This window comes from Candoia aspera, chromosome 6 (assembly GCF_035149785.1).
Source record: "Candoia aspera isolate rCanAsp1 chromosome 6, rCanAsp1.hap2, whole genome shotgun sequence".
NCBI classification, from domain to species: Eukaryota; Metazoa; Chordata; class Lepidosauria; order Squamata; family Boidae; genus Candoia; species Candoia aspera.
Genome location: NC_086158.1, coordinates 30,094,968 through 30,325,089, shown reverse-complemented (window position 1 = coordinate 30,325,089; position 230,122 = coordinate 30,094,968). Strand labels below are relative to the sequence as shown.

The 230,122-nt window shown below is 39.0% G+C and overlaps 3 protein-coding genes and 1 pseudogene across 8 annotated transcripts; 1 reads left to right on the top strand and 3 right to left on the bottom strand.

The window, feature by feature from the left end:
- Window positions 1-20,412: 20,412 nt before the first annotated feature.
- TRIP12 (thyroid hormone receptor interactor 12) lies at window positions 20,413-128,384 on the bottom strand. Of its 5 annotated transcripts, none has more exons than XM_063306662.1 (42): window positions 127,863-128,384; window positions 103,870-104,016; window positions 92,391-92,516; window positions 89,574-90,382; window positions 80,084-80,189; window positions 77,959-78,095; window positions 71,928-72,011; window positions 70,838-70,933; window positions 69,410-69,558; window positions 68,869-68,904; window positions 68,487-68,582; window positions 67,141-67,233; window positions 66,820-66,981; window positions 66,424-66,492; window positions 66,172-66,337; window positions 64,328-64,445; window positions 64,048-64,204; window positions 63,253-63,406; window positions 61,109-61,337; window positions 57,235-57,353; window positions 55,352-55,559; window positions 53,320-53,420; window positions 49,938-50,112; window positions 49,295-49,436; window positions 47,270-47,461; window positions 46,485-46,636; window positions 42,985-43,157; window positions 40,977-41,050; window positions 40,676-40,875; window positions 33,223-33,350; window positions 32,912-33,063; window positions 32,018-32,160; window positions 30,758-30,914; window positions 29,677-29,775; window positions 28,765-28,879; window positions 27,595-27,749; window positions 26,794-26,958; window positions 25,256-25,420; window positions 24,420-24,533; window positions 23,780-23,874; window positions 23,534-23,637; window positions 20,413-22,510 (listed from the first exon to the last, which is right to left on the bottom strand). In XM_063306662.1, the coding sequence occupies exons 2-42, from the start codon at window positions 103,965-103,967 to the stop codon at window positions 22,314-22,316; spliced, it is 6,210 nt and encodes a 2,069-aa protein (XP_063162732.1). In that variant the 5' UTR covers window positions 103,968-104,016; window positions 127,863-128,384; the 3' UTR covers window positions 20,413-22,313. The 5 variants fall into 5 exon arrangements, with proteins under 5 accessions (XP_063162732.1, XP_063162733.1, XP_063162735.1 ...); XM_063306663.1 differs by having other exon boundaries at window positions 42,985-43,142; XM_063306665.1 differs by lacking the exon at window positions 92,391-92,516.
- A 118-nt stretch (window positions 128,385-128,502) lies between these two features.
- Window positions 128,503-177,952, top strand: FBXO36 (F-box protein 36). Its single transcript, XM_063306667.1, has 4 exons — window positions 128,503-128,603; window positions 166,979-167,087; window positions 173,461-173,633; window positions 177,761-177,952. The coding sequence occupies exons 1-4, from the start codon at window positions 128,508-128,510 to the stop codon at window positions 177,950-177,952; spliced, it is 570 nt and encodes a 189-aa protein (XP_063162737.1). The 5' UTR covers window positions 128,503-128,507.
- Window positions 130,269-130,437, bottom strand: LOC134500593 (U4 spliceosomal RNA; annotated as a pseudogene).
- Window positions 177,953-182,690: 4,738 nt separating the features above from the next.
- SLC16A14 (solute carrier family 16 member 14) lies at window positions 182,691-205,926 on the bottom strand. 2 transcript variants are annotated; one of them, XM_063306659.1, is made up of 5 exons: window positions 205,438-205,926; window positions 192,622-192,892; window positions 190,110-190,253; window positions 186,747-187,736; window positions 182,691-185,493 (listed from the first exon to the last, which is right to left on the bottom strand). In XM_063306659.1, the coding sequence occupies exons 2-5, from the start codon at window positions 192,875-192,877 to the stop codon at window positions 185,351-185,353; spliced, it is 1,533 nt and encodes a 510-aa protein (XP_063162729.1). In that variant the 5' UTR covers window positions 192,878-192,892; window positions 205,438-205,926; the 3' UTR covers window positions 182,691-185,350. The 2 variants fall into 2 exon arrangements, with proteins under 2 accessions (XP_063162729.1, XP_063162730.1); XM_063306660.1 differs by lacking the exon at window positions 205,438-205,926 and having other exon boundaries at window positions 192,626-192,798.
- Window positions 205,927-230,122: the final 24,196 nt, after the last annotated feature.

Genomic DNA, 230,122 nt, shown 5'->3' with positions numbered 1-230,122 from the left:
GAAGCACTAAGATACACAGTTTATCAAGAAATACCTTTTTGTAATTGGTAACATACATAAAAAATAAAAAGTAGACATTGAAGGGGGAGAAGGCCAAAGCATAGTAATAATAAAAAGCCACTTATTTTTTAAATTCACTATTAAACCTTGATCACACAAAATAATATTCATCATATTATTTTAGGTTACATTGATAAAGAGCCAGCAGACAGAGAACACATACTGTCTTGGGTAATGCTGTCCATAGTGAACGTAATATTATATAATGATAAAAATCCAAAATGTTGGTATATAATTCAAAATCACATTCACATTTTTAAACCATGTAACTTGTCCCAAAATGTATTTCTGGATAGTAAGCCAAAATGCAGCAACGGTAAGAAAACGCTGTTAATAGAAGAGAATATCTGTAATTCAGGGTTGAACTGTGGAGTCCTTGGTGCTCTCTGAGGTTCTTTGCTTGCAGACGTTTCATTACCCAACTAGGTAACATCATCAGGGTGCAACATCAGTTCGTGGATACATAAGCTGTACATGTAATTGTCTGTTTAGAAATACTGCAGATTTCAACTCATCCAAAATGCAGTTTTGTGCAAAAATAATTCAGGAGTTTTAGATGTTCCTGATGCATCTGGACTAAATTGTGAAATCAGGAGAACTTTTAATGGAATATAATCAGTTTCAGGCAGTCCAAAGTCTTCATAAACTATTATTCAATCAGTTTAAAAACTGGAATCAAGCACCTGTCATGATGTCAAAGGAGTGACATAGTAACTGTCTAACTGTGTCCATGATGGTTTGGGGGCATGATTACAGTACTTGAATTCTGTGGAGAAATAGAATTTTAAAGTATATGCCCATTTGTAAAGCTGAAAGTCAGGTAAGGTAAAACCCCACTCATGTAGTGATAACTATAATTTAGATAAAGAAAATATAGGGGTTTATCCTTCCCACAAAAACTTCCTTAATAATTATCAATGCACTTGAAATGTACTGGAATTCATACATACATACATATATACATATACATATACATATACATATACATATACATATACATATACATATACATATACATATACATATATATATATATATATATATATATATATTACTCTGGACATATTATTCATTTTTACAATATTTATCTTCCTCTTTCTCCCTCAGCTTGAAATCTTCAAGATGCAGGGAAGCCACTATGTTTCTGGACTTTCCCTTATTTCTCACAGCAGTAAAATATGTATAATAAATAATTTATAGTGACTAATCAATCATTGCTTAAGAAATAATATAACAGGTTCTAAACAAATGTATTTTCCCACTGTGAATTCTTATCTAGCCAAAACAGTTCCTTTCATTATTATCCATAATACAAAACAGAATACAAGGGGAAAAAAATAAAGCTAACCTTGCTTGGGGTATGGAATAGACCATTATGTAAATTGGATACCTGGCTGGAATTCTGAACAAAAACATTCATTACTGCAATATTTTGTTTTAGATCTCATTTTTATATGTGTTGTTGTTAATTTGTCATCAGTTGCTAGGCAGAATGATGGCAGCAAAAGAAACTGAACAATCTAAGTTTTTCCTTATGTAGTCCAGCTCCATTGTGAGATAACAACTCTCTCGGCTTGTTACACATTTGAGGCATGTGAAGAAATCCCATGGCATTTTGTATTGTTATGTGAGGAGGGCAAGATGGCATTTTCCTATTGCATAGTCAGAAGCTTCAACAGGCCATCGTTTGGGGCGCAAAGTTAGACATATGGCATTCTAGGGATGTGCAAATCCTTAAAAAAATACTTCAAATACATGAGAATGTATCTGAATCACCTCTTCAACTTATTAAAGCAGCCATGTCTTTTTTCAGGATTGTGTGTTGCTTTGGAAGCTGCTCGTGGCCATTTCCACCTGGATGTGCATAAGCAACCACTTCATTTCACTAGTTACCTAATGCTGCTTAATGGTAGGGCTCTTGGTAGGAACCGGTGTATAAAGCTAGCATGGAACCACATGTTGTTTCACTTGAGATAAAAGCCTCAGTAATGGATGGGCAGGCAACAGAAGAGTTGTCCAATTCCCCACCCTCTGATCTGCCACTGATTCTGTGCTCTGGAAAGAGGTAGGCATATTTCTGCAGAAGAGATCCAGTCCTGGTTTTGTTTTGTATTTTAGTTGCATGAACTGTCAGAGTGAAGGTGGGGGCAGGAAGTAGTTGAAACGTTCTCAGTGAGATGGGAAAGGTGGAAAAAGGGAGCTTTTCTCAAAGCCAACTTCAAAGTATCACTGGCATTTATCTTTCTGAGGGGAGGGTCTATATGCTAGTAGTACAGCATTTGTCCTGTATATAGGAGGTAGTAGATTCAGTCATTTAGGGTCTTAGGGATGGATATTCTCCCTGAGACAGGTGAGCAACCAAAGACCCCAAATGAGCATATAGCCCATGTCACATTTTTATTGATCCCAAAGCTCCTTTTAATACTGCTGAACAACTACTACCCAGCTGCAAATTTTGAGCTAAATTCTGGAGAGGATAGTAATCATCTATTTGCAAATGTGTTTGTAAGAAGAGTGAGACACATGGGAAAGGCTAACATGTTGATTCTCCTGGTTTTTACATCACTGACCATGTAATCTAAAGGCACCAAATTAAAGGCACTGTGTTAACAGTAGTTCTTTTCCTATCTGCAATCCTACCAACAAAAAATGGCAGCTGGAGATTTCTAGTCTAGTCTAGACCCATGGTGCTTGAGCTTGCTTTCTTCACTGCTGTTCAATGCCTGCACTGAAGGCAGTCATCAAGAAATCTGGAGTTCACTGTTATCAGTATGCTGATAACGTTCAGCTCTATTTTTCCATATGAATCAGGAAAGGAAAATTGTGGGGAGGCTATGAAAGGAATGGAAAGGAGAATAGAGATAAGCAATCAAAAGATAGAGCACAAATTAGTTGGTATTTGTATAATACATGGTCACTCAGCCCAGTTGGAAAGAAGCCTCTAAAGAAGTACTTCAAATCATTCAAAGAGACCCTACCTTAATTAATTCACTATATGTGAGGGCAGGTAATTCCTCTTACAGTTTCCAGGATTTACCCCAGACTACCACTGAAAATACCTCACTGAAATTTGTGTAGTTCTTGCTTTCTTTACCATGCCTAGCTGTATGAAGCCTGATACCAGTCTTAGAAGCTCCTTACCCTTTTATAAGAGGCAATAGCTGGTTTTGTGTTCTGGTTCTATGCCATGACCACAGATCCACAAAGAATTCCATTGATAGCAGAATAAGTTGCTGAGGTATGTAGCTTAGAACAGATATGTAGCTTAGGCGATTCTCCTTGATTCCCACCTGTCAGTAGTGGCACAGCTAGCCTTAATAGCAAGAAGGTCCATGCAAAGATTGGCTCTTGCACCAACTAACATCCTGCACAATCTAGCCCGAGTGATCTATGATGTAATCATCGCTTGGTTTGATTACTGCAGTGCATTTACTTGAGGCTAAAGATGATCTAGAAGCTGCAAATAGTACAGAATGCTCTAGTTGCATTTCCCCTGATAGTTAAGTGGCTAAATAGAACCACATAACACCAGTCCTGAAATCTGGTTGCCTATGAGCGACTGGGCCTAACTTAAGGTGTTGATATTAGCCTGTAAAGTACTAAGTACCTTGCAGTCCAAGTACATATCATCTCTCCCTTTTAACTCTGTTTGTTGTCCCATTAGAAAGTTTGACTCAGAGTATAATAGTTTAAAGTAGGACCTTCTATAGACAATGCCTTGATTATGGAACTCTCCAAGAGATATTCACCTGACCCCTATGCTGACTTCTTTTAGAAAACAGTAGAAGGCATGAATGTTTGCCTATGCATTTATGGGATACAGTACTTCAAGATCAGATTAAGTTTGATGGTGGAAATGTGAGGCAAGAGGAGGAGGAATATTATTATATTTATTATTCTTAGATACTGTGGGTTTTGCATAAGATTTTCCCCTTCCTCTTTGCCTGAAAATTGCTTTGGGGTTCTCTGGGAAGAAGGGTAATATAGAAATCAAATAATGTTACTGAAATCATCAGTTTAGTTTTTTACCATTGAGAACCAGAAAACATACAAATATTTTATACGAGTCTTAAATTAAGCATAGCATAGTTTTCAGATCAATGTATTTCTTAAACTCTCTTCAAATTCAGGAAAGAAAAGGAAAATCCTGGCCCAATCTATTAAAGATATTGCAGAGTCCACTTTGATCATAGTCCAATCTGCTATGGCCATTGGCCCACCCAAAATGTTATCTGTTGCACTGGCCACCAAAAGATTCCCCATCAATGCTTATCACTTGGAATCATTGGCAATATTGGACAGTGGATTTGGTATAAGACTGTTGTGAATGCCCACATATATGCATTCATTCACACACACACACACACACACACACACACACCACTTCCTGTGGTTCATTTGATAGCAAACTGAAACTGTCCTGACAATATGTGAAAGGCAATTCATTTTCCTCCCCCCACATCTCTTTTATCTGCTGAAATTTAATACTACATAAAGTGCCACGCTTACTCCCTCTGGTGGCCCATCATTTCCTGAACTGATACTCTTGTGCCTGCTGCTTTGCATCACAGGTCCTGTGCAATATCTGTGTTGGCGTGATATTCAAGGGGTTGTAATCATAAACACCTGGAGGGCAGTTAAACTGAGGGCAGCTATATTAGATAATGTATTTATTCTGACTCCAAGTGTTCCTTCACAGCATTTTTATAATCTCTGTATTCAACACTGACTCCTTTTAAATGTAGAATGAATTAAATGAAACCAATTTGACAATGTCTAGGTAGCAGTATATGAAGGAATTAACAGGAGTAGAGTTTTTCACTGTTTTTTGAAATAGGACGCCACTTTTGATTTGCAGATGTGCTTCCCATGGCTTTTATAACTTGCTTCCATCAGCAATCTATTGTTTAAAAAGGCCAAGAGAGACTTGCCAAAGTCTATGGCAGAAATGAAAAACTGAATCCAGCTCAGCCCTCTAGAGTAGTGTTTCTCAACCTTGACAACTTTTAAGATGTATGGACTTCAACTCCCAGAATTCCCCAGCCAGTATGCTGGCTGGGGAATTCTGGGAGTTGAAGTCCACACATCCTAAAAGTTGCCACAGTTGAGAAACACTGCTCTAGAAGAATATCCATTCTTTCACTTCTTTTCTAGAACCTAATAGACTTTCTTTAGTTCTAAAGAAGGAAAAAAAGTACAAATCCATGTACACAGTGGAAATTTGGACTGACTGGTAAAAACATTTTGCATGGGAACCTGCCCATTCACTAAAATCAACAGTAAACCAGCTCCAAGGCCCATTATCAGCAGTACGGTTGGTGAGGGGATATAGAAAACAGCATTTTTGGTTGTTGGCTTGTTGACATAGTGCAGCTTGAAGGACTAGCAGTATCTTATTTCAAAGGATTTTCATATCCTAGTAGCAAAAAGGATTTGAAAAAAATCCTTTTTGCTTGGAATAAATTATAACAAATTGATATATTTAAAGTTCTAATTTCCTCATATGTACACATTGTGTATTGCTTATTTGAATAAATCTGAGTTAGGATTCTACTGTTGTGTGAGTCTTCTGTAGCTTAAATATGGATTTTAAAAATGCTCAGCAGAAAATTGGATAGTTAGTGAACCAGAGTAGATTGTTATCTGCAAATATAGTTAGTTTATTTTTAGCACCATTTCTAAATCACTTCAGTATTAATTCTGTTCAGAGGTATATATCATATAGGCATTTCTAGTGCAAACAGAACAATTATCTTTGGGAGGGAAAGCGTTTACTTTCAGTTAAGGCCACTATTAGGCCATGTGTGTTAACCATTCAGTCAATTACATCTAAAATATTTAAAATCTCATTTGCATCCAGCTCATTATTTGAGCCGAATGTGCTGATGTAAAATGTTTGTGGGTCTATGAAAACAACAGCAGAAAATTCCTTCAAACTGTTCCCTGAGGGGAGGAGTCACATATTCATGCATTGAATTTACATGTCCTTTGCTCAAATACTGAGAGCTCTGCATAATAAAAACATTAAGAGTCAATTGCTGAGATGGGCGGCTATAGAAATCAAACAAGTCCTCTGCTTCAAATTATGTATAACTGTTTCATTATCTGATGCCTAAACTTTGATGCCTTGAACACTGTTGTGTTACTTATGACCTTGTCAGCTGGGTAGAACCACAGGGTGAAACGGGGTGAGCTGGGGTGGCCTTGCCACTGGCAAAAGCCACAAGGGGGCAGCATTCTTCTCCCATCCTGGGCTCATATGAAGACAAGGCCTGTCTAGTGGATTTAGCCACTAAAGAGCTTGCTTTGCCTCTGGAAGAATGCATCTTCTGACCCGGAAGAGAACTGACATCATTGGAGGCTTGAGTTTATTTTGCAGTTCTAAGTACCTGGGAGAAAATTAAATTTCTCCACCCTACTTATAGTGGCTCCAGTCCACATAAGGATGCTAGCTTGGCTGTTACATCATCCTAAACTGGGAGCAGAAAAGGAGCTGCCTCTAAAACAGTGTTTTTCAAACTTGGCAACTTTAAGATGTGTGGCCTTCAACTCCCAGGATTCCCCAGCCAGCACATGAAGGCCGCAGCACATTTTCCTTTACCAGTAAAGGGAGCAAAAAAACTAAAAAAACCCACCTCAGTGTCATAGTACCCTCTAGTGAGGAAGGATAAAAAGCAGTGCATAGGAGCTGAGGGAGAGGAATTTCCTATTACCAAAAATGCCACAAAAATAAAGTACTATTTTAAAATAATAAAATAAAAACATTACTTACAATATTTTACTTGCAATAAAATATTTAAGATTTAAGGAAAAATAAATAAAAAGGTGTGTGGACCCTGGTGTGCTGTGCAAACCTAGTACAGCATTCAAGCTGAAATAAGGTACAGAAACCTGCCTAAATTATAATGTGGTTTGATTAGCTTTGGAATATATACTATTCATGGTCTATTGTGTGAGCCCAGCCAATTGCAATTAATTCACTAAACCATGGTTAAGCAAGCCATGTGTTAACATATGTAAATTAGATTGCTGTACAGGTATACTTAATTAAGGGTAGAAGGGTCAGTTGCATGCTTAATAAATATAATAGTGCCTGTTGTTGTTGATTCGTTTAGTCGCTTCCGACTCTTCGTGACTTCATGGACCAGCCCATGCCAGAGCTTCCTGTCGGTCGTCAACACCCCCAGCTCCCCCAGGGACGAGTCCGTCACCTCTAGAATATCATCCATCCATCTTGCCCTTGGTCGGCCCCTCTTCCTTTTGCCTTCCACTCTTCCTAGCATCAGGATCTTCTCCAGGGTGTCCTGTCTTCTCATTATGTGGCCAAAGTATTTCAGTTTTGCCTTTAATATCATTCCCTCAAGTGAGCAGTCTGGCTTTATTTCCTGGAGGATGGATTGGTTTGATCTTCTTGCAGTCCAAGGCACTCTCAGAATTTTCCTCCAACACCACAGTTCAAAAGCATCGATCTTCCTTCGCTCAGCCTTCCTTATGGTCCAGCTCTCGCAGCCATATGTTACTACGGGGAACACCATTGCCTTAACTATGCGGACTTTTGTTGTCAGTGTGATGTCTCTGCTCTTAACTATTTTATCAACATTTGTCATTGCTCTTCTCCCAAGGATTAAGCGTCTTCTGATTTCCTGACTGCAGTGAGCATCTGCAGTAATCTTCGCACCTAGAAATACAAAGTCTTTCACTGCTTCTACATTTTCTCCCTCTATTTGCCAGTTATCAATCAAGCTGGTTGCCATAATTTGGTTTTTTGAGGTTTAGCTGCAAGCCAGCTTTTGCACTTTCTTCTTTCACCTTCATCATAAGGCTCCTCAGTTCCTCTTCGCTTTCAGCCATCAAAGTGGTATCATCTGCATATCTGAGATTGTTAATGTTTCTTCCAGCGATTTTAACTCCAGCCTTGGATTCCTCAAGCCCAGCATGTCGCATGATGTGTTCTGCATACAAGTTGAATAGGTAGGGTGAGAGTATACAGCCCTGCCGTACTCCTTTCCCAATCTTAAACCAGTCCGTTGTTCCGTGGTCTGTTCTTACTGTTGCTACCTGGTCGTTATACAGATTCTTCAGGAGGCATACAAGATGACTTGGTATCCCCATACCACTAAGAACTTGCCACAATTTGTTATGGTCCACACAGTCAAAGGCTTTAGAATAGTCAATCAAAGAGAAATAGATGTTTTTCTGAAACTCCCTGGCTTTTTCCATTATCCAGCGGATATTGGCAATTTGGTCTCTAGTTCCTCTGCCTTTTCTAAACCCAGCTTGTACATCTGCCAATTCTCGCTCCATGAATTGCTGAAGTCTACCTTGCAGGATCTTGAGCATTACCTTACTGGCATGTGAAATGAGTGCCACTGTTCGATAGTTTGAACATTCTTTAGTGTTTCCCTTTTTTGGTATGGGGATATAAGTTGATTTTTTCCAATCTGATGGCCATTCTTGTGTATTCCAAATTTGCTGGCATATAGCATGCATTACCTTGACAGCATCATCTCGCAAGATTTTGAACAGTTTAGCTGGGATGCCATCGTCTCCTGCTGCCTTGTTACTAGCAATGCTTCTTAAGGCCCATTCAACCTCACTCTTCAGGATGTCTGGCTCTAGCTCACTGACCACACCATCAAAGCTATCCCCGATATTGTTATCCTTCCTATACAGGTCTTCTGTATATTCTTGCCACCTTTTCTTGATCTCTTCTTCTTCTGTTAGGTCCTTGCCATCTTTGTTTTTGATCATACCCATTTTAGCCTGGAATTTACCTCCAATGTTTCTAATTTTCTGGAAGAGATCTCTTGTCCTTCCTCTTCTATTGTCTTTTTCCACTTCCATGCATTGCTTGTTTAAAAATAATTCCTTATCTCTTCTGGCTAACCTCTGGAATGTTGCATTTAATTGGGTGTATCTCCCCCTATCATTGTTGCCTTTTGCTTTCCTTCTTTCTTGGGCTACTTCTAGTGTCTCAGCAGACAGCCATTTTGCCTTCTTGGTTTTCTCTTTCTTTGGGATGTATTTTGTTGCCGCCTCCTGAACAATGCTGCCAACTTCTGTCCAGAGTTCTTCCGGGACCCTATCTACTAAGTCCAGTCCCTTAAATCTATTCTTCACCTCCACTGCATATTCCTTAGGAATATTAGTGAGCTCATATCTAGCTGATCTGTGGGTCTTCCCTAATCTCTTTAGTCTGATCCTAAATTGTGCAATAAAAAGTTTGTGATCTGAACTACAGTCAGCTCCAGGTCTTGTTTTTACCGACTGTATAGATGTCCGCCACCTTTGGCTGCAAAGGATGTAGTCAATCTGATTTCGGTGTTGTCCATCTGGTGAAGTCCATGTATAAAGCCATCTCTCAGGTTGTTGGAAGAGAGTGTTTGTTATGCAGAGTGAATTGTCTTGGCAAAATTCTATCAGCCTATGTCCTGCTTCGTTTTGTTCTCCCAAGTCATGCTTACCTGTAATTCCAGGTGTCATTTGACTGCCCACCTTAGCATTCCAGTCTCCTATGATGAAAATAACATCTCTTTTAGGCGTGTTGTCCAGTAGGTGCTGCAGATCCTCATAGAACTGCTCTACTTCAGCTTCTTCAGCATCTGTGGTTGGGGCGTATATTTGGATCACTGTGATGTTAGATGGCTTGCCCTGAATTTGAATTGAGATCATTCTATCATTTTTTGGATTGTATCCAAGCACTGCTTTAGCCACTTGACTATTAATTATGAAGGCTACTCCATTTCTTCTGTGGTCCTCTTGTCCACAGTAGTAGATCTGGTGGTCATTTGATGTGAAGTGGCCCATTCCAGTCCATTTCAGTTCACTGACGCCCAAAATGTCTATCTTTTATCTTGACATCTCACCAATAACCACATCCAATTTGCCCTGGCTCATAGATCTTACATTCCAGGTTCCAATGGTGTGTTGATCCTTAGAACATCAGATTCGCCATTCACCACCAGCACCGTCAACCGCTAGCCATCCTTTCGGCTTTGAGCTAGCTGCGTCATCATGTCTGGGGCTAGTTGAACTCATCCTCTACCCAGTAGCATTTTGACCATCTTCTGACCTGGGGGTCTCATCTTCTGATGGTATACTGACATATCTCTGGTTGTTCTGATCCATTTAGTTTTCACAGCAAGAATACTGGGGTGGGTTGCCATTACCTTCCCCAGGGATCACATTTAGTCTGACCTCTCTGTCATGATCTTCCTGTCTTGGGTGGTCCTTCACGCTTTAGCTCATGGCATCATTGAGTTGCTAGAGCTCCAGCACCACAACAAGGTAACGATCCTTTGCTGAAGATAATAGTGCCTAACTTCAAAGTAAAGTCAAGTCTCCTTGAAGTTGACTCCTGGTGACTTCTTTGTGCCACCTTTGTGACAACAGTGCATTCCAGGCTGATTTCTTGTTTACCAGTCTCACCTGCAGCCTTGGTACTCCCTGATATCTGCCCACCCAGGTTCTCAACTACTCTGACCTTACCAGCCCAGACAGGGTCAGCGTGTGGGATCCTGGCCAACTGAGCCCTAAGCAAGTAGCTTCAATGAAATAAAGCAACTGTATTCTTACAAACATCATGTAAACTGTGTGTTAGCTTTTTTCTCACATTGAATGTATTGTATTTGTAGATGGAAGACATCAGCGAAGAAGATGAAGATCTACTAAAGAAAGATGTTAATTTCTAAAACCATAACTTTACTTACACGTGCATGGCTTCTGAGCTGTCTGTAAAACCAGGAAAAAGGCCTTGGGGTCTCAGTGATGATGTTGGCTCAGAGTGCAGCAGCTCTGAAAAGGGCAAATCTCATGCCAGAGATAATTAAGAAAGGGACTGAAAATAAAAGTGCCAACACTGGAATACTGTTTATAATTCTGGCTGCTACACTTGAAAAAAGATACAATAGAGCTACAAAAAGGACAGGTAAGGGCAAATAATATGATCACAGGACTGAAACACATTATTTATGAGAAAAGGCTATGATGGTTGGGACTTTTTATTTAGATTAGAAAAAAGACTGAGGGGAGCTATGATTGGGATGTATAAAATCATGCATGGGAAGAAGTTCCTCTCTCTGTGAAAACACCAGGGTTATCCAATGAAGCTGATTGGAAGGACATTTAAATGGAACAAAAGAAGGCACCTCTTCCCTCAGCCCATAATTAACCCATGGAATTCATTAACCTAAAAGCATGATGATAGTCATTAACATGGACAGTTTTTAAAAGCAACTGGATTTTTAAAAAAGGGATTGGTTAAATTCACAGAGAACAGGTATATCAAAGACAATTGGCCTTGAAGACTGTTCCTTCCAGGTTGGAGGCAATAGGCCTCCAAATACTAATTCAAGGAGAACAAGGGCAGGGAGTGACATACCGTTTGTCTCTTTCTCCTACTTACAGGTACCTCAAAGGCTCTGAGTTGGTCACTTGCAAAATGAAACATTAGGCAAAGATGGGCCTTGGCCTGACTTAGGAAGAAGACTGTTCTTATATCTCTACTTTGCAGTTCGCTTGCAAAATAATTTCCTCAGAGCCTCAGCTGCTTTAATTGTATTTCAGACCAAAGTATTTTGTTCGCCATTCCCAAACATGTTAAAAGTATTCTGATAAACAGAACTATTTGAACTGCTAGCATGTCTTTTACAACAAAAATTAAAGATCCATGGTATGCCTAAATCATAAAACCCTGGAAATAAACAGGGTTTAAAAAATAAAACAAAAAATAAACACTTTTTAATGAAGCAGTTCTTAATTAAACTAGGAGAATGTCCTCCAAAATAACATCATTAAATAACAGTGGTATCAAATGCCACAGAGAGGTCCAGGAGGGGCATCCTGCCCTCATCCAGGTCCTGACACTGGTCATCCAAAAGAGCAATCAATGCAGTGTCTGTTCTATATGTGAGTCTGAAGCCACCCTGATTGGAAAAGGTCCAAATAATCTGCTTCTTCTAGGGTGTTGCAGAATTGTCCACTGTTTCCACAACTTACCCTGAAAAGGAAAGTTCAAAACTGGACAATAGTTATCTAAAATCCCTGGATCTAGGGATGGCCTTTTCAAAAATCACAGTCTCTTTCAAGGCTGTGGGCAACTCCCCTTCCTGAAAGGAGGCACTGACAATCTCCCAGAGCCAAGTGGTTAAGTCTCCACCTGCTCCTCACGGTAGCCAGGAAGGGAAGGGTTCCAAAGGACAAGTGGCAGGAAGCAAACTAAACAGTACCCTATTTCCTCAGACTTCATAGGCTGAAAGGAATCCCAGATATAGTAATATGGCAAGACAGTGCCCTAGTCACCACCAAAGACTCTGCCCAAATGGACTCAAAACTATGTTAAATCTGAGGCATTTTATCAGCAAAGTGCTGTAGAAATGGTTACAGTGGCCTTGGGGGAGATCTGTATGTTAACAGCTCCATAATGGGAAGTTGGTTGTCCTAAACAAGACTGCCTGCTGACACAATAAGGGAGTAGTAGGCATGCTTCACCTTCCTTGTTGCCACAGAGTAGGCCCAAACTTGAGCATGTATTTATTAATTAATTCAATTTTAGTACCATCCAATTGCTTAATCAGACTTCTCATCTTTTTCCACTAGCCCTCTAGACATAGGGCTTCATGTCCTGAAGACCCTCATTAAAACCAAGTGCCAGCTAATATTTGCCCCTGAAAGAGGCTACTCAGGGGGCAATACTGTTCAGCATCTGATTTGCCTCCCATTGCCAGTTGCTCAATAGGCATTGCACAGAACTGCTTGCCAGAGAGCTGGGAAATTACTTAAGTGCCCTTTGGAAATTAATTGGATCCATTAGACATCTTGGGCAGCACATTTAGATGGGTCCCCCAGCCCCATGGAGGTCATGGGTAGAAAGCAATCTCAACTATCAATCCATAGTGGCATTGTGTTGGAAATCCCCATTTCCAGATCACCTAGTACTGGTAGTCCTCATTTAGCAACCACAATTGGGATTGGCAACTCAGTTGTTAAGCCAAGCAGTCGCTAAGTGAAACAGCAACTGTGTTTACAATCTTACTTCAGCTTTCCTTTGCTTTACTGCGAAGGTCATAAATGTGAGGATTGATTGCAAAGTTACTTTTTCATCACTGTTGTAACTGTGAACAGTTACTGTATGAGGCAATCACTAAGCGAGGACTACCTGGTATCTAGGTAAAGGTAAAGGTTTCCCTTGACATTAAGTCCAGTCATGTCCGACTCTAGGGGGCGGTGCTCATCTCCATTTCAAAGCCAAAGAGCCGGCATTTGTCCGTAGACGCTTCCATGGTCATGTGGCCAGCATAACTAAACGGAACGCCATTACCAGCCCACCGAAGCAGTACCTATTAATCTACTCACGTTTGCATGTTTTCGAACTGCTACTCTAAGACAAAAACAAGGTTCAGTATATGATCACCTATATATTAGGTTTGTTATTATTTGAGTAAGTTCATAGTTGCCATGGAGGATGTGAATTCCTGAGCCTTGCCAAATCTGGCCCCCAGAGAAGTTAAAGTCTCCCAGTATCAAAAGATGAGGGTTCTTCACTATTAGCCTAGAGGCCGTCTACAGGGGCTCAGGAAAGGATCCTGCTGGCAGGGACGCAACTGGGGGGGCAACCCTGAGCGCCTTGCTGGAGGGGCACCAAAATGAGCGCTGGGGGGCGCCAAAATGAGTGCTGGGGGGGGGCGCCAAAATAGGCATGGAATCCATGTTTGCCCCGGGTGACACAGACCCTAGTTGCGGCCCTGCCTGCTGGGCAGCAGGGCATTTGGTACCCTAACTGGATGCCAAGCTTTTCTCTGCAGTCTAACTGAACATACAGGTATATATACCCCACTGTCTCAAGAACGGAGTCCCTACCATAGGTAAGGTGCTGTTATAATCAAAGGCATCCTGCCTACCCAACCTTGGTGTTGAAGTTGCTGAAGGTCACCAAACCACCTAGGCAACTTTATGACAAGGTAATATTGTTATCTTTGTCCAGCCAGATTTTGGTAGTGTATACTAAGTCTGCTGCCTCATCCAGCACCAAATTGTGGATGAAGGTAGTCTTCTTGTAGGCAGACTTGGCATTCACCATCAGACCTTGAAGTCAAGGACATTAGAAAACTGGCCACCCAGTGCCCAGAAGGACAGCCAGATTGGAAATAGAGTTCACCACTAAACTGGAGGTCTTGTTTCCCCAAAACAGCATACCTGACACCCCCAACAATATCTCCCACAGTCCAACGCCATGAGGATAGAATTACTTTTATCCCACTCCTGCTGGGGATGATTCACAGGTCTCAACCTAATCAACTCAGCTGAGCTTCCTTACAATTACTCTTACACACATACATACACACAGAGGTAGATTGTAATCACCCTCTTAAATCATCACAAGGTAAGCCTTCAGGTCCTTCCCAAGCACATTCTCAATAATGCCAAAATCCCACAGGGTTTGCCCCCATCAGTTTACTTCAAGCAAGGCCTTTTAATCCCTGCGACATTTTACACCTGAGGCAGTCTCTAAGAATTAACAGGAGAGAGTCAAACCAAACTAATATGGTAGGGGTCTGTTTCCCTCCAAATACTCAGGATCTACCAACCTACACCTTCCAACTGGATAGGTTGGTACTGGAGGTCTTCACCCCCTGATTCACCCTCCAGCAGCAATGGTCCAGTCAGCTGTCCCAGACTTGGCAGCCTCTTTGTTGTAGTTGACCCAATCCTGCCCACAGTTGACTGATACCACACTCTTTATGTTTTTACAGTCTGGATTCAAACAGAGGTCTTGCTGAGTTACTGTCAGAAGCAAAAGAACGGTTCACAATAAAAATGAGATTATGCTATCCTCAGGCTCTAAAGTCCAGTTAAATTTAGTTCTCCAGCATGTTAACCCCCACAAACTTTTCAGAGTGGCAGTGGAGTAGTTCAGCTGCCACAGCTCAACTGCCACTGGAATTCTGCAACATCAAAACCTCCAGTCCAACATAACAAGAGAGTCAGTGGCTACAGGCTGAAGAACTGGAAGGACTCAGTCTTACACTAATCTTCAACACGGCCCGCACCAACAAACCAGTATACCTTCTTCTCCCCGGAGGCTATTTCTCATTCACCAGAAGCCAATTTCAAAAGCTGCAAAGTAACTCTCAGCATGAGGTGGACCAAACCCCAAATCTTTGCTACTCTCCCAACATCCAAGGATATCTGACCACAGTATCATAACCAAAACTAAATAAAAAACAGAAAACAAAAACAAAAACCCTACATGGTTGGAAGACCTAACTTGATAAGCAGTTCTGCTCCAATTCTATTTTTGGGTGGGGGTGGGGGAGAAGCATCACATGCACAATTTGCATGAAATTAAAATATTCCCTGTATTTTTTTTGTTCAGTGAATCTCATACTTTACAGGAATATGATTCATTTTATTTCAATAATACAGTAATTATTTCAAACTTCATAACCCAATTATCAATAAAACTTAGATTGACACATCCATTACAAAGAGAATGGTGCCTTAAATATAAGAAATAAAGTTGCTTTGATAACAGGAATGTGCATGTATCACATTTATCTAATAATGTTTATACTGAGTGATACTATAACTAATGGGGGGTACCAGTCAACATCCAGTTGGAATTCAAGACCTTGTGGCAACATTTATGCATTTCATTTTTTTTTTCAAAATAGTTGCTGTGTACCTAATCCACTGATAGCAAGAAACTTCTGTATTATACATGCAACAGTCTTAACAGCAATTCATTCATTAAAAGGATTTGTTCAGGACAAGACAAGACAGCAGCAGAAAGAAGACAGAGGGTCTTTTGGGGAGATTGAACAAGCTGAAGAACTGCAGACAGACTGGATGCAGGGTATGTGGTGTAGCAGCTGTAAGGTGTTGGATGGGAACCATGGAGGCTTTCCCTCTCAAACCATCTCTGCCTTGCAGAGTTGTTGTGGGAAAAAGTCAGAGGAGGGAATGCTGTGTAGGTTGCCATAAGGACTTGGGATAGTCATTTGCTTGTTTGGTAAGATAATCTTACAAATAAGTAAAATAAGCAACAGGGACTAGAGTACAGCTGAGAACTATGGAGAAAGATAAAAAGGTTTGGAGTCTGGAAAAGGTAGATCACTCAAGAGCAAATGACTGGAACAAGTAAAGGAAACAATAGATTCTGCTTCTCTATATTTTTTTACTGTGATCTACACGGAATCATTTGATCCATGTTTGCTCAAAAATAAGTAACTTTGGGTCAAATGGAATTTACTTCCCCAGAAAATTGGCATAAGATTGTTCTCTCCGGTATGTGTAGACTTATATGGTAAATTCTATTTACAGATTGACTTCTGAATTCATCTTTCACTGCAGGTATCCAGTTCTTAATAAGATATGGGGGGGGGGGATTTGTCCCCCACCAGGTGTATTGCTCCTACTCCTGTCACCACCAGAGAGTTTGGTTGATAGTTAGAGACTGGAATGTATAGGACAGCATCTTCCAGAGTTCCTTTTGGTAGATGGGTGGCCATATATGTGTGTTTTAATAAATAAATAAAACAAAACATCTGAAGTGTCATGTTGATGGCAGACACACTTAATGTGTGATCTGTGAAAATAGGAAAATAATGGTTTGCTTTTCCTTTCAGGTTCTTCTATCATTTCATCATAGGAAATATTAATTCAAAGGCTCTATGATATTCATACATATATCACACATGTAAGACAAAATTTATTCGTTCCATGTTCGAGGAAGAATGAGGACTGGTTAATACATTCTGATATTATAGGATTCAGGGAAGTTATGAATATTCAGACAGATCACTGAAGAAGCATATAGCAACTGTTGAAAAACCTATGGCAATAAAAATGCAGACGTATTACACTGTATGGAGAAATGTGTTCTCTAGATCGCTTACATTTAAAATTATTAGAAAATATGAGAAAAGCTGCATTGTGTAATTAAACACTACTTTTTAGCTTGGAAGGGAAAACAACTTTCATTCAGAAAATAGGACAACCGAATTTTCATGGCATGGTCTCAGACTAGCCCACACTAGCCCACACTAGCCCACATTTTTGCTCACCCTTGAAGAGCAGAAGCAGCCTTATATGAAATCTATTTGTCTATCTAACCCAATATTGGTGCACCATCAAGGTTGGTGTGCTTTGGGCCCCCTTGATCAAACAATGCCATCTATCAGGACACAAAGTGTGCCTTCTCTGTTGCAGCATCTACCCTCTGGAATGACATCCCCCAAAGATCCTTGTTGTTTCCACCCTGATACAAGATTTCCTGTTCGGGAAATCTTTAAAACCTTGGCTGTCCTCCCAGGCCTTGGGATAGGGCATTTGTGGAGCCCCATCAGTTACGGTTCATACTATATAAAATGTGGTTTGTCCAGACACATTTTTTTTGGGGGGGGGGGGTTAAGTGTAAGCTGCCAAGAGTAATTCTGGAGTCAACAGGCATCTAAATTTAATGAACAAACAAACAAATACTATTAAAGAAACAGCAGTGCTAGAGATGCCTGTCATAGGTGAAGTTCCATCTCAACTTTAGTTAGGAAATTTAACTGGCAAAAGAGATCAGGCAACCCTAAAAAAATATTCTTAGATTCTAAGACATACTACCCCAAAACATTTCAATTAACCAGATTACACTAAGAACAAAGAAAAGCAGTTTACTAGTTGTGGTTTTTGTATATACATAAAACGTATGTATAGATATGTTATATCCATTCCAAAGTAGCTACAGAGAGTAGAAGAAATGGAGTTTTTATTCTTCTTGTCTTAAAATGTCAACTTTGTAAAAATTATCAGTGAGGTTTTAAAAGCATTAGAAAAAGCAGATGACAAGAAATGAGGACTAATTTTCATCTTCAGAACATGATTCTTCTGACATTTATAAAATGCCCAGTCATTTAAGGCTCACTTTAGAGGAAACAAAATTGCTTGCAACACTTTCAGTGTTTACACAATGTAATAGCCATGATTGACCAACCATGGTTTACTGATTTAAGCCATCTGTCCCAGTTTGCTTCACACTGAATCATAAATTAACATAAAGACACTGAATTCAAACAAACCAATTACAGTTTAGACTTCTGTGTTTATAGATCCAGCCTTTGTTGGCCTTATGTTTAAGGGATAATTTTAGTTTTGTTTTTTTTTAAGTCCAGTTGGGACACACTTTTCCCCTTGTGATACTCTGTCTTTCATAACAGTATTTAAAATGATTGGGTTTACACAATAACTACACCATAATGTAGGCCTAATATGCTGTATGTCTCCACTGATAGTGCCTTTTTCAATAAACCACGGTTAAGTAAAGCTAAGTACAATGTAAGTATCCAGTCAGTGCCATTTTCCAAGTGCTCTGCCATTAACATAATAGAGAAACTAGATTTAGGAAGAAATACTCAAGGCACTAATTCACTTACCTAGCTTAACTGGCTTTTATATCTTTCACATCAACACCTCATCAACTTTAACCAATAAACCTTTAGAATTCTAAAGTAGCAAAGCCATGCTCAAGATACTAACTTACCCTAAGGGTACTATTAATCAATATAACTTTGCCCGCAAATCATTTTAGAACGAAATATTGCATTTCTTTTTGTAACATAGAACATTTTTCCATAGCATAAATCAAAGGCAATAACATTACAGGAAGTGGCATAGATGCCACTTTGGTATCTGAAAATTAAGCAGCTTACTGTGTACTTCCGTAAGTTGCTTTAATACAGACTAAATTAAAACTGTGCCTCATGACACAGCTAGGATAAGAACTGTTCCTATATATTAGGAGTAAAATTCAGAGACTTTAAAAAGCAATTTTAAGACATTTAAACACAAACACATTTAGGGAAACTAAGTTCCTTTGGGAAGAGTCACAGAAAGAGATGCTGCTTATTGTGACAACTGTGTAGGAAAGTAATGGTTGGGCTCCACTTTCTACTTTTGCCTACTTACTTTTAAGTAATTCTGAAAAGACATGAATCAGCAGGGGAAAAAGGGAATGAAAGAATAGTGCTCTTATGAAGTACTACAAAATTAACAACAGAGCTATAACTAGTGTCTAGAAATATGTATTTAGGATAAACTAAGGACCCACTATTAGAAAGCAGAAGACCAAAGACAGGAAAGTACAAATGAAAATTTGTTGCACCTTCATAAATGTAAAACCCCAGGGCTATATAGTGCCACACATCGTTTCCAATAGGGATGTATGTCTGTAAGGCTGATATGCTAGGTTTGCAGGGAATGAGTATTTAATAATAATAGCAGCAGCAGCAGCAGCAGCAGCACACTAGCTAGAAATTTTCAGTTTGAAAATAGGCTGGGCCATGGCAGCTTTGTGCAACATAATGCACTGCAGGCATAAAAGAGTGTTGGGTACTGCTCAGAATCCTGAAAGGGTAGCTTATAAAAAAGGAGCTTTGCCCACACTCAAGTTGTTGGTCTACAATTCCCACAATCCTTTACCATGCTGGTTAAAGCACTGTTTCCAGTTCTGTTTTGAGGAGTGTTATTCGTGTTTGAAGAGCAGAACAAACAAGATTATTATAAAGTCTTCAGGAAGCTGTTTCATACGTTGCCACTTCTTACTGTGAACAGAATAACAATTATATATTCAACCTAAGTCTTAAAATTTAGCAATGCATATAAACTGCATGCATGAAGCAAATAGGAAAACTAACAAAATGTGTCTCTGCTTAATTCGCTCAGTAATTCATTTTGCTTGAGCAGAATTTCAAGTCAGTCTTGCAAAATGCCCAGCTGGAGGCATCTGACAGTCTACTAAACTACTGAAGACAAACAACTGATCTATACTTTGTTAGCTACCTTAAAGCATTATACTTCATATGTTAAACTAGATGCCATTGTGTCTGGCAGCAGCAGCAAAAATGTACCACGAATTAGTAGTATTGACAACACGACAAACTGTGTCAGTATCATCAATCTGTTCAAAGCAACAGGTCTTACTGGTCTTTTTTTTTAATTAGCTAAAGACATACTATTCAGGAAACCACTCTGCAGTTTTCTACATTTCACATTGGCAAACTAAAGTTTGCGATGGTATATAGTCAGGCGGCTTCCTCATATGTCATTCTGTATGATTCCTGTGTTTGCTGCTTGAACACTATCTTTTTAAACCCTGCCCACTTCCAGCTTAGGCATATAGCTTGCCTGTAGCATGAACCCAATGGGGCAATAGACTGGTTTTTCTCAAACAACACTCTCCCCATCCCACCCCACCCCAAAGCCACATGGGCTTTTAGAAAGCAGAGGTCTATCATAAACTATTTAAATTTAAGAACTGCCATTCAATGAAACCCAGATTCTGTAGGGAGACAACATGGGTAAAAAAAATATCAATACAGATGATATTTTAATACAAAATATTTTTACACAAGTCAAGTCTTTTTAAAATATAGAACCTTAAAAAAGAACAAGTTGCTATCAATACACTATAAACACGAGTCTTTGTGCCAAGTTTGATAGCATTATCTGAACAATTTTAAATACCAGTCCATACTTTTAACACTGCCTTTAGGTTTTTAAGAAATACTAGCCATGGTCTGTTATATCCACTGTGAAGCACTTCCATTCAGTTCTAATCTGACAGACTGCTCAAGGTCTTTGCATAATGATTTTCATGTTCAGCTTCTCATCACAGTTCAGTGGTGCACAATATGGCCAGTCCCATTATCTTAAGAGAATATCAGTTACATGTACTTGAGTACATTATGTAGTTACAAGTTCTTCGTCTGAAAAGCAATCTTGCTGAGGTTTAATAGATGCTCTATAGATGTTCTACCCTGATCATCCAACCAAATTTAACAGCACTCAAATGTTTATTTTGATTTCTCAAAGTTGAATAAAGTCGTATGTCAGTTTTTCATTAAGAGATGAACTACATAGCATGTACATCTCAGGAATGTTTTGGAATATTCTATTTTTGAACTCATGAAAATAAAAGAAAACCAGATCTTGCAAACTCTTGTTTTAATGGTAAATCATCCATGACAAGATGGCAACTTAGCCAATGAGATTTAAGATGATTTACTTGCATTGGAATAATTTACACATTTGAACTTATGCATACAGTACAGAACTATGAACAAAAAGGTGAAGCAAACTTTATTTATATTCAGGTAAAAACATTAACCTGATGAAGTAAATTATTGCAGATTTGAGAAATCAGCACATAAAACAATAGGACAGCATTCTTACAGGTGCTTTATCTGTGTCAAAAATGGATGAATTGTCTTGATCCACACCAGTATTGGGGCAGATTTGGGGGGGAGGGTGCCAGCTGACAGCTGGGGCAAGTAGTACAATATGAACTTAAAATAAAAGAAACAGGACTGAAAGGGAAGGAAAAATATTAATTTGATTTTATAAAAAACTTTACATCAATTCAAAATGTTCTGGCCACATCATAAATATTGGCCAGACCAATCAGTTGTTGAGTTTTTCAACTACACAAAAAGCATCAACTCCTCCTAGCCCCTGGTAAGAGTCTGTTTGCCTAAATCACTGTGTGAACAGTTCTAGAGTTTCTTCTGGTAAGTAGCCAATATACACTACTACATTAAAACTAAGCTATAAGAAAGTTCCTACCTACTTACAAAGGTGGAATTATTGACAATATATTTAATAAAATTAAATTATTTTTTTTTAATTTGAGAAAACATGGAACAGTAAATGTCCATGTCCAAAAATGTAACAATTGTGAGTGATGCACACGAAGAGAGCCATGTGGATTGCATATCAGACAATACATGAGGGAGGGAAATGGGGGCAAATCATGGTATACAGAACTAGCCTACTTAACTAGAGGGTCCAATACTTCTTTCAATTTCTGTACTTATGTACAAAGTTGTCTTTGGGAGGAAAGAACTGCAGACTTGGCTAGATGGATACACACAGCCCAGTATTAAACTGCACAGCAACATTTATTGTTCCAGCCTGAAAAAACATCCCTTTTTAAATTTCACACAGCAAAGCAAGTTAAACTTCACTCATTGATAAATGATAATTTAAAACAAGAACTTGCTAAAGAAACCTTGTCACAACAACTTTAGGGCCTGATCACTTTTAAGTCCATGGGGCCTTTAATGAATATCAACCTAGTGTCTTTGTTTATAATCTGCAAGCCGTTTTCTACAACAAGGCGTAACGTTTTCCTCGACTCAGATGATACATTTAGAAAAGAATCATGATTCTCTTTTTGCTGTAACAGGCAGACATTGCATTATTCATTGTGATCAGGAAAGGTGGAATGACTGCTGCCCTTCTTTTGCAGCTATCAAAAGTTTTTCACGCATTATCTCAATACTTGAATAGTCTGGCAACTTGAGATAGTTTACACAGGTCATTACTGAGGGTAAGAAGTCATCTGGATTTTCTGTAGACTCAAATGTCTTCCGTACAATTGTAAGGGGAGGATTCAAACTTCGAAAGCCTAAGAAGAAAGGGGGGGAAAAAAACCAATCTTCACTACAAATTAATATATAAAGCTATCAGGTTAGAATACAACATGCTTTACATTGGATCCACTTCAGTGATACAAAAACAAACGAAAATAACCCATCCTTCTGCTCACACTTGTCAAAGCAAAGTCTCTTCTCTCTTCTTCCATTATGGAATTCAGCATTACAAAAGATATTTGTGTGTAGATTTCCACAACGCTGTCATTTCAGTTGTATGGTTGGTGTGCTCTTTTCCTAACCAGAAATCCTAATATTTAAAGTGGAAGTTTTTATATTTCCCCTGGATAGTGGAATTATTTTTAAACAGGAAGGAAGGGAGGGGCATTTAAAACTATAATGTTTCTGCAAAAATCTCTTTCCACCTGTTCTTCCCTCAGCAGACTAGAACTCGGAGTCTTAAATGAGTGACTGCCACAATAAGCCTAGGTGTTTACAGCTTTCTATGCGCAGTTTTTCCACTGGAACAAGATAACCCTGTTACTCATAAATATTGACTCCTTACTCGAGACAAGTAAAAAGTAAGACTGTGATGAAATTATACAATTTTTATTATTTCTATTGGTTAGATCCAGTTTTTCTTCTCAGGAACTCAAGAGGCATCTTTTCCCACAAGCCAGTGAGTAAGCTGAGCTGAGAGACAGTGACTGACCCAAAGGTATACAGAGAACATCCATGCTATTAACCAAAACAGAGGCCAGCTCTATTTTCATTATAACTTCTTATGTACTGGAATAATGTTGCAGTTAATATATACTTGTCTAGGAGTAAAGCTTATTAAACTTGACAGACTTTACTTACCGGTATGATCCAAGCAGGATCAGACCATAAATGATTTCATTTTAAAACAGAACTACGGTGATGATTAAAAATAAAGAGTTATATAAATACCCACTTTGGAGCTGAGCTGTGTTAGGATTAAATGGAACAAAGATGGCTTTCAACACAAATAAATCATTATGATTTGCTTTTATTAAGATACCAAACAAAACACCTACCTCCTACTGGCAGTCTAGGGCTACCAGTCACAAACTGAAGAAATAATCTCTGCTGTTCACTATCAAAACTACTGAGAATTTCAAACAGGAATTTCACAGCACGACTGAAATAAGAATAATAAAAAAGGAACACTTCAGTTAATAACCTTAAAGAACACCGTTTTTATTATCTTTATATAGATACAATATAAAAAGCTGAGTGATTCATAAATGAATTATTGCCACTTATCAAGTAATTCAGGTTACCTGTCATGTGTATAACCATGATCTGGCCTGCAACATTCCATTAGCGTCTTTGCATCCCAAGTATCTGTCTTGCTACCACACAGCAACTGATCCAGCTATAACAGTGTTTTAGACCAGGACGTGACATGAGAAATGTGAACAGAGAAGAGTACAGAAGCAAGTCAGCTTATTACTGCAGAGCTATTACATGATTAATAGAATTCCTTGTGCAAGCACCACCACTTAAACAAATCTTGCAGAACTTAAGCTTCATATTTTTGGATAACCTTTTGCTTCCTTTTCCACTTAGGAGCTCTCATTCCTTAAGAAGAAAACCAAGTATCATGGAAGACTGAAAATAACTGGACCATCAGCTCTTAAAAACCAAGCCACAAATTACAGAATTATGCAATACTGAGCAAGAGACACAGTGCCCCCACCACGTACAAACTGCAAACACTAGAAAAATGGAAGTATACGACCATTTCAAAACTACCCCAAGAAATCAGGATAATGTAGTTTTATGAAGCTGAATGTTTTTCATGAGAGATCATTAACCCTCTTACCAAATGAGTTTCACGAATCTACAGATTTATACCAAGAAAATGCAATTCAGGAGTACAAAATAATTTCTGTAGACTCAGACATAAAAAGTACTAACCTCCTCAGGATAGAAGTACTGAAGATGACTAAGGGGAAAGACAGATTCAAATCCATCTCTGAAGGAATCAAATTGTCTAGAAACACCCTCATTTAGTGCCCAGAATATAACTAGCTATAAAAAAAAATTGAAAAAATAGTAACATTATTATGCTACACAAGAAATTATTATTAATAATAATACGTAATATAATGTTTTCAAGAAAACTAATTACAGCTACCACCCAAATCTAAGCTATGGAATATAAAACAGTTCCAAGGTTGATAGCTTCCTTTTAGTTATTTGTTATTAAATAGTAAAGCAGGAGAACTGAGCAACAATTCTGATAGAAATACTCCAATTATGGAATTTCCTCTGTATTCAGTTTTTGGTATGGGCTTGATATCTGCTCATGCAGCATAGTTAACTGGCAATAGTGCACATTTCTATCTAAATGGTATTGTTGTCCTGTGCTGACACAGATTTAAGTGGTCTGTGATTTTAAAGATGTATGTAAAGATTTCTACTGAATCTTTTGTTTTTTAAGTGTAATTTTTAAGTTAAAAATAATTGAAATGTATTCCTTCTCTGACATAGTTTAAAAAGACAATGGAAGCACAGAATATCAGTGTAATAAACACATATATAAATAAGCATATCTGGGAAGGGTTAGTCACTAAATGACACAGAACATGTTTAGCAAATTAGTTAGAAAGAATCAGCAGAAAAAAATTACAGTTGAAGTTCCATCATCATCATCATGGATCATGTATATAGATCTGCAAACATTCATAATTAGCATTAGTAATAAGGCCTTCCTGCTAAACAAATCCTTCAGAAAATCTTTTGTTACTTACTCTGAGATATTCTTCTAAATTGTGAATAGTCACAGGTATGTCTTTTCCTCCTTTTTTCAGTTCTATATTTGGAAACCCTGGCAATGTGAAATCCAACCCTAGATCTTCTACTGAACAGCCATTCATTGTAAGGGTCTCCAGTGCATATTGTAGACTTTCTTTGGTCTAAAAGTATAAACATAAACACAAGTGACAACCTGGAAAATCTTGTTTTTAGCTTTCAATATTTTAAGTATGTGGTTCCAGAGACGTTTTGTGTTAAGAATTTTTCTTAAGTAAGATAAGGTTATCCAAAAGCTCAACACAAAGTCAGTACTAGTGCACATACAAGACCTTCTCAGAAGAATTTGTTTAAATGGGGGAGGAAGCAAAATACTCCTTTAAATGGGGATTAATTGAAAAGCAGAGGGAAATGAGGATGAAACCTTTCCTCTCTCTAATCTAATACCAGTGCTAACATTATTTGAAAAGTGTAACTAAAACTGAATAATTGCAGGTGGTCAGTCATAGCAGTTCTGATCCTCTCTCTCCAGTGGCAGTACAAAATTACTTTTCACATCCTGAGCCACATGTTTAAATAACTGCCAGCTTCCTCTCAGCACACCACCCCCATTGTCTCCCCACCAGCCTAAGTCAACAGCAGCAGGGAAATAAGCCATCCCTGCTGCTAAATTAGCTAGATTGGAAAGTTTGAAAGAAAGCAACCCAGTCATAGTCCTAGGAACACTCAAAACAATGCTGCTCAAAAATGGCCAAGTTTCAAGAACAGGGCAAAACAAAACACCTGGAATTCAGATATTTTAATTCCAAGCTTGAACTCTTTTAGAACTGTCATTGAGCTTGACCATTTCAAATTCAGAATGTTCTGAACACCTCTACTGAATAGCCTACATTTCTGATCTCCTCACGGCCACCCCAAAAAGGAAAAGAAAGAAACACAAGACCAAAACCTGTTCTAGCTTACTGTCAGTTCATGTTCTCCTGTCGTATTTCAATTGGATTTTATCAGAAAGTTATACGAGTTGAAGCAGCACCAGTAAAGTCTCAAATGTGAAAATAAAGCTGTGCAAACCATTCAACAAGCCAAGCATCTCCCTGGATATGCTCCTTAAAGCAGCAAGGCAGCCACAGCTAAACTGGTTGTCCAGGTGGAATTGTCTACTGGGCATGTATCTGCCTGCCCAGAAGACTTCAGGAGGGACACCCAGCAGCATGGTAAGCCTCTGAGCAGCAGCTTTGCAGAGTGCATCCTGAGAGGTGCTTCATTCCTAGGCAAAGCTCCTCATCAAAGAATTTGCACAGGCCTGGTGGAAACATTTCTGCCATGGGAACAATTTGTTTATTCCATGCAATTTAGAGGATAGCAATTGACTAGAAAACCAACAGCCATTTGTTGCCATTTTTTAAAATATTGCCTTCAGGTGTGTAATAGTTAAGATTAAAATGTGTTTTGTGTAGAAGTATAACTTAGTTCCAGCTCAGGCTAGTGCAGCATGGGCAATCAAATAAAGCCTTTCCTATCCAATAAGCATGGATACCTGTGATTTATCTTGTTCAAGTCTTCTCTTCTGCCTCACAATTTCTTCAAGATGATATACTGATCTGGCTACTACAGGATCAATATTGAACAAGTCATGAGATGTCAGAGATGTTTCCTGTCTCAGCATCCATTTGTAAAAAGGAAGGCCAAGTGGAAGGTCAACCTAAAAGCAAAAGGCAAGAATTTCAATAGCTAAACCAAACCTTTAAAAATATATATAAACTACTGTCTCCTCTAAATAAAATAAACAGTATTTTATCCTATTACAATTATTTTACTATGTATTATCATTTAAACAATATGGTACATATCTTTTCAAGGATTTTAATACAATACAGCACTTGACAATATGCAGGTACAAATATAATAATTTTCATCTCAAGCTGCAGGCTACATTACTGTAGTAAGAAAGCTATCCATACAAATAGCTAACTGTGGAGGATCATTAAGGAGGAATTGTTGGAACCACTGACAGACACAGTGAATGAAATTAAAGACACAAAGGTAATATCACAAACATGGAAAGAAGCATACATAACTTTGATTTACAAAGAAGAGAACAAACCAGAGAAACCAGAATAGTACAGACCAATCTCTTTGTTGAATGTAGACTATATTTTTTTTACAACAATATTAGCTGAACTACCAAAAGGTAAATTGTATCTATATTAGAAACAACTAATGCTGGATAGAATATTTTTTCCAAAATTAAAATATGTACTCCTTAGTTTGCAATTTCACATAAATACCATATGATGTAATAGAAGTTACTTCAAACTTAAATCAGTTTTGCTCTTACCAGTCTAAAATCCATGATTGCTTTTGCCATCAATTTCCCCAAAAAACGGAACTTCATTTTAACTTTAGCAATATGTGCAGGCTTAGCTGTTCTGCCAAATGGAAGTGCAAACAGACCTTGAAGATTATGAATATATTTGGTCCCTTCTTGGCTTCCTATTCAAAACAAAAAGTTGTCTTATGCACAAGTCAAATTACAAAATTAAAGCTAATTACATCTTAAAACTAACCACACCAGTTTAGAAGTACTTACTCTAGGATGTTTTTAAAAACATGGACAGTTTCAAGAGAAATTAACAATATCAAGCAATATAATAATGTTCTGCTGCTCCAAATTGAGCAAAAAGTCAAATGGAATATATCTCAATTATAATTAACATATATTTACAGTTCTGTACCAAGTTTATGGAATTTCTCCAAAGCTTTTGCCTCATTTACAATATCAAATCCTCCAAAATTTCATATCAATCTCAAATTTCTACTTTCTAAAAAAGAATCAAGCAGGGCAATCCTGATCCCTAAATCTTCCAACTAGTGAGAGTTGGGCATAAGTAGGCAAATCCTTGAATTGCCTCTATTGTGGGAATGGAGAGGATTGTTTGTCAGTCCAATGTTCCAATTGCACTTGTAGCTCATTCGGCAGGCTTAAGTCTACCACCAGTTGTATTCCCACTAGTAGTAGTTTTAGAAGTGGAGTATGCCAGGGACATGGCAGAAGTGACCCTAAATCTACTGGATTCTAAAGTCCTTAGACTCTGAAGAGAACCAGGAGCATGACCCTCAGCACACTAATTCTCACAATTTATTCCCCTCTACCCACATCATTGGTTTAAATGGGGAATTAAAAATTTTAAAATATCTGCATACTAGAGTCTCAAATAAAAGGACACCTCTTGCCCAGCAGGAAAAGGCCGGCGAAGCCTGGAAATCATGGACAATCTGCCATTCCCACCCTGTGTTCATATGAAGACTTTTTCACAGGGATATGTCCAAGACTGTGAGAGAAGCTTTGCTTGTTAAACAGAGAAGCTTCTTATTAAGCAGAAGATACTTAATTCTCCTGATCAGACTTTGGAGAGGCAATTATGTTTGTAGTGGACAAGAAATATGTTCCACTGGCAGATACCACTGAATCAATGATGGAATGCAATTTGATTTGACCCTTATTTACCTTTAGGATTGGCAAGAGTAACTTCTTCACCTCTCCATAGGCCCAAGTCTGCTCTTTGTAGTTCCTGAGATACAAGTGCATAAAACTCCAGTGTGGGGCCTAAACCTGTGCCAACCTTTTGAGAAAAAAAAACCACAATTTAACATTTTATGATATGGGGGCGGGGGGGGAGGAGAGAAAAACCAACAACAATCCTGCAACAGGAAATTCTAGCTGTTAAAATCCAGAAATAATCATTAAGCAATTATTTAACTGATAAAGATGTAACAGATGACCTTTCTTTACATTAAAACTATCAGTCCTTAGATAAATTGTTCTAAGGTTCACAGTTGTAACCAAAACAAAAAGCAGCAAGCCATATAGCAAACAGAGGTTCTTGAAAGGAGGAACAAACATAAACAAAAAAGCTGTTGAAAGCACTGCAGTGGAAGACTTCTTTTAATTACAAGTCAATCAGGATGGAAAAACAATCAAAATACTTTTACTTCAAGTACTTTTCCTTCACTCATTTTGTGATATTCTGACCAAATAATGTTAGAGATCCTACTTCAGAAATAATTCTGGGGAATGTATTCTTTTTCAGAATTTTTCAGAAGATGTGACCCAAAATGAGACCTATTTCAAAAATCAATTTGCAAAATTCTGATATTTTTTAACTGAAATATCACAAGATTTCATTCAAGAACAATGACATGAGATTTCATGAAAATTTTGCATTTCAAAGTATTTTTAAATTTAACTTTGGAATTTTGTAGATGCAATGTTGCCAATCCCTGTGCTTACAGGACAGTAGACAAAAAACGAAAGACAGATATTCAGAGTACAGAACTTGTTTAATCCTTTCACTCGCTCACAGTAGAAGATAAATATTAGCACTATATGTAGAACCAAGCAGCCATAATCTTTGCTTACTTCATTTTCATATTGGATTTCCAACATAGCTCTTGAACTGCCCAGATCTTGCATCACTGATTCTGCTTGTTTTAACAATTCCTCTCTGTTCACTGTGCGCTGGTGTGAAAGAAAAGGACAAATTATTTTTCCTGCATTCACAGTCCAGCTACAATTTCTACATAATCATCACAGATGGGAATACAAGTTCACTGATGTAGTCATACATATCCAGAAGCTTCAGCTGGTCCAGAACGCAGTCGCGCGAGCTGTCTTTGGTGCCCCCAGAAGGGCACATGGAACACCGCTGCTGCGCGAGCTGCATTGGGTACCAGTTTGCTTCCGGGTCCAATTCAAGGTGTTGGTTATCACCTTTAAAGCCCTATATGGTATGGGGCCAGGTTACCTGAGGGACCGCCTCTTCCCCATTACGTCAGCCCGTCCCACTCAATTGTGCAGAGAGGGCATGCTGGGGACCCCGTCTCTAAGACAACTTCATTTGGCGGGGTCCAGGAAGCGGGCCTTCTCTGCAGTGGCACCCGCCCTATGGAACATGCTGCCTCTGGAGGTGAGATTGGCCCCATCGCTCCTGGCCTTTCGGGGGAGTCTGAAGACCTGGTTCTGCCACCTCGCTTGGGGCGGAGAGGGGAATAGATCTTCACGGGGATGGCTGCTATAGACCACTCCTCCCACACTTGGACTGCTTTAGATTCTTGTGCCACTTGGACTTTTTTATTTTTTACTTTTATTTATATTATTTATTATTGTAATTTTATAGTGTGGTTTTTATAATTGTTGTTTTAATTGATTACTGTAAACTGCCCAGAGTCCCCCAAAGGGAGGAGATGGGCGGGGACAAATTGGATAAATAAATAAAAATAAATAAATAAATCACACAATTCATCTAAATTACAGTTAATGGAAATTTGACATAGGTTGAATTCACATATCATCCTAGGTCTTGGGTTGTTTTAGCTGTGGTTTGTTGAAATAACCTAATACTGTATTACTGATTAAAAGAATGATCCTGATGTGTTTATTCAATTCCTGGTTTATTCAAAATCCAATGGCTTAAGAAAGACTATTTTCCTACAATAATTACCTTCTTCCGATCCAGCCGGGGTGCTACTCTACTATCCTGAGAATCAGACTGGTTGATTTCTGGATTAGTGTCCAGCAGTCTCTGCATGGCTCGATCGCGGTCAAATGCAGTTACATAAAACAGCATTTGCCGTGTGTCAAACGGAAAGAAAAAAGGACTATAAAAAGAAAAATCATATTTACATTACAAGTTCATTATTCTGGAATTTAAAATTAAATACCATTACAAAACTGTAATCATGAATCTGAAAACACTTCCATTATTTAAACTAGTTCTCACTACCTAATATAATTTTTAAAAATAACTTACCAAATACATTAAGGGAAAAAATATTAAATACAGTAAAATACTTATAGTACACAAGACTACTGAAGGTGCAACTCAACACAAGCATTTAAACATGGCAACTTAATGCCTACTGAGACAAATTTCAAGTAAAGATCCCTAGGAAAGAAGGTCCATGCAAGTGGTTTTCTTGGAAGCTATCAAACATACCTCTGAATTTAATGATGCTCAAACAAGCTGACATGACAGTAGTTAGCCCTTCAAATAAATTCATTCAGAACTTTTATATGTCAAAACCAGCATACAGTAAACTGAATTAGTAAGCTGGTTGAAGTACTGGCAAGATAAAGACTCATCCAAAGCTGAATTTTCAACCAATGACATTTTTAATTTCCAAAATTCATCCTTATGTAAAGTTGTAATTCTATCTAAAAAATCTGGGACATAGAAGTCAGATCACCTAATTGTTTAAAGTTATTATGTGGCATGAATGACACTTGGGGCATTCATTTGAAGAACCAGGTTTTAATAGAACTAAGAACTCTTGGGAGCAGGGATACAACCTAGTGTCATGTCTTGGAAAACTGTCACCCAGAAACAATACTTGTCTTTTCACTATTTTCTCTGTTCTCCCAAACAATAAGTATCTCTCCAAACTGCAAGTATTGCATAACATTAAAAAAACACGCCTGCTCAAACCATTGTACAGATAATTGGTTATTACTCTACTCCATATTGGGTATTTCGGTAACCTGAAATACATAGCCATATGTACACCTAAGGTGATTCTTATTAAATCAGCCTTATACATTTCATAAGGTCATCCACCTACCTACTCCAAAATAAAATTTAGTGTTTTGCATTTACCTCCCTATCTTTTTATTCCTTTATAACAAAGGAATCTTATGCAATAAGGAATGACATATTAAAATATCTACAGTGATTAACAGTAAAGTCTAAAGCCAAACTCCATACCATGACTTTCCAAGCTCTGTCAACCATGTTGGTATGTTTCCTGTCATTATTACCAAAGGATCTTGAAGCTGTCTGTTAGCTTTTGCTGTTAGTTTACTGTTGATAAATTCTGATGTTGGAATAATTTCTTTACAGCTTGCATTCTACAGTAACAAAAAGAAAGTTGTTGCTATTTCAAACTTAACTGTATCAAGACCATTACAATTTTTTCCCCTGAAAATATGTATGAAGCTAGAGATTGTGAAGTGTCTTCTGAACCTGTTTGCCTCAGAACCAGATATGAGCGCATACAACTTAACTTTCCCACTTCCTCTCTGTATTAAATTTCCTCTTCCCATTAACCATGGCACATATAACATACAGAGCTACTACAAAACATGCACAACCACAATTATGGCCCCTTCCCAAACCAAATCAGCTTGCAGGAGCTCAAATCCCTTGCAATGCATTTTGAACTACATTGCCAGGGAATCACTTGGTAAATGACGATGTAAATGATTCCCTCTATTTAACCATTTCTTGGGACATGCACACTTAGCAGGACACTGAATAGATTGTCTTTGCTGTGATCCAAGGCAGCTCTTACATTCATAGAAGTGTCAACTAATCAACATTTGATAAAAATTTTAAAGTGTAATTTCTGCATGAATGGATAAGCAAATAGTATATTATTCAGGTCCCTATAAATTTCTACTGATACAAATTAGATTTGTAGTGAAACAATGCTATTGCCATTGGGCCAATAATCAAGTTTCGTACATTGTTAATTAACATTCCACTGCTGATCTTAAATGGAAAAGTAAACTATTAAAATGTAGTTTAAGTTATCCTTAAGAAAAATTGAAGCTCAACATAGATCCAGACATCTAATGCACCTGTACCATGTGTACTTACATCATACAGATAATACCAATAGCGACTGATGGCATGTAAAACTCTTAAAAGAATAACAACATCTAATGAAGGATCTTCAAAAGTTATACTTTCAGGAGGGGAAGATATAAGATAAACTTCCAAAGGATTTGAGACAGAAGGACATATACCATCTACAAGAAAACACAGAGAAGGAATTATACATTTTCACTGCATTCATTTTACATAATACTAGTACAGAAACACAATGTCAATTATACTGCAGTTGAAGCAATATACTTCAAAACTTATACAACCTTTAGTCTACATTGAGAAATGAACAAATTACATACCATGCCACAATTCATCATGTTTTTTTGCATTTCTGGGCGATGTTTTAGTAGGAGCAGTTTGTGCTCTTCCTCTTTTACCACCAACACAATCTTTATTACTATCTTCATCTTCTTGCACTGGCTTGTACCTATAAGAAATAAATTCTAATATCTAATTGACCAAACAACTGGGAAGCATGAGCAATAGCTTTTTCTCCTTGGAATAATTTAAACACAAAAAATCATGTCAATTAATAATAAAGTTATACCTATAAAATCAAATAGTTCAAAATACTTGATCTTCTTCCAGTCTCTCCTTATTTAAAGTGTCATTTGATGAGGCCCCTCACAGCACTTTCTGTTTGCTTTTCTTGACATGAAATCTGCATTCAACTCTATACTTAGGGATAGGCACTGGTGGAAATTGACCCTCTCCTCCACAAATAATACTTACCGCTAATTAAGAAAACCCATGAAAAAATCCTATGCAATTTAGATTTGGTAATTATCTCTCTGCCAATATCCTAATACTGAAATGGGTAAAACAGAACAGCATTTTGCCTCCTCTTTTACTTGATATTTATTTGAACTCTATAGTTCCAGTTTAACTAAAAACAACTTTTAACCTTCCAGTCTGAGGAATAGACAGATCACCATGTTTCACTATGCTGATGATGGAGCTATCTTTTTTGCTACACTGACTGGACTCAGGAGAAGACTTTGAGCTGTAGCACCTACTGTGATGAGGAAAAACTAACCATTAGTTACTCGAAAACTTAAGTTTTTTTTTAAGAGATTCTGTTACCATAAACATCATTGGCAAATAAATGGAAACTAAATGGTACAAGTCAGGTCCATTCAATACCTTGGACTGATATTCCATCCTTCCTGGAAAGAACAAAGTAGTTCTATTATCAAAAAGACCAACAGGGATGCAAGGTTATATTGGGTTTCTATAACGCATGGGACTGGAATGGGCCACTTCACATCAAATGACCACCAGATCTACTACTGTGGACAAGAGGACCACAGAAGAAATGGAGTAGCCTTCATAATTAATAGTCAAGTGGCTAAAGCACTGCTTGGATACAATCCAAAAAACGACAGAATGATCTCAATTCGAATTCAGGGCAAGCCATCTAACATCACAGTGATCCAAATATACGCCCCAACCACAAATGCTGAAGAAGCTGAAGTAGAGCAGTTCTATGAGGATCTGCAGCACCTACTAGACGACACGCCTAAAAGAGATGTTATTTTCATCACAGGAGACTGGAATGCTAAGGTGAGCAGTCAAATGACACCTGGAATTACAGGTAAGTATGGCCTGGGAGAACAAAACGAAGCAGGACATAGGCTGATAGAATTTTGCCAAGACAATTCACTCTGCATAACAAACACTCTCTTCCAACAGCCTAAGAGACGGCTTTATACATGGACTTCACCAGATGGACAACACCGAAATCAGATTGACTACATCCTTTGCAGCCAAAGGTGGCGGACATCTGTACAGTCGGTAAAAACAAGGCCTGGAGCTGACTGTAGTTCCGATCACGAACTTCTTCTTGCACAATTTAGGATCAGACTAAAGAGATTAGGGAAGACCCACAGATCAGCTAGATATGAGCTCACTAATATTCCTAAGGAATATGCAGTGGAGGTGAAGAATAGATTTAAGGGACTGGACTTAGTAGATAGGGTCCTGGAAGAACTCTGGACAGAAGTTGGCAGCATTGTTCAGGAGGCGGCAACAAAATACATCCCAAAGAAAGAGAAAACCAAGAAGGCAAAATGGCTGTCTGCTGAGACACTAGAAGTAGCCCAAGAAAGAAGGAAAGCAAAAGGCAACAGTGATAGGGGGAGATATGCCCAATTAAATGCAAAAGTCCAGAGGTTAGCCAGAAGAGATAAGGAATTATTTTTAAACAAGCAGTGCGTGGAAGTGGAAGACGACAATAGAATAGGAAGGACAAGAGACCTCTTCCAGAAAATTAGAAACATTGGAGGTAAATTCCAGGCAAAAATGGGTATGATCAAAAACAAAGATGGCAAAGAACTAACAGAAGAAGAAGAGATCAAGAAAAGGTGGTAAGAATATACAGAAGACCTGTATAGGAAGGATAACAATATCGGGGATAGCTTTGATGGTGTGGTCAGTGAGCTAGAGCCAGACATCCTGAAGAGTGAGGTTGAGTGGGCCTTAAGAAGCATTGCTAATAACAAGGCAGCAGGAGACGACGGCATCCCAGCTGAACTATTCAAAATCTTGAAAGATGATGCTGTCAAGGTAATGCATGCTTTATGCCAGCAAATTTGGAAAACACAAGAATGGCCATCAGATTGGAAAAAATCAACTTATATCCCCATACCAAAAAAGAGGAACACTAAAGAATGTTCAAACTATCGAACAGTGGCACTCATTTCACATGCCAGTAAGGTAATGCTCAAGATCCTGCAAGGTAGACTTCAGCAGTTCATGGAGCGAGAATTGCCAGATGTACAAGCTGGGTTTAGAAAAGGCAGAGGAACTAGAGACCAAATTGCCAATATCCGCTGGATAATGGAAAAAGCCAGGGAGTTTCAGAAAAACATCTATTTCTCTTTGATTGACTATTCTAAAGCCTTTGACTGTGTGGACCATAACAAATTGTGGCAAGTTCTTAGTGGCATGGGGATACCAAGTCATCTTGTCTGCCTCCTGAAGAATCTGTATAACGACCAAGTAGCAACAGTAAGAACAGACCACGGAACAACGGACTGGTTTAAGATTGGGAAAGGAGTATGGCAGGGCTGTATACTCTCACCCTACCTATTCAACTTGTATGCAGAACACATCATGCGACATGCTGGGCTTGAGGAATCCAAGGCTGGAGTTAAAATCTCTGGAAGAAACATTAACAATCTCAGATATGCAGATGATACCACTTTGATGGCTGAAAGCGAAGAGGAACTGAGGAGCCTTATGATGAAGGTGAAAGAAGAAAGTGCAAAAGCTGGTTTGCAGCTAAACCTCAAAAAAACCAAGATTATGGCAACCAGCTTGATTGATAACTGGCAAATAGAGGGAGAAAATGTAGAAGCAGTGAAAAACTTTGTATTCCTAGGTGCAAAGATTACTGCAGATGCTGACTGCAGTCAGGAAATCAGAAGACAATTAATCCTTGGGAGAAGAGCAATGACAAATCTCGATAAAATAGTTAAGAGCAGAGACATCACACTGACAACAAAGGTCCACATAGTTAAAGCAATGGTGTTCCCCGTAGTAACATATGGCTGCGAGAGCTGGACCATAAGGAAGGCTGAGAGAAGGAAGATAGATGCTTTTGAACTGTGGTGTTGGAGGAAAATTCTGAGAGTGCCTTGGACTGCAAGAAGATCAAACCAGTCCATACTCCAGGAAATAAAGCCAGACTACTCACTTGAGGGAATGATATTAAAGGCCAAACTGAAATACTTTGGCCACATCATGAGAAGACAGGACAGCCTGGAGAAGATGTTGATGCTAGGGAGAGTGGAAGGCAAAAGGAAGAGGGGCCGACCAAGGGCAAGGTGGATGGATGATATTCTAGAGGTGACGGACTTGTCCCTGGGGGAGCTGGGGGTGTTGACGACCGACAGAAAGCTCTGGCGTGGGCTGGCCCATGAAGTCACGAAGAGTCGGAAGCGACTAAATGAATAAACAACAACAACAATAACGCATGAGGAGGCTACTGTACATTAGTGGCCATCAGTATCTTTAAAGCAAAACCGATCTCTCAGATGCTGTATGGTTCTGAGGTGTGTTCCTACAAAATGTTAAATCCAGTGAAAACCATCCAATCCAAATTTTTGAACCTTACGGTTTTAAATGGTCTTCCTTGTGGCAAGGGCCTTTGTTTGTTTACTTAACTAATGGCTTGAACCATGTTTACTCTATCTATCTATCTATCTATCTATCTATCTATCTATCTATCTATCTATCTATCTAATTTATATGGCTGCCATCTCACAGGAAGTGATTCTGGCTATGTACATCAATAAAACAAATATATAAAAAACGATCAATATAAAAATATAAAAACATGATAAAAAATTTAAAATATACAAACAACATGGAGAAAATAAAAGATCAACCACAATGGAGCTACATAAGAATGTTGCTGATTCCCTGGGACCTCCAGGTCTGGTAACATAACCAGGTCTTGAGGGACTTCTGGAATGTTAACAGGGATGGAGCTAACCTTACTGTGTGTGTGTGTGTGTGTATGCACGCGTGCACATGTGCAGAATGTTCCATAGGGTAGGCCCACCTTCTGGGACCCACCAAACGGAGGTCCCTGGCAGATAGTAGCTGCAACATGCCTTCTCTGCCTGATATAATGGGACGGGCTGATGCAATCAGTCCCACTGATAACCCGGTCCCATGCCATGAATGGCTTTAAAGGTCAAAACCAGCACCTTAAATTGGACCCAGAAACAGACTGGCAGCCAATGCAGCTCGCAGATCAGAGGTGTAATATGTGCTCTTCTGGGAGCACCCATAACTGCCCACGCTGCTGCATTTTGGATACTCTTCAAGAGCAGCCTCATGTAAAGTGCATTACAATAGTCCAATCTGGAGGTGACTAGGGCATGAATGACTGTGAGCAGAGCCTACTGATCTAGGAAAGGGTGCAGTTGGCGCACAACACGAACATGTGCAAAGGCCCTCCTAGCCACGACTGCTACCTGCTCATTGAGCATGAATCATGAGTCTAGGAGGGCCCCCAGATTATGCACCAGGTCTGTCTGGGGCAGTGCCACCCCATCCAACACCAAAGATGGCATAGTCCTAGAACCAGTAAGCCCCAAAACCCAAAGCACCCAGTCTTGCCAGGGTCCAGCTAAAGCCTGCCTTTCCCTATCCAGACCCTCACAGCCTCCAGGCACCTGGATAAGACATTCACAGCATTGCTTAATTCACCAGCATACTGATGATACCATACCCCATGGCAATGGATGAGCTCACCCAGTGGCTTCATATAGATGTTAAATAGGAGAGTGGAGAGCACCGAACCCTATGGCACCCCACATAGGAGCCGAGGGTGGGATCTCTCTTCCCCAATCACCACTGACTGGAATCGACCCTGAAGAAAGCAGGATCAGCATCACACCATGCCACCCACATCCAATCCTCTGAGCCAATCCAGAAGGATACTATGGTTGATGGTACTGAAAGTCACCGGGAGGTCAAGTAGGACAAGGATGGATGCACAACCCCCATCCCACCCTCACCAGAGATCATCCAAAAGTGTTACCAATGCTGTTTCCATCCCATACCAGGTTCTGAATCCTGACTGAAAAGGATCCAGATAATCTGTTTCATCCAAGGCCCTCTGAAGCTGTTGCACAACCATCTTCTCAACCACCTTCCCCAAAAAGGGGAGGTTAGATATTGGACAAAAATTGTCCAGTATTGTGGGTTCCAGCAATGGCTTCTTGAGAAGGGGGCAAACCAAAGCCTCTTTAAGAGGTAAAGGAATAACCCCCCCCACTCAAAGAAGAATTAACCACTGCTAGAACCCACTCACATGACACCCCCCAGGCCACTTTCACAAGCCAGGAGAGGCATGGGTCTAAAGAGCAGGTGGCTGAGCTCACAGTCCTAAGGAACCTGTCTACTTCCTCAGGTCCAACAGGTTCAAACTGTTCCCAGATAACCGGGCAAGACTCCACCACAGGCATCTCCTCTGGACCTACAATAAGGCTGGTGTCTAACTGCGAGTGAATCTGAGCAATTTTGTTCAACAGGTGCTGAGCAAATTCCTCCACACGTCCCTGCAAAAGGTTCCCCGGACCCCCTTTACCCAAGAGGGCTCATGTCACCCAAAACAGGGCTGCAGGGTGGCAATCTGTGGATACAATAAGGGTGGAGAAGCACTGCCGCTTTGCTCTTCTTACTGCCACAAGGTAGGTCTTAATAGCAGCTCTATTATGATGGACCGTGCAGCAGACCAATAGGAACAACTCCCAGCTCCCTCTGAAACTCATCCAGCTGGGGGCAGACCAATCTAATGGGTCCAGCCTTGCTGCAGTGGATAGTGGCGCTAGAGAATCTGATGGCGTAATCAGACCATGACAAGGGAGACACCAAGAGCTCCCCCAACTTCAGATCACATAGCCACTGCTCTGACATATCCAAGCAGTTTTCTGAACAGTACAGAAGCCATTTTACACTGTCTCCTATGATTTTTTTCAACTACCTAGTCTAGCTTACAGCCCTGGAATTCTCTGGTGGTCTCCCATCCAGATAACTACCAGACCCACCCATGCTTCACTTCAGAATCCAGACAAAACTGGTTAGGTGCTGCCATCTGCTGTGACGTATACATGTCAAATGAAAGATTCACTTGAAGTTTGGGAAGTGGCTGTTCTTAGTGAAATGTTATGGCCTAACAAATTAATCAGACTCCAAGGTGCCAAAGATATTCTCATCAAAAAGTCTACTGGAGGATAAAAGTTCCATTCTATTATTCAATTTAAAGAGGTTAGGAATTTAACCATAAGGTCTATCCCAAAGAGGCCCACACCCTCCCTTTCCAATTCGCTTTAACATATGAAGAAGTGACCATTCCATACTGACTTCTAGTTACAATGCTAGAGCCAAAATATCAGCCACTGAAAAGAGATACAAACAATTAAAGTTGGACTAGGCCTTAGGAGACCTAGGTTCAAATCCCCCCACAGCTATTGAAATTTAATGGAGGATTTGAGCCAGTCATTATCTCTCAGCTCAACCTATTGTAATGGGCATAGGAAAAATTGGAACTGGGAGTCCTATATACACCATCTTGAACTCCTGGTGGAAGGTGGGATATGAATCAAATATATAAACAAATATAAATTTAAAATAATTATGAATAAATAAAAATAGCACATTTCAGGCACTGAGTGTCATATTTCACCTCATTGTAGAGTCACCAGTATTAACTTGAAACATTCAGTCTTATTATTCAAACAAGTTATTTTCTAAAATGCAACAAGTAGTCTCCTAATGTTCATTCACCAGCAGATAAACATTTAATTTTGGTGTCTATTCTTCATTCAGGCTCTAAACTGGCAAGCAACGAAGCCAGAATTACTTTTTCCTGTTTGAAATTGAGGAAATAAACTAAGGCCAATCTTTCTCCCAGGAATGCTTTCTTTTTTTCTTGATTTTTACACTAGATTAAACCATTCAGAAAGCTTTAAAATAAATCTTCCCCAACCTATTGCACTCCATGTTGTCATGCTGGCTAGGAATTAATAGTAGTTAAAATGCACTGGATTTATAAATAAAAAGTGTGTATGTGTGTATATCTGTCACAAATACTAATTCAATTATTTCTCAAAATAGATAAAGTAAAAACAACATCCATGCTGACTGTTAAAAAGCAAGACCTTCGCTCAAATAGCTTAATATATATTTGCATTACATTTACATGATAATTGTCATTGATCCTTTCTTTTGACTCACCAAATGGTATGGGTTTTGGTCCATATGCCAGCTCTTCCCAATGGGTTACTTTCATCATCTGTAGACTCCCTCTCTTCTTCAGCTTGCAAACTGAATTGTCTAACTGCTTGATAAACTGTCATGTTGTATGGCAGGAGATGGTCTCCAATGTAGAATTGAAGCCGGTGCCTCACATTCCCTGAATTTAGGAACTGAGCAGCCTATATTAAAAAAGAAGAAAAAGTAGTGATGGGGGAAGAAAAACCTTTAAAAACAACTTTTGAAAATGCAAAGCAGAGTTATACACTGAACAGTGTCTTACCAGAGATTCATCTATTTCCTCATCTGATCCATCATCATCACTATCTTCATCATCTTCTCTCACTCTGCCATAACCTAAGATAAAAAAAGAACAAATGTGCAACTCTCAAAACAGAATGGTTTTGAAGTAATAACAGAAGCTTCAAAAATATATTTTATGCTCTTATATTTATAGATTTTTTTTCTACAGTGGAGGAAGCAAAGAAAGGGAAAAATTGCCCTGGCTTTTTAAAACTATTTTTTATTAAATGCTAAATCACTGTGTAGTATTATATCTGAAGTAACCCAATACACAAAGAATAATATGGTATGGGAGTTCCAAGAAGCTTACCAAGAAGCTTCATCATACTGAATGACTTAAGGAAGGACAATTAGAACTGTCTGCTCAAGGTGTGGAGAGAGTTACTAGCAGGTTTCTTCTGGGCTAAGTGATAGGTGCTATGGCTTTTAGATTATTATTATTACTATATACACAACAATGTGAAATCACAGCTGCCAGTTCTTTAGCTGGTGCTAGCCTTCATTTGCATTGAGTTCTTCCCAAGAACCTAGGATGTCATAACGTATCAGCGTAGTATATGTGCGGATCCAAGCAGTGTGGCCTTTTGTAATAGACAGATGGAAATTTGGTCAACACACACATTTTCTAAGTGCCACCCAAGGTGGTGGTGGTGGTGGTTATATCGTTTTTGTTAACTCTGTTTACGATCATTTTTGCTTATACCACAGAAGTCATTGTTTGGATGGATGGATGGATGGATGGATGGATGGACAGACAGACAGACAAATAAACAAATAAATAAATGCCTTCCTATGTCCTCTAACACCTATTTTGCTTTACTCCTTACTAAGATACAGGCTCACACAAACTAATACATATACCTCTATTATGGATTTCTATTAGACATGCAAGATAGGGAGCAATTGTCATAGAGGGAGCAATCGCCACATGAGCTATATATCCCAGCAGCAAGGAAGAATTTGAGCAGGGAATGTTGTCATATCACACTGGAAAAGTTCCTTGCCTTATGGAATACATGCAATCCCTGACATTCCAGATATCAGCTGGCTGCTGATCTACCAGGAAAAATGTTACGTGTACACATGCTGACTCCTGACCTAAAAACCATCAACAAATACAGCATTAAGGGGTGAACAACTGCCCACCTATGATGTAAACTCAGAGCAGTATCACCAAATGTCCATTTCAGCCAGTTTGGTCTAGTAGTTAAGGTGTTGGGCTTGAAACCAGGACTCTGTGAGTTCTAGTCCTGCCTTAGGCATGAAAGCCGGCTGGGTGACCTTGGGCCAGTCACTCTCTCTCAGCCCAACTCACCTCAAAGGGTTGCTGTTGTGGGGAAAATAGGAGGAGGAAGGAGTATTTGGTATGTTTGCCACCTTGAGTTATTTATAGAAATAATAAAGGCGAGATAAAAATTAAACAAATAAAAAATAAATTTCTCACCAATATATATGTAACCTACTACTCCATGAACATAGAAGAACAGCATCTAAAGCAATGGGCTTGTCAGCAGGACACTGTGGGCAAAGCATTCAGTCATAGACAGCCACTGTCATCTGCCCCTAAACATACTACCTTGCTGAGATTATACTCTGGTAAGCCTTTTTAACTAGAGTTATAACAATATTCAATAAGAAATGTCTTTCAAGTAGTGCTATTTGTCCAGATTAACTTGTTAACATATTCCTGCTTCTGGACTATATATAAACACAGACCATTTAGATTGGGCAGACCAAACTGTTCTTAGAAGTATCACTCCAGTTGCTAAGAATGTAACAATTGAGAACTAATGCAAGAGAAACTAGAATGAGAATCAAACTGAGAAATTATATGCAGTGTTATGCAAAGAAGACTTGGCTAGGCTGTTTAAAAACTTTTTAACTAAGTGGGTTATGATATGTAAAAGCTGGACTCCTAAAACACAACTAGAAATAACATACGATCATGACCATACATTGGTAGTGGCTCATTAACAAGAATAAAATACCTCTAACTACAAGATATCTTTCAATGGCTTGTACCAACGCTAGAGGATCTATCTTCACAGGTCCACCCTTCCACTGTTTCACGTTTGCACAGTCTGGATGTCTTTGCAGCTGGCATTTTAACTGATGAGTGTTGAAAAATTTTAAAGCTTGGGATCCTCTGTTAAGAGAAAAACTCAAGATAATTTATGAAAAACGTTGCTACAGTTATTCTATTTTAGTTTCATATAATAAATTCATTACAATAATTAAAATAGTTTACTTTTTGCACTGGCTACACAGATTAAACTGGTAAGAGTACAGGTATTTCTAATCTGTCTTTCTAATTCAGAACCTCCATACCACCATATAATATCTTTCCATTGATTATAGCAAGGTGCTGTTCAAGACAGTTTAAATTGACTAAGGCAGCATCTTCATACAACCTTACTCAGGGTAAGACCCATTAAAAAATGTGACTTTCTTTTGAATAAATATGCAGAGTAGTGCACTACAAAACACTAATAGAAGAATACAATTAGACACTATTTCAGTACAACTCCCATCTTGTTAATTTTAATCTAAACGTCCAAGTATACAAACATGTTGGGTTATTGCTTTTACAGAAAAATTCTAGTTCTGTAGATTTTCATCAATGTAGTGTGTGAAAGCAACATAGACTTCCACTATCCCACAATTTCTACAGATGCAATGGGACGATAGAAGATACAGGCACATTTCAGTGAAGCTGATACCCACTTGATTTAAGAGCTAACACTTCTCAACAGTTACTTCTGTGTATTTTTTAACTTGGTGAATTCCTCAAATGGCAGTTCCTTTCAGAAACTGTGTAGATCAGTTAAGAAAATGATTATGGATATTAACACCAAAAATGCTTATTTATCAACCTACAGAAACATTTATGCTAGATATCAATGGTAGAATTTTATTTTTGAAAGATAGATTTGCTTATCTTGAAAGGAAGGAAACCATTTGGACTATAGTTTCAATGGCAATCTCATTTAATATGTTTGGTCTGAGATTTGTATGGTGCCTTCTGTGTCTTTTCTTCATAATCCATATGGATTTTCATACATCGGTTAAAATTATTCATCAAATAAGTAGATATCTTAATTCAAAGATAATTCTATAAGAAAAATTATGTAAAATAATACTCTGAAGAAAGATTCTTCTAGCAGTTCTATACTAGACTTTTTGTCTTGCAGATAAGGGGCAGAATAGTCAGAAAGACAGGTTGGTTATTTGTAACTATAAATCTTTTGGTTGGCATCTGCACATTCACACATATGGATTTTACACCTGCATTAAAGCCCATCAAGAACCTTCTATAGTTGAGTTTTTTTGGTGGAAAATATGTCAGTATTGTCTAGGACATTCTCCTGTTTCCTTCTCAGTTCCCAAGGACTAGCAAAGAAATACTTGAACTAGAGTCACTCAGCAAAATGGGCACCTAAAAGAGGAAGGAGAGTGTTTTGTGTGTGAATGCACAGATGATAAAGAACCACAGCTGCAGATAAACTATCTGTTTTTCTTTACTGTGGTCTCAGTGCAACACACATTTGGGGGAGTAGCAAGTTTAACTGACAGTGGTGGATAGGTGCTCCTCTTAGATCAAAACAAATGAGAGTACTACCCTACCAAATTAAGGATCTACCCTGGCCCACTGATCAAGTTGGGAACATCTGACAAAACGCAATGGTCTTAACAAGATGCCTCTTTGTAGAGATCTGGCAGAAATATACCCTTAAATAGAACTGTTAATATGTGGAGTGAACACACAACAATTCCAAATGCATTCAGAATCCATTACACATGAATGGACAGGAAATTGCAATGAGGCTTCTCACAGTCACTCAGGGGAATACTACAGGCAACAGAACAATTGTATCTGAGCTGCACTGTAGAAGGAAGAGGGACTGATAAACTACTGAAAATGGGCACCTGTTCTGAAAAATCACATCTGGGTAAAAGACCCTTGGGGCACACCCACAGCAGAGAATAAGACACCATTGCTGTGAGTCCCAAGAGCCATTGTACTAACAGAGCACTAACCTGATGGTATTGGTCCACAAAGCTACAGACTGGAGCCCAACACTTATACCATCTCTTTGAAGACAAAATCAGTGAGTGAACTTAGCAACAGAGGAGATTAAAGAAAAAGGGGCTTCCTCAACAATTAACTAACTGCTCAAGTGGCTGAAAAGGAACCAAGAGGAAAGGAGAAGCACTGTTTCCTTGCATGCCAATACTGGCATAGCTCCCTGGAAAAATTTTCTTCAGCCATAGAAGATTCACAAACCCCATATATAAGTGATACACACAGGCCTCGCATGAAGAACTGGAGGCACCTCTACAGATGTTACCTTTGCAACTATTCCATAAAGGGATAGTTTAAACCATGAATAACACCTGGGAAACAACTGGGAGCAAAGAGGTTTGTTCTCACAATATCAGAAGGAGACCTAATATAGTAATATTATAAATCTAATCTATATGCACTAAATTCAAACCAAGAATTGTTTTCTCTAAATACAAAGTACAATCAATATTGATTAACCTCTAGTAGTTAATGAGCATCAGCATCCAAGAAAATTAAACCATCAGAACTTGCCTTGATTAAAATACTGGAGCTACAATACAACTTGCAACTGCAATAATGATACTGTATTAGCCTCAAGACACAGTAAAATTCAGAAGACAACCATATTTTAACTTTCACTACTGGAAAAAAGTTTACCGGCAGATTAACAAAAATGACAGGATCGTTGGCTGAAAAAAATCATTATTTTCAAAAGTGCACATATTTCAAAAGACTGAGATAACCTTGAAACTGGAAAACTCTTGAACCTCTACTAGTTTAAAATCTATTATCTTCTTTCATAAACCAACACAGAGAAGGTATTATTGTATGTTGTGCGTGGTCCAAAACGTGTTCTGAATTTAGCTTACATTATCCTACCATATTTGGTCAATACAGTTTTGGTTATAGATCTATCTGGTAATGTCTCCACCACTACAGCTTATATCAAATTCACCTGTGGTGCTAAAGACTGAAAGGGGTCATTTTCTTTTTCTCTCTTATGTGGGTAGTCATAGACTCATATACTTCTCCAGAAGGTTGAGGAAGACTTCAAACTATTTTAGAGGTGAAAATGTGAAATGCAAGTGGAGGAAAGCGGCAAGTCATATTCTGATAATTGAAGTTCATGCATCATGCTGGATTTGGGGAGCTGGAATTTTATAAATATTAAGTCCTTACAACCTCTACAGAAAACAGTTTAAGATGTTCCACCTAACCATATAGTTTGTAAATACCTATTCAATATTTAGAGAAAATATAGTACTGATAATAGAAATTGGTTTTTGAGGTATCAGAACTATGGTTATCTGTTAAAGTGACAATAAACACCATCAGGCACATCATTTTAGCTGTGCAGAATTCATGATACAAGAAACACTCTACAAGGAATACAAATAAGTTTACCTGAGCATTAATCCTTACCTGCTCCCTGTTCCATTTCCACTTGGAAAGTCATGGACTTTAACTGGAAATTGCTCCATCTGGCTAAGACAATTATTCATTTTATGGACCAATGACAACAAAGGTGCATTTTCTAGGGGTTCTAATCTTCCAAGGGGTTCTTCTCCAGGAAGCTGGAAAAGTTAAAAGTTTTTTCCCATTATTTAAAAATCACAAAGCCTGGACAAGTCAGCATTTAGAAACTCCAAACTGACAGACAGAAATGGAACAGAATTATGTAGTTGGAAGGGGCCACTGAATTCATCGCCTGCTTAGCACAGGAACTGAAATTAAAGAATCTCCAATGGATGGCTACCTACTACAGTATTATTCACTTCTCTGGGTAATAGGGAAGCTATATTATCTGTAAGCCGCCCAGAGTCATTGTGTAGGAGATGGGCGGCAGAGAAATTTGAAAAATAAATAAATAAATAAATTCTAAATGTTCAAGACAATACAACCCTGACATACTATAGTTCACTAGAAGCTCTGTAGTTGTATTTTATTTAATTTTGTTAAAATTCTGGATCACTAAACTGAAGAATTTACATATCAAGTAGAAAACTCATAAATTTTTCATTGTATGATGTTAACATCAAACCATATTTCAAAATTTGGCTGTGAAGCACTTACTGGAGTAAAATAACCAGCATACATTTGTCTGACAGAAATACCTTTAATATCATCTCCAAAAGATTTGTAACAGAGTAGATAACGTACACTGGAATGAAGAGACACCTATAATACTGAACAATATACATACTTACAGGAGAAGAGAAAAACACATGAAGGAACCTTTTCAATCTGACATCTCTGCTTACAGCATCTTTTTCACTCTTTGACGTCAAGTAAAGCAGCAGCTGTTTCATAAACCCACTGTGCTGGATCTCAAATGAAGAGACATCAGACTCAGAGACTATACTACGGATTTCTACAAGGCACTCAACTCCACCATCCACCTGAAATAAATAGTCTCTGTATAAGAACAAGACTCAGCAGTGTAGGAACTATTCCATACATGGAACAGAATCACAATAATTAAAAATGGAAACTAGAGAAAGACATACTGCAAAATATATGCAGGTTTAAGTTTTACTGGCTTATTTTGACATAATCTGAGTATGCACAGAACACACACTGTAAGTAAGGGACAGACCACAATATACTCATGCAATGCACGATCACACAGTTAGGATGCTTTAAATATTTCTGTTCAAGACACTTCCTCAGACTGCCCAAGTGAAATTTACACACACAAAAATGGATAATCTTTTCTGCTGACTGATTGAGGCTACAAAGACTAAGGACCAAACTAGGCATTTCTTCTCTCACTTTCATGCCAGTTTCAGTGTCTCCACCATGGCTTAGTTAATTCACCGTTTCCCATTATTTCTGAACCCAGAAATTTTCATTCATTCTCTGTTCACTAATTAGTATACTGATTAGTATATGATCAATGATATTTAAAAACAAATTAGTGATAAAAATATGAAGGACACTTAATATAACTGAATGAGAGTATTAAGGGCCACTCTTACAGAATTATGAGATCATTTTTATTAGCCAAGTACTGGACTAAATAGAGACTACCAGATCCACTGAATTAAGTAGTAAGGCTGTGCAAAGCATCTGAACAAGGTGTTTTGCAATGCATGGGACCATGAATGAAGCATCTATCTTCAAATCATTAAAGCAGCTTCATATTTAGTAGAAAGCAAAGCAACAGGACCATGCATGCAGAGACACCCGAAAACAATTTCTGAAATAACCACATGAGGCTTGCACAGGCCAGAAAGAAAAGGTCTACCCATCACGCTTTGCATTAGTATGAATATATTCTACTACAGGCAGTCCTCATTTAGTGACCACAATGGGGACCAGCAACTAGCTCATTAAGCAAAGCAGTCACTAACTGAAACCACAACTGTGCTTATGATCTTACTTCAGCTTTCCTTTGCTTTACAGACCTGCGAAGGTCATAAATGTGAGGACTGGTCGCAAAGTTACTTTCTCATTACTGTTGTACAAGGCAGTTGCTAAACGAGGACTACCTGTACCTTGAAATGAGTATAACTATTTTTGAAGTGCTTCAACTGAAGCAATAGCTGTTTTTTATGGGTACTTTCAAAGCCCAATTTTCCCACATTGACATTTTTATATTCAATTATTTTAAAATATGTACTGCCAAGAAAACAACTTTTAGATGGCACAGGCTAAATCCAAAAACGATTCAAATGCAAAATTCTAGTATATTTAAACATAAGGTGTGGCTATCCTGCTATATTTTTCTGAAAAGGAAGCTTGGCCCCATTTCTTCCATGGCATTCACATCTTCATACTGGATCATTATCTGGAATAGGAATTCCATAACTATCTGTATTTGGCCTGTCAGCCCAAGTTACTTCTATTTGCAAAAATTCACACTAAAGATTGAGCTTAGGCTCTAGTTTTGCTCTTTGTTCAACTGTGCTCACTAACATTATTCTAAAATTATAATTTAGAATAAAAAGAAAAACAGAAGGTCATACAATTCTAATTATACCCTAAAGAACTAGTTGAATAAAACTGACAGGGACAATGCATCAGCATCTTTCTTCAGAAAAGAGAACTACAAACCAAAAAAGCAAAATCCTAGATCACCACCAAGTTTTAAAAATCTATCGTTTCCAAAGCAAAGCTATATACATTAAACGTTTTTTGCTTAAGCCAGAAGAAATGTATAGTTTAAGCAGCATTGTCCTCCCAAAAAAGTTATCCTTTTATTCAAAGGCAGATGAAAAAGATATCCTAACCTGAAGGTTGAGTTGTTCAGTTGCAGTGCAAAGTCTCTGTAACACATTTAGCGCAGGGTTGCTTCCATCCATATTCTCCGAGCTAAAATAACGTTCCACAAATTTGTGAGCTTGCTCCTTAATCCAACCCTTAATTTTCTCTCTACAAGAAATGTACAATTTAATATATTACACACAGATTCCTCTTGACACACATTTCTCTGTACACATAGAACAACTCTTGACTACATATTTATAATGTAAACAAGAGTCACAACATTTCAGAGAGTGAAAATTAAAAGCCAAAGGTTTTCCTTCCACCAGTAATCCCCACTTATTTTAGACTGACTTATTTCTTCAACATTCCTTTTCTTTTTACAGTAAGCATAGTATTCTTGCCCTACTTATTCTTCCTAGTTCCAGCTGGAAAGACGTGTTCTTTGATTTTCAAACATACACCTACATTCCTTGGTAGTCTCCATCATCTAACTATTGGATAACGTTTTTGACCCAACATGCTCTTCAGGCTCTTCTCTCACTAAGGAAGTTGTAAGCTTAGTTGTTATAAACAAACTAATACATTTTAAAAAAAAATGAAAAGTCATGCTGACCATTGAACAGAATGGTGTTTTATATAATAAAGTTTATTTCCATTTTTTTGTACCTGTTGTTGGATATCGTATCTTTTGAAGCAACTCTTGCCAGACCACTCACACCAGCTGTACGTGCTGGTTCAATGTTGTTGCTGTTTGACTGTGTGCTTAATCTTCCCCATGTTTTAGGATTCAAACTTGCCAAGAAGGAAGATTTAGGAGATTGCGTAGCAGTAGGGCTTTTTGCTTTTGGAAAAGAAGGAAAACAGTAACAGAATTTAAGTTTAAAGGATCTTACATAGGGCAAATACATTTGCCAGTGTTTGTTAATACTTCATGAGTATGTGATTCAATCCTCAGCAAGCTATAAGGAGATACAGTTGCCAAGTGAATTAAAAATAGTATTGTATTATCAAACACACCTTCAAAATGAGGACATTTATTCTTCATGGTTTACATGCATACTGCTGCCACTGCATGGTTTACATATACAGTACAGTACATACATGCTGCCATTGCAGGCATACACCTCCGTAACAGTTCACCAATATACCTACCAACCTTCAAGGACTCCTCTAAGTCAAGATGCTGAGGGGCCTGATGCTTGAGGCTGCCAGCACCAGGAGTCAGCAGACAATCAGTGACCTGAGGCAGAAAATCCCCAGCAGCAGGGGCAGGAGGAGTCAAGTGATGAGGGGCCAGAGTCTGGCAGGGCATCCAACTCCAGGATGCATCTGCACTGCTCGGCTTCTCAAGAAACAAAGACATGAATGCCTATAACTGAACTACAGCTGTAACTGGCCTAATGAAGAATAGCTGCCAGCAACTGCCCCTCAGCTGGAAACAACTCACCCAACTCAGATCTGCTTTTCTGCATCCTTGCTTCCTGCTCTGATCTTTGACTCTGTCTAGGTGACTAATCTCTCTAGTGTTTGACTCCTGGACTGCAGGGAACATTTGCCTGTCACTGCTACTGCACCTTGTTTTCCCAAACCTGTCTTCTGTCTGTGTCCTATGGTTAGACTTAATTCTAAACCAATTGTGCTTTGCCTACCTATCATGCAAGACTTTTTCCAGGGCAAGCGTGCATCTGCACAGCCAACTCTCTGCCTGCCTTTGCAATTCCTTGCACTACTACTCATCAGTAAACCATTTCTAAATCAGTTGGGTTTGCTCAGCCTGAAACAGGACTCCAATTTGGTTTCTAAAAAATATAGTATGTGTTTCCAACACTAAGTTTGCATTAATTTTTTTTTCAATGTAGACAATTTGCTTTTGTTTTGCTTCTCCCTATTACTACCTTAGGTCTCCCAAATTCCATAATCATTTTTTTTCTCCCAAGCAAATCAAAATAACTACAAATAAATAACCTAAAAACCAGCATAAAGATAATTTAAAAACAAGTCAGGCTTTTTCAAACCCTAGTTTTCTATTTCATATTATGTCATCAATATTTAACTGTTTGTTCATTCATTTAACATGTATACCACTGGTTTCAATGAAGTGATTCACAGCAGTTTACAGCAAAAGCAAAAAATATCTGTGGTGAGAAATAATAAAATATCCACGGTAACAGGACTCAAACACAGGATTAGAATATCCATGGCAGGTTTAAAAATAAAATATTTAAAACATTTTAGATGTGAGGAAAAAAGTGATGGCATCCTTACATTGGAGAAAAGCCCTATGGAAGAGTTCTATCTTTGTTTTCTCCTTTTTTTTTTCAAATAATTTTATTAAGAATTATAAATGAGAAGAATAAAAGTCTATACAAACTACCAAAAAAAAAGGGGGGGGGAGTGTAGAAAAGACAAAGAAAAAAAAATAGAAAGAAAAAAAAGAAGTAACTTCCCCCTTCATCCCAGCAGGTAAAAACAATTTTAATAACTTTTCACCATCTCTAAATAAAACGATCTCTCTTCTCCCCATAACTCATCTCTTAGATAAGAAAACAAAAAACAAAATCCAAATGCTTTATCAATCATTCTTTGTCAGCAAAAGTCCAGTAAGGGCAACCGGATATAATTATTTTCTTCTTTTAGCCCTCGTCAAACCAGCCAACCTTATAAATCTTCCTTGAATTTTTAAAATTATTCTTTGGGTTCCTTTAAGAAAAGTCCCAGAGGTAATTTGCTGGTCATCTGTGTATCCAGGCAAAAATCCTTCAGAACTTTTAACAGATTTATTTTGTATATCCATTAGGTAAAGTTTATCCTTTTGTTTGTCACTTCTAAAAAAAAATCTTCCCAAACCTTAGCAGAGCTCTTTTGTATATCCAGAAGAAAAAAATTATCCAGATCAGTTTCCTGGTTTGGTGTCTGTTCATCTCTTTTAGGGAACAAATCATCTATCAGATCCATTTGTATTACATTTAAATCCCCCTTCAAATTAATTTCATAGACATCCGTTGCAATTTGTTTTGGTTTTACGACTTCATTAGAGCAAGTTCTGTCCAGTTTCTCAAACGATTGATCCATTCTATCCAGTAATTTAGCTGAGGGGTATTCAAAAGTTTGCACTAAGGATTTCTGCTCCATTTTCTTCATCCTCTGGTTCCCTGTAATTCCAATCTTCAAGGTCTCCTTATCATAAAAAAACCCAAAGCAACTGCCATTTTCCCCATGAGAAAATATCTTCAATTAATTCAAAACTCTAATTACAAATCCCTTTGGCCCCTTAATTTGTTATTAACTTTCCAAAATCCATATACTAAGCACCCTTTTGCTACATAGTCCAAGAAAATCATATATTTTCAAAAAATTTAAAATCAAATTTACACTGTTGTATTTTAAAGAGGCGGAGACTCACCCAATGAATATAATAAAACTTTGTTGGTCCAAAGCGTCTTAGTCTCTCCAATATACAAGAAGTAAAAAAATAATCCAAAAAAGTGATTAAGATATAAAGCTCAGTCGAGCTTAATGTCCATAAGGCTGCTTTGCAAGTGGCAGCTTGATGTAACCCTGACTCCCAGCCTCTCCACTCATAAGTCGACTATAAAATGGCAGTTTCTGCAGTCTACTCACAAGTAGTAGCTATCCAGACTCACATGGATGATCTCAACAATCTCTCCTTGTTCCAGTGAGAGCGTGCCAGTCCGGATACAGCATCCAGCCGTGATCTCCTTCACAAAATCTGTCTTGCTAGCCATCAGCTCGCCATGGATCTCACAGGAAGTCTGTCTTATCTTTGTTTTCTCAATATTGTCAAGAAGGGGACAAATCTGATGTCACTGGGGAGGCTATTCTAGAGGATGGTGTTTCAGCAGAAAAGCAGCACCACCTGAAAACAGCCTGGAAATTTCTCAGAAGTGGGGTATCCCAGCAGTTTCTCCTGAGATGATTTTGTTGGCTGTAACAATCCTGGCTAAAGGGTGTGGTCCTGGAGAAACCTAGGTGCCCATTTATTTTAATGATTTACTATACCTGTTTGGCGGTTTTGACAAGAACTTACCTTGATTGTCTACTTTGTCCTCATCTCTGGGAGGTGAATATTTTGGCCTTCGGGGCCCACGTTTTGGCAGTCTTTTTCTCTTCAAAACATCACTTAGTCGGCTATTGAATTAAAAAGGCATTATATATCAGGTCTATTAACCATTGCTTCACATTTCAACAAGCTCAAAATACTGATTTTAAAGACATCTGGATTTTAAATGATCCTATTAGATGCAGTATTTGTTAGCAGCTATTGCCAATACAGTGGTATAATATGGTTTAAATTGCAACTTTTAGCAGTCTATTTTATTTATGTATTTGTCTATCAAATTTTGTCACCACCATCTCCCTCAAAAGAATCAAGCAATGTACTTTCCAAAGTTGCCAAGAGTTGGTATTTTAACTTTGGCCTTTGAGTATGCATTAGCTCAAATGCTAGAAATAGTAAACTACAGTGCCAAATGTTTTATCTGTAGTAATTTTGACATGAATGTGAACAGTTTTGTTTCAAGGTCAACAAAACATCAACCCTGGAACAAAACTTGGCTGCTTTAAATGGTGTTATTTTAGCCTTTCCTAATGTTGTGGTTGGAAATGCAAAGACTACTAGTACAATATTGATGTGCTTGCCTATGTGATGTGCGTGTACTCTCTACATGCTCTTACATGGTGATTATGTTAAATTTTAGGATATAAATACTCTATGTTGGCTTGGGCTGATTTGTTGGACTTGTGTGGTAGAGTTCGGCGCTGCCGCTGATTCCCAGGAAGGAGGGACCACATTCCTGGCAGATAAGAGGATTCACAGTCCTGAGACTGTTGCTGGGAAAGTTAAGAGGTTTAGGTAGCTCTGCCCTAGAGTCTCCCAGGTTATTTACCCTTAGGTCAGTTAGAGTAGCTTTAGTCTGGTAAGATTCTGTCTGTAAGGTGAAAGCAATAAAGAACTGGAGTTTGGAATACACTGACTCAACACTGTTCTTGGGCTGGCCTTGACAACTTGGGTGTGTATGCATTTCATACAAGTTCTTGTGCCATGTTGTTGAAATTCCAGAGTGCATGTAAAAATGCAAAGACTGAATAGTCTGTGCTGCCTTTGAAACTGTTAATACCCCCGTGCTTTTATTTTTGCTGCCTCTACTCTAGGTGTGTGTGATATTACTTTTTGTCCTATGAGCTTTTCAATATGCTGTTTTACTTACTCCTTACGGAGCCCAGGATAGGACCATACCATACATTTTATTTCTACTTATGTATTCATCTTTGCTGTTGAATTAATCCAAAAGTTACAGCAGCACACATATAGCACAAGCTGATTTAACAATTTTCTGTAAACAGTTAAAATGTAAAAACAGTATAATTTTACTTGGGTGAGCTTCTTCCTCTTGTTCTTTTCTGGAAGAGGTTTGGTCCTCCTAATGCTCCTAGGTTGCTCTAAATGCTAAGTTGAGTGCTAACTGAAAGAACATCGAGAGATATAAGCTCTCCTTCCCTTAAGGGCTTTTTCTGATCATCACTCTTTCAATGCCATTCTATCCTATGAGGATTTTTAACGTTTTCGGTTTTAAAAAAAGGTTTTCCATTGACCTTTTTTTTCCCCGAGTGCCTGATAGCAATTAGCATGGACCACCACCCCACTCATACTATCTGTTTAGAAGACAAATATCCTGCCTCGACAGTTAGGCTGTTTGTAACAGTCTTCCACATTGTATGGTTTACAAAGCAGGTTGTGACGATTTATGACAGGTTGGCAAATAGTTCACTGAGCAGTCAGCTACTGATACCAATTTTAACAGATTAAAGACAGCTAGGACAAGAAAATGCAGACTTCTAAAAAAGCCAAACATATGTAGGAGGAAATCCAAAATTATTACAACAGTACTACCACCCAATTAATTTGACTTCTTTTTAAAACTTATTGGCATTTTAAATATTCAAGCATAACAGTCTTCAATTTTCTTTATATGTGAATAAAGAATGTGAAAAACTTGAACGGTTGAACAGCAACCCAGGAGGATACACACCCATTCAGAGACCCAATCAAGTCAACTCACCCCTGCGGACTCAGGTCCAAAGAGTCTTCCCTAGTGTGCTGTAAGCTTGGAGAACCTAAGTCTGAAGCAGCATTGCTAGCAGTAGTGGCTGTTCCAGTGCTTACTGTTGTAGTAGCACTGAGTGATCCTGAGCCATTAGTGCAAGCTTTGGGGGGACTTGTGAGCAAAGCCTCTGATTCTGCTAAATTCTTCACCTGATGCATCACACCTGGAAAACAGTGACAGAATTATAGAGCATTGAATTAATATTTTAGTTTTAAGTAGTGGATAGATACAACATGGTTTAATGATTATGTTAAAAAAAATTGCATATACACTTGAAGATCACAGTGCCGAGTCTTATACAGGATAATGATCATGTTGCTCTTTAAGAAGCATTCCAAGCAATTCTCAAAAAGTGGTAGGATAAAATAAAATATAAAATAAATATAACATATAACATAAAATACTTAAATCAAGTAAAGTGCACCCCCCAAAAACTAAATTGAAAAAAACTTACTTATTCCCTTCTCCCCAGCTCTTTTATTCTTTGGCAGCTGCTACCCAAAAGAAGAAAGCAATTTCCTCTCACAAATAAAAGTACAGAAAATGTTTCTTGCTGCCTACAGAGCTCAGAAGCAAACAAGTGTTCCCTAAACCCTTTTTTCCCTATTAAGAATCTACAGTTCATCTTCACTCAGAGGAAGTAGGCAGAAGAGAGTGAAGGTGTAGTAGGGGAGTACAGAGTAAAGGCTTGTCAATGAGTGGAGGGTAAGGGTGTCCAAAATGCTTGGAACTCAAACCATTTCAAATTTAAAATGTCCTGTTTGGACCAAAACAGCTGTTTTGAATGTAAGCATAGACTGTCTTGATCATTTTGGTTCTGGTTCAAGTTCAAAGCACTTTTAAGATAATTAAAACATTGTTTTGCACTCAAAACAAATAATTATGGACTCAAAACAGGGCAACTCATTTTTGAAATGGTTTAATTCTGAAACCTTTTCCACAACCTTAAATATAAGATGAGAGGCAGCATGGTGTCATGGTTAATGTGCTGGACTGGGACTGAAGAAACCCAGGTTCTAATCCTCCCTTAGGCATGGAAGCCAGCTGGGTAACTTTGGACCACTCTCTCTCTGTCAGTGCTAGACAGGAAATCAAAATATATCCCCAAAGTAATGGCAAACCACTTCCGCAATGTTGCCAAGAAAACTGCATAGACCCATCCAAGAAGTCATCAGGATCACAATTGATTCAAGAGCATCCAAAGAAAAAGAGCAACTTTTCCCCAGGCTGCACCTGTCCTATGCAACTGCTTCCTCTTGAAATTTCTCCTGCAGCTAATACTGGATATGCACTCAGGAGAATGAGGCAGCTCGTTGGCTACCCTGTATCTGCCCCAAAAGCTTTTGCGTGGCCAGAAGAGCTGCATTAACTGCCAGTGCCAGAACTGGTGCATCACTAAGTTCATTAGAAGGACTGAGGAGGTTCAGCCTTGCTAGGTTGTCCAGACAAGAAGCACATGAATTGAACTAATCCTACTTTATTGTAAGGGTACATTAACAGAATCTTGCAAGACTGAAAATATTTCTCCCCTTCTCTCTTTTTAGTTTCTGGAAAACTAGGGAGGGTGTGAAACAAGCTGCCTCTTATCAGACCACTGCCTAGGCTGTGGGTCTTCCTCCTGTCTCCCAAGGCCATTCCCACATACTATGAGAGGGGGCTCCATCAAAGTCCTTGTGAAAGACTTTATGCAGCATAAGAATCATAGACCATCAAGTTTAATTTTCATGGTTCTACAAATACTGTATTAAAACCAGTTGATTATTACCTTATACTTTGCATATAATCAGAATTGTATGTAGTATACCAAACACAAGAATCCAGTCAAAAGTTAGCATTACCTTCTCTTCTGAAGTAAACACTAAAAATGTCAGGTAATTTTTGCATTAAAATTTCTGCCATCTGAAGGGCTCCAACAACTATCTTAAGATCTTGACTTGACAGCATAGAGGCAATATGACTGTAACAACCAAACAAACAAACAAACAAAAAAAGACATTATGGAAAATGCAATTTAACTTTGATAAATTATATTTTCACTACTGAGCACAATGCAGAAGAGGGGGAGGAAAGGTATACTGAAAATAATATCAACAACACAATTAACACATCTACTGCATGCCCAATATGCTAACATGCAGGCAATAAAGTCCTGCAGTGGAACATGGATTGATTGATTGGCCAGATTTTATGTTTTTCCAAAACAGTGTTGAAAGTAACTATTCGTTCCTAAATATTTTGCATTTACTTCTGTTATCTTTATTGTTGAATATCTGTGTCAGATCTCACTGAGAAATAATATGAATGTGAGAAAGGAAGTTTACTGTACTTTACTTAGGTAAAGCATAAGATACAGTAAATAGACTTTAATTATGTTTTGCACAAATATGTAGTTGAGGGCTGATGGCTGGATGCAGTAGAGTGGTATATGTTAGAAGTAATGTAGTCATAAAAATAAATGGAAAGCGTAGAGAACAGTACAACAGTGAGCAAGAAGGCAAGAGTGTGTGATATGTTTGGTTGTTTAATGAATGTGAATATATATATACAGAGAGATGATATATTGTAGAGATACCATAGAGATATGTTACTTAGAAGCTATGATGCAACGAAGTATATAGCTATGAAAATTAGCACACCAAAAACCAAGATAGTTATTGTGACAGTGGGAGTAAATGACTGAAATTTATATATAAATGGTAAAAAAACTACAAGTAGATGGGATTTGGCAGAATGTTTTGAGCAGATGGGAAAATGGAGAAATTTTAAGATATGCAAATACAGGTAGAAAGGTAGTAAGTAGTATGTGGTCTATTACTGGGAATGAATACCTGTTAAAATAAACTAAATTGGGTATGAAGAAGAAACTGCTTCTGTCTCTTTGTTATGTATAAGTGAGAGCTGGGCATGTCAGGAGAAACATAAAAGTTACACTGAATGCAGTGGAATAATGAGGAAGGGTAAATAGTAGAACATGAAGGGATGGGACAAGAATGAATGAATGCTGAATGAATGTGAACTGAATGCAAAAGAAAATAGCCAATAAAAAAACAATTACTCTGAAGTGCTTTGGTGATTTAGAGAGAATGAATGAGGAATCTGTACTCAACAAATAGATAGAGGCAGAGTGAATGGGTCAAAGAAGAAGAGGCAACTGAGAAAGTAGTGATTGGTTGGATATGAATCTCAAAAAGAAGCTGTAAGAAGCTTAAAGAAGAAAGGCAATATATGAAGAACTGTATGGACATGGTAGGAAAAGCAAGGATGGTTTGAAAGGATAGACAGGTATGGAAGGTATGGCAAATAACGCTGCTGTGAACTATTTTAGCCACATTTCCTTCTCCTGTCTCATACCCTGAATTTCTGTGTCTTATTTCTTACTCTTTTTATATATTTTGCATAATGTTTCCTATGATCTCTATACATCCTTCTGTATCAATAGGCAACACTAAAATCTTCCGAAAGGCAATTTGTCAGTATTATGATATGAAATGACAGGCCATTTCTTAATATCCCCATTGTTGAAATGGGACTTAATAATTTATAAAACTTTTTCTTTTCTTTCTTTCTTTCTTTCTTTCTTTCTTTCTTTCTTTCTTTCTTTCTTTCTTTTCTCCTGGCCTTAGAGCCAGAAAACTTAATGTAAATATAAATCAAATACATACATCAAAATACATGCACCTAAAATCTATAGATATAAATAAAAATAAGCATAAAATGCAATAAAAATAACAGTGATAATAAAAATAATGCAAATAGTGGTGCCCACCATGATTAGTACTATTCTTTTATGTGGGACAAATAGAACAATAAGAGGCATAGAATTGAACAACCATCAGAGTCCTGGTCAGACAGAAGAAGCGACAGATAAGCTTCATACTCTGCCAGGGTATTTCTTCAGAATGGAAAAGACGAAAGTCATCCAAGATTCCCTCTACAGAGAGCAACAGAGGAGCATGTGGCTTGGGAACTCAACAGAACTGTCCCCACGTTGGCCTAAGCAGTGATGTAGGGAGAGATGTTTATAACACCCTCACAGGACTCTAGAAGGTAGTGCATGCAACCTGGCTAAGGTGAAGGTCCAGCAAAAATTCAGAACTGGAATGGAGGAAAGTTAGGATAATGGCACATGCCCATTTGGGGAAGAAAAAAATTCACAGACCATAGGATTGGATATTAGGGTTTGACTGGTTTGGAAATCAATATCCCAGATATGCTGTTTAAGCTGACTCCTAGCATTTTCAAAACCTAATAGGCAGAGGTTCTCCAAAGACTAACAGTTTGTTATTAGCTCCTTTAGCCAAGTTTTTTTTATATGGTCTCAGAGAATCAAGGGGAAAAATTAATTTTAACCAGGTATTAATAATACCAGACTCTGGCACCCAAGGAAACCAGACCTGTCTCTAATCATAAAGCAGCATTTTTTATGCATCTCAGAACTGCAAGAATAGCTCTTATAAATTTGAGACTGGACAGCTTCCAGGATATTAAACTTTGTAAAAGTACAAATCTGAACTCCATAAACAAGCTGAGAAATAACCTTAGCAAGAAAGACCTTGCAGGCTGAAGGAATAAAATTTTGAATGGAAAAATCTCAAGATAACTGAGGAGTTATGTTGAGCAACATTGGCCCAATAAAAGAAATGCGTGCTCTAAGATAAGGAGGCCTTGAACTGCACCTCAAGATATTTATAGGTGTGCACCTGTTCTGTTGGAGTCTTGTTCATTTGCTATTTAGGCATCCCATAGTATGCAATGCAAAAACTAACACTTTAGTTTTTTGACAATTTATTACAAGTAATATTTTGGGCAAAAGGAAGCCGATGCCCTCAATGCCTTTCTCATTTCCACTTGGGAGACTGGCAAAACTACTACGTCAACTACAAATCTGGAATTGCACAATTTCCTAACATTGGGGGGTAATGAACAGAAGATGCAAGAGCCTGAATGATTAATATATAAATTAAAAAGGAAGGGGGCTAAGATACACCCTTGCCTTACCATTCTCTGAGTGGTAATAGTTCCAGGGGAAACATCTGACTCTCAGCACAGTGTTAAAATAAAGAGTCTGGGTAAGAAAGAGCAATTTTTTATCCACTGAGGACTCCTGTAGTTTTTCTCATAGCCTCTCCCTTGGAATCAAATCAAAAGCTGATTTGAAATCCATGAAGGCTGCAAAAAGTGAGCCTTTGGGCAGTGAAGTATATTTTTCAGCTAAATGACGCAGAACCAAACAATGGTCCAAGTTTAAACGGTCCCGCCTGCTCCTCAGCAAGAATATTTTCCCACCTGAATCCCGCTTGCTCCCCAGCAAGAATATTTTAACTTGGACTCAATCCAATAGTTTTAAATAGATGTATTTTTCATATAGCTTTCTTATTGTATTAAGCAATCTTAACAGGACTTGGCAGAGTCAAGTCTATTTCCTTTATTCTTAGAGAAAGGAATGACAGTGGTCTGATTTTACTCAGATGGGAAATGTGCTGTATTAATATAAGTAAATAAAGCAGCTAGCACTTAACAATACTAGATAATAAACATTTAATGTTGATTAATAAAAATTCTCAACAGCTCTCATTGTAGATACGATACAGAGACTTTAAACAATTAATCAAATATCTTAAATAACAACTAACATTTCAAGAAACTAGTTTTAGCAAAAATTAGGTATTTTCTATAGTATCATTCACAACAAAGATATGCATTAATAAGTACCTTGACACAGCATGATTTTTCAGTACATCCTTCAGAAGTTCAGCATCAGCAAAATAAATTATCCTAAGAATTGCTCTAAGGCACTTGTGTCTAACAGCAGGTCCAGCTGAAGAACTATACACTTCATAGAGAACACCAAATAAGGTTTTAATAAAAGATTTAGCTAGTTCTGGGTCTTCTTTCATTAGCTGTGCTCGAGCATCATCCTTCTTTGATTCTGGATGTCCGCCTAGAGGAGGATAGCAGATGGTTAACTATTTATATTGAGCTATATATATACATAGCATTCTATTCTATTCTATTCTATTCTATTCTATTCTATTCTATTCTATTCTATTCTATTCTATTCTATTCTATTCTATTCTATTCTATTATAGCACTGTTAGAAAAGTTTTGACACTTCTGCATTTACAGAAAATATGAGTATCATAAATTTCCCAGTATCTGATTAAATTTCTAACTAAGCACTAGCAAATAACCTCTTCCTAAAAATTTTTATTAAACATTTTAGAAAAGTCTATGAACCATGAAAAATGAAGGACATATTTAAAAAATAAAGAAGTCAAATACAATGGTAAAATTCAAGTAAGTAAACATGGGATCTAAAATGTCATGAAAGTAAACTGTTTTGCAATATATCCTTAATTACTTACAAAGTTAAGGCATATGCTATATCTCCTTTCTAGTCTCTAACCAAGCACTGGCAGCTTCCCTAATCTCTCTCATTCCACACTGAAAGAAATATTCTCCCCTGTGATTTGAAGTATTGCACTTTGCCACCAATGAGTGAGATTCAGCAGAGTAGCATAAATCTCACTGTATCTTAATACACTACTCTATCAGACCTATATCATGTTAGAAAAAGCTATCGTATAAAGCCGGGCTATGATCTGTACTCTATAAACCCAGAGAATGGGATATAGAGCAATGGTCTTAAATTAAAGAAAAGCAGATTCCAGTTGAATGTTAAGAAAAAAAATTGTAACTAGTTAGAGCAGTTCAGCAGTGGATGTAATCCCTGATGAAGGTGGTGAGCTTCTCCGCTGGGGATGCTTTAATTGGGAGTTCTGCAGTCAGCAGCAGTAGGTTTAAGAAGATACTTAAAACTATTATTCTAGGAGAAGCAGAATATGTGGCCAAACCTACACACTAGCTGTGCATGTGATTTAACCAAAAGACCATGTAAATTTCATGTGCAAAACTACAGTCTGTATTCATAGCTCCTAGGACCAAAATATTCATATTGGAAACATGAGTGATTAGTTCAATGGGATTAGTTTTCACTGAAACCACTGGGATAAATGCAGCTCAGTAATTTACTAACATACAATACAATTTCACAAGGCATTTTAACCCAAAATGGGATCTGCTTTTTCAATTATGAATATATGAAATTGGTGGATTCACTCCAGGTGGATCAACAGCTGGGGGCCACCAGAGATATCATTGCCCAACTACAGCTGCTGTACCAGCTGCCATCTCCTGTGGAGCAGGAGATTCTAGTAACAGTCACTTATGTTTTCATTTCTTCCAGATTGGGATATTGCAATGTGTTCTACCTGGAGTTGCCTTTAAATATACAGCAATATAAACACTTATTTTGTGGGCACTGCACTGGCTTCTAACAGTTCTGAATACAATTATCATCCTATGTGGTAAGGGCACAGGATATCTACAAGATCATCTCCTCCAAGGTGACTCTGTCTGACCAGCCTGTCTGCCATACTTGAGAAGAGATGCACTTGATTTCCTCAATTTGGGAAGTGAAAAGGGCAGGGGCCATAAACAATGCTTCTCTACTGATGTTCCAGTTCTCTAGAATGTGCCCCCCACCCACCCAAAAAAGATAGATCTGGCTAGCTCCTACTTTAGTCTGTTTTTAGGAAGTTGTTAAGTGGAAAGTGGCTTTTTAAAAAGAAATAGGAGACTAGGATCTATGCTAGGCCTCTTACCTGGCTTGCAGTAGGCTATTTTAAATTTTACTGCTGTTTTAAGGTTTTTACTGTTGTTACTATTTCATTGTGAACCTCCTAGAGAAGTGGAATTGTGGCTGTATAGAAATACCAGAAATAAATGTATGAAAAAATAAATTGTAAGACTATACATGAAGCACTCTTCAGTGACAAAAATAAAATAGTGCTTACTAGTACTGGTATTGGCTAGAGGATTAGGTTTTCTCTGAATGGCACGTGCTGTTCCAGTATCCTCATTGATCTGCTGCATAGAATTAAAGTCAATTGTATAAACACGCCCCAATGTAGACAGACTTATTTCATCTTCACCAACCTGATGAGCTGCCTGAGAACAAATATATAAGTTTAAATACAAGTACAAACTACTTTAGGACAACTTCTTCTTCTTCCCATTCAGAAACACATTTCTGAGTAATCACAGAATGCTTTAAATGGCTTGATTCAGATATCATACTAAACCATAGTGTGGGTTATTTGCTTCTGCTTCAGTAGGATTTTGTGAACCCACCATTTTGGCTTAATGTTATATGGAAACCAGGCCTATGAGTTAATCTAACTATGCATGTGACTGATGTCAGAATAATACTTTTAGAAGTTTATTGTTTTTATATGTTTGTTTGTTTGATTAACTAAATGATTTTGTTTAATCTACCCTGTGATCTTGCTGAAGGACAACAGAGACATCTTTTCAATAGCAATATATACAATACTGGGAAGAAATATGTATTTTAATGGTTCTGATAATATATTTTAATGATCAATTCACTAAAAAGACAAATGGTTCAGCAGTTTACAAAATACTGAATTCATAAGTATCACATCTCACCTACTAGTGCTAATCCCAAAAATCTACTTGCAATTCATAGTTGAAATTTGATTACTAGTTGTTACATTTATGACAGTGGCTGATAAGTGATGTCCAACCCCCTATGTAAAATGCAGATGTTTATATGCTGTTGTTACTACCTCAATTATCCGGCTATCAATTCTGTTATAGGGATGCCAGAGACCCCTGTCATCTCGCCACTGCCATATTGCACCATCTGTGTTTTGCGCATTTCCTTTCTTTAGCATAGTGTCAACAGCAAAAATTCCTTCTTTAGGCAAGCATGGCATCAATTCACTAAAAAGAACAAGTCAACATTTTAACAGTAAATTTGTGTTTTAGTAACAGCATTCATCATTTTATGTATTACGAAATACGTTCCCAGACAGAAAATGAACAGTAAATTCAGAGGAAACCTACCAGATAAGTGAAGTAAGTTCATACAATTCTTGAGGACTTCTTGGAACAAGATCAATTTGTTCCTGACAACTCCCATTTGAGGCTCCACAAAGAAGAAAGTGAAGAGTTTCTGCAATATCTTTAATAAAAAGGCATACAATCAAGAGTATTAGTCTCTGCTATATAGTATAATTAACAAGTTGCTTTGAAAACATATATTAGCTAGATTTACATGATATAACTTAATCAGATCAGTGGAAAAATGGCTGTATGTTCTAGTTTTATATTTGGGTTAGTGTTTCTTTGTGACTTAAAGTGTTTGTGGAAACCCAGACTATTTGTTTATGATTCTATGAGTTCACTTGTAAACTGCCATGGATCTACTGGAATCAGTGGGCTATAAATAACCGTGTCTGGTGAAATAAACAAACAAATACAGTATCAGAACCTCCCAAAATGGAATAATTTAATAAATAGGTTAAACATGCTGTGCAAATCCAATCTTTAGCTACATGAATTAGATGCCTACAGACACAACAACTGCAGGAAAGCCAAACCCACAATGCTGATTACTTCACAAGCCTTTGAAGGCAGAAGGATATGACACACTGCAAAAAGGCATTATTTTCTTTCAGCGTAGGTCTGTTTGGGCAACTGTCATGACACAACAATTGAAAGATATCTTGTGGCTTTCTCAAGATGTTTGCATTATCAAAGTTTTTAGAATGAAGCTCCTCTGTACAAATGTACATATGTGCATTTCTTGGGAATCCCAACATTTAGAGAATGGAAGGGGGAGGAAGAAGAGGAAGGAGGAATTTCACAAGTTTATATAAAAACTGTTATGCCAATAGCTACTTTAAACCACAGTTCATTCTACTCTCCATCCACTGATTTTTTTAAAACAATTGTGTACAAATGGAAATCATGCAAAATAGAGTTTAATGCAGTGAAAGCTGCTGGATTTTCAGTATGTCAAAGCCACATCTGCACCAGAACAATGCATTCCCAATTACATTTTTTTGTAACGAATAAACATAGACATCCAGTGCCAGTTCATATTTAAAAAGGCAGCTCTATCAAGATTCATTTTCACATTCTATTTCAGTCAAATATTAGGCTGGGATTTGGCAAAGAAATTGTTTTCATAGATCTGTCAGATGTCACTGAGATAAAATAAAGACCCTCTTTAACACCTCAGTGATTTGCCATGGTACTCTTTTGCAGAGACTTAGTACTGGGGTCCTGCTTTCCTACAGCCCACCAATCCTCTGACAGCTGATAGTTCATTCTGTGGCCTAAATCAGACAAACAGTTTGTACTTTGATACCCTTCGTTACTTGGGATGACACTGATAATGTGTTGCCACAGATCTTTGGAGTCCCTTTTCTAAGGTTGCCCACTAAATAAAATGTGGTAGAATGTGTGTCTCAGCTGTGAAATATCACTACTAGAGGGGTTCACATAGCACCCAGTATGATGAGTGGCATTCCAGTGCCAAAGATTGTTTTAAAATATTTCTCGTCTCATTTTACCTTCTTTCATTTAAGCTGCTTTTAACCTACTGTTTTCAACTGTAACAGTTATGTTACTATCTTTCTGTACTATTATTTAATTGCTATTATTTTGGACTGCTGGAAAGGTCTTGCCATGAAGTGGCCTACAAGAGTCTATTCCTACTAATGTCAGTATGCTTTTACAGAAGACATGTGCTGCAGTACCTTTGTCATCTTCTTAAAGAGGTTTTCTATTGCTGCCCTAGGCACCAGCCTTTCCCCAACTTGGCACTTAGCTTTGTTGGACTTCATCTATAAATACTACCAGCTAGTAAACAGAATACCAAAATAATTGACACAAGGACTTACTTTGCTTCATAAGCTGAACTGCTAGCATAGGACAATTGGAACACATTAGGGAAAACATGCGCACCACCATGATGAACATCCCTGAGCTCAAAATTGGAGGAGTCACTACTAGGAGCTGCTGGATATTTGTAAGCAAATCCTTAGAAGCAACCTGCTGCAGCAGATTCTTTGAGGAAAGAAAGAGGAATTACTAATATGCCATGTAATCAAACCTTTTTAATATTATGCTAAAGGAAAGAAAAGAGATGCTACCTCTTCATGTTGGAAGTTGTCCACCAAACGTGCAAAACAAAGGCAAGTGCTTTCTACTGACTTTTTGTCCTATTAGGTTTGAATACAAATATTACGTTTTAATGTACAGATATGGAATGTCAGGCATATTAAGAACTAAAATCCTGAAATGTTTCATTAAGAACAGATAGTGATCAAGAAAGAAGCAAAAGCATCTAACCCAGCTCCAGCATCTGATCAGAAAAAGAGCCCAAAGAACTGAAGCAACTGCTACTTCATTTCAGCTATAAAACTACCTTGATATCAAGTATTTTCTCCTCGAATGGATCTTACTACCATTTAGAATTAAAGGAAATTCTGCATGAAATACCTTTTCTAAAGCCTTAAATCACACAACAGTTCAAAAGATTTTCCAACCTGGTGGGTTAGCCTTTGTGTAAGCAGTGGAAGAGAATCTGCCACGAAGTGAAACTCATCAGGAGTGATGCTCTGGCAGCAGTTGGCAGCAATAGCTAGTGCATTCCTCTGAGCATTTATGCTGAAAAATTCCAGATACAACAAACAGTCTGCTAAGCCTCCCTACAACAAGAAGTAAAAACAAAAATGTGTGAGTCAAAAAGGGACTCCGTCTCATCCAGGGAGAAGCATACATTTCTGGGAGTCTTTATTTGCTGGAAAAGAAAACAATGGTAATGATCAATATAAAAATAACCTTTTTTAATTGGAAGCAATACTTACTGCCTGCAAAATAGCTTTACTGTGTCTGCGTGATAACATCTCCAAAGCAGTCAGTGCTTGCTCTGCCACATCAATACACTGAATAACCTGAAGCTAGAACAAATGAAAGCAATTTATTTAAGCCATATGCAATGAATTTAGAAAACTGATCTAAATTATCAAACACTTCCAAATGCTCAATCTGTAACACCTTTTATTACTTCTAAATTTCTACATTCTACTAATATTTAATTTTATATCCACTCCCCAAAGGAAGGAAACTTGGCACTGAGATTTCTCATCAACTGTCCACCTTCTTGTAACTTGCACAGATTAATATACCTTATTCAGAACTCCTGCCAAAGAGGACTCTGTGCTTTTAAGACTAAAAGAACCAAGTCAATTCTCAGTTCATTTCCATTTTCAATTCATAACATTTTTCCTCTCTTTCACTTTAGCAATTTTTAAAAGGAAATTCAAAATACACAGAAGCCTAAAGTGGAAGGACTAGAAATTCTAAAATAAAATTAAAAGTAATTTCTGAATTGAGCTTATGATCAGAGACACCCTATTAGTTATTCCAAGTGTATATCATTAGCTGCCACTCCCTCTGACACACCCTTTGCACTTGGGTAACCTCAAAAATCTTGTAATAATCTAGAAGATCTAAAAAGCTGATCTACTAGAACTTATACTAGATTCAGGGACAGGATATTCACTTATGTGTAATAAATATAAATAAATACCATGCTAATACGTTTGGCTACAAATCTGGAAGAAATGTAAGCAGAACAATTAAATGAAGATGCCAACCCTAAAGATGCCAATTAATCATTGAAGATTATAATGAAAACAAAACAGAAAGGATTTTGTACAAGGGGCAGAAAGCATATATTTCAAGTTTCCCTTAGGCCTAGATAAACTATGCTCAGATAACTGCTACATGTAGAAAGATTACTAGGCAAAAAAATCTAAGTTTTATGATTTATCTAATCAATATCAGATAAACTTCACATTTCTGTATTTAAACTTTCTCAAAACTCATTTTTTATCAATATACACATTGGAATAACGATTAATAAAGATTCTCAAATGCACTAGTTCTATATTTTATGGTGCTCCTGCTGTATCCCTACTGTATGTGGCATTAAGTTTAAATGATACTAGACATGCAAGGATGATTAAGAATATTCAGCTATAAGTATAAATTAAAAAATATTTATTTCTCAAAAGAAATTATAGTAAATTCCTGATTCCAGTACCACACACAGGCTGGTATTAAGTACAGCCAATGAACACCAAAGAGTTTGAGAACATTAATTGAAAATGTCTTTTATTGCAATTAATTCTTGATCGATCAGTTTTACCTTCTCCAAAAAAACAGGAATTGCATCCACCACAACAGCAGATGATCTGGGAAGTGCTTCCATCATGTAGGTTAAGGCTCGACAAGCATGATTCATCTGTGAAAGCAATCAAATGTAAAAGCAGTCCTGCCAGAGCACACCAAAGGCTTGCTTACTTTGCCACAGCATTTTCTTTCACAGTGTAGCTAACTAACTTGATATCCCAAGGAAGATCACAAAAAGAATATAAAATCTATCCTCCCACTTCCTATTGCTGTTTCCCATAGACATCTCTTCAGAGACAAAATGTTTCTGATCTTGAATATAACTCTGAAGCGGCCCATTTAGACACTTGCCATCAAAATGTAGAACATGAAAACTATCTTTAAGATGAAATACTCACAATGTCGAAGTTGTGCTCCATCTGTAGCAAAGTTATCTGTAAACAATAGAAAAGGATTAGCCTTTGCTCCTCCATTTATTTATTTATTGGTTTATATCCCTCTTTTCCTTCAGAACCTTAAGGCAGCAAGTTTATGGGTGTGTATTTCTTTACAGTTTTAAGAACTTCCTTATTAACACTCTCAGGAATAGATTAATGAAGTGTGTGTTGTACTATATTGAGCAGAAAATGTTCAGGTGACAAAGAAATTACAGTTGCCTCCACAGAAGCAAGGCTAGTTAAAAAAATGTTTCTAAAGTTTAGCATCTCCCCATTGCTGAAGAATTCATGTTTCTAATTTAGGTACATCGTAGTATTATTTTAAGAGAGTTTAAGAACTATTCTAACAATTCTTAACCTTTTATACCATGGATCCCTTCGAGTAAGTGACAACATGGAAGAAATCTTGCTTCCATTTATCCACATATTTCAATTTGGTCCTTCATAAAATCACAGCTAAAGGTAAAAGTTCAAATAAATGAGTGAATATACTTATACTTACCAGAGCTGGAACAACACTCTTGACTGGAAAACCTCCCAAAGTTTCTTCATTACCCATGACCAATAACTGACACATTTCTATCACTGACTGTAATTGCTGGCTTTCATCAGTGGCCTGAAGCCCTTGTAGAAGTTGTTGAGCTTTAGAACCTAAAAAAAAGAATTTTGAAGCATAAATTGTTCACCTTTTACAACAGATATCTGATTATGAAAGACAGTAATTTCATTAGTTCCCTATTACAAAATGGTGTATGAACATTGCATGACAATGGTGCTTAAAGTTTTCCCTTCAGTCACAAAAAGTGTATTTCATATAGATATTACACATAGATTCCAGACTGAGGAGCAGAAAAAGTATAATTTAAAGGTGTGCCCTAAACTGGAAAAGCCTGAAAATTCTTACAGCATATAGCTGATTTAAGCATCACTTTCACTTCTGAAACTTATTTTCACCCTTGGCCATACCACTGAACTCTAATATTCTTACTTTTCTGATGGTTTATATGCACGAAGTAAAAGATGCATCCATAAGAACATGAGCCTAAATTATCTTCCTATACAAAGTACTGCTGTCTTATGGCATTTGTTCACTATACTATATTATCATGGCATGAGAATTCTCAATCAAAATTTTATTTCAAAAGCATTACTATAGAATCAGAATCATGTCTTAACCACCACAAGTTCTATGCTTTCTTATGGTATGATTATTATTATATGTCCAAATATACAAACTTATAAATTAAAAAGGATTACAGATCAAGATTAACCCATGATAAACATTCTGCAAATCAGTTGGTTGCAAGATCAAGAAACTGATGTAAGTCTAATTATAGCTAAGTCATCTGCTGATGTTAGTATGGATCTTTTCCCTAAAATACAAAGCTATTAACTAAAATTCTAAGAGCTAGATATGTAAACAAGTTTGCTATATTCAGATTTTATTACATTAGAGGCAGCATTCTTAACAAATTGAATCACTCTGGTGAAATGAATTCAGTCTTTGTAAGGACATTCTTTTACACAGAGACTGTCAAAACCAGAATAGAAATTTCCAACTTCAAATCTATTTATGTATCCAACAATAAACTTATCTGAAAGAGTTCATGTGATAAGGAATACATCTACAGTCTACCATCTAGAAGGCCAAGCTTAACTAAATGCTAAATAAAAACTTGACATACTGATACAGATGTTTATTTTATTAAACAAACTTATATAGCCACTTATCTACCAGAAGGAACTGGGGGGGAAAGCCAGTCTTCACCGCTTTCCTGAAGGTTAATAGGGTAGGGGCCATGCATATCTCCAACTGTCCCACAAGGCAAGTGCCATGCCAGTATTTGATAAGAATTTAGGGCTAGATTATAATCCTACAAAATAGAGATTTACTATCCTGACTGTAAAATATGCAAATTAGTCTACTTACTAGCTCCACTTCCAATTGTTCGGTGGAATAGCTGAGACATTCGAGGACCAAGAGGACCAAACAGATGTGGAGGGAGCCCTCTAGCTTCTAACAGAGCTAGAAATAAAAAAAAAATTAAAATCTGCATTAAATATGACAAATTATGATTTGCATAATATAAATTTTCATTTTATAGCATATGAAGGATTAAAACTTCTGCTGCAGTTTTATTTTACAGAATTAGTTCTTAGTAAGCACAGTTATATGTTTCACTTTTGTAGAATCCTAGACATGAAGCAATTTTCACTTGAATTCCTCTAACATTGTAATTTATCACTATGCTGGTTTAATGGCCACACATCTTCTTGTTTCTGCACTAAGTGTTACATGTAGTAAAAATTTTAGTTATGTTAGATACATCCTACTTCATCTAGCAGTATCTAAACCAAAATCCAGGAAATCTGCTCTTCTTCCAGAGTGAAAATAGCAAAATTCACTTATCAAGAATGGAAAACTTATGTCCCTACAGATAATATTTTGATTTCCAACAGCTTTAGTAAGCATGACCAATGGTCAAAAGAGTTAAGAGCAGTAGTCCAAACAAAATCTAGAGGTCACAGGCTCCCCTATCCCAAGCCTACTTTGGTTAGATGACCTGAAGACATCTTTACGAATAAAAGGGGACCGAATTCTAAAGAAAATTATATATCTATATAGACTGCAGGATTCTTGCTAGTAATAAATCTCTTTATGAATCTGAATATTAAAGAGAGACAATTGGGTGCTACATAAATAAAACATTTTCTAAAACTCAGTTCCCCTAGAATAAAGATGGATTTTACAACCATAAATATGTACTTCTTTAAATGGTAATAAAAACTCCAAGGTATTCATTTATGCCAAAGATGACTGATATGCCACCAGTATTAGCAGCCAGACTTTTAATTACTTGGTCAAAGAAGACCAAGTATTACATTCAAGTTCTGGGAAAAAATATTGAAGTAAAACATCAGAAAAGGATTCTAAGAAAAGTTCCAACTGTTTAAAAAAAATCTAGAGGCTTGTTGTAATTTTAAAGTTGTCATTTATATAATGTAATCTTAGTTTATACCTTGTAACCTTCCCATCTCAGAATCATCTGATTCACTTTCACCAGAGGTGGTCATGCCCACAGCCCCAGCAACAGAACTAGAAGCTAATGGAGAACACAAAATAAGTGGCATTAATAAATCATGCAGCTTACGTACTTACAAACTCTCCCAGAAATCTTCCTTCCAAAGTTGTCAAAGTAAACCTTTAACAACCCCAGTAGGAATTGGAATGGGCATACAAAACAGCAGGTTTATTTTTAGTTTTGACTCACACAGTATGGAAAGACTGCACTTCATCACCCACGGTCAGTTTATGTTACCAGCCACACATGTGATTGAAACATTCTGAATTTTTACTAATTTTTCTGATTTTTTATTTGAAATAAGGAAAAAATAGTTAAACAGAAATCTGACAAATCTAGGAAATATGATGAGGGTTAAGTGCACATCATGAGGGCTTGATAGGTCTCAAATGTATAGTATATAGATTTGAAATGTATACCAAAATGTATTGGTATAACACCTTCAAAGCCATAAAAAAAAAGCATGGAAGATGCTAAAGAAATATTTCCCACAGACTCAAGGAACATGTTCACATCTCTAAGGAACTTTTCTAAAGGAAGCATTAACAATGCGATAGAGACAGAGACAGAGACTTACTCGGGATTAAGTTCTATCAATTGCAATGGGGGTCTTATTTATTATTAAATATGTGTAAGATTACAGCTTAACCAAAAATGGAAAACAATGTTAATAGTTCTTTGGTTTAAGTCATTCAGAGCAGCAAGAAAATAAGCCAATTAACCATCACACACAGAAAACAATTTAATTTCTTTAATTGCATTTAACAATATTTCTTATCAAAGTATATAATATTTGAAAATATTATATTCACTTAACAAATAATAGCAACTCATAAAAAAATTAATTAACCACCCAGAATCCCTCTTGTGGGGGGAGATGGGCAGTGGCAAAAATTTGAATTAATAATAATAATAATACTTAGTGCTGATAACAGCTTTTGCTTAACCTCAATCATTAAAACCTTGAACAATTACATGTTTTCAGAAATAGAATCTAACCTTTTTGACAACTTTAGGCCTCAAATGGTAAATGGCATATCCAAAAATCAAACCATATTTGCTGTTGACCTAGGCATTTGGGTCAGGATGAACAAAGTGCCCAATCCAATGAGCTATCATATATTTTAGATCTGATAACCATTTTACTGTCTTACTTGGTTTTTAACAGTATGTGCTATTTTCTTTTGCATTTGTTGTTTGATGTTATTATCGTACGCCACCGAGAGTCATGTTCTCTTAGTCAGATGGCCATATAAATTCTTCAAATAAACAAATAAATGAAGCAAAAATGCACTTCCATTTTATTTTTACACCCTTCAGTCATGTCTAATTACAAGCAGCTTACGGACCTCCAAATAATAAGATTAAAAACTAAATAACACAGCAATATGACAGTATAAATTACTTAAGAAACTCACATTCACCTTCCAAAAGAAACTCCTCAGGAACTGAGTCCCGCTAAGCAGGTCTTAAGGCTTTACAGAAAGGTCACAGCCCTTGTAATATCAGGGGAATGCTCTTCTGAGAAAAAACTCTCTCTCAGCCCAACTCCCTCACAGGGTTGTTGTGGGGAAAACAGGAGGAGGAAGGAGTATTAGGCATGTTTGCCGCCTTGAGTTATTTATAGAAATAATAAAGGCAGGGTAAAAAAAAAAGTAACTGTGAAGGCTGACCCCAGGATTTCTGCAGATGGCATTATCTAAGAGTCAGGAGTAGCCTTCTCTTCCACATCTCAAAGTAGAGACCAATGGGAGAGGTCTTCTCACAGATATCCAAATCCAGAACCATGAAGGGCCTTAAGTAACAACCAGCACCTTGAATTGCCTGGAAGCAAACTGATAACCAGTGCAGCTCTCAAAGCAGAGGTGTTATATCTGTAAACTGCCTGGTGCCCATTACTGCTCAAGCTACTCATTCTTGAGCAGCTGACATATTCAGTTGGTCTTCAAGAGCAGCCCATTACAGAGTAACTTAACAGTACAAGAATCCATACAGGAGCTGGTCTACTCTCCGGCTCTTCAGTCTACCGCAGTCATCAGCTCTGCTTTTAGCAGAGCCATCTTCACTTCACCATTTCTTCCCCAGAAGTCCCCAGACAAAGAGAGGACTTGAGATCGCCCAAAAGTGCTCCATACAGTTGTTCCTCACAAGGAGACCACAAGACAGCTGTCTCCAGCAGGTTTAGAGCTCTGGGGGATGAGGAATAGCAATCTTGCTCAAACCATGGTTGGCGCCTTTAAGAACACTGGGTTCACATACTTCCTTTCCTAATCACTTTTTAGAAATTGCTTGTTAACTGCTTTTTAGCTATTAGGAACCTTTGGATATCAACATCTGAAAACATGGGGTGAGTTTCCTTCAATCCTTAGCTAAAGAAGTTTTAAATACAAGTTTAAGAAGTTTAAAAAAATATTATTATTTGGAATAAATAGCAATAGGGTGACTAGACCTTTGATTTTGGAAAGTTACAAACAGACTAAGGGTCCAGATGGATTTGAAATGAGATTTTGGAATTAATTATAAGAATCCTTCCCATGGGAAAATGCTTTTGTTTTGAATTTAAAAAAAAAAAGATAGGATGAGACTTTGAAGGTTGGACACTAGAGGGAACCAGAAGGAATGAAAGATTATAATTAAAGGAGAAAGATACTTAAATTTGACTTACCAGTACAGAATGAAGCAAAATATTTTAACATTGGACGTATTGAACAACGGGCCCAGAAGTTAATTTTAAGAGTGTTTGCTTTTATAGATGGACTGTGTTTAAAAGATGTCATAGGGAGTGAAAACCTGGCTTTGCCATCTCGCTTGGGGTGGGACGGGGGATAGTCAATCATGAGGGTAGCTGGCGCTGTGATGTAGCCCTGAGGAATTTATATTTTATATAAATTTTAAATATTTTAAATATTTTATATTTACATTTTTATGTTGTATTTGTTTTTATGATTTTAATCTTTTGTTATTTTAATTGAATTGTAAACTGCCCAGAGTTGCTTGGGAGATGGGCAGTGAAGAAATGTGAGAAATAAATAAATAAATAAGGAAGAGGAACACATTTTACCAGACAAGACTGAGACTAATCAGAAAGACGATTTAAAAATGGCAGGCTACAAGAATAATATGGAAAAAGATGCTTCACTGGACATACAAAAGAAACCGGCTGATGTCTTAATAATTAAAAAGGATATACAAATTGCAAACCAAGAGAGTGACCTGGGTAATTTACCTATATTGGATTTACAAAAGAGGCTTGTTAAAGCTTTGAAGAATTTTCTGAGAGGGGACAAAGAAAAAATGAAAAGAAATCAAGTTCTAGGATATAATTTGAAGGGACTAAAGATCAAGATGGTTAAAAGTAAAAGAAAGGAATATCAAGTTGGTTTATTTGATCAAGGTTAAAATAGATATGTTGTTATCTCTGGTAACGCTTAATGGACTTTTGCTATCAGGACTGAAACAAGACTTTAATGATTGGTTTATAGATTAGAGATGGGGTATGGGAAGAAGAGATCATCTGTTGTATTTTAAGAGAAGATGGTAAGTTACTAAAATTGTTTATACTTGTTAGGATGAAGGGAGAAGTCATTTATTTATATATTTCTTTTCTTTTCCTTTACTATATTCTTATTTTTTCTTTTTCTTTTAGTCTGTATTAGTTTTTATCTTTGTAATTGTAATTTTTAATAAAATTAATATTAAAAAAATAATCTACATGGGAGATGATCAAGGCATGAGTGACTGTGACCAAGCTTTCCAATCCAGCAAAGTCCTTAATTGATGCACATGATGGACCTATTTAAAACCTTCCTAGCCACAGCTACTACCTGCTCTTCAAGCAGTAGCTATTAGGAGGACCTCCAGATTATGAACCCATTCTGCTGGGGAAGTGTGACCCTGTCCAGAGCTAACGATGGAATATCTCTGGAACCAGAGGGTTTCCATAACCTCACAATCTCCATGTATTTTCAACCACATTTCCTGTTCAGCCCAGAATTAAGATACAAATATGTATCATTTGCTTACTGGTGATACCTGAATCTACGCCAGTGGATGACCAGCCCCAACAGCTTCATTTAGACGTGAAATAAAATAAAAAGAGGAAAGGTATTGTATCTTATGGCTTTCCACAGTAGAAGGCCCTAGGGCTTGTCCTCTCACCCGCTGCTACCACTGTTTTGAACTCAGAAAGAAGAAACACAACAATACAGTGCCCCCAATCTCAACCCTCACAAATGCTCCAGAACAATACCATGATTAATTATATTGAAAGCCATTGAAAGGTCAGTAAGAACCAGGAGGGCTAAACGTCTCCTATTCCAGCCCTACCACAGGTCATTCATGAGAGTGATCAATGTGGATTTGTTTCTATATCTGGGCATAAACCTTGACTGAAAAGGATAATCTGTTTTCTCCACAATTCTATGCAAATTCAGCACCCACCCACCTCCAATCTTTCAACAACTTTTTCCTAGAAGAAAAGATCAGAGACTGATGAATATTTATCTAAAATTGCTGGGTCAAGTGATGGCTTCTTAATGACGGGACACACCATGCATCCTTCAAGTCAGGCAACATCACCTCAAGAAGTATTCATCACCACTCAGCATTCTGTCACACTTCTGGAGGCTTTCACCAGCCAGAAAGGACAGGGATACAAGTGGCTGTGCTGATTTTGCAGAGAACTCTTCCCAGGCTCTTTTAAAATAATCCCAGATTATCTTACAAGGTTATCCTCTTAAGACCTGACATCCAACTCAGAGTGAATCTGAGTAATTTTATTCTCTAAATATCCCACAAACTTTTTACAGTGGCTCAAAACATGTTCCTTTAGCCCATTCTTCACCCAGTCAGGACACCTTACACAGAACCACCAGTCAGGACTATAATGACATGATAAAAGCATAGGAACATTGCTGTTTTGCCACTCTTATGGCCGCAGTAGTCTCAAAACTGAGTTCACATCTGTATTCAGTCAGATTTGCTCATAGTTCATAAGCAGTGCTCCAGGCCTTGCTTCATCTCCCAAAGCCCCCCAGTAAACCAGGGAACTCCTCTGGATTGGCAAACATGGAAAGACCACTCAGGTATTAATTCTGTCCAATATTCCAGGATGCTACTAAATCCTCAGCTAGACTGCCACCATAACCTTGGGGAAAAAAACAAGTATTCTCTGGAAATCAAGAGGATCCATTAGGCACCTGGGGTGGAAAATCAAATAGGTTCATCTTCCTTGCAGAAATTAGCAGTTCTATCAACTCCATGGCATTCAGAGTGTGCCTCTAGATGCAACCAAAGCTTTCTAAATATAATTTTGCCTTTAAAAATACTGAAACCAGATTTCAACGTACTATTTTAAGCATATAAAACATTTTAGGAACGCCAAGTATGCAATTTTTACTTTTTTCTTCACTTAAACAAGCTCAATTCATATCATAAATTATTTTTAAAGTCCTAAATTTACCAGAACACATAAGAGGTTAAAGAGCTATTTCAGTAATTCAAATCAAAATATTGTTTACATACTTTACTTACTTCATTAACAATAATTATAAATTGTTCCAATCCTGGAGGACTCTAGGAAGTTTACAACAGGAAAAAGCACAAAATAATAATAAAATCACAGTAAAAAAACAAAAGATAGATGACTTCAACCAATAAGGTGGGACAGAGGTTCGCTGAAATAATACCTCTATAACTTGTTTATAGAATGTAAACAAAACGAGGGTTCTCTGTACTTCTGGAGAAAGAGTATTCCACAAAATAAGGGCTACTTCAGAGAATGCCTGTCATCTTGTGTACATCTCATGCACCTTACAAAGAGAAGCTCTCAACAGATCTTCTCTAATGACTAGACATGACAGGGAAAATCATTTCCAGCATGGCATTTCCTGATATAACCCAGCACTGCATTAGAACAAAGCACTATACAGTACAAGTAACCTAGAACTTACAGGTATTCTTTCCTTACCTGCAGCTCCTTGTGGAGCCTCATCAGCTCGTGCAGCTGAAGAATTAACACCATCCTGATTGTTATCAGGATCAGCCATTTTCTCCTGTCGGCGAGCCTCAGCTGCTCCTCTTTTGCCCAGGCCAGAGCCTCGCCGACTTTAAAAAAAAAAAAAAAGGTAAAATCAGAGACCTTCTAGAGTACAGTTTTTAGTTACTAAATTCAAGTTAAATTCAAATTAAACCCTATAAACATAAGGACTAACACTTCTTTTTTCACTGTATGTTCAAGAATATTTTTAAAAGCAACTTCAACCGCATATAAGAACTGTACCATCAATACTAGCACATCTTGGCTTAGCTGACTCCAACCACCTAAGTCATGGAGAAATTCTTCCACGTTGATGTCCATCTATATTCAAAATCTCTACACTGAAGAAATGATCTATCCTTTCTGCAGAAACCCAGATACAGTTAAAAAAAACAATTCCCACTGAGCTATGGGTCAGCAAATACTTCAAGTGCTAGGAATTACTGGCCTACCCCCAAAAGCTTTAACTGATCTTTTGTTAAATTACATCTAATTGATCATTTCACCCCAAAATCAAGACAGGTAGTCCTCGAGTTACAATGGCAATTGGGACCAGAACATCTGTTGCGAAGTGATGCGGTCATAAAGCATCATGTCATGTAACCATATCGCTTAATGACAGCAATCCTGGCAGTCCTGGTTGCTGTCGTAACCCCAGGACCACGTGGGTCATTAAGTGAGAAGAGGCAGGAGTCCCAGGCAAGGAGCGCAGGGGATGTGTGGGTGCTACAGGGGGACATGCAGGTGCCACGGGCAGGCACTACAGAGCTCAGGGGTGTACATGTGCCATGGGGCGTGGAGGGAGCCTCAGGCAGTGCTACGGAGTATGGATGGGTCAGCGGGAGCTATGGGTGAGCTGGCAGGGGCTACAGGCACTACAGCGTGCGGACAGGTAAGCAGGGGCTGCAAGTGGGCCAGAGGGGGTCATGGGCAGGTGCTAGAGAGCATAGGTGGTCTGGCGGGAGTGGCGGGTAGGCACATGCTACGGAATGCAGGGGTTGTTATGGAGTATGAGATCCCTAGCATCAGGGATTACCAAAAGATCTGGGAAGCTCAGAGTTATAAAAATCCAAATCACAATAAAAATAATACAGAGCAAACAATAAAATTGCCACATTAAAAATTGGCAAAGGAACATCAGCCTCAAAGTTCACCCTCTACTTCTTGAAAGTTCACCAGAAGAACACGTTCTTAACCAGCTCCCAAAAGATTAAAAGAGAGAGAGAACTAACCTTGGGTGTCAAGCTATTCCATAAGGGTGGAGCAATTACCTAATTTATTGTTGAACAACTAAACAGCACCTTCAGTATTTTTACTTAAGCTTTTTTTTTTTAACACACATACTTGTACAACCTACAATTATACAACATATAATTAATTATTCTCCTAGAAAATAACAGTGATCTAGTTTAAACTAACAGTTCTCACAGAACATATTTTTGAAATAGAAGTTCATACAATTGTTGAATGGCCCAATTCAAATGCATGGATGTCAGCAAAATAAACTGAGATATAACTTAACCTTGTTACAGCCTGCTTCCCTTCTTAATGTACCTTGAATTAGGCACTGTTTCCCTTAAACCCAAAATTATGAAACTTTAAACTACAGTCTAAGATCCTGTTTTACTTCAAACTTGACAACCATAGTTTCTTGGTTAGATGTAATGGGAAGCAATAGTTTAAGATGTGCTACTTCTCACAATGTACCAAAATGAGTATGGTGGGAGCAGCAAGAGGATGGCATGAATGGGCAATAGTTCACATGTACCTCAAATAATTAAGGAAGTTGTTTGAACTGGACATAGTTACTGTATTTGGAACCAACAAAATATTTTGTATGGATCTCTGATTCAGTACTGAGAACAGATTGCTTCCTTCAAACTGTGATTCTCTGAGTTATGCTATTTGTCAAATCATTAAATTTGTCAAATTAAACATGTATCAGGAACACAAATATAAATTGTCCATTATGTTTATTCAAATTCTTTATGGGCTTCTCCCAAATGCAATTTCTTCAGCCATTTTAATGTGTTAGTAATTTTAAATCACATTATACCTGGTACTAGCACAGGAGCCCGTGGTCTTTTGCCGTGTGCTCCGCCTCAAACTGGGGAGCTCAGCAGGTGGTGATTCACTGCGCTTTTTTGTAGATTTTCTCAAGCCTAAACAAATAGAAGATGGGTAATAATGACTGCTTATATTTCTTCACAAGTTTCCCAACATGAAACGTTCCCTTTCAATATACCCTTCACTCCTCTTTTTACTCATGCCACCATGAAAAAGCATTTCCAGAGATGATTTAATGAGAGATGATTTAATGACTTAAGAAAAATAAAAATAAGATAAGGTTATAAATTTATTTATTTTATAAATATACTATATATTATACTATTAGTCTATGCATTTACATGCTATTAGAGAAACTTTTTTAATACTCTCACCAGTAGAAAAATACAACGTGGTATTTGCTAGATTTATATTCTGCCTTTCCTCCAGGTACTCAGTTGCTGTACATTACACTGCCTATTTTTTTTCTCTACAAATACAACTCTGTGAGGTGTGTTGGCCTAAGAGTTACCCAGTGAGCTTCCATGACCAAGAATGTACTTGAACTTCATCAGTCCTTCCTTAACTTCTATGTCCTACAAATTGCATGTCCCATGCTGATGTATTGAGGAACAAAAATTTTATGCTATGGGCTATGGAAACCCAAAACATGCCCTATGTGGAGGACAGGAAAAAGAACATTACCAATTAATTATTTCATTTAGGTCTATTGCAAGGCATATACAAACCATTTTGAATTTGAAATGCCTTGTTTAAAACTGTGGTTTTCAAATTTGAAAGAAGGTGCTTCAATCTAATTTTATCTCAAACAGTGCTGTTTTGTGCCCAGGACACTTCTGGAAACCAGTTCAAAACCAAAATATTTTCCACAATATTATACAGAATATATTATATGAAATGCAAACACCTCAAAAGAACTTCTCTACAAAAAAAATGTCCATATATGAACATATTGATATATCACCCTAGCCCAAAGAAATTGCCTTCTAATGTTAACAACTTATTTTATTTATTTCTCAAATTTTTACTACTGCCCATCTCCCCCAAAGAGGGACTCTATTTACAATAAGTTAATCAATTAAGCATTAAAAACAGTAATCATAAATATACAATACAATATAAAAATAAAAATCCAGATGCCTACAAAAGATCATAAATATGAGGGGAGCACTCTAAGGTGCCAGCCATCCCCAGGAATGACTACCCCTCTCCCCACCCCAAGCATGGTGGCAGAGCCAGGTCTTCAGGGACTTCCAGAAGGTCAGGAGGGATGGAGCTTGCCTGACCTCCGATGGCAGAATGTTCCAAACGGCAGGAGCCACTGCAGAGAAGGCCCATTTTCTGGACCCGCCAAATGGAATTATTTTACCGATGGGGTCCATAACCTGCCCTCTCTGACTGAAAAGAAATCAAGTTTCTTTTCACAAACTTACCTATTTTGTAGTGGAGAATTGATGTATTATTATTTATTTTCTATCCCACCTTTATTATTTTTTATAAATAACTCAAGGCAGCGAACATACCTAATACTCCTTCCTCCTATTTCCCCCACAACAACCCTGTGAGGTGAGTTGGGCTGAGAGAGAGGGACTGGCCCAAGGTCACTCACCTGGCTTTCATAGATGATTCTCCTTAAAGCTAAATTAGACTTTTACATGAAGTGAGAAGGTGGAGTGGCTTAATTTTGTTTTTAGAAAGTCATAAATACCTGCACAAAATGAAGGGAACTAAACCCTTTCTAGCTCAGTAAATGGCATTACTTAAGCTATAAGTTCTTTCCATAACTTTATTAAGCTGGAAGAAAGTTCCTTGAAACTATGGAGAGTAATAAGGGAAGATGTAGACAGAGTTTAGGATGCTCTCATATGCATGATCTTAAAAAAAAATCCTCCCCTTGTCCCTGCTTTATAGGATCAAGTAAACCTAATAACAGGGCAGCAGACATTTACAGAGCTGAGAATTAGATGTACTGTTTCCTCTGGAATTTTTAACTGTACTTTTACATTTTTGTTAATTAAATACCAAAAATTTAGAATGTACAGAGAAATGAGAGTTACCTTTTCTTTTATGAGTAGATTAGGATACAAAGGTGGATCATAATAGAATTTAAAGTAGTTTATACTAATGCCATCCCATCTAATTTTCTTTTGATTTGCAGGAAAAAAAGGCAAAAGCACTGGAAAAGGAGAAAGAATGTTTGCACTACAAGCTTATGTATTTCTATACAAGTTAAACAAGTCAAATTATAAGTTTTGAGCACTGATCCAAGAAAATAAAAAAAAAACCCCAAGGACTTGGGTTTATTTGTGTAGTACTATGATTCGTAACTAGGGCTGTGCAATTCTTTGAATTCAATTTCAGAAGGGTGCTTCAGAGTGCATCGGAGCACAACGCAGCATTACCTACAACTCTTTAACTCTTTTTCTCCACAGATGCATGGTTACATAATCCCAAGAAGTCATGGTTCTTTTATGAATTTTAGGATGTAGTTATCATATTTGTGTCCTTGCATGCTCGGAAGCACCTTTTTTGGACTGAACCTAAAGCACTGTACAACCCTATTTAAACTATACAGTATGGGTACTAATTAACCCATTCAAGTGATAATGTCATTCTTACACAGAAACAGCTAGTGTTGCTCCCTCTAGTGGCTATTAATGTGAATATACTTATAGTAACAGAAGCAAGAGAAAGGGAGCAAAGCTAGCAAGCTGAAATCTGAGCCCATACAATAAGGCAACAGATTTTTAAAATATATTTTGCAGTGACTTTTTTAAAATTAGCAATTGTATGAAAGTATTACTACTGTGAAGCTGAAGGCTTGCTTCCCCCTGCCCCATTTTAATTCATTAATGCTAAATGAATTAGCATTTATCAGTATTTTATACAAATTCAGCACAATAGTACAGTCTAATGAAATTACTGGGCAAAACCACTTCCTAATCAGAAATATAGCCATTAGACATATATCTGTAATGAGGAATTTCAAAATTTAGAATGAAAAGATAAGTATATATGCATAAATATATAAATGCTACCTTTTTATTTAACAATTTTATTTTATTTATTATTTACTAAGATCTTTATGCTGCTCCAATTGCATGAAACTCTGAATGGTATGTTCCAAAATCTAGTAATCAGATTTTAAAAATTAGGAGTAACAAAGCAAAAACAAAGAAAATAAAACAAAGCAATCCAATGTAACATTTAACCATTCTAAACCCCAACAATCCCTGGCCCATCACCTTCAAGGGTCATTCAATTATCCATCTGATCCCACAAGCCATTTGGAAGAACATTAACAGCCCTCTAAAACAATAGCAAACAAGAAGATACCCTTATATCAGGGGGCATCCTGTTCCAGAGGAGGAAGAAACTAAAGGAGGTTCACCCTCGGAATCCTTATTGTCAACATTCCCTAGGATTTGGGATGCAAAACAAGCCCTCCCTACTAGATCTTACTGGATGGGCAGATTCCACCTGGAGAAGGCATTCCCACAAGTACCCAGATCCTTAGCCATAAAGAACTTTAAATTTCAGTTTGAACTGCACCCGGAAGTCTACTGCTAATCAGTGCAGTTCCCAAAGTAATAGGCAAACCAAGTGGAACTGCGTTCTGCACCAGCTGAGGTTTCCTGATGGTCTTTACAGGCAGTTCCATGTACAGCAGCCACAGTCTAGTTGTGAGGTACAAAGTCACAAGTGGCCATCAACAAAGCCTACCAATCTAGAACTGATGTACAAAATGGAACCGTGCTAAGATTTTCCTGGCCATAGCCAAGGATTAAGTCTAAGTCTGTTTCCTCCTCTTCAAGCAAGAGTTGTGACTCCAACATGACCTCCAGACTGTGAATACCTCTGCACAAATCTGGATAATGAACCACCTTTGGTACAGATGAAAGCTAGAATCTTACTGGAATCTGTCAGCTTTTGAACTGTCATTTTAGAGAAGGGGAGTCATTTTAGAGAAGGGGAAATGTAACCTTCCCTTAAGGAGGCAATGTTTTGCCCCTTGCTCAAGAAGCCATCCCTAGACTCAACTGTTTTAGACAACTTTCACCCTGCCTCCAACCTTTCATTATTAGGGAAGGTTGTTGAGAACGTGGTTGCCTTACAGCTTCAGAGGGCCCTGGGTGAACATAATTATCTGGACCCCTTCCAGTTAGTTTTCAGGGTATGGGACTGAAACTGCATTGGATGACCTCTGGAAGGAGCAGAATAGTGTGTCCATCCTTGCTCTCCTTGATACCTCCCAGTGGCCTTCAATACCTTTTGACCATGGTATTCGTCTGGACTAGCTTCAGGGTTAGGAGTTGGGGAAACAGTGTTACGCTGGCTCTCCTCCTTCTTCTAGGATCAGCTCCAGTCAGTGTTGATGGGGGACGCCTACCACGCAGCCCCTCTTATCTGGGGTGCCTCAAGACTCAACTCTCTCCCCACTCCTATTTAACATCTATATGAAGCCACTGGATGAGATCATTAGACAGCATGGGATGAGGTATCATCAATATGCTGAGGATACTCAGCTGTTGTAATGGGTTGTGAGAATAAACTTGGGAGACAGGAGGAAGAGCCACAGCTTAGACAATGGTCTGATTAAAAAAAATCTGAGTCCAAAGGAGGAATGGGGTGGAGTAAGCATCTTAGAAGGGACCCTTCCTAGTTCTCTGGAAAGTAAAAGCAGTGGAGGGGGGAAGTGCTTTCACACTTGCAAGATTCTGTTACTGTAACCTTACAATAAAGGTAGTATTAGTATTCATGGTTTTGATTTCCTGTCTAGGCTACCTGAAAGGGTTCTCAGCTGTATATCTCCACCCCTGGCCAACCAAATGATGCCATGGAGATGCTGTCTCAGAGCCTGGAGGCTGTGGGGTCTGGATGGGGATAAACAGGCTTAAATTCAACCCTAGCAAGACACGATGGCTTGGTGTTAGGGCCTCCTAGATCTGGTGATTTTCCATCCCTAGTTCTGGATGGGATTGCATTAATTCAGACAGAACCAGTGTGCATTTTGGGGGGGTTTCTGGACCATGGCTCCTGTTTGGGAGGCCTTTGCACAGTTTGTGCCCCTTTCTAAATCAGGAGTGCACACTCACTGTGGAGAGTAAGGAAGATGGCCTTGACAGAGATATGCTGGTGCTATTGTCCAGGCAAAAGGAGCTGAAGCATTTTTTTAGTCCAGAACAGCTAGATAACATTCCGAAGCTGCTCAGAGAGACCTCTTCCTAATTCTGTGAATTAAAAGGAGGAGGAGGCAGTATAGCACAATTAGACTTGCAAGGTTCTGGTATTATAGCTAATCTAAATAAAACTAGTTTTAGCCTTCCTGGGGAGTTGATTTCCTGATCCGGTCTACCAAATGGGGCTGACAGCCACTCAGGCTTTGGTTATCTTCCAAATGGATTACTTCAATGTGCTGTAGATGGAGCTACCCTTGAAGAACATCTGGAACCTTCAATTGGCCCAGAATGCAGCAGCCCAAGCAATTATGTATATCTCATTATGCCCATGATACACCTTTGCTCCATGAGCTGCACTGACTCCCAATTTGCCTCCACATGCAATTCAAGGTGCTGGTCATTACCTATAAAGCGCTACATGGTAAGGGCCATGGTTTTTGAGGGACTGCCTTAATCCCTTCATTTCTACCCATCCTATTTGGTTGGGTAGGAGGGGCTCCAGGTCCCATCAATTAGGGATTGTCATTTGGCAAGACACTGGAAGCATGCCTTTTCAATAGCTGTGCCTGCCCTCTAGAACACCATACCACCCAAGGTTCGGCTGGCCCTGACTCTGCTCACCTTTCGGAAAATCATGAAGACTTGGCTGTTTTCCCAGGCTTGAGGCAAGGAGAGTAATTGAGCCATGTTATTAGTCAATGGGATTTTCAGGATACATTTTGTATTAATTAGCTGGAAAATGTATTTTTTATACACTGTATTTATATATTTTATAAACTGTATTTTTAAATCCTTGTCAGCTGCCCAGAGACATAATTTTGAGATGCAGAGCCAAATAAATCAATATTAATTAATCTTGCTGGGATTACATCTAAGTCTGTTCCTCCCATCCATGCCCTGAAAGTCTCCAAGTACTTGGACAGAATTTCAACTGCAACTCCTGTTTAGCTAGGGATAGAGACATATAATTGGGTATCATCCATATCAATGTCAACTGATTACCTTTCCCAGGGGCTTCATGCAGATCCAGACAAAAGAGGGGAAAGGGTCAACTACTGGGGCAACACACATCTAATCTCTCCCCACTACCACTGCTGCGTGGAGCCACCCATAAAGCAATACCCTCCGTTCCCAACTCTTGAAGGCAGTCCTGAAGCATACTGTCCTGATGTTATTAAAGGCAACTGACAGATCCAGCCAAACCAGGAGAATCACAGTCTCCCATGCCAGTTCCACCGCATGTCATCAACAAGACTGATCAATGCAGTCTCAGTCTTATATCCTGGCCTGAAGCCCAAATGAAGATTGCTCCGACAATCTGCTTCATTCAGGGACTTCTGCAGCTGTAGACCTAGCACCTCTTCAACAACCTTCTCTTGTCCAATCCTGAAGACAGGATGTTCTCTGTCTCTATTTTACATGTAATCTCAAAATGATTATAAGATCTCAGTTCATTTCCAACCATGGAAGATGGAAGTTTAATACTATATCTGATCTTTAATATTTAACCTTTGTCACTAAGAATTAGATCAAATAAATTGAACCATTATTTCTAAATATAATGGGGATTTCAATTATATCAGACAAAGGTATGCTTCAGAAATTACATTCTTAAACCAGTAAGACATGATTAATCAACCCAAAAACGAGTTACATATTTGCATATCACTTCCCCTCTTTCACATGCTAAGCTTGGCATATCCATCCTAGCTAACATCCAAATTTATCATAGTATGTTAAAAGTACATAACATTCAGATGGTCACATGAGAATATATTTTAATAAAGAATCAAAACCGTGGGACAATTTTAAAAAAAGGCTGTGAAGCACAAAACTTATTCTTGGGTCAAGAATCAGCCAAGAGTGTGAAATCTGAACTAGTCCAAATATTCTCCCTGAAAAAAACACAAGGATGTCAAGGAAAAACTTCAAGGCACAATTTCAACTAGAGCTAGAAATATGTTTGCCCACATTTCATCTACTCTGATTTTAGCCTTAAGGGTTTTTTTTCTGAAGACAATTAACAGTCAAATACTAGAAATCATTTTGAGGGAATATCTGTTGGTGCTGAAACTGTGGTGGATTTCGAGGCTGCCACTGGTTCTCAGGAAGGAGAGACTGGATTCCAAGGAGATAAGAGGACTTGCAGCCTAGAAAGCCTTGGCAGAGAGTCAAAGACAGTCAGAGTAGCCCCACCCTAGAGTCTCCTAGGTTATTTCCCCTTAGGTTTTTTTAGGATAGCTTTAGTTTGGCAGTATTCTGTCTGTATGCTGAGAGCAATAAAGAACTGGAGTTTGGAATGCACTGACTTGCCATTGTTCTTGGGCTGGGCCTGACAGAAACCTTGAATGCAAGTTTCAGGCAGTGTCCTAGAAGAAAATTCTACTTTAACAGGAAAATTAGATTCTGAACTAGAGTATAAGGTTGAACAGCAAAAAGAAAAAGAAAAAGCTTAATTTTTAAACATGCAAATGTTTTCGAAATCCATGCACTTATATTCAGAATGTAAATATACTCAGGTATAATGACAAAATGTTTTCAAATAAAAAGTCACTCTTTTCTAGAAACACAGTTAAAATCCTCTTTGATATTAACCCTCTTCAGATATTAAAACTCTTCTGATTGGGTAAAGGAGATATAGTCTTGCCCTGCTCCCTTCACCCCATCCTCCCTATGTTGACAGGGAGAATCTGTAGGGAAATGAACTACAGCGAATTGGGTATCTGCTACTTAAGTAGTTCTTCACAGTCCTTCCTCTAGAATTTTTAGAGAATGATGATGAACAACTTGGATTCTTATTAAAGGAGATTACTGTAGAACATTTCATAGAGATTGAAGCTATCAAAGGCTTTTAACTGTCAATATGGCTATTTATCACAAAGTATCAAAGATGGCATACTTCTCAAAACTAATTGCTGGGTAACACAAGTGCAATCAATTCATATTCTGTGGGTTTGCTAGAGGCACCTGGTTGGTCCTCTCAAAACAGTATGAACTAGCACATTTTTCTTAAGGACAGGTAACATATAGAATCAGAGTACAGGTGTATTTAACTCAGAAGCAGCATTCCAGTATTTTGTAACAGCCTTTCTAAACTCATTTGGAAATGCTAGAAACCTAACCTGTAACCTTTTATGTGAATTAACTGCACACAGATTTAATTTTAACTAATTCCAGGTAAAAAACTGTTTAGTTCAAACTATATATAGATGTGAAATGACCCAGCAAATGAGTTACTCAAATATATCTTTTAAAAATGAGCCATTACACTGTAGCACTCTAGACCAGTCCTTCAATTTTTATGTAAAAATAATTATTCAGGTTGTACACTAAACCACAAATACACGATTTTACAGAGCAAGAATTATAAATATGATACACCGTATCCTGAATTTTATTGAGCAAATTGTTTTCAGTTATTAGACATCACATAAACATGCACGTAGTATGCACTGCAGTAATTAAATTGAAGTTTTTTTTTAATTTCATCATTGTCCCCGTAAACCAAATGTTTACTGCGAAAACTATATATGGCTTTCTTACAGCACATAGTAAATATGCATACTCATAAATCATATGAATTGCAAAGTTATAAATCTGACAGAAAAAACAAGTTATGTTGGTTGATAATTTAAATATCAAAGAGAGAGTTCAAATATAATTTCAGTCTCTAAATAACCATCAAGAAAGTTAGGTTGCAGTAGGCAATGCTGCAAAAAGTTACTTAGATAAGATCACACTTGGCAACTCTTGTCCAAGTTGATAGCCTTCCCTCCCTCTCTGCCACACAGAATGATGGATAGGTAATTCCTATTCTTCTTTGGAAGATACAACTTAAGTAATAAGGAAAATGGCCTCATTCAACATAAAGTGTTTTTGCATAAAATACATCAGTCAGCAAGAAAATTTATGAAATCTAGGCAAAATAAACAAAAACTAGAGGGCACTGGAAAGTTAAATCCCCCCTGGTCCATTATAAGCACAGCACATAAATGTACAAAGAAATGCCATTGGAATAGAGACCAACAACAACAGCTGATGTCTCTTTGCACCTGAAAACCTACCACAGCAGGCTAAGTTATCTTCCAGCATGGTATTATTCAAATATACAGTCCTTACCTAGACCCCCTCAACAGCCTTTTCTTGAATTTACTAATCATCCAGTGATCGCATCTGGTAAATTACCTTTCACATGAGTTAATGCAGATCTTGCTAAATTATTACAATAACTATATTACAAAAATAATAATCATCAATTTTCATGACCTCACAGAAGTAAAAACATTTTCAACAACTCACTTGCTAGTTTAGCCTGTAATCCTGAAGGCCCAGGTTTTGATGCCTCTGGCTTAGAAGAGCCCGGTAGAGAAAGTTTTGTTTTGGGCAAGCTAACCTTGGGGCTAAAACGAGCAGCCCAATCAAACTTTGAGGAGCCACCTATTTTATTTTGTTCTTTATCCCTGCTACTCCTCCGTGGACTGGGGCTGGATGCAGATCTGGAGCGCCTGGCCTTGCTCTGGTCTTTGCCCTGTTTCACTCTGGCGCCCTGAGAAACAGCAGAAGATGCAGAAGCAACAACAGAAGAAGAGGAAGATGTAGAGGCCGAAGAGGAGGAATCTGTGATGGTACTGCACCCAGCTTTGGCTGAGCTCGCTGATTTTGAAGCCAGCTTGGTGGGTTTTGCTGATCTCTCTTCACTGCCAGTTGATTCAGTTGCTGGACGACTCTTTACAATAGGTGAGGTTTCTGTCCTTTTCCGTTTCTGGCTTCTGGAGCTAATGGTAGCTCCACCCTTTCTGGTATGAGCTTTACTGGTTGATGGCAATTGTGAGGACTTTGACTCTTGCTCTTGATGCAAATGTCTTTTCTTAGACTTAGTCTGAGATTTATTTCTTTCCAAGTCTGAAGAAGAATCAGCGTGCTGAAGTGCTTTGGTTTTTTTGGCAGGGCTAGGAGAATTTGTCTGGTTGTAATCTGGGCTAGCACTGCGTTTCACTCCTCGAGAACTGTCTCTTTTAGGCACCTGCCCAGTTTTTTGTTGCTCTAAAGTACTGTCTGTGTCCAGAGCCTCTTGTTGTGGAATTATAATAGTAGATGAGCTACAGCCTCTGAGAAGGTAAACATAAATTCAGTATTACTACTCAGCAAAGAAAATAATATTTTTAAAACCTGCAGAAATCACCTGGCTATTTAATTTGTGCTCTTCAAGGAAATATGGGTAAACAGATACTACTTTTCCACTTTAAGAACAAAGACTCAGAGCAAAGCTTTGAGTCACATTATAATAAGCAACTAAGCAATTGTGTTGCAAAGGTTTACAGATTCTTGTACTGTTAGCAGACTTGTATCTTTTAGACATACTAAACAATTAATGCTGAAAACTCCCAAATCATGAATTATATATAAGTAATTTAATTTTTTTTAAAATTAATATTCAGTATAATTGTGCAACATTTTCAACTGGTGGTAGTAGATTAGTAATAGTAAATGCATTAGAATCAGAAGGAACAGCAACAGATATAATTCTGGAGCCCCCAGTATGCCCGTAGATATTTTCTGTGATGCTCATTATTTTTTCTGCCCAATCTGGCTTGAAAAAAGATTACAAAAAGAAATAGAAAGTTGGCACACTACAAAGTGGCTACTTTCAGCTTCATGTTTATTTTCAAAATGTCTTAGATTATACATGGCCCTCCAAACATCATTTGAAAATAAAATTAGTGGGTCCTGTGATCCAGTATTTGAAGAGTATATGATCACCTGTTCCCTGGAAGTCAAAAGTAATGAGGAAGGAGGGTGAATGGAAATAAATGCAATCATGTTTTGTAATCAGCTATCAGTATCACAGCCATTTTATAAGAATACCCCAAACATGCTCCTGATTTGCACATATATTCATTAGCCTAGAAAGTTAAGGATCTCTCTAGCTAATCAGGGGGAAAGTACAGCAATTCTGAATGGGGGCTATAGGCCAAGGCACAAACTACATCTTGTATTAGTTTTACTTTTGGGGGGGAAAAAGGCTTTAAGTGCAAAATTAAACTCCTTATATCATGAGTACAGGATTCAGCATGGTTTCCTGCCAGCTGGAGACACACCTGTTCAATACTCAGTGTCAAGGTCTACCACAGAGCTGCTACTGTTATGTGAACACTCCTGGAATAAAGAATTTCTGTATCTTTGCTGGTTTGTTCCCAGAACTGCCTTTATGTGAAGTGGCAACCAATGAATTCTGATTTTCAACTTAGTGAAGTTTCCTTACTTCACATTTGAAAGTTCTTACATCAAGGCTCTGTAATACCACATTTGGAATTACACTGAGTTTCACAATAAGAAGTGCTACTACTGCACAAAATTAAAGATGCTACAGTGTTTAATTAAATAAGCTGATTACATGTTATTTAGACAATTGAGTTATTGTTGCACTGTATTAAGAGGACGCAATTAAATATCCCAAATAGGAAATTTAAAAAATCAAAATATACTGGTCAGCTATCCACCTTATGAAATGTATAAACAGGTCATGATTCAGACAGTCCATCTGCATTCAATAGGGCTTCATAAGCTTTGAAAATGATTCAAGAAAAGTGATTTTGACTTTGCATGAGCACATCATTTGTCTATTGTTAATTACAGCAAGCACCAATGGTTTCACAAGAGCGCAAAGATATGTTGTTCCTTTAAGGAAACAAATAATTAAAGCAGTGTCTCTTTAATACAACTCTTAAAGCTGCTTCATCTTTTTCCTTGCATGGAAGCTTTAAAAAGACTTGCATACTCCTGCAAATAGCAGAGAAGTGCTATGTTTGCACAAGATTCAAAGCACTTCTTCCAATTTCTGAACATCTCTAATTTTCAACATCTACAAATAAGATTATTAAAACACTAATCCCCCGTAAATAAGATTTATCTATTCTCTTTCTTCAGTCTAGAATAGATCTGCAAGTATACTGCTTTATATCACTCAAATGGACACCTTTCATTCTGCTGATATCAGGCTTAGGTTTACTCAAATCAAGTAAAAGGTATGTAGATGTTTCCTAATAATAAATCAGCATGTTTGCAACATATTCTATTGAAGTTACATTAGTGAATTCATAAATATAAAGCTATTACCTTTTAGAAAAGTGTCCTTTGGACTGTTCAGTAGTAGTATTGGACTGCACTTTGGGTGCCTTTGATATAGATTTTCTACTTTCAGAAGGGCTACGTGCCTTATGTTTTGCCTGCCCTAAATGTGACCTGTCAGCAGAAAGTTAAAAACAGAAAGCTATAAAGAACACTGGCACACAAACACAAATATGCACAAAGAGTATTTACACACTGGATTTATAACACAGTTTCCCATTAAGATACATAACATGATTAGGGAAAAATGCTAGCTAAACTTTAGACAAGGTATCAACTCCTATACCGAAATTATGTTAAAAATGTTAGGTTTTCTTTTGATTTTCTGTTCTTCCCATTGTACTAATAATTTACATAGTCCTGAACATTTCTGCTTTCCTTCCCAATAGATTCAAAACTGTAAAAAAATGGTGATTCCAGATTAAACAAATCCCATCTGAACAAAAATATGCACTTAGCCATTTTTAGAGAAATTTGCAAGCATCTACTATGAGAGTAAAAAGAAAGAGGTTGCTTATATGCAGCCAGGGTTACTCCAAATGATGTTAACTGTCCCAGAGGTGTTTAATTTGACAAATACGATACCATGAAAAATATTTCTACTTGAACGTGACCACACAAGTTAAGGCCTTGATCAGCCATGAAACCCACAGAATAAGAATATGCAAGTTTACTTGAAATCTAGCAAAAAGATGAAACATGTAAATAATGAAAGCAAATGGAAGAAATGGAGGTAGGGGGTAGGAAGTACTATGGTTACTTCCAGGAAACAGATGAGAGAGCATAAAAGCCCTGCCCTCCTCATATGATCCTCCATGCATAGAGAATAAGAATCTGAAATGGAGAATCACCTCTGTCCATGGAGACCTTCCATACAAATGAACCTCCTGCCTCCCCACCCCCATTCATCAAATAGAATATTCATGGCTTGAAAGGCTCTTGTTTGCAGACACTCATCCTCTATAGTACAGGCACACAAAAAAGGATACTGGAATTTGGTTGCCAGCTTTCTCTTTTAGGAACCTGCAGTTTATGGATGATATACTCCCAGAACTGTTACACAGGAATGATAAAGAAAGCAATGTAAATCATACTATGACCTTAACAGCCAGAATGTAATTTGATAATACTGTGGATGTCCTTACTATGGTCTGACACAGGGCCTCTAAATTCCACATTTTTACAAAGGCTCCAGGTCTGCCCTCTCCTACTGATACTAGTAACTTCTAATAAAAATGTCTTTTATTGTACTTGTGTAGTATCGCCTTGCTTAAGGTACCCATTGAAACTCCTGAACTCACCTCCCAAAATGGGCCATGGTCTCATTCACTTATAGAATGCAGACCTCTATATGGCCTATAAAGCCTGATACAGCTTTCAAGCTAAAGTTCTATGCTCTATGCACAGAAAGTAAAGATAGAACAATGAGGTTAGAATGCTGGTTGAACAAGATTATAAATTATGAGCATACTTACCTCAGTATGAGACACAAACTCAACTTCAGATTGAGTATCCACAGATTTATGCCTGCTTGACTCCTGAACTATAGTGTTGTAGTTTGCATATGTGTGTACAAGCAAGAAGTCTATAAGAGAATGGCTTGTGTGCAAGTATACAGATGGGAGATCAATTAATTTTGCAAATGGTGTACTTTATTTTATAGGCAGTTAAACTTAATCAATAGTCATTATTTTAAAAAAATGCATTTTCATATGCATTTATTATTTTTAAGATAATTTTTGCATAAGTTGTGTGGGGTGGGAGATTCTTAAATTTAGAACCGTCTTCTTTTTGGGTAAAGATGGTAATTCAGACTAGCTCCCAGGGAAAATGAGGAGATGCATATAGATATTAAATTATCTCTACTGCAATCTGATTTCTTAGCAAGAATAAGCAACATATACAAATAACCTTAGAGGCAATGTACTGATCCCAGTTATCAAATACAGTACAGTATAAAGATTTTCGTAACTGTCATTTTTTCAGCGGCATAAATTATGTTGAAGGCTGTGGTGGTGGTTGCCTTCTGCACTGCAACCACAGGGACTCTGGCCAGGTCTTCAATCATTAAAAGAACCCAAACCTGACTGTGGTCAGCTGCAGCACTTACATTCCCATAGAGGATGATGGATAGGAACAGCAGAGAGACAGAAACAGGCTATTGGGAGCATAGCAATCAGCCTCATTGTGTACAGATTAGAGAAACCACTGGATGGCAGGAAAGAAATACTAGGGATAGCTGTTGCTTAGTGATCATTTCATTTCTGCAGCCCAGATTTGGTAATCCTACTACTGACGCAAACTATTGGCACTACTCTGCCAAGAGACTGCCCTGAACTATCACTGCTGCCATTCCTCTTTAAGAGCAGCTACCAGAACAGGTCTGCTGCCTTGAATGTAGCCACTAGCTCTTTAATTGTGTTTTGGGGGGGGGGTCCCTACCTATTCCCTTTGGGGCCTAGAGAGTTCTACTTATGCCTCTACATTCTTTATTTGCTAATAATTGCAGAAGCAAATTACTGACATAGTGCAACAATCATACTGAATGCCACAACAGACACCCAATGGACAAGAAGCAAGCCACAATGTCCATCTAGTTCTAAAGCAATTACACGTAGTCCACACTTAATGACTGCAACTGGGTCCTGCAACTCTGTCACTAAGCATCATGGTCATTAAGTGAAACATTGTGTGACCATGCCAGACTTAAATCAGTTCCGCTGCAGTCATTAAGCAAATCACTTGTGGGCATTAAGCATGATATCACATGACCATGACTTGTAACTTACTGCCAGATTCTCCATTAACTTTGCTTGTTGGAAGCCAGCTGTGAAGCTCACAAATGGAGATCACTGACTGTGGGACACTGCAACCATCATAAATGTGCACTGGTTGTGAAGCGCCCAAATCGTAATCATGTGACCGTGGAGATGCTGCAATGGCCATAAGTTCGAGGACCGGTCATAAAACGTTTTCAGTGCCATCATAAGTTTGAACAATCACAAAACAGGGCAGTTGTTAACCAAGGACTGTATATCTAGAGGGTGAAGTGCAAGAAAGAGCACCTACTCCAATAACCTTCCCAACCATGCATGTACTTAACTGCTCTGCCTCCTGATGCCACTTAGTTTTATTTATTTAAATAAATTCCACACCATTTCCTATTAAAAGAACATTCAAGGCAATTTACTATTACATATAAAATCTAAATTGTATTTATAAATACCAGGCAAAATACAAAATAAAGTAATAAGCCTAAAACAGTATTAGAAAATAAAAGCAGTAATAAAGTTATATCACAGCAGCATTTGTACATTATTAAGAGGCCTAGGAGGCTAAAAATTGTATTACCTGACCCTCAGAAAAGATACCTGGCATACCTAACTGGGGAAAGCACTCCTAAATTGGGGAGCAGAGAGTACTATTTAAAAGGCCCATTCCCAGGTGGCCAACACACCTCAGGGCGGGAGAGCACCTGGAACAGAATCTTCAGAAATCACCTCAAGGTATGGTCTAGAAGAAACATTCCTTCAGATACTACAGCCCCAAGCCATAAAAAGTTTCACAGGTTAAAACCAGTATCTGAAATTAGGATAAAAAACTAATTGGGAACTACATGACAGTCATCAAGAACTAGTGCAATGTGTTCATATCATCCATTTCTAATAATTATTCTTGCCGCAGTATTTTGTGCTAAGTGAAGTTTCTGAACCACCTCCAAAACATGGAGCCTCACATGGGCTTCCACTGAGAGTCATGGCTGACTGCAGACATCTCTGCAAACAAGGGAGAATGAAATTCTTTTATTCTGCTATGAAGAATAAAAGATCAGCAAGTGGTTCAGTCCTTCAAATCTCTCTGGAGAAGGAAAGAACAGGAGATCACCCACAAGTGCTTTGAATGGCAGCTCCTCGTGGGGAGTCCATAAAACAGCGGGTTTGAGAGCCAGGAGCTGAGGGAGATGACATCTTTGCTTTCATGAGCAGCAGAGCCTTTGATAAGGACACTAAGCCAGCCAAACTCACTTCCTAATTACATTCAGAAATGTTCAATTTAACTACTTTATGGATATCAGAGACCTTCAAAACAGCAAGCTTAATTTAACACCTGGTGAGTTTTACCTTCTTTAGATTTAAGAAGTTTTAAACAGAGACTTAAGAATTTAAAATAATATACAATTAGCAAAAAGCAAAAAAGGATTTTGATTTAAGAAATTTTTAAAGAGATTGGGAGATCTTGCCCCCCAAAAATTGTTCTTCGGAATTATTTTCCGTTTGAATGTTTTTACTTGTCCTCTTACCCAATTTTATTTCAGCTCTTCATGAATGGATCTGTTTCGATATAAATTTGAAAAATTATGGTGCCCTTAGATCATTTTTAAAAACTGCATAAAATGCTATTTTAGAATGCTCAAAAAACAAGTGATATCAATTTATTCTGGATTTTAAGATGCTAAAAAAGAGACACTGAATTTCAGAGAATCAAAGTCATATGAAGCAGTTAAGAAAGCCATCTAGCTTGTCTTCATTATATCTATAAGTAGTACAAGTCTTACAGTTTTATCTAATGTCCAGGAAAAAAATTTAAATGTGATCCAAATTTAAGCTTAACATAGCCTAATACACAACAGTGATAGTCGATCATTCTGTTGTGTATTAACTGTGCCCCCAGTTACCCACCCTACAAGTAAATCTCAGCCTAAAAACCCAAAGCCATTATCTTCTAATCTTTCACAAGATATTCAGGCTCCAACTTTATTTATTTATTGAATTTCTGTACCTGCCCATCTCATATATAAACAACTGACAAAGTTCCACCTCAATCTGCTATCAATTTCATTTTTGTGTGTGTGTGTGTTTTATTGTACGCTGCAGAGTCATGTTTTGTGGTCAAAACGTCAAAAAACCACTTTTTGCATTAAAATGTTGTGGGGAATACAGGAGGAGGAAGAAGTATTAAGTATGTTTGCCACCTTATTTATAAAAAAAAAAATAATAAAGGTGGGATAGAAAATAAATAAAATAAAAATAAAAAATAAAATAAATTAGAAGCCACCCATAATAGCAGAATACTAGACAATAGAAGATTTTAGCTATATTAATTTTGGATCCTTTGTCCACTCATCATACCATGCTTACAAAAAGGAAATTATATACATTCATAAAAGACAGAGGTATCAGTAGTAGTATACTAAATCTCAAGCAGCATACTTTAAATCACAGCTGCTGGGGAGTATCACATGGGCTTCTGTGGATTCACAGGATTTTATACAAGATACAGTGAGAAAATCCTGTTTTGATTTTTCCTTCTTTTATTAAGGCATCAAATAGTATTTACTTTGTTTTCATAGTCTTTTTTTTTGTCAAGTTATATACAACTAAATAGCCATATTCCATTCTCTACTTGGCTGATAACTGCTGCAGATTGACTGTGAAGTAAGCTTTTTCCTATTTTTGAATATTATGCAGCCTAAGTGTTCTCTGTGTATTTATGCATTCTATAATATTGGCTTAATATGTGTGTGTATACACACATAACACACACAGCACTATAACTAAATACTATATCTATTTTCTCTTTAGGGGCAATTATGGAGTTAAATACAGTCAGGACCAGAAATATTGGAACAAGCATAACTGTTTTAGCATTTGGCCTCTGTACACCACCACATTGAAGTTGAAAGGAAACACACCCAGATGGGAGCAAAGTCAGGACTTTCAGCTGTAATTCAAGGGGTTTGACAAAAATGGGGCACTAACCATTCAACCATCCAGGACAAAAGTCGGGCACTAACCATTCAGCATATACACACACCCATCGTTGATGGCTCATAAGTAATGGAACAAACCAACATCATTACAAACATAAGGATCACTTTTAATACCTGGATGAAAATCCTTTGCAGTCAATGACTGCCTGAAGCCTGGAACCCATGGACATGACCAAATGCTGAGCTTCCTCCCTCGAGATGCTTTGCCAGGCCTTTACTGCAGCTGCCTTCAGCTGCTGCTTGCTTGTGCATCTTTCTGCCTTCAGTCTTGTTTTCAGTAAGTGAAAAGCATGCTCTATTGGGTTGAGATCAGGTGACTGACTTGGCCATTGAAGAACATCCCACTTCTTTGCCTTGAGAAACTCTTGGGTAGCTTTTGCTTATGTTTTGGGCCATTATCCATCTGCAATATGAAGCAGTGTCCTATCAGTTTGGCAGCATTTGGCTGAATCTGAGCAGAAAGTATAGCCCTATACACTTCAGAATTCATCCTGCTGTTTTTATCAGCAGTCAGGTCATCAATAAACACCAGTGACCTGATTCCACTGGCAGCCATACATGCCCATGCCATAACACTGCCTCCACCATGTTTGACAGATGATGTGGCATGCTTTCGATCAAGAGCTATTCCGTTCCTTCTCCATACTTTTCTCTTCCCATCATTGTGGTGCAAGTTAATCTTGGTTTCATCAGTCCAAAGAATCCTATTCTGGAACTGGGCAAGCTTTTTAAGGTGTTTGCTGGCAAAGTCTAATCTGGCCTTTCTGTTCTTGAGCATTACCAGTGGTTTGCACCTTGTTGTGAAGCCTCTGTATTTACATTCGTAAAGCCGTCTCTTGACTGTAGATGTTGACAATGACACGTCTACCTGCTCAAGAGTGTTCTTGACCTGGCTAGACTTCACCATGAGCAGAATTCTGAGGTCACCCACTTTAGCTGTCTTCCGTGGTCTTCCAGGCCTTTTGCTGCTGCTGAGCTTGCCAGTTAATTCCTCCTTTTTCAGGATGTTCCAAACTGTTGTATTGGCCACTCCCAGTGTTTTTGCTATCTCTTTGATGGGTTTATTTTGTTTCCTCAGCCTAATGATAGCCTCCTTCACTCTCATGGACACCTGTTTGGACCTCATGTTGAGAGTTCCAGTGAACAGCTACCAAATGCAAATGTACCAGTCAGAACCACCTCCAGGCCTTTTATCTGCTTGATTGGTCATTGGGTACCCAGGAAACAGGCCACACCTGGCCATGCAGCTGTTTGTCAGCCATTCGTTCCATTACTTATGAGCCACCAACGATGGGTGTGTGTGTATACCACTGGCTGTACTTCCTGAATGGTTAGTGCCCCACTTTAAACTCCCTCAACCAATAATCCTTCAGCAGTGTAACATTGCCCAGTCCATCTCAGGATCACTAGCCACCACTAAACCAGCAACAAATCTTCAATAGCAGATGCTGTGTAGCTCCATCTTGGGCTACCAGCCATCACACCTCCTTCCAGTTCTCACTTCTCCTTCCCACCATACTTTTTGGTTTTTAAGTCTCTGCCTTCTTTGCCAACTCAGCAGCTGCCCTTTCCTTCTTCTCTGGGAAAAAAAATATTCCTCTAGGAAACTAAGCCATATCTCCTACCCACCGGTTCTACTTATCAACTACAACAGAACAGAGCATTTAAATACTTGCTTAAGTACATGACAGACTAGCATGAAAACATGGACTCTTGCAGACTGTCATAGGGAGCAACAGTACTCTGCCCAGGCTTGAGAGTTTCTCAAATGAATCTGGTTGGCTTATATGTGATACTGAATGCTTGGTTTTTGTCCTGATCCAATAGGGTTCACTGTACCTCCTCCTTTCCTTTATCCCCTTAGCATTCTTCTTATATTGAGAATTTGAGAGGATTTGAATATGGATATACACAATTTTTAAAATTCAGAACAAAATGAATTTAAAATTGTTGTTTTTGAATTTGAAACTGGCTGTTCCAACCAATTCAGAAATGTTCCTGTCATGAGTACTAATGATGAGCAGGAGGGGGCCCCTATCTGGGGGGAGGGGGGAAATGCATGCGTTTTTCCCCATGGATAGGGGCCCCCTCCTGCTCACCATCAGTACTCATGACAGTTCCATGCTCAAGAGACCTCTGTTTCAATCTATGTGTTTTGGAATTTATGTCAATTTGAAGAAAAATCTTACTCTTAGACAAGAAACACAGATTCTAGACCTTTGTTAGTGAAGAGACACAAGACAAAAAGGAAAGGAGAACTTATGAATTTATCAAGATGTCCCTGAATTTACAGACCTGAGCTTCTTACTTGCCATCTATGTATCAAATACAGGGATATTTCACTTTGAAGTTAGATTTTCTAGACTGCAGAAAGAAACAGAACTTGGTTGTTACCTCTTAATATTTCCATATATGTTAATAACTTACAGATTCAAAAAAAGCATGTACAGCACTCTGGAAACTGTACACATAAGAGGTTGGTGTCCACATAAAAACGTTTATACAGGTAGTCCTGGGTCAGTGACCACTAGTTCAGCAACCATTCAAAATTACGATGGTGCTGAACAAGGGGACTTACAACTGTTCCTCATAGTTGCAGCCGTCACAGCATCCCCAAGGCCATGTGATCATGATTTGGGCTCTTGGCCACCATCTTGCAATTACAACAGTCACAGCATCCCACAATCACCATTTGCAACCTTCACTGCTGGCTCCCGCAAACTAAGTCAATGGGGAAGCTAGTAGGAGGTCGTAAATGGTGATCACATGACTGTGGGATACTGCAAATGCATGGGATTCGTCTAACAACAGCAACTGGGATTGCCACAACTGCCATTGTAAGTCAGCACTGTCATGTGGCGTCGTGCTTTACGACCACATCACTTAGCAACTGAGTTGCTGGTCCCAAATACCATAGTTAAGTGAGGACTACCTGTACACAGCATTATAATGCATTAAAAAGAAAACTAGCCTACAAGTGTAATCTGCAAACACAATACATTTTCATGTAGTGAATTATTTTTCATGGAAAACTAAGGAATTATCAACTACAAGAAATCCACCTGTAATATGTAATAGTTCAGATTCTACAAAAGCGTTTCCATGGAGCACCTGTATTCCCCAAACAACTTGAAGCTGTTCCATGAGCTATTTCCACTCTGAAAGTAGCTATTATAAGATGTTCACAATTTTACTGCAGCTCATGAATGATGTAAAAGAGAAGAATCAAGATTAGTTTTTTTCAATTTAAACTGTTTACTGTTAATCCCTTGATAATACTGTCATTCCAACTAAAGATGTATTTTCCTTCAAACCATGATTTTTCACTGAACAGATTTATAAGGCTGCCCAACTCACACAAAGTGACTCCAGGAGGCTTACAGAATTAAAAACCATAAAAACACAATAAAAACACAAGAGACACCCCCTGGCAGCAGCAAACACATTCATACCAGCCACTTGATTGGCTCCAAAGCTTGGGGTCCCCAGGCCCATTGACACAACATCTTCAGGGCCTTCTGGAACAGGAGCAAGGAGGGGGGCAATCTTATATCTGGGGGATGATGTTCCAAAGGGAGGGAGCCACTATGGAGAAGGCCCTTTTCCCTGGTCCCACTAGATGTACCTCCCTAACTGAAGGGACCCGCAACATGCCCTGCCTCCCTGTTCTGGTGGGCTGGGTGGATGTAACTGGGGAAACACAGTCCAGCAAATAACCTGGCCCCAAGCCATGTAGGGCTTTAAAGGCAATAAATGAATCCAAGAGATTATTTTATTTGTTAGGGATCCTTCACTAGGCAAACAAATAATTTAACCATGAGTAAAGAGATGTTGGTATAATGCTAAAACAACTGGGGGGAAAAACCCATAAAAGTATTCTGCATGAAAGCTCAGAAAATGAGTTTTTCCAGTGCAAAAGTATTAAAATCCTACTATGTTTTTCTTCAAAATATATTTTTGAGAAAATGGATTTTCAATACTTGCTACAACCAAGGTCTTACTTAGAATGAATGTTACACATTTATTGAATGTTCAATAAATCTCACTCCAGACACTGATACAGTGTTATATACAAGCATACACATCTGAGTAATATTTCTGTTTAATGTATGGAGAGGAAAAAAAGGTATCATTAAAATATTTCATTTTAATATTCCTTTTCATTTTTCCATTCTTAAAAAGAACCAGTCATACATGTTCCTCATTTACAAAAAATATTTGGTGTTCCATGATCTTGTAAAGTTTAAGAAATTATTCTACAGAGTAACTGTTTTAAGCTTCTTTATACTCAAGGTAAACTGACCACCAGAATGGCCACTTAAAATAGATCAATAGTTCCAATTTATTTTATCCCTACAGTTCCAAGAATCTCAGCCACATGGTTCCAATTTAAAACACAACTTGCATAACTTCCTAACTTCATATTTACACCCCTCAACACACTCACCAATTAGAATTTCAGTATCAATTACTAAATATGTTGTATAGATATCCACATTAAGTAGTATTTCAATTGTAAAGAAGAGAAAAAGTAAAAGCTCTTTAGCTCATTATGAATTCCTACCATTTCCTCACACCTAAATTAAGGACTGTCCACCCATCCTTGAGCCAGGAAAAAAATAAAGCAGCATAAAGTGTCCTGTCCCCAGTTGCAAGCCATATCCTGCCTCTATAGCCACTGTTCCAGCTTCAGGATGGTGGTGTCCTGAAATGAGGTGTACAGGGCATATCAAGCAAAGCCACTGATTTCCCTTTCCCAATGTCATCATCTGGCAGAAAACCATCTGCTGATCACAACACTGCTGTAATTAGTTAATAGTTCTGATAGGTAGCTAGACCTATGGATTTATCTAGAGGGGTGGGAGGCTGCCCAGGAAAGTGTGATAGGTTCTCCAGTTTTATTGGGCAAGTCTCACAGCCCCAAAACCAGCTGCTCCGCCAATTTTTTTTTTTACAAGAGTCTTAATGCTTTTTTGAAAGACATTAAACCCACATTAAAAACAAGCCACCAGACAGTTGATCAGAACAGAGTACAATGGCACAGTAAAGCAGGAGAATCACCTCTCTCTTTACTGTATAGCTTCCCTCAACCCACCAATCAACTGTTCAGTGGCTTTAGGAAGCCACAATAGCTTGTAGCTCTGACTCCCCACCCCCAAGAAAAACAAAAACAAAAATGAAACGGGAAAAGGGGACAATGAGTGCATGGCATAGTCCACGGTGACTAAGAGATGACAGGTTTATTTTGCCCCCTTGGTAAATACGCTACTGGCAGCATGGGTAGGGAAACGCAGCGCACTGTCCTGACTCTTAAACTGCTACTGGTTTCTGCTAGCTTAAGGGGAAAATATTACTTCAACACTGGTATGCCTAACCACATTCATACACTTTCCTTTAAAATATAATACATTACTTAAAACTGTTCTTTGCAGTTACTGTTCTGTGTGATTCATATTTGTTGTTACTGTATTCAGTTCAGATATTAATATCAATAACTAGCTATTCTAGTTAATGCTTAGAATAAAGTTATGTAATTTCTTATCATTTTAGTTGTTAACCATGTAATCAGAATTATTAGAGATATTAATTAGTAAATTCAAGTCCCAGTTTATATTTAAAAGATATCCTTGCTTCTTTTGTACAATAAATTATGCTGACTTTTGATAGTTTTGAAGAACTGAAGAAAAATTAGCATACCTTCCTCCTACTGCGTCGTCTTGCGATTGGGCCCCGACAGTGTTCCTTTGTGAACGTCGCAGTGACCCCCCTGGACTGTTATTAGGCCGGTTGGACATTGGCACCTCTCTCCTGAAGGGACATACCCTTTCTAGACACTACCATTCACTGAAAAACAAAACAAACATTTTTATTTAATCAAAATATAGGACATTTACCAACAAAACTGTTTGTATGTCAACTGACACATTCTACTGTATAGCATAAATGCCTTGAATAGTAAAACCATGAAACTTACAACATGTTATCTCGCTCTCTTGTTATGTTTCCATTATTATGTTAAAGGTTACTTTACTTTAACACATCAGTTTTACAAAATATAGAATCAAGCATTTATGACTGTGTCATATCAAATGATTAAATTATATGGAATGTTTAAATTATTCTAGATTACCTACTAGCATCATTTGTACTTTTCCAAATTGATTATGTCATATATAATGAAGCATAATCCCAGAGTTAAAGAATAGAATTCTATCAAATTTCATTCAGTTTTTCAGAATGGGGAAATGGTATCCCATACCAATAGAAAACAATACAATTATGTAGCCTGAAATTAGGATAGGGAAAAAACCTGAACAGACAATACTGCTGTTTTTTAGATCAACAAACTAGACTAACCCTAAAGAGAACACAATGAATAAATAGTTGTGATACAAAAAGGGTGGATAAAACGCAATTTAAGATTAAAGATCAGTATCATCTAATATTGGCTCCAATACTTAAGCTACAAAACTATGCAGGACCACTATTTTCTTGCAATATTATCCACTGAAAGTTGTGTTCACAAAAAATGGACCAACAGTCCCAAAATAACGGCCTATCAGAATGTACTGAAAAAGAGAATACATTTCATGTATACAGGAAATGCCAAATAATTATTAAATTATTTGCTGAAATACTCCCAATACCTTAGTATAAACAGATTTCAAACTGTATATCTTCTTAAAAGATTATTTTTAATCAGCTAACTAGCTGATTACTAGAGATTTCAAGCTTCCCTAAAACTGTCTAGTATTTAAAGAAAAAAATGGCTTCTGGTAATCATCATCATCATCATCTCATATTTTTCTGAGTTTACAAAGAAGGAAGAGAATAAATGGGCTAGGAGATTTGTAAACTCCCAGCACTTTCCACCAGTTACACTATCCTGCCAATTTTTTCAATTTTTTTAAGTACTGATGTTTGTGGAATTTCAAAGCAAAAAAATTATTCAAAACATTATGTTAACTATGCTATTTTATATTTAGCCATCTGTTGCATGTGTAGTTACCCAGCCCATTTTGCCTACAAAGATATAAATTACTCTTAAATCGAATATAGAAACACAAAGAAAAATAACATGATTACAAGTGATAACACCTTGCTTATAGTGTGTAGAAAGTAGAAAACATTTTTTTCAAACTCTTAACAAAACAACCTCAAAATGTTCTGACAGAGCAACATAAAGTAGCCAGCATGTCCCTTGTTCCAACATAAAGCTCAACATGTATTGTGAGTTTGGGCATAAGAAACAACAGAAAAGCTAAACCAGCTCTTGCTTCTTTCTCACCTCAGAGACACAGAGTAAATGTAGTGGTAGTCCAGGCTCACTTCTACTGATCAAGCAAATTACAGAAAAAAATAGCTAATGAGATTATTTTTAATATGTTTCTTAAAATGTTAAAACAAATTCCCATAAGAAATAGCGGGAATGTAGGCCTTCCATCATCAACTAAAACATTAGTTTAGATTAGACTGTTACATAAAATGCTTCCAGGAATTCTTGGCTTTACCAAAAAAAAAAAAGTATTTTGCTTCAAATAAATCCTTTAAATAAACTCTATTAACAGAGGAAAAAAGGCTAACTGTACTAAAAGTCATTTTTCAGTTAACACAGAGCAGCAACTCCTAGCCTTTTGATAAATAATCCAGAGTTAGGCACAAACAATGCTCTTACCTATGGATTAGCAGCACTTGTATGGAGCACACAGCAGTACACACAAACATACTTGCTTGCAAATTATAGTTCACCAACCCACCTGCAAACCATGTACTCACCCATCTGAATTCTGAGTGCCCCATTAAAAGGAACAGTTAAAAATCAGCTATAATTTACTTAGCAGACATGCAGCCGTAAACAGTCATTCTCTTCCATCTGCCATGGGCTTAACTGTCTATTTTCTCTCATTCCCACATCATCCCATCCAATATAATCTAACAGCAACAAGGGCATGACTGGTCCTTATTGCTATACTGGCTTGACTGGAAGTTTGTCGGGGGGAGCATCTCTATAAAAAGTTACAAAATAACATCTTAAGGGTTTACACAAAACTGAAAATACATTTTCTTTCAAATCTATTGAAAAAGTTCTGCCAAACTGTTTTGGATCAGATTGACCATGATTTAGAAGAAACAAAACCAGTAAGCGTGGAGTCCCAAGGACTCCACAGTTCAGCCTTGAGCTACATGTATTCTCTTCTACTGAAAACCAGTAACAGTTTGGGTTCTGGGGAAGAAATGGCGAACTGAAGCAGAGCCAACAACCACAGCAGAATGAAGAGCCAGTGAGTAGACTGGTTCTTTGTAGTATCTCTCCAGACAAGGAAAGGACTTGAGATTGCCCACAAGTGCTCCAGACACTTGCTCCTTGCGAAGAGACTGCAAGACAGCAGTCTCCTGTGGGTTCAGAGCTCTCCAAGATGAGGGAAGAGTCATCGTGCTCAAACCACAGTCGGCACCTTTAAGGACACTGGGTTCGTATACTTCCTTTTCTAATCACTTTTGGGAATTGCTTGTTAACTGCTTTTTAGCTATTAGGAACCTTGGGACTGACATGTCTGAAAACACCAGGTGAGTTTCCTTCAACCCTTAGTGAAGTAAATTTTAAATATAAGTGTATTTTAAAAAAATTAAGTCCTTAAACAGCAAAAGGGTGATTGGAACTTTGATTTTGGAAAGACTAAGGGTCCAGATGGATTTGAAATAAGATTTTGGAATTATAAGAATCCTTCACATGGGAAAATGCTTTTGTTTTGAATTCTCTTTTAAAAAAACATGATAGGATGAGACTTTGAAGGTTGGACATTAGAGGAAACCAGAAGGAATGAAAGCTTACAAATAAAGGAGAAGGATACTTAAATTTGACTTACTAATACAGAATGAAGCAAAATATTGTAACGTTGGACATATTGAAGGATATTTTTGAACAATGAACCTAGAAGTTAATTTTAAGAGTGTCTGCCTCTATAGATAGACTATGTTTAAAAGACGTTATGGAAGAGAAACAAGTTTTACTGGACAAGATTGAGACTGATCAGAAAGAGGATTTAAAAATGACAGGCTATAAGAATGATATGGAAAAAGATGCTACACTGGACATACAAAAGAAACCAGCTGATGTCTTAATAATTACAAGGGATATACAAATAACAAACCAAGAGAGTGACTGGATAATTTTCCTATATTTGATTTACAAAAGAGGGGTTTTAAAGCTTTGAAGAATTTTCTGAGAAGGGGCAAAGAAAAAAATGAAAAGAAATCAAGTTCTAAGACATTATTTGAAGGGACTAAAGATCAAGATTGTTAAAAGCAAAAGGAAGGAATATAGCATTGGTTTATTTGATCAAGGTTAAAATAGATATGTTGTTATCTCTGGTAACCCTTAATGGACTTTTGCTGATCAGGACTGAAATGAGGCTTTAACTATTTGTTTATAGATAAGAGATGGGGTATGAGAAGAGATCATTTTTTGTATTTTAAGAGACGGTGATGTTACTAAAATTGTTTATACTTGTAATGAAGGGAGAAGTCATTTCTTTATATATTTCTTTTCCTTTATTCTTATTTCTTTTCCTTTCTATTTTTCTTTTTTTTTCTGCACTTTCTATTTTTTCTTTTTGTTCTTTTATTTTGTAGCCTGTATTAGTTTTTATCTTTGTAATTGTCCTAACTTAGAGTGAAGAACCACGATGAGACAGTGACTTGGTCTCTAGTGTTTACTGTACTGCTCTAGTAGATAGAAAGTCCTGCCAAACTGAAAGAGCGTGGGAAACCCACACAGATAAACCCAAAACTCAATGCGGGTCTACTCTGAGTTTCTTTGAAGGAAAGTTCAAAGCCTCTAAACTACACATGCATTTTCCCCCCTGGATAGCCCCCCCCCCCGCTTACCATCAGTACTCATAACAGTAATTGTAATTTTTAATAAAATTACTATTAAAAAAAAAAGAAAACCAATAACATTTTAGTTGTTTCTGGTTTGGGACAAAAGAAAAACCAGAAGGATCTCAGAGTGATATTATAGGGCCAGTACTGAAAAGCTGGTGTCAACCCCCACTCCCCTCAGGAGCTTCCAGTACAGCATATAGCCTAGCCACCCCTATAAAATTCCCACCACCTTCCCCTGCCTCTCTCACCAATATGGGATCTAGCACTAGCAGCATCTTGCACTGTGGCATATCCCACCAGCCCCGTTTCCTGTCCTCCCAGAACCTTCCCTTTCCTCCCTTTGGCCCCAGCTACCCCTGCCAGTGTCCTTGAATCTTTCCTACTCCTTTTACCTGGACTACTACTACCCAGAACAGCCAGGCTTTGGTCCATATTTGGAACAACACAGCATGAAAACATATGAAGGACTGGTGTTTCAGACTGAAAACGGACCATTCAAAACCAGAGGCTTCAAGCACCAAACAACATAGTCAAGACAGTCATAGCACTAAAGATATTTAATTCATCTGTTTTAAAGATAGAACATTTTGCACAGCCCCTAGAATGCCATCCCCAAGAAGACATCCCCTTCTTCTATGCATTTAACAGTGGAACATATTCTAAGTAGCTGTAACATGATGCCTTTTTAGAATTTTTTCCCTTTTCGTCCTGATTACAAACTAAAAATATAGAAATAACAAAATATTGGGCAGATTTAAATCTTAAAATATTTATTTGGTTCAATCTTGTACAAATCTATTCACAAGTAAGCCCCACTAAAATCAGTGGAATGTACACCCAAGCATAAATACTACACTGCTACATATGACCCATTATACATAGCCCTTTTCATAGGCATCTAGTAGAAGCCACAAGTACATCATGTGTTATAAAATCATTGCACAAATGATAAGAATTATGTAATTTATTTCAGCCACATCCCTCCCTTGTAGTATAAAAATTGAGAAATACAATCAAGAAATACAGACTCAAGAAATTACTGCCACAAGTTTGTATACTAGATTTCAATGGCAGGAAAGATAGTGGTTTATAACAAGGTTGAATGTGATCAAAAGCTGTTAAATACACATAAGGTTAATTTCACATGGCAATGAAAAATAAAAGCATTGATTAAGGAAAAATTACATATGCATTAGGGATGCGGTGGCGCTGCAGGTTAAACCGCTGAGCTGCTGAGCTTGCCGATCGGAAAGTCGGCAGTTCGAATCCGCATGACGGGGTGAGCTCCCGTTGCTAGTCCCAGCTCCTGCCAACCTAGCAGTTCGAAAACATGCCAATGTGAGTAGATTAATAAGTACTGCTTCGGCGGGAAGGTAACGGCGTTCTGTGACTGTCATGCTGGCCACATGACCATGAAAGTGTCTACGGACAAACGCCAGCTCTTTGGCTTTGAAACGGAGATGAGCACCGCCCCCTAGAGTCAGACACGACTGGACTTAATGTCAAGGGAAACCTTTACCTTACATATGATGCATTAGATAGAAACAATATTGAGAATCTAATAAGTTATTGTCAGGTGTAGGAAAGGAACAGCTCTAAGTAAGAGACAGCCAACCATATTTTAGTAGTTTAAAATTATTTCTGGCTTATTTTTAAGAATTACAAATGAATCAAGTCAACAGAACAATACATTTTATTTATTTATTTATTTATTTTCTATCCCGCCTTTATTATTTTTATAAATAACTCAAGGTGGCGAACATACCTAATATTCCTTCTTCCTATTTTCCCCACAACAACCACCCTGTGAAGTGAGCTGGGCTGCGTGTTTGTGACTGGCCCAAGGTCACCCAGCCGGCTTTCATGCCTATATACTGATATGTATATAGGACTACAAAACTGAACCATAGTATTCATTTACTCCTTTATTTTATAATGCTTCAGAAACCAATTAAATTGTTTTCAGAAAAAATTTGCAATTTGATCCTAGTTTGTTCAAATATTCTTCCAAATTCTGTGTTAAATATTTTTCCATTTATTTTGTTCCATCAATTTACATATTAGTTCCGCACACTTTTTCTTGAGCATTTTCTGTTATATCCAATGCCTCTGCAAACATAGACTACTTTAACTGTTAGACTGAAGAATTTACTTCAAAGTCCAACAGCAGCTGATTGATTGGATACAATCATAAAATTCAGAACATCCAAATTGGCATCATATTTAAATTTGAACACTACTAATTAATGACTATGGGATAATATAATAAATTATAGTATTTTGGCAGCCATTTCCAAAACCCTGCTATAACGGAGTATCAAGCACAATTTGGGTACAATTTGCCTACTAGTTTAATTCAGTTTAATTGAATGTATGAGGGATTACACAGGTCTGCATGTAAAACAGTGAAACACATAAAGTGGCCTTTCATACAACTATCCTAAGTTTTCAGCATTAAATCAAATTTATATAAATACCATAGAGAAACAATATGTTTTAATTAAATATTAGAGGAGATATAAATTCAGGAAAACTTGCACTTGCCTACACATTTTATTAACACCATAACTTGAATAGATATAGAGTCCTACAAACTTATAATTATTCTAGAGACATATTTTCTAGGCCACAGGTTGCTTTAATATACTGCACTATACTCACTGCTATTGTCTCAATTATCCATACCAATTTCAGCTTTAAAATAAGTTATTGCTAGCACTACATTTGCTCTTGCTTATTCAAAATATGAACATATACACACACAGACAAATAATTAGTGACGCAATGCCAGGAAGAACTGAATACAGTATTCCGTTACTTTCATGCAGGATAGAAGCCTTTGCAAATACAGTACTTTTTGTAAAAATTTTGTATAGAACACCAAGTTCCAGAAACATTAAGACAGAAATTGACATTAGCTACTAGCCCCTGAAATTGGTATTTTATTCCATATCTGTAAAAATTATGAATATATAAAAAAAATTAACATTTAAATTAGTAAACTTACTGGAATCTTACAGCAAAGAAAACAATAGTCAAATGAAACTTGGATTGTTGCAAACCTATTCTGCTCTCAAACTGTTCTCAAACACTGAAATGTAGTATTTTACTGTAATTTTAGTTTCTTTAATCTAAAGTGAAGTGCTGCACTTGTCGCTTCTAGAGTGAATTACCTGAGTGAACTATATAGAATAATTAAATAGAGAATCCTATTTTCAGTATATAATGTAAAAACAAACTAGTGAACCTGAAGTCCAGCTATGAAAAAGTGAGGCACAGAGGCCTTTTCCACCTGAGGGACAGGGAGCGAGGCACATTCCAGATCACCAGACCACGTTTCTAAAATTTGACTGCAACAAAACAATTTCAACAAATATATGGACCATATTTGGAGTGGTGGAGATCAAGGGTGAGTATGGGAGCAATCTACCATTCTAAGCACACCCAAATGGTTTCTTAAAAAATAGTTTCACCCCTTCTGGTGTATTACTGTCACTGTACCCTCTGGAAAATCAGAAGGCTGAGCTCAATCATTGTTCAGCCCTGTCCTAGAGGAAATTACACCATACAGGTAATCCTCAGGTTATGATGGCAATTGGGACTGGAATTTCTGTCGCTAAGCTATGTGGTCTTAAAGCACAATGTCATGTGACTGCATTGCTTAGCAACGGCAAACCCGCAGTCCCAATTGCCATCATAACCCCAGGACTGCATGGGTCATTAAGCATGAAGAGGAGGGAGTCCCAGGCAGGCAGGCTGGTGGGTGCTTGAATGCCATACTGGGTGCTGTTGGGAGGCGCTCCAAAGTACAGATGGGTGTACAAGCACTGCAGAAAGGTGGAGTGGTTCCACAGGCAGGTGCTAAGGAGTAGGGGGGTGCACGGGTGCTGCGGAATGCCACAGGCAGGCTCTATGAAGCGTGAGTGGGCAAAAGAGTGGCAGGAAAAGAAGCAATGTCCAACTTCCTGCCAGCTTCCCCGCTGGCTTTGCTTGTGGGAAGCCAACTGGGAACTTCAGAAATCACGATTACATGACCGCAGCTCACTGCAAGTCATAATCATGAGCCATGCACAAAGCGCCTGGATCATGATCACATGACCACAGGGGCACTGCAATGGCCCAGTCATAAGTCCCCCTTATTCAGTGCAATCATAACTTCGAACAGTTGCTGAACAACTGGTCATAACTTGAGGACTACCTATACATGCATGTTACCTAGCCACCAGAAGTACAGTGATCAACTTTGCAATTCCTGAAACAGCTAGTGCTAGCAGCATCTGCAGCAAACCACAATTATGACAAAATGACAACACATACTTGGTGTCATTGTTACACAAATGTTGCCTTTTTGTTCTTGCGTCAGACATCATTTTATAAGCAGGGAATCAAACATCACTTATCAACATAAAGGTCACTTATTCAGAACAAGGAACATATTCGTACATACGTTCCTCTTTTGTTTATGTAAGAATATGATACTGCAATCAGATCAATAATATGCATATCATTTACATGCATGTGCATATATACAGTAATTTCAATACTGTTTCATTTTAGACCATAACCATTTAATCAAAAGTAAAGCAGATTCTAACACAGCTAATTTTATATCAAGATGCATGTAGCTCAAGTTTCAGAATTTAATCAAATGTACGTATTTTAAATTAGCAAACTTTCAGAGAGTTTTTCTTTCAAGAAAAGGAAAGTTATTTCAAAGCGGTGGGACTAACTCTTCCTCTCTCTCTGGGTCTTCCTTCCATTCTCAACAATCAAAATACATAAAAATAATAGTATAAAAATGCAATATGAAGGTAGTATCAATATGTCTCAGAAGTTTCAGCTGATATCAAGATACCATCAAGTTCACAAAATGAGAAGATTAATCTAAATCAACATTTTACTCAAGACTTTTCTGAAACTTAAAGGTATTCAAGAAAATTTACATACATGCTCATAGTATTCTCAGCCCTCAACTAGATTTGAGGAAAATCTGAATTAAGATACAGTTATATCTACTATATGGGCAATATACATTACAGAAAATAAATTTAGGGAAAAGAGAAGTAGGGAAAAGTGCATGTTTTTTAAATTGTAATTTCAACTAAACATTTCAAATTTTAATCTGAATTATATTTTCAGCTTTTTTTTCCCTGTGCTTTTAATTTGTTAGAGGAATAATGGTTGAACATCCATGCACAACACAGTTGTATGCAAAGTTATATTTTAAATTCACTTTGAAGTCAGTTTAAAGAAATTGATAAAAATCATCCAGTTATTTCCCTTCACTAACACACATTACCACTTAATTGTATGAAATACTGCATGCTTAGAAAGTTCCCATAGGAGGGAATTGCTTGGAATGTGGAAAGTCTAGCATTACTTCAAACTTCCTTCTTCTTCTTCTTTTTTTGAGGGGAAAAGAGAATATACTGGTTCACACATATGGAGTCATTACATTATTGATAGTTTTAGCATGACATACAAACCAAATCACTGTAGTTTGTCAAACATAAGTACACTAAACTTTAAAAAAAAAATCTGTTCAACTGTGTCTGATTCTCAGAGACTGCCTTGACAAGTCTCTGCAGTTTTCTTGGCAAGGTTTTTCAGAAGTGGTTTGCCATGGCCTTGTTCCTAGCGTTGAGTGTGTGTGCCTGGCCCAAGGTCACCCAGCCAGCTTTCATGCCTAAGGAGAGACTAGAATTCATGGCCTCCCAGTTTCTAGCCTGATGCCTTAACCACTACATTAAATTGGCTCTCACATTAAACTAAAATTAACAAAAAACAAAGCTGTATTTATGGGTCAATGTTATGAAAAATTGTGTCTGTCCTCTCATTGCTGTAGAACTGATGGCTGGCCAGAATTTAAAGTTTTTATTCTTTAAAAAAAGTCAGGAACCTTATCAATCAATCATCACCATACACAGCATGGAGAACATTATTTTAAATATTGGACAGGGAATGGATTAATCTCTGGGGGCCAAAAAAATATATTTGAATAGCGGAAATGCTGCTACAGAAGCAATTATACTATGCAGCTATTTCTCTATCCTACCTTGGATTCTGAGTGGATTATTCACTGCTTAACTATAGTTATTCCAAGTTCATGGAAAGATAGAACTGGACCAAACAAACAAAAAAGAAGCTGTGGAAAAGATACTTTACCAAGCTCAAAGTTTATCTTAGTATTGTGGCTGGGCTTAATACCTAATTGGCAGGTCATGAAAGCCAACTGAAAACAGGTATCAATCCCACCTATTCAGTCTTATCCAGAGCCTTTTTTAAAATACTCATACCACAGTGCAATTCTTATTAGTCAGCTTTGCTAAAACACACGCACATAAAAAAAAAATATCCTTATCAAGACAAAAAGGGGTGAGTTTTTCAGAAAAGCAGGAGGGAACCTATAAACCCTAGAGTATTGAGCAAACCTAGTCCATATAGTTAGTTATGGTTTAGTGAGTTATTTTAACTCAGAGAATTAAGTTAATTCAGAAGAACATGTGTCCTAACAGTCAGGAACCAGGCTGAGACAAGGAATAGGTCTCTAGTGTTTTATTACTGCTACATTAGACAGAAAATCCTAACAAACTGAAGAAGTGTGGGAAAAACCCAGACAGATAAACCCCAAAAGTCAAGGCGGGTCTGATCTGTGTCTCTTTGAATGGCTGCTTAACTCCTCACTACTACGCATGAGTTTTCCCCCCTGGATAGGGGTCCCCTCCTGCTCACCATCAGTACTCATGACAACATGTTAGGTTAACCAGGAGTAACCATATGGTGCAAACTACTTATTGAAACCCAAGCTACCACCCTCCTACATTCTCTCCTTTCCCTGGTTTCACTCTTTCTGGAGAAACTAAAATGTAATTGCATTCATGACACTGCACTTCTGGAGAAGATGACCTGAAATGCTGAGTATTGAATTTTATGTACAGACTGACAGAGAACTATCATTTTTGATCCAAGGGGGGGAAAAATAGATAGATGTTGAGATAAAAACTGTAACTATCATCTTCTTCAGTCCCCATTCCTAACACTGATACTATTGAGTAAGCAAGAACAAGATCTGCTTCTTAAAATCTAATTTTCTCCTATAATAGTAAAGGTAAAGGTTTCCCTTGACGTAAAGTCCAGTCGTGTCCGACTCTAGGGGGCGGTGCTCATCTCCGTTTCTAAGCCTTGGAGCCGGCGTTGTCCCTAAGGACCCGTCCGTGATCATGTGGCCGGCATGACTCACGGAACGCCGTTACCTTCCCGCCGAAGCGGTACCAATTAATCTACTCACATTTGCATGTTTTCGAACTGCTTGGTGTGCAGGAGCTGGGACGAGCAACGGGAGCTCACCCCGCCGCGCGGTTTCAAACCGCCGACCTTCCGATCGGCAGCTCAGCGGTTTAACCCGCAGCGCCACCGCGTCCCTTATAATAGTAAAGGTAAAGGTTTCCCTTGATGTAAAGTCCAGTCGTGTCCGACTCTAGGGGGTGGTGCTCATCTCCGTTTCTAAGCCTTGGAGCCGGCGTTGTCCCTAAGGACCCGTCCGTGGTCATGTGGCCGGCATGACTCACGGAACGCCGTTACCTTCCCGCTGAAGCGGTACCAATTAATCTACTCACATTTGCATGTTTTCGAACATTTTTCGAACATTTTTCTCCTATAATACTCCTCAATTAAATGATACCTGGAGCCCATTTTCTCAAATACTATGTTTACTGAGAATGCTGCATTTCAACATTAACATTTTAGTCATGCTATTTAGGATTTAGGAACAATAACAATTAATTGTTCTCAAAAAAGCAGAATCGGAATGTCCAGTTCCACAAGCAAAATGTCTATGATCCACATACAGAAATATATATGTTTAGGACATAACAATATCCTATGTTGTCTATAGGACATATATAGAATCATGGACCTCATCAATCTCTGCCTCACTACCTACTTTCAATTTGACGGACAAATATACCAACAAATCAGAGGAGCATCCATGGGATCACCACTCTCAGGACTCACAGCAGAAGCTATAATGCAGATCTAGAAACAATAGCACTGTCACACATACAGTCAAAAGTATGGCTCTGGTATATAGACGACACCTTTGACAAAATAAAAAAGGAACTAGAGAAGACACACGAAACAACATCCTCAAAGGAGTAAAATTCACAAAGGAAGAAGAAAACGACAACATGCTACCCTTCCTGGATATCCTCATCAGCAGAGGAAATGACAGCAAATTAGAAACACAAGTCTATCGAAGAACAACCCACGCTAACCAAGTGCTTCATTACCAAAGTAACAACCCAACCTCCCACAAGTGTAAGAACATTATTCAGACGAGTACAAACACACTGCAGCAACCCAAAAAAAGGAAACAGACTACCTATACATCTTCCAACAAAATGGATACCCACACAACTTCATCAAAAAGTGCCTGACCATTTAACCCACTACAGCATGTTTGGTTTTTGCTAGAATTATATTCAATTTATTGTTTATTGAAGAAAGCCAGACAGAACAAATTAGTACAATTGAAAGTGATGATGGCTATCCTGCTAGCATATAATGGAAAAAAAAAACAACCTCCTCCAAGCATCCACAATAATTAATTGAACTGAAACTGGTTTAGCTCCTAACAACTGAAGTAGTATATATCTGCTTGCTTGTGCTAAAAAAAAAAATCACTCCATTTTTATTTTTTCCTACCCAATGGAATTTTGGAAAGAAAATATATAAAGAGGCTTAAGGCTCCATCTGTTTCCCTGTCTGTCTGCCCATCAGCAGGATAACTGTCCAAAAACAGTATGGGACCAAATTTCGTATGGTGGACAAAGCCAACAAAATGAAGATTGAGTTTGAAGATGGGCCAAATATGCCCGCTGGCTAGGAACAAAAACATTTCAGAAAAGATTTCCCCAATTTATCTATATGGGGCAGACAAATAGATAAACACATATATAACATATATGCATCCAATTAGACCCTCTCTAATGTGCACAAGTGCTTCCTATGCTCACTGCTCATAAACAGGCCAGAAAGAATTTCAGAAGTCATTCTGTACATGTTATCCACACCTTGTTTGATGAAAATTTGAAAAAAAAATGGCTCAAAATTGATTTGTATGGTATATACAGTGAGAAAATGGTCTCTGCCTGTACACTGAATAACATATATTCAATTTACATCAAAAAACAAGAATGCATTTTAGTAAAACTAGGCAATGCTTTGGATCTGAATTGTAGCGGTGTTCCAGAACACACTGCAGCAGCAACTAACGCTAATTTAGGGCTTCATGCCTAGTATAGTAGCTACATGGACCTAGAAATAGGCAGGGCTACTTTAATGAGACACACATAGGTGCTGCATTCCTGCAACCACAGATACTTAGTCACACTTCTGATCAAACATGAAGCAATGCACAGTACTACTAAACCAGGTATTACCAAGGCACAACTCTATCCAGAAGGTACCACAAATGGTGCATTAGTCTTCTCTAATAAAAAGCACGCTTTGTTATAAAATTCACACAGACACTGAAAGTCAGGAGTGAATATAAGAGAAGCTCAGGCCACACAAGATAACCAAATTTAATGTTCTGGACAAACAAGTCCTGAAAAACTTAAACTTTACCACCTTTTGTTGCAGGTTAGAAAGATTATTCTTTCAGTAATGGATGAAGTCTGCATTATGGCCTCTTCACCATTCTAAATTCTCCTATGTCCTTTTAACTGCAATTGTTTGGAAGCATAACTATCTCACCATGAACATTTATTGCCCTTCTGAAAGTTTACAGATAAACTATAGAAAAACTATTCACATCATGCCATATTTTAGTTTTGAATCTTTGGTGCAGCTTTATTTAACAGCTTAATTACATGCAGTTTGAATTATTCTATTTTGTTTCAGGATTATCTGCCAAAACTCACTTTTTTATTTTGTTAAAGAATTCTATATTTGGTGCCAACAGATTCACCATTTCCAGTCAATTTACTGGAAGACAGCCCAAATAAAAGCAAAAACAGGGCCACAGCACTGTTAAATCAATGGCTGAAATTAGCAAACCAGTATTGGAAATAGGTGGTGTTCTGCTAAAACATAGAATTTTAAGCTTTGAACAAAACAAAAGCTCTAAACAATGAAATTCTATTTCCCTTTTATCCCAATATCAAGCACAGAGTAATAATTCGCTAGCTTGATTTGTGCATGATCAAGGTATGGATTTTAACATGGCAATATTTTCAAAATTTCATGAACTCATATGCCAGTTTTAAAGGTTACCATTCAAGCACTCCGTATTGATGATTAGTGAACAATTTGACCGAGTTATGGAGTTTAATATCTCTCAAACAGTTGTCAATGAACATAAGCAAAGATCAGACCTAAGTTTTAAAAAAGTATTGATTCCATAACTTATTTAGCATAATGTTCTTGGGCTATGTCATAACCTCAAAGAAGAACTCATCCTCAGAGGACAAGGAGCCAAAACAGATAAATAAAAATGGGAACAACTGCCTCCTGCATAATAAAAGTATCTGCATTAGGGTTCCACTGAGCATCTTCTAATTTTACAAGAACAACTACAGACAGTCAACAGCAAGAGAACTGAAAGACTTAGAAGCTCTAGAGTATAGACAAATGCCATTTTGGGAATAACATACTGGAACTGACCACAGTCTGAACTGAGCTAATGCAAGTCATCTGGATTAGGTTTGAAGTCTAGAATAAAAAGCTTCACTAGTTGAAGACTGCCCACTGATAGAAACAAAGGCTTGCCCTGTATGGTTTCCATGATGGGCTGCCACAGTCTTTGCCTTGCTCTGTAAGACTGATTTGATGGACTTAAACAATACCCCCACCTTGCTCTTCTTCTGAACCCTTTGTATGAAATTTGCTACCTTGATTTACTCCAGGAATGTTGTTAATAGATCCATCTCTATTTCACTCCCTGGTTCAGTGTTTTCTAGCAGAAAGGAAAACTTAGCAAGTCCAATCTACTTTCCAAGCAAAGTGATTCCTTTGGGGAAGCTGGGCAGTCTAAGACAAACAGTTGAAGATCAGTTTAAACTTTTGTAATATGGCCCTCTAAAATATTATGAACACAAAAAGATCTCAGTAAACAACTGAGTATACTCGAATATAGGTGACAATACTCAGGACTAAATGAACGTAATTTAAAAAGTGTATTTTCCTCCCTTCCCCACCACACAAGTCATGAAAATACAGAGGGCTGGTCAAGTCAACATGTGTATTTACATCTCATGTCCCACCTGTTTTCCAAACTAACAATTCTATACTTACACAGTATCTATTACCCCAAAGTCATGCTTTCTCTATAGCAGCACCTGCCCTACGGAACAGCACCCCCAGGAAATCTGGATGGCCCTGACTCCGTCAGCCTTTTACACAGCACTGAAGATGTGGCTGTTTCCCCAAGTGTTTGGACAGGAGATTAGACAAGCTCTGCTGCCAATGTGATCTTCTGCACTTGCAGTTGTATCCTAGAGTGCCCAAGGTTAAAACAGTATGTTGCAGTTAGCATTTTGATCCCTATATGCCACCCAGATTCACTGCTGTGAGAAGGGCAGCCATATAAATCATTCAAATAAAATAAATAAATAACTGTTTCCAACTACAACTCCGGTTTGTTTTGGCAGTAGCTGCTTCATAAGAGAGACAGACAAATGGGCAAGTATCAAACATTGTTTAGAGTTCCTTTGCAATTTAGTAGACTGCTTGACATTAGTACTATCAAATGCCACAACCCAAATGTCTACAAAGCTTTGCATAAGTGAAAAAAGAATTACCAGTGTTGGTCAGCTTGTAGTTAAGACTCTAGCTGCTCCTTCAAATAATAATAATTTATTAAACTTGTATGCCACCCAACTCCAGGCAGCTCATAAGAATCAAAATTCAATGAGATTTTAAAATATTGTTGCAGAAGGTATCTTACTTCTGCAACAGCATGGTATTCTCCATCTTCAATAGAAGCAGCAAGGTTCTGTATCTGACATGAGGGCTGGAGAACTAGAATTCACTTTTATCTACTTAATTTAGGAATGTCTTCTTCCTAGTTTACAAAACTCTCTAGAGAGCCAATATCCTCTTCATTCCAAATTCAAATCATATGGCTTAGCTTCCAGTACCTTTATCTTTGGAAACATATGTTTAGAAGGAAGTTTGAGATTGATAAATTTTTCATAATATCACTGATCAAACTTGTCATGTAGCCAGAATGTTATACTTTATTAGTAATGCACATAATATATACTTTAACAAGAAAATCAGAGTATAAACTCTGCATTCCTCCATACATCTCTCCTCCTTAAAGTAACTATGAAAGTCACTATCAGGTCTTTACAGGGATGCATTCATGTGCCCCAATATTCTAAATGGCATATTAACAAGCTTGTCTGAAGTAAAGGTCAAGTTCTTCCCCTCAGCCCAATGACTACCTTCTGTATCACTGCATAACTGATTCAGCATCTCTGGAACAATTTCATACTAGTTAACAGGTTAGATATTCAACAGTGGACAAGAGATTCAACTCTCTAGACTGGCCCAAAAGCATTGTTTTAAAAAAGGTACTCTGCAAATGCTCAGGAACATATAATCACTGTTAACAATCTTCTCAGAAAGATTAAATACATACTCAAAAATCCTAGTTATCATGTACTGCATTTGATGCGATAAGGAAAGGGCTCTGCTTTAATAATCCTTGAAAAGCTCTTAGCAGGACTGCCTCAAAAGGAACATTTTTATCATATATATTTAAGCTTTAATTTGATCAATGAATTTATCCAATCAATTACCAGGGAACTGCAGCAGGGAAGGAAGTATAACTGAGATTTCATCCAGAGCGATATAATACTTCGCCTCAACCATACTGATTAGCATTGTACTAAGAGAACACTCCATATTCTTCTCCAATCAGAACCTCAAGCTTCTTTCTCTTCCTAAGTACTGTTAGACTAATTCTAACATCTCCTGCATGACCCCTCCTAAAAGATCACACAGGATAATGGAGAATATTAACAAGTATCTGGCTGAACGGTAAGTAGAAGTTTCTCATCCAAACACTCAGATGTGATACTGGAAGGAGTGCCTCTGCTCTGTATCAATAGGGCTGGAAAGATTCTCCTTGTTGTGACTATCAAACATATTGTGCAAGATTGCCACGACGTGCATTCCTTGGCTCCTTAGAAGATCTGCAAGAAGCAACACCAAAAGCGATCGCCTGGATAGCTGAATTGGACATCCAGTTATGAGGCTACTACTGTATCCCTTCAGAACTTTAGTATATAATTGTGTGGACTGTGTGTATATATTTACCTTTCTCCTGCCATGTACTCATACGCTACACACACACACACACATATATATGCTCCAGTGCCCTAAAAGACAGCACTGCTTCCCATTTGAGGAATCTGCTATTTTATATTTGTGGATTCTTGCCATTAAAGGTTCTTCACAAACCAGAATAGTTTACATTCAAATACCAATTAAAACCTATTTATTCTGTATTACTCATTAAAACATAATACTTTGCTAAATTAAAAACTAGCAACTAATACAGGGAACAAGTTCAATCAGAGTTGCACAAAAGTTATTTTTACAAGATTACAGCCCCAGTAGATAGTCTGGGGAACTAATGTAATTGCACTGTTAAAGATAACTGGATAAAATCAAATAAAGTACCCCTCGGCAGAGCAAACCAATATAAATAAGCAAAGCAGTATGCAAAACTGCTGCATCCACATGATATAGCTAAGAAAGTTCTAGGCTAGGAAATACTGAATCAACCTATCTCAAGTTTTGCTAAAAACAAAGAAGTCCAAATACTTTTACCACAGTTTAATTTTGCATCATCCCTGATCATTTTCTTGGTTATCACTATGTTAATGCTTTCAAACAGTGGTCTCAAATGCAAATAATCACAAGTGATATATGAGGACTACATTATTAGCTTAATGGCGACAACATAGAACCCTTTCAAACACTGATGCAAAAGTCTCTAGTTGAGCTAACAATGGGGAAAAAAGATTATCAGAGTAGGCCATTAAACATAAATTAAATTTTAAAAACTTTACTGTGAAACAGAGCTGTAAAGAAGAGGCATTTCACACAGGCAACTTAGCTGTCACAGTTTTTCATTAAGCAGAACATCAATATTTGGTTTTATTAGTCAGCATATAATTTTTTTTTCCAATTTCAAACTAGGATGCTACAATGAGGAAACTCATCTAAGAACTGCCCAAATCCAATTTTTCTAAGCAGATAACTCCCCTTTCTTTCAGGCTTTTTCTCATTCACATTCTGTTCTTTTCCCCCCTTGCCTGTCAGAGTCCATCCTTCCTTTTCCTAGCAGAGAGATTTTGATTTCCCATTCCTTACAAAACAGAGGAAACCCTTGTGGTAAGGCAGTCAGATCCAGCCTCCCTCCTCAGCTATCTCTTCCATTCCTTCCTTAGGAAGCCCTAGCCTTCTAGCCCACCTTCTCTGGCCAAGCATTGTTCTAAATTGCCCCTGACAAGGAACACAGGTGAGGATTCCCAGAGCACCATACTAATAGTTTAAGAGGCTTTGGAGTGCCAACTATGCAAGCCCCACTGTTGCTGAGACAAGGTGCCATGCCATCATCAACATGCCAATCTTCTTCTGGGAGTGGTTCCTAGGCTTAGTCTGCATATCTATGCAGTGCACAATACTCTCACACTGCTGCAGCATCCTCAGCTTTCACTAAGTATTATGGTAAGCCACAGAAAATAACTTGGAGGACCATGTGTACCCCATAGGCCATGAGTCTGCATCTCCTACCTTAAAACTGAACACTAACCACCATCTCTGATCTAATGTTTAATCATAGATACATCAACACAGAGACTGAAGTACCTACATTCAACCAGTATTAAGTCATTGAAGAGGAGATAAACAAATTAAAAAACAGTTTGATAAGGAAACAGTAATTGTTGCTGATATTCAGTAACCTCAATATAGGACTATACCTGGAGATGCTACATTTAAGGTTTTCATACTTGATTCATTCACATTTAATTGAAAGTCCTTATATCACGGCCTAACTTGAGTTCACTCTATCATTTATGCCAGAGCTTCTCAACTAGTCATAAATGTACTACTGGTGGTCCATAGAAGTTGTCTAAGTAGAATGTGACTCCGTTCCCCAAAGGAGCCAACAAGAGAGGAAAACAAAGTGGCTGATCAAGGATACTGAAAGAATAGGAACCCAGCATATCGAAATGTATTTCCTAGAGTCTAGGACTGAAGCGGCCTTTGAAAGTGTTGGTCTTACAAGTCAAAATAAAATAAAAGTTTTTCATTAGTTAAAACATCTAATTTGAATGGAACTGAATTCCTGGTAATTCATGAACACATCTGTGTAATTTTCTTGGCAACAGTATGGAAGTGGTTTGCCACTGCCCTCTTCTGGGATATTTTTTAACTTCTCAGGATAGCCTATAGCTCTACTTCCTTGTGGCCTCCCAAAAAATATTCACCAGATCCAATGCAGCTTAACTTCCTGTTATCAGCCAAAATTAGCTAGATATTTCACTCTTAGTGTTTGAATATATTCCTTGAATTCAGGTTAGGAGAAGATGCTAAAAGTAGCAGACACTGTTTCATCCCCAGTTAATTCTCACTCATACTTACAGTGGGTGGCAATAAAAATTATTGTTAGCAACACTGCAATTGTTATGTAGTTAAAACTCAAAACTGATAATTGTAATAACAGAATGCATTTATATAAGTGTGTATGTGTATATATGTATGCACACTTTCATAAATACAGTAAATAAATCTACCTGGGAAACATGATCTTTTTGTTTCCAGCTTAGTGGGACCCAGATTCTCTGAAAGAGTGATTTGTAGGATTCAATATTAAGATATGAGAGATTTAGAACCACTGATTTAGATAATATAATGCAGCTAGACATCTGTTATAATAAATTAACAATACTGAGGAAGTTTTGAATTGCCTAAATTGGCTTAGGCTAACTTTCTCCAATCTCACATATTCCAGATGTGCTGGGACTACACCCCCCAGAATTTCCAACTAACATGGATAAAGACTTTCTATGCTGACTGGCAATTCTAGGAACTACAGTCCCAACACATATAAAAGCCACCAGCTCAGGGAAAGCTGGCTTAGACATTTGTATACTACACACTTTTTTGTTGTTACTGCAACAACAGGAATAAAGGAATAAAAGATTCCTGAAAGAAAGGACACCCCCAAATGTCTAAGATTACTCACAGCAACCACCTCGCTCATATGATTATTGTATTAGAATTCCACAGGAAAAAGAAATGAAAAGTTTACCTGTACAACAACAAAATAGTTTGTATACAATATAGCTAAAACTTTAAATAAAGTTTAAAATATTGTAGTGGAGGCAAGACACAATCTCTAGATGCTATTAATAAGTTTCTCTATTATACAGAGATGTTCTTATTGTCAGAGCCCAAGTGCCCATAACTCTACATTATTCATTAAATTTTTTCAGCATCTCAGTTTTAACAATTCCTTTAGCCAGCCATCTTCAAATCAGTCAAAGGATATGAAAAACAGCTTCATCTAACTGAAGAAATAACAGGATTTGTTTATGAGAATGACCTTTTCATTTATGTTTTTGAATGTAAGGACCTGGTGAAATTTACTTATTTCAGGGTATTGTATTATTTCAAGTATAAAGACAGTAATTGCAGATGCATATAAGTCACTTAAACCTGTTTACACTGTCTTCCTTTCCCCTGACACAATCTGGTGCTCTCAAACATACCTTTTAAACAGCCCAAAGCATAAGGCAGATAAATATTCTCAACTGAAAAGTGTTTTCAGTTCTGAGGTGCCAGCATCATATTCACAAAGCAAGATAACAAAGGATCCAAAATATTCCCATATACCCAACATCAGAATCTACCTACTAACCCATTTAAAACTAGGAATACACACATAATTTACTACAAATATAACAAAATGTTACTAACTTTTCATACTTTTCAACTATCCTGTATCTAAACTGTTTTTATTAGGCTTTACCTTTCTCATTACCATCTTCTAACACATCCCCAGTGCTTTGTTCATATCATACATTTTCTTTTACAGAAGCTATTTTTATAGTTCTTATTTGATTAGAGAATGCAGTTTCTAGACTTGGGAAGAGCCAGCCAGCCAATAGAGGTATAGCCTTCTGCCTAGACACCATTCTTACTCAGTATATCCTCTACCCAGTGTGTTCACCTGACAATACAGAGAAAAAGAAAGAGAGTGTCAGCATGAGACATCCAAAAGAAAAAGCACAGGATATTTTCAAAACACAACAAGCACTGGAACAGCACCTGTTAGTACAAGGCTACTGTGTACCAAGTGGCTAGGATAAAGACCACCTTCTATTCCTCAAGCACACACTCCCTTTTATCTTTTATGTTTTAATGCTTTTCCGCAATGTAAACAGTTTGATGCAAGTGTGATTATTATTTTAAAACACTATTTAAGAAACAGCAGAAGGTTACAGCCTAAACCTAACCAGAAGCCCCAGCAGTTTCAATACAGCATATCCCCAAATGCATAAAACTGCAGCCCTAATCTGTATTCAGTAAGAATGACATCAATTTAAAATTACAATATAAGTGAGTGGAACGTTGTTAACTAATGGTCTGAATGTGTACTTTGTGCAAAATAATTCTAAGAATATCATTATTCAAGTTCTTAATAAACTTGAATTTACTAGCCACCCTCCCTCAGAAGAAACTTATATTGATATATTGAATACATTTTATGAAAACTAAACATTTAACACTTAAAATTTCAAAAGTTCTGAAATCTGATGTTGCTGGACAATAAAATTAAAACTTCACCCCTTTCAAAAATCAGTATTTCTGTTAACATGCAGGCAGATGACATGTCATCAGTTGGTTAAATCTTGTAAAGAAAACGATTCTTTATTTATGGATTACAGCATCAGATAAAATAACAAAATCTAACCTTTTATTTAAAAGCCTTTGACAGACCTGACATTGACTCTTCTGATCATACCATCAAGAAATAGGGAAACAACTTGATCAAAAGAGAAATGGGATGTAGCTTTAAAGCTGTATCAGTTCAATACTTAGGTTAATGAACTGGTCTAACAATATAAAGCTTAAAGTAAGGAATTCTCCGTGAAATTATTAGATCAGGGCTACACTGACAAAGCAATCCTGAAATTAAGTCTAACAAATCCTAGAAATATTTCTGAAATGCATTCCAGAAACTGAACACATTTACTGTAGTCCAATGCCAAGCTCTCATTTCTTTTCTCGGTAAATGCGACATAGTCAGGCCTAGTATGTAGGCCTCTGTAATACAGACAGCACCTTTGTTCCATACATCGATGTTTCTTCCTAAAGCTCTTGACAAAACTTTCCACTCTCCCCGCCTTAATGTTTTCTTGTTCTTAATGTAAACTTTTCCAAATTCCTGATGACTTTTAAACCCACTAGGAAGAACACCCCCACCACGACAGGACTGCCCATTAGCAGAAAGGAACAATAAAAGTTGTACAGCAGGCAGCTCGGCCTGCAAGGCTGGCAAAAGCCTCGAGATCAGTTTGAATGTTAGCCCGGTACTAGTCGGCAGAGGCTCAAAAGCTGTCGTGCGGGAAGAAAGGGGGGAAGAACGTGAATACCTAAATACGACGCGTTATGCAAACAAACCACAAGCTAGGCTAGTTTCTTCTCGAATATACCAGTAACACAAACCAGCTCTAAAATTACAGGATGAAAACAATCTGCTCCAGTATTAGGATTCAGCACCTAAGGGAATCTATTAACGATCACTCTTCCCCCTCCCCCCCCCCGTACACAATATGATTTCCCCTGCTTTCGGCTCCAAAAGCCAGGCCAGCATTAAGGCAACTGATAATTTAGCTCCTCTTTTCTTAAAAAAAAGAGTTGTCGTCTGGGAAAGATTTTTTTCTTGCTTCTCCGAAGTGTATTCAAGGGGGCTCAATAACAGCATCCAAGAAAATAAATAAGACAGGCACGGGGAAAATTGTGATTAGCTGAGGACCTGAGGAGAAAAGAGACAGAGCCGAATACAAATCGGATTCAGGATCAACATTAAAGCTGTCCTTTTGTATTTAGTAGCCACACTAGCCATAAAGGCAATCTGTACTGAGCGGGCAGAGCAAAGTAGGAAAAGGGGTTAGGATAGGCCCAAACCGCAGAAAGGAGCCCGAGACAGTTCTATACAGTTTTCTGTACTGTTGGAACAGGGGCCTATAAATTGGGTCTCCAAATTCACCCCTTCAGTACATCAGGGCTAGCAGAAGAAGAAAGACAGGAAAAAGAAAGGAAGGGCTGAATCACGATAGGCTTCACCCTGCCGCTTGGCCATTTTAGCAGCTCCATTTCTGCCACCCTGGCTTCCCTTTCGTCACCTCTTTTCTTTCGGAAAACACCTTGACCCTGGGAGCTTTCCCCACCACAGTGTAAAAAAAAAAAAGGCACCTTCTTTCACGGCGATTACTTCCTCATACCTGCGTAAGGCCTCGACCCATGAGACAGCCAACTCCCCCCTGCCCTTCTTCCCCTCCCAGGCCCAGGACTCCCTCGCCACAAGCCTCCTCTGTCATGCTCCGCAAAACAGTCCCTTCCTCCCACCCCATCCCCCACTTCGGCCCTCAGTAAAAAGCAGGCAGGGAAACAGAAGGAAAAGAAGGGACCTTCTACTGCCACAAAAAGCGTCACCTAGAAAAATAAGTCGCCGCCCGTGTTGTTTCCTCCCCCCTCCTCCCTCCTTCGCACAGTACCTAGTTTGTCCCGACGCGGCCTCCGCAAAAGCGCTCCGTGCCTCCCGGTAGCTCCGGCTCCTTTTCTGTCCTGCCCGGCGCCTCTTCCCTTCAATTATCAGCTGAAGCCGCAGCACCGATCAGTGCGCCGTCTGCCTCCGCTGCCGTACCCCCTCCAGCGGCGTAGGGGGAGGCCGGGGACTACTTCACCCCCAAAGGGGGCCGGGGGGCCCCCTATCCCCCCTCGCCAGCAGTGGGTGTCCTCCTCCTCCCTGCTTCAGCGCTCCCTGCCGCGGAGCCGGCAGCCCCCCTCCTTCTCTCAAGGATCGGCAGCAGTTCTATCCTTCCTGTCCCCCTCCGCTTGTCTCAGACGTTCCTTGGCTGAAAAAGAGGTATCCCTCCGCTGGGGTCGTCACCCCCGGGGTACGTGCGAGCGTTATCCCTTCAGGGTCAGCGAAATCGCTCCAGTCGCTCCCGTCGGCTGTTTCTCCCTCAGCTGTGGCGATTTCGAGGCCCCTCTTTCCTTCGTTGGGGTGATAAAACCTCCGCGACTTCTAGCACTAAGAACTGACCGTCTCCTTTAAGGGAGGGGGCTGGGCTTCCAGTGACCTTCCATTCGCCCGCCCCTTCCTGGTTGCCACAGCGACTGGGAGTTGGCGTCCTAAAATGGCGTCTCTCCTGGCTGATGATTTGTTCGAGGCGCGCGGACAAGCCCCGGCGCCTAGCAAAGACTTCTACCAAATCGTCGTTACTAGGAAGGAGGTGAGTGGATTTTTTTCTCTCCCCTTCTGTTATCGGCCTTGAGAGATTTCTTTATTTTGCAGTTGGAGGGTGATTGAGTATTGAGGAAGAAAGAATAATGGACGGTATCTCGACGAGGGGAAAGAAGGCGTGTTAATTACCCTTTATGAGGATGCGTTCCTTGCGGACAAAACGAAAGAGGGAAGGCGGGAGGTGGGGGAAATTTGTTGAGTGCTCATCTTTTTATGGGCAGTTCCTGATTCAGGGCTGGAATGTAAATAGGGTTTGTAAGAATGGAATGCAATGCGGTGGCTCCGGCCACAAAAATTGTTCAGGTCCAGTGTCAAATGAAGTTTCTTTTCGCAGATGGGGCCCTCAGCTTCTAATACTGAGATAAGTATAGGCTACAACACTTCTAAACCCCAGTCAGCATGACCATGATCTGAGATTCTGAAAGTGATAGTAATGTCTGGAAAGCACCAGGTTCCATATATTTGTCCTAATTTCTGATGCTTATTTATCTCAACACATCTACACAAATGTTCAGTAGCTAAAGCCCTAATAAGTCTTTCTTCAAATTAAGTTCTTTATGATTAGATTTATTTCTCATGTTTATGATTCATAATAGTCTGTATGCCTCCAACTAAAAGGAGAGAGGCAGAAATAGACATGTATATCTCACTTTCTCATGTTTACTGATAAATAAAATCCCTGTTTCATTACTTTCATTCCATATTTATTGTGTGAGCAAGGGGGAAAATAATTAGTTTGATGCCACAGAATATGTTTGTTCAAGAAGAGCTAGCTAGAGAGAGATGGGAGGCAACAATAAGTGCACAATTTTGAAAAATCTTCATCATAGATGCTTTACCCTTTACACTTATACAAAATTACATGAAAGCAAGATTCTTTGAAAAGTGAAGTGCTTTATATTTCTTATTCCTAAGTAAATACATTTCAGTACTGGTGTTTTAGAAACCATGTGTTAAACAAGGCAGTGTTATGCCCTCTATCTGCTTTGGATTTTGGATCTGCATGTAGTAAATACAAGAACCTGAGCTAGCTGTTTAAGTAGATAAATTAGAGCAAGGATCCAGAAACCAGGTGATTAAGATAAAATTGCCAGGTTTCAATTAAGTTACTGCACTTGGCACAACTGGAATTCCTAATAGATGCTTTTAAGTAAATATAACAATGTGTTTTTCTGCTAACTGAATTATCATTAAAAAACAGAATAAGATAAATTGCTTATTTGTTTAAATGCGTAAAAAGGAATTCCTACAGCACTGGATCATATCTTAGTGATTTCCTAATAGAAGACATGCCCCCACAGATCTTTCTCTCCTGCCTCATTGAGGTGACAGTATTTCTAGGAGAGATGAACAAAGAACGCCAGGAGTGTACATCATGATAATTGCAGCAAGGTTATCTCTGGCATGAAGTTCACTCCAGCTGTCCAGAGAAAGCAGACAGACACCTTTATTGGGCATCAGCAACATAGGAAGATACTGGAGGCAGTTGATTAGTGACAACAGCAAAGGCATCATTTTGTATTGTGGAGGAGGTGGCAGTGGTGAACCATTCCTGTATTTAACAAGAAAATCACATTAATAGACAATATAAAATGATTGACAATAGTAATGGTTGATTGGCCTCTCAGATGGCACTCAACATGCTATTGAGGAAGAGCTGAGGATCTTTCAGAATATTAATGATGTTTACAATATGATTAGATTAAAGCTAAGGTTGCCATGCAAGAAAAGAAAATCTGAAACTTCAAAGACAAGTTTCCAATTAGCAATAAACATGCCTTGGATAAACCTCATTGGCTACAATATTGCCACTGCACAAAGCTTCAAAGACAAGTTACAGGGGGAACATGGAACATATGAGAGGCGTCTACATGGGAGAGCTCAACATAGTGAAAGACAAAATGAATTGACTACACATTGACTTTTCTGGCATCATCACATTGAAATGGACTGGAATTGGACACTTTCAGTCAGAAGATCTGTTTATTACTGAAAATATGAAAAGCAAAGAAGAAACAGAGTTGCTTTCATGGTCAGGAAAGCTATAACAAGGACAGTACTTGGGAACAATGCAATCAATGAACAGTATCAATTATACACCATAGACAACCTTTTATTATGATGGTTATCCAAGTTTATGCTCCAACCACTGATGCAGAAGAAGAGGGTGTGGACTACTTTCATGCTCAGTTCAGTCTGAAATTGACAGAACATGTAAGCAAGATGTGCTGCTTGTGATTGGAAACTGGAATACCAAAGTTGAAAATATTACAGAGGAAAATATACTTCAACTATATGGCCTAAGAAACTGAGATGAAGCAAGAGGACAACTTACCAATTTTTGCCAATCCAGTGATTTCTGCATTGCCAACACCATCTTCCAACAACACCTATATACATGAATATCATCAGATGGAGTACACAGAAGTGAAATTGACTATATTATTGGTTCAAGGAGGTGGAAGAGCTTAGTTATAAACAGCAAAAACTGGCTAGGGCTGACTGGGGAACAGTTCACAAACAGCTCATGTGCAAGTTCCAAGTCAAGCTAAAATGGAAGAAGAAAGCCAACCAGCTTCCCTGACATAATTTTGGGTATGTACCCACCATTTTCAAGAAGAATATCAGAAGAGTTTAACCAAATTTTTGTTGGACTAAATGTGCTTTTACTCCACAATTTCTCTCTGGCTAGGTTCACAAATGACACTAATCAATGGTTCGTTTAACCACTGTTGGGTTCTCACTAAATGCTGAATCTTAAATTGTGGTGGTTGATTGCGTACAATACCCCAAGCCAACATGCCATATCATGGCTTATTACAGTGTATATTACTTAACTTCTATTTTGATTCAGTCTTCTTCAACAATAAGGTATGTGTTCCACCAGGAAACTGTACTATACTAAAGGAAGTAGCTGGCCGAACTTTTATATATTATCTTGGAGAAACCTTGGAGAATTGGGGAAATACGCAGTGACTAAAGGAGACCAAATATTACCCTGTCTTCAAAAGGGGAAGAGGCGGAGAAAACGGGGGAACTGCAGACCAGTCTGCCATTGATACATGGGAAGATTCTAGAGTAGATCATAAATATAATCTGTCAGAAGTCATCATGGATTTGTGAAGACTAAATTAATTTAATTCTTTAATCAGGTATTTTCTTAATATAAAATGAATGCTATGGATATATCTTTATTTTAGCAAAGCCTTTGACAAAATATCCCTTGACAGTCTGATTAGCAAGCTAATTAAATGAGGGTTGGATGGCACAACAATTAAGTAGATACACAGTTGTCTTGAAAATCATATACATCACTGATTCCTCCTCAAAGTGAGAGGTTATGAATGAGATACCGCAAGCCTCAGCCCTTATCTCCTATACTTAAATACTTTTATTAATGACTTAGATGAAGAGGTAAAACAGGTTGCATGAACTAAACCAACATTTCCTCTTTGTTTTAGTTTTCTCTACATGTGTTGTTATTAACAGAATACAGGTGGTCCTCATTTAACCACCACAATTGGGACCAGCAACTTGGTCATTAAGCGAAGTGGTCACTAAGTGAAACTGACTGCTTATGATCCTACTTCAGCTTTCCTTTGCTTTACAGGCCTGTGAAGGTCATAAATGCGAGGATTGGTCATAAAGTTACTTTTTCACCACGGTCATAACTGTGAACAGTCACTAAATGAGGCAGTTGCTAAAGAAGACTACCTGTAGTAGTACAAATATCCATATACTGTTACTATGGACAGTAAACACAAAACCCAGACTTACTATGATACTATTTTTATCTTCAACCTTTTTTTTTTGGCGAACAACAGTACAGATACTTAGCTAACATTGTTATATCTACTTACAATTATTTTTAACTGAGAATGTTTGGGAAAGGAATTGTCATCATAATTTGGCAAAATCTAATTATAAAATTTAATTAATCTGACTGATTCTTTAAACTAAGGCTATATTGTCACAATTTATTCACTTATTTATAGTGTGCTAACAAACATGTTCTCCAAGGTGCAAATTAAATATTTATTAATATCAATCGAAGCGAATATTTGAACCGTGAAATTTGTAGCTCAGGGTTGAACTGTGGAGTCCTTGGTGCTCTCTGAGCCTTGTTGTTTTCTTGCAGACATTTCATTGCCAGACTAGGCAGTATCTTCAGTGCGAACTGAAGATGTTGCCTAGCCTGGCAATGAAACGCAAGAAAACAACAAGGCTCAGAGAGCACCAAGGACTCCATGTTTATTAATATTTTGATTTTTATAGTGTGTTGAATATATACTACTACTAATATGAATGTTAACTTCATGTGGTATGTTGTTTACTGAAAACCGTCATTTAAAAACTGTTAAATAACCTGTACATAAAGTAATGACATTTGTCCAGATTTAATTGCAAATAAATCTCATTGGAATCCATGGGCCTTTCTTCTCAGTAAACATTGGTAAGACTGGGCAACACAGAAGCAAACCTAAATGTACTTCCTTAGAATATTAAAGTTCAATGCTTAAAATCTCTGAGGGACATAATTATCCTATGTGCTTGTAATTTTATTGGGAGGAAGTTGCCTTGAATTTATTCAGCAACACTTATGTTGCTTATGACATTCCCTAAAATGTCAATCATAGTAGTAGTTACCTAAAGGAAGGAGCTCTGTTACACATGCAAACCCAGCCTCAAGAAATCTTTATTGATATACTTAGGTGGGATAAAATGCAAAAGATGAGTGTTAGGATAAAGAAGAGAAATCTGCCTGTTTAAGAGTTTATAATATACTTTGTTTTAGAAAATGCCATATTTATCACTTCATCCAGTTAAGTGTACTACATATCCTTTAAAAAAAGAGACTTTTTTCCCTTTAAAAACAATATTTTTCTAATAAGGATCAGCTTCTGAAAGATCTACAGCTTCTTATTCTAAATTTTCACTTTAAACTTCATAAGTGTCAAAGAAGTTTTGCAAAACCTAAAACGTTTAAGTATTTCCAAGAAATATTGTGGGGAAAATCACAGCATTTAACCTCTAGATTTTCAGCAATTACTTTAATGAGTATATTTATGTAAATCAGAATGAGGGAACATTCCTTATATAAGGAATAATGATAACAGAAAAAAAATCATTTCACATCTGTGTGTATGTGTGATATAGCTATTCACTCTAAAAACAGAATCCTATTAATATTCTTAAATATGGCAAATTGCCTGATGTTGTTATATTCATACATATAATTCCATATATCTGAATAACCAGAGAGTTCTGCCTATAGTTTACTGTTTGTTTTTGCAGCAGATAACAGTATAGTAAATGGAGATTTCTTTGTCTCTTTGTCAAAAACAGCTTTTCTGCCACTCTGTTCTTTTAATTAGTGACAATTATAGCTGTGAAAAATTCTATCATGATAACGAGCTGTGTAACTTCTCTTCTAGTTCCTCAAAATGACCGCTGTTTTGAAAGTATAGAAAGGGAAGTGAAGAGTGAAATTGCAATTCACCTTAGAGTCATTATTTACAGTTTTATCAAAAAATGCTTATTTCCTCTCTGAGTACCAGAGGCAATGTACATGTAGTCAGTATTTCACAACATGCAAGGATTTAGGTCTCTTAGTTCCTGTTGGGCCAAAATCTGGCCCTGGCAAACTATTCACAGATTTTCTGTTTAGGAAAGAACTTTTCTGAGACAAGGCAGTACAGTAATGAGAGATACAATTAGCTTCCAACTTCACTTAGTGGAGGAAGACTAGAAAGAAGAAAAGGAAAGTCATTTGCAGGAATTGGAAGTTGTTTTGTTGTAACAAATCTGTCCCAACCTCTTTCAGTCTGTGAGCATATTTGGATTAAGAAAGGATGGAGTTTTTAAAATAAACAGACAGCTAAACATCACAAAATGGCAAACACTGCCAATCTTAGCCATTTGGCAGAAAATCAAACTGTTGAAGCTGGAACGCAGCATGCCCAGGTGTTTAAATATAGATAGAAGTAGGATCCTGGCTCCAACATAAAATCACTGCTTTCATCCTTTTATTTGTCTGTTTGTTTGTTTGTTTAGGTGCCTTTGAGTCAGTGTTGACTCCTGGCAACAGCCTGGACAAGTCCCTGCAGTTTTCTTGGCAAGATTTCAGAAGTGGTTTACCATTGCCTGCTTTCTAGGGCTGAGAGAAAGTGACTGGCCTAAGGTCACACAGCTGGCTTGTGCCTAAGGTGGGACTAGGACACACGGTCTCCCGGTTTCTAGCCTGATGCCTTAACCACTACACCAAACTGGATCACTATTATTATTATTATTATTATTATTATTATTATTATTATTATTATTATTATTATGTATATACCGCCCAATTCTCAGTGACTCTGGATGGTGTACACATGATTTTAAAAAATAAAAACAAGACAATAAAAACAACAAAAACCAAAAAGGGTAGAGATGGCAGAATAACAAACTAGGTAGAAAACCAAAGAAAACAACCTAGGTTAAAAGGAGTCTTCAGTCATCCTCAACAAAGGCCTGGGTAAAGAGCCAAGTCTTCAGGCCCCTTCAAAACACCAGCAGGGTGGGGGCTGTTCAGATCTCAGGGGGAACCTCATTCCATAGGGCAGACACTGCAACAGAGAAGGCATGCTTCCAGGGTCCCAATATATTGCATTGCTTAACTGAAGGAACCCAGAGTGTGCTAACTCTGACATAGCCAATTGGCTGAGCAATACTTTGTGAGATAGGTGGTCCCTATCTCTATGCCATGCAAGGATGCCATACAAGGATGCCGTGCAAGGCTTTAGAGGTAATTACCAGCACCTTGAATCACACCCGGAAGCAATCTGGCAACCAGTGCAGCTCGCAAAGCAGAGGTACATTATATGGGCATACTGAGGCATGCCCATCACTGGTCATGCTAATTTATTCTGGACCACGTGAAGTTCCTGGGTTGTCTTCAAGGGCAGCCCCAAGTAGAGCACATTGCAGAAATGAAAGTGTGAGGTGACCAGGACATGAGTGACTGTCTAAAGGGCCCAATACCAAATACAGGTAGTCCTCGCTTACCAACAGTAATTAGGACTGCGAACTCCATCACTAAGTGACATGGTTGTAAGATGCAACATCATGTGACCGAGCCGACTTACAGTGGTAGTTCCAGCAGTCCCAGTTGCCATCATTAGGCAAATCCTGCACGGTTGCAGCATCCCGTGGTTACATGGTCACCATTTGCGACCTCCTGCCAGCTTCCCTATTGACTTTGCTTGTCTGAAGCTGGCAGTGAAGTTGCCGAATTGCGATCATGTGACTGCAGGGATGTTGCAACGGCTGCAACTATGAGGACGCATTATAAGTATCCCTCATTCAACACCGTCATAACTTTGGACAGTCGTTGAATGAGTGGCGGTTAAACAAGGACTACCTGTATCTTTTTTTGGATCAAAATACATGTAAACTTAAATGCATACTTCTGTCACACCAGTTTGAGAAATCCATCCCTGATCAGGGAAGCTAGTATTGGACTAAGGGAGTTTTTACATTTTTACATTTACATTACATTTTTACATTACATTTTACATTGGAAGAAAACAAGAAACCATTGGAATGAATGGGATAATTTTATTTTTGCAGCCCAAAAGTAATTCAGTGCAACCCAAATTTTGTTTCAGTCAGGGACAAGCATAAAACAGGATCAAGTAAACAAAAAATACAAAGTAGAAAACACCAAACCAGTAAGACTTCTTAAATATAAGTGGAATATGATGGCAAGATATTAGCACTAAAACTATAAAACTAATGTTTAGAATCTAAAATACATAATGTTATCAACGCTTAAAACTATAAAACCAGAGGTAATACGTATGATCACAGGAGAACCATGAAGTGTCTGTGGCTGTGTCTACACAGCATTAATTCCGTTGTCACCGGTCAATCAGTATTTTTATTACAGTCAATGACTGTCACCAATCAAATGATACTACAATATAGAAGGAGTGCTCAGCTCACACCTAGTTATGCAGGTGTTATAACAAAATTGGGCAACATCCAAGAAAATAGAACCTACTGTCATGAGTGCCGTTGAGCTAAAGTCATCAGCGCAATGGCACTCATGACAATGACAAGGAAATAAGTGAAGGGGCACAAGTTAAGTAGCCATCAACCCACAACGACTAACGGCTAACAAACAATAGCTAAACGAATCACGGAGCCACCCAAGCCATCAGCGGCAATACAACGGGGATCGCCCAGCTGAAAGCAATCAGCAGAAGAATGGAAACCTGAGGATGGGCGATCCCGGAAACCCTCAACCAATGGCAGGGCAACGCATGGGACAAAGGGGGGTGACGTGACCGAGAGCGAGGGGGCGCTGACCGGCGCGGGGTATTTAAACCCCGCACCGGCGCGCTCCTGTCACTCTCAGCTTTTTTCTACCAACGTTGTACCTACCCTGAAATAAACCAGAACCTGCTTTGCAAACCAGCGTCTGAACGTTATTCAGAGGTAGGCAGCGCATGACATAAAGCTGAGAGTGATAAACTCAGCCTCGCCAAGCCCCACCGGACGACAACGAGCCGCGGGAGGAGTAGACGGCGAGAAGACCAGCAAGATGAGGCCGGAACGGCGCGGGCAAGGAGGGCGAGCCGCGCGGCAAGAGACAGAGGAGGACCGACCGAGGCCAGAGGCACCGCGGACTCCCGGAGCCATGGACGCCCACCCCACCCGACCCGAGCCTCAGCTCCAACCCCAAGGGGAGATGGCGACGGAGGCAACCCGACCGCGGGAGGGAGCAGCACGACTTCCGAAACCAGCGGAGGACCCCGCGCCCCACATCGCACCCCAGCAACGGGCGTGGAGCGACAGCCCCACGGTGCTCAACACGGAGGAGGACGACGGAGACACCCATCAGACGGAGGAGGAAGCGGACCCGCGGCGGAGGGACGATGAACCCCACCGGCAACCCACCCCCGAGGACGCGCCAACGGAACCGGCCCCAGCGGCGGCGCGGGCTGTGGACGAGGAGGCACGAGCTGAACTCGCGGCCATGCGGGCTCAGCTGACGGAACTCCGGACCATGCTCCAGGCGCTTATGCCCCCCACGCCACCCAACGACGTCCCCGCACAAGCCCACACCCCGAGCGAAGCACCGAACCCACACGGGCCAGCGGAGAGCCAGCAGACGGCACAGGCGGCCGACACCACACCCCGGGAAGCGAGAGGCGGGGCCGCACAAAACGCCCGGGCCCCAAAGGACTTCCCCATCTTCTTCGATGGGACCCCCTCAAAACTCTCGTTTTTCATTACCAACGCTAGGGAGTTCATGGGGAGGCACGGACACTCCTATGACTCCGAGGCCGACAAGATCGCCGCCGTGGCGATCAAACTCCAAGACAGGGCGGCGGACTGGTACGTCCAACTGTACGAGTCCAGCTCCCCCGCCCTCGCCACCTTCCCTGCTTTCATCAAAGAGATGAAAGACTACTTCGAAGACCCCCTAGCTAAAGTACGGGCGAAAAGCGCACTCCAGAGACTTAAACAGGGCACACGCACGGTCCCTGACTACGCCCTGGAGTTCAAAGCCCTCGCGGGAAAGGTCTGCGACTGGTCTGAGACCACCCTGCTGGAAATCTTCAAAAGGGGGCTCAACCGCGACGTTCTCCAATGGGCCCTCTACCGCGACGACCCAGAAACGTTACACGGGTGGATCCACCTCGCGGGGAGAGCCGAACACGCGCACCGCACCTTCCTTATGACAACCACGGAAGACACAAACTATGTCGGGAAAAAGGTACCCGCACCACACGGGGGGATGGCCGGCCCCATATACCCAAAAAAGAGGTTCAACCGGGAGCCCTGCGGGAAGTGTGGCAAATTAGGGCACAAGACGGCGGATTGCTTCGCCAACCGACCGCCGACCAGCGTGCCCAAGCCCGCCCCGAAAATTAGCCCCAAACCACCCAACCCGGGGCCGCCCCCTCACCGCCGAATGACCGTGGCCACAGCGACACCGGAAGAGGGCTGGGACGCGTACTGGGGGGAAGAGGACAATACCGACCCCGACCAGCCGGCGGGAAATGCTCCCCGCCTGCTCTGAGACGCGTGGCGAGGCAGGCGGTGGGACAGCAACGCGGACCACCTCAACGAAACGACAAAAGCTCCGTAATAATGGCAGCAATCCAACTCTCTGCCGGCAACGGAGCCACCACGGCCGCGGCACTAGTGGACTCGGGGTGCTCAAAAAACCTCATCCACCCCGACCTAGTCGCCAAACTCGACCTCCGCTGCTTCCCCCTCCCCACGCCGCTGGCATTCCACCAGCTGGACGGCTCTACAGCGGGAGGGAAACCAGCCACGCTACAAACCGAGCCGGTCACCCTGCAAATGGGCACTCACACCGAGCGCACATCATTCGTAGTCACGCCCATCGGACGGCCCATTGCAGTCCTGGGGATGCCATGGCTCGCGAAAAACAACCCGCGGATCAACTGGGCGACCCGCACCTTCACATTCGGCGACGGCGAGTATCGAGCACCAGCACCAGCTGGCAAAAGCAACCCCACGGTAGGACGAGCGGAGGCGACCACACAAGACAACGCCGCTACCACAGCAGACCTACCAGAACAATACGCCGACTTCTCCGAGGTCTTCGGAGAGGCAGAGGCAGACCAACTACCCCCCCACCGCAAGACGGATTGCCGGATCGACCTACTGCCCGACGTCCCCCTACCTAGACCAAAGATCTATTCGATGACCCCGAAGGAGATGGCAACCCTCCGGGAGTTCATCGATAAAAACCTAGACAGGGGATTCATAGAGCCAGCATGCTCACCGGTCGGAGCCCCCGTCTTATTCCGGGAGAAGAAAGACGGGACCCTACGGCTCTGCACCGACTACCGGGGCCTAAACGCGGCTTCCCTGTCCAACAAATACCCCTTACCCCTGGTAAAGGACATGCTCGCCCACCTCTCCACGGGCAAAGTCTTTTCCAAATTGGACCTTCGCGAGGCGTACTATCGCATCCGAATCAGGGAGGGGGACGAATGGAAGACGGCGTTTAACTGCCCCCTAGGCGCCTTCCAGTACAAGGTACTGCCCTTCGGACTCGCGGGGGCCCCTGGGGTGTTCATGCAGCTCATCAATGAGGTACTGCATGAACATCTGTTTAAAGGGGTCCTGGTCTACATCGACGACGTCCTCATTTACACAAAAACACACGAGGAACACGTAACCTTAGTCAGGCAAGTCCTCGACAAGCTCAGAAGGGCGCAGCTCTATGCAAAGCCTACAAAGTGCGAGTTTCACAAAGAGCGCCTAGACTATTTGGGGTATCGAATCTCCGGGGATGGCATCGAAATGGACCCCGCAAAAGTCGAAGCGGTGCTAAACTGGGAGCGGCCCCGCAACAGACGGCAACTACAGAGCTTCCTGGGATTCGCGAATTTCTACAGGTCCTTCGCCCGGGGGTTCGCTGAGATAGCCCTTAACGGACCTCCTCAAAACCAAAGGGGTGGGGGACACCCGACGCGCCAAGAACCCAGGCACAGTGCTGAATTGGACTCCCGCGTGCCAGACCGCATTCGACAAGCTGAAAGCGCTGTTCACGACGGAGCCAATCCTCGCACACCCGGACCCAGAACGGCCGTTCGTGGTCCAAGCCGACGCCTCAGACTTCTCCCTGGGAGCCATCCTGCTACAAAAAGACTCCACGGGGCTCCTGAAACCATGCGCCTACCTGTCAAGGAAGTTCTCCGAGACAGAGAGGCGATGGCACGTCTGGGAGAAAGAAGCCTTCGCGGTGAAATCGGCACTAGAGACATGGCGTCACCTACTCGAGGGAGCCACCCAACCATTCGAGGTCTGGACGGACCACCGGAACCTCGAGGCCCTACGAACGCCCAGACGCCTTAGCCCAAAACAGGTCCGATGGGCCCAATTCTTCAGCCGCTTTGATTTCCAGCTGAAGTTCATGCCGGGCAAGAAGAACTTCCTGGCCGACGCCCGCTCCCGGCTGCCCCAAGACGAAGAGCCCGCCCCAGACACCATTGGGACGGTCCTATCCGCCTCGCAACTGGGAATGGCCGTGACCACCCGAAGCGGCGCACGGAGGCAGCTCGACGCTACGGCGCAGCCGATGGCGGGACAACCGGCGACGGAAAGAAGCCAACCGCAACTACCAGGGGGAATGCGCACGGACCTCGCCGCCGCCCTCAAAACCGACCCCTGGTTCCTGGCAAACCCCGACAAGGTAACGATGGCGCAAGACCTGGCATGGGGGGAAGGCAGAATCTACGTCCCGGACTCGCAACGCCAGGCGATCTTGCATAGGTCACACGACGCCAAGCAAGCGGGACACTTTGGGTTCCTCAAGACCCTACACCTAACACGGCGCCAATTCTGGTGGCCCGCGCTCAGGCGAGACGTAAAAACCTACGTGGCGTCCTGCCCAACGTGCGCTAGGGCCAAACGGGCACCAGGCAAACCCGCGGGGCTATTGCAACAGGTGGCAGAACCCTCCCGCCCATGGGAGGAAATCTCTATGGATTTTATAGTGGACCTCCCACCCAGCCAGAAGAAAACGGCCATTTGGGTGGTGAAGGACTACTTCTCAAAGCAGGCCCACTTCATCCCCTGCACGTCGGTCCCATCCTCACAACAACTAGCCAAACTCTTCCTCATCCACGTGTACAGGCTACACGGATGTCCCGCACGTGTGGTGACCGACAGGGGCACACAGTTCACCTCCAAATTCTGGCGGGCCTTCCTGAAGCTGACGGGGACCCAACAGGCCCTATCTACGGCTTGGCATCCGCAGACGGACGGAGCCACTGAGGTTCTTAATGCCACCTTAGAGCAATTTATACGATCATATACGAACTACCACCAAGACGACTGGGCTGAACTGCTCCCGTTCGCCGAAGTCGCATACAACAACGCCGTCCACACGAGCACGGGGAAAACCCCGTTCGAAGTAGTCTCGGGGCGCGACTTCGTCCCCATACCGGAGCTACCTCAACCCCCGGAACCACAGGTGGACGCCAGCGACTGGGGACGGAAGATCGCGGAAGCATGGCCAGTAATCACGGCGGCGCTGAAGGAGGCACAGGCTGCTTACAAAGAGCAGGCCGACAAGCACCGGCGCCAACAACCGACGTTCCAGGCGGGGGATATGGCCTATCTCTCCACCAAGTTCCTAAAGTCAACCCAACCCTCGAAAAAACTGGGGCCTAAGTACATCGGGCCGTTCCGAGTCACGCAAATAGTGAACCCGGTAGCAATACGCCTGGACCTGCCACACAACCTCCGGAGACTCCACCCGGTGTTCCATACCAGCCTCCTAAAACCGGCAACCACCTCCCGATGGCACCCAAGCACGCCACAGCCCGCACCGCTAATGATCGACGGGCAACATCACTTCGAGATCAGGGACATCCTCGACTCCCGCAAGCAACGAGGAACTCTACACTATCTGGTCAGGTTGAAACACTTCCCCCACCCGGAATGGGTGGCGGCGCACAACGTTAACGCGCCTGACCTGACCAGAGCATTTCACCGGGCATACCCCGACAAACCGCAATCAAGGTCAGCAAAACCAACCCCCCCCGCGCAGGCCCCCCCCCGCCTCCCGTGCCCCAAGGGAAAGGGCCCCCCCCAAGCCCGCGACTTGGGTGGACCTTCCCCCCCCCGGGACTCACTCCCCCCGCCCCGGGCCCACGGGGTGGTGACAAACGATCGCCAGCACCCTCCCCCCGCCCCCCGGCCGCGGGGGAGTGGCAAGCAAGTCAACAGGGCAACCTGGGGGCAACGCCCAGGAGACACAACAAAGGCGACGCACTCTAAATAAGAAAAGAAGGGCCCTACCTGGAGCTGAGCAGCACCCGACCAGCCACGCCTCTCGCCTCGCTGAACTGAGCCAAACAAACAGGGTGTGGTTGGAGCATGCGCACGCCAGGTCAGAACCCGAGCATGCGCACCATGGACACACCCTGGGAAGGCACGTGGTAGAGGGAGGAGCAAAGGGAGGGGCGACAACTACTCCGGCGGGAATTTAAAAAAAAAAAAAAAAAAAATGTGGCGTTTTGACAGCTCCACGGGGAAAACCAAGAAAACCGGGGGAGAACACTATTCGAAAAGGGGGCAGTATGTCATGAGTGCCGTTGAGCTAAAGTCATCAGCGCAATGGCACTCATGACAATGACAAGGAAATAAGTGAAGGGGCACAAGTTAAGTAGCCATCAACCCACAACGACTAACGGCTAACAAACAATAGCTAAACGAATCACGGAGCCACCCAAGCCATCAGCGGCAATACAACGGGGATCGCCCAGCTGAAAGCAATCAGCAGAAGAATGGAAACCTGAGGATGGGCGATCCCGGAAACCCTCAACCAATGGCAGGGCAACGCATGGGACAAAGGGGGGTGACGTGACCGAGAGCGAGGGGGCGCTGACCGGCGCGGGGTATTTAAACCCCGCACCGGCGCGCTCCTGTCACTCTCAGCTTTTTTCTACCAACGTTGTACCTACCCTGAAATAAACCAGAACCTGCTTTGCAAACCAGCGTCTGAACGTTATTCAGAGGTAGGCAGCGCATGACACCTACCCAATGAGATGATAGAATTTGCACATAAATAAATCAATATGATCTGGATATTTTATCAAATAAGAATAAATAACATGGGCTTTAATATCACTCTATAGTAAAACAAGCAATACAATAAAACATGAGCAGTAGATTCTATGGTTCTAGTGGCACATGGACAAATAATCTGTATTAGGACCATACTATATATTAGGATGGCAGCCAAGGGAGAAAGTTACTCACTTTTTAACTGGGCAACTAGTCCAGATTATGTTGGCAGATTGGGAAATTGAAAATTCCAGACACTTTCTTATCCCATCACATCCAGTTCTCTGGCATTGCTCCCAGATTCTCACTAGGATCCCCCAGTTTTTTTATTTTTCAAAGTTACTTTGTGTGAAACAGCAGCCACAGATACTACATTAGAGATACTAAAAATACCAGTTTAGGCTTTTATTCTATACTTTTTTCAATCAAAAAATAACATCAGGAGTTAAAACTATATTTCTATATACCCATTTAATTCTGTGAAGTTTATATTTTGATATAAACACCTAGGATTGCACTGTTGGAATCTCAAACAAAAATTTATATTAATTAAAATATTGCCTGGATTTATTTTCTGCAGCTGTCTTGCTTGTATGCCATTCTTTTATAAATTTGAAAAATAACAGATTAAAATGAAATCAGAAGACTTGCCTGGTGAGTGGGCAGCCAAATAAATTTAATAATAATAATAATAATGGCAGTAAGGAAACACAGGTAGATGTGACAAAAATAGTTTTTTTAGACTCTAAATAATGGTGATTCATGAATCATAATGGTCAGGAAAAACTAAGGTGAGAGTCAGTTGATGCAAGGTACTTCCAGATGGCAAGGGTAGCAAGTAGGACCATTGTGAGTAGACAAGAAAGAGACAAAGCAATCTGGCAGTTAAGCTTCTTAAACAATGGTTTCATGGTGAGCAAGATAGAGGTAGTAACAATAGAAATGTAACTAGAGAATATTCCATTGAATGTGTAATTAATATTACATCTGTCACTTACTCGGTTTGGCCAAGCAAATGGTGACATACTGCAATGCTTTAAAATATAAATGTTTGAAACATTTTGTCTATGGCAAATGCAAATTTTCCAGGAGGGTAACTGGAAACCCTATGCTATAAAGACTACAGATTTATACATTTTAAGATTTTAAAGACTTTAAGATTCATACATTTATTATGGTACTGTAAAAGCTTCTATGGACCAGAATCTACTGTATCAAATATATCTAATCCACAAAGGTATATTTGTAAGTAATTACTGTACCATGCAGATTATTTCCTGTATTCCTGTTTAATATGTATGCTTAATTATATCAGTGTTAATACATCTACTTGATGATATCAGTATGAAACTTCAGAAGCAAAAGATAATTTTGCTTAATACATAAACATTTCCAGGAGGATTTTAAAAAAATCAAGCCAATCATGAGACCTCTGGACATTTGTAACTATTAGAATGAAATGTACATTTGTCCTGAGTGTAAAACAGAAGTACCGTAAAACTGAAGTATAGTGTTGGACCATTGAAAATAGCTTTTCCAGATTCAGAACATTTAAAGATTAGAATGTTGTACATCCAATCATATGCATACACATCTCCAAGAATGGGCTGCTCCAATTTTGTAGAATTACTTACTAGCAGTGGCTCATCTACTCTCTTAGATGAAAAGTAATTGAAATAAAGATCTGGCATTTCTCTGGATTTTGTTAGTTTTATATAGCTGATCTTCTAAATTGGTTTTCACCTTCAGATTGACTGATATTTTAAATATATGCTTCAATTGTTTAATCTTGGTTTTAAATATATTTTAATCCTTTTCTATTATTTTTATCAATCTCTTGGAATGAATAAATAAATAAATTACAAAGCATTTTGAAATTTTGCTAACATTTATTGGCATTTTCTTTTGAAGTAATACTTTTTATGGTAAACATTCAAACTCTGAAACTAACCTACATATTTACTAATATCAATCTTTCAGTTACACAGTTGCAGACCTCTTTCAGTCTGCCCAGATTCAAAGGTCGTGTTAGCATCCCGGAGTTGTTTTAAGCATAATTTTTAAAATAAGCCAGAAACAAACATTGGTGTCCATGAAAGATCAGTAAATTTTCTTTTTTGGAAACAAGAACAGGGCAGGGACCATTGGGTTGAAATTAAAAGAAATGGGATTCAAGAGGGATTTCTTAGGAACAGCTATTAAGTTGTTAAACTGTCTACTAGAACATTGGTGGAAGCTTTCAAATGGGGGCTGCATGGCCACCAGTTGGGGATGGTTTAGTGGATTCCTGCACTGAGCAAGGGGTTGGTCTAATGATCAACAAAGTCTCATTAACTCATATACTCTATGATTCTGTGATTTTCAAACACTTTTGTACTGTTATGAAAAAAATTCATCAGATGTATCTAAAGTCACAAAGAGTACAGCTTGATTCAGTGGAAAATGTACCTATTTACCAGCAAGTAATGAAATAAAGATGAACTTGTAGTACATTGACTCTTCCATGTAAAATGAATGAACGTAAGTACTTCCAAGTTAATTCCTATTGGTTAGAATTGATGCATGCAAATGCTTAACTTCGGACTGAGGTCAGAAGAACAAAGATATTTTCTACATGCAATGAAAGAGAGAGTGTTTTTAATTAAGAGTCCCAGTTACAGAATTGCTTTATGCAGTCACTGTTGATACTGAGTATTATAAGCTTTCAGTATCAAATGAAGATGTATCCTCACTTTCTGTTTTGCTGATAATGCTCTGATTTTTCTGCATATATTTACACTAATCTAGAATGAGTACTACTGTGGGCCTTATTCTGGATCAACATGAATAGGATTGCATTCTAAGTCTGGATGCAAAATTAACTGATTTGTTCTAAAATTTAAAAGAATATTCCTTTTTTTTTTTCTAACAAATATTTAAAAATATAACCATTCATATAGAATAAGCTGGCCTTAAGGCCAAACTGGATATTTGCTTGACACCTAGCATGCAAAATGCAAACTTGTCTCCTCACAGCACAAAGGTAATTACTTAAATTTTCTGGCCATTATTTATTTTTATTTATTTATCAAATTTTGCCACCGCCCATCGCCCCCCAAAGGGGGGACTCTTGGCAGTTTACAACCAGAATAAAACATTAAAATACCATAAAAATATAAATACAAATATAACATGCAAATAAATACAATATGAAATCCAGATGACGAGGCTAGTTGGAAAATCAGTCACATATATCTAAGGCATTAGTTTATGCTTTTGTGCTGATCCTCATATTTCAGCAGAAATGTCCAATACCTGCTTCATCTACCCCCCAATAGTGGTGCTACTAATAGACTAGCCACCCTAAGAATGCTTGTCAGGTCACATTGCTACTTATTTTTAGATGTGCTATTAACATATTTTAATATTCTTTAATTGGAACTTATTTATGGAAAAGGTAGACTTTTATTTTGCTTCTAGAGATATTCGCTCATTTTTATTTGCTATCAGAATGGTATATACAGTCCACATTCCTTTGAATTTTCAGAGTAGAGAGATACAGGTGTTACATTACGTCATGCCCCTATGTATAGGGTTTCATATGATGGGGGGAGGGGGGATTTCTCTATATTTACACAGTATATATCCCGTGTAGTATTTTCAGTTATATTAATTTTTATAACTCAGATGGTTTTTGATACATATTATAAAATACTATAAGTGCTACCACTATAAAACCACTGTAGTTTTAACTGTAGTTTGAAGCATATTATTATGATGGCCTCCAAATCAATACTAATTCATTGTTTATCTCATGTGATTTACAGAAATGTGGTTAATGAGGTCAACAATATTCAGCTCTGTGAACAAAGGAGCTCAAGAGCTAGCGTGAGCACCCTCTTTCTATCTGCCTGTCTACTAGCTTGCAGGGAGAGAGTGGCCACACTGGATCCAAAGAACTCTTGCCTGCCTAGTGAACGTGTTTTGAAAATAGGAAATCTGAAATATACTCTTCTAAAAATATTTATTTTCACACTTCTGGCTATTTTTTCTAAAAGGGAGAATTGGTGTGTGAATCTTGGGACAAAATGGCCTATACTGAGTCTTCTACAAGAAGAAAATAGATAGCTTTTAGAGGACATAGATAATCAGGTAGATTTAGAATTTTGAAGTAATTGAGAAATATTAGAGGCGGCTATAGTAAAACTGAAACAATATTGGTATATCCCCCTTTTTTCCTAGCTATTACAGTACAGATATATTTTAATTAGCAGACTAATTCAATTAGCATAATCAGGCCCGCAACTAGGGTCTGTGTCACCCAGGGCAAACATGGATTCCACGCCCATTTTGACATCCCCCAGCGCTCATTTTGGTGCCCCCCTAGCACAACACCCAGGGCGCATGCCCCACTTGCCCCCCCCCCCCCCAGTTGCAGCCCTGAGCATAATTAGGAGGCAGGTTAGAACTTTGAACAACTTAGCTAATTTTATTTTGTCTCATAAGCAGTTCATTATATCTTGCTGAATTGGAAGGAGATGAAATACTAATGTATCTGAAGCTTTTCTGTTATTAACTGAATAAGTTTGACTGCCTGTCCAAAATAGCATTCTTTAAAAGTAATTTAATGATGCAATCCTATACTCAACATCCATTAACTGAAGTAGTTTATAATGCCACTATGATACTCCTATTATAACAAATAAATTTGCAGCTAAGAGTAAGCATTTAATACATTCTTTATTAATCAGCTTAGCATTCTCTCCCTCAAATATATGTAATAACCTGAACTCAGGGTACATTCTACTTTTTGTTTAATTATATATCTTACTTCCCAGGAAATTAACACATGGTAGGAGAAGACCCTCAGCAGGAATTCTCTAGCCATCTGGATTGGACAGGCAGAGTCTATTTGGGAAAGGATGGGTCTTACATACCCAGGCCTCGAGTTTGAGCAACAGACACCTTGAATTGTATTCATAAGCACACTGGCTGTTGGGTAGACCAAATTACAGTAATCTCCTTGGGAGATGACAAAGGCATGAGTGACCATTGTCAGAACATTCTGTTCCAGGTATATTAGCTGGAGCTGGGCAAAGGCCTCCTGGCCATGACTTTCATCTTCACTTGCAGGAGTCCAGGATTAATTCCAGGTTGTGGACCTGCTCTCTCAGTGGGAGCACAACCCATCAAGAGTATAAAAGAATTAGAAGGCTTCTGAATTAACAGTCATTCTATCTTGCTTGGGTTGAATCTGAGCCGGTTTCTCCCTATCCAGATGCTGAAAGCCTCCAAGCACTGGGTCACATCTTCTACTGGATCTTCCATTTGGCCTGGGGGGGTTAAAAAGCTGGGTATCATCAGCATTTTGATGATACCTCACCCCAAACCAGTGGTTGACCTCTCCCAACAGCTTAATATAGATGCTAAGCAGAATAAGGAAAAGGACTGAGCTCTGAGGCATCCCATAACAAGAGTGTCATTGTGGCTGACATCTCCCCCCATATACTATGACCAATTTGACACAGCTATTCAGGAAGGAGCACAACCACTATAACCTGGTGCCTCCAACTCCCAACTCTGGAAGGATACTGTCCTAACAGCCAGGAACCACGCTGAGACAAGGAATAGGTCTCTAGTGTTTTATTACTGCTACATTAGACAGAAAATCCTAACAAACTGAAGAAGCATGGAAAAAACCCAGACATAAACCCCAAAAGTCAAGGCGGGTCTGATCTGTGTCTCTCTGAATGGCTGCTTAACTCCTCAGTACTACGCATGCATTTTCCCCCCTGGATAGGGGCCCCCTCCTGCTCACCATCAGTACTCATGACATCACCCTCCCCTCCAGATTCACATTCCATTTCAGCCCCCTCCCTTCCAGAGGTCTCATGAGAGTCCATCTCCCCCTCCAAGCTCCCATGGGAAAACTCCTCCAAGGATGAATCAGTGCTGCTCTCCAGGTCTGATAACGCTTCTGGCCCAGGTGGCTGCTGCTGGAAAATAGCTAGATAATTAGAAGATTCTTCCCCCCTCCCCCTTGGGAAATGCAAGCCTGAGGTGGAGGGCTGAGGCTTTCCCTCCTCCTCTCTCTCTGGCCTCAGAGCCTCTGGCGGGGGTGGAGGTTGCCAACTTACAAACTCCTCTGCTTGGGATTCCTCTGCTTGCTCAGTCAAGTGAGGAATCTCTGGTAGAGTACGAGGCTTGGGTTTGTGAGGGAAAAGCTGATGGAATCGTTGAACCAGCACTGGTGCATGCACATCTCTGGCATTTTCCCACGTGCGCTCTTCCTCAGGGTACCCTTTCCAGTGTATTAAATATTGGATGCCCCTTCCCCTCCTCCTAGAGTCCAGAATTTCCTCAACTTCGTATTCCTCCTCCCCCTCCACAATTACTGGAGGGGGGGGGGCAGTTGCAATCGTAAGGTACTTGGGGGAGGGTCTTTGGCTAGCAAGGCTCTGTGAAAGACTGGATGGATTTTCATGGATGCTGGCAGCTTTAAGCGATAAGCCAATGGATTTATCTGCTGTACCACAGTGAAAGGGCTGACAAACTTAGAGTCCAACTTCTTGGAGGGTCTGGTAGAAGTCAAAAACTTGGTAGAGAGCCACACTTTGTCTCCTACTGCAATCACTGACCCCTCTTGTCTGTGAGCATCTGCAGCCCTCTTGTAAGCACTCTTTGCCCTGTTCAGCTGCTCCTTTAACAACTCCTGTGCGGCTTGTTGCTCTTTAAGAAAATCAGCCGCGGCTGGGACAATTCCCTGCTGGGAGGAGGTGGGCAACACCTGAGGGTTAACCCCGTAGAGTGCTTGGAAAGGAGACATCTTGGTAGAGGATTGCACAGAGTTGTTATAAGTAAATTCTGCCATGGGGAGCAGGGCTGGCCAATTGTCTTGCTGATAAGTGGTGTAACACCTGAGATACTGCTGTAACCATTGGTTAATTTTCTCAGCTTGCCCGTTACTAGCCGGATGATGTGATGATGATAGGTGGATCTGGACCCCTAATGACTGGAAAAGGGCCCTCCAGAACCTGGAAGTGAACTGAGGGCCTCTGTCATGAGTGAGGATGGCGAGCAGGGGGCTCCCATCCAGGCTGTAAAGCGCATGCGTAGTACTGAGGAATTAGGTGGCCATTCAAAGAGACACAGATCGGGCCCGCCTTAGTCTTTGGGGTTTATATGTCTAGGTTTTCCCACACTTCTTCAGTTTGTTAGGATTCTCTGTTATGTAGCAGTAATAAAACAATAGAGACCTATTCCTTGTCTCAGCGTGTTTGCTAGCTGTTAGGACATCAATCCTAACAAACTCCTACTCCCATCGAAAGAGGGAGGAACAAAGAATTTAAAGGGGAGACATTTGGAAATGTCTTCAGAAAACCAAAAAATTCGGCTTGCCATCCAACAATTGGCAGCAGCCCTGCAGCAACACCAACAACAGGTAGACCTACAGGTCAACACATTACAAGCTGCCATGCTACAGCAGTTACAACAACCAGCTCCGATTAACCCACAACCGGTGCCAGCAGCAGCAGCAGCAGCTCTGCCAGTAGTCTTGAGATCCCAGGGCAGAGTACCAGAGAAGTTTGGAGGAGAAGCAGGACAGTTGAGAATCTTCCTCACACAGTGCACTATGTTTTTCAACAGCAGACCGGCAGAGTTTCCCACAGACAGAACCAGAGTCACCTTCATCCTAAGTCTGCTAAAGGGTCCAGCAGCCAAATGAGCTATTCCCATGGTGGAGAACAACGACCCGATTCTCAACGACTACCAGAACTTTTTGGCAAGTTTCCGAGCACACTTTGATGACCCGATCAGAGAGGTCACTGCCAGCCAGGAAATTCGGAAGGTCAAGCAAGGTAACAAGAGGGTGGGAATCTACATTGCTGATTTCAAGTTGTTAGCAGGAGATCTGGACTGGAATGAGAGTGCATTAAAAGACCAATTCAAACAGGGGCTGGATGAAGAAATTAAAAATGAATTAGTGCGCCAGGGAACACCAGCTAACCTAGAAGCCTTATATCAGTTGTCTGTGGTCATAGATGCCAGGCTAGAAGTGCTCAGACAGATGCAGCCGGGGAGAAACAGGGGCCTCAGAGCGCTTCCAGGATTTCCAGCTCTCTCCGTAGCATCTACTCACTCAGGGCCAGAGGGGCCGATGCAGATTGGGGCGAGCAGGAGGCTTATTTCCGAGGCTGAGAGGCAGAGAAGGAGAGAGAGAGCCCTCTGTTTTTACTGCGGAGTCCAGGGGCACATGGTGAGAGCTTGCCCAGCAAGAAGCCAAGTAACTTCAGTAAGACCCCCAGGGCAAGCAGCTGAAACAAGAGCCATCTCCGCCTCTGCTTCCAACCAGGGAAACTCCGTCGGTCTCCCTCCACAGAGCTCAGCACGGAGACCATCAATCAATTAAGGAGGCAATCCTTTTACTACTTACCAGCAATAATGCACGTCAACCCAGAGCACCAGGTCAAGCTAGAGGCCCTCATGGATTCCAGTGCTTCAACCAATTTTATTGATGTGCAGACCGTACAAGACTTCAACATCCCGACCATAGAATTGCCATGTCCCATAGAAGTGGAGACCATTGACGGCCAGCCCCTCAAGGCAGGGCCAATTAGAAGGTTCACAGAACCAGTGCAACTGACTATGGGAGACCACACTGAGTAGATCCAGCTTTATGTTACTGCATCGCTTAATGTGCCTGTAATCCTAGGCACGCCTTGGCTGAGGATCCACAACCCATTGCTGAACTGGACTACGGGAGCAATCTCCTTCCGAGCTAAGGAATGCCACCACCACAAGATTCAAGCCGCTCTCCGCTCTCCAGCAGCCAACGCAGTCACGGAAGCAGGGGGGGTCCAGTTGCCAGCCAAGTATGCAGATTTCGCAGACGTTTTCAGCAAACAAGAGGCCACAGCACTACCCTCCCATAGGGACTGTGATTGCACCATTGAGTTGATACCAGGAGCCAGGATTCCAGCAAGGAAACAATATCCCATGTCTCCCAAAGAACTAGCCACCTTAAAGGGTTACTTGGATTCTAATCTCCAAAAGGGGTTCATCCAACCATCTACTTCCCCAGCGTCTGCTCCTACCTTCTTCGTACCAAAGAAGCCTGACCAGTTGGCATCTGCAACCCAGGAAACACCCATGAGAGTGGTCCACGATTTCAGTTTTTTAAATAAACAAAAAAAGAAACTTATCCACTGCCTTTAATCTCTGATTTGCTGGATCGTTTACAGAAAGCACACATTTTTACCAGGTTGGATCTCAGGAATGTGTACAATCTGATCCGGATGAAAGAGGGGCCCGAATATCTAACTGCCTTCGACACCAGGTTTGGTAAATTTGAGTACCTTGTTTTGCCCTTTGGCTTGTCTAATGCAGGAGCCATATTTTCCAGATTTATGAATCAAATTTTCTCTGATTTACTAGATAAGTATCTGGTCATTTATCTAGATGACATATTAATTTTCTCTGAGGATGCTACAACTCATGTAACCCATGTACATAATGTCTTACAAAGACTGAGAGAGAACAAGCTATTCGCCAAGCTAGAGAAGTGTGCCTTTGATTTAACTGAATTACATTTCCTGGGCTCACCCAGTCAGCCCCTGGATCGGGGGTAAATCAGTGATGAAATCCATGGAGATTGTATCCCAAGGCCTACTGGGGGTGGGTAGGGGTTGCAAGAGTCCTGTGGGCTTCCCTGGGAGAGGCTTGGCTCATCTACAGGTATGACAAGAAGCAACGTAACCCTTTATGTCTGCAGTCATCTTAGGCCACCAGTAGTCTCTCAGAGCTCTATGGAGAGTTTTGAAAACACCTCCGTGGCCTGCCGTTTTATGGTCATGGCAAAGTCTCAGTACTTCTTCCCTCAATGAGGGGGGAATGTATAATCGCCCGCTATGCCAGAGGATTCCTGCCTCCACATTAAAGGGGGACACAGTGTCTTGCGGGCCCCTCTGGAGGTCATCCATCCTGGCCCTGGCATACGGGTCCTGTTGCTGCTGAGCTTTGACTCTTGTAAATAGGTCCTCTGCTTGTCTGCCTACTGCTAAAATCTCTGTCTGGTTCCCCCTCATAGACTGCTGAAAGTTGTGTGGTTGTAATATAGTAGCCTGTACCTCCTGGTGAGTAGCGGGGGTTGCCTGAATGGATCGAGACAGGGCATCTGCCAAACGGTTCTGCGCCCTGGGAACATCAGAAATCACAAAATTGAAACAGGAGAAAAACTGGCTCCATCTGATTTGGCGTGGGGTGAGGGATCTGGTGTTTTGTAGAAGCTGTAAATTCTTGTGATCGGTGCAAACTTTCACAGGAAAGGCTGCACCTTCTAGCCAGTGCCTCCACTCTTGAAATGCTGCTTTAATTGCCAGCAACTCCTTGTTAAAAACATCATAGTTTCTCTCTGCTGGTGAGAGCGTGCAGGAGAAAAATGCACAAGGGAGCAATGTATTCTCTGTTTTGTTTGTATATTGCAATGAAACAGCACCAATAGCAATATCGGAAGCATCTGAATGCATTATGAATTGCTTCGTGGGATCAGGGTGCTTTAAAAGCGGCTGGGATGCAAAGAGTTGCTTAAATTCTTGGAATGCTGCTTGCTCTCTCTCCCCCCAAATGAATTTTGATCCTTTCTTCAAAAGCTGTGTGAGGGGTTTAGCCCTGTCACTAAATTTATTTATGAATCTCCTGTAAAAATTGCAGAACCCTAGAAATCTTTGTACATCTTTCACGTTTCAGTGGGGTTGCCAAGAGAGAATTGCCTGGACCTTAGAAGGATCCATGGATATGCCTTCTGTTGATATTTTATAGCCCAGGAAATGTAATTCAGTTAAATCGAAGGCACACTTCTCTAGCTTGGGGAACAGCTTGTTCTCTCTCAGTCTTTGTAAGACATTACGTACATGGGTTACATGAGTTGTAGCATCCTCAGAGAATATTAATATGTCATCTAGATAAATGACCAGATACTTATCTAGTAAATCAGAGAAAATTTGATTCATAAATCTGGAAAATATGACAAGCCAAAGGGCAAAACAAGGTACTCAAATTTACCAAACCTGGTATCGAAGGTAGTCAGATATTCATGCCCCTCTTTCATCCAGATCAGATTGTACACATTCCTGAGGTCCAACCTAGAAGAAATGCGTGCTTTCTGTAAGCGATCCAGCAGATCAGATATTAGGGGGAGTGGGTAATTTTCCTTGACAGTGACTTTATTGAGGGAACTGAAATCATGCACCAATCTCATGGGTGCGTCCTGGTTTGCCAGTGCCAACTGGTCAGGCTTCTTTGGTACAAAGAAGGCAGGAGCAGACGCTGGGGAAGTAGATGGTTGGATGAACCCCTTTTGGAGATTAGAATCCAAGTAATCCTTCAAGGTGGCTAGTTCCTTGGGGGACATGGGATATTGTTTCCTTGCTGGAATCTTGGCTCCTGGTATCAACTCAATGGTGCAATCACAGTCCCTATGGGGGGGGGCGGGTAATGCTGTGGCCTCTTGTTCGCTGAAAACATCTGCAAAATCTGCATACTTGGCTGGCAACTGGACCCCCCCTGCTTCCGTGACTGCGTTGGTTACTGGAGAGCGGAGAGTGGCTTGAATCTTGTGGTGCTGGCATTCCTTAGCTGGAAAGGAGATTGCTCCCATAGTCCAGTTCAACAATGGGTTGTGGATGTTCAGCCAAGGTGTGCCAAGGACTATAGGCACATTAAGTGATGCAGTAACATAAAGTTGGATCCACTCAGTGTGGTCCCCTGTTGTTAGTTGCAAAGGTTCTGTGAAACTTCTAATCAGCTCTGCCTTGAGGGGCTGGCCGTCAATGGTCTCCACTTCTATGGGATGTGGCAATTCTATGGTCAGGATGTTGAGGTCTTGTACAGTCTGTACATCAATAAAATTGGTGGAAGCTCCGGAATCCACGAGGGCCTCTAGCTTGACCTGGTGCTCTGGGTTTACGTGCATTATGACTGGTAAGTAGTAAAAGGATTGCCTGGAATCCTCGGAATGAGCCCTTCTTAAATGATTGATGGTCTCCCTGCTGAGCTCTGTGGAGGGAGACCGACGGAGTTTCCCTGGTTGGAAGTAGAGGAGGAGGTGGCTCTTAGTTCTGCTGCTTGCCCTGGGGCTCTTACGGAATTTGCTTGGCGTCTCGCTGGGCAAGCTCTCACCATATGCCCCTGGACTCCGCAGTAGAAGCAGAGGGCTCTGTCTCTCAACCTCGGAAATAAGCCGCCTGCTCACCCCGATCTGCATCGGCCCCTCTGGTCCTGAGTAAAGAGATGCTGCAGAGAGAGCTGGAAATCCTGGAAGTGCTCTGAGGCCCCTGTTTCTCCCCGGCTGCATCTGTCTGAGCTCTTCTAGCCTGGCGTCTATGACCACAGACAGTTGATATAAACCTTCTAGGGTAGCTTGTGTTCCCTGGCACACTAATTCATTTTTAATTTCTTCATCCAGCCCCTGTTTGAATTGGTCTTTCAAGGCACTCTCATTCCAGTCCAGATCTCCTGCTAACAGCTTGAAATCAGCAATGTAAATTCCCACCCTCTTATTGCCTTGCTTGAGCTTCCGAATTTCCCGGCTGGCAGTGACCTCTCTGATCGGGTCGTCAAAGTGTGCTCGGAACCCTGCCAGAAAATTCTGGTAGTCGTTGAGAATTGGGTCGTTGTTCTCCACCATGGGAATAGCCCATTTGGCTGCTGGCCCTTTAGCAGACTTAAAATGAAGGTGACTCTGGTTCTGTCTGTGGGAAACTCTGCCAGTCTGTTGTCGAAAAACATTGTGCACTGTGTGAGAAAGGTTCTCAACTGTCCTGCTTCTCCTCCAAACTTCTCTGGTAGACTGCCCTGGGATCTCAAGACTACTGGCGGAGCTGCTGCTGCTGCTGCTGGCACCGGTTGTGGGTTAATCGGAGCTGGTTGTTGTAACTGCTGTAGCATGGCTGCTTGTAATGTGTTGATCTGGAGATCTACTTGTTGTTGATGTTGTTGCAATGCTGCTGCCAGTTGTTGGATGGCCTGCCGAATTTCCTGGTTTTCGGAAGACATTTTCCCAAATGTCTCTCCTTTATTTTTTTTTTGTTCCTCTCTCTTTCAATGGGAGTAGGAGTTTGTTAGGACTGATGTCCTAACAGTCAGGAACCACACTGAGACGAGGAATAGGTCTCTAGTGTTTATTACTGCTACATAAGACAGAAAATCCTAACAAGCTGAAGAAGCGTGGAAAAACCCAGATAGATAAACCCCAAAAGTCAAGGCGGGTCTGTTCTGTGTCTCTTTGAATGGCTGCTTAACTCCTCAGTACTACGCATGCGTTTTCCCCCCTGGATAGGAGCCCCCTCCTGCTCACCATCAGTACTCATAACAGATACTGTGGTCAACAGTTCTGAAAGCAAATGAGAGGTTTAGGAGTCATGCCTCCTCAATCCAAGTCCACTACATGTAACTCATGTCAGTAATCAGGATTATTTCCATTTGAATCCCTTACTGCCACATATCCAGATAATCTATATCCTCCAGAGCTTCACCGCTTTTTCAACAACCTTCCCCAAAATGGGAAAGTTGCAGGTAAAACAATAATGGTCCATTTTTATGTGATCCAGAGCTAGCTCTAGAGGAGAGGATGGTTCTGTCAGAGCTGCTGAAACCTTTCCTCCTTCAAGGAAGTTTTGACTACTACATGGATCCATCTCCCAGACTTCTCTCTGGTTTTTTGAACCAGATGAAACTGCAAGGTCCAGAAGAAAAATTGAAACATTCCAGTGTTCCCCAGAATTGTGCTTTGTACGTTCCTAGAACACACATTTGGTTGCCAGTTGCCTTGAGGACCTTTAAGGTCAAAAACTGAAATTCACTATTTTAAATAGGAATGTGCTCTGGTTTGATAATTAAAACCAGGCAATACAAAAACTCCTTCATAAGATACAGTAATTGAAAAATATTTCAAAATTCCTCAAAAGAATGCTTTTTCTAGCAGTATTATTCCTAGCCATAATATATTGGATTGTTACAGTATGTCCACAATAAATTTTAATATCATTTCCCTATTTTTCCATTAATCAGCTCTTAATGTTAATATTGCTGTGAGTCACCATTATATGGTTTACTTTAAGTATCTGGATTACCAAATTACTTACTATTTTTGACTAATCGATTATTAATTGGGTTTTTAATATCACAGGGTCTCATATGAAGTTTATAATTAATGTATCAAGTGCTTCGTAGATTGATTCTTTGATGCTAATTGCATGCAAACATTTGACCAGATGCTGAATTCTAGTAGTAATTAATAACATGCAGCTAAAAATGCAAAAAACAATATTTTTAACAAACTAAGCAATTATTTCTGTACTCCATAAACCAGATGTGTATTAAAAAACAGTTTGATAAGCTCTTTAGATTAAAAATCTATTTTTATTCATTGATATCTGTATGTGAACAACCTTAATGCTCAATTCTGTATTTTGGGAAATACTAAAAACAAAATTTTATAGATACAATCTCATCTATAACCAGAAAGTCATTCATGGAAACAATAGTTTGCTCCATTGTCTGTCAGTAAACCTTCTGGAACTAATTAGAATAAATCAAGCAGGAACTAATAAAAAAGTAACACACATTATTTTATTTTATTTGTGAAAAAAAGATGGACCTATTATAGAATTCTGCCTTAAAATTTCACAGAACTATTCGGAATTATTTTGAGAAATATTCATTTTCAGTTTGGTTTTTCCATTTCCTAGGAGATTTCCTTCTCAGGTAAAGGTACAAAGCACATGGATCTACAAACAATTTTCTCTGATGAGTTCCTTGAGGGAAGAGAGATTGCTGCTTTTAATTTTTTAAATTATTATTATTATTATTCTATTTATCAAATTTGTCACCACCCATCTCCTCCCACCGGAGGGACTCTGGGCGGATAGACTGAATATCATCCACATATTTAATAATAATTTCATTTTCCAGACAACCCTTGTCTTAATAGACCTGAAATATGAATCATCTTTTTAACCCTGATTAAGCAGCAGTTTGATTGTATTTTGTAGAAGTTTACTTTGTCAATGGTCAGTTATCAATTATCAACACATAATTATGTAATATGTTAAATTGGTGAATTTCATGATATGTCATGTTTAGCCTCAAAGTGGACTTCTTACCTTTTTCTTGCAATGCTCCCATATTCAACATGAATATATACAGAAATAATTTTAGAAATTTCATAAGTAGATGTTCATAATACTAGAACCAGAATCATCCAATGAAGGTTATACATTGTTATCAGCTATTAGCTGCACATCCCAGGGAGGGAGGGAGGGAGGAAAAATAGAGAGGATAGAAAGGTATACACAAATGCTATTTATAATCATAATCTTATTCACCAAAAAATGTGAACTCCTGTGCTTTTAAAAATAAAAACTGGGGAGTGGCATTTGTTTAATTGGGTTGTCTCTTCATTTTCTGAATATTTATTTAGTAGTCCATAATTGTAGAAGAGTTGAGAAACCTTGATTTAGAGAAAGCATATGATAAAGTGAATAGATCTGAATTATGTTTTGCATGAATGTGGGGTTGAAGTTTAGCTGCTGAGTGCAATAAGAATAGCATATGCTGGAAGTGAAACATGTGTATGTATTCTATTTCTTGCCCCCCCCCTTTTTTTTCTTTGTTTTGCTTTTTCTGTCACTTTTTACTTAATTAATGAAAATGGTGTCAGATATTCAACATATTCATAACACCACTGCTGCGTGAGCTGCATTGGATGCTAGTGTGTTGCTGGGTGCAATTCAAGGTGCTGGTTGTCACCTTTAAAGCCTTTCATGATTTAGGACCGGGTTACCTGAGGGACCGTCTTCTCCCAGTTGTTTCTTCCCATCCAATTTGGTCCAGCAGGTTGGGTGTGTTATGGATCCCATCAGTCAAAGAATGTTGGCTGGTGGGGACTAGAAGACGTGCCTTCTCTGCCATAGCCCCTGCCCTCTGGAACATTCTCCCTTCAGCAGCTAGGATGACCCCGACCCTGTTGGCTTTTGTAAGGCCTTGAAGACCTGCTTATGTGCCCAGGCCTGGGGCCCCAAGTGTGTTAAGGGCCCTGTTTCCTGGCTATATTGATATCTGTGGAGATAATTTTACTCAGCAACCATTTATTTATGTATGTATTGATTGATTGGTTGATTGATTTAGCTGTATTTACTATAACTATTACCAATCGAAGCAAATATTTGTAGCTCAGGGTTGAACTGTGGAGTCCTTGGTGCTCTCTGAGCCTTGTTATTTTCTTGCAGACATTGCCAGACTAGGCAACATCTTCAGTGCAAAGAGGTAGTGGCCTTGCTCTCAGTTTATATACCGTGGCTTGCCCTGCTTGTATTGGTAGGGGTGTTGTTCTTTCCTTGGGAGTTCTTTGATTGGGCTGTTGTTTGCTGCTTGGTTGATTACCTGAGTTAATAGTTCCTTGATTAGGGTGTATTGTGCTGTTTGATTGTTCATCTGGTGTTAATCCTAGTGTTGATTTTTGTTGATCTGGGTGTTGATATCTGGGTGTTAATATAACTGTTTTATGTTTTTATGATTATTCACCGCCCAGAGTCACTTGCTGAGATCGGCAGCTATAGAAATTAAATAATAAAATTAAAAAATTAAAAAATAGAAATTATGAAGGAAAAAAACCCAGACGTCTATAACAGTAAATGAAATGCTTAGTAAAGTTTCAGCATTGAACAGGGAATAAGACAAGGATGTGTGATATCTCTCTGGCTGTTTATTGTATTTATGGATAAATGGATTGATTGATTGATTAATTATGTGCCATCAACTCATTTTCAACTCTTAGTGACCACATGGATAGATTTTCTCCATGACGATCTGTCCCTAACCTGGTCTTTCAGGTCTTCCAATAGTGCATTCATTGCCACTATAACTGAGTCCATCCACCTTGCTGCTGGTCATCATCTCTTTCCTTCCACCTTTCCCAGCATTAGAGCTGGGAGCTAGATCTTCACATAATGTGTCCGAAGTAGGATAATTTCAGCCTGGCCATTTGTGCCTCGAGTGAGAACCCTGGGTTGATTTGTTCAATGATCCATCGGTTTGTTTTCTTGGCTGTCCATGGTATTCTCTGGAGTCTTCTCCAACACCAAAGTTCAAAAGCATCAATAATCTTCCTATCCTGCTTCTTCAAAGTCCAGCTTTTACTTCTATAGAGTGTCACTGGGAATACCATGGCTTACATGATTCTGATCTTTGTAGGTATAGACACATCACAGCATTTGAATATCGTTTTTAAGGCCTTCATGGTTGCTCTACCAAGTGCTTGTCTCTGGCATATTCCTTTACTCTTGATGGTTGATCCTAAAAGGCAGAAGCTATCCACCACTCTGATAACTTCATTATCAGTTCTAAGGTTGGTGGTTGTATCTGTTATCATTAGTTTGGTCTTCTTTATATTTTAGTCAGTCAAACTTTATTTCGGTAAAACACCAGTAGGTTTCTTTATATTTAATTTTAGTCCCATTTTTTTACCATGCTCCTTGCCTTTTATTACTGGAGCTTGTAGGTCCTTTGCATTTTCAGCTATCAGGGTTGTACAAGAGATATTTATGATTATATTATTGTGGACCTGAATCTACTGGATGTTTGTTTTGTATGCAGATGAAGCCTAAGAACCCAGACAATTTACAGCAAATATTAGATAAATAATATGATGTGCAAGAAGTCTGGATCTGAACATTAATGTATCTAAGACCAAGGTAGCTATGTTTGACTGGAAAATTGAATGAACGGCTACCAGTTATACATAAATGACAAAATACTAGAGCAAGTACATGAATTTGTATACCTTGGTTGAAGTTTACTAAAAATCAGAAAATGGATGGACAAATTAAAACACACCAAATGCTGATACAAGGGTAGTGGATGGTAGGTATTATGTTTTGAGGAATGACTATTTGTTGAAAGAAGTGGACATTTATTTATTTATTTATTTATTTATTTTATAGATTTATATGGCCGCCCAACTCACAAAGTGTGACTCTGGGCGGCATACAACATAAACACACAATCATCATCATCATCATGAAACAAATAAATACAAAAGCTAAAATATAAAATAGCAACCAAGTATGGAACAAACAAACCTCAGAGGGAGACTCCCACTCAACTGACCCCTAATGCCTGGGTGAAGAGCCAGTCTTAAGGCTTTCCGAAAGGCAATGAGAGCTGGGGCCTGTTGTATATCAGAGGGGAAATCATTCCAGAGAGTAAGGACAACCACAGAAAAGGCACACTTCCTAGATCCTGTAAGATGACAAGACTTAAAAGAAGAAGCCTGGACCATGCCCTCCTTGTGGGAGCATGTGGGATGGGCAGATGTTCTTGGGAGAAAGCGGTCCCTCAAGTAACCTGGTCCTATGTCATGTAGGACTTTAAGGGTAACCACCAGCACCTTGAGTCTGATCCAGAAGCCTATGAGAATGTGTCAGGAAAACATAAAAGTAAATTGAATATAGTGGGAAAGGGGTTATTTAAAAGTTTATATGGCAATACACAAAGCAATAGGGTCAAGAATAAATGTGTGCTGAACTGAATGTAGTTTGAATGAAAAAGTAAATTGTAGAACAGAAGTATATTGAAAGGGTTTGGTCATGTAGGAAGAGAGTTGTTAGGAGTTGGGCAGCATATAAATTTAATAAGTTATCATTATTATTATGTATGCAGATCAAATTGCAAAACAAATATAGGAAGAAAGAGTCAGTGCTCATAAGGAAGGGAAAGAGAATTTTAAAGAACAAATGGCAAAGGAACAGTATGTGAAAATGGGGGGAGGACAATTTACACGAATGGTAAGGTATAGAGAGGCATAATTAATAGCATTGGTGTAAACTAGTCTTTTCTCTCATTCATCTCCTGCCTTTAGGCTTACTACTTGTTACTCTGAGTACTCAGAAAATACTTTTTCTCTTTTACTCTCTTTTTATGGGCATATATCTATGTAAGAATTAGGGACTGAAATATAGTTGCTACCTGCTTGACTGGTTTATCTTCTGGCAGGAGCTTGTTTTTCCTCATTCTGGGATAAGTGCTAATTAAAAGGAAAGCTGTTGTGGTTGCAAAGACTTACCCCTATCTGATGAAGTAAGAAGGAGAATTTTAATAACAGATACTAATATTAACCAATGTTTCAGTGGATAATAAAAGCTGTGTATCTATTATTTCTTGCATGGATTTGTTTTAATATCTTCAGCAATGTTTTTAAAATTTTCCTGTTGATGAAGTTTTATGTAAGTTGGCTGGCTGGTAGCAGTCAGAAAAACAAGACAGCAATGGATTTGTTCCAAGTTCCTATTATTTCCTATGGTCAGCACATTAAAAACATTTTAAGTTTTGCTATGTCAGAATATGGAATACCTGAGCTACTTCAATTTTTGTTCTATGAAAACATAGCCAACACAATGTTTCAAGTGAAGTTTTTGTTTTATTCTCACACCTATGTAGGTTTTGTATCTCCCTTCTTCCTCATATATTTGAGATATATCTAACTGATTCACATGTAAGGTTTATAACATCTTCAGAAAACCCTCTGCACGTTGATATCTTCTCTGAACAGCTCTTGAATGTCAACCACGCAATTTCTACATGGTGCAGTGGCAGCACACAGTTGATTTTAACAACTAGCAAGACCTTACAAGCTATGCCTTAACTGCGATTGTACCCTAAAAGACATGCTACATCCACAATGGATAATAGAGGAGAACTGGTAATTATAGTTCTATGCATGCATTTGTAAGCTCTGCTATGGCTGATACCTGTTTTTTGAGCAACTTCAGAATTTTGTAGAACATAAAGTAGCTCTAGAAACAGAGCAGCACATTTGAGCCTCTAGAATTCATTACCATAGGATGTATGTGATAGGCACTATCACCTACCATCACAGGATGTAGTGATAGCTACTAATGTTGGATGGGTTTTAAAGGGGGTTGGACACATTCATGAAGAACAGATCTGTCAAAGCCATTAGTCTATGTGGGAGATAACAAGGGCATGAGTGACTGTTCAAAGGGCCTCCCGATCCAGGAAACGGTGCAACTGGTGCATAGCACGAAGCTGCGCAAAGGCTTTCCTGGTCATGGCTGCTACCTGCTCTTTGAGCAGGAGCCATGAGTCCAGGAGACCCCCAGATTATGCACCGGGTCTGTCTGGGGCAGTGCAAACCCATCCAGAACCAAAGATGACAAAGTCCCGGATATGGAAGAGCCATTAACCCACAGCCACTCCGTTTTACCAGGGTTCAGCTGATGCCTGTTGTTCCCCATCCAGACTCCTACAGCCCCCAAGCAATGAGAGAGGGCAGTCACAGCATCACTTACTTCACCCAGGATGGAGATGTATAATTTGGTATCATCAGCATATTGATGATTCCTCACCCCGTGGTGAAGGATGATCTCACCCAGTGGTTTCATGTAGATGTTGAAAAGGAGTGGAGAGAGAACCAAACCCTGCAACACCCTATAAAGGAGGGGCCAAGGGTCAGATCTCTCGCTCCCTATCACCACCAACTGGGACCAGCCCTGGAGGAAGGAGGTGAACCAGTGCAAGACCACACTGCCCACCCCCAACTCCCTGAGTCAACCCAAAAGGATACCATGGTTGATGGTATCGAAATCCACTGAAAGGTCAAGAAGAGCAAGGATGGATACACTGCCCCCATCCCGCTCCTGCCAGAGATCATCCATAAGTGTGACCAATGCCATTTCTATCCATAACCAGGCCTGAAACCTGACTGAAAGGGGTCTAGATAATCTGTTTCCTCCAGGATCCTCTGGAGCTGCAAAGCCACCACTTTCTCAACCACTTTCCCCAAAAAGAGGAGGTGGGATACTGGACGAAAATTATCCAGAACAGTAGGGTCCAGTGATGGTTTCTTGAGGAGAGGGTGTAAATAATATTAGCATATGGGCATGTTCATATGAAACAGCATCATAAAATATGGTGGACAACTACATAAACGTAAGTACTTTGAATTACAATCTAGAAATAATTCAGAAGCCGCAAGCAGGAATGCTTCACTATCAATTCTATGTGCCTCCAAAATTCATTACAATGGTACTCTTTTAAATTGTCTTTTATGTTAACTATAGAATCTGATTCATTGTCAAAGCAATTATTGCATAGGCCAGCTTAGAGGTTACCCTGGAATGGATGGCTGGAGCTCAGATACCTTTGGTTAGAAAAGTCATAGTTGTTCCACTAACTGAAGCTCAGAAAAGGCATTCTGTCACTTGTATTCCCAGTTTTTTTTTAAATAGGTCTGTGAGTAAAGAAACAAAAAACACTTGTGATTCTTGCTTTTAGAGAAATAGTGTTGCATTCAGTAAGAATGAAAATTATGAACCTGAAGAGAGAAAACACCCATCATTAGTCCATCTTATCTGGACTGAACTTAAGTTGATGCATTGCTCCCATCAACTCATCATGAGCCCAGGCACTAGGAAATATATATATTTTATAAAATCTGCATTTTAGAAGCTTCAGGGGACAGGTGCCAAAGAAACCCTTTAATAATATTTACCTTATATTCATCTCCCGTAGCACCTTTCATCCCTGTTGTCATGAGTATTAGTTTTTGCAAGCAAATTAGCAACACTGTAACAAATAAGTGTATTGCAAACTTAAACTGATTCATTTCAGTGCCATCTCTGAAATGGTTTTAAGTTTTAACTGCATTTTATTGTAAACGGCCCAGAGTCCCCTTGAGGGGGAGATGGGTGGTGAATAAATTTATAAATAAATATAAATAAAATCTTCTTGCCAGTAGATATGGAAAGTGCACGTTCTTGTGTCTGGCAAGAGACTTTGGTTAAGATTAGATTGTTCGTTGTTTGACAATATAGGATACAACCATAGTTACATCCAAAAGTTTGTACAGTATTTTGCATTACAGCAGTTGTAAATGTGCATAAGATCAGATTCTCAGATTCTACACAATTTGAAGTGTTTGCATTCTTGGTAATGTCACATACCAAATATCAGCATTTCTATCATCTGTAATTTAAAAGTAATATATTTTGAAGGTGTATAGGTATATAAATGGATAAAGTTGAAAAAAGTAGAAATATCAAAATAACTTCAATAAGTTTCTGACATGTTTATGATGACATTTAATAATAATATAACTAAATATATGGTTGTAATAAATATTACAGGTCAATAAGGGCCTTTTTAAAAAATCTGAATGCATCCTGTCAATAAACTGAATATAAAAGCAGATTCACATTAAAACTTTTGGTATTTCTGTCTTCCCTATACTTATTAAGGTCTTATTTACCAGATTAAAGCAGACAATTTTGATTGGTTCTTTATGTAATGTTTGGCTAATGTTGATTAAAATATTAATGTAGCCAGGTAGCACTGTAAGACACAAGTATATATAATAACCAGTGCTGCAATTTAAGACATCCTGATTTGACAATAAGCTCCACTGAATGAAGTAGTAAAACTATATAATAGTGTAAATTACATATGGAAGTTGCTTTCTTCAGTGCAGTATTCCACAGGCCAATGAGAATAGCAGAACTACTTTGCATTCCAGTGCATGATCCACACATTATTTTGAACCTATTTCTATGGCACATCTTCTCTGTCTGTCTTTAAGAAATACTCTTATTTCTGATGCTGTATCATCATAATTGTTTTACTCTATGTTCTATAATAAAGTGCTTGATGCACCTTCATCATCCACCTGGAAGCCAGGAAAGATAAAATCTTAAGCAACGAAGTATTATTTGTTGTATTATTATTATTGTTGTTGTTATTATTATTTGTTGTATTTTCACATTATTTCCTATGTAACAAAGTATATTGCTTTTCAAAATACAACTAGTGTCCATACAATTGATTCTTTGTAGGGAATTTTTAAGCACCAATTTCCTAATCAGCACATGAAAAGCCACTTTTGAAATTGAACTTCCCAAAAATATTTTATCAGCATTTGAAGTCTGTTGGTCAAAGAAAAAAGAAATTAAAGAATGAATTGGACAATCACAGTCCTACAACATGTGTCAAATAGCTGCTGGAATCTGGGCCTCCAGAGCATTCACTGTGAAATTATATGAATTGTTCTCTTTTTTTATACAGGCACCTGCATAGGTTGCACAATTAACTGTGTGCGTGTATGGAAAATAATAATGTTTATGGTCATATTACAGACTTAATGCCAAAGTACTCAATCACATATTACCCAATCATTACCACTGAATCGCAAATTACCCAATCATTTTAGCTTTATGGAAACCCAGCCCATGTGGCTACTTTATAGTTTTGTGTGTTATGTGAACCTGCAAAACTAGATTGAGTAAATCACTAATTAACTATGGGTAAGTGTGATGTGCAAACATAACGAAGCTCTTTGTGCAAGATCATCTAAGATTACTACATTCCCAAATATTTATTAATGTTCATCCTGAATTATTTTGTATAACTGTTAATGTTCTGAGTGTCTGTCCCACTTAATTGCAGGGTCTGCTTTTTGCATGGGCTTGTCTTGTTCTTGCAGTGAAGCTTATCAATACATGATACAATGGTTGGGAGGATGTTCAGTCAGCTTGTCAAATACAGCCTGATGCTGATTAGGGCTGAGAGAAGTGACTGGCCCAAAATCATCTGTGCCTAAGGGAAGACTAGAACCTGGGTCTCCCTACTCCTAGTCCAGCTCCTTAACCACTGCACCAGCTAATTGTTTTGTCTAAATAATTTCTCTAAATACTTGTCAATATTCTCCATTCATAGGTAATTTTCAGGTGGTGGAAAATTTCTCTTCGGAGTGAATACCGTGAAGCAAAACCTGGAGAACTCAAAGAATCTCATGAAGATTTCTTGGATGATCCCTCCCTCCAAAGTAGAATACTGCGAATGTAGTCTTAGCTCAAAGAATATACTAGTCTTTCTTTGAAGAAAATGCATGTTTGAAGAAAATGTGATAAGTCCTATTTTTAATAATTATATATAAAACTAAGCTTTTCAGTGATGGAACATCATCTTATTTTCATGACAAAACGTGAAGGCATAATATAGTGCTAATAATCTGACCTTTTCTTTTTAAAAAGTGTTAAAATTTGAGGTTAAATATCCATTATTTGTGGCACAGGGAATAACCTTATAGATTCCTATTCAGCCATTTTGAATATGTAAACTCCAATTTATGTGAAATGCATTAATAATATTCACTAACATGTGAAGGAACAAATTCTAGTTTTGAAAAGTTCCAGTGTTCTTCAAGATTCTTATTTACTGATGGTGACATTTCCCTTATGTTACTTTCTTTAGGAAACTTAATGAAATATAGTATATTCTTGAAATGGAAGTAGAATTTGTAGTGCTCTATCCTGCTTTGGATTTGATTCCAAAAAGTTGCTTTAGTGTGTGCTGGGTGCAATCATAGCACCCATCTGCAACTCTTTGAAGCAGTCACATCTTTTCCAAGAATTGCAATCCCAAGAAAAACCTCAGCTGTTTGAGCTGCAGTCATCATACCCCCACATACTCCAAAGCCATTTTTTGGAATGAAAGCAGGTGTGCTGCATGTTCCTCATAATTTATTTCCCTCCAAAATATGAATTTATATTCCCCATAGTACTACATTTGAAATGTGTTACATCTTATTTATTTACAGTTGGTAAAAACATGCATAAAATTTAGATAAATGACAGTATTCAGATTTGTCTCAGAAAGTTTAGAAGACCTGTTACTCAAGAAGCTAGATAAGTGCTGTGGTGTTTTTTTTTCCAACCAAGAATTAAATAATAGGAGGAAAATACTGATTTTATTCATTTTATTTATCCATTTATGAGCTTTGTGTGGTTGTCAACCCAAATAACTGTGATCCTGGGCAGCATACAGTAAGCAAGCAACAAAATAAACATGAGCATAAACAATTACACTATAATAATATGAATTCATATAATACTATGAGTACAAACAATATATATTTCAAGACTATGCCCTCAAAAAGTGCCATATGCAAAGAAGAGAAGTATACACCCCAAATCATTCTACACTGCATGCAGAACATAGAGTTCAGTATTCTAATTTTAAAGAATATTATATGAAAAATACATATGAACAAATATGTAGCCATTTTCTTGATTTTGGACAAGGTCAGGTCTCTGTTAGTCATATCCCATTCATACCCCAATAATCATATCAGTGTGGATTGCATAATAAAGAGTGTGTTGTTTCACTGGATGAGTTGTATTGAAAAGTTGATTATGAGAGGCAAAAATAAACTTTTCAAACTCAGGCAACAATATTGGAAATTCTGCAGGCCTTATATTTATACAAGGATGTAGTGACAGAATTCAGTGAACAGCATCAAGGCCTTTATTATGTTTTTTTCCCAAGACAGGCAGATACTACAGTAACTACAACTGGATTAAAATAAAAGAAGATGGACAGATATTCTGAAGGGCTAGTCCCCAAAAGATGGTAGCTAGGCAAATACAGCATTAGTCATTTTTATGCAATCCTTCCTCAGTTCCATTATAAAGTTGGGAGGCATTCTTATAGCAAAATGCTTATGAAATAAACATTTTAAATAGTGAGAAACTGATGATGGTTTTTAAATGTTTGTAATGGCAAATGAACATCACACCATAAAAAACAATCAAGTGTAATAATACCAATAATGCTGTTCCAATTTATACAGGATATTGGCATACTATTTAAAATAATTTTTTACTAGATATGACTGATTTTGTGAAAATGCATGATTCTGTACACATCAGCACTTCCATATTCTCTCTGTGTTTGTGTGTGTGTGCGTTCATGCAGGCACATGCTTCAAACTTGAGTCCATTCTGTACTGTCAATAAGAAAATATTTAAATACAGGTTGTATCCATCCTCTGACAATGAGGCTATTTTGTCAGAAGTACTTTGTTGGGATGATTCCATTAGTAGAAAGACAATACAACAATAGAATCCAACTCTATGTTGTATCTTATTATAGCTTATTGAAATGGAATTCATCTGTGTGGCAACTTCATGTTTCCTACCAAATGTGTAAATACAATATCAGTTATTTTTGCATAGTAATGATCATCTTGGAAAGTGTAATAATGAAAACAAATGGAGTGCATTACACTGTAATCCTAATCCTCTGGGGCAATGTTATGAGGGAATTAAGATGGGGTAAAAATATCCCTTTACTGAGAGAAAGAAATTCCACAGGGGGAGATAACCTTAGTCCCACAGGCTCCCAGAAAGCTGTGTAGGCATAGATTTATGAACAGCATTCCTACTAGCGGTACATCCTGAAAATCATCCACAAGGATCTAAAGCGTCTTTACCAGTTCAGGTATCTTCAGGATTGGGTTCATCAATGATTCTGGTCTAATACCATTAGACAGAGCAAGCTTAAGTCAGCTTGAGGCTTGTTGGCACTACTAACCTTTGTTGGATGCTACCCCATATGCTTTATGTATCTGAATAGTTTCCTACAGGAAATCATTCAGGTTCTTTGGGGATTTTCTAATTGAACTGGCAAGTAGTTTATCCACATACCTGGTCAGTCTCTGGAACTCAGAGGTGGGCCCGAAATGCAATTGCCTCCAAACAGCTTCTCCCTGCCTGTCAACCCCAGGAAATTCCTTTGTTCATTAAGGAGCTCGGTAGTATAAAACAGTTGAAGAGAAACCTGGACCATCAGTGGTGGAAAACAAGGAGTGACTAAGACTGAACACAAGTACAAACTCAGGTTTGGATCTACAGTATGGCAATAAGGGCAGTGAAGAAACAATACTCTGCACTTACTGCATTATGAAATACCATCAAGCACAGAGCTTTCCAAATTGTGTGTCACGACACATTAGTGTGTCGGCTGCAGTGTGTAGGTGTGTCGTGAGGTCGAGGGATCATACAGGTACTGCGCATGTGCAGTATGGATAATCGGGTAGAAACAGCTGATTCTGCATGACTTCCAGTGATGCAGCCGCACCTGCAGTGTGTTAGTGTGTCACCAACATAAAAAGTTTGGAAGGCTCTGATCTAGCAGCTCTGTTTAATGTGATATGCACCCTGTTGAGAGTGGGCAAGCATCAAGATATCACTACAAGCCACTGTGACTTTTTGCTAGATAGTTTGCTGACATTTGCTCAGATACCCTGTGGGCAGAATTGGATGAGATGTCCTGGGTGATATCTTTCAAAGTCATCTAGATTTTTTTGAGCATGTAGTCTCCAAGAAAATGGACAAGGTTCCCTGCAGGATGAGCTTTGCCACTCACACTTCCTTGTGACCTGCAGGACTATTTCCTCCACATAGAATCCAGCTATCTTGAATGTGCAAGCTGAGCTGAAGAATCTCATTCCCCTGTGTGAAGTTAGAAAGGAGGGGTCTAAAAACAGGCTTTCTCAATAGCCATCCTAGCTGTATAGAGGAGCTTGCCCGCTGAAGTCAGATTGGCCCCCTCCCTTTTAATCTTTCAGAAATCGATTAAGACACTGCCCTTCCACTGAGCTTTGAGGGCATAGGAAGCAATAATGTTGGGGCTGTCATCTCATGCTTGGATTTTAGTTGTAATTTTATTGCTTTTTTGTGCACTGTTTTAATTGATAGCTAATTCATTTATGTAATTGTAAGCCATCCAGATACTTTACAAATTTTAGTAAATAAATAAATTGGTGGAATAAAAGTAAAGTAACCACTGATTCTACCCCCATCCCACCCCATCATTTATTAATAATAATGCTACCTCTGAGCTATAAGCCATTGATACCTCTTATCACCCATGCAGCTTTTTCAGTCTTGAGCTTGTTTCAAATAATTGCACTGGGTCAGGTTTAATTAATTCTAATTAATACATACAGTATGACATTCAGTGCTCTTCCCATTTATTTTTTGTTATAACACTGGTTCATGGTTCCCGTTCTTTCAGTTCTAAGAGTATTAATAGCACTCTCAAGATTAACATATTATCCTGGCTACAGATTTTCTCCATTTTACATAGTATTATGGCCATATGCAACAGCAAAATATAAATTAATGCTAGCCAAATATGCCTTTCATACAAAGATTCACTCATATTCTGTGTAAAATATACAGCGTGTGTGTGTGTGTGTGTGTAATTTCTTCATGTTCTCTTTAACACCTAACTGAATAATGCAAGCTAGTATATTTAAGCATTAGAAACAGATTTTAAAACTTTTACAGATTTGGGAGGTGTGGGATCTGCTGGCCAAAAAAAAAGTATTCCCATATTCTATGCTAAAAGAAATAGCCAAATAATGCTTTTTTCTCTGTCTCAGTAGCTACTGCCTTCTTTGTAAATGTTTATGGATAAAATTGAATTTTGAAATAAAAGTGGTAGAAAAATGCTCAAATATTCAGTGTAAAGCACTTGAAAATTCTAAAGTGCTTTACAGTAAATATGCCAAGTGTCATAAATATCATTTTATTGTGCATATTGCAATCAATACTATTTAAACAGATTTGCAATTTCTAGTTATTTAATATATATCTGTTACAGAGTGACCTGTATGTAAATTACTTACATTTATCTATTAAATCAATGCTGAGCAGTTTTAGTTACAGAGCCCCATGTAACCACAATTGCTAAAAACTATCAGCATAGTTTCTTGTTATTTGAGCAGAAAACAAAAACAAAAACAAAAATTTAAGCTTTATAGTTTTAACATAGTTAAAAAAAAAATCATCCCAAAACTTTCCGTTCCACCCAAAACAACAGAAAAAAACCACCTTTGTTTTACTCCCAGGTACTGAGATCAGCTCACGAAGACTGCCCATCTCTACATTAAGTATGCTTTTACAGCCAAAGCATTCTTCATTATCCTGCATCCTGTCACCTTCATTTTCATTATTCTCACCATCCTGTAATTTCAGGGGAATATATATATGTTTAGGGAATAAGTACATGAACAGGCAGTTATTTATTCTCCACAGCTATAGTCCTGATGCTGACTAAACTGTAAGACATCAGATTCTGTACATGTCACTCTGTCTCAGCCCAACTGACCTCACAGCGTGGTTGTTGTGGGGAAAAATAGGAGGAGGAAGGAGCACTAGGTATGTTTACTGCCGTGAGTTATTTATAAAAATAATAAAGGTGGGATTTAAAAAAAAAATTAAATTCACTTGCTGTTATTGCACATATTGCACAAATATGGAAAGGAAAACTCCTCAGTCCATTGAATTACAGTCAGCAGGAAACTGTCCTTGTGCTGCTGTAAGAATGGGTCATCTTTATTATCAAATGTGAACCTGTAGGATTAAAAGAAAGTTAATGGTCAGTAGGGGTGTGCAACACATTTGAAATGTCTCCCCTTGAAGCATTAGAACAGGCATGTCCTCAGGAAGACTAGGCATGGCTGCTCCAAAGGCTTTTCACAGTTTTCTGAATGCACCTCTGCTTTGCCTTCATTTTTTGCTTTTGCTTTGGCTTGCTGGCAGCCCAATGGAAGCATTGTCTCTGCATGCAGACACATACAAAAACAACCAGGGAAGGACTTTGGACCCAGCCTTTCAACGGATAAGGCTGCTGTAATGCTTTAAGGAAAGGTGCTTCACTTGTGCAGTGCAGATTACAAGATGTCCTTTTCAAATGCTTTGTACAGCTCTAGGAATAAATAGGAAAGAAGTATAGCTGTCGTTATATGGTGGCTTTCCCTAGCTTGCTGAAAAATCTGGGATTTTTCATCCCAGTTCATTTAAGGATGAGGTTGGGGAAGTCTGTTAAAGCACTGATTCTCAAAGGAGGTCAACAGCTCAAATGTCAGTGAGCTTTCAGCAATGAAAATATGAAGGATTCCATAAGTGCTGTCTAAATTATACGGTAGTAAAGGTAAAGGTAAAGGTTTCCCTTGACATTAAGTCCAGTCGTGTCCGACTCTAGGGGGCGGTGCTCATCTCCGTTTCAAAGCCGAAGAGCCAGCGTTTGTCCATAGACACTTCCGTGGTCATGTGGCTGAACGGAATGCCGTTACCTGCCCACCAAAGCAGTACCTATTAATCTACTCACATTTGCATATTTTTGAACTGCTAGGTTGGCAGGAGCTGGGACTAGCAATGGGAGCTCACCCTGTCACGCAGATTCAAACCGCCAACCTTCTGATTGGCAAGCTCAGCAGCTCAGCGGTTTAACCCACAGCGCCACCGCGTCCCAAAATTATACAGTAGTTCAAACAATAAACCTGTCTGTTAATATCAGTTGGTCCTATCTAAGTTTCTCTGACTTAGTTGTATTTGCTAAAATTGCAGTTCAAATAGCCATTGTGTTTGGAGGAAGTACTCTGGAACATATCTTCAATTTGTGCCGAGGTAATTTTGATTTCCTGGTGCGACTGCCTGATACACTGCTTCTGTACATCATGTCTTATTTGGATCTCGAAGACATCGCAAGACTTTCTCAAGTATCACACAGATTTAAAACGGTAAAAATGAACTTGGAATGTGTTAGCTTTTAGTTCTGTTTCTGCATAAATACTACATTTCTAAAGGTTTATGGTACCTTGATTTCTTCAGTCAAGTATCTTTAAAATCTTATGTTAAGTCTTATGTCAAATCGCTAAGCTAATTGTGGGGTGCTGTCCTCTGTACATGTGTATGTGTATAATATCAAGTTTTCATCATATTGATATAATATCAATAATATATTTTGGAAGATCTAATATATATATTATTCAGCAGTGGATGGGCCATAATGTGGATATCCGTACTATTGTACTCAAAGTCTATCCATTAAACTGACTTCGTGTTTGGTTAGTACTTTGATGAAAGACCAGCAGGAAATGCCAGGGCTGTAGGCTAGACTGGGAAGTTAAAAAGCATCCTGGAAGAGGAAATGGCAAACCACTTCTATAGGAATCACTAGGATTCAACTGTGATTCAAAGGAGACTTTTTAATTTGGATTGCATACTTCAGTGACTTCTTCCTCCCTATGTTATATACATCCACCTGGCTTGACAAATTTAACTGTATCAAGCTGTCACGAAATACTACTATGAATAATATATTGTACATCTGCATTTCATCTGGCAAATTAACCAGGGATGTTTCACATCCCTCACTATTCTCTTATGATAATAAAGTATATTGCAGTTTCTACTGTCTCTAAATTTTAAAATCATTAAACAACATGCCAGTAGAGGGAGCTTAAACCTAACACAAAATAGAAATTAATATGGTGTTGCATTTTCTAAGAGTTTAATTTTGATTTTTTTTTAGTAAGTATACTAAAATAGTAAATATTTTATAATACTGACAAAGGTTCAAGAGAAAAAGTTAGTTTTACAAAGTCGTCCTATATTGATCTATTAAGTAATAAGTACCATTGAATCTTAATAAGGTTTATCCCCAGGTAAATGGATATAGGATTTATCAGGATTTCAAATCTTATTTATTATCATTATTATTTGATACACATAAGAGGATCAGATCAACTACGGTATGTACTTTCAGAGCGTTGCAGCTCCTTTTTGTGACATAAAGAGAAATTTGATAAAGTATTTTTTTTCCAACATGTAATCTAATACTAATTTAAACAAGGGCAATTTGAAAAAGTTATCCAATCTGTGACATAAACAAGAATAGTTACTTAAATTGAACTTCCCATTCTGCCTTTATTTACCATACAAAAATATATGCTTATGCTTGATGATCCAATTAAAGTAGAACAATTTACATTCAATTAAATTGATGGATGTTTTATATTATAATTTCTTATAGCATATGTTACTTTAATTATACATACTTTTGAACTTCAATCAAGAATTTGATCAATTCTTGACTCTTGGCTAATTAAACTTCAACCACTTATGATGAAAACTTGATTTAACTATACATAAGGTAAAGGTAAAGGTTTCCCTTGACGTAAAGTCCAGTCGAATCCGACTCTAGGGGGCGGTGCTCATCTCCGTTTCTAAGCCTTGGAGCCGGCGTTGTCATAGACACTTCCGGGTCATGTCCTGATATTTCTTTTCATTTTTGTTTAATAACCACATTAAGAGTTTTCATCAAAATACAGTTCCATTATAACGTTACTGCTGACTTGTGCATACCATCTTATTTTACCTTCCTCATTTGGAAACATGGTTTTGACTGATACTGACAAAGTATCAGAAAGACTAGTTTCCAATATGAGATCCAAGATTACTTCCCTCCTGTCTCTCATTGGCTAAGGAAAACTGTTACTTCACATTAGGAACCTCTCTTTGTTTCATAGTTGTTTTGATCCTAGCCAACATTTGAGCTTTGGTGTTGAGCAGTTTTTTAACTTCAGTTTCCTGCCACCCATTCTTTTTTTTTTTTCAATTTCCCTTCTACATGCAGATTCTACCCTCAAGCTTCAGCATCTCATCCTATAATTATGCTGATCCATTCCCACCTGTCTTGTACTTTCCACCCTCTTGTATTTGTTTCCTACCTTTTTTTTTTTTCATCAAACTGGTTTTTCCTGCTTTATCTCTAGAATCTGAATCCTTTTGCTAATGGCAGCTGGCAACTCTCATAGGCATAGTATCTTGGTCACAGTTGGCCCAAACCCAAATTTAGGTGTGAGGAATTTGTGACTGCTATTGAACCACATCCCCATCATTCCTGACCATTGCCCATACTAGATGGGATGAGAATCTAGCAATATATGGAGGGCCACATATTTCTGCTCTTGTCTAATTCCTGGTTTTCTCTGTAAGAGTAGCCCAGCTCATCCAGTTGCTAGTGATTTTATTATTTTTATTATTACCATAAAAATCTTACAGTCAGGAGGAGTCTGGTAACACCTTTTCCAGCTAACAAATTTTATTAACACTTTTGTGAGCTGCAACTTCATCAGATTCCAGTTAGCTTCCAGTACAGTTTAAGGTGCTGGTTATTACCTATAAAGCCGTGCATGACATAGGGCCTAACTTTCTAAAGGACTTTAATTTAGGAAAACCTATCTCCCATAAGGTCTGCTCATCCTGTGTGTTCTAACAAGGTTGGCTTGCTTTGGGTCCCTTTAGTTAAGCATTGTTACTTCATGGGGCCCAGAAGGTGGACCCTCTCTGTCACAGGAATCATATCCCCATATTTCCCTTTGGAATCATATCCCCTTGGAGATCCACATGGCTCCCATCTTCCCTGTCTTTTTGCACTTTTTATAAACTTGGCATTTCCCACAAGCCTTGGGTTAGATGGATGGGCAGGTTCCATGAATTACTGCATGAGCAATATGAATAGAGGGTATTTTTGCTTCCTGGATGGTCATTATTTTACTGATGTGGTGGTTTTGTACTGTGTTATTGTTTTCATTTTTTAAAGCCACCCAGAATGAGGCAGCCTACAAATTCAATAAATAAATATAAAAAATCAATTTATAGCAATGGAAGATACAGCATATTTCAGTCTTTTAGTTCCCCACATGTTACGTGAACCTGGAACAACTGCCATTTGCAATTTCCAGAAACCTGAATTTGAAACCAGCTATTAACTCTTGTTTCAGATATTATTTTCTGCTCAGTGGAAATGGCAGTTGTTCCAGGTTTGCACAATATAAACCTTAGGTAAATGCTGGACTTTGATTAAAGACTACCATGAGTGGAAGGCAAGATGATGGTGTGCAAAGTGACTTAGTATGTCATGTAATCATGGTCTATTTTAAAACCAGACCTATTAAGTTCTCCTTGAAGCATATTTTATCATCTTCTGTCAATTCTTGCATAACATTGTATAGATTTGGGATTCACTGTTTTCCAAAATTAAGGTGTTTCCTTCCTAAATAGTAATTGGGGTGAGATAGCCTTGTCAGCTGCACATATGAAGATTTTCTCCTGGTTCTGATTCTTGCCTTCTGAGCTGATGAAATTAACAAGGCACAAGGAAATTCTGGAACATTTCCCTACTTCTGATGAAATGTTCCAGACACCCATCCATCTGTTCTTCATGTCTTCATTGCATGACCTGCTGCAAAGAGATGAACATTTGTTTGGTATAGAGTAATCTGTTATTTAAAAAAAAAAAAGCTGATATGACATGCTTTCTCTAAGTCTTATCAGTTTTGAGAGAAAAAAAGAAATGGAGGATACCTGTACAGTGATAACAGATCTTCATTATGGACCATTATCTAATGTAAGCAGAATTAAACCTCCCATGTTAACTAGGGTAGAATAAATGACCTTGATTGGAAAAAGCATATTTATTTCACTTTTTAAAATATTAATTATCCTAAAGATATTAAGGGGTATATAAAAGATGTGAAAATACTGAAGTGGGCAGTTTCACTACAGTAATAAAATGGATGGTGTAATACCTGAAATAAAGGACAATTCCTAAGCAGTGTTTGAATTGCTTTTAAAATGCAGATTTGATACTCAATTAAGATGATACTAGGTATTATAAATTATGGATAAGGGCATTATTATGCAATTGTCTATTCATTTTTGGAAAAACTGTTGCAAATACTGGAACTCAAACCACCCAGTGAAATCAGATCCCAATATCCATTTGCTTGTAATAGGATACACCTATTTTTATCTGCTCAGTGTTTAAATTGTGAATGCTTTTTATTTCTTTTACAAATAGTTATGCGACTCTGACAAACTATGGGAAATGATTGTGCAAGATTTATTGGGCACGGTTACTCCAGAAATGAAGTCACTGGCACAAGAAATTGGGTGGAAGCAGTTCTTCTTTACTAACAAGCTTCAACTGCAATTACAACTCCGAAGAAGGAGAGCTAAGTCAACTATTTCATCAGGAAGTCTGTCTGATTAGATGTGTTTTTCCTAATTGATAGAACATTTTGAAAAGTGTTTCGTGTGTGCGTGTGTGTGTGTGTGTGTAAGCTGAATGTCTTGTTTAGCTTTTTAGAAAAAGAAATCTGCAAGATTTGAATAAATATAGAAACTGCCTTAAAATATGCTATTAGAGATGTCTGAGAAAATCTTTGTTATATTATTCCACATATTTTCATTTAATAACATTTCATTTAAATTACATTTTGTTCTTCCTTTATTTTCAGTACATTTGTTTATATTATACACATTTTACTGTCTTTTGATGTCCTTTTTACTTTATTAGGACTTTATTTTGGTGGCCAGCAGGTGGCAGCCACCTTTTATTTTCCATCACTTTGTTATCAGCAGTGGCTACAAATATGTATGTACTCTATGTATACATAGAGAAACCTACTAGCTGTTGCTGTTCTTTTCCTACAATGGCCTGAAATGACACACTATCCATTGCATTCTCTGGAAATGAAATGAGAACTTCCAGGAGATGGCAGCTGTAATCAACTGCTAATATCAAGGAAAGTTAAACATCCCCCATCTTCTAAATTAGTGTCAAATAGTAAGAATGGAATAATGAAAACTCATTCGGTTCTATCTTTTTTTTAATCAAATTACTAAAATTTCTGTCCCACAATTTAATTGACAGAGCAATATTTCTTTCTCATACTTTAGTTCTAAGATCACCTTAACATCAGAAAATCTATCCCTAAAAAAAAAAAGAATTAGAGGGAGGAGTTTTATATCCTATGCCTGTGGAACAATTTCTCCTTATGAACATTTCTACAAAGTCTAAGTAGCAGTGAATTTACCAAGAAGTGTGTTTGCCAAGCAAGAGTATTAACTTCCTGGCATATGACAGTCATACTATGAGTTACAAATTGCCAGCATACTGAATCTTCTGTTCTTTCATAAATGTATAAAAAATATGTAACGCCATCCTGTAGTGTTAAAATGCTGATTCACCCCGAATGGCTCAAAAATAAGAATATTCTGTAATGGTTTTGTTTGATATTCTATTAAAATGGACAAGAGAACCAGATCAACAAGAGAAAATACAGTTTTATCAGAAGGAACATTATCAACAGAATAACCTTTTCTTTAGAATACTGCCACATATTTTACCACATATTGAATGATAAGGCAGTATTGTTCAAAAGGGGCCTGACTATTTACACTATAATGGATCTTTTTGATACCTAACATAATTTTCTAGAAAATGTTTTGTAAAGATAGGAACATTATCCTTTTAATAGGAAAATATTGATTCTACTTTTTAAAGATAAGAAGACAGCAAGATGATCTGGAACAATGCAAGTATGACCATTTTCTACTTTAACTTAGCAGTATATACTTCAAAGCACATTATGCCTAAATTTTTCCTGTTGACATGGGGTGCTTGGTGTTATAATTTTAAAATAATTATACTTTTAAGACTAGGATAATCTATAACAAACAAATGTGTGTGGGGGGTTTTCCAGTGTCTTTATTTGTTCTCCATCCCATTAATTATATGTGCCAATATTCAGTAGATTTGCTGTTGATATGTCTGTCCTTTAATAAAATATCCCATTTGGAAGTTATGCCTTTTCTAAGTATCTGACTTTACGTTTGGTAGAAGAATGGTTCACCTTTTTAATATAAATATCTAGATATACTTAAAATCCTTATGCACAAAATTAAATGACACTGTGTAACATAGTTTAATGTTCAGTTATATAAAAACTTATGCAATGTGTAATAGTTTTTCTTGAATGAAAATAAAATTCTTTTTATAGATTAATTCGTAAACAATTTCTATACAAAGGGTTTTGTTTCTTTTAGTTCTATTTTGAAACAAATCCTTACAAACCATGCCTTGTATTGAAAACTAGTATTATTACATTTCAATTTGCTTATTATTGTCTACAAATAAACCTGTCAGTTACATGAATATAAGCACCTATTATAGTTCAGCTACCAAAGTGCACCTCTTCTCTAGTACTAATACTAACAGCCAACTCTGACAAACTCCAGAATGTCACTGGAGTCAGGAGTCTGGTGATGCTGCTGTGAGTGCTTGAAGCAATTACAATACTTCTGATGCTTGAGATGAATCCCCATGAATTTCCTCTTCCAAATACTAGAGATAAGCCTAGGAAGCAATTACTATACCTGAAGCTGTATCACAGAATGTTTCATGGCTAATAAGCAATGTCATTTTCATACTTAACTAGGTGTGGGACTTTCTGGTAGTCAGCTGTTGGTTTTCAAAAAAAACATTAGATTGAGAACTGCTGCAGTTCTTATATGTATTCCTGGTCTAAAATTGAATGAGTTTGCTAATGGAAGTTACAAATAGAATGAGTTATCGTAATATAAAATGTAAGAGGGGCAACTTCTGTTGATGGAAGAGTGATTTTTTTTTTCATTTCTTCCCTCCAACCTCTGTCCTGGAAAGTCCCATAGACATGCAGATTAGATTTTAAAGGCATTCATGGGGGAAGAGAGGACAAGACAGTCTCACTGTAGAAGGCTTATTGGAAGTCTAATGAAGATGTTGGATTCAATTCTTTATTGGGTTTGCATACTGTTAAACTATGGTATATTGAATAAATTACAACTGTGTTCACATATTCTAACACAAAAGATATAGTTTATGGTTTATAGTTGATTTGGGCAGCACTTTGGATTTGAAGGCAAAAAGGTGCTTTGGAGCACCAAGAGTGTGAAGGTCCCACCTACTGTAGGTCCAGCTTCTTTTTTTTCTGGGATCACATGGCAGCTTCAGAGGCCAGCCATGTAAACCTGAAAAAAGATGCAACTGCTTTAAGGCATTACTGGCAATTGCTACATTCGTGTCCCTGGGTGCTCAAAAGCACATATTTTCCTTCAAATCCAAAGCACTGCATAGACCTAGTTAATAAACCACACTGGTCAGGTACAAACAGCATGCTAAGCTGAAAACAAATAAACCATATTGCTGCTGGTCTGAACTGAGATATTGTATTTGTAAATAGTGACAGTGGGTTGGTACAGACAAATGGTATAAACAAAAAATAAAGGAAACCTGAGATCTAAAGTAAAAATCCAATGTCCATCCAAAACCCAAATTGCAGGGTACCTTTTGGGTAAAATGCAGAATACTCTCTAAATTGGTCTGAGTTGGAATTGATGCTAATAGGCAAAGATTTGTTTATTAACACACATACTCTCTCTCTCAGTCTCTCACACAAACACACACACAATGAATGTATTAACAATTTAGGTATTCTTATTCCAAGTGATATTTCCCAAGTACATTAAATATCAATAATGAGGCACCTAAAGAGGTTTCTTTGGATATTGATAGAGGGGAGTCTTTAAGCATATATTTCAGGGTAGTGTAAACACTCTTAAAATGAGCATGAACTGTGAGCCGCAATTTAAATTCAAAGGGTTTGGCAGGCCTTGGTACTATGAAACACGGTGAAAGAATAGATCTGAGGCTGAAGGGGGTTCTGAGGAAACACAGTAGCCCAAATTATCCAAAGCAGGTAGATTTGATCAGTCAGGGAGAGTGTTCCCCTTCCCACTCTCTGTGTCCTACAGGGAAGTTGCTGTAGGGAAGTGTCCTAACAACAGGAAGGATGCAAAGTTCTGGTGGTGAGAGGGAGGCTATAGTTTACACAGTATTCTGGGTTGTGAGATGAAGTACTATTAGTCTGCTTGTTCTTTGAGCTAAAAATAGAGGAGATATGAAAGATACATTGAGGAGGGGAAAAGCCACCTGACTTGGTTCTGAGTGCACCTTTAGGAAATCTGTAATTGTCCCAGATTCTTGCGATCAGTCTGGCCTCTTACTCTATTTTGTTCCTTCCAGAAAGGCCTCTATTATGGCAAAAACTCTTTATTAAAACTTCATAATTCCTCTCAGCTGGCAAAAGTTGTCCAGACAAAAATATGTAAGGAAACAGGTTGCCTGAAAACTCCAGCACAGATTGTAAAAGCATTGCCTCCAGAGTAAAATCTGAGGCAACACTTTGAATAACAAAGGGAAGGAGGGATTTCGGTTGCAGAAAATGGGTTGGGAGGAAGGCTTGCTGAGTGCCATGGTCTCACTTGAAGGGAGTTTATCAACTGCATGAGCTGTATAGCTAAAACAGTAAAATATAGAACAAACTTACAACAGAGGTTAGCAAGGAAACACTGTAAGTGTATGAAAGTGAAGGTAGTGGTGATCCTAAGACAGGAGAGCCTTCACAAGAGGATCTATTTGCATACCTTCTAAGGAAATACAGTATCCAAAGCAGGACAATCAAACAAATATTTTTTCAACTAAACATTCAGGTTGTGTTAGCAGCAACTTTGAAGCCTGTGTGCAAAATGGTCATCTGGATTATCAGAATAAATTAACAGGTTAGCCAGATAAGTATTAGAAATCTGTCCAGCAGGAAGAGTATGATTCATAAGTTGCATGAAGACTGCAAGAAAATTGGCCAAGCTGAGTTGCATTACAGTATATTCAAACTTTCTCTAATGGTGGTCAAATGCTATTAAATGTCTGTGCCCCTCTTTAATGCAAATCAGGATGTAAAGTCCCCAAAGTAAAGTTTGGTAAAGAAAAGGTGTGCTTCCTCCAGCTATTCTAAGAGTTCAGAAATGAGTGAAAGAAGGTAATGGTCAGAGTTCCAAAGTTTAAAATGAAGAGACATTTCTTTTTTCATTAAAAAAAAAAAAAAGACAAGAGCTGTAGCTGGCAGGGAAGAATGGTGAACAAAGCCCATTTATTTGCTTGTTTTACAGTATTTGTAAACCACCCTAATTGGTTTTAATTCCAGTGAAAAACAAAACAGGATAAAACAAATAACAATAGAATAATCAAAAGTAATGATATCCATGCATCCCATTTACAAGCTGTCATTGATAAGTTCATTGAGGCACACCAATTGAGTCCCAGATATAAACATTTTGCTGAAATCTTAGCTTTATAAACAAGGTTAACATTACAGTCACAAAACCATTGGGGGAGTAAATTCTGTGCTTTTTCCTTTCTCAAAATATTAGTGTGGTCAACATACCTGGCAGATAAACTAGGGTAGATGGAGTATAACTGACAGAGTCAGTCAGATCTTGAAATCTGTGAGTCTAGCATGACTGAAAATCAACCATAATGCTTTCTTGGCCTCAATGAATGCACAAATTGTGAATCTGAAGCCAAGCCATTGCCAAGACAATAGGAAAATGCATCAGCATGTCAAATTAAGATACAGAGGTTCCTGATAATGATAGGTGGTAAGCAGGAATGGCTCTGTGCATTCAGAAACTGGGCCAGACCATAAGAGCCTGCCATTGATAGTTTCCATCCACATTGGGAGTTCATTATGATGAGCAGGCAAGGCATGCTAGTGTGTGATTGCAGAGACAATAACATTGCCCATGGTACCAGAAGATATTGGAGACCATAGTTGTATTGCATGGCCAGCTTGAGTCTTAAGAATAACACAAAAGGCCAAATGTTGGTGCCTATTGTCAAAACCCTTGGCCCTTCATAATTTTTGGAAGTCCTCACCTTGAACAAACTTGTTTCCTAACAAGCCCAGATCCAGAGTATGTACGGCATCTGTTTGCAAAGTACTTCTCTTCTCCATAACTATAGAACTTATTTTCTACCCAGAAAGGAGAGACTAAGAAGGACATTCCTGAGCAAAATGGCCCAATTCTTAACAATACAGGCACAATCTTTTGCATGTCAGTACTGTTATTTTTTTTTACAGAAAGTATCTTCCTGCTAGCTCCCAACTGCATGGATTTGCCACCAGAGTATTCTGATGAGCAAGGAGAGGAAGGAAGGAAAGAGAATGGTGAGGTTTTCCTTTCTCACTGCACTTTTGACATGATTCTTTGAGTCTTCTGTTTTCAAATCCAAAATTAGATTAAAGCAGATGGGGTCCCTGACATTCTCTGCCCAGTGAACTCATCCCATAGCATATTGGCTAGACCGTCTTTAAACTGGTCAATTAAGCTCTTTACATTCCAGCCCAAATCTTGATCTAATGTCTGAAAGTCCACCACATATGCACACCTCAAGCATTTACTTTGTCACAGGCATCTGATTTTATGATTGGCTGTCATCAGTTTGGCAGAGTTATCAAAAGCATTCCTTAAACTTATCACAAAATTAGCATCCTTGTCCATATCCAGATTATTTTGAATCGGAAGGAGTGGGGGGTAGCTCATTTTCTACTGCCCTCCATCAGGAGACTTATTATGAATCTTACGAAGAACTGGTCTGCAGTAAATTCTCCAGATTTTTGAGACATTTGTATATCACACTGTACATGGAAGGTCATAATTTTGCCCACATTTCCATCATATTTGCCAGGCACAATGACAGATCAGCTGGAGAACTATAGTTGTAGTAGCTGTTGTAGCAACAGTTGCTAATGCAATTGGATCCTGCACTGGTGTTAGTGGTGTGTTGAGCTGTGCTAAATTCTGGTCCAGAGCTAGATGATTCACTGTCTAAATCGACTGATCTTTCTGGGTTGCCATTTGATTCTGATACCGGAGCATAGCACTAGAACCTGATCCGTGGTAAATGGGATGGCAAAAGGGGTCAGTAGCTATGGTCTTGGTCTAGAAAATCTGAACTTGTCTTTCTTCCTGTGGATCAGGAATAAGGAAAAATGTCAGGTATATGTACTTTGGCCCCTTGCAATAACTCTCTGGAACTTTGCAGTTTCAGAGGAATTTGTACTTCACTTAGAGATACTTTATTACAGCAGCAAGCAACTACAGAAAGATGAAGATCCATTCTATCAAGCTAGAAACCTGATGGTATTTATATGCATGCACCAAGATTCACATCTTCCCCTACTTTTTTTTTTTTTGCAAAGGATTATTTGCAGACCTTTTCTGCCTTGGACTGCAAGAAGATCAAACCAGTCCATTCTCCAGGAAATTAAGCCAGACTGCTCACTTGAGGGAACGATATTAAAGGCCAAACTGAAATACTTTGGCCACATAATGAGAAGACAGGACAGCCTGGAGAAGATGATGATGCTAGGGAGAGTGGAGGGCAAAAGGAAGAGGGGCCGATCAAGGGCAAGGTGGATGGATGATATTCTAGAGGTGACGGACTTGTCCCTGGGGGAGCTGAGGGTGTTGACGACCGACAGGAAGCTCTGGCGCGGGCTGGTCCATGAAGTCACGAAGAGTCGGAAGCGACTAAACAAATAAACAACACCACCTCCAACTTCACAAAAATTAATGTTCAATTACTGGTCAACATGCACCACAGTATAATGATTGAATAGTTCAGTTTTATTTAATATTGTTAGTCCCATCACATATATAATTTGATACTTCCTTCAGAAATGCAAGATTTCTGCCTAAAAACATGAAGTGAACTGTCCTAAACTTTTCAATTTTCTGTATTTTTTCCTGGTGATGGTGTTTCCTTGCCAATATAAGGCTGAATAAGCAAAGTAAGTATTCCCACCATATAAAGGGAGCCACATATGTAGAAAGAAAAGTCATATTTTTGCATGAGATCATAAATCCATCCTAGAAAATAAAAACAAGGCAGTTAATACAGTATCATTAACCATCATCAAGAAGCATAGAACATTACTTCTACTAATAGAGTATTACTCTTTGACACAACTCTATGATTAATTTCTTTCCTCATCTATTTCAGGACTCTGAAAAGTCAGAGTGGGAGGGAGAGAGGGAGAGCTTGTAACCAGATCATCATTGTACATTACATTAATTTCCCTACTCCTTCAAATGAGTCCTTTCTCCTTAATTGTCTTAAGCCTGAAACACTAGTGAGATGTTAGTTCATTTCATCAAATTTATATTTTAAACACACTTTTCCTATTAAACTTATGAAACATCCACCTAGAGCAGGAGGTGGGCAACTTTGCTGTGCCTGTGGTGGACTTTTGTCTATTGCCTCCATGGGCTGCAGGAGGCATGACACTGACCCATCCAGTTCATGCCCTTTCAAGGGTGATTGGGGTAAGTGGTTCAGATGCGGTTTACTTTTATTTGCACAAAAGTCACCCCAAATCATGCCACCAAAAATTAGTGCTTTGCCAATAAAAGTTCTGCAAAAATTGGGTCAAGGAGGCATACTGTATGTTGCACAGTGTTTTCTGAGCTAGGTCGTGGATCCTACTTTCACTAAGCGTAAGTGCATGGGATAAAAATACATGTATTCCTACTGCTTATTTCTCTGTTCAGTTTCTTCATCTTTCTCTGCTTCTCCTTCATATTTATTAAAATCGCAGAACCCTAGTTGGAAGAAACCATTTCAGATGTGAGTTCAACCCCTGCTCAATAGAGGAACCCAAATTAAAGTATTCCCAACAGATGACTAGCCTCTTCATGAACTCCTCCAATAAGCCCATTGCCCCTCTGGGTAGTAGATTCCACTGCTCTCATGTCCTGTATTCTGGGATGACAAGCCTTGACTATATTATACTAATCATTATAAGTAACAACAATAACAACATTATAATTACTACTAAAGGATAGTAAATAAGCATTTCTATAAAGGAAAAGGCTAATACCTGTTGTTCCTTGACATATTTTGCTGGTGCTTTATACAAAATGAACAATACTGTATCTGCTGATTTTCAAATTTCAGTATCAGAGCTAAGCAAAACATTGAAATGAGGTTTTCATAATTGGCAGACATGCAACCAAAGCCCTTGCTATATGTTTTCTTCCCAGAGAAACAAAGTAACTGAGCATATAGATGTATGCAGAGATACGCAGGTCACCATGAAAGTCAAACAAAATGCCACATTTACCTGCAAACGGTGGTCCCAACAGTGCTGATATCCCATTGGCACAAATGATGATCCCATAGGCATTTGCAAGATGCTTAATCCCTACCAGATCTTCAGTTACAACAGGCATAAGTGAAAAATATCCACTGGAAAATCCTATTAGGGCACAAGCCACTGCTAGGCTAGCAAATGTATGCATTAATGGCAAAATAAAAATGCAAGAGACAAGAGTAAAGTTAGCTGCCATGAAAACATTCCAAGCACTGATGCAAGGCGAATCAGAGATTATGCCAAGGATGACCTTCCCCAAAATGTGAACAACTGCAATAATTGAAGTCAAAGGAAAGATGTCATTCTGTGCTTCTAAATTATACTGTTTCACTATTTCTGGGAGATGGATGAAAGGGATCACAAAAGTGCTATAGGCAAATAAGGCCCAAAATACAAAAGCTGCAAATGTTCTGTTGGTGAAGAGAGATGTAGTTCCAAAGTAACTAGAATACCAGGTCCTGAAGCCTTTCTGGCTTGTAACTGTCAGCTGGCCTACTGTCTTCAGAATGCCAAGAGTATAGATTTCCTTTTGGTCTCTGCTTGCATCTTTATTTTCCAAGGCTGAAATGTTGGCAGTCTTTTCTTTTGTACCCTGTCCTCCCTTTTCCTCTTTTTCCACTTCCCTTAAGACACCGTTAGTTGACAGTGTTTCTGCAGAGCAGGAGAGAACTTTTGCTGGACTGTTGCTTCCATCTCTGCTTGGCTCAGGAGCTGCCTTCTTGTAACGAATTGGCCTCAGAAGCGCTCCACAAACACACAGGTTCAGACAGACAGCACCATGGATGAACACTGCGTTCCTCCAGCCAAACTCCACACAAAGATATTTCAACAAAGCTGTCATCAGAAAAGCACCAAAGCCTGTTCCGGTTGTGCTGAGTCCCTGAGCAAGAGCCCTTCTCTTTTGAAAATACTGTCCCACCATGACCACAGCAGGCAGATACACCATCCCACTTCCAATACCTGAAATATGAAACATTTCAAACTTATCCAGGAAACCTCCATGACTGTGTAATAGATGAAGACTAGCTGACAGAAGATCCCAAAACAAGTGGGAAAGTCTGAGCTAAATATCTAGAGTAGATTTCCACAAACATGGGACAACATGTAGTTTTAGGTTTTGACCCTCAGGAAGTAGAAATGGGACATGAACTGTTCCAGTATCTTTTCAAACCTTTATGTGCTGTTAATATGAACAGAGGTGAAGACTGGAAAACAGTATTTCATCCTAAACTCATCATCAATGGTCATGTTCCAAAGCCATCTATCCTGGGGTAAATCTACACGTCAACTTTTGAACATCAACTAAGATATTAAATTTGGGTTGCAACAGATGTGCAGAGTTGCTAGAAGGATCTCCCTTGATTTATTTTGAAAGAGGGGGTACACTTTTGTAATTCAGGCTTAAATTCATAATCGACAGGTACAATACACATCTATGGTACATTTCAGTCAGGCTTTAGGTCTGGGCACTGTTATTGTTTTGCAATAGTTTTCCTCCTTCCTTCTGGACTAGTTCCAGGAGAGATCTAACCCAAGACCCTTGCTTTTCAGGATGCCAGAGGGCTCAATACTCTCCCCACTTTTATTCAAAATCTACATGATACTGCTGGGCAAGGTCATCTACTGTACATGGCCAGGTATCATTAGTATGCAGATGATTACATCTTGATCCCAGGCCAAGCAAACAATGCTGTGGAAGCTGACCCAGTGCCTGGAGGCTGTGAGGGTCTGGATGAGGAGGAACAGCTTAGGCACAATCATAGCAAAACTAAGTGCATTGGTTTCAAGGCCCTGTCAGTCACAATGATTTACCTTCTATAGTTCTTGACAGACTATCACTCCCCATGGCAGAACTAGTACATAATTTGGGAGTCCCTTTGGACTTCTGCCCCTATTCAGTGAATAGGCAGTTGCTGAAGGAGGGCCTTTGCACAGTCCCATATTATGTGCCAAATACATCCTTTCCTGAATCAGATGGCTCTTCTCACTGTCACTCATTTCCTAGCAGCTCCCATTTGGACTATTGCAATGCACTCTATAAAGGGCTACTCTTGAAGACTACTCCAAAACTGCAACTGGTCCAAAATGCAGCTGCATTAATAGTTATGAGCATTGTCTGCAATGGCTACTAGTGGGCTTTTAGGTGCAATTCAAGGTGTTGGTTGTCACCTATATGTCACCTTCATGGCTCATGTCCTGGTTACTTTCTGGACCATCTTTCTCCTCTTGTTTCTGCCCAACCAGTAAAATCTGAAAGAATTGGCACACTCCAGGTCCTAGCTGTAAAGCATTGCCAGCATGTAGAACCAGTAGCTGTGCCTGCCTTATGGAACAGCATGTTACCCCTTTTATGGGCTTCCATAAAGCCATACAAATCTGGCTCTTTCATCAGGCCCTGTGGTAAGACAGAGTGATCTGCCCCTGAAGCATAAAAAGTTTAGAAGCATAAAAAGTAATATTGGAACAACATCAGGAGTCCATCAGCCATATTCAAATTGTTTTATTTCTATATGCCTTTAGATTGATGCACATACGGTGCTAAACATTAACAAAGGTTGTTGGTTTTGGCATTGTATGTTGCATGAACCTACACTGCAGTTTGTAACTCAAGATGATTGGCTTATTATGTTATATAAACATAGCCAACTGTGGTTTTCTCTTACAAACCATGGTTGAGCAAGCCCAAGCAACTTCTTTGCTACATTGAAGGTTAAATAAATAAATTTGTCATTTCACCACAGCCACGACAAACTATTGCACATTTTTTACATTAGCCATCTTGAGTGTCCTATAAATTGACAAATGCACATAAACTGAAATAAACTATTTTTATTTATTTATTTACTAAACTTATACCCTGTCTCAATCTAACAACTCTGTAAGATCATTTGCAACATTCTGAAAATTTTAATATTGTTTATTTTGTTTATTAGCTGCCCTCAGTTTTTTTTTTCTAGGCAAGAGAGTAAATACAAGCTTTTAACATGTGATTTTGGAACTCAGCCTGTTCATAAACAGTATGGAACCTGAAATATTTAGATGAACTGTAACTTATTTGAAATACTGCATATTAACTAATGACATCTGTGTATGGAGCTTGCTTGAGTAAGTGTCACCATCCATCTCATACATACTGTGCTGTATATGCAACTTAATCCCTTACTCAAGCACATATAACCTGAAAAAAATTGATTCAAGCTACAGTCTATGTGTTCACAAAGATCAACTGATTTGCTACCCACAGACTTAGGCTTGTTCATGTTAGCATATCAACGTTCTTCAGAAAAAAAGTTAAATTTCCTAATGTATATTCAAAAAAAAAATTATGCTTACCAGCTATAATTCCAAATGTAATAAAGAGGTAGTCTACATCTGAAGCATAGGAACTTAATATCCATCCCAGGGCATTCAAGATTCCTCCAGTTATTGCTGTCTTCCGACATCCACAGGTGTTAATAAACAAACCAATAAAGGGACCTGTGACAGAACATGGGAAATAGATTGCTTTGTGAATTCTAATTATTTTCTTTATAAATATGAGACTTGGATGTGTCTTTGAGTACAATTTGCCACATCAGTATACATTGCACCATAAGCATTAATTGGTAAAGGTCTATGCCCAAAGATTGGTCCAATTATTTCTTATCAATATATGAATTTTAGGCATTAGACCATAGCAAGAAGACTTACACAAAAGCATTGTGTCTCAAAAAGCAGGGGCTAAGTGTTATTGTCTATGGTACAAAACTGTATAATATCTGAATTGCTATATATATATTAAAGGCACTCCAAGGCTATGTTTGCACCATAGATCAGCTATCATAACAATTAGTAAGCATGCAATGCATTTTACTTCCTACACACATGCACACAAACACACACACACCAATTTAAGCCTGAGATCCAGATTTAATGTGTTACTCATACCCCAGATGGTCATTATGATTAAAGGAATCTGGATTTCTTAATCCAGATGCTGTAATTAAGGTTTATTGAAGGTTATGGCATCTGGGTTAAAGAATTTCAAGATGGAGACTGTTACTATCATTGTAACCATTTGGAGTTTGGCAAATAGGCAGAATATAAATGCTGGAAAGTAAATACATAATGCATAAAATAGTTGCATGCAAGGGAAGTATTAATGGTGCTGTATGCATGCTTCCCGACCAGCGGTGTCTGCAGGCTGTTGCTGTTTTGTCAGAATTATGAAAGCAGAGTTGCGGCATAAGCTCTGCCCCCCTTTGGCCATGTCTGCAATATGACACACAAAAAATGAGTGGGACTTGTGTCATGACAGCACAATGCTGTATTTGTCAGTCCAACCCTCCACCCTTGCCTCCCCTACAGATGCACTGTTATCATCTGTAGTTTACTGCTGAGCATGTCATGCATACTCAGTCTAAGATTGGGTTTATTCATTGCATTAACCCATTATTTCTTTATATATGGCTAGCCTGAATAAATCATTTGCTGGATTTGTACTATATACTAACCAATAAACTACAGTTTACAAACCATGATGACTGGACTTATCCTAAACCAAATAAATCAGATTATAGGTTAGTATAATGTGTTATAACAATGTCTGCCTGTCAAGAAGCCAGACCATCTATAAATTAGATACTGGAAGGAAATCACAGTATACCATCAGCCTATGTTCCAGCCTACTGGAAGAGTTGGCCTATATAATTAATGCAAACTTGGCCTGTTAAGGTCTTTAGGACAAGTGGCTGAGGATGGATGCCCTCAACTTCCAAGATGTCCTACTGTAACAGAGCCTTGCCAGTGAAGCCTGTAAGAACTTCTTCTGCAACGTTTTACAAACATCCATTCTCATTCCCTGGCTCAGGGAATTCCATCACAGAGGAGTACATAAACAACCACATTTTCTGCTGTACTTGTCATGAGCACTGATGGTGAGCAGGAGGGGGCCCCTATCCAGGGGGGAAAACGCATGCATAGTAGGAGTTGAGCAGTCATTCAAAGAGACACAGAACAGACCCGCCTTGACTTTTGGGGTTTATCTGTATGGGTTTTCTCACGCTTCTTCAGTTTGGTAGGATTTTCTGTCTAATGTAGCAGTAATAAAACACTAGAGACTTATTCCGCATCTCAGCGTGGTTCCTGACTGTTAGGACAGTACTGTATTTTAAAAGTTTTACATGATCAAGCCCAATTGGCCCCACTAACCATGAAACAAAAGATAGAATATATGTCATTGATAGTCACATGTTCCCCAGAAATATTTCCCCAACCAAAAAGATGTTAGTCTGAATATGCTATCTCAAGGGGATTGCCCTATGCAAACTCAAAGGAATATAATTTTTATTAATAAGGCTGAGCAAATACGTTCCATGTTATATATGGGGGTCGGTGGCGCTGTGGGTTAAACCACTGAGCTGCTGAGCTTGCCGATCAGAAGGTCAGTGGTTCGAATCTGTGTGACAGGGTGAGCTCCCGGTGCTAGTCCCAGCAACTGCCAACCTAGCAGTTTGAAAACATGCAAATGTGAGTAGATTAATAGGTACCGCTTCGGCAGGCAGGTAACAGTGTTCTGTTTAGTCATGCTGGCCACATGACCACGGAAGTGTCTACGGACAAACGCCGGCTCTTCGGCTTTGAAACAGAGATGAGCACCACCCCCTAAAGTTGGACACGACTGGACTTAATGTCACAGGAGACCTTTACCTTTACCTCCATATCATGAGTATTTCTTACCCTGTGTATATCTGCTTCCTCCATTGAGATAATGGTTTAGCTCATACTCATGCAAGAGCAATTTCGATGCATCAATGTTTAATCAAGATGGCAACTGCTACATAATAGCAACACTATGGGATCCTACCTACAATCAGAGTAATACCCATATTGAGGGAGCTGACCCATGCCGTCAGCCCTCGACTTTGGCTGAACTCTTCAAGCCACTCCATGTTGAGAATTCCAAGGGCCATCTGTGATCCCATGATGAGTATATGCACCAGGAAAGATGAAAAGACTATCATCCAAGCCCATCCTCTATCAATATCTGGATTTGGCTTCAACTTCTGCTCTCCCTCTTTGGAATTCTTTTCAGAATCAACATCTTCGTGACTGTCATACATTTTCAGTCAAGTATCCTGAAAAAGATCAAATAATATTTAGTAGTTCCTAAGAAAAGTTGTATTTCATTTACTTGCTGTTATATTTTTAATAAAATGAAACCCAGTTGGACGATACTAGCCAAATTTGGCATTTCGTGGGATTTGGTTGAATTAGCTACCTTTCAGTATAAATCAGGCCAAAACCTTTTCTGGGGATAATCCCTCAGGTTAAAAATGTAGGACACTTTAGAGTTTAAGTGTTTCCCTGCTTGCTAAAAGTAACACACAGATTTTCATTTTCAAACAGCTATTCCAGTAATACAATAGCACATAAATATTGTATCTTTATCTGGTAGACTTTTATTTGTACTTTCATTTCTGCAGCTGACCTAAGGAAAAACAGTGATGGCCATAATCCAACCTAAAATTAACCCACCTGCTGCTTTCTATAGTGTAACCATCTGCGCTATTGATTTTGCATAATTACACCATCTGTTGCTTATCTCAAGAGCTTAAAAGCTGCTCTCTGAGCCCTGCCCCTTGCTGACCTACACTCTTTTAAAAAGATGCACTGTGTTTCCACTATCATGTATTCTAGCCATAATGCATTTACTAGTAAATTTTGTTCACGTCTGCAAAAAAATCTGTTTGCCTTTGGAAGAGATGGGATAAAATGCTGTTAACACTGGGAAGATAAAGCACACAACAGTGGGAATGCTGTACTGTGAGTTATTTCCTGCAAGAATAGTATCAAGGGGATCAAATTATGAGAAAACCACCAGCAGCCTTTCTCCAGCCATCTAGCTAAGTTGAATAAAATCTGGCCTTCCAAAACATAACTAGCTCCTCACTGGTGGGTGAGAAGGACATGGGCTTACTCTTCATGAGCTCATTCCACTGCATCATTTCACTGTTGCCGGGATGATCAGAGGCAGCAGCCAACTAGGAAGAAACCACCTGGGGTGTCCAGACTTTACATATAAAAAGTCTACAACATAAAACTACAAAACAGCAACTCCCACAAAATATACAGGAAAACACAGACTTTTGATGCCTTAACCTATATTGAAATTCTGGTGCTGCATTAATTGACGACTTTTTAATTTTATTAAAAATATTTACATTGCATTGAATTGTATTAAAACATTGCATAACCAACTCATATTGCAGCAGAGTTCTATTGAAAGATGCCACTCTTGGGGGGAGGGGCAATTGATAAAACATCTCTCTCCTCCCCAGCAAAGTATTTCTAAGGGTGACTCTTCCTGCTATTTGCTACAGCTGCAGAGAAACTTAACAAAGGTACATGGTCTTGATATTGCAACATCCAGGTATCAAAATGTTTACTCTTGTAGGGACTGAACTATGTCTCTGGATATCTAAATTGTAAATATACTCAGAAACAGGAAAGGTCACTGTTTTTTTTTTAATAAATAAATTATGCCCACACCCATCAGCAGGACAGCACTATGATAGGACACAAGGCCTCACCTCACAACTGAGCCAGAGTAGCCTTGACCTCACACTACGGCCTCTATTCATTCTCTGGCATGACCAGGTTACCACTTCGCAATTAAATACCATGAAATAGAAAGGTTAGGCTACTAAAAAAAAGCAGGGAACTCTTCGGAGAAGCAAGGACAAACGCTGTTATTTGTTCTTAAACAAGATAAGCAGGACCCGAATGCTGCAGTGAAAGTATTAAAAAAAACCTCTTGTACCCTTTTGTTAGAGGCTTGATATTTGGGGTTTTTTTTTAAAAAAAATATTAATTTCTGTAATGTTTGTCATGATCAAGGGCCATACTTAATATAAGGAGGGAAAACGGGCGAGAATCTGCAGTCTTTGCAACTCTTACAGGAATTTTAGCAATCACTTCCCTGTTTAGGTGTGAAGGTTACAAAGTTACTTTTATTCAGGTACAGCAATTTGGGTGTGAGGATAAAATATATCTGTCTTCCTGAAATTTCAGGATAAACACATTTTAAATCACAAATAAACAGGCATCCTGGGTAAATGTCAGTACACTGCATATACTTTCTAGCTGATGGGATGCAGGAGGCAGTAGTAGTAGTAGAGATCCTATAGTAATTTAAGAATTAGATGTACCTGTAGCATCCAAAATATGCCAGACTGATTGTTACTATCCATACTAATAGCATGGAATGCTGCTGTATAGTCTACACCTTCTCTATCTTACTAAAAATTGTTATGTAAAATCTTCAATTGACCGAAGCTATTAGTAAGCCCCACACAAGAGCAAGGAGCAAGAACTACTTGGGTTTCAGAAAGGTATATTTAATAGTGATCTGCGGCAAGTACAAAATCTTGGAAACTGTAAGAGGAATTTCCTACTCTCATTTACAGTGAGTTAATTAAAGCAGATTCTCTTTGAATGATTTGAATAATGAGTTTGAATGACTTCTTCCAAATTATTTTTCACCTGGGCTACACTGCCATCTATAAGAAACTGTCAATTAATTCATCTGTTATTTCTTGATTGTTTATTTCTACTCTGTCTTCCATTCCTTTCCCAGCCTCCCCACAATCTCTCACAGCCATGATAGGAGGCAGAGCTGTGAGCTGAACTGGTGAAGACTATGTGTATGGATGGTCATCACTTGGAATATAAGAGGAGTAAATGGTGAAGTGCATACATTAACATATGAAATGAATGGAAGAAGAGAAAAGAAATGTTGTTTCTAACTGTAACATTTCTGCATGAAAATGGTCTGGTCTTGTAGATTTGAGTTGATAAACAACAAGAAGAAATTAAATTTAATTATTAATGAGAGAGACAAAATGTATGTCAGAATTGGTTTCATCAAGGTTGCATAAGAAAGTAGAGATCTACAGGTTGATGAATGTCATATTCCAGTGAATGGTTATAACAGAAAAAAACAGAGATGAGTTCTGGGGAAAGTTCCACAACTTTCTGAATGAATGGGATCTGGGGGAGGGGGGAATTATGCTGCTAGGTGACATAACTCGATCCATGAAACCAAGATGAGTGCAAACAAATATGATTGGGCTCCTTTGAGTCACAAAAATGAATCAGAATGGTAACTGGTGTGTATCTGCTTAGAAAAAAGTCTCTTTTGAATATATGTTTTAAGTGTAAATCTATAGCAAAGAATTATAAATCTAAAAGCATTACTGATTTGATTGATTGTGATGAAACACTGAGAGAAATGGTGAGGGTACATGAGTAATAAGAGGCTCTGAACGTGAGACAGAACATTTTTTTGGTAACATCAAGAGTAGATCTTTGGAAAAAAATAGATACAGAAAAAAAGGAAAGAAGTGAAAATACTAGAGTAAAAGTAAAATGGCTAAAGGAAGAGAAAATACAAGTCCTATATGAAAATGTATTAGAAAATAGATTAATCTCTCAACAGAATGAATAAAAAGCAAATGCAAGGAAATAGGATGTGAGCAGCTTGGAACAGAGTAAAAAGAATTATAGTAATGAACAGAATGTTTGTGATTATCAGTTAATCTTATCTGAACCTGCTTTTTGGCGATTTTCAGCTGCACAGAAATCATTATAATGCACAACACAATTATAAATAATGTACAAAATGCAACATTCTGACAATAAACCAATTGCCACCAAACAGTACAAATAAATGTCAGTTAAATGTAGACAGATCATGTGATTGTTCCTTCATCAGGATGTCACATGATCTAAGGAATCCAGCATTTCATGTCCTTCTAAGTTCAATGCTTTTCTCTCCAAAGATTTTTGGGCTGGCTATTTCCATTTCAGTTCTTTCTTTTGTTTGTTGCCTTCAAATACTATGATTTTCATGTTTTCCTAGAGTGGTCTGTTACAGCACCTGAGGCAATGCTCAGCAACTCAACTCCACTTTTTTGGTAAAGTTTTTTGGTGCAGTCCAATGTTCTTCTAACCTGGTCTTCAATGTCTACCATGTTCTCCTATATATACTTTCTTGTGGAGTGATATGGGTATCCAAAAAATGGTACCTTTCTGCAGGTTTTGGGGGAGCTATTTTGCTCAAGCATTTTTGTCCTGTGCTTTTGAATTCTCTTCGTGTATTTATTGACTTATGGCATTTATATTCCACTACAGTCATTCATATATATACTATATGTGTGTTTATGTGTCTGTCTGTTATTCAACATTTTAGAGAAAATATATAAACTGGGAAAGAGAAAGGAGTAAGAATAGGATAAAAATGAATAAGCAAGAGATTTACAAATGTTATAGAGATTATAATTTTCCAGTAAATTATTAATTGATTGTAACATTTTAAAAACCTGAAAAGTACTATTAAACTCTATGCAAAGTATAAATACTAGGAAACATGGTCACAACAATATAAATAATGAAATGAAATTATGAAGTACAATACAATAAATTCTATCCACACTGCTAAGAGTCCATTCCAGTTTAGAAGTCCAACCTTTGACCTGTTCAGTTTTTGACTCTCATTTTACCAGCAATTTATAAATAAGGCCCAGAAGATGCTCTGGGTTATATATTATAAGATTTTCAAATTCAGTTAAGTCTTAAAGTGTCCCCCTTGTTTTTGCAAATCTTTAGATACTGTTCTACTTATGTCAAGATATTGAAACTAGTCAGATGGACTAAGCCATTCACAATCTCAATGGTATACAAGATAAAGAAAAAAAGCAAAACATTCCACAGTAAGTTTAAAATGCAAATCAGTGGCCTGCTCTCCGAGAAGCACAGCTTTCAATCACTGTATATCCCACTATATGGTATATTAACTGTTGCAATGTATCTTTCTTTGTTGTTTTTGGATTTTGGTGTTTTCATTTCCTATTGAATTGTCCTTGAGGAGTAGTTATTTTTTTTGTTTTCCCATGCCTTATCTTCCATATTGGTACATACTGTATCTGAGCTTCATGCTGCTTCTTATCCTTTTTCCTTCTGGATGATTTGAGTGGTAGTTGAGGTATTTGTCGGTGTGGCTTGGCTGACCATTCACTAGTGATTAATTATTGTTTTTGGTATGAGAGGGAGACAGGGCATTTTTGTTTTGTTCTTTTTTCATTGTGAATGTTATTGCTTTATTTTGTTCATTTAAATGGTGTAGGAAGTTTTCTAAATCTTGTTCACCATGATCCCAAAATATGTCATCAACATACCTCACCCACATACTTAGCTTCTTTGTTCTTCTATTTAATAATCCAAAATGGTTGGCAGAAGCAGTTGGGAGTAGATGGTGAGAATGGCACTTAGTAAAATCAGATGGTAGGGCTATCCTGTTTTAAATCTTACTAGTAAAATCAGGTGGCACGGTGTTAGATTGTAAATACAGGATTTTATACTTGTATAAGTGTTATTTTTATGGCAATTGGTAATATATCATAATGTACTATATATTGATTTTGTAATGTTTTTGTAAGTGTTTTAGCTTAAGTGTTAATTTTAATTGCAGTTATACCGCATCATAGTGGGGGGCACCCAAAAATATTTATTTATTTATTAAACAAATTTATATGGCCACCCAACTCACACAGTGACTCTGGGCAGCTTAAAATCCACAATATAAAAATCAGTCAAACCCCCCCAAGTAATACATTTTTACTTGTGTTGTTAAAGCATTTGTTTCCAAGTTGTTGCATAGTTTAGCTACTGATGATGAACTCATGACCATGCCATCTGTTTGCTTGTGGTATCTGTTACTATACTGGAAAATTATGGCATTTACACAATAGATTGATAGTTCACTAATTAATCTTGTGCATAATTTTGTACAAATGTTTCCAGTTAGATTTGTAGGCATTTTTATGTTTTGTTTGTTGGGGCACTATGAAAGAAGTTAACATCAAAGCTGTTCATAATGTTAGTTAAAGTGGCTGTTTTTATCTTTCCCACATTTTTTTTTCCTGTAAAGTCAACTGTCTGTTTTCCTGAAGAAGTTCTGACTAGGTGCTTCATCAGTAGATGGGCTGTCATCCAGGGGAGCTGATAATCTGGTTTGTGGACTTGGGGAGGGTTCAAGGGAAGTGGAGGTTTACAGCTGAACAATACTTGTTTTTCACCGACTTTACAAGACTGATTTTCTTTAAGAGTAGTTTGAGGTCTTTCTTATCTTGTTAATTGGACTTTTTTTAGTACTGATCTGAAAGTTGATCAGTCTTTTATTAGGCTATTAATTTTGGTATTGTACTTGGATTTATTGTGAATTATCACTGTTCTGCCTTTGCTGGTGGTTGTTGTTGTTAGCTGCTGTCGAGTTGTTTACGACTCATGGCAGAACGAATGCTGTTCGGTCTTCGCCATATGCCTGACTGTTCCAATGTTTGCATCCATTGGTAGTATGATTTTATCTTCATCTCTTCTCAGCTGAGTTAGTGCACAGGTTTTAGCTGGGCTCAGGTAGGGGTGGGCTTTCTTCTGTTTGTTCAATTGGTAGGAAGTATGAAGTACATTCAGTGCTGGTACTAATCTTTAGAAATTGAAATTGTTTCTTGCTTATTGCAAGGCTGAGAGCTTTTGAAAAAGTGCTATATTCTGCTTTTTTCTTTGGTGGATCACTATTTTGTTTGGGTCCAATGTTATGGTTTCCTTTGGCTTGAGCATACTGCGTAGCTTTTTATAGCCTCTGAAGCCAACAGATATAAAAGGAAGTTCCAAGAAACAATAAAAATGGAAAAAGATAAAAGACTTATATTAGCAAGTACATTGAAGTGTGTGGTTAAGCTAACAGAACATATGAAAAAAGAATACTGGGAAGAATTAGGAAATGAAAGAGGATGTAGATGGGGAAAATACATGCGAGAATGTTTGTGGCAAAAAATGAGGATAAAAATATAATATTTAAAATGTGTGTAGGAGAAGAGATCGACAGAAATAATGTAGTAAAAATGAGGAAGGAATTATTAAAATTAGAAGAGACAGAGAAAAATACACTGATGGAAATTTTTAAAAAACTGTTTTGGAAGTTGGTAAAGAGGACAAATGAGGAGCCTCTAACAGAGTGAATGAGATTCAAAATTAAACTGATTAACTGATTTGGGATGAAATTGAAGCAAAGAAATGCTGAAAGATGTTTGTATATTTGAGATGTGCATAGGAATGTTAGAGATACGTTGAAGACTAGAATGGAAACAAATGCTACAAATGGTAGTGTTAAAATGTTAAAAAATCATAAGGCTGCAGATGTAAATGGCATGTCTGACAAAAATGGAAATATGTATGTGATTCATTTTGAAGTAGCTGAGCAACTTGTTTAACAAGTATGTGAAGGCTGCATTTGTATCTAATAATGGTATATTGACTGAGGATGTGCAAGTATATTTCTGTATGCAGATGATGTTGTGTTGTTGGCTTAGAATCTAAATGATTTGCAGTGAATGTTAGGCAGACTATACCCCGTAACAAGGAGTATGGATCAGAAAATTAATGTATTAAAGACATAAGCAGCTTTGTTTGACAGAGAACACAGAGAGAAAAACTGAAAGTCATACAAAAATGGGAAATAGAAGCACAAGTGGATGATATGTACAGGTAGTCCTCAACAATAGTGACCGGAAAATTCATCTTTAAGCGATGTATCATGTGACCACACCCGATTTTACAACATTTTTGTGGTGGTTGTTAGGTGAGTCATGTGGTTAAGCAAAGCACACAGTTCCCAAGTGATTTTGCTTGTCGGAAGCAAGCTGGGAAAGTCGCAAATGGCAATCACATGACCCCGGGACATTGCAACCGTCATAAATATATGCTGGTTGCCAAGCACCTGAATTTTGATCACATGACCGCAGAGACACTGCAGCAGTTGTAAGTGCAAGGACTGGCTGCAAGTCACTTTTTCCAGCAATGTTATAACTTCAAACAGTTGCTAAATGAATGGTCTTAAGTCAAGGACTACTTGTATACTTTTTTAGAATGTTTTCTGAAGACAGGAAAATGGATGGAGCAATGTTAAGATGTGCAAGTCTTCTTAGAAAGGGAGTGGCCAGCATGTGGTTTGTTTACAAGGAATGTAAAAATTGCCAGAAGCAAAAATGTCAGTGTCTTCTGACCCCTTGTCATATGGAAGTGAGAGTTGGCTATGTCAAGAGAAACATTAATGTTAATTGAATGCAATAGAAATAGGCACTTGAGGAATGTCAAACAAAAAGTTGAAAGCAAAAGGGTCAAGAATGAATCAGTGTTGAATGAGTGTTTTTTGGATTAAAAAGTGAGTGATCTATAGAAAATAACTAGATTGAGGTGGTATGAACATATAGACAGAATGAATAAGGATCAAACTGCAAAACAAATATACGAAGGAACAATGAATGGATTAAGAATAGAAGACCAAGAAATCATACAGCCACAGACCTCTAACCCACTATGGTAAGTAACGACAGAAATTATTTTATTTATTCTCTAATACTGTGTTACATATACTGCCTTGAGGTGCTGGTGGAAAAGTGGCCTAGATATAAATAAATATATATATATATATATATATATATATATATATATATATATATATATCATTATATAAGAATATAAATCTAACCAATAAATAAAATAATTCCAGCCACCTGTGACAATTGTTATCCTGGTGAATGCTCAAAAACTAAAATGAAACAGTATTTGGGGGTCATACTTTCCCTTCCCAATAGAAGCAGCCACCAGAACCAACAACAGAATTGCTAAAAGGTGGAATGTATCTGCATGCTTTACTTTTTAAAACCTGAAATCACAACCTTTGCATGAAATCATCAGAATTTCTACTTCTGGCTTTCAAAGTAATCCTAAAGACTGCAGAAACAAAGACTGAAAAAATCCATGATTACAAAGCCTTCTCTGTCTTTTGTACACAAACTTCATTAGGCATCACTGGCTGAGTCTAGAACCTTAAACAAGGAAGCAGGTTTATATGGCATCAACTGACACAGCAATAGCAGAAGACAGCAAGCAATAGTTTCCACTGTTCTCTCCCACAAATGTGCATAAGCTGCATGGAATGTATTCCTTTATTAGCTATTTTTATATACTGCCAAGCTATACAAGGAATTGTCCAGGTTTTGCAAAACACACATTGTTATCAGTTATTAATGGCAATTCATATGCTAGCCTTATCTCCAGATCATAAATCAAGTGCAAGGTCACATATGCTAAAGGCTTCTAGCAAGCTGGAAAACAGTATGTAATCAGAGTACAAACCAATCAGATAGTTGAAAGAAGGCAATAAGGAATTGTTCATCATTATTCAAGGGAAGATGTAGCAAGCATGGTTCTGTGGCAGTTTGGCCCTGAGTTTTAGGTATCAGCAAGGAGCAATTACAGCAAGAGTTCTACAAGGCTTCACATGCAACGGCATTATTCCAGCAAAACTTCCCAAGCTAAGTTGCTTCTTAAATAGAAACAGTATCTGCCTCTCCCTATGTGCAGCTGATTTTGGCCCTCTGTGTGCTGGCCCTCTGTGACAATTGGGTAAAGATCTGTCAATCAAAGCATAATAATGCAGAGGACCTCCCCCAATTTAAAATCCAGGGAAAAGGCAGAACTGAGGAATGGGATTTGGGAGGTATGGGTGGAAGAACGGGTCTGAAGGAAGCAGAGACCTACTGTAGTTCCAGAGAAACCTCCATCTGTGAGAGTGGCAGGTTTATGAATATATATTTAGTGCAAGGAAGGACAAGGATTGGCAGCCAATCGATAGATTTACAACCAATTTTAAGTTACTTAATAAAAGTTCATAGAGGCCTTAACATTAAGGAAGTGATTTTGCCCTTTTATGTCATCCCCACAACCCACCTACCTCAGATATGTATAAAGAAATACAGCGGTTTAAAAAAAAACATTTGCAACTCAGGAGAGGGTTTAGTGATGGCAGCAAAACTAATGCATTCCTTAGAGCAGTGTTTTTTAAACCTGGCAATTTGAAGATGTGTGGACTTCAACTCCCAGAATTCCCCAGCCAGAATGCTGGTTGGGGAATTCTGGAAGTTGGTCCACACATCTTCAGTCTGCCAAGTTTGAAAAACACTACTTTAGAGGTATCCTGGGATTATTTAATTTTGAAGGAAGAAAGGAAAATAAGAAGAGGACACCTACAATAGCGAGAGGACACAACTTCCTCTTCCCAGACTTGTCTCACTAGGGTCTGGCTGAAATGATGTAGCCTAGCATTCCTCTGTAACTTTGCCTTTTGTTTAAACTGTTTAAATACAAATGTCTTTTCCTGATTCTCCTCGTCACCTGTAGAGCTCATGGGGCGAGGGCATGAAATAAACCCAGGAATATAGGCTAGACTTGGAATGCAAAGACAACGGCAAACCACTTCCCTACTGCTACCTAGAAATCTATATGGATGTGTTCATGATGTCACCAAGAATCAAACTCAGCTTGATTCTTGGTGATATCAGTAGCCCTTTCGAACTCCATCACTAGGCATAGGACAGCTGGGCAACCTGAAGACTGGTGTTAGCATTAAATGTATTGAGGAGGACCATGGTGGGAATGACAATGATGGAAAATGGGCAACCACATTATGCCCATTGAATGGACTGGAGTTTCCCTGATTCTGGAGGTGGTTTCATTATTTCTCTACAATTTTCACCCATTTCATAACTTGTGGGAAATTGCATTGCTAATGTTTGGCATTCACCAAACTGAACTTCATTAATAGAGTCAGAGGAAATTCTGAGGACCACAACAAGGGGCTTTAGGGGCCAAACGTGATCCGTAGGCTCCAGGTTGCCCACCTCTGATAGAGAAATGAAGCAGCCTTTAAGAGTTAAGTTACTATTCTGGTTGCAGGGGAGAAACATGCTACTTTCTTCACTTCTTTCATACCTCCAATATGCACATAACTAACATATTGGCATATAATATACATTCCTATACCATCCCACCTCTTCCCCGTTAAATTATATAAGCGATAACACGTATGAGAGTCCAGTTCTTTCCCATCTGGCATCTTTAGGTATGTAGGCCTACAACACAGCATACTGTAGTCTTCTTTGGCTGGGGAGGAAAGGCACTTGGCAGCTGAAAAGCACAGGTTGAAAGAGATGGGCATGAACTCTCACAGTTCAACTTTGCTGTAAATAAATGATGAAGAAATAATTTTGCACTTTCAAAGAAAGGTATTTATGAATGCACTGAAAAAGTTCAGTCCCAAAGAATCCTGTGTACTATGAGAGCCTGTTGCACAACTCTTTTGCTTATTTGCCTGACCAAGGAACCCTAAATGTTTACGTTGAGAAGTCTGAGAATGACAGTATAGCAGGCTAACGACAGGAGCCTCCTTGAATTCCGAGGGGCTTTTTTCTAAGGAAACATGCACAGGATTGCCCTGTACACAAGCTCAAAATCATCAATGGAGTGACGTGTCTTAAAACCAAACTTTTTTAAAGTAACTGGACCCACTCAATGTTGCACATCATTAAAGGCTCTTGGACAACTTTTAATTTTTGGATAGTAATTTATGTAGGAATAGCTTTTTTGAAAAAGATTATCATGTTTAATACCTAGAAATGAATTTGGCCCTGCCTTTGCAACACAGATTGTAAAGCATATTGAGTAGTACTTTTTACTTAAACAGGCAATATATTAACAACAGCAATATTATGATTATGGCAGGCTTGCTATAGAAATAAGCATGCCTATTTAACAACTTTTCCCAATCTGATGTCCTTGAAATATATTGGACTACAACACCCTTCATACCTAGCCAACATTGGCCATGAATTGTAGTCCAACAGTTCTGGTGGATACTAGACTGGGGAGGGCCGTTGTTCAAAACTGCTCTGTTACTGCACTTACCTACATGAACATTTATTTCTTTGTTGCATTTATATCTCATTTTTTTCTACATGAACTCACAACAATGTGCACAGCAAGACACACATACACTCATTTGTATCTTCACAATAACACTTGGAGGTAGATCAGGCTGAGTAATAGTAATTCAGTAGCCCCAGTTGAGATTTGCAGTCTAAGGCCACCACCTTATCTCACAAACCACAATCTTCCCATGAGAACTGTGTTGGAGCCCGGAAGAGTAATGAAGTCTGCTAAAACCACGTTCTGCTTTCTAATTTAATATAAATGATACCCTGAAAAGGCTCGGCTACCCTCTCTCCACTTCAATCCAGAGGTCAAATAGGAACCTATTTGAGAGAGTTCCACCCCAGGACAGGATCTGCCTCTGTGTGCCTAGGGACCGTGGATCGGCGCCCCGAGGCGCGTCCCCACCGGAGACCAAGTCGCCCTGGGCGAAGCTACGACTGTCAGTCAAGGGCCGAGGCATTCGGGAAGCGCGGAAGCGCATTGAGGCGCTTTCCGGGGAGAATCCGTCGCCACAAAGGATCCCGGGCCAGCCGCAGCAGCTGAGAAGGGAGGCCGAGGAAGAGTCTGCAGAATCGTCCCCAAAGGGGACGGGAGGCGAGTGACCGCCAGTTACCTCGCTGCAGCAGCCAACCTTACCGCCTCCAGCAGACAACGCTGCCGCTTCCGCTGCCGCCGCCGCCTACCTCCGCTTTCTACCTAGGCGGCCGCATCCTTGCCAAGCCCAAGCCCGCCCAGTCTAGAAGGCGAAGGTGCCGAGACCCGCACAGGCCGAGCACAAGCACTAACTCACCCCGAAAGGGACCGTTTTACTCCTGGATGCCTCCCAAGGAGTGGGATGATTCAGCCGCTGGTGCGCTCCACCGACTCCCAGCACCCGCTGCGGGGGGCATCTTTCACTCAGCGCCCGGAGCCTTTCCCTGTTCGCGGAAAGGGGGAGAGGGAAGAAAGGGGGGGTGGGGGTGGGTCAGGGCTTATTTCCTCCGTTCCCCTCTCCCGCTCGTTGCCCTTTTGTCCCCAAGGTAGTTCGCCTCGGCCTGAACCTCCTCCTTCTCCTCCCACCGCAACCAGCCCATCTCTTGTCATTTGCGGGCTCTTCCAGGCGTGCGGCGCACCGGCTGGCGCTGGTTTGGCGGAGACTCGGAAGCCCCGCGCATGCTCTCGCGGCCGCTCCCGGCCGGTGAACGAAGCCGGAGGTTTGGAGCGCTGGACCAGCCTGGCCGGTGGCTACCGCATTCCGCCAGTTAGGGCTGGCAGATCGCTTCTCCGATCCAGTTAGCGGCGTGAGAAAAGAGCGTGCGTGGTGGGGGGGGGGGGGGGGGAATCGTCGGAGCGATCGAGAAGCACCTTTTTCGTCACGGAAAAGTGGTGGAAGTTTCGGAAAGTGGAAGAAGCCTTGAGAAAAACACTGGAGCAGCTGGCGAATTTTTATCCCAGAAGCGAGCTCACCCTTTGGCCTCTTTTCCAAGCAGCCCTTTTCTCACCAGGGACTGGTTGCTTAATTTTCTGTATGATATCCAGAAGATGACTGTGATGAAACTGTCTTGAAATTGTGGAAGGCTACAAAGTTTTTTCACAGTAAAGCAATGGAGGATCTCCTTGCACCTTGAAGGCTGAAGTGCAATCCAATAGTGCATACTGTATTCCTTAGTGGGCATGTATACATTTACTCAGGAACTAATAGCAGAAACTTTCCCATAGACTCCATTGTGAGTTGGAGGTAGGCTCTTCTTTCATAAATTTGTTGCAAGAGTGTGACAACTTTACACCTAATTTTAAAATCCTGTGCAAGTGATTTGACAATTCTGGTATGGGTGATCTGCTCCTCTGCCAGCTGGGTGAAGAGAGAACAAATGAAAGATGGCTGACTCACGAAGAGAGCAAAAGCAACCCATCCAGTTCTGTTCCTTACTCATTTTTGGCTCTGGCCCCACTACTCATGAGATACTTTCAAGCTGTTGGTTGAAAAGAGATTCATTATCCCTCCTGTAACAGACTGATATGGCTCAGCAATGTAGCCGTGTTGAAGACATCATGTTGCCATATGCTAAGGCATCCCTTGAACCATGTAGTAGGTTGTACTGGACAGAAGGAATAACCATGAGGAACAGGAAGAAGAGCTGCAACCATGGTAATGGTCAGATAAAAGAAATCTGAATCTGGACAGAAATGTAATTTGAGAAAGCACCTCAAACAGGACCTTACCTAGTTTTCATGAAGATGGAGGGAGGGAGGGAGGAAGCATATTTAGACTTGCAAGACTCTGTTACTGTACGCTTATAATAAAAGTACTACTAGCATTCATAACTTTGGCTTCCTAGTCTGGTCTACCTTGAATGGCTGACATAGCTCTACAATTACATCAAACAACAGGTCTTGTGTGCTTAATTTTTCTACTAATATAATATCTGAGAAAAGGGAAGGAAATGAGTGATTTTATCACAACTGGATTAGAGGGATAAAGGGTTTCAAAAACAAGTGCTCAACGTAAGGGAAAGCATTCCTTTAGGTCAGTGGGCACATCTGGCATTTTGACACAATGTCAAGGGCATTCTGATATGAGAAGGGACGTATACATTCAGAAAAGTTAGATTGTACAATTGGCTTACCCATGTTCACCTGAGCTATGATTTAATCCATTTAACTAATTTGGGGGTTCACATGAGATACAGAACATCAACCAACCCAGTAGGGTGGGGTTGCATAACACCTAGGCTGAAAGGTGGTTAACCTGTCTGCCTTAATGGCATGGTACACAGTCAAAATGGCTGTTGTGGGGATGAGTTGTTTGCCTGTTAAGCAAATGGTGGCCATGATGGGCTTGCCATAAGACACACTTAGTAAGAAAGGCAAATTGGTGAGATATCCCATCCCGCCCCTACTAGTCCTGCAGCATGATTTGTATTATACCCATTTACCTAGGCTACAGCACCAACAGAGCACTGGCTGGAGCGATCTACCATTGTTATTTTCTAAAACTATCTAGGATAGGGAAGTCCAGAGGGAGGAAGTCAAAAATTTCAAGATGGCACCTGCATCCATGCAATCGGAGCTACCATCTTGACCTTTTTGCACCATTCTTCCCCTTCCACACACACACACAGGCCACTCACTTGGGATCTGTGTGAAGCCTAGAAGGATTCTTGGACAAGATGCTAGAAACCAATAGCTAGCACAGCAAACCATAATGAAGCCAGAATTATAGGAATGTGGTAACATCATCACATAAATGCTACAATTATGTACTTGTATCCTGGCATCTGAGTAGATAAGCTGCAGCCTTTGCATGATGGTAGCATCACATACCATCACATCCCCAGTGAACCCATGCTGGAGACTGATCCTTTGCAGCACGCTAGTTTTGTGATTATTACTTTTTAATTGTAAAAAAAAATCCTTTTTTAAAAAATAAAGCTCAAGAGAGGCACCTCATCTCCTGTTCCTGCTTAGCAATTCCAGAGCTGCAGCACCTCCCTTCACTCACTGTGGCTGCTATTTAAAATGCAGCATACAAAGTACACAGTTCAAGTTGTTTCCCAGCACCCACTAATTTGAGGTCTGTTAACTAAAGATACAGGCATCAATCTGCTCTTTGTCTGAATTCCAAGTGTATTCAAGCACCAAGGTACAATAGTGCCCTCCTTTATGTCCTGTTGCAGGGTGAGCATGCTCCTAGAGCTGAGTTTGAAGTGGTTCCTTTTGGCTTTGCAAGCAATTGTAGGGAATGGCAGCAAGCCTGCAACTAGGGTCTGTGTCACCTGGGGCAAACATGGATTCCGGACCCCGCAACCATGGGTTGGTGAGAGAGGTGTTAGCAAGTTTTATTATTCTATTATACATTAAATTAATAAAACATTCTGTATACAAATGTTATTTTGTCATTTTGGCAACACCCCGCCCCCTAGTGAGGTGCCCGGGGCACAGGTTCTTCTTGCCCCCTGCTAGGTGCGGCCCTGGATGGCAGGCAGAGCACAGGTGTGTACAAGCACACACACATACAGCAGGGATACCTACAAAAGCATAAGGGCTTAACTGAGAAAGAGGTCAAAGCAGCACATAATTCAGTCACAGCCACAGTTCAGGCATCACAGAAAGCTGGTCAGCCACTCCAGGCTCAGAGAGTCAAAGGTTGAGGATACACATGGGATTTAAGGCATAAGGACACGTCATCAAGGTTGGAACACTTCCCAATAAAAAGCTAGAAGCTGGCAATTGTTCTAATGTAGGCCAGCCAACAGATCAGACCCAAATAAGGGCATTGCCACCCTTGTTTTGTAAGGATCCAAGCAGAGTGCCTCTCTTTGGCTTTCTACAGTCTCAGACAGGATGGCTGCTTGGGACCAGGACCCCCATTGTCTGACATGTGGCACTGAAGATCATTGGAGTCAGCCTCAGGTGCTTGGTGATTCCCAATTGCTGAGGCTGATGTTCATCCAGAGCAGCTCCTCCACCTTAGAATCCTGTGACTCATAGGAAACCATGATACTTTAAAGTGATCTAGATTTTGGGTCCTCATCATGGCACCCATGGATGCCAATGAGTTCAGCAATGTCTTTGGTGGTGTCCTTGTTCATCAGATTTTTTTTATTAAACATCGAGGAGGAAGGGGAGGGGGAGGAAGCAATGTAAAGCACTAATCTGTATATTTCCAGTTATGTCTCTGGGCCTCACACAGATGTCAGGGAAATTCTCAGAAAATATCAATGGTGGATGTCTGCTGCTTGGGGCTTTCTTTGAAAAGCGTCTACCTGCCCAGAAAAAATGAATAAATTTAGCATGCAGTATGAACACAATATATGATCTCATTCTATGGCTAAGCCATACTTGCACCATGTTTAATAAATCACAATGACTGGATTTCCACAACATGTTAATCCATAAAAAAGCAAAGAGTATTATGGTTTTGTGTGATGAACTTTGCCATTATAGTTCATAAATCATGGTCTATGGTTTACTGTATTGTGTGACAATAAACCAGATCACCATGGTTTATTTGCAGAATCATGGCTTAACATGGTGGGTGAACTCAGCAGCCTTCTTTGGGAGTAATTAGGTGTTGAAGTACAAAATAGATGTCCCAAGTCTCATGCAAAGTCTTCTGTTTTCTATGTTTGGGGGGGGGGGAAATGGGCAGTAAATACTTGCTACCAAATTTCATTGATGTACTGAAATGCATGGAAACTTCCCTATCATGAAACACATATTACAAACCACAAGAGTTTTACACATTACCTTGGTCCTAATGCTGGTGGTCTGATTTTCTGGCTCAGCTTGTTGTAGGCAAACTAGTCACTGCAGTTTGTAAACCACATTTTATAATTCATTGTATTGTGCAGATTTGGTGTTTGTTTAATAAACAATGGTTAAACAAACTCTGGTTTAGCATGATCCAAACATTGACATCACTGTTTAGAGAGAGATCAGGTGAATGAACAGTGTAAGAGCTGCATGTATCACTACATACAGCATTATCTATTTAGGAAGACTGAAAGCAAATGAATAGGAAATTCTGCCATTTCTTTATTCTTCAGAGTACTAAAGAGCTAGAATCACTGCTGTTGCTTTTTCTCAGTTTCCTGGTTGTCTAGAGTATCAGTACATCTTGAGAGAGGCAGAACAAACACACTGGCCTGAATAGAGGCAGTTATTCTGCTTTGTTTTCTCAATAATTAATCTGTCAATAACCAAGTGGAAAAGATCTGCTTATGCAGCTGGAAAGCTGATAGTAGCTGACTTTTCCATAGAAAGCTGGTGGTCTATCTACCTTCAGAGGTACTCAGAAGAAACAGAGAAAGTAAGTAGAAAATTGGCCATTACTCACACCCTTATTAACTTCTGCATAAGTATGTCTGTGTCTAGAAATATTTTAATACATGGCTGCATGTTATGGTTTTAATATGTTCTTTTAACATTACAATTTTAATACCTTGTTTTCATTTTATGTTTTTAATCATATATTTGCCCTGTTCCGGGATTTTGATTGGGTAACAAATGTTATTAAATATTGAAGGCACTGAAGAATCTATTAATATTTAATGTTGGAAATCAACAGTCTTTTAAATTGTGTTGGTTTTAAAAGGAAAAGGGCCATGGTCAATGATAGCATTATTACTGTAAGTATTTTTATTTTTAAAGAGAAAATTACCATGTTTGTTTTCGTAGGAAGCAGTACATTTTATAGAGTAAAATCCACTTCATCAGATGAACATTACACATCTGATAAAATATACTCTAATACAGAAAGCTTATGCCTTAACAAATTTGATCATGGTCCTCCTAAAGACACTTTTTTTTCATGTACCTCCCTGCAAAAATCTAGGTCCAATCTTGCCCACATTTATTCTTTAAACATCAGCATTTTCAATGGAATTATCAGATAAACATGTTAAATATATCAACCATTCTCTAGTACAATTTAAGCATCATAATATCTTCTTCTAGAATTCCTTTCTTTAAGAAAAAAAAGCATGTCTATTATTATTGATAATTTCTTTCTGTAATTCAGTTTTGGTGGCTAGTCATTCAATTGACACTCCTCATATTCCACCAACTTTTCTGTTTGATAGTTAACAATGACAGCAGAAAGCAGCTTTAATTCTTTGCAAATGTAACTCTGGTGTATTCCAGAGGTGCTAAATTTTTACTCATGGAATCTCTGTTTAGGGAATGGTTCCATCAAGTTAATGCATAAGCTTTTCCTAGAGGTGATTCCTATTTGGCTATGATAACATTCTTTTAAGTTCAGTTCTGACATTATAAGAACTTATCGAACAATATTTCATTATGTTTGGATGTACAACTAAATACATAAAAGTGACAGTAAATCTCTGTGCAGTTGAACTCTTATTTCCCTGAAATGATTTGCAATGCTTAATGGATTTCAAAAAATAAAGGGAATTATGTAGCTCATTTTAAAAAAAAATCACATTGAACAATATCATCCTAAATATCACAAAATACTAAGGAACTTTCTGACTTCACAGAACTCTTCATTGATGTGAATCTTTAAAAAGGGGAAGGGGGTGAGAGAGAGAAAAAACTTGACATTAAGGTAAAGCCAAAAAGTTTCCATTTAATCTAAGTCCTGATAACGCAGAAGATAAAACTGCATGTATAACTGAATTAGGGCTCTGCTGCAGGCAGTGACGACTGCGGCAGGCAATGGCAAACCACCCCGCTATAGTCTGCCAAGAAAACATCGTGAAAGCGATAGTTTTGGAGACGTAGATTAGCTTTTGAGATAAAGAAGCTAATAATTCAACATGTTTTTAAGTGCAAAAGCCAACACTCGGATCCATCTCCATCTTTAAGCAAAACAGGCAAAAGATAGAGAGGAGAGGTAAAGGGAAACATGGCAGGGTTCATAGTAGCAAAACTGGAAATTGCTTTAATATGAGCTGATTGGTGAAAAGCCAGTTGGAGACTTTTTGAATATATTGATTGGAAAACTGGTTCTTGGGATGGATTGGACTACTCCTGACATTGCCCACTGCTTAGAACTGTTTCTTAAACTGTTTTCTCTCTTGGTTTTGTTTGAGCAAAGGTAGATAGTGAATGTCCTATGCTGAGTGGAAAGCACAAAACTGAATGGTGATTCATGTGATTGGCTTGCTACATGGCATCACTGGTATTTCTCAGACTGAGCAGTATGAAACCCTAATAAATAAAATATCCCAAGAAGTTGTCTGAAACAGCCAGTCAGTAGATCAGTGTTTCTCAACTTTGCTACTCTCTGTACAAAAAAGAGTCTTTTCTTTGGATATTCCCCAAGATCCACTCTAGATACCACTAACACATGGTCTGTCACATACTCACATCTTCTTATACCCTTGCATCTTTCACTAATTATTTCAAGTTTCAATCATAAACAATCAAGTATGCTTTTAGAAGCTTTTTTTACCATACAAATAGACTTATGCAAAAGTTATTCAAAACAATTTGACTTTTTTTTTCTGATAAGATATTCACCAAGTTATTCAGGACCATCTTCTCCAAACAGTATCAGCCCAACCAGTTAGACCAGCTAGGGAGAAACTTCTCACAATTCCAGCTTTCTAAGAGGTTTAGGACTGTAATGGATAGTGGGAATAACCTTTAGGAATATGAGAAAGAGCTGCATCCAAGAAAATGGACAGATAAAAGAAATCTGAGTCCAGGGTAGAGATGTAATTTGAGAAAGTGTCTCAGACATGATCCTCCCTAGTTCTCATGAAGATAAAGGGAAGGAGAGAGAAAGTACATTCAGACTTGAGAGATTTTCTTACTGTAACCTTATAATAAAAGTATACAGGTCCTTGACTTACAACTGTTCGTTTAGCAACCATTCAAAGTTACAATGGTGCTGAAGAAAGCAACTTACAACCAGTTGTTGCACTTACAATTGTTGCACCATCCCCATGGTCACATGATCAAAATCTGGGCACTTGGCAAAATTTGGGCACATGTATTTACAATGGTTGCAGAGTCCCAAGATCACATGATAGCCATTTGCAACCTTCCCAGCTGGCTTCCAACAAGCAAAATTAATGGGGAACTGCATGATTCATTTAATGACTGCTGCAAAACATGTCGTAAAATTGGGTGCAGTCACGTGATGCCTCACTTAACGACCATACCACTTAACAATGAATTTTTCAGTTCCTATTGTGGTCGTAAATCAAGGACTACCTGTATTAGCATTCCTAACCTGGTATACCTTGGAATGCTAACAGGGCCTGAGACTAGATGGCACTGCTTTTCTGTAGTAGTGCGGGTACTTTAGAATAGCCTCCTGATAGAGATCCTTGGTAGTTTCCTGGAAATTTTAAAAAGCTGAGTTGTTTCAGAGAGCTTTCCCTTGAGTTTATACCTAATGCCATCTTGCTCTCTGTTTCTTGTTTTGTTCTTTGTTTCTTGTCATTATTGTATCCTTATGGTTCTATGTGGGGGCGGATACAGTTATTGTCATCATTGTTTTGACTGGGGTTAATCTCATTGTAGATGTTTTAACTTTTGTTTATATAGCCTATAAACCACTAAGAGTCATTTGAATGTCATGGGATAGAAGGATAATAAATAAATTTCTCATTCATCATTTGCATCAATTTACATCATTTCCACATCTTAAACTTCAGCAAAGGATCGTTACCTTGTCGTGGTGCTGGAGCTTGAGCACCTCAATGATGCCATGAGCTAAACCGTGAAGGGCCACCCAAGACGGGAAGGTCATGACAGAGAGGTCAGACTAAATGCGATCCCTGGGGAAGGTAATGGCAACCCACCTCAGTATTCTTGCCGTGAAAACTAAATGGATCAGTACAACCAGAGATATGTCGGTATACCATCGGAAGATGAGACCCTCAGGTCGGAAGATGGTCAAAATGCTACTGGGGAGGAACAGAGGATGAGCTCAACTAGCCCCAGATGTGATGACGCAGCTAGCTCAAAGCCGAAAGGATGGCTAGCGGCCGACGGTGCTGGTGATGAACGGCGAATCCGATGTTCTAAGGATCAACACACCATCGGAACCTGGAATGTAAGATCTATGAGCCAGGGCAAATTGGATGTGGTTATTGGTGAGATGTCAAGATTAAAGATAGACATTCTGGGCGTCAGTGAACTGAAATGGACTGGAATGGGCCACTTCACATCAAATGACCACCAGATCTTCTACTGCGGACAAGAGGACCACAGAAGAAATGGAGTAGCCTTCATAATTAATAGTAAAGTGGCTAAAGCAGTGCTTGGATACAACCCAAAAAACGACAGAATGATCTCAATTCGAATTCAGGGCAAGCCATCTAACATCACGGTGATCCAAATATACGCCCCAACCACAAATGCTGAAGAAGCTGAAGCAGAGCAGTTCTATGAGGATCTGCAGCACCTACTGGACAACACGCCTAAAAGAGAAGTTATTTTCATTACAGGAGACTGGAATGCTAAGGTGGGCAGTCAAATGACACCTCGAATTACAGGTAAGTATGGTCTGGGAGAACAAAACGAAGCAGGACACAGGCTGATAGAATTTTGCCAAGACAATTCACTCTGCATAACAAACACTCTCTTCCAACAACCTAAGAGACGGCTTTATACATGGACTTCACCAGATGGACAACACCGAAATCAGATTGATTACATCCTTTGCAGCCAAAGGTGGCGGACATCTGTACAGTCGGTAAAAACAAGGCCTGGAGCTGACTGTAGTTCAGATCATGAACTTCTTCTTGCACAATTTAGGATCAGACTAAAGAGATTAGGGAAGACCCACAGATCAGCTAGATATGAGCTCACTAATATTCCTAAGGAATATGCAGTGGAGGTGAAGAATAGATTTAAGGGACTGGACTTAGTAGATAGGGTCCCGGAAGAACTCTGGACAGAAGTTGGCAGCATTGTTCAGGAGGCGGCAACAAAATACATCCCAAAGAAAGAGAAAACCAAGAAGGCAAAATGGCTGTCTGCTGAGACACTAGAAGTAGCCCAAGAAAGAAGGAAAGCAAAAGGCAAGAGTGATAGGGGGAGATATGCCCAATTAAATGCAAAATTTCAGAGGTTAGCCAGAAGAGATAAGGAATTATTTTTAAACAAGCAATGCACGGAAGTGGAAGAAGACAATAGAATAGGAAGGACAAGAGACCTCTTCCAGAAAATTAGAAACATTGGAGGTAAATTCCAGGCAAAAATGGGTATGATCAAAAACAAAGATGGCAAGGACCTAACAGAAGAAGAAGAGATCAAGAAAAGGTGGCAAGAATATACAGAAGACCTGTATAGGAAGGATAACAATATCGGGGATAGCTTTGACAGTGTGGTCGGTGAGCTAGAGCCAGACATCCTGAAGAGTGAGGTTGAGTGGGCCTTAAGAAGCATTGCTAATAACAAGGCAACAGGAGACGACGGCATCCCAGCTGAACTGTTCAAAATCTTGCAAGATGATGCTGTCAAGGTTTGTTGTTGTTTATTCGTTTAGTCGCTTCCGACTCTTCGTGACTTCATGGACCAGCCCACGCCAGAGCTTCCTGTCGGTCGTCAACACCCCCAGCTCCCCCAGGGACGAGTCCGTCACCTCTAGAATATCATCCATCCATCTTGCCCTTGGTCGGCCCCTCTTCCTTTTGCCTTCCACTCTCCCTAGCATCAGCATCTTCTCCAGGGTGTCCTGTCTTCTCATTATGTGGCCAAAGTATTTCAGTTTTGCCTTTAATATCATTCCCTCAAGTGAGCAGTCTGGCTTTATTTCCTGGAGGATGGACTGGTTGGATCTTCTTGCAGTCCAAGGCACTCTCAGAATTTTCCTCCAACACCACAGTTCAAAAGCATCGATCTTCCTTCGCTCAGCCTTCCTTATGGTCCAGCTCTCGCAGCCATATGTTACTACAGGGAACACCATTGCTTTAACTATGCGGGCCTTTGTTGTCAGTGTGATGTCTCTGCTCTTAACTATTTTATCAAGATTGGTCATTGCTCTTCTTCCAAGGATTAAGCGTCTTCTGATTTCCTGACTGCAGTCAGCATCTGCAGTAATCTTTGCACCTAGGAATACAAAGTCTTTCACTGCTTCTACATTTTCTCCCTCTATTTGCCAGTTATCAATCAAGCTGGTTGCCATAATCTTGGTTTTTTTGAGGTTTAGCTGCAAACCAGCTTTTGCACTTTCTTCTTTCACCTTCATCATAAGGCTCCTCAGTTCCTCTTCACTTTCAGCCATCAAAGTGGTATCATCTGCATATCTGAGATTGTTAATGTTTCTTCCAGAGATTTTAACTCCAGCCTTGGATTCCTCAAGGCCAGCTTGTCGCATGATGTGTTCTGCATACAAGTTGAATAGGTAGGGTGAGAGTATACAGCCCTGCCGTACTCCTTTCCCAATCTTAAACCAGTCTGTTGTTCCGTGGTCTGTTCTTACTGTTGCTACTTGGTCGTTATACAGATTCTTCAGGAGGCAGACAAGATGACTTGGTATCCCCATACCACTAAGAACTTGCCACAATTTGTTATGGTCCACACAGTCAAAGGCTTTAGAATAGTCAATAAAACAGAAATAGATGTTTTTCTGAAACTCCCTGGCTTTTTCCATTATCCAGCGGATATTGGCAATTTGGTCTCTAGTTCCTCTGCCTTTTCTAAACCCAGCTTGTACGTCTGGCAATTCTCGCTCCATGAACTGCTGAAGTCTACCTTGCAGGATCTTGAGCATTACCTTACTGGCATGTGAAATGAGTGCCACTGTTCGATAGTTTGAACATTCTTTAGTGTTTCCCTTTTTTGGTATGGGGATATAAGTTGATTTTTTCCAGTCTGATGGCCATTCTTGTGTTTTCCAGATTTGCTGGCATATAGCATGCATTACCTTGACAGCATCATCTTGCAAGATTTTGAACAGTTCAGCTGGGATGCCGTCATCTCCTGTTGCCTTGTTATTAGCAATGCTTCTTAAGGCCCACTCAACCTCACTCTTCAGGATGTCTGGCTCTAGCTCACCGACCACACTGTCAAAGCTATCCCCGATATTGTTATCCTTCCTATACAGGTTTTCTGTATATTCTTGCCACCTTTTCTTGATCTCTTCTTCTTCTGTTAGGTCCTTGCCATCTTTGTTTTTGATCATGCCCATTTTTGCCTGGAATTTACCTCCAATGTTTCTAATTTTCTGGAAGAGGTCTCTTGTCCTTCCTATTCTATTGTCTTCTTCCACTTCCGCACATTGCTTGTTTAAAAATAATTCCTTATCTCTTCTGGCTAACCTCTGGAATTTTGCATTTAATTGGGCATATCTCCCCCTATCACTGTTGCCTTTTGCTTTCCTTCTTTCTTGGGCTACTTCTAGTGTCTCAGCAGACAGCCATTTTGCCTTCTTGGTTTTCTCTTTCTTTGGGATGTATTTTGTTGCCGCCTCCTGAACAATGCTGCCAACTTCTGTCCAGAGTTCTTCCGGGACCCTATCTACTAAGTCCAGTCCCTTAAATCTATTCTTCACCTCCACTGCATATTCCTTAGGAATATTAGTGAGCTCATATCTAGCTGATCTGTGGGTCTTCCCTAATCTCTTTAGTCTGATCCTAAATTGTGCAAGAAGAAGTTCGTGATCTGAACTACAGTCAGCTCCAGGCCTTGTTTTTACCGACTGTACAGATGTCCGCCACCTTTGGCTGCAAAGGATGTAATCAATCTGATTTCGGTGTTGTCCATCTGGTGAAGTCCATGTATAAAGCCGTCTCTTAGGTTGTTGGAAGAGAGTGTTTGTTATGCAGAGTGAATTGTCTTGGCAAAATTCTATCAGCCTGTGTCCTGCTTCGTTTTGTTCTCCCAGGCCATACTTACCTGTAATTCGAGGTGTCATTTGACTGCCCACCTTAGCATTCCAGTCTCCTGTGATGAAAATAACATCTCTTTTAGGCGTGTTGTCCAGTAGGTGCTGCAGATCCTCATAGAACTGCTCTACTTCAGCTTCTTCAGCATTTGTGGTTGGGGCGTATATTTGGATCACTGTGATGTTAGATGGCTTGCCCTGAATTCGAATTGAGATCATTCTATCATTTTTTGGGTTGTATCCAAGCACTGCTTTCGCCACTTTACTATTAATTATGAAGGCTACTCCATTTCTTCTGTGGTCCTCTTGTCCGCAGTAGTAGATCTGGTGGTCATTTGATGTGAAGTGGCCCATTCCAGTCCATTTCAGTTCACTGACGCCCAGAATGTCTATCTTTAATCTTGACATCTCACCAATAACCACATCCAATTTGCCCTGGCTCATAGATCTTACATTCCAGGTTCCGATGGTGTGTTGATCCTTAGAACATCGGATTCGCCGTTCACCACCAGCACCGTCGGCCGCTAGCCGTCCTTTCGGCTTTGAGCTAGCTGCGTCATCACGTCTGGGGCTAGTTGAGCTCATCCTCTGTTCCTCCCCAGTAGCATTTTGACCATCTTCCGACCTGGGGGTCTCATCTTCCGATGGTATACCGACATATCTCTGGTTGTACTGATCCATTTAGTTTTCACGGCAAGAATACTGAGGTGGGTTGCCATTACCTTCCCCAGGGATCGCATTTAGTCTGACCTCTCTGTCATGACCTTCCCGTCTTGGGTGGCCCTTCACGGTTTAGCTCATGGCATCATTGAGGTGCTCAAGCTCCAGCACCACGACAAGGTAACGATCCTTTGCTGAAGGCTGTCAAGGTAATGCATGCTATATGCCAGCAAATTTGGAAAACACAAGAATGGCCATCAGACTGGAAAAAATCAACTTATATCCCCATACCAAAAAAGGGAAACACTAAAGAATGTTCAAACTATCGAACAGTGGCACTCATTTCACATGCCAGTAAGGTAATGCTCAAGATCCTGCAAGGTAGACTTCAGCAGTTCATGGAGCGAGAATTGCCAGATGTACAAGCTGGGTTTAGAAAAGGCAGAGGAACTAGAGACCAAATTGCCAATATCCGCTGGATAATGGAAAAAGCCAGGGAGTTTCAGAAAAACATCTATTTCTGTTTTATTGACTATTCTAAAGCCTTTGACTGTGTGGACCATAACAAATTGTGGCAAGTTCTTAGTGGTATGGGGATACCAAGTCATCTTGTATGCCTCCTGAAGAATCTGTATAACGACCAAGTAGCAACAGTAAGAACAGACCACGGAACAACGGACTGGTTTAAGATTGGGAAAGGAGTACGGCAGGGCTGTATACTCTCACCCTACCTATTCAACTTGTATGCAGAACACATCATGCGACAAGCTGGCCTTGAGGAATCCAAGGCTGGAGTTAAAATCTCTGGAAGAAACATTAACAATCTCAGATATGCAGATGATACCACTTTGATGGCTGAAAGTGAAGAGGAACTGAGAAGCCTTATGATGAAGGTGAAAGAAGAAAGTGCAAAAGCTGGTTTGCAGCTAAACCTCAAAAAAACCAAGATTATGACAACCAGCTTGATTGATAACTGGCAAATAGAGGGAGAAAATGTAGAAGCAGTGAAAGACTTTGTATTCCTAGGTGCAAAGATTACTGCAGGTGCTGACTGCAGTCCGGAAATCAGAAGACGTTTAATCCTTGGAAGAAGAGCAATGACAAGTCTCGATAAAATAGTTAAGAGCAGAGACATCACACTGACAACAAAGGCCCGCATAGTTAAAGCAATGGTGTTCCCTGTAGTAACATATGGCTGTGAGAGCTGGACCATAAGGAAGGCTGAGCGAAGGAAGATCGATGCTTTTGAACTGTGGTGTTGGAGGAAAATTCTGAGAGTGCCTTGGACTGCAAGAAGATCCAACCAGTCCATCCTCCAGGAAATAAAGCCAGACTGCTCACTTGAGGGAATGATTTTAAAGGCAAAACTGAAATACTTTGGCCACATAATGAGAAGACAGGACAGCCTGGAGAAGATACTGATGCTAGGGAGAGTGGAAGGCAAAAGGAAGAGGGGCCGACCAAGGGCAAGATGGATGGATGATATTCTAGAGGTGACGGACTCGTCCCTGGGGGAGCTGGGGGTGTTGACGACCGACAGGAAGCTCTGGCGTGGGCTGGTCCATGAAGTCACGAAGAGTCGGAATCGACTAAACGAATAAACAACAACAACATCTTAAAATTTCTCCACCCATATCACTTCCCTAGTAAACATATTACCAAGGTACACAAAATTATCTACAGTACTTGCTCTACTTTTTCACAATTTATGTATAATTTGCAATTGTTCTCTGTTTTTTCCTATCAAATATAACTATCCTGATCTTTGATGCAGCTATTTTTCAGATCCATACTCTTTATTGCATCATACACTTTACCTAATATTTGCTGAAAATACATTTGGTTCTCCATCAACCCCTCAGACTCAGCCTCTTTCATCTCATCATTCCATCAAGTGTCTTTTTCCATATTTCCCGTTTCGTATAATTCCACACACTTCTGCAGCACTAGATAATATTCTTTCTGCTCTATTCCAAGATGTTCTCCATCTTCTTTCCTAATATACTCTTCCCATTCATTCTGTTGGGAAATAGATTGTTTATTTTTATACAATGTATATAACCATTCATCTCACAAAGTCACTCTAGGCAGTGAACAGAATAGAAACCAAAAGACAACATAACACATTAGTTAAATAAACAGTCAAGACATGCTTGAGGTCTAAAAACATCCATATTCACAATCAATTAAAAAAAAATAGTAACCAATAAAATCAACAGCAAGGCTCACTTAGTATCCAGACCCAAATGACTGAGGGAACAACCGGGTGTTTAATGCCTTGCAAAAGGTCAACAATTTGTACTTTCTCTTCCTGCAACCTTTCTACTTTCACTCCCACTTCTTTCTTTTTCTTCCATATCATCATTTCCCACAATCTGTCATGAGTAAGGATGGCAAGCAGGGGGCTCCCATCCAGACTGTTAAGCACACGCGTAGCACTGAGGAATTGGTCAGCCATCCAAAGAGACACAGATCGGGACCGCCTTAACCTTTGGGGTTTATATGGCTGGGTTTTTCCCACGCTTCTTCAGTTTGTTAGGATTCCTGTTATGTACAAGCAATAAAACATTAGAGACCAGTTCCTTGTCTCAGCGTGGTTCCTGGCTGTTAGGACACAATCCATTCTATACTCTATCAAAAAATGGTTTCTCCCATATTCATAGCCCCTCATCATCTTTGTATTTTTTGCTAATTTGCTTCATTTTTCATTATGAACAATCAGATCAGTCATGCTTTTCCATTTATATTCTTTTCTTTTGCTATGTGTACATATGAATAGACATAAACCACGTATTCAAAATTAACAGAACTCCTTTAAAGCAGATACTCACTAGTCACCAATCTCATTAATTCCTGGGTCTCTGAATGGCTCAATAACTTTTTCTGTAATCTGTTGTTTTGCTCCAACTGATCCATTTATGTCACTTAACAGAATTACCTTTTTCCCGATCACATTCTTTCAGAATGCTACACTGTTTTTTCCCAAAATTCATCCCTGATTCCTTCATTGCCATTCACTGGAGCATAACCTCAATATGCTTATCAATAAATGAATTTCTATTTTCACACACATTTGCAACAGTCTTTTTTTTAAAATCCATTCAATCATGTCCAATTCTTGGAGACTGCCTGGACAAGTCCCTGCAGTTTTCTTGGCAAGGTTTTTCAGAAGTGGTTTGCCATTGCCTCCTTTCTAGGGCTGAAAGAAAGTGACTGTCCCAAGGTATCCCATCTGGCTTTGTGCCTAAGGCAGGACTAGAACTCATATTCTCCCGGTTTCTAGCCTGATGCCTTAACCACCACACCAAACTGGCTCTCATTTGCAACAGTCTAGGATATACTAATTCATACTTTATGACAATCACATACATTTGAGCCCTTTCATTCGTAATGAAACCTGTATTTTTATCTCCATGTATGTATTAAAAAACTTAACTTCTCTGATCACCCTCATTCAGTTTTATTACATCCTTCTCTTTTGTCCCAGTTTCACAAACACATAACATATCTATTTCCTCTCTTTCATTAGATTTGTTCATTCATGCCCTTTACCATTTACTTCTCTTACATTCTAAGTTATAGTCTTCCATATGTCATAGTTGTTATCAAGTGAGCCCATAAATATTTGTCTTCATTATCCATCATTACTTTGGTCAACTGAGGCTTTCACATAACTTTTTTACTAAGGGAAAAAAAAGTAGAGGAAATTAGCAGCCTTAGTCATACTCATATAATGTTCCATGCTAATGAGAAGAACACAACACAATCAGCTTTCAAGACATTTTTTCAGTATTGTCTATACATTTTTCCATATGCCACAGGTTTAACTAAGGCCCAGTTTTATTCTAAGCAGGATGCTTACCCTATTCTATGCATGGAAGAATCTTTAATCTAAGGTCTACCTTCAAACAAATGTACTAATGACCATACCCCACTGACTAAGAGGTACATGCAGTATATTGACACAGTCAGGAATTTTCCGTGTTTTTAGAGAAGGATCTTTAACTTGCGTGTAATTAATAGTTGAAGAATGAATGACATCCTGAACTGATACAAATGAGCTAAATAGAATGCAGAACTGAATAGAATGTAGAATTGATGTAAGCTGGTAGAGATCAAAGTTCCTCCTTCCTTTTTTTTGTTTTTGTCTTTTTTTTTTCGTATGATATTTCAGTACCCTGCTATAGAGGAAGGAAAAACAGTGTGACTTGCTTTCTGATGAAGTGAGCTGCAGCTTATGAAACTTAGCCCTTTTCTGATTAACAAATTTTATTAAAAGGTATATCAGACTCCTGATTTTTTGCTACCATAGACTAACGTGGCTCTCCCACTACAATGAGAGCTAAGAAGGTAAGTTTATATTTTGAATACATTGCTAAATGGGACTTTTAAAAAATGGTTACTATGTTAATGTCATTACAATCAGCATTCTGTAAAAATATAATTTTAAAAACCTTTTTGAAAACTAATCTGACATTGTCACAAAGTTTAATTCACCATGTAAATATGATAATATAACTTAAAAATCCTAAGTTTTAAACCTGAGACCATGAATTTCTTTGGGGAGAGCAAATCAAGAAAGGGTGTATGTGACATGGGTAGCTAAGAAAGATAAGTATTTGTTCCTCAGAGATCATATGGATGCAATTTGGGGATCAACTGAAGTTCTGAATGTAAAGAAACAGTTTAGATCATATTGCCCTAGTCATTTGTAATGCGGATAAAGCAGTATGTAATCAGATTCTAGGAGTGGACAAATGCATACAATAGGAATCATTACTGAACTATGATGGGGTAGAGGGAGGGTGGCGAGGGAGGTGAAGAGACAGAGAAAGGAAGAATTAAGTGTTATCTGCATATTGCCAGCCCCAAATATCAAATTTCTGGGCAATCTCTTCCAGTGGTTTTGTATAGATTTGGCTTGAATATTGTCTTTATTCAAAAGATCTATGAATATTGGAGAAAAAGGCATTTTTATGCAGTAGCTAATCTTTCCTGAAAACAAATTTGAGTCTCTGTAAAGTCAAGTCTCCTTCAAATCCAGCTGAGGTCCTGGTGACTATATGTCTGTCTAGTTTTCTTGCAATGATGTAGAAGTAGTTTACCTCTACTTTCTTTCAGCCTTTTCTAAATTTGCTTTCAGTGGTAGCAAAGCAACAACAGCTGTACATTTAATAATCAATACAACCATCATGGGTAGAGATACTTAGCTTTACAACTGATCCTTTTTTTTTCCTTTTCTAATCTTTTTCATATTTGTAAATACATTATTTTCTTTCAAGATAAGCCTGGCATTAAATGTTCCTATATAATTAGAATTCTGTACTTTCAGCTCAGAATCTACTAGAGCAAGTCCAGAGACGAGGTAAGATCTGAATGTGGATTTTGATTTTTGATGAGATGCTCAGTGATCATGTCAGCTGGATTAAGAGTGATCAGTTGGCTCAAAGCTCTCCAGTGAATTTCCATGGCAGAAGGTGAACTTAAACCTGAGTTCCTGCTGTTCTAGTCAACACGCTAAACATTACACCATACTAGTTCTCTCCAGCTGAAAACTAAATATTTCCTTTTATCAATACCTTTTTGAAGGCATTGATAAACTGCTGCTTTCACTTTACATCAAAGTCAAGTGTTGCTGTTTCCTCTTTCTGCGGTTCAAAAATACTGAGCTTTTTTTTAAAAGAAAGGAGTCCTAAAATATGCATGCATTTTCTTTCTGACTGAACTGATGAGATCACCTTGCTTTTTCCAAACATATTATATTGATTGTATTTTTAATAAATACTGAAATAATGCAGGCTGATGATAACTATTATCAAAACTTTTATCTTATCAGTTTGAAGATTGCCTGCCCTTCCAGGTAAACCAGACAAGAAACACAGCGAGATGAGCTAATTCTACTTTATTGTAAGGCTACATTAACAGAATCTTTCAAGTTTGAAGCCCAAATCTCTCGCCCTCCTTATTTACTGCCAGAGATTAGGGCGGTCCCTTTCTTTCTTTGTCCAGTACGCAGTTGTGGACTTCTTTCTCTTTTATCTGATTGTTTCCTAGGCAGCACCTCTTTCCCCTGACTTCCAAGGCCACCATTCTATCACAGCATGACATCAGAATAGTTAAACTGTTAAGAAAGTATTGGCAGAAGTAGTAAAAAAATAAGCCACTCTTTTCTGAGTGAAATTTGGATATAGTTTAGATAAAATAAGGTTTTGTGTGCTTCCCTTGGATTTTTTAAATTCCCCATGTAACATAGCAAATCCTAAAATTATAGACTGATAGCAGTTTCTTTATTTGGGAAAAAGATGGTGTCTTTTGTCTGAGGTTGGCTGTTAAGTGTTAGCTTGAAGCATTTTTAGTTTTCCATATGTGACACAGAATTACCAGTTGCTGATTCATTGTATAGAGAGAGAGGGAGGAGAAGTTGATAAGCCATCACATAACAAATACACAGAAACATGAGAGCCGGGACAGTGTGGTGGTTCCAATGTTAGATTAGGTTTGGGGACATTCATCTTTACATGTGTCTTCACCCATGGAACTTACTAGGTGATTTTGAGTCAGTCACTCTTTCTCAGACCAACCTACCCTCTTAGGTTTTTGTGGGGATAAAAGGAGGGGAGGTGGCCATCTAACCACTTTGATCTCCTGAAGAAATGGTGGCATATATTTCTAACAAACAAATAAGCAGCAATGGATACATATTATAATCCTGTTCATATAACTGACTTGTTTGCCATCAGGCTGCATACAAATAGCTGGTTTTGATACTATTATTAATCTAATGCTTGTGTGCTTTCAGGCAAGAAAACATCTATTGATTATGAATTCATCTGACCGTTCTTCGTGGAATAAATCTGAATTAATACAAACGCTAATAGCAGTAAAAACAGGCCTTTATTTAGTTAATTTCATCTTCATTACCACTATGAGTATATTAATAATTAATATTGTCAGACAGAACTACAAAATGAAGAAAGAAGTCAGATACTTCTTTCTTTGCCATCATCTCATCAGTTCTTCTTTATTCTGTGCTTTTGGCGTTATCAGCAATGCAATACAAACATTTCCAGGGCAGCCATTCTGGGTCTGGATCATCTTCAGAATACAAGCAGCAGCTGGAGAATCAGTCCTCATAACTTTAGCTTTGATGGCCCTCAATACTTGCCTTGCAGTTTGCTGGCCTTTGAGATACTTGGCATTTGTGCACTCAGTGAAACACAAAGTGACAGCTTCTATTTGGATTGGGACCATACTCAAATCTGCATTCTTGATCATTATTGAAGGTACAGATGGAAATACAGAGGACATTTTTGAAGAGGAGCCCTCTTGTCCTACTATGCTAGGTGGCAATTTTGCAAAAATATCTGCTCTTCTTCTCATTTCACTTCTTGCAGCTGCCATAATGACTGCTTACATCTTCCTGTGCAGAGAAGGAAAGCTTGCTGGTCATTTTAATTCTTCAAATAAGAAAGCCAGAAAAACAATCATTATTCATGGTTTGCAGATGAGTTTTCATATTCTTCCACCTCTGATTATTGTAGCCATTGGAAAAGGAAGAGAACACACAGAGATAAAATTTGGAGCTTTTGTTGTTTTTTCATTTGCACAAAGCTTTAGTCCTGTGGTTTATGGACTTCGTAATAAGGAACTACAGGACAAGCTATGCATCAGACAAGAAGGAAGTCAGGATAGTAACTACTTGGTAAACAATAATAGCAGCCCACTGCAGCTTCAAATGACTGAAAGTCCAGTAAATGGAAAAACAACTTCTCTGTGTAGGGTATAAATGTCTCAAAGGCAAGTAATATTACATCTAATAAACTGGGTCTTTAGGTTTCTAAATGTATTTCTGAATTATAACCTGTTTCTGAATTATAACCCTTGGATACTTCAAAATTATATAAAACTTATACAATGATTCAACTCAACTGTATATAGAAAGTTAAAAAAATATCCAGCATTTCAAGGCCAGTGTAACAGACTGTTCACAGCTTGACAGAGATTCAGGACAGAGTTGGGAAAACAACAGCCGCCTGCAAATTCCTTACTTATCAGGGAAGAGGGTGAAAAAGTCTCCACCTTAAATTGATTTCTAAAGTGAAAGTAATTCAGTTGATGAACATTCTGTGTCCTTATCTCATTCCTTTTCAATAAATAATACTTTTAATTGAGTATCTAGGGCTTGACAGCCAGATTCTGTTGGGGTCTTGGTGTGCTACATTTTTACTTTAAAGAAGGGATGGGCGCAGATCCTGGTCCACAAAAAGCCACAAGTCTCATTGTTTAGCCTCAAAACGCTCCCATATCATACTGCTCCAATTTGATGGTATTTGGGGCAACAGTATTTTTCATATTGCAGCTGGAACAATATTTTCTTTCCCTTGGACAGTTTGTACATCCAGCCCTCCAATACGATGCTTGTAAATGTCAATGTGCCCATGGGTATCTGCAGTATGTTGGCATCCACTAGGCTCTTTACTCCATTATGCCTTTAAACATTAAAGATGGTTTTACTGGCCTCATATATCCTGCATAAGCATTCTTAGAAAATATGGTGATCCAGGGCTTTGCTGAGAAATGATGGGCAAGCTGGGGGCAACAGGGTCTCCTGGAGCTTGGAGCCTGGCTTACCCTACATGGCAGCTATTTGTGAGGCAGCCTACAACATGCTCTCAAAATTCCAACAGTGCCTTCCATCTTAAAAGTGTCGCAGTTTCCTAGCATAGATGGATCAGTAATTGGAACAATTCTTAGTTAAACTGTGCTGTGTCTTATCCTAATTAGGTTTTTTTTCCCCAAGGGGTTTCCCAGAGATAGAGAGATACAGTAAATAGTGATAGATGTTCTTTTTAAAGATGCATATGCTACCATTTCTTCATAGACCGTATTTGACAAGTATTGTACTTATCAAAGTACTTTGATTTTTGTCTTGTCTTTTGAGATCAATAGCTAAACTGCAATACCAATTAAGAAGAAATATTTCAGACTGGTTCACTACCTTTCCTGGTATATCTTGCTTTCAGGCTAATAACCCACTCTCCTGCTTTGTCTACTTTCTGTTTTCTCTGGGCTTTTACATCAACCTCCAGATGCATTAGCATTGCAACTCTTAAAATGGTACCGCACATATGTACGCTACCCAATTCTATCTTTGGTAGATTTGGGAAGTCGTAAGTCTGAGGACCTCAATCTGATTGTATTTGTATTTCTACATATTGGTTAATTAAAAATAACTGGGTGATTGCCATGTTGCAAAATAAATGCCAGCACCTAATACTTCTTTATTTCCAAGGATGCTTCTGAATCCTACAAGATCCAGCAAGTAAAAACAGCAGCGGCTTGTACCCTAGTACTATGTTTTGAAACACATCAGATATCCAGGGTTTTTGGGTGGGGGAAGAGAGAAAGAAAATAAAAATTATGTTGGAAACACCTTAAGGAACCTGAGTAGTAGAAAGCATCCTTGAGAGGAGCAAGATATTTTGTCTCTATTATCATGCTTTTGATTTACATTGTATTTGTTTTGCTTAATAAAGTTTTTGCTTAAAATAAAAATGTTTCCTTTGGCTGCTTTGTTGGATGTTTCTCTCTGGGTGTGTGTGTCACCTGATCTGGCTTTTCGAATTGTTTTTGTAGTTTTGTTTTGTGTGTTTCGCTTGAGGGATGAATGTTCTTCCAAGTGTCATTAGTCATTTGTCTCTCAACTGTTGTTTTCTGCATTGAAACAGAAAATGGTAAGTTAAACAATGCTTTTATTTTATTTTATTATTTTATTTTATTAAGATCTTAATTCTTGGACAAGCTACTTCATTTGTTTCCTCATCAGTTTGCTTTTTGGAAACCTGCTATTCACTGTAGGCCATGAGGCCATGCTTCTCATGGCAGCTATTTTATGAAAGCACTTAACAATACTCATCATTCCAGACGTGTGTGTAGGCCCCAAAGGTTTGGAACCAGGCATCCAAAATAATCCAAAATACATGCTTATATGTACAGTAGCTGAGCAATTGAAGTGTCCTTCAACCTGCTCTTTAGAAACATGCTTCAAGAAATCTTGCCCTCAGTCATTGTTACTTGCATTGGCAGGGAAGGCAGACAGATGCCATAGAGAAAATTTAGACTTCTTTCTCTTCTGCCCTCAATATCCTTCCTGGGCAAGATATATTTGAGGAAATGAGTCATTTGCAGCAAGTGATGCACATTCAGAAAGCATTAGGAATTGATCGTCATACAATTAATTATAACAGTAAGGTAGAATTGGAACTCTAGCTGTAGATATGGATGAGAGACCTATTTACTGGGAATCTGATCATCTGGTATTCAATTCATTGGTTTGTTTGTTTTGTTCCTCCTCCATAAAATGCACACCCAACATTTGTCGCCAGAGGGCTCAGAAACACTACTTGGCAGGAGACAGAGAGAGAGAGAAAGAGTTTGTGCATTACATGCAGCCTGGACTCAAAATAGTAGCATGCGGTTAGCTTGCCTGCTGCTCAAATTCTTGCAGAGCAGCCATCATCTGAAGCACTGAGTTTACATGAAAGTGATTTGCTGAAATTTAATAGAACACACAGCTGTTTGCATGATATAAGTGTAATTAGGAGAAAGGATGTAAATCACCTTTCTCTGTCTCCTCATTCAGATCAAGTTTAACCTAAGCCAGTGTTTCTCAACCTTGGCAGCTTTAAGATGTGTGGACTTCAACTCCCATGGCTGGCTAGAAAATTCTGGGAGTTGAAGTTCACACATCTTCAAGCTGCCAAGGTTGAGAAACACTGACCTAAGCCATGCAGATTCTGAAAGTCCACGTTTTCTTCTCTTGCTTTTAAGCAGAAGATGCTTTAAACAGTGTTTTGGTGTGTGTATTCTATAAGCACAATAGGCGGCAGTAGAATATGTATGTGATATGGTGAAATGGATTATTTAGATCTCTTGCAGTCAGGGTTCAGGCCAGGCATAGCACAAAAACTTCACTGGTCCCTCTGATGAATGGCTTGCATCTTGCCCTGGATGGAGTACTCCTGTTGGCCTTGTTAGATCACCTGGTGGTATTCAATACCATCACACACACACACACACACACAGAAATGGCTCTAAAAAAGGCTCACTGCTGAGCAGGGAATATGTGTGGTTAATCATCTACTTGGTTCCCATCCAGGGTATTCTAAATGCTCCTTGATATGATGTGAAATTAAACTAAGTTCATTCTGTTGTTCAGTATCAAGTAATTTGGTCTTAATCATTTGAAAGATTTCAAACATTTATATTCTAAGGACAATATCTGATCAAGAGGGAGGCAAAGAGGCAATTTTTTGATTACTGGGAGATACCAGGAACACTGAAATTGATCCTTCAAAACTTGAGGGATCAATCCAGTTGGGGAAAAAATGGCACCTGAGCCAATCAATACATATGAGTAGCCATGCCTCTGTCTCTGCTGTCAGTGATCCTATCTCCAGCCTTAGTGATACATTTGGTACACATTTAGGTACATGGAAGATTTATCACAGGGACTTGCTTTGGACTG

What these genes read in the sequence shown, in the direction of transcription:
- FBXO36 (XM_063306667.1), top strand. Translation starts at nt 128,508, where the DNA reads ATGGCGTCTCTCCTGGCTGATGATTTGTTCGAGGCGCGCGGACAAGCC. An exon ending in TCGTCGTTACTAGGAAGGAG is followed by an intron (nt 128,604 to 166,978) that starts GTGAGTGGATTT and finishes CTCCATTCATAG; the next exon opens with GTAATTTTCAGGTGGTGGAA. An exon ending in GGATGATCCCTCCCTCCAAA is followed by an intron (nt 167,088 to 173,460) that starts GTAGAATACTGC and finishes CTAAAATTGCAG; the next exon opens with TTCAAATAGCCATTGTGTTT.
- SLC16A14 (XM_063306659.1), bottom strand. Translation starts at nt 192,877, where the DNA reads ATGTATGACAGTCACGAAGATGTTGATTCTGAAAAGAATTCCAAAGAG. An exon ending in TACATTTGGAATTATAGCTG is followed by an intron (nt 187,737 to 190,109) that starts GTAAGCATAATT and finishes TTCATATTTCAG; the next exon opens with GTATTGGAAGTGGGATGGTG. An exon ending in GTTGGGACCACCGTTTGCAG is followed by an intron (nt 185,494 to 186,746) that starts GTAAATGTGGCA and finishes TTTATTTTCTAG; the next exon opens with GATGGATTTATGATCTCATG.
- TRIP12 (XM_063306662.1), bottom strand. Translation starts at nt 103,967, where the DNA reads ATGTCCAACCGGCCTAATAACAGTCCAGGGGGGTCACTGCGACGTTCA. An exon ending in AGTTCAGCTTATGAAGCAAA is followed by an intron (nt 64,446 to 66,171) that starts GTAAGTCCTTGT and finishes TTTTTATTAAAG; the next exon opens with ATATTGCAGAAACTCTTCAC. An exon ending in GGACAAAGTAGACAATCAAG is followed by an intron (nt 50,113 to 53,319) that starts GTAAGTTCTTGT and finishes CTTTTCCAAAAG; the next exon opens with CAAAAAGCCCTACTGCTACG.